We start from the raw sequence: 244,640 nt of genomic DNA, 5'->3' as shown, positions 1-244,640 counted from the left end.
AGCTTTTGCACAGCAAAGGGCTTTGTGAATAGAGCAAACAGGTAGCCTACAGAATGGGCGAAAATCATTGCCAGCTATACATCTGACAGAGGATTAATATCCAAAATATATGAAGAACTAAAAAAATAGGGCTGGAGAGATGGCTTAGCGGTTAAGTGCTTGCCTGTGAAGCCTAAGGACCCCGGTTCGAGGCTCGGTTCCCCAGGTCCCACATTAGCCAGATGCACAAGGGGGCGCACGCGTCTGGAGTTCGTTTGCAGAGGCTGGTAGCTCTGGCGCGCCCATTCTCTCTCTCTCCCTCTATCTGTCTTTCTCTCTGTGTCTATCGCTCTCAAATAAATAAATAAATAATAAAATAAATTAAAAAAATAAAATAAATAATAAGAAATCAAACCACCCAATTAAAAATGGGCTATTACATAAGCTAGAAAAGAGATATAAAGGTAATATGAAGGAAGGGGGTACTTAATAGGATGGTATTATATGCATGTAAGTAGAAGAATAGATTAATGGGGGTGAAAAAGCCTAAGTGAGGTCAGGGAAAGAGATTGAGTATAGGAAAGGTGGAGGGAAGGCTAAACAAAATCTAAGAGGATATAAATAAAACATATAGAGGGCTGGAGAGATGGCTTAGTGGTTAAGCGCTTGCCTGTGAAGCCTAAGGACCCCGGTTCGAGGCTCGGTTCCCCAGATCCCACGTTAGCCAGATGCACAAGGGGGCGCATGCGTCTGGAGTTCGTTTGCAGAGGCTGGAAGCCCTGGCGCGCCCATTCTCTCTCTTCCTCTATCTGTCTTTCTCTCTATGTCTGTCGCTCTCAAATAAATAAATAAATAATTAAAAAAAAAAAAAAAACATATAGAAACCTACTTTTTTGGACAATGGACTCTACCTTAAAAAACAAACAGAAAAGGGCCGGCCATGGTGGCTCACACCTGTAATCCAGCATTTGTGATGCAGAGGTAGGAGGATTACTGTGAGTTGGTTATCACCCTGAGACTACATAGTGTATTACAGGTCAGCCTGGTCTTAGGCAAGGCCCTATCTTAAAAAAAAAAAAAAAAAAAAAAAATTGGGTGAGGGGGCACTAAACAGATGGCTTACTGGTTAAGGCACTTGGCTGCAAAGCCCAAGTACTCATGTTCAATTTCCCAATACCCACATAAGCCAGATGCACAAGGTGGAGCATGCATCTGGAGTTCATTTATAGTAGCTGGAAGCCCTGGTGCCCCCATTCTCTCTCTCAAATAAATAAATAATAAAAATTTAAACAATAGAAAAGGACTGAAGAGATGGTTCAGTATTAAAAGGTACTCACTTGCAAAACCTGATGACCCAGGTTCAAGTATCTATGTAAAGCCAGATGCACAAAGTGATGCATGCTTCTGCAGTTCATTTGCACTGGCAGCAAGACCAATCATTCTGTTTCATAAATAAACAAATTATAAGAGAGGCTGGAGAAATGACTTAGTGGTTAAGCGCTTGCCTGTGAAACCTAAGGAGCCTGGTTTGAGGCTCCACTCCCCAGGACCCACGTTATCCAGATGCACAAGGGGGCGCACACGTCTGGAGTTCCTTTGCAGTGGCTGGAGGCCCTGGCATGCCCATTCTCTCTCTCTATGTCTCTTTCTCTGTCTGTTGCTCTCAAATAAATAAACAAAAAAGTTTTAAAAACATGTAATAAGAGGCCGGGCGTGGTGGTGCACGCCTTTAATCCCAGCACTTGGGAGGCAGAGGTAGGAGGATCGCTGTGAGTTCAAGGCCACCCTGAGACACCATAGTGAATTCCAGGTCAGCCTGGGACAGACTGAGACCATACCTCGAAAAAGCAAAAAAAAAAAAAAAAAAACACGTAATAAGAGATTAAAGGCATGTGCCACCACACCTGTCCCAGCAACCCATGTTTTTTTATTTTTTTCCTTTTTCTTTTTCAAGGTAAGGTCTCACTGTAGCTATGGCTGACCTGGAATTAACTCTATTCTCAGGGTGGCCTTCAATTCACAGTGATCCTCCTACCTCTGCCTCCCAAGTGCTGGGATTAAAGGCATGCACCACTATGCCTGGCTTTTAAAAATATATTTTTAAGGGAGGGAACTACCACGGGATATTGTTTACAATCATGGAAGTTGCCAATAAAAAATAAATATTTTTAGGGCTGGAGAGATGGCTTAGCAGTTAAGGCACTTACCTGCAAAGTCAAAGGACCCAGGTTCGATTCCCTGGGACCCACATGAGACAAGTTGGCACATCTGTCTGGACTTCGCATGTCCCTGGCACGCCCATTCTCTCACTCTCATTCTGCCACTTACTCAAATAAATTTTAAAAAATTTTAATATATTTTTATTTATTTAGTTGCAGGCAAAGAGAGATCGGAGACAGAGAGAATGGGCATGCGAGGGCCTCTAGCCGCTGCAAACAAACTCCAAACACATGCACCACTTTGTGCATCTGGCTTTGCAAGGGTACTAGGGAATTGAACCTGGATTGTTAGGCTTTGCAGGCAAACACCTTAACTGCTGAGCCACTTATCCAGACCACAGCTCATGTTTTGAATGCTTGTGGCTCAGCTAGTTGTTGCTATTTTGGGAGTCTGTGGAGCCTCTAAGAGGTGAGGTCTAGTGAAGGAATAGGTCACTAGGAGAACTTTGGATGTTACCTTGAATCTGTCCCACTCTTTCTGGTCTGCTGTCTGTCACATGCTCCTGTTGCCAGGCACTGGGACTGCTCAACCATCCCTGCCATGAAGGACAGAAGCTCTGAAGCTGGGAGCCAAAGAAATCCTTTCCTCCTTAAGTTGCTTCTGTCAGGTACTTGTTAAGGCAATACAGAAGTAGCAAATAACTAATACAGAAAATGAATTACATAAATGTTCTTGCTAATAAAATATCAACACTGGGCTAGAGAGATGGCTTAGTGGTTAAGCACTTGCCTGTGAAGCCTAAGGACCCCGGTTCGAGGCTCAACTCCTCAGGACCCACGTTAGCCAGATGCACAAGGGGGCGCACGGGTCTGGAGTTTTGTACGCAGTGGCTGGAGGCCCTGGCATGCCCATTGTCTCTCTCTCTCTCTCTGTCACTCTCAAATAAATAACAAACAACAACAAAAAAATCAACACTATGTCACATACATGGTTAGCATTTTATTCATTAAAGAATGCTTCTAAACATCACACTGAGCTAAAAAGTAAAGTTTAAAATAGACCTTTTATACGGATAAGTTATAAGTCATATAGTGATTAGTCACTCTGAGAAATTCTGATCTTAGTGTTTATGATGCACCCCAATGGCAATAGCACCCAGGTTTTCTGAAAGTCCATCATCATTTTTCTCTCGGCTGCATAGACTTCTTCTCATTGGCTGCCTTCTGCTTTTGCTGCATGATCTCAGAGTCCCTAGAATGGAGAAAAGGATGTAAATTGTCAGAGAAAAACTGATTTTATGTTCTTGTTGTTTTCTCTAACTAATTCATTCAGTGCATTAACATAAGATGCAGACATTCCTGTTCCGTCTTTTCTGGTTGGAGACATAATGAAGAAGGACTTGAAGTAAGACCTTACTTTGAACACCATGACCCTGAACACTCTGAAAAGCATAACCGTGGGCATCTGGCTTTAGGTGAGTACTGGGGGAATCAAACCTGAGCCTTATGCTTTGCAAGCAAATGCCTTAACTGCTAAGCCATCTCTCCAGCCCCTTTGTCTGTTTTTTTGAGACAGTGTTTTGCTGTGTAGCCTAAGCTGGCCTTGGAATTTGTGATCTTCCTGCTTTTACCTTCTGACTACCAGGAGTATAGCAGTTCAGTTTTTTTAGAAGCCCCAAAATCAAATAAACAAATAAATCAGCACTCAGGAAGCAGAGGTAGGAGGGTCACTGTGAGTTCAAGGCCACCCTGAGACTGCATGGTGGCGCACGTCTTTAATCCCAGCACAAAAGAGGCAGATTTAGGAGGATCACTGTGAGTTTGAGGTCACCTTGAGACTGAATTTCCGCTCAGCCTGGGATAGAGTGACACCCTACCTTGATGACTAAACCAAGAAAAAAAAAAAAAAAGAGAGAGAAACCAAAAAAGAAAAATTGAACAAATCTGTGAAAATGCAGAGTATTTATGGAACGTTAACTCTTCCTCTCCCTCTGGCTAAAATTTCACATGCTATATAACTTTGAACTATGACCAGATTACTAGAACTAGATGATCTATACATTCACAGGACCCATATTTGTATTTTTTTTAATACACTTATCTTTTTAGTAATTTCTGGGTACTGGGGTATACTCCCATAATCTCAACACATGGGAAGTGGATGTAAAAAAGAATCAGGAATTCAAGCTTGTCTTGGCTACATAGCTAGTTGGAAGCCAGACTGGGACAGATGAGATATTGTCTCCCTGTTTCCACTTCCTCCCCCAAAAAACACTATTTAGCGGTATTAGGATCAAACTGAAATGAAGTGGAGCCAGTCTCCCAGCACTTGAGAGGCAAAGGTAGGAGGACTGCTGTGAGTTCAAGGCCACCCTGAGACTACAGAGTGAATTCCAGGTCAGCCTGGGATAGAGTGAAACCCTACCTCAAAAAACCAAAACAAATAAACAAACAAAAAACCTAAAAGAAGATACTCTGCAAAAAAAAAATGACAGCTTCAGGATTTGAAATTCTTCTCCAATAGGCTATAATAATGAGCACTATGTATAGTTTTTTTGTTTTTTTTTTTTCGAAGTAGGGTCTCACTCCAGCCCAGGCTGACCTGAAATTCACTATGTAGTCTCAGAGTGTCCTTGAGCTCATGGTGATCCTCCCACCTCTGCCTCCTGAGTGCTGGGATTAAAGGCGTGTGCTACCATGTCGGGCTTGTGTATGGTTTTAGTAAGCTTGTACAAAACCAGTGTTCACTTACTGTTGCTCCTTTCTGTGGGTTAGGTTCAGTTCCAGCATGGTTTTCAAGAATACTTTTCATTCCGTGAATGTGACTTCAATCAAAACTTTGGTGATCTGTAAATTCTATTAGTACCACTCACCTCTGCTTTCTCTGAGAGGTAGTCAAGCTATCCTCTTTTCTTTTGCCCTTGCTAATTTCCTGGGTTTTTTTCATATTTTTCTGGCGGGCAAGTTCTCGTTGATTTCCACCTACAAAAATAAACAGTCATACTCTTCTCCTGTCCTTAAAATTACCAATAAACAGGGCCAGAGAGATGGCTTAGTGGTTAAGGCACTTGCCTAAAGCCAAAGGACCTAGGTTCAATTCCCCAGGACCCACATAAGCCAGATGCACAGGAAGCACATGCACCTGGAGTTCATTTGCAGCGGTTGGAGGTCCTGGCATGCCCATTCTTTCTACATTCCTCTCTCAAATAAAGTTAAAAATAAAATTACCAATAAATAACCAGGTGTGGTAGCACACGCCTTTAATCCCAGCACTCAGGAGGCAGAAGTAGGAGGATCGCCATGAGTTGTAGGCCAGCCTGAGACTACATAGTGAACTCCAAGTCAGCCTGGGCTAGAGTGAGACCCTACCTTGAAAAACCAAAAACACAAAATTATCAATAAATAAATCAAATGATTCTTATTTAAATGCATCTGAAGTTTTCTTTCTTTTTTTTTTTTTCTGAGACAGGATCTCACACTAGCCCAAGCTGATCTGGAACTCACTCTGTAGCCTAAGCTTGCCTCAACTCACAGTGATTCTTCTGACTTCAGCCTCATGAATGCTGGGATTAAAGCTATAGAGCCATTACACCTGGCTTGAAGTTTTCTTTCTTTCTTTCTTTCTTTTTTTTTTTCAAGGTAGAGTCTCACTCTGGCTGAGGCTGACCTGGAATTCATTATGTAGTCTCAGGGTGGCTTTGAACTCATGGCAAACCTACCTCTGCCTCCCCAGTGCTGGGGTGCACCCCATGCCTGGCTTGAAGTTTTCTTTTTAATAAAGAAGCAAGTAGAGTACCAACTGAAATATTCTCAGACCTGATAAGGAAGAAGCTTAAAAGAAAAATTTAACCAGCCAGGTGTAGTGGCTTACGCCTATAATCTCATTTTTGGGAGGCTTAACTAGGAATATCACTGGAGTTTGAGGACAGACTGGGCTACAAAGTGAGTTCCAGATCAGCTTGGACTAATGCGAGACCCTACTTCAAAAACAAAACAAGCCTGGGGCGTGGTGGTGCACGCCTTTAATACCAGCACTGGGGAGACAAGGATAGAAGGATCTCGGTGTGTGCGAGGCCACCCTGATAATACAGAGTGAACTCCAAATCAGCCTGGGCTAGAGCAAGACCTTACCTCAGGAAAAAAAATAATAATAATAATATAAGACTTAGGAGTATTATCATACCCATGTAGGCATTTATTACAAATATCAGATCTTTAATAAAAACTATTCCAGTGGCACAGCGGTATTGTCTATACAGGCTATACTGGAAAATAAGTTTGCCTATTGAGGAGTTTACAAGAAAGATACTCAGGGGCTGGAGAGATGGCTTAGCGGTTAAGCGCTTGCCTGTGAAGCCTAAGGACCCCGGTTCGAGGCTCGATTCCCCAGGACCCACGTTAGCCAGATGTATAAGGGGGCGCATGCGTCTGGAGTTTGTTTGCAGGGGCTGGAGGCCCTGGCACACCCATTCTCTCTCTCTCTATCTGCCTCTTTCTCTCTCTTCTGTTGCTCTCAAATAAATAAATAAACAACAACAACAAAAATTTTAAAAAAAGAGAATGTTCTTAAAAAAAAAGAAAGACGCTCAGAGGCCCCACCTCGAGCAAACTGAGCCCATCGCCGCTCTTTCCCTGTGAAAGCCAGGGAAGGCTGAAGCTCGGAGAACCTCACCTGCGAGGGCAAACAAAAGAAGTAGGGAGAACGGCGGGGTAGACGCTCCCATTCTTTTCTTTTTTTTTTTTAACTTTTCTTTTTCAATTGACAACTGCCATAATTATAGACAATAAACCATGATAATTCCCTCCCCTCCCCCACTTTCCCCTTCACAGATCCACCCTCCATTATATCCCCTCCCCCTCCCAATTAGTGTCTATTATTTTGATTAGGCGCTCCCACCCTCCCTTAGGCCTCCAGGCTTTAGGTACCAGCTATCACCTGCGCCGACCAGCCAGCTTCCCCACTCTCCTCCCTTTGGGGTGCTCGTGCAAACCCGCACCCGAGGTGCACACACCTACCAACTCAGAGCCGGAGCCAGCCGGTCCCCACGCCCAGGAGGGGTTTCACCCTCCAGCCCGGGCTGTGCTCACTGGTGCCGGGCACCCTCTCTAGAAGCTTGCCCCCCAGGCCCCCCCCCCCACACACCGTCCGCATACTCACGGGCCATGCCGATCACCGGACCGAGCCTGGAAGAGAGCAGAGCGACTCGGAAAAGCTAAGGTTCCCCGTGACGCTCACGCTGCTAGAGCCGCCCGCTCGCCCGCCAGCCTGGAGACTGGGGATGCTGAGCGCGCGCGGGTCTTGGGCGGGGCCACGCCTCCGTCCGTCAGCCGGAGGCCCCGCCCACCAACCCCCACAACAGCGGCGGCGTGGCTGCAGGGCCACCGCGCCTGCGCGCTTGGTGGGCGGGGCCTCGGCGCGGGGCCGGGGGAAGGGAGCGCTCCCTGGGCTGCGCGCGCCTCGGCTCTTCGCGGAGAGCCGGTTCGGCGCGCGAGTGGGGTTTGCTCTTCGCGAGCCGCGCGCTGACGCCTCACCCTGCATGCCTAACTTCCACATTCATTCATGCCCTAGTCGGGGCGGAGGGGAGGAAGCGGTGGTCTGAGCCCTCTCTCCCTTTGCTTACTCGACCAACCAGTCTGCAAGGTGGGCTTCACCGTCCCCCACGTCGCAGAAGACGCGCAACTAGCAAGTAGGAATTCACAGACGTGATGGTGAAATTTTACATGGACTCTAAATCTCTTGTCCATTGTATTCCCTTGTCCCAGGGGATAGAGATTCAGGAGTTTTATTTCTTAATTGTATTTATTTTATTTTCCCAGGGTAGGGTCTCACTCTAGCCCAGGCTGATCTGGAATTCACTATGTAGTCTCACGGTGGCCTCGAGCTTGTGGCATTCCTCCTACCTCTGCCTCCCAAGTGCTGGAATTAAAGACCTGCGCCGCCAGGCCAGGTTGCACTTTCTCTGTTTTTAAAAAAATTTTTTTGTTTTTATTTTTATTTATTTGAGAGCGACAGACAGAAAGAGGCAGAGAGAGAGAGAAAACGGGTGTGCCAGGGCCTCCAGCCACTGCAGAAGAACTCCAGATGCATGTGCCACCTTTGGCATCCGGCTTACCTGGGTCCTGGGGAATCAAGGCTCGAACCAGGTCCTTAGGCTTCACAGGCAAGCGCTTAAGTGCTAAGCCATCTCTCCAGCCCTGCACTTTCTCTCTCTTATAAATAAATAAAAATATATTCAGAGCTGGGCATAGTTGTGCACGCTTTTAATCTCAGCACTCTTGGGAGGCAGAGGTAGCAGGATGGTAACTACATAGTGAGTTTGAGGCTACCCTGAGGTTACATAGTGAATTCCAGGTCAGCCTGTGCTAGAGCCAAACTCTACCACCAAAAAAAAAAAAAAAAAATCAAAAGTATAGACGATGCTATAGTGAACCCCAAGACCATACTATCAAACTTTAAAAGTTATTGCTTTAGGAGCTGGAAAGATGGCTTAGCAGTAAAGGCACTTGCCTGGGAGGCCTGAGGACAGAGATTCAATTCCCCAGGATCCAAGTAAGTCAGAGGCACAAGGTGGCCCATGGGTCCGGAGTTCATTTTCAGTAGCTAGAGGCCCTAGAGAGTCCATTTTCTCTATCTGCCTTTCTCTCTCTCACTCTCTCTCTCAAATAAATACATTAAACATGTTTTTTAAGAGCCAGACATGGTGGTGCACGCCTTTAGTCCTAGCACTCAGGAAGCAGAGGTAGGAAGATTGCCGTGAGTTCGAGGCCACCCTGAGACTCCATAGTGAATTCCAGGTCAGCCTGAGCTAGAGTGAGACTCTGCCTTGGAAAACAAAACAAAACAAAAAGTTAAACCCTACCAGTTAGTAGCTATATCAACTTGGGCATATTATTTCTTGTTTTTTTAAGGTGTTTTCTTTTTTTTTGTTGTTTTGTTTTTTTGAGGTAGGGTCTCACTCTAGCCCAGGCTGACCTGGAATTCACTATGGAGTCTCAGGGTGGCCTTGAACTCATGGCGATCCTCCTACCTCTGCCTCCTGAGTGCTGGGATTAAAGGTGTGCGCCACTATGCCTGGCTTTATTCTTTCTCTTTATTATTTTTAATTAATTTATTTTTACTGACAACCTTCATAATTGTATACAATAACCCATGACAATTCCCTCCCTCCCCCCACTTTCCCCTTTGAAACTCCACTCTCTCATTTTTCAACGTAGGGTCTCACTGTAGTCCAGGCTGACCTGGAATTCACTTTGTAGTCTCAGGGTGACCTCGAACTCAAGGTGATCCTCCTACCTCTGCCTCCCAAGTGCTGGGATTAAAGGCGAGCGCTACCATGCCCGACATAAACTCCAGATTTTTCATCACAAATCATTTTCAGGACTGGATTAATCAGAGCTGGTCAGAGAAACAAGCGTCATGTGCTACTCAGTACTGACCTATCTTCTATCTACAGATTGATTAGAGTCACTAAGAGAACTGGCCTGGCATAGGTACATAGGTCAAGAAGTCCCAGTCTGCTCTCCTGCAAGTTGGAGAACCAGGAAACGGAAGTGTCAGCCCTGAGAACAAGGGCTAACGTGGTAAATCCTGGCAGAGTCTGAAAGCCTGAGGACCAGGGTCAGAAAACATTTGTTTTTAGGTTAAGCAGAGAGTGAATTTATTCCATTAAAGTTTTCTAGTTTGGATGATGCCACCCGTAGTGATGAGAGCTCCTGCTCTACCAGCTGAAATGCAACTCTCACACACCCAGAGCTGCCTCACTAGCTATGCGGGGACTCCTCACTTCACCCAAGTTTATGATAAAGCAGTTACAAGATATACCAAGATAAATAAGCACAGAGGAGTCTAGAACAAAGAAGTGCTAAGAAAAGGCCAAACTAACAATGAAAAGCAAGCTACCCCTAGGCTATGAATACACATTCATGGGCTGGGACGCCTCCTTTCCATAGTGACCCAGGTGTTTCTAGTATCCCATGCCTCTGTCTCAACAAGGCTGATAAAATGTTTCTGTAAGAGCATAGGGGAATACTCTCTAAGAAGAAAGCTCACAGCCACTTGTACTTATAGAAATAAACAGCGCTCTGGGAAGCAAAGGTGCCTCCTGTGGAAAGCTGTCAGAAACTGTGACTTTTGATCAATTCCATATTTTGGACACTAAACATCAATTTCATCTAGTAATTTACATCTAATAACCATGTTGAGATGGAAACTCACTGACTTGCTAAACACTCACTGTGAACAACTTTGGTAACATCAAGATACTTAGCAAGGTGAAATAAAAGGGAATATAATTACATATCTCTAAGCACTTATTCCAGTTTATAAAGTTTGATTTTCAATGAAAATGAATTGTCAGATATAATGTCCTTAACACCATGTTTCACAGGGCACAGCAATGTCCTTTTAGTATGGAAGTTAATAATTAGAGCTCCTATTTAAAACATTCATTTTCAATACGGTAGTACAGAAAAAAATTTCTAGGACTTTGGCTAGAATTATAAAGTTAAAAGTGTAAGACTTTCTCATCCTAGAAAATTCATTGCTTCTGAGTTGGTGCATCACAATATGGCACATTTTCAATAAGAAGATCTTTCCTAGGAACCAATTTCAGCGTATTATGGTCAGTGTGAATACCTTGTACAACACAAGTTTGGAGCAGCAGCTCAACATCACAACCTATTTTCATGAGCTCTTCTATTTTCTGAGGAGAAGTCTCACTTTTATTACTTTTGAATTCTTCATTTATCTTTATTCTGGCTGCTTCTAATGCTCTGGTATCATCTTTAAAAACTTGTTGTCAAGTCGGGCGTGGTGACGCACGCCTTTAACCCCAGCACTCGGGAGGCAGAGGTAGGAGGATCACCATGAGTTCAAGGCCATCCTGAGATGACAGAGTTGATTCCAGGTCAGCCTGGACCAGAATGAGACCCTACCTCGAAAAACAAAACAACAACAACAACAACTTTGTTGTCTTGTCCTGTGCAGTGATTTGAAGAGCTTTAATACCTCTGCCTCCCGAGTGCTGGGATTAAAGGCATGAGCCACCACGCCTGGCTTGCGAATTAATTTTGTCGGGGCCTCGGTTCGCTTTGGCTGGGGCTCTTCTGGGCACCTGCCGGTTATGTGGGCAGGCGGTCCCTCTCACGGGGTGGTCGTGTGGCAGAGCCACAGTCAACACCTCCTTTAGGTGCCTGGGATGCAATGTGACAAGACACTCCACGGAGGAACCACGGGCATGAAAACACTCTGGATCGGATCAGGACCAAGAGCTAGGGAGCACACGGGTGCCTTCCTCCATCCCATCCCCTGCAAGGACTCCCAGATGCCCCTCGCGGCCCTCAGCCTCCTCTGTGGAGTCCTGCAACCCCCACCTCCAGGCATCCCTGGTGCCTGCCCACCCCTGCCCCTGCCCCCGCCCTGTCACCTTCATTGCCTGCCCCCCCATATTATTTCTTTCCATTAAAGTTTCCTTACCTATATATTGAGAAGGCAGTTTTACCTCCATGAATAAATTAATATGTGAAATGCTAAGAAGTAAAGTGCCAGTATATGGTCACAATAGATTAGTTATTGGTCATTATCTCTTGTGTACATGTGTGACATTGTGCACTTGTGTCACTGTGTGTCTGGCTTACATGGGACCTGTAGATTTGAACCACTAAGCCATCTCTCCAGCCCTTAAAGTAAAGTTAAAATTACTGATGGCACCAAGAATTTACTCCAAGCCTGGCTTTGTGGTGTATACTTTGAATCCCAACACCTGGGAGGCTGAGGTAGGAGGATCACTATGAGTTTGAGGCCAGCCTGAGACTACAAAGTGAATTCCAGGTCAGCCTGGGCTAGAACAAGGCCCTACCTCAAAAAATACTCCCCTCAGAATTAAAATTAACAAGTAAACCCTGGCATGGTGGTGCACACCTTTAATCCCAGCACTCAGGAGGCAGAGGTAGGAGGATCACAGTGAGTTCAAGGCCACCCTGAGACAACTAGTGAAAAAGAAAAGTACATTAGAAAAAAATGTTACAAATGATTTATTTTAAATTGATATGCAATAATACTAGTAATGAAGGCAAAAACTAGCCAGGTATGGTGCCACATTCTGTAATTCCAGAGTAAAGGCAGGAGGATTGGGAGTTTAGGGCCATCTTGGGCTGCCTGATGTCCGTCCTAAAAACAAAACAAAACAAAAAGATGGGGCTGAGGAGATGGCTCAGCAGTCAAAGACACTTGTTTGCAAGGCCTGTCAGTCCAGGTTTAATGCCCCAGTACCCACCTAAATCCAGGTGCACAAAGTGGTGCATGTGTCTGGAATTCTGTCTCTCTCTCTCTCTCTCTCTCTCTCTCTCTGTTTCTCCTCTCTCCACTCACAAATTAAAACAAGGAAAACAAGCCAAGTGTGGTGGTGCATGCCTTTAATCTCAGCACTCTAGAGGCAGAGGTAAGAGGATCACCATGAGTTTGAGGCCAACCGGAGACTACATAATGAATTCTAGGTCAGCCTGAGCTAGAGTGAGACCCTACCTTGAAAAACCAATAAATAAATAAAAGGGAAAGGATTACAGGATGTTAGGTATATCTGTGGGAGTATAGGCTGATGATTGTGGACGACTTGTCTTCTGCTACTTGACTGCCATGACAAAGGAAGAAAAGACAACATTGTTATACTGGTTTGCTGTTTGGTAGAAAGACATAATCACTTTGGTTCAGATGGAATGTTTTCCAGAATGCCCACCAGATACCTAAACACTTGAGGGATTCTAACATAAGGTGGTGGGTTAGACAGCAACACATTCAGCGAGGTTCTTGACGGCTCCCTTTGTGCTGTGTAACAAGCCCCACAGATGGGGATAATCTGTATGTAATCAAGCCTCTATGACTGAACACTCTCCAAACAGCCACAGTTCCCATATAGTGCCCTGGTTCCGGCTTGAATCTGGCCATGGTGTCCCACGCTTTTAATCCCAGCAGTTGGAGGGAGAGGTAGGAGGAACTCCATGAGTTTCAGGCCACCCTGAGAATGAATATATAGTGAATTCCAGGTCAGCCTGGATTAGAGTGAAATCCTACCACAATAAGCCAAAAAAAGGGGGGGCAGTGACTTAGCGATTAAGGCATTTGCCTTCACAGCCAAAGGACCTAGGTTTGGTTCCCTAGGACCCATGTAAGCCAGATGCAAAAGGGGGCACACACATCTAGAGTTGCAGTGGCTGGAGGCCTTGGCGCGCTCCCTCTCTCTCTCTCTCTCTCTCTCCATGTCTATTTCTATCTCTCTCTCTTTCTCAAGTAAATAAAAAATACATATAAAAAAAGATCTGGCAGAGGACACCATCATTGAAGCCATAGTAATCTCTTTAATTAATTTTTTTTCCTTCTGCAACAACAAGAATCATCAGTATCCTTAAAGGATAAAACTAAAACTGAAAGACTGAGATTTCCTTCCTTGGCGCACTGCTTTTATCCTAGCACTCAGAAAGCTGAAGTAGGAGGATTACCATGAGTTTAGAGCCAGCCTCAGCTACAGTGTGAGTTCTAGGTCCGTGTGGGCTACAGTGAGATCCTACCTTGAAAAGAAAAAAACAAACAAACAAAAAGCTATGGAGAACCTACCCCTAACAAACCAACAGGCAAACAAAAGGAATTTATTTAGAATAATTTTGTCTATATAATTTTTTTCTATTTTTTTTGAGGTAGGGTCTCACTGTAGCCCAGGCTGACCTGGAAATTACTATGTAGTCTCAGGGTGGCCCTGAACTCACAGTGATCCTCCTACCTCTGCCTCCCAAGTGCTGGGATTAAAACTATGTGCTACCATACCTTGCTGTCCATATGATTTTTTAAAAGCTTAATTTTAGAAAGACATCTTTCCCTGAAATTAATTTTAGGGTAATATTTGTCCATATGATTTTTTTTTTTTTTTTGGTTTTTCAAGGTAGGGTCTCACTGTAGTCCAGGCTGACCTTGGAATTCACTATGTAGTCTCACGGTGGCCTCAACTTTATGGTGATTCTCTTACCTCTGCCTCCTGAGTGCTAGGATTAAAGTGTGCGCCACCACACCCGGCCCACATTAAAAAATATATATATTTATTTATTTATTTGAGAGAGAGAAAGAGGGAGAGAGAGAATGGGTGAGCCAGGGCCTCCAGCCACTACAAATGAACTCCAGATGCATGTATCCTCTTGTGCATCTGACTTAACATGGGTCCTGGAGAATTGAGCTGGGATCCTTTGGCTTTGCAGCCAAACAACTTAACCACTAAGCCATCTATCCAGCCCCTGCATATGACTTTTTAATTATTTTATTATTTGAGAGAAAATAGCAGATATATATAGAGAGAATGGGCACATCAGGACCTCTGGCCCCTGCAAATGAACTCTGGATGCATGTGCCACCTTGTCATCTGGCTTACATAGGTCCTAGGGAATCAAACCTGGGTCTTCAGGCTTCACAGGCAAGCATCTTAATCGCTAACCCATTCTTCCAGCCCCCTGGCATATGATTTTCAAAAGTTATTTTGTTTTTGTGGTTTTTTTTTTTGGTTTAGCATTTATTTATTTGAGAAAGAGAAATAAAAAGGCAGAGAACTACAGAGAGAGAGAGAGTGAGAGAGAGCAAGAGTGAGGGAGAAAAGTCGCATGCGTACCAGGGCCTTGAGCCTCTGCAAACAAACTCCGGACGCATGTGTCACCTTGTGCATCTGGCTTGCATGTGTCCTGGGGAATTGAACCTGGGTCCTTTGGTTTTGCAGGAAGCACTTTAACTGCTAAGCCATGTCTCCAGCCTTCCATGTGATTTTTAAAAAGTTTAATTTTACAAAGACTTTTTTCCTCAAATTAATTTTGGGATAATATTTGTCGTTATGAGGTATAAAAGCTTAATTTCATTTTTGTTTTTATTTGGCTTTATTCTATTATTTGATGTTTCTTAACTTGTAGGGCTTTTAAAATATTTTATTTTTATTTATTTGAGAGAGAAAGAGGCAGAGGGAGACAGACAGTCAGACAGACAGTCAATGGGCTCACCAGGGTCTCCAGCTATTGCAAATGAACTCCAGAAGCATGCAGTCACCTTATGCCAGCTGGCTTATGTGTGAATCAAACCTGGTTCCTTTGGCTTTGCAGGCAAGTGCTTTAACCACGAAGTCATCTCTGCTTGAAAGTATTTTAAAAATTTTTTTCAAATTTTTATTAACAACTTTCATGATTATAAAAAATATCCCATGGTAATACCCTCCTTTCCCCCACATCCCCCCCTTTTTTTTGTTTTTTTCAAGGTAGGGTCTCACTCTAGCCCCGGCTGACCTAGAATTCACTATGGAGTCTCAGGGTGGCCTTGAACTCACGGCAATCCTACTACCTCTTCTACCCGAATGCTGGGATTAAAGGCTTGCGCACCACGCCCGGCCCACTTTCCCCTTTGAAACTCCATTCTCCATCATATCCCCTCCCCATCTCGATCAGTCTCTCTTTTATTTTGATGTCATGATTTTTTCCTCCTCTAGAAGAGTATTTAAAGAAAAATATTTGAGAGACAGAGACACAGAGAGAGAAAGTGGCCACAACAAGGCCTCCAGACACTGCAAATGAACTCCAGACACGTGCACCACTTTCTGCATCTGACTTACATGGGACCTGGGGAATTGAACCTGGGTCCTTTGACTTTGCAGGCAAGTGCTTTAACTGCTAATCCTTCTCTCCAGCCCTAAAGGTTTAATTTCACAAAGAACTTATTTCATAAACTTAAGTGTGCATCTACTGGCTTTTGTAATGTATTTAATAGTGAAAATTAAGTTTTTGTGTCATTCCTGTGTGCCTCTGGAGTTCGTTTGCAGTGGCTAGAGGCCCTGGGGTGCTCATTCTCACTCTTTCTCTCTCTACCCCTCTCTCTGTCTCAAATAAATAAATAAATAAATAAATATAAAATCTTTTCTTTTGTTCTTTTTAAAAAATTTTATTAGCATTTTCCATGATCATAAAAAAAGTCCCATGGTAATTCCCTCCCTCCCCCCCCCTACTTTCCCCTTTGAAATTCCATTCTCCATCATATTACCAAAAAATACTTTTTAAAAAAGAGAGTACGTATCCAGCATGGTGGTGGTCCTGAGTTCTAACCCTATCGGGCGTTTAAGAATTTTGAGGGAAAGGATCCTCTTGTCATCTCTCTCTTCAACAAACCCGGAGGACTCCTGGAGAAGGCAGCGTGCTTCTCGCCGGATGCTAAATTTCTGGTCTGCAGGTAACCGCAGCGACCGAGCGTGATGGTTACCATGGCTACCGGCGCTCGGGTTTTGACGTCATCCAGCGGCGCCGAGTGATGACGCGCAGCTTCCGGCGCCTGCTGTGCGCCCGGCCGCGGTGAGGAGGGAGAAAATTATCTCTCGCTGTAGCAGGGTCATGAAGAGGAGGCGGCGGCGGGAGAGCGGAGGCGGCGACGGCGGGGGCGCGACACTGCGGTAGCGGCCCGCTGGGCCGGTGGCGTGGCCGTGCGGGCAGGGCGTGAGGTCGTGACCCCGCGTCGGGCAGCGGTCGGGGCTCTGGGCTGAGCGCGGCCCGGAGCCGCCTCCCCGGGCCCCGTGGTTCCGCCATGTTCCGCAGGGCACGCCTTAGCGTGAAGCCGAATGTCAGGCCCGGCGTGGGCGCCCGCGGCACCGCGGCTCCCAGTGCCCAGCGCGCACGGGAGCCCGCCAGGCCGTGCAAGCCAGCCGCCGAGGCCGCTCCGAAGCCCGCCGAGCCCGCGGATGCGCCTCCGGCGGATGCCAGGGCCGCGGAGTCCCCCCAAAAGGCTCCCGGGAGCAGGTAAGGTGCTGTGGACGCCTCCTCCCCCGGCTCCCGCGTGAGCGCGGGTGCACCCGCGGGGTGTGGCTGATGCGGAATTTGGTCACCATCCGAGCGTTCTCGTACACGCCTTGGTTTCTTTCCCGTGTTGGGGGGAAATCGAGCATTAACAGTTCTGAAGTCAAGGTACTCTATCACTCGGGCATTTAAATTTCCCTCGAGTAGTGTTGCGGGCGAAGTAGATTTGGTTCTGAATTTTGAGAATGTCCACTTTAAAAGGAGAGCATCGTTATTGGTCACCTTTGTTTTCTTTTTTTTTAATTTTAAATTTTTTTTTGTTTTTATTTATTTATTTGAGAGCGACAGACAGAGAAAGAGGCACAGAGAGGGAGGGGAGGAGAGAGGAGAGAGTGGGCGCTCCAGGGCTTCCAGCCACTGCAAATGAACTCCAGACGTGTGCGCCCCCTTGTGCATCTGGCTAATGTGGGTCGTGGGGAATCGAGCCTCGAACTGGGGGTCCTTAGGCTTCACAGGCAAGCACTTAACCACTAAGCCATCTCTCCAGCCCGATCACCTTTATTTTCGATGCTGTGATTGGGATCGAACCCAGTGCCTCACGCTCGTCAGGCCAGCGCCCTGCCAACCGAGCTACACCTGTAGCAGCAGTTGTCAGTGAAGGAGGTGGTGCCTTCTTTATGGAGACCGCGTTTCCTAACCCAGGAAGCCTGGCTGTAGCGCCATGTGCCCCATTTAGATTCAGGACGCTTCTACTTAGTTAACCAACTTAAAGGAGGCTTTCCCAGGCACAGTGTATTCCTGTTAAACAAAGATAACAGAAACTCCTTTGAAGGCATTGTTGAGATTACGGGTGATTCTTCTTTTTTTGTATTTTCCTATTTCTTTTGGTTTTTCAGGTGATTCTTTTTTAAGAAATTTTTTTATTAATTTTTAATTTTTTAAGAGTTTATTTGCAAGATAAAGACAGAATGGGCCCCACGGGGCCTTTAGCCACTGCAAAAGAACACCAGAGAGGCTTGCACCACCTTGTGCATCTGTCTTATGTGCGTACTGTGGAATCGAACATTGACTGTTAGGTTTCTCAAGCAGGATCCTTAACCTCTGAGCCATCTGTCCAGCCCCGTTCAGCTGGTTCTTATAAACTCTCGCAAATGACTGAATAGTTATTTCCCCAGAGTTATAATTTTTATTTATTAAGTTTTATTATTTTATTTTTAGTTATTTATTGGTGAGAGAGAGAGAGAGAATGGGCACACCAGGGTCTCCACCCACTGTGAACACACTCCAGAAGCATGCACCACCCTGTGCATCTGGCTTATGTGGGTCCTGGGAAATCAAACTTAGGTCATTTGGCTTTGCAGGCAAGTACTTAACCACTAAGCCATCTCTCTAGCCTTACAATTTTTAAAGATGGTACAGAAGTAATTAGAGGTGTGGCCACTTTGATGGCTTGATGTGATGGTTTCAGTTTTATACTATCTATGACAGTGAGCTGGTACAAATTACAACACCTTTCCTCCCCCAGGTAGGGTCTAACTTTAGCCCGGGTTGATCTGTACTCTGTAGCCCCAGGCTGGCCTTGAGCTCAAGGCCATCTTCCTGCCTCTGCCTCCCAAGTACTGGAATTAATGACATGACAGATTTTATTTATCAATTAATTTCTTTTGGTTTTCCAAGGTAGGGTCTCACTCTAGCTCCAGCTGACCTGGAATTCACTATGCAGTCTCAGAGTGGGCCTCAAACCTCCTACCCCTACTACCTCTGCCTCCTGAGTGCTGGGATGAAAGGCGTGTGCCACCACGCCTGGTGAAACTGTCTTTTTTTTGTGAGATTATTGGCCCAAACAGATTTTGAGTCTAAGATGTTATTATATTTTATTTATTTATTTATTTGAGAGAGAGGGAGAGGCAGGCAGGCAGAGAGTGAGAGAGAGAATGGGCGTGCCAGGGCCTCCAGCCACTGCAAATGAACTCCAGACACATGCGCCCCCTTGTGCATCTGGCTAATGTGGGTGTTGGGGAATTGAGCCTCGAACCAGGGTCCTTAGGCTTCACAGGCCAAGCACTTTATCGCTAAGCCATCTCTCCAGCCCTGTTTTTTGTTTTTTGAGGCAGGGTCTCACTCTGGTCCAGGCTGACCTGGACTTAACTATGTAGTCTCAGAGTGGCCTCAAACTCTCTCTCGGTGATCCTCCTACCTCTGCCTCCCAAGTGCTGGGATTAAAGGCGTGCGCCACCATGCCCGGTAATTTTGAACTTTCTTTTCTTTTTTTTTGTTTTTTTTCGAGAATTCACTGTGTAGTCTCAGGGTGGCCTCGAACTCATGGCGATCCTCCTACCTCTGTCTCCCAACTGCTGAGATTAAGGATGTGCGCCACCTTGCCCAGCTTTAATTTTGAACTTTCTTAACAGGATCTGATTGTAAATTTCAATCAAGATAGAACTACCAGTACTGGTCACAGTTTTTGGTGATTTTTGTTAACAATGTATGAATGAATGAATGATGCTTGATAATTAATAAATTACCTTAGGCCTTGGTCCTGAGACATTTATTTTCTAGAATATTTATATTTTTTTTGATTTTGATACTTAGTATATTGCTTTTATTAGTTATACCTTTTTCTGTGTCTTTGCCATTTGTAAAAACTAACAGATAGACTTCCAGTCAAGATGGCATCTGCCTACCCACGCTGCACCTCTCCGGGGAAAGAAAGGTTATTTATCTATTCACCTGCTGATGGACACTTGGAATGTTTTCAGTTTGGTATTATCACAAATAAAACTGGCATAACAACGTTCCAAAGGAAAAAAAAAAAACAACTTAACAGTATACATTCAGCATAATTGGGTAAAATACAAATAGTTCATTGACACATTGTTACAAGACCACTTTTTTTTTTGAAGTGTACTCTCACTGGAGCTCAGGTTGACCTGGAATTCACTATGTAGTCTCAGAGTGGCCTCGAAATCTTGGTGATCTACCTCTGCCTCCCTAGTGCTGGAATAAAGGCATGTACCATCATGCTGCTTTAGCCCTTTAAAAGGAAAAAAAATATGACTTGAGAGAGAAGGAGAGAGAAGGAGAGAATGAATAGGCTTCTAGCCACTACACACCAACTCCAGCTGTGCCACCCGGTGCAGCTGGCTTTACGTGGGTACTGGGGAATTGACCTGGGTCGTTTGGCTTTGCCATCAGTCACCTCAATTGCTAAGCCGTCTCTCCAGCCCAACATTTGGTTTTTAGACTAAGATATATGGAAGTATATTCCTGATGCATTTTTCACCTTTTTTTTTTTTTTTATCTTAACAGTGATGAAAAGACTGGTGGTGAAAATAATGTTGAAAAATTCAGCAAATCGCCTCCCCCTGCTTCACAGAGAAGAAAGCGAGTCTCAAGTACGTCTAGTCTTCCTAAGCCTAGTGTCAGTGTTCCTGTACAGTCTCATCCCTCGTCTCCTGTTAGTCAAGATGCTCCACAGCCAAACCTCCTTCCACCAAAAGAGAAACCTCCGTGTTCAGACAGATACCGAATATATAAAGCCCAGAAACTGAGGGAAATGTTAAAAGAAGAATTGAGAAAGGAAAAGGTAAGGGGAAAATTACAACTTGGATGTTCCTTGCTGGATTTCTGCTTTTAGGTTATTATAACAGGCCACTTTTGGAAGAAAAATGAACAATGTTAGGAGTTGGTGGAGTAAGAAAGTATTTCTTTTTTAAAAATATGTATATCTTTATTTAAGAGAGTGAGAAAGAGAATAAGAAGCTGGGCAAGTTGTGTATGCCTTTAATCCCAGCATTCGGGAGGCAGAGGTAGGAGGATCGCCAGAAGTTTGAGGCCACCTTGAGACTACATAGTGAATTCCAGTCAGCCTGGGCTAGAGTGAGACCCTATCATGAAAAACCAGAGAGAGAGACGGGGGAGGAGGGGGAGACACACACACACACACACACACACACACACACACACACACAGAATGAAAAAGCTTGCCAGGATGCAAGAGCCTCTAGCCACTGCAAATGAACTTCAGATTCATGCACCACCTTGTTCATCTGGCTTTATTTGGGTACTGGGGGATTGAACCTGTGTCCTTAGGCTTTTTTTTTTTCTTTTTTTAATTTTGGAAGTAGGATTTCACTCTAGACCAGGCTAACCTGGAATTCACTATGTAGTCTCAGGCTGGCCTCAAACTCATGGTGATCCTCCTACCTCTGTCTCTTGAGTGCTGGTATTTCTTTGGCTTTTTAAGCAAGCACCTTAGCCACTAAGCATCTTTCCAGCCCAGTGTACTATTTTTTCTTTTTTCCTTTTAATTACAGAGACGGGGGGGGGGGGGAGGAAGGAGAGAATGGGTGTATGAGGGCCTTTAGCCATTGTAATTGTACTCCAGATGCATACATCACCTTGTGCATCTGGCTTATGTGGATTCTGGGGAGTAGAACCTGGGTCCTTAGGCTTTGCAGGCAAGCAACTTAGTTGTTAAGCTATCTCTCCAGGCCCTCCAGTGTACTTAATTTTTTTTTTTTTTGGTTTATTTTTACTTATTTATTTGAGAGTGACAGGCAGAGAGAGAGAGAGAGAGAGAATATGAATGGGCGTGCCAGGGCCTCTAGCCACTGCAAACAGCTCCAGCTATATGCACCACCTTGTGCATCTGGCTTACGTGGGTCCTGGGGAAATGAACCTCAAACCGGGGTCTTTAGGCTTCACAGGCAAGCACTGAACTGCTAAGCCATCTCTCCAGTCCCCAGTATATTTTTTTTAAAAAAAATTAGTGTTGGGGCATGTGTATGTAGGATGTGTGTTGTCTGTATGTAGTTGTGCACACCCTGTGGTGTATCTGCATACAGTGGCCAGAGAAGGATATCAGCTTTTTCTTCAGGTTTTTTTTTTTTTTTGTATACAGAGTAAACTCTTAACATTTTTTTTTTTTTCCTTAACATCTTTTAACCTTGAACTCTTGGCCATTCTCCTGAATTTTAGGATTAAAGGCATTCACTGCCATGTCCATCTTAGTTCTTTTTATTAGTTATAGAATTCTTTTTTTTTTCCCCTTGGTGCAGGGTCAGCCTCACTCCAGAACCCAGGCTGACCTGGAATTCCGTATGTAGTCCAGGCTGGCCTTGAACTCATGTGATCCTCCTCTCACAGCTTCCTGAATGCTGAGATTAAGTGTGAACCATCTTGTTGGGCTCATTTTTGCTTTTTTTTTTTTTTTTTTAATTCTAATTTTTCATTTCTTTATTTTTTGTTGTTGTTGTTTTTATTATTTTGGTTTTTCGAGGTAGGGTCTCACTGTAGCCCAGGCTGACCTGGAATTCATTATGTAGTCTCAGGGTGGCCTTGAACTCAAGGCTATCCTCCTCCTCAGTGCTGGGATTGCAGGTGTGCGCCACCACGCCTGTTGTCCTCGTCCTCTTGTCTTTTTTTTTTTTTTTTTTTTTGAGGCAAGCCCAACAGACTGGCCTATTTATTTATTCATTATGGGGGGGGGGCAGGATAGAGAATTGGCATGCCAGGGTCTCAGCCACTGCAATCCAACTCTAGATGTTTGTGCCACCTAGTGGGCTTGTGCAACCTTGCGCTTGTCTCACCTTTGTGCATCTGGCTTATGTGGGTTCTGGAGAGTCAAACATGGGTCCTTAGGCTTTGCAGGCAAGTGCCTTAACTGCTCAACCATCTCTGCAACCTTTTTTAAATGTGAGGGAGAGAGAATTGGTGTGCCAGGCCCTCCAACCACGTCAGTGGAATTCCATACTCGTGAGCCTTCTTGTGCACATGTGTGACACTGCTCACTTGCATCACTGCTTATGGAGAGTCAAACATGAGTCCTGAGGCTTCACAGGCAATTGTCTTAACCACTCAGCCATCTCTTCAGCTCTCGTTTTTCATTTTCTTTCTTTTTTTAAAAAATATACTTATTTGCAAGAAAGAGGGGGAGAGTTAGAGGGAGAGGGAGGGAGGGGGAGTGACAGAATGGGTGTGCTAGGGCATCTGGCCACTGTAAATGAACTCCAGATGCATGCGCCCCCTTCTGCATCTGTCTTATGTGAGTCCTGGATAATTGAACCTGGGTTCTTTGCCTTCTCAGCCAAGCACCTTAACCAGTAAGCCATCTTTCCAGCCCTCATTTCTTTTATTCATTTTTGTTTTGTTTTTGTTTTTCGAGGAAGGGTCTCGCTCTAGCCCAGGCTAACCTAGAATTTACTTTGTAGTCTTAGGATAACCTCAAACTCATAGTGATCCTCCTACCTGTGCCTCTTGAGTGCTGGGATTAAAGGTATGGGCTACCAAACCCTGGTTTCATTTCTTTTTTTTTTTCCTTTTTTTTTAAAATTTTTATAAGCATTTTCCATGAGTATAAAAAAAATCCCATGGTAATTCCCTCCCTTCCCCCCCACACTTTCCCCTTTGAAATCCTGGTTTCATTTCTTTTATGTAGTCTATTTAAGTTTATTTAAGAGAGGGAGAAAACGAATGAGAGAGAATGAATGAGCACACTAGGGCTTGTTGCCGCTGCACATGAACGTGAGTGCATCATTTGTGCGTCTGATTTATAAGGGTGCTGCGGAATTGAACTCAAACAGGCAGGCTTTGCAAGCAAGCAAAGTCATTTCCCCATTCCCCTACCTTGACTTTTTTTTTTAAGTCGTTTAGTTTTGTGTGTGTGTGTGTGTGTGTGTGTGTGTGTGGTGTCATATGTGAGTGCCAGTGCATGTATACTGTGACACACGTGTGGGAGTCAGAGGACAGCTTTGGGAGTTGTTTCTCCCCCTCCATCTTTTTTTGAGGTGGTTTCCCTCTTATACTCACTGCTGTTGGCTGTACTCACTTTGAGCTTATAGGAAATTCTTCGGTCTCTGCCTCCTGTCACACCACCGTGCGCTGGGATTACAAAAGCCATCTTGGCTTCTGTTTTCTTACCTGTGGTCTGGGAATTGAACTCAGCTATATATGTGAGTGAAAGTGCTTTATCCACAGAGCCATCTCCATAACCTCTACTTGTTTAAAAAATATAGATGTGTGCATGTGTGTTCATATGTGTGAGGGCACACCTGTGTGTGGAGGTAAGAGTTGTTTCTCTCCACTTTCTTTTCTTTCTTTCTTTTTTTTTTCCCAGGTAGGGTTTCACTCTAGCCCAGGCTGACCTGGAATTCACGTTGTAGTCTTAGGATGACTTCAAACTCATGGCGATCCTCTGGGATTAAAGGAGTATGCCACCACGCCCAGCTTACTATGTATTTTTAATATTCAGTTTGTAAATTTTATCTTGAGAGTATGCATAATTCTAATAGTAATAAAATTAAAACACTTGCAATTAATCTAATAATGGACTGTATATTGAATATAGTGCATCTAAAAATTTGCTGTTTTCCGTTCATAAAAATCTCTGTGTGTATGTAGAAGCAGTGGAAAAACAAATATGCTATAAATGAAAGTCAGAGGCCTCCGGATCGTTCAAAAATGACAATGAGAGACTTTATATATTACTTGCCAGATAACAATCCAATGACGTAAGTAGGATTTATTTCTGCTTTTGTTGTTTGGGTATGTAATGGTTTAAATACTACTTTTAGACAACACTTTAATGTTTTTCAAAAGCATATTGACAGTATGTTTTCTTTTTTTTGTTTGTTTGTTTTTCGAGGTAGGGTCTCTAGTCCAGGCTGTCCTGGCATTCACTATATAATCTTAGGCTGCCCTTGAACTCAGGGTGATCCTCCTATTTCTGCCTCCAAAGTACTGGGTTTAAACATGTAAACCACTATGCTCAGCTGTTTCCTTTTTAAGATAAAAATTTTAAACAAACATTAGTGATATGTGTTGTTTTAAAAAATTATTACTTCTTTTTTGAAGAGAGAGAGAATGATAGAAGCAGATAGAGAGAATGGGCATGCCAGGAACTCTGCAGGTGAATTCCAGATGCATGAACCATCTTGTGCATCTAGCTTATGTGGGTCCTGGGGAATTGTACTGGGTCCTTTGCAAGCATCCTAACCACTAAACCTTCTCTTCAGCCCCCATTTTTTCTTTTCCTTTCTTATTTTTTCTGACCTGCAATTCACTACATAATCTCAAGGTGGCCTTGAACTCACGGCGATCCTCCCTACCTCGGCCTCCTGATTGCTGGGATTAAAGGCATGCACCACCATGCCTGGATACTAGGGAATTGAACCTGGGTCCTTTAGCTTTGCCAGCAAATGCCTTTAACAACTATGCTATCTCTCTGGCCCCATTTTTTTTTTTTTAATTTTATTTATTTATTTGAGAGAGACAGACAGAGAGAGAAAGAGGAGATAGAGAGAGAGGGGCGTGCCAGGGCCTCCAGCCACTGCAAACGAACTGCAGATGCGTGTGCCCCCTTGTGCATCTGGCTCATGTGGGTCCTGGGGAATCGAGTCTTGAACCGGGGTCCTTAGGCTTCATAGGCAAGTGCTTAGCCGCTAAGCCATCTCTCCAGCCCCCATTTTTTTTTTTTTTTAAAGTAGAGTCTTAACTCTAGCAACCTGACCTGGAATTCACTGTGTAGTGTCAGGCTGGCCTAGAACTCACAGCAATTCTCCTATCTGTGCCTCTCAAGTGCTGGGATTAAAGGCGTGCCCCACTACACCTACCCCACCCCCCCACATTTTCTTTTGGTTTTTCAAGGTACAATGATAGTCCTATCTCTGCTGCCCAAGTGCTGGAATTAAAGGCATGCACTACCACCCCTGGATTATTTTTTATTTTTTTGTTTTTTCAAGGTAGGGTCTCACTCTAGCCCAGGGCTGTCCTGGAATTTCATATGTAGTCTCAGGTGGCCTCGAATTCACAGTGATCCTTTTATCTCTGCCTCCCTTTTTATAATTTTTTTTTTAATTTTAACTTATTTTTTTTGACAGGAAAGAGATAATGGGCATGCCAGGGCCTTCAGCCACTGCAAACGAACTCCAAAAGCATATACCCCCTTATGCATTTGGCTAATGTGGGTCCTGGGGAATCGAACCTAGGTCCTTTGGCTGTGCAGGCAAATGCCTTAACCACTAAACCATCCCTTCAGCAACCTTTTTAAAAATTTAGTTTATTTATTTATTTTTTAATTTTTTTGTTTATTTATTTGAGAGCGACAGAGAGAGAGAGAGGAGAATGGGTGCACCAGGCCTCCAGCCACTGCAAATGAACTCCAGATGTGTGCGTCCCCTTGTGTATCTGGTTAACGTGGGTCCTGGGGAATTGAGCCTTGAACTGGGTTCCTTAGGCTTCACAGGCAAGCTAAGCCATCTCTCCAGCCCTATTTTTTTTTTTTTTCCCTGAGGTAGGGTCTTACTGTAGTCCAGGCTGACCTGGAATTTATTCTGTAGTCTCAGGGTGGCCTTGAACTCACAGATCCTCCTACCTCTGCCTTCCGAGTGCTGGGATTAAAGTTGTACACCACCATGCCTGGCCGCTTTTTCTTTTTTGATGTTAGGGATTAAATTTATATTCTATGGTTGTGTTATAACTGTAGCTATTATATTTCAAGTAATTGTTTTCTGGGAATGGTAAAATATGTACCCCCTCTTTATTTTTTGTTTTTTTTGGGGGCAGGGTCTCACTCTGGCCCAGGCTGACCTGGAATTCACTATGTAGTCTCAGGGTGGCCTCGAACTCAGGAGGATCCTCCTACCTCTGCTCCCGAGTGCTGGGATTAAAGGCGTGCACCATGCCCGGCATAAATGATGCCCTTTTATCTCCATGATTAAAAATGTTTCCTTGTGTGTATTAATTACATGGATTTAGTGAAATCATTTGGGATACTTTTATTAAGATTGTTATTTCAGTTTCTTATATATGATAACCTGATAAAAAGAAATAAGCCAGCTTCTTTATTTTCTCAGCTTTTTTTTTTACCCTTCCTCATAATTAAATATAGTGCAATTTGGTTTACAAGTTCTTCATGAGCAAAGCTTCTTAAATAGCCTGAAATAAGTGGTAGAAAGCTTGTATAGGATGAGTGTGTTTATGGTGTTTTTCATGAGACAGCAAGAGAAGTAATATGCTCTTCAGAATCGGCTTCCAGGGTATTGAGGTCTTTGGCCCCTTTGAAGAAAGGGTCAGAAGTCTATGTTTTGTTTGACAGCTGGTCATTGGAGACAAGCACCTAGGCTCCTTCATGTTTCAGGGCTGAGAGTCTCTTCACTAGGGAATTAGAGAGTAAGAATACTTCTGATTTAGGGACCAACAATTTGAAAGATTTATTTTTTTTGGTGCTGGGAGGTCCAATTCAAGGATTTCTACATGCTATTCAATTATTGAGCTAATTACCTAGGCATAACTGAAAAATTAGTTGTTGGAGTACATCATTATTAATGAAGTTCTGTGTACATTCAAAACATGGAAGCTTAAAAATTTTTTTATTTCCCTGTAGATAAAATTGATAAGATACAAATTAATTGATTAAAAAACATTCTTTTATTTGTGCTTAATAGTTCTTCAGTGGAACAAGAGAGGAAAACTGAAAAATCACTAACCCCAACCCAGTAAGTATCTCGTTTTTTTCTTTCAATATGTTCTACTTATGGATAGGTGTTTTTATTTTATTTTGGTTTTTCAAGGTAGGATCTCACTGTAGCCTAGGCTGACCTGGAATTCAATATGTAGTCTCAGGGTGGCCTTGAACTCACAGCAATCCACCTACCTCTGCCTCCCCAGCACTGGGATTAAAGGTGTGTGCCACCACACCTGGCTATGGAGAGGTGTGTGTGTGTGTGTATCAAACCCAGGGCCTTACACATGCTGAATAAATTTTTTATCAGTGACAACTTCTTTTTTATTTTATTATTATTTTTTTAGTTTTTGAAGTCTTGTCTCGCTGTAGCCAAGGTTGGCCTGGAATTCACTCTGTAGTCTCTGGGTAGCCTTGAACTAATGGCAATCCTCCTATCTCTACATCCCAAGTGCTGGGACTAAAAGTGTGCACCACCACACCTGGCTCTTTTTTTTTAATTTTAATTTATTATTAACAACTTCTTGATTGTAAAAAATATACCATGGTAATGCCCTCCCAGTCCCCACTTTCCCCTTCAAAACTCCATTTTCCATCATATCCCCTCCCCTTCTCAGTCAGTCTCTCTTTTATTTTGATTGATCTTTTCTTGCTATTATGATGGTCTTGTATAGCTAGTATCAGGCACTGTGAGGTCATGAATATCCAGGCCATTTTGTGTCTGGTGGAGCACATTGTAATGAGTCTGACCCTTCCTTTGACCTCTTACATTCTTTCCGCCACCTCTTCCACAATGGACCCTGAGTCTTGGAAACTGTGATAGAGATATTGCATTACTGAGCACTGCGGTCATTTCTTTCCATCACCATGATGTCTTCTGAATCATCCCAAGGTCACTGCCATTTGAAAAGAGAAGGTTCTCTACCAACAGTGAGACTAACATTAATATATGGGTATGAACATTAAGAGAAGTGCTTTCTGGGCATTTTCATGAGCATAGTATATACATTTAGCTACACAGCAGCAGTCATTACACCCCTAGGACTCATGACTACCCCTGTTGTAGGTTTTCAGTATCAGGGATGTATTCCCTCCCATGGAGCGGGCTTCCAGTCAAATTAGAGAGCAATTGGTTTCTCCCTTAATAGATGTGCCACTATTGCATCCATTGGCTCATTTGGCCTGGCTGGCAAAATATAAGGCTTGCATCCCTGGTGATTTCTGTCTGTCCCATTGAACTGAATGCAGCGTGGCTTTTTCCAGCTTTGTCAGCTGGTCTACATGGAGGAGGTTATCAGCTCAGTTCCAGCAGGATTTCTCAGTGGCCTTGCAGCCCAAGTATGTGGTGTCTTCAGCAATAGGGTCTTACCATCTATTCCTGGTGGGAAACCAAGGGTCTCAACAATGGCCTGTAATGTTTTGAGAACATCAGGGAGCTCCCTGGCCAACAACTCACTGGAAGGTATCCCATCCCTGGCACTGAAAATTTTCTAGTAACAATCTAGGGCTCCTGAGTGTTCCATTGTTCAAAAAGTAGACATATTCACCACTTTGTGTGTCTGGCTTTACATAGGTACTGGGTAATTGAACCTGGGACTTCAGGCTTTCAACAAGTGCTTTTAACCACTGAGCCATCTCTCCAGCCCAGATGTAGACTGTCTCGAGAATAAAAGTTGTAGGTAGACATTGGGATGCCTGTTGTAATTACAGCAGTCTAGTGGCTGATGCAAGATGATTCCAAGTTCAAGGCTGTGGAGGTTGAGTTGGCTCAGTGGTTAAAGGCAGTTGCTTACAAAGTCTGTTGACTTTGGTTTGAGTCCTTAGTTCCCACATAAAACCAGATATACAAAGTAGGACATGGTTTTGGAGTTCATTTGCAGTGGCAAGAGGCTATAGCCATACTTATTACACCCTTATTCTCCTTCTCAAATAAACAAGTATGCTGTGCATACTGACACAGCCCTAGTTTTGGTATTACAGGCGTTTTTTTCTTTTGGTTTTTTGAGGTAGAGTTCCCACTTTAGCCCAGGCTAACCTGGAATTCATTATGGAGTCTCAGGGTGGCCTCAAACTCACAGCAGTCTTCCTACCTCAGCCTCCGCCTCCTGAGTGCTGGGATTAAAGGCGTGCACCACTACTCTTGACTTTCTCTCTTTCTATAAAAAATTTTTTTCTAAGTATTATTTATTTGAGAGAGAGAGAAATAAGATAATGGATGCACCAGGGCTTCCAATGCAAGTGAACTCCAGATGCATGTACCACCTTGTCTATCTGGCTTATGTGGGTCCTGGGGAATCAAACTTGGGTCCTTAGGCTTTGTAGGCCAGCACCTTAACTGCTAAGCCATCTCTACAGCTCTAGTTCATACTATTCAGGAAATACTTTCGGTGTTGGGTATTGAGTACAGGGTCTTTGATAAACACATGCTTTATACTTACAGTATAACCATAGCTCCCATAAGCATTTTTTTTTTTTTTTTTTTCGAGGTAGGGTCTCACTCTAGCCCAGGCTGACCTGGAATTCACTATGGAGTCTCAGGGTGGCCTCGAACTCACGGCGATCCTCCTACCTCTGCCTCCCGAGTGCTGGGATTATCCCATAAGCATTTTTATAGCTGTACTAATTAACTTATCTTTACATTTAGCAGGCAAGAAAGCAAGATTAGTCCTGATGCTGATGTTAATCCTAATGACGAAGTGGAAGTGGAGGAGGAGGATGGACCACTGCTGGTTCCTCGAGTAAAAGTGGCAGAAGATGGATCTATTATTTTGGATGAAGAGAGGTGAGTTAGAGAAATGGTGGGGCGGGGGAGAAAGAAGAAAGGGAGGTAGTTGTGGTTTTAAGAGCATGGATATGTCTTATCTAAAGAGAGATTCTGTTTTTGAATTTGTCACTGTCACCCACCATTTATATTACACATGAATTTAAGCAGAAAAATAGAATAGATTTATTTGTAATTTATTTGAGAGAGAAGGATAGGGAGGGAGGGACGGAGGGAGAGAATGGGCATGTCAGGGTTTCTAGCCTTTGCAAACAAACTCCATACTTATGTGCCACCATATGCTTCTGGCTTATGTGGGTTCTGGAGGATCAAACTTGCGTCTTTAGGCTTCACAGATAAGTGCCTTAACTGCTAAACCATCTCTCCAGCCCCTAATTTGTAATTTTTACATTCTTTTTCTTTCTTTTGTTTGGTTTTTCAAGGTAGGATTTTTTTAAAGTTTTTGTTTTTGTTTTGAGGTAAGGTCTCACACTAGCCCAGACTAACCCAGAATTCATGATTTAATGAATTCAGTTTCAGGGTGTCCTTGAACTTAACTGTTATCCTCTTACCTCTGCTGTCCAAGTACTGGGATTAAAGGTGTGTGCTACCCTGCATGGCAAAGTAACATTGTTTTACATGCAAGTGCCTTTAGCTACTGAGCCATCTATCTACCCAGTCTACACTGTTTTCCTAACTTTGTTGGTAATTGATTAGAATTATTGTTCCCTTTGTATTCTGTTTTACACGGAGGGCAGATTTCTAGAAATATTGATTCACTGTTATTTATTTTAAAATATTTAATTATTTATTTGAAAGATAGAAAAAAAGCAGAAAGAGAGAGAGAAAAAGAATGGGCACTCTAGGGCCTCCAGCCACTGCAAATGAACTCCAGACATATGTGCCACCTTGTACATCTGGCTTGAATGGGTCCTGAAGAATTCAGCCTGGGTCCTTAGGCAAGTGCTTTAACTGCTGAGCCATCTCTCCAAACATCACTCCCCCCTTTATTTTTCAAGGTAAGGTCTTGCTTTAGCCCAGACTCACCTGATTCACTATGTCCTCTCAAGTTGGTCTTGAACTCACAGTGTTCCTCATACCTGTGCCTTCCAAGTGCTGGGATTAAAGGTGTATGCCACCACCCCTGGATCACCATACCAGGCCTTTTTACTTTGTATTTTATTTAAATTTATTTGCCTGCATGCATGCATGTGTGTATGTATGCATGTTTGTGTATGGACACACATCTCTAGGTCAGAGAAATTGTGTGCTTTGTTCTTTGAGATAGGATTTCTTGTTGCAAACAAGTTTGGCCTGGGTATGGCCTTATGTGGATGGTGGGTGGATTGAATTCAGGCACTCCAGGGCACTCAGTGCTTAGTGGTAAGGTGTTTGCCTGCAAAGCCAAAGGACCCAGGTTTGATTTCCCAGGATCCACATAAGCTAGATGCACAGTGTGGCACATATATCTGGAGTTTGCTTGTTGCAGGTAGAGTCCGTGGTGTGCCCATTATCTTTCTCTTTCTCTCTGCCTGTTTCTCTTTGTCAAATAAATACAAACAAAATATTTAAAAATAAATAAAAATAAGGCGAGCCAGGGGTGGTGGCATACACCTTTAATCCCAGCACTTGGGAGTCAAGTAGGAAGAGTGCTATGAGTTTGCTGCCATCCTGGAACTACAGGATGATTACCAGGTAAGCCTGGGCTACAGTGAGAACCTACCTCGAAAGAAAGCAGAAAAGGGGCTCCATGATTCAGTAAACAAAAAAGGAATTGAAAGTTTTGTTTAGTTTTGTTTTTCACGTAGGGTCTTATTCTAGCCCAAGCTGACCTGGAATGAGACACTATGTAGTCTCAGGTTGGCCTTGAACTCATGATGGTCCTCCTGCCTTTGCCTCCCGAGTATTGTTATTAAAGGCATGATTCACCACAGCAGGCTATAAAGTTTTTATTTATTTTATTTCTCATCCCAAATTTGTTTTATATTATATATATTTAGTGTAAGATTTAATGTATATTTAATGTAAGATTGTTCAATTCTAATATGGGCATACCTTCTTTACTTTAGGTGTTTTTTGTTTTTTTTTTTTTTTGAGGTAGTGTCTCACTCTAGCTCAGGCTGACCTGGAATTCCCTATAGTATCAGGGTAGCCTTGAACTCATGGCGATCCTCCTACCTCTGCCTCCCAAGTGCTTGGATTAAAGGTGTGCACCACCATGTCTGGCATTTTTTTAAAAAGTTTTTTGCTTATTTTTATTTATTTATTTGAGCAGCAATAAACATGGTTCAGCATGTACTTCCTTCTCACTCAGAAGCCCAATCATCTGTAGCTAGGATCCACATATGAGGGAGTATTTTTTATTTATTTATTTGAGAGTGACCGAGAGAGAAAGAGGCAGATAGATAGATAGATAGATAATAGATAGAGAGAGAGAGAGAGAGAGAGAGAGAGAGAGAGAGAGAGAATGGGCCCACCAGGGCTTCCAGCCACTGCAAACGAACTCCAGACACGTGCGCCCCCTTGTGCATCTGGATAACATAGGTCCTGGAGAATTGAGCCTCAAACCGGGGTATTTAGGTTTCACAGGCAAGCGCTTAACGGCTATGCCATCTCTCCAGCCCTTATTTTGTTTTTTTGAAGTAGGGTTTCACTCTAGTTCAGGGTGACCTGGATTTCACTATGTAGTCTCAAGTTGGTCTTGAACTCTCAGAGATCCTCCTACCTTTGTCTCCTGAGGGCTGGGATTAAAGGTGTGTGGCCCCTTGCCCAGCTATTATTTATTTATTTTTATTGACAACTTCCATAACTGTAATCAATATCCCATAGTAATTCCCTCCCTTCCCCCACTTTCCCCTTTGAAACTCCACTCTCTGCCATATCCCCTCCCCCTCTCAGTCCCCCCCCCCTCTCTCGTTTTTGGTTTTTCGAGGTAGGGTCTCATTCTGGCTCAGGCTGACCTAGAATTCACTATGTAGTCTCAGGGTGGCCTTGAACTCTCAGAGATCCTCCTACCTCTGCCTCATGAGTGCTGGGATTAAAGGCGAGTGCGCCACCACGCTCAGCTCTCTCTCTCTCTTTTTTGTTTTCTTAATTTTTGCTTATTTGATACAGAAAGAGGGGGAGAGAGAAAGAGAGGGAGAACGAGCATGCTGGGTCCTTCAGCTACTGCAAATGAACTCCAGACATGTGCACCCTCCCTTGTGTACTTTTGGTTAGAGAAGCTTCTTTTTTCAGATGGCAATGACCTTGGGATGACTCAAAAGGCACCGTGGTGCTGAGAAGTCAAATATATTTTATTGTTTTGATGTAACTTCTATGGTAAATTTTAAAATACAACTGGCTAATGTGGGTCCTGGGGACTTGAACCTGGGTCCTTTGACTTTGCAGGCAAATGCCTTAATTGCTAAACCATCCCTCCAGCTCTCAGTCAGTCTCTCTTTTATTTTAATGTCATGATCTTTTCTCCTATTATGATGGTCTTGTGTAGGTAGTGTCAGGCATTGTGAGGTCATGGATATCCAGGCCATTTTGTGTCTGGAGGGAGCATGTTGTAAGGAGTCCTATTCTTCCTTTGGCTCTTACAGTCTTTCTGCCTCCTTTTCCTCAATGGACCCTGAGCCTTGGAAGGTATGATAGCTTTTCAGCACCATGGTGCCTTCTGAGTCATCCCAAGGTTACTGACATCTGAAAAGAGAAGCTTCTCTAACCAAAAGTGAGAGTAGCATTAATATATGGGTATGAACATAAAGAGAAGTGCTTACATATGCATATCTAATTTATGTTATCAGTTTTGCAAATGTATTTTTTCAAATAAATTCTTTTGATGTAACTTCTGTGGTAAAATTTAAAATACAGCTATTTAGTCTCATGCTCTACTGACTGAGCTAGCCAGCCAATCATAACTATTTAAATTAAGCATGTAGGGTTGGAGAGATGGCTTAGCAGTTAAGTGCTTGCCCATGAAGACTAAGGACCCTAGTTTGAGGTGCCATTTTGCCAGGACCCACATTAGCCAGGTGCACAAGGGGATGCACACGTCTGGAGTTCGTTTGCAGTGGCTGGAGGCCCTGGTGTGTCCATTCTCTATCTCTCTCTCTCTCTGCTTGACAGAGATCTCTTTGGCTCTCAAATAAATAAAAGTGAACAAAAAATAAATAAACTACGTAAATTTACTGTTGGGAGCTGGAGTGATTGTTTATTGGTTAAAGGTACTGGCTTGTAAATTTACTCGGGGTTATATGTTACTTGTTTTTAATGTGAATTTATTTGAAATGTGTTTCTTTCAGTTTAACTGTAGAAGTTTTAAGGACAAAAGGTCCTTGTGTGGTTGAAGAAAATGATCCTATATTTGAGCGTGGCTCAACAACTACCTATTCCAGCTTTAGGAAAAATTATTACTCCAAACCATGGTCAAATAAAGGTAAGTAATTTTCATTAAAATTGTTGACTTATATAATTGAAATTAAGCTATTTTCTTTTTCTGATTTGTAAAGTATCTTTTTTTCTCTTCACCTTGAAGTCCATTCCCCCTTTCTCCACTATAGCTTTGACATTTTAGAAAAATATTTTATTAGCCGGGCATGGTGGCGCACGCCTTTAATCCCAACACTCGGGAGGCAGAGGTAGGAGGATCGCCGTGAGTTCGAGGCCACCCTGAGACTACAGAGTTAATTCCAGGTCAGCCTGAACCAGAGTGAGACCCTACCTCGAAAAACCAAAAAAAAAAAAAATATATATATATATATATATATATTTTATTTATTTTAGTGGGAGAGTGGGAAGGAAGGGGGGAAAGGGGGAGAGAGAAAATTAGAGAATATATGAATGAATGAGGGGAGAGAGAAGGAGGGGCTCCAGCCACTACAAATGAACTCCAGATGCATGCGCCACTTTGTGCATCTGGCTTTTGTTGGTCCTGGGGAATTCAGGGTATTTAGTATTTCCAGGCAAGTGGCTTAACCGCTAAACCATCTCTCCAAAAGCTGGGTGTGGTGTTGCATGCATTTAATCTCAACACTCATGAGACATAGGTAGGAGGATTACTGTGAGTTTGAGGCTACCCTGAGACTACATAGTGAATTCCAGGTCAGCCTGGGATACAGTAAGACCCTACCTTGAAAAACAAACAAAACAACAAAAACCCACAAAACAAAACAGCAAAACCTATTAAAATGAAGCCCCCTTTTTTTTTTTTTTTGTCAGTGTGGATGAATCATCCTATGAAATCCTTCCATAAAGAAGCACTATTTAAAAAAACAAACTTTTTAATTTATTTGCAAGCAGAGAGAGATAGAAGATATATATATAGAGAGAATGGGTGTACCAGGGCCTCCAATTGCTGTAAACAAATTCCAAGTTTACGTGCCACTTTAAGGTGCATCTGGCTTTACGTGGGTACTGGGGAATCAAACCTGGATCATTAGGCTTTATAGGTATGTTCCTTAACTGCTGAACCATCACTCTAGTCTTAAGAAGTACCATTTAAGTGAATAATTAACAGTGCTTGTAATGCTCATAATGCTTGATTTTAGGTAGCATAGAATAATAAAATTTTTGTAAGTAAAAATTATGTTATTAAACAAATGATAGCATATGCCTGTAATTACTAGTATTCAGGAGGCTGAGGCAAGAGAATCATGAGATGTTGGCTAGTGTGAAATCCTGCCTTAGAAAAGGAAGATTCTGTACTTCCTTTTCAGACTATACCATCCTGTTCTCCTTAGCTAGCTTTTGCCAAGTTTCTCATATCTTTTCTTCCTTTACTTCTCCCTTTCTTCCTACACCAGAATGCTATTATAAAACACTTAATCATATTGAGCCCCTGATCTTCCTTTTTCTACCTCTAGAGCTGGTATTACAGACCATGAACCACCATGACTGGTATTGTTTTGCTATCTCTATGCCTCTAAGACCAATATAGTTTTGCCTCTTAATGACCTGTAAAGTCATCATGTCAAACTAATGGAAAGCAGTATACTACAAAACTACTACAGTATTTCATTATAGTTGGATTTAAGTGTATGCCAGGTGGTTACTATCAAAACTTTTTATTCCTTTTTGTTTATTGAATCATGCCTAACAGCTAGTTTCTTTATATACTACTTAGCTTTATCTAGTGGACATCTTAGCTGCACATGTCTTCATACTGACTATGAATAATAGGTTTTTTTCAAGGCATTTTATTTTATTTTATTTTTTTGAGGTAGGGTCTCACTTTAGCCCAGGCTGACCTGGAATTCACTATGGAGTCTCAGGGTGGCCTTGAACTCATGGCAATCCTCCTACCTCTACCTCCTGAGTGCTGGGATTAAAGGCGTGTGCCGCTACGTCAAGGCATTTTAAATGAGACCAGATAACTTAAGCATACTAGCATGTACAAATTTCTTTCTTTTTTTTTGAGGCAGAGTCTCACTCTAGCCCAAGCTGACCTGGAATTCACTATGTAGTCTCAGGCTGGCCTCGAACTCAAGGCAATACTTCTGCCTCTGCCTCCCAAGTGCTGTGTGTGCCACCATGCCGGGTTGCATGCACAAATTTCTGGGTGTGATATCTAGCACCGCTTACAGTGGTTGTGATGACACACATCTGTAATCCCAACACTTTGGGTGAGTTGAAGTAGGGTTAGTTCAAGACCATCCTTGGCTATATAGTAAGTTGGAGGCCAGTCTGGATAATATATGTGATATGATAAAATATGTGATACTATCTCCAAAAAAAATTATTATGTATGAGCATGAAATTTTGTTATTCTTTTTCTTCCTATCTTTTTTTTTTTACATAATTGAGCTCATTGGCCTGTTTGGGTGTGGTGGTACACACCTTTATTTATTTATTTGATAGACAGAGAGAGGGACAATGGGTGTGCCAGGGCCTCCAGCCACTGCAAATGAATGCATTTGGCTAATGTGGGTCCTGGGGAATTGAATCTGGGTCCTTTGGCTTTGCAGGCAAATGCCTTAACCACTAAGCCGTTCCTGCAGCCCTGAAATTTTCTTAATACTACTATTTTTGTCTTTTTGAGATAGAAACTCATTGAGCCTATGTTGACCTTGAACTCACAACAGTTGTCCTGCCTCAGTCTTAGAAGAAGTGTTGGGATTACAGATTTGCCACCACACTCAGCTATAATATATGTTTTAAGTGTTAAGGTACTTTAGTTGCTATTATTGGTTTCTTTCCATTAAAATTAAGCGTTGTGAAGTTTATTTTTAATTGAAACACTTATATGAAGTTTGTTTCCTCTCAGGAGAAGATTGATTTTCAATGATTTAAAATCTTTTATTTTTACAGAAACAGATATGTTTTTTTTAGCCATCAGTATGGTAGGAACCGACTTTTCTATGATTGGACAACTTTTTCCTCACAGAGGAAGGATAGAAATTAAGGTAAAGTAAACCCATCACATTCACTCATTGGAAAGGGTCCAAAACAAAATATATGTATACATTTGTATATAAGTATATATGTATATAATTTGTACTTGACTTAGTATATAGTCTGTCTTTTCATTATTATGCTTTTGTTACACTGCCTTGTAAGATCAATAAATTTTTATTTTTATTTTTTTGTTTTTCAAGGTTGGGTCTTGTTCTAGTCCAGGCTTACCTAGGATTCACTATCTCAGGGTGGCCTCAAATACATGGCAATCCTGTTACTTTTGTCTCCCAAGTGCTGGGATTAAAGGTGTATACCACCACGCCCAGTGTAAGATTTTTCAATTCTAATATGGCCTGGAATTCATTATTTAGTTTCTGGGTGGCCTTGAACTCATGGTGATCCTCCTATCTCCGCCTCCCAAGTGAGTGATCAGATTAAGGGCGTGTCCTATCACACCCAGCTTTTTTTGTTGCTGCTGTCCCCCCCCCCCTCCCAGGTAGGGTCTCACTCTGGTCCAGGCCAACCTGGAATTAATCATGTAGTTTCAGTGTGGCCTCAAACTCAACGGCTATCCTCCTACCTCTGTCTCCCGAGTGCTGGGATTAAAGGCATGTGGCACCAAACACAGTTTATTTTTATTTGAGAGAGAAAAAGAGGCAAAGACAGAAAGAGATAGAGAATGGGCACACCAGGGCCTCCAGCCACTGCAGTCGAACTCCAGATGCATGCACCCCCTTGTGTATTTAGCTTTATATGGGTCCTGGAGAATTGAACTGGGATCCTTTGGCTTTGTAAGCAAATGCTTTAACTGCTAAGCCATCTTTCCAGCCCCTCCTTTTTTAAAAAGTATTTTGGGGCTACTGATAAAGGCACTGGGATTAAGAGTTAATTAATGAGGGGCTGAAGAGCAGTTGAGTTGTTTGCCTATGAAGCCTAAGAACCCAGGTTAAATTCTCCAGTACCCACATAGGCCAGATGCACAAGGTGGCGCTTGTATCTGGAGTTCATCTGCAATGGCTGGAAACAAAGCACTCCTATTCTCTTTGTGTTTCTTCTCTCAATTATCTATGCTTGCAAGCAAACAAACAAAAAAGAGTTAATTAAAAAAAGAAGTTAAGGGCTGGAGAGATGGCTTAGCATTTAAGCGCTTGCCTGTGAAGCCTAAGGACCCCGGTTCAAGGCTCGGTTCCCCAGGTCCCACGTTAGCCAGATGCACAAGGGGGCGCACGCGTCTGGAGTTCGTTTGCAGAGGCTGGAAGCCCTGGCGCGCCCATTCTCTCTCTCCCTCTACCTGTCTTTCTCTCTGTGTCTGTCTTTCTCAAATAAATAAATTAAAAAAAAAAAAAAGAAGTTAAGAGGCTTGAGAGATGACTTAGCAGTTAAGGTGTTTGCTTGGGAAGCCTGAGGACCCAGGTTTGATTCTCCTGGTCCCACGTCAGCCAGATGTACAAGGAGGTGCATGTATTTGGAGTTCATTTGCAGTGGCTAGAGGCCCTGGCTTGCACATTCTCTCTCTTTCTCTCTCTCTCTCTCTCTCTCTCTGTCTCTAATAATAAATTAATTAAAAAAAAAAAGGAGATAAATGTATCGGAAAACTTATGGTAGCTTTTGGATATGAGATATATTTCTGGATTTTTTAGAAAGGCATAAGGATGGTGAGATGGCTGGGCATGGTGGCGCATGACTTTAATCCCAGCATTTGGGAGGCAGAGGTAGGATTGCCATGAGTTCCAGGCCAACCTGAGACTACATAGTGAATTCCAGGTCAGCTTGGGCTAGAGTGAGACCCTACCTCAAAAAAACAAAACAAAAAAGAAACCCAGAATGGTGAGATGTATATAAATGAACTACCTATTACTTTCTTACCCTTTCCCTTTGAGAGTGTCCGCTGACATTGTAAGTACCAGGTGATGCCGATTATAGTTGTGGTGTGCCTCAGGGAATGAGCTCACTTTCACCTTCACCTTTTTACCGAGAAACAGTACTTTTCTGGGTTTAAGTGCTTAGAGAGTACTATAACACTATGTTGTCCTAATGCATTTCTAGTTAATAACAAGACCATGTGCTTTTTCTTTCATTTCCCACCCTATCAAGTTCAGTATATTAGGGAAAATAATCATCAGGAAAGAACTAGACTATACATTGAAGCAATTGCTTAGGAACATTCTGGACTGTATTGTATAATGGGGTAGCCTTGCTCATTGAACTTCTATAAGAGCTTTATTTTCTGTTCTTTGTTAAAAGAACATTGAGGTTCCAGGATGGCTAGAAATTGATCAAGAGTTGAACTTTCTGGGCTGGAGAGATGGCTTAGCAGTTAAGTGCTTGCCTGTGAAGCCTTAGGGACTCCGGTTCAAGGCTAGATTCCCCAGGACCCATGTTAGCCAGATGCAGAAGGGGGCGCACGCATCTGGAATTTGTCTACACTGCCTGGAAGCCCTGGCAAGCCCATTCTCTCTCTCTCTCTCTCTCTCTCTCTGCCTGTTTCTCTGTCTGTCACTCTCAAATAAATAAATAAACATAAACCAAAAAATTTAAAAAAGAGTTGAGCTTTCTGATAATCTCATTCATTGTATTAGTCATTAGATTATTTCTCTCAGAAATATTTTGATTCTGCCCATATAAAGTTAGTGTGATTCCAACAGATTTTTGGTCAAAGTGTAAAAAAAGTGGGTGACCTGGGATTCACTATGTAGTCTCAGAGTGGCCTAGAACTCAATGAGGAGGTAACTCTTGTTAACTTTTGAGAAGATGTTTAAAGGATCACATCTTGTTATTATTTAAAGGGGTACTATCTTTTTAGGTAGATTTATCTGTGGGCGTTTGTATATTTCATGGTAATAAGTTTTTTTTTTCATGGTAATAAGTTTTATGAAGTAAATCAATGTCTTAAAAGAGGTTAGAAGGTGTTAAGGTAGTGCAGATTTGTAATATATGCATGAGGCTGAAGTATGGAGTCTTTAAGAATCCACCTAATGGTGATAAACAGCAAGTGTACATGGTAGTGATTATTTAGTTTTTATAATTTGTTTGCAAGCGAGGGTAGCGAGACAGATTGGGTGTGCCAGGGTCACTCCTCTTTCCTCTTGCCACTATGAACTGCATGCACCACTTTGTGCATGTGTCTTTATGTGGGTACTGGGGAATTGAACCTGGCCTGGTAGTCTTTACAAACAAGTACCTTTATTCATGGAGCCATCTCTCCAGTGTTATTGTGATAGTTTTTAAAGTCAGGTTAGGTAGTGTCAGATACTGTGAAGTCATGGGTATTCAGGCTATTTTGGGTCTGGGGGAGTGTGTTTTAAGAAGTCCTGCCCTTCTTTTGGCTCCTACATTCTGCCACCTCTTCCACAATGGACCCTGAGCCTTAGAAGGTGTGATAGAAATGTTTCAGTGCTCAGCACTCCTCTGCCACTTCTCAGCACCATGGTGCTTTCTGAGTCACACTGACATCTGAAAAGAGAAGCTTCTCTAGCCAAAAGTGAGAGTAACATTACTATATGTGTGTGAACATTAAGAGAAGTACTTACTGGGCAGTTTGGTGAGTATACTATATACATTAAGTACACAGCAGCAGATGTTACACCTCTAAGCCTCATGACTACCCCTGTTGTAGGTTTTCAGTATCAGGTATGTATTCCCTCCTGTGTAGTGGACCTCCAGCCCAGTTAGAGAGCAGTTGGTTTCCCCCATAACAGTCATACCACTATTGTACCTATTGGCTTACTTGGTCTGGCTGTCCAATTTAAGGCTTACAGTGTCTGCTGTTGAATATCTCCACTGGTGAATTCTTTCTCTTCAGCATTCTGTCAGCTGGTGTAAAGGGAGGAGGTTTTCAGCTCAATTCCAGCAAGATTTCTCAGTGACCTTGCAGCCCAAGTATGTGTAGTCTTCAGCAATAGGGTTTTACCATCTATTCCTGGTGGGACACCAAGGGCCTCAACAATGGCCTGTAATGTTTTGGGCGCCTCAGGGACCTCCCTGTCCAACAACTCACTGGAAGGTATCCTATCCCTGGCCCTGAAAATTTTCTAGTAACAATCTATGGCTTCTGAGTGTTCCATTGTCCAGAAAAGTAGGTTTCCATATGATTTATTTATATACTTTTAGATTTTGATTAGCCTTCCCTTCACCTTTCCTTTACTCAATATCTTCCCCTGACCTCACTTAGGCATTGCAAGAAAGCACCTAAATCATAAGCCATCACTCCAGCCCTATATATTTTTCTTCCTGAACATCTATCTGTGGAGGATTGATGGTTTCTATGGTGGGTATGCATGGTAAATAGTTGCAGACACAAATTTATTTATTCAGTCTTACTTGGGATTTTAGGATGGGCTGAGTTTTATCTGTTAACCACTCCATTAACAATTTTTTTTTAATTTATTTTTATTTTTGGGAGAGTGACAGAGAGAGGGACACACAGAGAGAATTGGTGCACCAGGTCCTCAGCTACTGTAATAGAACTCCAGATTCATGTGCCACTTTGTGGGCATGTGTGACCTTGTGCTTGCCTCATCTTGGTGCGTCTGGGTAATGTGGGATCTCGAGAGTAGAACATAGATGCTTAGACTTCGCAGGGCAAGCACCTTAACCACTAAACCATATCTCCAGTCCATCTACTCCATCTTAATGGAGATAATCTGCATTGTGGTGGTGCTTGTCTGTAATTCCAGTAGGGCATGGAGACTTGAGGATCAGTATTTGAAAGACATTCTCAGGCAACACTGTGAGCTTGAAGCCAGTCTGTGTAACATATATATTCATCCATCCAGAGCCATACTTGACTTGCTTCATATTTTTGCCAACTTGTTTCGGTGTCGTCTCCTCTCTGTGCAACTTAAAACACTTTGGTGGCTGGAGAGATAGCTTAGCCATTAAGGCGCTTGCCTGTGAAGCCTAAAAACCTATGTTTGAATCTCCAGGGCCCATGTAGCCAGGCACACAGTGATATAATGTTGCACAAAGGGGTGCACATGTCTGGAGTTCCTTTGCAGCAGCTGAAAGCCCAGGCATGTACATGTCTGTCTCCCTAAACAAAACTAATAAAAAAACACTTTGGAACAATAATGTAAGATGGTTATTAACTTTATATGAATATTTTTAGATTGTATAAAGTTACTGTTAGCTGCATTGATTGTAGATTTGATCTGTTTCTATGGTAGTTGACTGTTTGTGTGTTATTAATCCAGCCTACCTTGCTGTTTTATGCTGTTGATAATAGGGGACAGCAGGTTGGTCATGGTGGTTTACTCCTTTAATGCCAACCAGCCAACAAACCAAACAAACAAAAAGATGAATCAGGAAGCTTTCTATAACTCTCCCATTGTTATATTTAAGACGGTAATTTTTTTTTTTTTTTTTTTTTTTTTTTTGAGGTAGGGTTCACTCTGGCTTAGGCTGACCTGGAATTCACTATGTAGTTTCAGGTTGCCCTAAGAATGTAATTCCCCCCCCCTTTTTTTTTTGAGGTAGGGTCCCCCTCTAGCCCATGCTGACTGGAATTCACTATGTAGTCTCAGGGTAGCCTTGAACTCATGACGATTCTCCTACCTCTGCCTCCCGAGTGCTTCTATTAAAAATGTGTGCCACCACGCCCAGAAAGAAGGTAATCTTTCAGTTGGCATGTTGGCAAAGATGCATGATGTAGAAGTGAACAGTATACTTCATAGAATTTCATATTAATGTTTACTAGATAAATATAGGCTCTATTTAATGGCAGAAATTACTATAGATCTTTTTGTTGTTAACAGAATAAATTTAAACGAGAAGAAAAAACAAATGGATGGAGAATAGACAAAGCATTCCGTAAGTATTACAGAACTCTTATTCGCAGAGGCTACAGTGTGACCAATATTTTCTTTTGGATATGTGTTTTACAATTGTCTTTATCTTAGTATCAGAAGACTAAGACTGGATGTTTTCCTATCTTTTTGAAAAAATATTCTTTATATTTTAATTTATTTACTTGTTCATTTTTATTTATTTATTTGAGAGTGACAGAGAGAAAGAGGCAGATAGATAATGCGCACACCAGGGCCTCCAGCCACTGCAAATGAACTCCAGATGCATGTGCCACCTTATGCTTATGTGGCTTATGTGGGCTTGGGGAATCGAGCCTTGAATCGGGTTCCTTAGACTTCACAGGCAAGTGCTTAACTGCTAAGCCATCTCTCCAGCCCTATTTATTTGTTTATGAAAGAGAGAATATGAATGAGTATGGGCATGCAAGGGCTTCCGGCCACTGCCAATGAACTCTAGATGCATGTGCCACTTTGTGCATATGGCTTTACGTGGGTACTGGCGAATTGAACCCAGGCTGTTAAGTTTGTTAGAAAGTACCTTTACCCACTGAACCTTCTTTCCAGCTCTTAAAGAATATTTTTATTTATTTGGAAACAAGAGAGAATGGGTATATCAAGGGCTGTGTCACTCTAAAGGAACTCCAGATACATGCTCCAGTTCGTGCATTTGGCTGTGGGTACTGGGGATTTATCAGGCTGGCAGGCTTTGCTTACAAGTAAGCACCTTGAACAGCTGAGCCATCTTCCTAGAACCTTTTGTTTTCTTTTCATTTTTTAGGTTTCATATTTTTTAAAAATTGGTTTTTTGAGATAAGGTTTTGCTATAGTGTAGGTTGACCTGAAATACACTTCATTATCTCAAGCTAGCCTTGAACTCACTATGATCCTCCTACCTCTGCCTCTCAAATCCTGGGATTAAAGATGTGTTTCACCATGCCTAGGTAAATATTTTCATTGTATTTTTGAGAGAGAAACAGAGTGAATATGGGCATCCCAAGGCCTCCTGCCATTGCAAACAAACTCCAGATGCTTGTGCCACTTTGTGCATCATATTTTATGTAGGTGGGTACTAGGGTATTGAACCTAGGCCTTCAGGCTTTGAAGCAAGCAGCTTTAATTGTTGAGCCATCTCTCCAGGCCCCTACTCACACACATACACACACTCTCTCTCACTCACTCTTTGTTTTTATTTATCTATCTATTTATTTATTTATTTATTTATTTATTTTGGTTTTTCAAAGGGTCTCATTCTGGCCCAGGCTGACATAGAATTCACTATGTAGTCTCAGGGTAGCCTCTCAATTACAGCAGTCCTCCTACCTCTGCCTCCAAGTTCTGTGATTAAAGGAGTATGCCACTATGTCTGGCTTGTTTTTTTTTTTTTTTTCTCAACTTTTATTTTCCTTTTAAATTTTATTTATTTATTTGAGAAGTGACACAGAGAGAAAGAGAGAGAGGGAGAGAGAGAATGGGTGTGCCAGGGCCTCCAGCCACTGCAAACGAACTCCAGACGCGTGCGCCCCCTTGTGCATCTGGCTAACGTGGGTCCTGGGGAATCGAGCCTCGAACCGGGGTCCTTCGGCTTCACAGGCAAGCGCTTAACAGCTCAGCCATTTCTCCAGCCCTCAACTTTTATTAACATGTTCCATGATTATAAAAAATATCCCATGGTAATAACCCTCCCTTCCCCCACTTTCCCCTTTGAAACTCCATTCTCCATCATATCCCCTCCCCATTTCAGTCAGTCTCTCTTTTATTTTGATGTCATGATCTTTTCCTCCTCTTATGATGGTCTTCTGTAGGTAGTGTCAGGCACTGTGAGGTCATGGATATCCAGGGCATTTTATGTCTGTAGGGAGCATGTTGTAAGGAGTCCTACCCTTCCTTTGGCTCTTACATTCTTTCTGCCACCTCTTCCCATTAGACCCTGAGCCTTGAAAGGTGTGATCGAGATGTTACTCAGTACTCCAGTCACTTCTTTCCAGCACCATGATACCTTCTGAGTCATCTCAAGGTCACTGCCATCTGAAAAGAGAAGATTCTCTATCCAAAGTGAGGGTAGCATTAGTATAAGGGTATGAATATTAAGAGAAGTGCTTACTGGACAGTTTGATAAACATAGTATCTACATTTATCCAGATATCAGCAGACGTTACACCCCTAGGTCTCATGACTACCCCTGTTTTAAGTTTTCAGTATCAGGGATGTATTCCCTCCAATGGAGTGGGCCTTCAGTCCAATTAGAGGACAGCTGGTTGCCACCATGATAGATGTGCCACTATTGCACCTGTTGGCTCATTTGGCCTGGCTGGCCAATTATAAGGCTTTCAGTGTCCACTGTTGAGTATCTTCACTTGGTAGTATCTCTTTCTCCCATTGAACTGCATGTAGAATGGCTTCTTCCAGCTTTCTGTCAGTTATTTTTATTTTTGTTTATTTACTTGATGGGAGGGGGTTGAGGGAGAGAATGGGTGCACCAGGGCCTCTAGCCACTCCATTCGAACTCCAGACTCATGTGCCATCTTCTGCATCTGGCTTACATGGGTCCTGAGGAATGGAACTGAGGTCCTTTGGCTTTGCAGGCAAATGCCTTAACTACTAACCCATCCCTCCAGACCCTTCTTCTTTAGCTTTTTGAGGTAGGGTTTCTCTCTATCCCAGGCTGACATGGAATTCACTATGTATTCTTAGGTGGTCTTGAACTCATGCCGATCCTTCTATCTCTGCTTCTCAAGTGCTAGGACCATGCTAGCTCCTCTCCACTCATCTCTTGAACTCTCCCCCCCCCCATTCCCCCTTTTAATGGCTCTTCCAGTGCTACTTCGTAACTGTAGACAGTCAGAACCAGTGACTGTTTCAGTATACTCCCGAAGCTGTCTTTTGATAATCGATAGGTACTTCACTTACTAATTTTTGGTATTAGTGATTGAACCCTGTGTCTTCTACATACTATCAGTGTATGTGTTCTATTGATGAACTATATCCTGGCCCTATCTTTGCATCTAAAACACACATACACATTCACTCACTCACTTCTCAAAGGATAGTTAAGGGACAGAGAGATGCCTCTGCAGTGAAAAATGTGGTTATTTGCAGCTGGGCATGGTAGTGCATGCCTTTACTCCCAGCACTCAGGAGGGAATTAGAGATAGGAGGATTGCCATGAGTTCGAGGCCACCTTCAGACTACACAGTTAATTCCAGGTCAGCCTGAGCTAGAGTGAGACCCAACCTTGAAAAATTAAAAAAAAAAAAAAAAAAAGTGGTTGCTTGCAAGGCCTAATGGCCTGGGTTCATTTCCCTAGTAAACCCACATGCACAAGTGGTGCATACATCTGGAACTCATTTGTTGTGGTTAGCAGCCCTGGTATGCTCATTCTTTGTTTTTCTGTCTGTCTGTTTTCCTGGTTGCCAGTAATAAATTATATTATTATTATATTACCATTAATTAGTGTTAGTACATCTAATTCATGAAATCATATAGTATGTAATGCTTGGTATCTGATTTATTTTCCTTTCTATCTTTTTGAAATTCACCTATTTTTATTGCTTGTATCAGTATTTTTTGTTTTTGTTGTTTTTTTCAAGGTAGGTTCTCACTCTAGCCCAGGCTGACTTGGAATTCACTATGGAGTCTCAGGATGGCCTTGAACTCACAGCCATCCTACTATCTCTGCCTCCCGGGTGCTGGGATTAAAGGCATGTGCCACCACTCCTGGCAGTATTTTATTTTTTGGTTCTAGGGATTGAACCCAAGGCATTGCACACAATTGACCCCTCACTGATTTACGTATTCATCCTATTTGTTAAACTAGTTTTCCCCTTTATTGCTGAATGATGCTGTGCTGTGTACTTTTTTTTGTCCATTCTCCTGCTCCTTAGTAAGTGTATTTGCTTTTGATGCTAAAATACTCTGAAATACTTTCTAGTTAGAAAGGTTTGCTTTTTTTTTAAAGACAAAAACTTGAAGGTTTTTTCTTTTTTTTTTAAACAGAGGAAAAACGTCCTTTTGACTTCGATTTTTTTGCTCATTTGCTTCAGAAAGTTCTTGCTGAAGAAGAAAAACGAAAACAAAAATCCACTAAAACTCAGAATTTAAAGGAGAAGAATTCTTCCAAACCACGGAGAAACATAAAAGGTATTGATTTTACAAGAAAATATGCAGTTTTCGTAAGTGGTGGTAGATTTACAGTATTATCTCTCAGAAATTCAGGGTCATATGGGGGTGTATGACTAGAGGGTTTTTTTGTTTTTTTTTTGTGGTAGGGTAACTGGAATTTACTGTGTTGTCTCAGGGTGGCCTTGAAGTCTGGGTGATCCTCCTACCCCTGCCTCCAAAGTGCTGGGATTAAAGGTGTGCATCATCACACTTGGCTGTTTTGTTTTTCATTGCCAATATTCTGTCCAAAACAGCAGCTTCCTTTTATTTATTTATTTATTTATTGGTTTTTGGTTTTTTTTTAAATTTAATTTATTAGTTTTCTTTTCAGTAAATACAGGCAGTTTGGTACCATTATTTAGGCTCATCTGTGATCTACCCCCTCCCATTAGACCCTCCTTATTATTGAAAATGGGTTGTGCATTGTGGAGTTAGCCCCCAGTTATTAGTATGATAAATGTCTCTGAAAATCATGACCCAACATGTAACTCTGACATTCTTTCCGCCCCCTCTTCCGCAAGATTTCCCTGAGCCATGTTGGGTTCATTTTTGGTCTGCTTCAGTGCTGAGGTGTTGGGGGCCTCTGAGGCTCTGGCTCTCTTATTTGGTAGGAGTTGATTTTTCTCTGAATTGATCTCCTTCCCCTTTGTGCTGGTATCCAGTTCACAGGAAAACATCACCCTTGCTTATTTCGCCAGTTGTCCTTAGTTTCAGTTGGGCCCCTTCTGAGGTATGTTGGGGCAGCTCTCTTCTTAGGATCTGCATCTATCTTTTTTTTTCCCTCGTTGTTTGTAGTGCAGCTAGGCGGTCGCCATCTTGACCGGAAGCCTCTTTTTTTTTAATTTATATGAGAAAGATCGAGAGTGAAAGAGGCAGAGAAAGAGAGAGGGAGAATGGGCGTGCCAGGGCTTCCAGCCACTGCAAATGAACTCCAGACGCGTGTGTCCCCTTGTGCTTCTGGCTAATGTGGGTCCTGGGGAATCGAGCCTTGAACCGGGGTCCTTAGGCTTCATAGGCAAGCGTTTAACCGCTAAGCCATCTCTCCAGCCCTATTTATTGGTTTTTGAGGTAGGGTCTCACTCTAGCCCAGGCTGACCTGGAATTCACTATTCAGTCTCAGGGTGGCCTCAAACTCATGGAGATCCTTCTACCTCTGGCTCCTGAGTGCTGGGATTGAAGGTGTGCGCCACCACGCCAGGCTAGCTCTCTATTGCAAATGAACTCCAGACACATCTGTCACCTTGTTCATCTGGCCATACCTTGGTACTGGGGAATTGAACTGTGTCCCTTGGTTTGCAAGCAAGTGCCTTATCCACTAAAGCATCTTTCAAGCTCTTCATGAATTTTTTTTTTAAATGTTTAATGGGCACGCCAGGGCCTCCAGCCACTGCAAATGAACTCCAGATGCGTGTGCCCCCTTGTGCATCTTGCTAACGTGGGTCCTGGGGAATCGAGCCTCGAACCGGGCTCCTTAGGCTTCACAGGCAAGCACTTAACCACTAAGCCATCTCTCCAGCCCAGGTTTTTTTTTTTTTTTAAATAGCATAAATATATTACAACTTACTTCATCATTTCTTGTCTTAAGTTTTTGCTCATAAATGATATATTACAACCATTTCTCTTGTTTTCAGCAAAGAAAGTTGCTAGTGAAGCAGTGGGTGATCACCCAGATGAATCTGTGAGTACTGACATTTCAGACCCAGAACAGTCTCCAAACGATCCTCAGACAGTTGAGGAAGAGGAGTCTCTGATTTCATCAGGGCAGGGTTCAGAACAAGTTGTGTTAGAACAAGCCCAAAGTCAAAAGACAAGAAGGAGAAAGTGTCAACATGAAGCTAATAAACAAGACGACAAAAACCTTACAGAAAATGCCACTGTTCTGTCAGGCTCTTCTGAAGCAGAGATACTCGAGAGTAAGTTTCTCACACAGTCTGGTATCTTCCATTTTATTTGAAAAGGCATATATACAGTGTATGACAAATACTTTCCTGTTGATTAATAGCGATTATTAATGCCTGTTAATTCATTCTGTACTCAGTATTGTGTTAAATTTTTTATTTTTAGCTAAAGGCTAAAAGTTTACTTAAAGAAAATTTTAAAAAAATGGGGGGGGGGGAGAATTTTCCTCAAAGTGTGTTTCTAAAATGTACTATTGCTTATGCATTCCCCATTCCCCATTTAAGTTTACTACTTGCATGTCTGTTAATGAATGACAGGTTTTCATGGTTTGCCTCTGGACTATCTCTGCTAAGCTATAATTAGTCATTTAATTTTGCAAGAGCTAGTAGAATTTGTATGTTCCCCCATTTTATTATTTTTTTAACTTTAATTTTATTATTTTAAAATATATTTTATTTTCTCAAGAGAGAGAAAGAGGCAGAGAGGGGGGAGAGCATGGGCAAACCAGGGCCTCCAGTCACTGCAAACAAACTCCAGATGCATGCGCCCCCTTGTGCATCTGACTTATGTGGGTCCTGGAGGGTTGATCCAGGATCCTTTTACTTTCCAGGCCAATGTCTTACACTGCTAAGCCATCTCGCCACCCTAATATTTATTTGAGAGAGGGATGGGGGACAGGGAGAGAATGGGCATGCCAGGGCTTCTATGTACTGTATAAGGTCTCTAGATGCATGTGCCGCCTTGTGCATCTGGATTACATGGATCCTGGGGAATTGAACCGAGGTCCTTTGGGTTTGTATGCAAGCGCCTTAACTACTAAACCATCTCTACATACCACCCCCCTTTTCTTTTTTAACTTATAGAACACAAGCGTGTTTGCAGTAAGCATTAATTGGAGATGAGGCCTAAGACTATAAGATACATGGTTCTTCTAAAGTGTTTGTGTATAAAATACTTAGAGCAGATAATAAGTTAGAGGTTTTGCTAAGTGGTAGAGCATTTGCTTATATGTGCAAAGTCATGGGTTTGTTCTTGAGGCCACCACTAATAAAAACACAAGCTCTGGGATAGACAGTGAGAAAAAGTAGCATATGAGAACTAAGTTGTTGTTAAAGTAGTAGTTTTAAAACTTTTTTTTTTTTTTTTTTGCAGTAGGGTCTCACTCTAGCCCAGGGTGACCTGGAATTCACTATGTCGTCTCAGGGTGGCCTCAAACTGTGATCCTCCTACCTCTGCCTCCCAGGTGCTGGGATTAAAGGCGTCCTCACCATGATGGTCTTCATAACAAAGTTTTTAAAAATTCATTTTATTGGGTGGGGGGAATGGGCATGCCAAGGCTTCCAGCCACTGCAAGTAAACTGAAGATGCATGTGTCACCTTGGGTCCTTTGGCTTTGCAGGCAAGTGCTTAATAATCACTAAGCCAATGCTCCAACTTTATATGAGAGAGAAAGAAAGTGATACACCAGGGCCTCTAGCCACTGTAGTCAAACTCCAGATGCATGTGCAACCTTGTGCATCTGGTTTATGTGGGTTCTGGTGAATTGAACCTGGGTCCTTAGGCTTTGCAGGCAAGCATTTTAACCACTAAGCCATTTCTCCAGTCTTTAAAAATTATTTTTTTTATTTAGAGACAAGTTCCCATGTAGACCAGATTTACCTCAAACTTGCTGTGCATCTGGATAACCTTGAATATTTTATCCACTTTCCTCCACCTTCCATGTGCTGGGACTACATGGTTCTGTCACCATACTCTGCTTAAAGTAGTATGATTTAGAAGCATTATAACCTTATCCTCTTTTGTGGTTTACTATTATAAGAAATATTACTTGTAAAGAACAGCCTGTTAATTCAGAAGACAAATTATAATAATCAGACTTGTCTTTCAGTTTTAACCCTTATATTATCTAGGTGTGAAATTGGTCCAGTTACTTAATATCTGAACTCAGCTGGCTCTTCTCTAGCATGGGGTTAATAGTAATTCCTTTTTTTTTTTAATTTAATTTTTACTAACATTTTCCATGATTATAAAAAAAAAAATCCCATGGTAATACCCTCCCCCCCCCCAACTTTCCCCTTTGACATTCCATTCTCCATCATATTACCTCCCCATCTCAATCATTGTACTTACATATAAGTAATTCCTTCTAATAGGATTGTTTTGATTAGTAAATGATACAATGCCTGTTATGAATTTAAATAAGAGTTATTGCTAGAGCTGGCAATGTAGCTTTTTCTTATGGGAAACAATAAGTTCTATCCTCTTAACCCCCTTTGCCTAAAATAGAAAAGTCCTGTTGTTTAATAAGTACTCAATAAGGAGTACTATTGTTATTTTTATACTTTTGAAAGAACAAAAAAAGAAAAACCTAGGCTGTGGCATGGTGGCACACACCTTTAGTCCCAGCACTCGGGAGGCAGAGGTAGTTTGAGGCCACCCTGATATTGTATAGTGATTTCCAAGTCAGCTAGAGTGAAAGCCTACATTGAAAAACCAAAAAGAAAAATCTGTTATTGTTTTAACTAGATGCATAGTATATGATAGTTTAACCACTTAAAATTTAAGGAAGCTGATTAAACTGTCTAGGACATTTGGTCATCCAACAATTATTAGTTGATTAAGTTTTTGTTGTAGTCTACATAAGATGTGTTTCTTATAAATAAAACCTTTAATGTTTTGTGGGAAAAGATTATTGCTAAATTCCTAGTGCCTTAAAAACAGGAGTTTTTGCTTTTGTTTTTTAGAATAACATACTTATTATATTCATAGGTAAATGTCAACCGGAGGCAAATGAAAGTGTATGCAATAAGGAACAGAACATAGATGACACAATTGTGGATTTAGTCTCCAGTGAAAAGTCGGAGGAGAGAATTGATCCTGACAGTCTGGCGTGGTACCTTTTTTTCTTTTTCTTTTTTAACATCTTTATCTTATCTACGGATAGAGGAGTGTTGAAGTTTTTAACTCTAATAAATTTGCATTTTTCCTTTCAATTCTGTTTTATTTTGTATCCCTTATTTTGAAGTTATGTGGTATATACATATATAACTAAGATTGTTGTGTGTTAGTGAAAAAAATTTTTAACTTCTTTTTCAATTTTGTTATTATTAGAGAGAAGGAGGCAGATAGAATGAGTACACCAGGACCTTTAGCCATTGCAAATAAACTCCTGATGCATGCACCAGCTTGTGCATCTGGCTTATGTGGGTATTGGGGAATCGAACCTGGGTCCTTAGGCTTCACAGGCAAGTACCTTAACCACTAAGCCAACTTTCCAGCACCTCTGCCCCACTTTTAAAGAAAAACCTTACTCTAGCTCAGACTGGTTTTGAACTCATGGCAATTCTCCTTCCTAAGCCTCCCAAGTGCTAAGACTGAATATGCTTACAACCATGCCTGGCTTTTTAAATATTTTGTTTCTCTTTTTAAAATTTTTTTGTTTTCATTTTTATTTATGAGGGACAGACAGAGAAAGAGGCAGATAGAGAGAGAGGGAGAGAGCTCCGGAGAGAGAGAGAGAGAATGGGCACACCAGGGCCTCCAGCCACTGCAAACGAACTCCAGACATGTGCGCCACCTTGTGCATCTGGCTAATGTGGGTCCTGGGGAATCGAGCCTCAAATACGGGTCCTTAGGCTTCATAGGCAAGCGCTTAACCGCTAGACCATCTCTCCAGCCCCCAATTTTGTTTCATTTTTAAAGTTTAAAGAGACTTCACTAGATCAGGGCCTTGTAGCCAGTGCAAATGGACTTGACATACATGTGCTTCTATGTGCATCTGGTTTTACATGGGTACTGTGAAATTGCACTTGGATCTTTAGGTTCTGAAGGCTTGCTCCTTAACTGCTGAGCCATCGCTTCAACCTTCCTATTTATTTTTTTAAATTTTTAAAATTATTTCTTTATTTGAGAGAGAGACATAATGAGGCAGAGAGAGGGAGAGAGAATGGGTGTGCCAGGGCCTACAGCCACTGCAAATGAACTCCAAATGCATGCACCCCCTTGGTCATCTGGTTTACACGGGTCCTGGGGGATTGAACTGGGGCCCTTTGGCTTTGCAAGCAAATGCCTTAACTGCTAAGCCATCTGTCCAACCCTATTTTTTGTGTTTTGTTTTTTTTTTTTATCATTGGCAGCCTTATATAGACAATATATCATAACCCCCCCTTTTCCCTTCAAATCTTTTCTCCGTTAAATCCCCTCCCCCTCTCAATAAGTCTCTCTTTTATTTTGATGTCATCATCTTTTCCTCCTAACATATTGGTCTTGTGTAGGTAGTGTCAGGCACTGTAAGGTCATGCATATCCAGACCATTTTGTATCTGGATGAGGGCATTATGACGAGTCCTGTTCTTCTTTTGGCTTTTACATTCTTCCTGCCTCCTCTTCCTTAATAGACCCTGAGCTTGGAAGATGTGATAGAGGTGTTTCAGTGCTGAGCATTCCTGTCACTTCTTCTTAGCACTGTCGTGCCTTTTGAGTCATCCCACAGGTCACTGCTATCTGAAAAGAGAAGCTCTCTAACCAAAAGTGAGAGTTACATTAATATATGGGTTTGAACATTAAGAAAAGTGCTTATTGGGCAGTTTCATGAGCATAATAACATGCACTTGGCCAGACACCTGCAGGCATTATATTCCTAGGGCTTATGACTACCCATCATAGGTGTTTAGTATCAGGTATATATTCTTCCAGTGGAGCGGGCCTCCACTCAAATAAGAAGGCGGTTGGTTTCCCCCATAACAGACATGTCACTATTGCACCCATTTGTACATTTGGCCTAGCTGGCCAAATTTAAGGCTTGGATTGTCCAGTTTATCTCCACTGATGATTTTTCTCTCTCCCATGGAGCTGCATGCAGCATACCTTTTTGCAGCTTTTTGTCAGCTGGTCTGTAGGAAGGATTTCTCAGTAACCTTGCAGCCCAATTATATGGAGTCTTCAGCTTTCTTAGCAATAGTTTTAACAAGAGTTTCAGTTATCCACATCCTTGCCAGTACTTTCATCTTTGTCTGTATTTTTTCCCCCCTCTTTGAGTCTCTTTGCTGTGTATCCCTTAATGTCTTGGAAATCACTCTTCCCAGGCTGGTCTAAAATTTTTTATTGTCTTTCATCTACTTCTCAATGGCTGAGTTTGCAGCTATGGACCCATTGGCCCGGCTTACTCTTAGTTTTTAAAAATTCTTCTTGGTATAGTTCTCTAGCCTTGACTCTGTGATTTTAGTTCATGTTTGCTGTTACTTTAACAAAATTGTTGTTAAAAATATTTTTTTTTTCAGTTTGTAACATGCTTTGTCAGTTTATTTAATATAATTATAGTTGCAATCAAAATATAAACAACAGAATTCCCAACAAACACATAAATATCTGAAAGAAATACTTGTAAATCAACTATTTTGGTTAAAATTTGGGATTTAAAACAAAACATGTATCCTTTTTTTTTTTTCCCCAGGCTGACCTGGAATTCACTTTGTATTCTCAGGGTGGCCTCGAACTCACAGCAATCCTCCTACCTCTGCCTCCCAAGTGCTGGGATTAAAGGCGTGCGCCACCACGCCTGGCTAAAACATATATATATTTTTAATTTTTATTGTTTTATGTTGTTAAAAATATTTTTCACAAAAGTATTCTTTTTTGTTTATTTTTATTTATTTGAGAGAGGCAGATAGATAGAGAATGGGCACGCCAGGCCCTCCAGCCACTGCAAATGACCTCCAGATGCATGCGCTCCCTTGTGCATCTGGTTTACGTGGGACCTAGGGAATCAAGACTCAAACCAGGATCCTTAGGCATTTTAGGCAAGTGCTTAACTGCTAAGCCATCTCTGCAGCCAAGATTATTCTTTTTTTGTTTGTTTGTTTTTATTTTTCAAGGTAGGGTCTTGCTGTAGCCCAGACTGACGTGGCATGCACTGTGTGGTCTCAGGCTGGCATCAACAAACTCAACTGTGATTCTCATACCTCTGCCTTCCAAGTGCTGGGATTAAAGGCATGTGCCACTACGCCTGGCTCTTTTTCTTATCTAAAAAATATTTTACTATTTATTTATTTGAAAGAAAGAGTGAGGTAAGGAGAGAGAATATGGGCATGCCATGGCCTCTATCCACTGTAAATGAACTCCAGACACATGCCTCCCAATGTGCATATGGCTTATGTGAGTACTGGGGAATCAAACCTGAGTCCTTGGGCTAACTGCTGAGCCAACCCTCCAGCCCCACTTTCATTCTTTGTTTTATGTTTTTTTTTTGTTTGTTTGTTTTTCGGGGTAACATCCCACTCTGCTTTAGGCTTGCCTGGAATTCACTATGTAGTCTCAGGGTGGCCTCGAACTCTCAGCAGTCCTCCTACCTCTTTGTCCCGAGTGCTGGGATTAAAGGCGTGCGCCACCACAGCTGGCTTCATTTTTTTTTTTTTTTTTTTTTTTCGAGGTAGGGTCTCACTCTGGCTCAGACTGACCTGGAATTCACTATGTAGTCTCAGGGTGGCCTCGAACTCTCGGAGATCGTCCTACCTCTGCCTCCCGAGTGCTGGGATTAAAGGCGTGCGCCACCACGCCCGGCCCTGGCTTCATTTTTTAATTTTAATTATTTTTGTGAGTGTGTGTGCACATATGTGTATTGGTGCTCCAGGGCTTCTTGCTGCAGCAAACAAGTACCAGATTCTTGTTTCATGTCTATTGTCCAGCTTACATAGGTAGGTAGGGAATTGAACCCAGGCGAGCAAAATTTGCATGTAATCTCCTTTAATCCCTGAGCCATTTTTCCCATCTTAAATTTTAAAAAATCATTTTTTATTTATTGTTTGAGAGAGAGAGTGAGAAAGTGGAGGACATTGAGAAAGTGAATATGGATGCACCAGGACCTCGTGCTACTGCAAGTGAACTGCAGATGCATGTGCCACTTGGTGCATCTGGATTCATATGGGTGCTGGGGAATCAGACCAGGGTTGTTGGGATTTGCAGGTAAGCACCTTTAACTGCTGTGTCACCTTTCCATCCCCCATTTTGTACATTTTTAAGCATACATTTTGGTGGCTTTACATTTGTATTTTTGTGCATCCATTACCACTATTTGTAAAAATTTTGTCACCCCAAATAAAAGCTTTACTGATTATACATTAGTTTCAGATTTTTCTTTCCTAACATGGTAACTTCCAATGCCAATGCATTGTCGTGCTCGCTCGCGCGCGCGCGCTCTCTCTCTCTCTCTCTCTTTCTTTGTTTCTTTTTTTTTTTTTTTTTTTTTTGAGGTAGGATTTCACTGTAGCCTAGGTTGGCTCAAACTCAAGCGATCCTTCTACCTTCTGCCTCTTATGTATGTTACCACACCTTCTAGTGTGTTTTCTATCTCTGTGACTCTCCTTATTCTAGATAGTTCATTGAGGTGAAATTTTACACTTTTTCTTATCCTTTGTTGTTGGTTGACATGTAGCATGAGTTCATTGGTAAATTTCAGAAACTATCCGCAAAATCCTGTTCATGACCTAATTTAGGAATGAGGGCTGGACAGATGGGTTAATGGTTAAATCACTTGCCTAAGAAGCCTGAGGACTAGTGTTTGACTCTCCAGATCCCGTGTTTGATTGCAGTGCCTGGAGGCACTGGTGTGCCACTTCTTGCTCCTTCCCTCTTGCTTTCTCTCTCTCTCTCAAAAAAAGGTAATTTTAGGAACAATATTTTAATGACTGTAAACATGAGCCATGAGTTGAGTAGGAGGATATCTATGAGTTTCAAGCCATTTTGGGACTATAGAGTAAGACCGTATATTGAAAATACCAAAAAAAAAAAAAAAAAAAAACCGCAAAAGAAAGAAAAGAAATACATTATCATATACACAAGAGTAAGAGTCATGAGCAAGAGAGACGGATCTGAGCTAAGGTTAGAGGGCGGTTACCTTCATGAGTCTCTGGGAAATTCTCCTGTCTCTTCCTCACTTCTTGCCATAGGTGCCTTGGTATTACTGAAGCCTGCCACAGCTTCTTGTTTTACGTAGGGTCTGGGGAGCTGAACTCAGGTACTTAAGTGTTCTTTAGCAAGCATGTTATCTTTGGTCCCTAACTTTTTGTTTAACACAGTACCATGTAAAAAGGAAGAACTGCCAAAATACAATTTTAATGAAAATGAACTTCTAAATAGTACTATATTTGATCTGTAAATTTATAGAACTAAAGATCTTTCACTTTGAGATTTGTGTTTTTTTAAATTTTGTTTTGTTTTGCGAGGTAGGGTCTCACTATAGCCCACACTGACCTGGAATTCAATATGTAGTCTAAGAGTAGCCTTTGCAATCCTCGTACCTCTGCCTACAGAGTATTGGGATTAAAAGTGTGCACCACCATGCCCAGCTCAGAGACTTCTTTTAAAACTTTTTTTGTTTATTTTTATTTATTTATTTGAGAGTGAGAGAGAGAGAGAGAGAGAGAGAGAGAGGAGAGAATGGGTGCTCCAAGGCCTCCAGCTACTACAAATGAACTCCAGATCCATGTGCCTCTTTGTGCATCTGGCTAACCTGAGTCCTGGAGAATCGAGCCTCGAACTGAGATCCTTAGGCTTCACAGGCAAGCGCTTAACTGCTAAGCCATCTCTCCAGCCCTCAGAGACTTCTTTAAAATTTTTATTTACTTATTTGAGAGAGACAGACAGACAGAGAATGGGTGTACCAGGGTATCCAGCCACTGCAAATGAATTCCAGGTGTATGAGATCCACTTTGTGCATCTGGCTTACGTGGGTCCTGGCAAATTGAACATGGGTTCTTTGGCTTTGCAGGCAAGCACTTTAACCACTAAGCCATCTCTCCAGCCCATTGTTTTGAGATTTCTTAAGTATCTTTCCAAGTCTGTTAGTCTGTTGTTACAATGTTGCAAGTAAATAGTTCTTTATAACACTATACAAGAAGTATCATAGAAATGACAGCACAGTAGCCTTGATTATTTTGTAATATCAAAAATCATATTCCTATTCCCCAGTATTGGATTTGGTATTTTTATTTTTATTATTTTTTGTTCTTTTGAGGTAGGGTCTCATTGTAGCTCAGGCTGACCTGGAATTCACTACCTCCTACTTCTGCCCCTGGAATGCTGGGATTAAAGGCGTGCGCCACACCCAGCTCTGATTTATTTATTTAATTATATTTTTGGGGTCCTGGGAGACCAAATTGAGATCCTCACATGTGCTAGGCAAGTAATGAACCACATTTCAGCCTGGTTTTATAAATTTAAAAAATCTTTTAAGTAGTATAAAAGTCTGTATTACTAGGAATTCTTTTTGCTGTGATGTATTTCATTTCCTTAGTGATCAACAAGGTACCCCACCGGTAGCAACTGAATTGGAATCAAGTGCTTCAGATTTTCCTGTGTCAGAAGCTGGGATTGCTGCATCGTGTGAAGTAAGCAGCACTGAGAGTAATTGTACAGAAGAGAGTCCTGTTGATGTGAAGAGCAAACAGCTGTGAGTATTTGATATGGTAGGGTTGATTCATTTTTAACATTTTGATAAGAGGTTTTTGTTTGTTCGGTTTTTGTTTTGTTTTTCAAGCTAGGGTCTTACTCTAGCTCAGGCTGACCTGTAACTCACTCTGTAGTCTCAGGCTGGCCTCTAATTCACAGCCATCCTCTCAGGTGCTAGGATTAAAGGCACGTGCCATCACACCCACCAAGAGTTTGTTTTCCTCTGTGTTGTTGGGGGTTAAGCCCAGGGCTTCACATATACTAGACAAGCTTTCAAACCTTGACCTATTTCCCCAGTCTTTGAGAAATTGGCTGTTAACATGTAGGTCACTGAATTCATGATTTTACTGTGGTCTACTAATGTAAATAAATAAAATGCTTGAAAATAATAAGTGTTCTTTTTTGATACTATTTGCTTTGATTTTCCAGATTTTTAGACTTTCACTTGAACATGAGTATGTATCAATTGAAATTTAAATAATATTAATTTTTTTAGAGAATCTGATAAAACAGAAAATAATAAACCAACATTGAGAAGCCGACTCCTGAGGCCTAAGCCCAATCTGTCAAGGGCAGTTGGGAAGAAATTGGTTGCTTCACAAGGCAAAATGGATGGAGAGAGCAAGAACTCATGTTCTGAAACTTCAGTCCAAAAGGTATGACTTAAGAGAAATTAAAATTATAAAAATATTTCCTAAGTAGTTGGAAATAAATATGTTTATAAAATTACAAAATTCTGTTACTCATATTAAAATAGATAAGAAGAATTTAAGACTCTAACATTGGAATTTTTTTTTAATTAAAAATTTTTATTAACATTTTCCATGATTATAAAATATATCCCATGGTAATTCCCTCCCTACCCACCCCCACACTTTCCCATTTGTGTTTTGTTTTTGAGGTAGGGTCTCACTCTAGTTCAGGCTGACCTGTAATTCACTATGTAGTCTCAGGGTGGCCTTGAATTCATGGTGATCCTTTTTCCTCTGCCTACTGCTGGGATTAAAGGCGTGTGCCACCACGCCTGGCATAACATTAGATTTTTTGTTTGTTCGTTTGTTTGTTTCTCTAAGGTAGGTTTTCACTCTAGCCCAGGCTGACCTGGAATTCACTATGTAATGTCAAGCTAAGATTTGTTTTTATTATTAGTCTCTGATTTTATTTGTATTCTTTAGAATCTGGGAATAATCATTTGAAAGGACTCCAGTAATGATAAATCAATCTTTTTTTTTTTTTTTGAGATGTTGGAAATTGAACCCAGAGCCTCATGCTTGCTAGAGAATCATATTAGCATTGAGCTACATCTCCAGCTCAATTCTTCTACTTGTATAAAATATTTATTGTAAATATTCTTTGGTTTTTCAAGGTAGGGTCTCACTCTAGCCCAGGCTGACCTGGAATTCATTCTATATTCATAAGGTGGCCTTGAACTCATGGCAATCCCCCTAACTCTGCCTTCTGTGTGCTGGGATTAAAGACGTGTACCACCACACCCTGCTCTAACCTTTTAATAGTTAGACAAGTTTAACATATTAATTTTCATCTAATCATTTCCTAGTGATCAGTGTTCAGGTTTTTTTTTTTTTAATAACTTTTGTAGCCAAAATAATTTAAGTAGGGTTTTTTTCTTTCCATATTTTATTTTATTTTTTAAAAAAATCCAGTATGGATCAACAGGAGCAGTCATCAAAGATATAGGTGGTAGTCACAGGCCAAGACTGTATTAAGAAAAATATATCTTAGAAGCCGGGCGTGGTGGCGCACGCCTTTAATCCCAGCACTCGGGAGGCAGAGGTAGGAGGATCGCATGAGTTCGAGGCCACCCTGAGACTACATAGTGAATTCCAGGTCAGCCTGAGCCAGAGTGAGACCCTGCCTCGAAAAACAAAACAAAACAAACAAACAAAAAAATATATATCTTAGAAACGCAATGCTCTTTATCATACCTAGCTTTACAAGTTAACTCTAACATGGCTAGATTAATTTTTCTTTGACTTAGTCTCTGTACCTGGTGAGTGTGGTTAGTGATGACTGGTTCAGTGTTAAGCTCTTGTCATTTTGATGGAGCTTGGGTCTTCCCCTGTATTTGCTGCTATCTGTAAAAAGTATATTCTGAAGCCAAGAATGAGAGCAGCATTTACCAAAGGGGATACGCAACATACACATTTAGAAAGCTTTTTGATCCCTTATTATATTTTTATGGTAAGTGGATTAAATATAAAAAAATTAAATTTACAGGATCTCATGGAAAATGACAAAATGAATATATCTGACAGTTTTGCAGTGGAGAATACAGAAAAAGAAAACCCAGAAGCTGAATGTATATTGAAGTAAGTATTTAGGAAGTAGTATAAAAGTAGTAACTTTTCAAGAATTACAGTAATACTTTGTTTTCTATTTGATAAGGTTTAATTTTGTCAGCTAGTATACTTCAAGTTTATTTTCAAATATAAGTGGTAAGACATTTTAATAATGTTCTCTATGTTTTATATTGTAGATAAAAAAAGTTATAGTAGGGTAGAGAAGTAGCATATTTGGTACAGTGCTTATCAGCATGTGTGAAACCATAGGTTCTGTCTCAAGCACCATGTAAGTCAGGCATGGTAGCATATGTCTATAATTCTAGCATTTGGGAGGTAGAGCCAGGAGGTTGAGAAGTTGGAGGTTATCCTCAGCTAGAGGCCATCCTGAGCTACATGAGACCTTGTCTCCAAAAATTAATAATAATAATCACAGTATGGGTCCATTGACTTAGCATTACATTTTTCCTTCAACCAATTAGCAAGTTTTTGTTGTCAAAGTCTTGTTAAATAAATGAGTGTTTGAGCTAGGCATGGTGGTGATCATCTTTAATCCCTAGTGAGGCAAAAGTAGGAGGATTGCCATGAGTTCTAGGCCAGCCTGTAGCTACAGAGTGAGTTCCAGGTCAGCCTGAAGTAGAGTGGGACCCTGCCATTAAAAAAGCTAAGTCGGGCGAGGTGGCGCAGGCCTTTCATCCTAGCACTCAGGAGGCAGAGGTATGAGGGGAAGATCATTGTGAGTTTGAGGCAACCCTAAGACTGTATACTGAATTTCAGGTCAGCCTGGGCTAGAACAACCCTACCTTAAAAAAAAAAAAGATAATTCTTTTTGAATTTCTCTTGAGATCGAAACTCAGTGTGTGCCATCTGTCTTTAGAAAGACTTTTTTTTTTTTTTCAGAGAACAGCTTGTTTATTTGTCAAGGAAATGGGTTTAAAAGTACTTGTGAATGAGCAAAAAGAGATAGGGGTTATAAGGGGATTGGTTAGTACAAAGATCTCGCTGATGCTTAATTAGCAGGCAGGGACTTCCTTGGTGAGTGGGAAAGGGTCACATGGTCTACATAGTGGTGGGAAAAGGTATAGGGTACGGGTAGTTGGTATTGGCTGTGTGAAGGCTGCTGGATGATACCTTATTAGCATATAGGGGCATTCCAGGCAAGTGGCAAAAGGTTGTAAGCTCTGGGAAAAGTGAAACCTTCAGTCTTATCAGGATATCCAGGTACCTCAGGCAGGGGAGGGAGCAGCCTCATTCCTGCCAGTCTTGAGGCCAGATCTAGGCTTGCTGCAACCTCTGGGGGGAGGGAGCCTGCCAGTCTTGAGGCAAGATTATTGAGGTCTAGGCCTGCTGCAGCCTCTGGAGTCCCGGGCCCTTAGTCATGCCTGACAGCTCAGGCCTGCTTAAACCTCCAGTGGCCTGGGGCCCTCAACCATGCCTACAACTCCCCTGTTGTTTTTATAATGGAGCGGTATCATCACATAGAACAAAGTCCTTACAGTCTATCACAGGTTCAGACAGAGCTAGGTGGTGTACGAGAACCTGACTGGTAACGGCTTTAGCAATGTTAGTTATTTGTCGTCTGAGAAATTTGCTGAGGAAGGGGGCCACAAGTAACAGGGAATGGGAGAAGCCAAGTGACTAAGGGGTTAGCGAACAAGGTGGTGGGGTCGTCAGGTTTGTAATAGTCAAGTAGCAACTTGTGGAGTTTTATGAGAGTTTTAACATTTTTTTTTTTCAAGAACATTTGATTCATTGACAAAAAAATTCTTCCCTCAAGACCACACATGTCCCCTCATGTTCAGCAGTGATGAGGTCTAAGGCTCTGTGATTTTGGAGTTCCACACCCATGGTAGTAGATATCATGGCCTGGTCAAACTTATCTCAAAAGTCCCCTGTGAGGTGGTTGGTTTGGACAAGAGTAGCTCTTGCAGCACCAGAGTCACCCAGGGACAGTGTCACTCTGTGGACCACCAGTAGGGGGATGAAAATTTTTCCTGGTTGATATAGGCAGAGTTTGTAGGCTGCTGCTTCTTTCTTACAGAGATACACTCTAGCTCAGGCTGACCTGGAATTCCCTATATTGTCTCAGGGTAGCTTTGAACTCACAGTGATCCTCCCACTTCTGCCTCACAAGTGCTGGGGTTAAAGGCATGCATCACCACACACAGCAAGATTCACTTTAAAAAAAAATTATTTACTTGAGAGAGGAGGGAGGGAGGGAGAGAGAAAGAGAGAATGGGCACTCCAGAGCCTCTCCAGCCACTGCAGTCAAACTCCAGAAATTCTAGATGATACCTTGTGCATCTGATTTATGTGAGCCCTAGGGAATCGAACCAGGGTCCTTTGGCTTGGCAGGCAAGTGCCTGGAAGGCTGACCTGGAATTCACTATGTAGTCTCAGGGTGGCCTTGAACTCACTGTAATCCTCCTACCTCTGCTTCCTGAGTGCTGGGATTAAAGGTGTGCACCACCATGCTTGGCTCATTTTGTTTTATTACATCCATGATACTGTCCACTAGAACACCAGTGATACTTAGTGAAGAACATTTTACTGAGTTGTTTATCATGGGTCCTTGCTCATAGTATTTCCCTTTTTTCTGGTCTGGCTTTCATCACTATTTTGCATAGGATCTGGTTGAGGGTTAGGTTTTTTTCTATTTATATGGAAAGTCCATAGAAGGGTGGTAGGGTATTGTCTTGGATCTTGCACATCAAATTTTGCAATTTTGGAGGGATTTCAGTTCATAGCAGGTAAGGTATAGTGGCAGGAGCTTTTCTGTCTCTGAGGTGTGCTGAGGAGTGCCAGGTGACATCTGCTCATATGGAATAAACCAGGAAGCTGAATTTTCTAAAAATATTTTTCTTTTTTTAATATTTATTTATTTGAGAGCAAGAAAGAGAAAAAAAACCAGACACTCCAGACGCAAGTGCCACCCTGTACATGTGGCGTAACGTGGGTACTGAGGAATTGAATCTGGGTCCCTAGGGTTTGCAGGCAAGCATCTTAACCACTAAGGCATCTCTCCAGCCCGCGTTATTATTGTTATTATTTTTGTTTTGTTTTGTTTTTCCAGGCAGGGTGTCACTCTAGTCTAGGCTGGCCTGGAATTCACTCTGAATTCTGAGGGTGGCCTCGAATTAATTCATGGCAATACTCCTACCTCTGCCTCCCGAGTACTGGGATTAAAGGCATGTGCTGCCATGCTTGGCTCTCAATATTATTTTTAAAAAATATTTTTACTTATATATTTGCAAACAGAGAGAGAGGAAAAATGAGAGACAAATAATGGGCACTAAAGGGTTTCTCCCACTGCAAATGAACTCCAGATGCATGTGTCACTTTGTGCATCTGGCTTTATGTGGGTACCAGGAATTGAACCTGGGTTGTTCGACTTTGTAGGCAAGCACATTAACTGCTGAGCCATCTCTTGAGAAAGCTGAACTTTTTACTTTTGTGGGTGTGTATGTTTGGGTCAGTCTGCATGCATGTTCACATGTTTGTGGGTGTGTGTGCCCATGTTTTTGTTGATGTGGATGCCAGAGGTTGACATTTGGGGTCTTCTTCCGTTCTGCATTTTATTTTGCTGAGGTAGGCTTACTTACTGGAACCTGGAGCTGCTAGTGGTCTCGTCTAGCATGCCAGTTTGTCTGGGCATCCCTGTTCCCACCTCTTACATGCTGAGAGTACAGGTGGGGCCCCATGCCCACCTGACACATTTACTTGAATGCTGTGGATCTGAATTCTGGTTCTCACATCTGTGAGACAAGCATTTTATTCTCTGAGCCATCTCTCCCACCCCTGAAAGTGCTTTTTATAGCTAGTTAGGCTTCCAGCACCTTCAAAACTGTAATTAAGGACACTTGGAAAGTGTTTGTATTTCACATGGTTTACTTACAGCAGGGAGGAGGAAATACTGAAAAGATGCAACTTTGTGACTTCATAGTGAGCACTGATTTTTTTTATTTTTTTTTGTGGATCTAGATTGAGTGAAAAAAGTTGTCAGCAGGAAGACAGCCAGCCAAAGATTTGCAGACCTGTGCGACTTATGAAGACCCGGATGCAAAGACCTAAGCCAAACGTAGATAAAGCTATAGAAAGAAGAGAAATTCTCTCATCTCAGGAAACAGTTGGGGGCAATGAGATACGTGAAAAGCAGTCCTGTGATGATAAAGATGTAAGTACTTGGTTTTTTTCCCACATTTTGTTAAATAGGCATCTAAGTCTTAACATACTTTCTTTTTTCAATTTTTTATAACTACATTTATGTAGGTTTTTAGTGTCATGGATGTATTCCTTTCCATGGAGCGGGCCTCCAGTCCAATTAGAGGGCAGTTGGTTTCCACCATGGCAGATGTGCCACTGTTGCACCCACCCCATTGGCTCATTTGGCCTGACTGGCCAAATATAAGGCTTGCAGTGTCCACTGTTGATTATCTTCACTGGTGATTTCTCTCTCTCCCATTGAGCAGCTTGCAGAATGGCTTTTTCCATGGAGGAGGTTATCAGCTTAGTTCCAGCAGGATTTCTTAGTGACCTTGCAGCCCAAGTATGTGGAGTCTTTAGCAGTAGGGTCTTAACATCTATTCCTGGTGGGAAACCAAGAGCCTTGGCAATGGCCTATAATATTTTGGGGGCCTCAGGGACCTCCCTGGCCAACAACTCACTGGAAGGTATCCCATCCCTGGCACTGAAAATTTTCTAGCAACAATCTATGGCTCCTGAGTGTTCCATTGTCCAAAAAAGTTGGATTCCATATGATTTACATATATCCTCTTAGATTTTGATTAGCCCTCCTTCCACCTTTCCTTTACTCAGTATTTTCCCCTGACCTCACTTAGGCCTTTTCACCCCCATTAATGTATTCTCTTACTCACATATATACAATACCACCCCTCCCTTCCTTTTAATTTTTTGTTTTTAGTTTTTTGGTTTTTTGGGGTAGAGTCTCACTCTAGCCCAGGCTGACCTGGAATTCACTAAGGAGTCTTAGGGTGGCCTCAAACTCACAATCCTACCTCTGCCTCCCGAGTGCTGGCATTAAAGGTGTGCACCACCATACCAGGCTTCAATTAAAATTTTAAGTTATGGCTTTACCCCCTCCTGCCTTCTCTCCTTTTCTTCTCTTAATCTAATAAGATCTCTAGATTTAGGGGGAAAAAAGAGAAATGTTAAAAGCTTGTGTTTCATTCTGAAATATAACACAAAATCTTTGTTATTAAGATTCCTCAACAAATGGAGAATCAGTCATGCAGAGATTTCTGTCATGAGGACATCATTATAGCACAGACTGAAAAACAGGATAGCTCATTTCAAAATGTGCAGCCTGATGAGCCCAAGGCTACAAGTGAATGTCTAAGGTAAGTATCCTTTTATTGCTTATATAATTTTAATGCTTTTAATATACTTCTAGTGCTTTTTTTTTGGTTTTTCAAGGAAGGTCTCAGTCTAGTCCAGGCTGACCTGGAATTCACTATGTAGTCTCAGGGGCCTCGAACTCATGGTGATCCTCCCATCTCTGCCTCCCGAGTCTTGGGATTAAAGATGTGCTTCACCATGCCTGGCTCTATAGGTTAATTTCTTAAAAATATTTTTAAAAATTTATTTTCAAGCAGAGAGAGATAGAAGAGACAGATAAACTGAATGGGCGCGCCAAGGCCTCTAGCCACTGCAAACGGCCTCCAGATGCATATGACACCTTATGTATGAATCCAGCCTTATGTGGGTACTGGGTAATCAAATTCTGGTCCTTAGGCTTTGCAGGCCAAGTGCCTTAACCACTGAGCAGATTCTCCAATCTAGAGCTTAATGTTCAGTTTTTTTAAAAGTTTTTTAAAAATTATTTATTTATTTGAGCACGAGAGAGAGAGAGAAAGGGGAAAGGAGGGAGGGAGGGAGGGAAGGAGGGAGGGAGAGAATGGGCACACCCGGGCCTCCAGCCACTGCAAAGGAACTCCAGATGCATGTGCCCCCTTGTGCATCTGCTTACGTGGGTCCTGGGGAATCAAACCGAGGTCCTTTGGCTTTGTAGGCAAATACCTTAACACTAAGCCATCTCTCCAGCCCCCACTTAAATGTTTTAAAATGAAATTAATTTTTGTACCTGTGTATTAAGTAGTGTAATGTTTTAAAATATTTAAGAATAACACTATTCAAGGAAGTTTAAATAATAGCTTTCAAATTTTTTCTCACCTTCAGTGGTCTGACAAAAGCTGTTTACCATAAATTTGAATTTAAATGAGTAGAAATAGCCTTTTCATTTAACATACATATTAGATGTCTATACAACTAGAAAATGTTACTTTTTTGTTAATAATTCTTTCTTTCAAATAGATCACTTAAATGTAAAATTCATACTTCCCATCCAGAATTCCTGTTTGTTATTCCTTCTGTGGGGTATATCAAGAAGATTGATGGAATTATTAGTATAATTTCATTTTGGCAATATCTAAAGTATACAGGGCAGGAGAGATGGCTTAGCTATTAAGGCACTTGCCTGCAAAAGCTAAGGACCTATTTTCGGCTCTCCAGGTCCCATGTAAGCAAGATCCAAAAGGTGACAGACAGAAGCACGCACAAGGTGGCTCATGTGGACTAGACTGAGACCTTCCTAGAGTTCGATTGTAGTGCCTGGAGGCCCTGGCACATCAGTTTTCTCCCTCTCTCTCTCATTAAAAAAAAAAAAAAAAAAAAAAAGATTACAGAACACAGAATCAGAGAGAACAATAATGGATTCCCATATATCTACTTTCTAATCTTTATGTGTAAAGGCTAGGTTTCCTGAAGATAAGGAGACAGATCCTTCCTTCCTTCCTTCCTTCCTTCCTTCCTTCCTTCCTTCCTTCCTTCCTTCCTTCCTTCCTTCCTTCCTTCCTCCCTCCCTCCCTCCCTTCCTCCCTTCCTCCCTTCTTTCCTTTCTTCCTTCCTTCCTTCCTTCCTTCCTTCCTTCCTTCCTTCCTTCCTTCCTTCCCTTCCTTCCCTTCCTTCCCTTCCTTCCCTTCCTTCCCTTCCTTCCCTTCCTTCCCTTCCTTCCCTTCCTTTATCCCTCTCAACTGATTTAGTATTACTGTTTCTAAAATTTTCATAAGAGAGAGTAATTTCAATGGAGAAAGATTAAGAGCTAAAGAAATTTACACCAGCAAGTGAATGCCTCTTTTTTTTTCTTCCACTGTTTTTTTTTTTTTCAGATTTCAAATGTTACTGTGTCCTATACACTGCATGTAAGTTATGTTGATCGAGGTGGTTTGACACCTGCCTTGGCCTGCCAGAATTTTTCTTTTTCATTGGTACTCATCTTCCAAGGTTGACAGCCTGGTATTATAATTGTTTCTGTGCCTGATTATTCCAAGTGAATTGTGCCATTTTTGACATTAGCTACTGAGGGAGAATGGTCCTGTTATTTAATTGTATTTAGTCATCTCAAGAAAATAAGCATTGAAGGCTTTTCAAAAAATTTAAAGCATTGTTTTGTCCTTTTATTGTTTTGTCTTTTTATTAACTCGTTTTTCTAAATATATTTTTACTTTTGAAATTTTAATTTATTTGACAGAGACTGAGAATGGGTGTGCCAGGGCCTCTAGCCACTGCAAATGAATTCCAGATGCATGTGCCACCTTGCATTCCTAGCTTACATGGGTTTTGGGGAATTGAACCTGGTTGCTTAGGGTTCACATACGAGTGCCTTAACCACTAAGTCATCTCTCCAGGACGAGTTTTTACTTTTAAGTGACATAGTAATTATGCTTACAGGACATATTGTTGACATTTCAATTTATATAAATATATAATGATCAGGTCAGGGTAACTGACATAAATGTTACCTTAGGCATTTGTCAAGTTTTTTCTGTTGGGATATCCTAAATTCTCTGTACTAGCTAGTTTAAAATACACCATTTTAGTGGGCTGGAGAGATGGTTTAGTGGTTAAGGTGTTTCCTTGCAAAGCCTGGAAGCCTGAGTTCAACTCCCCCAGTATCCACATAAAGCCATCCATCTGGAGTTCATTTGTAGTGGCTGAAGGCTCTGCATGCCTTTCCTCTCTGTCTCTCTTCTTTCTGTGATTGCAAATAGATAAAAACATTTAAAATATGCCATCTTATCATTCTGTGCTGTATAACATAAGTTATTCATCCCATCAAACTGTACCCCTTAATCATTCTGTCCTCAAATCTGCTGCCTACAAGCTTGCAAAAGCTTATTTTGTGTGTACCTTGCATACACGAGACCAGAGGAAGATGTTTAGTGTTATCTCTGGTTCTGACTTATTTCTGTGAAATAGAATCTCTCACTGAACCTGGAGCTCACCCCTTTATTATTAGACTGGCTGACCAGGGAACCGCAGTGGCCTTCCTGACGTTTCCCCAAGCACCTTTTCAAAAAGAATTTTATCCCAGGTGTGGTGGTGCCCGCCTTTAATCCCAGCACTAGGGAGGCAGAGGTAAGAGGATCGCGTGAGTTCAAGGCCACCCTGAGACTACATAGTGAATTCCAGGTCAGCCTGGGCCAGAGTGAGTCCCTACATCATCATCATCATCATCATCATCATCATCATTATTATTGTGGGTGGAGAGATGGCCCAGAGGTTAAGGCAGTTGCCTGTAAAGATTGATAGCCTGGGCTTGATTCCTCATTACCCACATAAAACTAAATGTACAGCTGGGCATGGTGGTGTATGCCTTCAATCCCAACACTTGGGAGCCAGAGGTAGGAGGATCGCCATGAGTTTAAGACCACCCTGAGACTCTGTAGCAAATTCCAGGTCAGCCTGGGCTAGTGTGAGACCCTACCTCAAAAAACCAAAAAGAAAAAAAAAACAGATGCACAAGGTAGTGCGTGAATCAGGAGTTAATTTGCAGTGGTAAGAGACCCTAGCATGCCCATTTTCTCTCTCTACCACTTCTCTCTCTCTCTCTCTCTCTCAAACAAATAAATAATAACTATATTAAAGAGAAGAAAAAAAAAACTGCTTTAAAACTTTTTATTTAAAAGGCCAGGCGTGGCGGTACACGTGTTTAATCCTAGGCCTCAGGAGGTGAAGGTAGGAGGATCACTGTGAGTTTGGGGCCACCCTGAGCCTGCACAGTGACTTCCAAGATACCCTGGGCTAGAGCTAGACCCTACCTTGAAAAATAGGAAAAAAAATTATTAATTTATTTTGCAAGTAGAGAGACAGAGAATGGGTGTGCTAGGGCTTTTCACCCTGTAAGGGAACTCCAGATACATGTGCCATTTTGTGCATCTTTCTTTATTTGGGTAGTGGGGAATTAAACCTGGATCATTAGGCTTTGAAGGCAAACATCTTAAAACCTTAGCCATCTCTAGCCCCCACCTTTTTGTTTTTTATTTATTTACTATATAATAGTGAATAAAATATAAAACAATTTTGTTTCTGGAAGGCGAAGTACTCGTTATAGATAAGTGATTATATGCCCAGTAGCATTAAGCAAAATGATCTAATCTATCCTTTTATTATTTCTTTTACAAGCATACAAGCTCTTAGAGAAATGTTGGCAAAATAATCTAATTTTATTTATTTATTTGAGAGAGAAAGAAGGGGAGAGAGAGGGAAAGGGAAAGGGCACGCCTGGGCCTCCAGCCACTGCAAACGAACTCCAGACATACGTGCTCCCTGTGCATCTGGCTTATGTGGGTCTGGGGAATTGAACCGAATCCTTTGGCTTTGTAGGCAAATCCCTTGTCCATTAAGCCATCTCTCCAGCCCCCAAATAATCTGATTTTAGAGCGATTTTTAAAAAGTGTTGAGAGAGCACACTCCTTTAATCTTAGCACATGGGAGGCCAAGATAGGAGGATCACCATGAGTTCGAGGCCACCCTGAGACTACATAGTGAATTCCAGGTCAACCTGGGCTGTATAGCAAGACCATGCCTGAAAGAAAGTAAATAATGGGCTGGAGAGATTGCTTAGTGGTTAAGGCGCTTGCTTATGAAGCGTAAGGACCTAGGTTTGATTCCTTTGTACCCATGTAAGCTAGATGCACAAGGTAGTAAATATGTCTGGAGTTTGTAGTAGCTAGCTGCCATGGTATGCTTACATTCATTCTGTCCTCTCTCAAGTAAATAAAATATTAGAAAAAAAAAAAAAAAGCCATATGAGCCTATGGGGAACATTTCAGTCAAACTACCAAAAGTGCCAGTGCCGATTATCAGAGTCTTTCCCACTAGCATTTGCCTAGGATGATGTGGATAATTGGACAGGGAATATTCAAGATCACTATTCCAGGCCATTCTTGTGTTACTCGTTGATGGATATCTGCATATCTGTATATACATAGGTAGATATAATTAATTACCTTGAAATTATACTGTGATTTTAAAAAGTGGAATTGTTTTTTTCCCTTTTATTATAGAAACAATTTTTAATTAATTAATTTATTTATTTGAGAGCGACAGACACAGAAAGAAAGACAGATAGAGGGAGAGAGAGAGAATGGGCGTGCCAGGGCTTCCAGCCACTGCAAACGAACTCCAGATGCGTGCACCCCCTTGTGCATCTGGCTAACGTGGGACCTGGGGAACCGAGCCTCGAACCGGGGTCCTTAGGCTTCACAGGCAAGCGCTTAACCGCTAAGCCATCTCTCCACCCCCTTTTATTTTTAAATCCTACCCATTGCTTTGGGGGGCTTTTTAAATTTTCTTTTTCCTTTTACTATTTATTTAGTTGTTATTGTATAGAGAGAATGGGTGCCAGGGTCTCTATAGAGCCACTGCAAATGAACTCCAGGTGCATGTGCCACATGTACATCTGGCTTACATGGGTTCTGGGGAATCAAACCTGTGTCCTTAATCACTAAGGCATCTTTTCAGCCCTCCTTTTACTTTTTGTTTTGTTTTGTTTTGTTTTTTCAAGATAGGGTTTGTCTCTAGCTCATGGTGACCTGAAATTCACTAGTCTCAGAGTGGCCCTGAACTCAGAGCGATCCTCCTACCTCTGTCTCCCAAGTCCTGGGATTAAAGGTGTGTGCTACCACGCCTGGCCCTTCTTACTTTCTTGATGGGTGTGTTTTGAACTCGGCCTTATGCATGCTCAGAATCTACTTTACCAATACAACTAGCTACAACTTTAGACAGCCACACACACATACCTTTGAAACTTTCTTTGTGTTTTCATAGGAATTTCTCAACTGTCATGTCTTTAGCGCATTTAAATTTTGTGTCTTTTCCCCCCATAGCATTCCAGAAGATAACAAAGCAAATAAACTCAAACAAGGCCCACTTCTAAGGACTCGATTTCAGAAGCCAAAACCAAATATAGGAAAAGGAACTGGAAGAAGAGGAGTTTCCTCAAAGGAAGAAGCTGCAGAGGAGATCATTGTTTCTGGGGAAATGACAACACCTTTAAGAAAAATGGTAACAGTGGACACTTCACCACAGGAGAACATACCTAGTATTATGCCTGCCACCGCTGCTCCTGCTACTACAGAATTGGAGTCAGACATAAAAGAAACTGGAAAAAATGACAGCTTTCCTACTAAGATGACAGAAATGACTGGTATTTCTGTAGAAATAGAGATAGGTTTGAAGGAAACTGGCAGAGAGGGTTTCCCAGGGAAGAAGACACCAGAAGTGATTGACATCACTTTGGAAACAGAGAGAGGTTTGCAACCATCTAGAAATGTTTCCCCAGGCTTACAAGCATCAGGAGTTGTTTCTCCAGGCTTGCCAGCATCCGGAAATGCTTCTCCTGGTATACAAACATCTGGAAATGTTTCTCTAGGCTTGCCAGCATCTGGAACTGTTTCCCCAGGCTTTCAAGCATATGGAAGTGTTTCTCCAGGCTTTCAGGCATCTGGAAATGTTTCCCCAGGCTTGCAAGTGTCTGGAAATACTCCTCCAGGTTTGAAGACATCTGGAAATGCTTCTCCAAGGGAGAAGATGCCAGAGTTGATAGAGAAAATTAACACAAATTTGGAAGAAACTGGAAAAAGAGAGCTATTTCCACAGGAAAATGTTCGCAAAGATGTCATTTCTGTAAGTGAAGTGGAAACAGATATGCAAGAAATTGGAAAAGAGATGTCCACAAGAGAAAGGACCTCAGGTATGATTGGCATCACTGAAGAAAAGGAGTCAGATTTAGGAGAAACTGAAAAGAAAGAAATAGCTACACAGCTAAAGTACCCAGAAGAGGTCAAAATTGTAGAAATGGAAACAGAGTTGAAAGAAATTGGAGAAGAAACCTTCCCCCGAGAAAAGGCCCCAGTGGACAGCTCTGCTATAGGGGAAAAGGAGATTGATTTGAAAGGAACAGGAGAAAGAGCCATTTCTGTAATGGAGGGGGTATCCGGAAAAATGACTGCTCTTGAGAAGACCAAGGGAGATCTGAAAGAACCAGGAAGAGAGATTTCTGTTTCCTGGGAGAGAAGATCTGAGGAGATCTGTGTTAGGGAGGAAATTGTGACAGATTTAGAAAAAACTGGAAAAGCAGGCATTTCTCCAAGAGAACATCAACCAGAGGAACATGGTACTTCAGAGCAAACTGTGACCAGTGCAATGGAAAGCTGTAGAGGTGCCTGCGGCCCAACACCTTCACCAGATAGAAAAGTGTGTATTATTCTACCGTTAAACATTAATTGTTTTTCTTCTGTGAAAAGTTACCAGAAAAAAATTATTATTATTTCTCTAAACTTCTAAAAGCTTTTTCAGCCCTTGATCTTTAGGTTTTAGGACCCCATTTGCCCAGTGGGGTCTCACTGTAGTAGTGCACACAGACCTGGAACTCTAGCTCCAGACTCACCTTGAGCTTACAGTAACCGTCCTACCCCTGCTTAAAGATCCTGCATATTAACTTAAAAGTAGCTTTTTCCTCATTAGGGAAAAGTTACTATCCTAATGGTAATTTGAAGTTACTTGTTCAGCTGCATGGGAAGTTGGAAAGTGAACTGAATAGTACTAATCTTAGAATGAACATATACTGAAATTATTTATTTTGGCCATATCTATAGATGTTTTTATTTTCTAACTTACCTTGCTTATTCCATTTTTAAAATTTAGTGAATGTTTCCTATTGCTTGGAGTTCATATCCTTACAATATTTTTGAATATTTCTAACATTTTTTAAACTAACTTTCCTCTTTTTTTTTTTTCCCCCAAGGTAGGGTCTCACACTAGCTCAGGCTGACCTGGAATTCACTGTGTAGTCTCAGGGTGGCCTTGAACTCACAGCAATTCTACCTCTGAGTGGTGGGATTAAAGGTGTGTGCCACCATGCCCAGCTAGCTTTTTTTTAATTGATGATTTCCTTAAATATAAACAATATAACATGATCATAATCCTCTCCCCCCACTATTCCCTTTCTCCTTTCCAAATCCCCCCTTCACTGAATCCTTTCCTCTTCCCAATTAGTCTCTTATTGTTTTGATGTGTTCACTTTTCCCCCCTTGGATTATGCAGGTCTTGTATAGGGAGTAGCATCAGCCACTGTGAAGTCAGGAATATCTAGACTACCTTGTGTCTGGAACACAGTTTAATAAATACTCCTTCCTTTTCTTGAACATTTTTTATATTGGTGTTAAGTTTTGTTTTTTTTTTTTAATTCATTTATCTGTTTCACAGAGAAAGAGGGAGGGAGAGAGAATAGGCTTTCCAGGTCCTCCAGCCACTGCAAACAAACTCTAGACTCATGTGCCCCCTTGTGCATCTGGCTAATGTTGGTCCTGGGGAATGGAACCTGGATCCTTTGGCTTTGCAGGCGGACGCTGTAACCACTAAGCCATCCCTCTAGCCCTAGGTGATAATATTTGTAGTTTGGAATGATCATAATACGGAATTAAAAAGGAAAGCATTAGTGAAATCTCTGGCTTTTAACAATTTTATGTCAGGTTTATTTAACAATTAAAAACAAATCTTGGGCTCAGGAGATGGCTCAGGGTTTAAAGGTGTTACTATGCAAAGCTTGCTAGCCTTGTTTCATTTCTGCAGTACCCATGTAAAGCCAAATGCTCAAAGTGTCATATGCATCTGGTGTTCATCTGCAGAGTCAAGAGGCCCTTGTGTGTCCATTCTCTTTTTCTCTGTTTCTCCCCTGTCCTCCAGAATAAATAAATATTTTTTAAAAACCTCTACATTTAAAAGGAGGGTACTTAGGAAATAAGTATGCCTTTGTTTTAAATGTATGAAATGCTTATAGATTAAAATTCTATATATGCTGATTTACTATATAACTCCTTTCTCCAGAACATTATCACTGAAGCATCTGTAGAACCTCCATCTGTAGAAGAAAAAGAAAGTGCTGACAAGCATGCCTCAAGTGCTTTCAGTCATGCGAACACTGCTTCACAGAATTCTAGACTTCATGACATAGGAGAACAAGGGGTACAATCTCCAGCTGCTCTAGAGCAATTTTCAGATGTAAACTTAAGGTAAAAGTATATTGGTCTGTGTACTGTTTTTTTTTTTGGGGGGGGGGGTTTGTATTTCAAGGTAGACTTTCACTCTGGCCCAGGCAGACCTGGAATTTACTATGTGAACTTGAAGTAATCTACCTCTGCCTCCAGAGTCCTGGGATTAAAGACTCAGCTTGGTCTGTGTACTTTTAAAGAAAAAGTATAAGCTGGGCATGGTGGTTCGCATACATCTTTAATCCCAGCACGTGGGAGGCTGGTACAGGAAGATGGCTGTGAGTTGGAGGCCAGTTTAGGACTACATAGTAAATTCCAGATCAGCTGGGGCTGGAGTGAGACCCTACTTAAAAAATAAAAAACAGCAACTACGTTTGTGTGTGTGTGTATGTATAAAACTCTAGTTGCAGATTATATTTTAAAGTAAGTACAATTTCACCGGGCGTGGTGGCGCACGCCTTTAATCCCAGCACTCGGGAGGCAGAGGTAGGAGGATCGCCATGAGTTCAAGGCCACCCTGAGACTACAGAGTTAATTCCAGGTCAGCCTAGACCAGAGTGAGACCCTACCTCGAAAAACCAAAAAAAAAAAAATAAATAAAGTAAGTACAATTTCAAGATAGAACATATACAGGACACTTTTGAATATATATGTATGTATGTATGTATTCCCCCCCCGCCCCCCAGGTATGGTCTCAATCTAGCGTAGGTTGACCTGGAATTTTCTACGTAGTTTCAGCGTGGCCTTGAACTCATGTTGATCTTCCTACCTCTGCCTTCCAAGTGCTGGGATTAAAGTTGTGTACCACCACACCCAGCACTTTTGGAAATTTTTAAATAGTTTTGGACTTTTGGAAGATAGCATAATAAATTTATTATAAGGTCTTTCTGAGAGTTACTGACAAGTACATAATTGTATGCAATACATTCTAATAAGTCAGCATGGGTTTGACCAGTGTTTTCTTTCTCTTTTTTTGTTATAGAAAAAATATTTTTATTTATTTGTTTGCAAGGAGGGAGATTAAAAAGATAGATAGAGCCAGAGAGAAAGAGGAGAGAGAATGAATATGGGAGTGTCAGAGTTTCTTGCTGGTGCAAATTAACTCCAGATGTATGTGTCCTTTTTGGATCTTGCTTTACTTGGTTACTAGGGAATTGCATCTGATCAGACAGGCTTTGTAAACAAGTGCTTTAAAATGTGACCAGTGTTTTCTTAGGCACAATTGAAGAGCTCATGCTCAGATTATTTATATAGCTTGTGTTACTCAGGGTCTATTACATAGTTTGATTTTTTTTTTTTTTCCTTTTAAAATTAGGATTAGGGCTGGAAAGATAGTTTAGCAGTTAAGGTGCTTGCCTGCAAAGCCTAAGGACCCATGTTGGATTCTAGGTTCCACTTAAGCCAGACGCACAAGGTGATACAATTGTGCAAGGTTGCACATGCTCACAAGTTTGCACATAAGTCTGGAGTTTGATTACAGTGGCTAGAGGCCTTGGCATGGCAGTTCTCTCTCCCTGTCATTAAAAAAAAAAAAGGCCAGTCTGTTGGGCTTGCCTCAAAATAAAATAAAATGGAACTAAAAAAAATAAAATTAGGATTAATGGCAACCGGGTGTGGTGGCACATGCCTGCAGTCCCAGCACTCAGGAGGCAGAGGTAAGAGGTTCATTGTGAGTTCAAGGCCACCCTGGGAAAACTGCGATTTCCAGGTCAGCCTGGTCTAGAGTAAGCTCCTACCTGAATATAACAAAAAAATTAGGATTAAGCCAGTTGTTGTGACACATACTTGTAATCCCAGCATTTGGGAGGCAAAAGCAGGAGGATGGAGAATTGGAGGCCAGCCTAGGCTATTGAGTGGTCTCCAAGCTAGCCTTGTTTATACAGAGAGACCTTGTCTAACAGCAAAACAATGAAGTGCTTAGTGTCACTCACTGAGGGTGTGCTACAAATTTCACTCACCCTGACATTTCAGTTCATTAACAAAATTTCATAATCCTTGTTCCAAAAGCAAGTCTCTTCCTCAAGAACAGAAGCCTCTTGACGTTAAACCAGCACCTTTTGTGAGAAGTCGATTCAAACGACCAAAACCTAACCTGGCAAGAGCAGTTTTAAAGAGAGAGACCACAGAAGTAGAAAAATGTGTGCCTGAGAAGAAACCAGAAGCAAATGAAATGGAGACCACCATGATTCAGCAGGGCAGTGAACAAGCTAGTAGTCTTTCTTCTGAAAATGTGAGTGCTATGTAAGGTGGAGACTTTGTGGGTTAATTAGTTACTCTGGTTATTCAAATTTTCCAAGTTTTTATTGATTATTACTATGCTTAATGTGTCTGTTTCATTAAGTTTATATAAAAAGTCTTGAGTCTGATAGCAACTGTGAGCAAATGTGTTGTGTTCATGGAAAGCATTTAACAAGCTCTGGCTCTAGTTGAAGTTCTGATTCCTGGACCATAGCCAAATAGGAAAATTGGGAGTAGTCATGCTTTATTGCATTCTGTTATGAAGATGAAATGAAAAATTAGATGTAACTTAAAAGTAGATATTTGATGTACTTAATTAATTTGGTCCATAACAGGTTAAGAGTGCATAGTGCATAGTACTAGAAACCCTGAAATTAAAAATGAAATGCGATTATTCAAAATTGTGGGGTGGTTTTTTGGTGATATTAGAGGTTGAACCTAGGACCTCATTGATGTTGAAAAAACACTTTCTTACTGAGCTGTACACCCAGTTATTAAATTGTTCAAGCTGACTTTGAACTTAACTCTGTAGCCCACGCAAGCCTCAAATTTGTGATCTTCCTGCCTGTCTCCTGAATAGCTGAGATTATAGGTCTGTATGCCAGGCCCAGGCAACTTTTTTAAACTTTTTTTTTTTTTTATTGAGAACTTTAATTATTATAGACAATAAACCATTATAATTGTTCCCCTTTCCGACTTTGCCCTTCATAAATTCATTCTCCATCATAATCCCTTCCCTCTCTCAGTCTGTCTTTTATTTTGATGTCATCTTTTCCTCCTATTATGAAGGTCTTTTGAAGGTAGTGCTAAGTACTGTGAGGTCAGTTTTTAAAAATAATTTTATTTGGCCTGGAGGGATTGCTTAGTGGTTAATGCTTTTGCCTGCAAAACCAAAGGACTCAGGTTCGATTCCCCAGGACCCACGTTATCCAGATGCACAAGGGGCACGTGTCTAGAGTTTGTTTGCAGTGGAGGCCCTGGTGCGCTCATTCTCTCCCTCTCTCTCTCTCTCTCTCTCTCTCTCTCCCCCTCTCTCCCTCCCCCCTCTCTCCCTCCCCCCCTCCCTCCCTCCCTCCTTTCTCTGTCAAATAAATAAAAATAAATATTTTAAAAAATAATTTTATTTGTTTATTACATGCATGTGTGCACACATGAGAGAATGCCTCTGTGCGTGTGTGTGTGTGTTTATGAGAATGCCAGAGTCTCTTGCCACTGTATACATACTGCAGACACATGTGTCACTTAGTGCATCTGGCTTTATATGGATACTGTGGAATTGAACTTTAGTCTTCAGGCTTTGCAGGTCAACACCTTTCAAGGCTGAGCCATTTCCCCAGTCCCCTTGAAAATGTTCTGTAAAGTACTTTTTAGAATTAAAATTCATATTTGGGATCTTAAAGTAGCATAGTACTTTCCCTCTAACCTGATCTTTATAAAGGTAAATTTTTTTTTTTTCACTTAAAAAATTATTTATTTATTTGCGATCAAGAGAATGGGCATGCCAGGGCCCCCAGCCATTGCAAGTGAACTCCAGACACATGTGCCACCATGTGCATCTGGCCTAAGTGGGTCCTGGGGAATTGAACCGGGGTCATAAAGGTAAATTTTTATTAATGTTTTTAAAAGTATATTTTAAACTTTAAAAAAAGATTTTGTTTATTTTTTTGCTTTTCTGAGGTAGGGTTCACTCTAGCCCAGGCTGACCTGGAATTCACTATGTAGTCTCAGGGTGGCCTTGAGCTCACAGCAATTCTTTTTACCTCTGCTTCCTCAGTGCTAGGATTAAAGGCGTGCGCCATCATGCTGGCTTTCATTATTATTTCAGAGAAAGAGACAGATAATTGGCACTTCAGGGCCTCAGCCACTCATTCAAACTCAAGATTGCTTGTGTCACTAGGAGGCATGTGTGACCTTGTGCTTGCCTCACCTTTGTGCATCTGGCTAACATGGTATCTGGAGAGTAGAACATGGGTCCTTAGGTTTCATAGACAAGCATCTTAACCTCTAAGCCATCTGTCCAGTGCTAAAATATTTTTTTTCTTTATTTATGAGAGAGAATGAGAAGAAGAAAAAGAGTAAAGGTGTGCCAACCAGGGTCTTTAGCCACTGCAAATGAACTCTAGCCACATTTACTACCATGTGCATTTATCTGTCTTACATGGATTCTGGGGAATCGAACCTGGGTCCTTAGACTTTGCAGGCAAGCACCTTAACTGCTAAGCCATCACTCCAGCCCTTATAAAAGTTTAAATTTTTTCTTACTATAAATTTTTTCAAATATTTTATATTTATTTATTTGACAGAGAGAAAGAGGCAGAGGAAGAGGGCTAACGTGGCTAACATGGGTCCTGGAACCTGGGTCCTTGGCTTTGCAGGCAAGCACCTTAACCGCTTAGCCATCCTCCAGCCTTGTTCATACATTTTAAAATTTGTATAATTATGTATTCTTTTGGGGGGGATTGTTTGTTTTTTTGTTTTTCGAGGTAGTGTATCACTCTAGCACAGAATTCACCATGTAATCTCAGAGTGGCTTCAAACTCAACAGCAGTCCTGCTCTCTCTGCCTCCCAAGTGCTGGGATTAAAGGCATGTGCCACCATGCCTGGCTAATTATGTATCCTAAAACATAAGAGTCCTTTATTCCATCCCTTCTTCCCTGTCAAATCAGTTATCTAGCAATTTCAAAAACATGCACCTAGGTTTTTTATATATGTACTTATTTATGAAATAATTGATTGGTATTTTTGTTACATACTAAAAATGCAGCTGCAGCTGGGCATAGTGGCACATACCTTTAATCCCAGCCCTTAGGAGACAGAGGTAGGAGGATTGCTATGAGTTCGAGGCTACCCTGAGACTACATAGTGAATTCCACGTCAGCCTGAGCTAGAGTGAGACCCTACCTCAGAAAAACAAAAAAAAAAGACCTCTCATCTTGCCTCCTGATTTTTTTCATTTAGCATAATACTCTGAACATTTTTTGTTTTGGATCAGTACAGATATGTGTTTTTCTTAAGTGGTGTTTATTAGTAAGTAGTAGACTATGCTTGTCAGTGTGTGCCTTATAGTACCACTTTCTCAAGAGGCTGTGGAGTTGGAGACTCACAGATGACATAGTGACATAGTAAGATCCTATCCTAGAAAACAAAAGATCTATGAGCTGTTCTGTTGTAAAGAAACTCATTAAATTCTCTGATACATTTATCTGATGTACAATATTTTCACCTCTTTTTTGCACATGGTAGAGCTCTTAAATCTTATTTAGTTGTTAAAATACTGCTACATAATGTGTTTTGGTACTTTTATAAGATATGAATTTCAAGAAGAATTAATGGGAATCAGTCCCCTTGTCCTCTGTATTACCAATTTGTTGCTCTAGTAGTGCGTGAAAATTTTTATTTCACTATACTTCTTACCAATTATGGATTTATTTATTTTGTCTTTTAGGATGTGACTTCCCTAATGACATCAAAAGAAAATGACAAATTGGGTGACAAGGAAGAGGCTGTGATAGTGCCTGGAAAAGACCCTTCATCTTCAAATTCCTACGAATCTAAAGAGGAGTCTCTGTTATTCCAAAACCAGGAAGATGACTTAGTTGTTTCTGTTGGGTAAACAGTAATAATTCCTTAAAAATCTAAAATAAGAGAGGCTTTTATTTTAAATACTTATCTTAACAAGATATGTTAAATTATTTTAAAATGAATATAAAGAATACTTGGTCTAATTGACAGAGCAGACCACCCCAAACCTAAAGTCAAACTGAATTCAGCATCTTGTTTATATTTAGTTTTTGGTTTTTCAAGGCAGGGTCTCACTCTAGCCCAGGCTGACCTGGAATTCACTTTCACTATGTAGTCTCAGGATGGCCTTGAACTCACAGTGATCCTCCTACATCTGCCTCCGAGTGCTAGGGTTAAAGGCGTGCACCACCATGCCTGGCTAATATTTTATTTTTATTTATATTTATTTGACAGAGAGATAAAGAAAGAATATGGGCGCACGAGGACCTCCAGCCACTGCAAATTAACTCCAGATGCATGTGCCACCTTGTGCATCTAGCTAACAAGGGTCCTGGGGAATTGAATCTGGGTCCTTTGGCTTTGCAGGCAAATGCTTTAACTGCTAACCATCCCTTCATTCCCTGCTCCCTCCCCCCCCCCCCGTTTTAAATTTTTTTTTTTTTATTTGAGCCAGTAAGAGAGAAAATGGGTACACTAGGTCCTCTAGACATTGCACATGAACTCCAGACACATGCACTGCCTTGTGCATCTTGCTTACGTGGAACCTAGAGAACTGAATTGGGTCCTTAGGCTTTGCAGGTACATGCCTTAACTACTAAGCCATCTTGCCAGCCTTAATTCTACATCTTTCAGTGTTTGCTGATTTATTATTAGCTGTTTAATATTTAAGAATTTTATAGAAAGAAGTATATTATAAATACATACCCACACATATGTGGCAGATACTTGTTACCTTTTTAAAATTTGATTTGATTTGATATGAGATCGAGAGATGGAAAGAAGAGAATGGGCACACCAGGGCCTTCAGCCATTGTAAATGAACTCCAGATACATGTGCCACCTTGTGCGCCTGGCTTATGTGGGTCCTGGGGAATTGAACTTGGGTCCTTTGGCTTCACAGGCAAATACCTTAACTGCCAAGCTATCTCTTCTGCGCCTCTTTTAAAATTTCTTAAAAATTGTTGGGCCTGGTGTGGTGTTGGATGCCTTTTATCCCAGCACCCTGGAGGCAGAGGTAGAAGGATTGACATGAGTTTGAGGCCACCCTGAGAAGACTACATAGTGAATTGCAGGTCAGCCTAGATTAGAGTTAGACCCTACCTCAAAATAATAATAAAAAAAAATATTAAAATAGGAGGCTGAATACATGGCTCAGTGGTTAAAAGTGCTTGCTGTGCAAGCCTGATAACCAGGGTTCAGAGTTCAGATCTCTGGGACCCACAGTCATGCCTCGATGCGCTCTAGTGGCATACTAATTAGTAATCCCAGTACACCTATGACTTTGGGAGCAAGAGTTAGGAGCATCCCAGAGCTGATGGCCCTGCTAGTCTGTCAGTTACAGTGACAAAATAAGAGAGATCCTGTTGCAAACAAGGTGGAAGGAGAGTACTAACACCCCAAGGTGGTCCTGTAACTGCCACATATGTGCCATAGCATGTTCATGCCCATATACACACATAAAAGTTGGTAAAATAAACCTGGATAGGGTGGCTCACGCATTTAATTCCAGCACTTGGGAGGCAGAGGTAGGAGGATTGCTGTGAGTTCAAGGCCGCTCTGAGACTACATAGTGAATTCCAGGTCAGCCTGGACTAGAGTGAGACCCTACCTTGAAAAAAAACAAAAATGTAAAATGTAAAATGTGCACCATGTTGACCATTTTTTGCATGTACCATCACTTAAGTATATTTATGTTGTTATGCAGTCATCACCACTATCTATCCCCAGAACATTTTTGTTTTCAGAAGCTCAAACTCTGTGATCATTGCCTATTTGCTTGTGCTACTCTCTCCACTCTTCTTGCAGGTTTTGGTAACCATTATTCCACTTTATGTAACCTTAGGCGTGCTGTATATGTTCATTAACATTTGACAGTTGAAACAAGCTCACTCCTCCCACTTAGTTCACTTCACTGTCATGGTAAAAGAACCTAGGGCTTCACACTAGGCAAGCATTTTCCCATTCAGGCAAATCCCCAACCCTGAAATAACTTCTATTAAAAAAAAAAAATTGAGAGTAAACAAAAGCAGTAATGGTCATGCCTCTTTGCATCGGTTTTCTTAAGTGGGCACTGGAGACTTGAACCCAGGTTGTTAAGCTCTGCAGGGAAGCACCTTAATTGCTATGCTATCTCTCCAGCCCATCATAAAATACTTTTATAATCAAAGTCATTTTCTTTCTGATCAAAAATATTTTTATAGAATTTATATGTTTTTATAGTAGTTATCACCTTGTTATAATCAGTCTCCCTCTCTTCCTATTCCAATTTTAGGACTCAAAAGACGAACATAATCTCAGAAGGAACAAAGGAAAGTGTTGTACAAACCGCTCTACCAATTAGGGGCCGTCTTAAGAGACCAAGACCAAATGTACAAAGGGCTAGACAGAGGAAAACAGCAGAAACGGGTGAAACTGAAGACATAGATAAGGAAGAGAGACCAACACTACAGAAAGATGAAACTAAAGATAAATCCTTGACTGGGGTGAGATAATTGTTTTTCAATGAATTTTTTTTTTTTTAATGATTTCCATATGTACGTGCATGTGCAATGCAGTTGAACCCATTGCCCGTCTGTCTTTATGTGGGTAGCTGGGCATTTGACTTGGGCTAACAAGGTTTGCAAGGAAGTGCCCTTAAATGCTGTGCCATCCTCCAAGTTTCCCAAAATCTTTTTTTTTTTTTTTTTCCTGCGGAAGGGTCTCACTCTACCCTGTGGTAAACTGGAACTCGTTCTATAGCCCAGGCTGGCCTCAGACTCCCTAAAGGCTTGTTTTGTTGCTGTTTTCAAGGTAGGGTCTTGCTGTAGCATAGGCTGACATGGAATTCACTCTGTAGTCTCAGGGTGCCCTTGAGCTCATGGATTCTCCTACCTCTGTCTCCTGAGTATTGGGAAGGTGTATACCACCACACCCAGTTATGTTGAGGTGTTGTTTTTTTTTTTTTTTTTTTTTTCCAAGCTTATGTATTTATTTGCAAGCAGAGAGAGAGAGGAGATAAGAGAGAATGGATGCACCAGGGCCTCCAGCCATTGCAGATGAACTCTAGACACATGTGCCCTCTTGTGCATCTGGCTAACGTGGGTCCTGTGGCATTGAACCTGGGTCCTTTGGCTTTGCCCCTATGTTAAGCTTTTAATGCATATTAAAATACCATGTGTTAACTCAGCTTTGGCTAGTCTTCACACACAGCCCTACTACTTAATGAATACAGAATGTGTCTAATTGTTTCAAATTTACCTTTTTTTTTTTTTTTTCTTTTTGAAGTAAGGTCTCACTCTAGCTCAGGCAGACCTAGAATTCACTATGGAGACTCAGGGTGGCCTCGAACTCACGGCAATCCTCCTACCTCTGCCTCCCGAGTGCTGGGATTAAAGCCATGCACCACCATGCCTGGCTCCCTTTTTTTTTTTTTTTTTTTTTTTTTTAAGCAGTGTTTCACTCTACCCAGGCCAAACTTGGACTTACTCTATAGCTGGCTGACCTCAAGCTCATAGCAATTGTCCTACCTCAGTGTCCTGAGTATTAATAAATCTTTTGATACTAGAAAACAACTAAATAGTATAATGCCTGAAAGTGTCCATTTCAGCTAGTTACTGTTTTTTCATTCTTTTTTCTGATTGGGTCAGAAGGTAAAAACTTAGATTTAAAGTGATTCCAATCTTTATTTGAACTAAATGCTGTCGTTCCCCACTCTCTCCCCACCCAGCTAGTGTCTCACTGTAGCCCAGGCTGACCTGGAATTAGTCTCTGGTTGGCCTTGAGCTCTCTGTAATCCTCTTATCTCTGCCTCTTGAATGCTGATTGTAAAGGCATTGTGCCCACTCTAAATGTTTTTGTTTGTTTGTTTTTTGATAGGATTTCACTCTAGCTCAGGCTTACCTGTAATTGTGTAGCCTCGAACTTATGGTGACCCTCCTGCTTCTGCCCAGGAGTGCTGGGGTTAAAGGCATGCACCACCACACCTGGCTCAAAATGCTTGCTTTTAAAAATAATTTTGTTTTTTTAATTTATGTATTTGACAGAGAGAAAGAGGAAGGGAAGGTGGGGGGGGGGGGAGAGAGGGAGAGGGAGAGGGAGGGAGAGAATGGGCACTCCAGGGCCTCCAGCCACAATGAACTCCAAATGTATGTGCCACCTTATGCATCTGGCTAACATAAGTCCTGGGGAATTGAACCTTGGTCCTTTGGCCCCACAGGTAAATGCCCCAACCACTAAGCCATCCCTCTAGCCCTCAGAATGCTTTCTCATAAAAAAAGAAAAGCTAGGGTCTGGAGACATTGCTTGGTGGTTAGAGGTGTTTTCTTGGAAGGCCTCCCTACATAGGTTCAATTGCTCAGCACACACATAAAGCCACCTAACACTCTGGAGTGCACATATACAAACACATATGTATAAATAAAAACTTTTTTAAATTAAAAAACTATTAAACATCTTCCCTTTTTTGCTTCTAGGGATCAAACCCAGAACAAGTTCAAGGCTATGAGGTATGTGGTCTGTCATTGAACTACATCCCCAGCCCAAACTGTTTGTTTCCCTTCCTTCCCTCCCTCCCTCCTGCCTTCCAGCTTCCTCCTCTTCTCCCTCCCTCCCTTTGTCTAATTTGCAAGCAAGCAGAGAGGTGTGAGAGATAGAGGGAATGGACACAATAATGAACATTAGATACCCAGTTCCAATCATAATTTAACAACAACAAACAAATCCTCATCAGCCGGGGCTGGGGTTGTTATTGTAGGGTCATTACAAATGTTCTAGTATTCAGTCTTTCTCTTTCTGTGCTAGGAACATAACTAGAACATTTTAGAAGGGATGTTTGCTGTTAACACTAATATGGTTTTCTTTTCAGTCAAATTCTCAAATTGAAGCTGAAATTGAAGTTGTATCCCCCAGAGTTTCAGAATGCAGAGTGAATGAAAATCAAAGTCAAGTAGTTTCTGTAGAAAATGTTCCTATTAACAAAAGAAATGCTTTAGATGAAGAGATGAGGTGAGTGTGACTGTAATGAGAAAAGCATAAAACTATCAAAGATGAAGACCGGTTAGTTGGCTCATTTGGTAAGAGTGCTTTCTGTGCCAGCATGAGAGTTTGAGGGGGCTTGAGGCTGCATGTGTTCTATTTCCTAGAACCCACATATATACTGGGACATAACTATGCACCTCTGCAATGCCAGTCTCTTAGGGAACAAAGCCAAGAGAATAACTGGGCCACTGAAAATGGCAAGCTCCTGTTGGGTGTGGTTTTTTGGAGATAGGGTCTCACTTTTGCCTAGACTCACTTTGCACTTGCTTTATAGCCAAAGTATACCTTGAACTTGGGGTTCTCCTGCCTCAGCCTTCCAAATAGCTGAGATTATAGGGCATCAGGCCCAGCCTGAAATTATTTTCACTTCCAACATTTTTTTTTTTAATGAGAGAGTGAACGAGCTAGAATTGTCATGCCAGGGCCTCCAGCCACTGCAGTGGAACTCCATACACATGCACCACCTTGTGCTCATGTGCAGACTTGCATATTCATTACCTTGTGCGTCTGGCTTACTTGGGATCTGGGGAGTTGAACATGGTTCCTTAGGTTTCACAGGCAAGTGCATTAACCACTAAGCCATCTCTCCAGCCCATTGTTGTCTCTTTTGGTCTCAGTAACACATTGATTTTGTGCATACATGCACACACATTCTTAAATGACTTTACAGAATCAAATATGATAGCTTTTTTTGAAGGTTGAACTGATAGCCTTTTATGTGGCAGGTATTCTACTACTGAGTTACATCTCAGGCCCCAGGTGATAGCTTTTTAAATTACTATGACTTGTTTTCCAGATACTTTATCTGACACTGGAATGAATTGTCAGCATCATAATTATACTGTTAACTTCTCTTGTGCTTCCCTGTCTTAATGCTTTAGTAGTATTAGTATATTTAGATATAATTCTGACTTATTTTCTAGATATCTACTTCAAAATATTTTGGGGATTATATATGCCTTTAATCTTAATATTTGCCTAGGTATGTATTAAGTTTTCTTGTTGGTTATGTATTTTTATTTAAAATTTTTTTTTTTTGTTCATTTTTATTTATTTGAGAGTGACAGAGAGAGAAAGAGGCAGATAGATAGAAAGAGAGAATGGGTGCACCATGGGCTTCCAGCCACTGCAAATGAACTCCAGACGCGTGCGCCCCCTTGTGCATCTGGCTAACGTGGGACCTGGGGAACCGAGCCTCGAACCGGGGTCCTTAGACTTCACAGGCAAGTGCTTAACCACTAAGCCATCTCTCCAGCCCGGTTATGTATTTTTTAAATATTTTTATTTTATTTATTTGAGAGGGAGAGAGAAAGAAATAGGCAGGTAGTGAGAGAGAGAGAGAATGAGAGAACGGGCATACCAGGGCCTCTAGCCACTGCAAATGAACTCCAGACATGTGTGCCCACTTGTGCATCTGGCTTTCGTGGGTCCTGGGGAATCGAACCTGGGTCCTTTGGCTTTGCAGGCAAGTACCTTATCTGCTAAACCATGTCTCCAGCCCAGGTTTTTAATTTTTTTCAGTGCTGGGGATTGAATCTGTGGTTTTGTACACAAGTTCTTTGCCATTAAACTACATTCCACAGCCCTACATTAACCTTTTTAAAATTTACTTATTTATTTACTTATTTAAAGGGGCAGGAGAGGAAGAGGCAGATAGAAAATGGGCACACTGGGGTTTCTAGCCACTGCGCATGCATCACCTTTTTCATCTAACCTGGATACTTTGACTTTGCAGGCAAGTGCCTTAACCACTGAGTCATCTCTCCAGCCTTTATATTATCTTTTAAATTTCCTAATTTAAATCCTGACCAGTTACTGAAATATTTCCAGGAGAACTTGGGAGCTTTGACATTCTATTGAATGTTAAAACCATGTCTTTGATTGGCAGATACAAATGAGTTATATTAAGACCCTTACAACAGGCCAGGCATGGTGGCACATACCTTTAACCCCAGCACTTGGCAGGCTAAGTTAGGATTGCCATGAGTTTTAGGCTATCTTGAGACTACATAGTGAATTCCAGGTCAGCCTACGCTAGAGCAAGAGTCTACCTTGAAGCACCCCCCCCCCCCCAATAAAAAGAGCCTTACAACACTGCCTGTCAATAAGGCCTTTTATGTGAGTTTTTATATGTGTGGTAGAATGGGCTTAGTTTGTCAAGCCTGTTTTTGAGCAAGAAGGCCAGTTGATTATGACCATTGTATATTTATCTGTTCTTGCTTTGGAGCCCAGTTGAGATGTTTATTAAAAGTACTGTATAAAATCTGTTTTCAGATAAGGGGCCAGTTTTCTTAGAGCTAGTGATTTCTCTGAAAACTACTTAAAAGTGCCATGAAGACAGACCAGAATTAATGAATGAAAGTCAAGAAAGATTAATATTATGAATTTTCCCTAGGAAATACAGAAAATAGAAGTTACGAAATCTATTATGTTTTCCTTTTCATACCAGTAATGTAGTATTTCATTTTTACATGCTTGGCTTTGTTTTCAATTTGTCTATAATCCTTTGAACTTAGAATTTATTTGAATCCAAAAATGTTTAATAGTTGTCTCATTGACAAAGAGTTCTGATCTTATACATGATTTTTACTTAATTTTAGGCTTGAAAATAAACCGTATGTTCCTAGTCCAGCACCATTGATAAGGAGGCGTTTCCAAAAGGTTAAACCGAATTTAGGAAGAGCATCCCTGAAAAAAGTGCAACCAGGTATAGAAAAAGACACTTCAGATCAGAGTGAAGCACAAAAACCAGAATGTGATTTGGTACAGCAAGGAGGTTCTGATGACCAAGTCCTGCTAAAAGTAAGTTTTGAAGATATACATAGTGTTTATAGGTCTCTTTTTGGTTTTTCAAGGTAGGGTTTCACTCTAGTCCAGCCTGACCTAGAATTCACTATGTAGACTCAGGGTGGCCTTGAACTGACAGTGATCCTCCTACCTCTGCCTCCCAAGTGCTGCAATTAAAGGTGTGCACCACCACGGCCCCATGTCTTTTTTTTCCCCCCAGACTGTCTTGTCAGAATTATGAAGGACAGTATTACAAAGATCGTCATGACTTTTGTGAACAGTGACTTTCCATTCTTACAAAATTTGAGAACCTTAAACCAGATGTGGTGGTAGACACCTTTAATCCCAGCACTCGGGAGGCAGAAGTAGGAGGATCACTGTGAGTTTGAGACCAGCCTGGGACTACATAGTTAATTTCAGGTCAGCCGAGGCTAGAGTGAGACCATATCTCAAAAAACAAACAAACAAACAAAAAAAAACAGAAAAAAAGTGGAAACTGGTCTGTTTTCTATGTATATGTGTTAACTTTAGGGGATTAAGTCAAGCTGAATTGTTTCATTTATTTATTTATTTATTTATTATTATTATTAATTATTATTTTGGCTTTTCAAGTTAGGGTCTCATTTTAGCTCAGACTTATCTGGAATTCACTCTTTAGTCTCAGGGTGGCCTCAAAGTCACTGTGGTCCTCTTACCTCTGCTTCCTGAGTGCTGGGATTAAAAGTGTGCACCACCACAGCCAGCAGATTGTTTCCTTTTTAATATCTGTTCTTCTTCCATTTAAGGAAAAAGCTGGGATTCTGACGTCTGTGGAGATTTCCACAGAAGATTGTATAGATTCTAATGAGTCTGGTTTGGCCAAAAAAGATGCTCAATTAAAAGCAGAGTCATTAGGAAATACTGGAGAAGGAACTCAAAGAGATAATTCTATGTCTTCAGTTGAAGAACAGCATCTCAATACAGAAACCAGGTAACAGATTCTCAGACTAGGAAATAAGCCATAAATTCTTTATGGGAGTTCTACAATAGCTTCCCAATAAAATAAAAAACATGAATTTTGAACAGAAGTGGAAATTTTTTTTTTAAATGTTACGTCTTTTCATTTTTTTCCCCCTAAATACTTATTTGTGTGAGAGAGGGACAGAAACAAAGAAAATGGGCACTCCATGGCCTCTAGCCATTGCAAATGAACTCCAGATGCATGCACCACTTTGTGCATCTGGTGTAGGTGTGTACTAGGGAATCATATGGGTCCTAAGTCCAGTCCCAAGATGTTTTTATTTTCATTTATTTTCACTATGTAATATCAGGATTTGGTTTTGTTTGTTTTTTACAAAATCTTTCAAAACACTCTGCAAGTACTTTTCATTTTTACCCTTTTCTTAGGAAGATTTTTCCTTCCTCGGAACAAAATTTCTGTGTATCGAGTCTATTAGATATGCACAGAAGCCTGACTAAGAGTGGCATACATTACCTAAGTAATTCGAATGCTAATTCTAGTTTGGTTGTAAATGGAAATGAAGCATATCCTACTTTTTGTTTTGTTTTGTTTCATGGTAGGGACCCACTCTAGCCCAGGATGACCTGGAACTCACTGTAGTCCCAGGCTAGTCTTGACCTCACAGCAATCTTCCTACTTCTTCCTCCCATGTGCTAGGAGTAAAGGTGTGTGTTGCCATACTTGGGTAATTTCCAATTTTGTGTTCATTTTATCTCTGCCATCGTATCATGTGTGAAAACAGCCCAGGATTAAAATTTACTATGTAATATTTAGAATTTACACTGATAATAAGTAGTACTTAATTCCTTTCTTTTATATTTTCACAAGAACGGATAGAGCTGAGGCTGTAGTTCACTGATAAGAGCCTTTGTCTAGGATGTTTATATTCTGGGTTTGGTCCTATCTACACACACACACACACACACACACACACACACACACAAAGTGGTGGTGGACAGGGAGTTACACTTGATTTTAATGATTGGAACTGAGATTTCACTGTAACAGTTTAGTTTTTATTAAAAGTATTCCAGTGTATATGTGACCATAACTGCTATTTTGGTTAAACATCCAGCCATCCACAACTATTAAAAGAATCATATTACTCTAAAATTGCCCCACATCGAAGAACAGCTCTCTCTCCTGCCTCTGAGTGTGAGATAGATCATAGTGGGAAGAGAATGTATAGGAAGACCAAACCAAATGTGACCAAAGGGCGTGGATCAAAACGAGTTCGAGGGAAGACTGCTAAGAAGGAACCTCGAGCTGCCAAGTCCATGCTGGTGACTCTTCGTGCTTCCCAGAAAGAGGATGAAGATGATGCTGAGGGTTTTGAATCTGACTATGAAGATGAGACCTGTCACCTTGCCCCGGAAGAATTAAGCAAAGCACCAGTGTTTGTACCTATTGGTCTCAGATCCCCTGCACCTGTTTCTGCCCAGATCGAGGAAACAATGGAAGAGGTAGCTTTTTTTTTTTTTTTTGGACTTTTGGCACGTTATATATATTTTTCTCTTGATGACTTACTATTTCTTCTTTTACTGATTATTAAACCTGACAGCTTCATTCTTTAAATATCCACTGTCAAATATAATTTTTTTAGGGTCCCAGTGCAAAGCTTAAAGAATTGGTACAAGGGCTGGAGTGATGGCTTAGTGGCTAAGGCACTTGCCTGCAAAGCATAAGGACCCAGGTTCAGTTTTTCTCCACATCCCATGTAAGCCAGACACACTAGGTGGTGCAAGCTTCTGGAGTTTGTTTGCAGTGGCTAAGGCCCTGGTAGGTCAGTTGTCTCTCTCACTAGGACTAATCAGTATAAAAATTGGCCTGTATCAACTATGACCACCCACCACTTTATAGTCCTGCCCTAGCAAGGGACTCAACAATAATGATCAAAGCCTGTCTACATTTATTTATGAAAGCTGCTTAGTATACTTTTAAATTAATCTTTCAATATGTTTTCAAGTAAATTTACAATAGGTTCTGCTTACTTTTCTTTATTTTTTTTGTGGTAATGTAGATTGAACCCAGAGCTTCACACATGCTAGGCAAGTGCACTACCACTGAGCTACATCCCTTCCCCCATTTTTTTAATATTTTATTTTTATTTATTTGAGAGAGGGAAAGAGGCAGAGAGAGAAAATGGGCACGCCAGGGCTTCCAGCCACTGCAAACAAACTTCAGATATGTGCGCCCCCTTGTGCATCTGGCTTACATGGGTCCTGGGAAATCGAACCTGGGTCCTTTGGCTTTGAAGGCAAATGCCTTAACTGCTAAGCCATGTCTCCAGGCCCACCCACCCCCATTTTCCTCTCTTTTATTTGTACTTGTGTGCACATGTACATGCATGTTTGCCAGGTCCCCTGCAAACAAACTCCAGATGCTTGGGCCTCTTTTACCCTTTTTTTCCCAATATTTTTATTTATATTTGAGAGAGAGAGAGAGAAAGAAGCAGGGAGAAAGGGAATTGGTGTGCTAGGACCTCCAGCCACTGCAAATGAACTCCACATGCATGTGCCACCTTGTAGATCTGGCTTATGTTGATACTGGAGAATTGAACCCAGGTCCTTAAGCTTGGCAGGCAAGTGCCTTAACCACTAAGTCATTTCTCCAGCCCTTTATTTACCACCCTTTGAGTTTGGCTTTTGTCAGTGGATTGCAAATTGGACTTGGGTGGACAGGCTTTGCAAAGAAGCAGTTTTAACTGCTGAGCCAACTTCCCAGTCATCCCTCTTCCTCTCCACAGACAGATGTTACTTCTTACTCATTTCATATGGTAAATGCTACTTTTACTACCCTTCCTCCATAAAACTTCATCTTGCAAAACTGGAATTCTTTTTTTTTTTTTTTTGGTTTTTCAAGGTAGGGTCTCACTTTGGCTCAGGCTGACCTGGAATTCACTATGTAGTCTCAGGGTGGCCTTGAACTCACAGCGATCCTCCTACCTCTGCCTCCCAAGTGCTGGGATTAAAGGCGTGCGCCACCACGCCCGGCTAAAAACTGGAATTCTTAATTCTTTTTTTTTTTTTTTTTTTCTTTCTGAGTCAGTGGTTCATGTATCTAAGGCTGACCTTGAACTTACTATGTAGCCAAGGATGACCTTAAAGTTTTGATTCTATTGTGTCTATCTCCCAAGTGCTGAGATTACTGCTGTCTGCCACCATGCCTAGAACCCAGGGCTTTGTGCTTGATACCAGCTAAAGTAGCTCAAAATTGGAATTCTGTGCCCATTGTTTGTTTTTCAAGATAGGGTCTGACTCTAGTTCAGGCTGACCTGGACTTCACTATGTAGTCTTAGGGTGCCCTTGAACTCATGGTGATCCTCCTACCTCTGCCTCCCAGGTGTGCGCCACCATGTTTGGCTAATAAGTACCCATCCATTTTTTTCCCCCACTCCTCAACCTTTGGCAACAATTATTTTAATTTTTCCTTCAGAAGTAGAGTCACACAGCATTTGTCTTTTTTAGTGATTGGCTTATTTTATTTAGCAAAATGTTTTCCAAGCTTATTTACAAGTTGGAACATGTGTCAAAATGTGCTTCCTTTTTAAGGCTGAATATTCATGTGTGAACCTTTTAACCTATTTTAAGTAATACTTTTTGAATCTCTTTTTAGTTCTTTTAGGGAATGTACTCAAAAATAGAATTGATGGAATTTATGGTAGTTTATATTTTAGCTTTTTTGTTTGTTGAGGTAGGGTCTTGCTCTAGCCCAGACTGACCTGGGATTCACTATGTAGTCTCAGGTGGCCTTGAATTTATGGCAGTCCACCTACATCTGTTGCTCAAGTGCTGGGATTAAAGGCATGCACCACCACACTGGCCTCTTTTTAAGAAATATTTTTATTTATATATTTTTATTTATTTGAGAGAGAGAATAGGCACAACAGTGCCTATAGCCATTGCAAACGAACTGCAGATGCATGTACCACCTTGTGCATCTGACTTAATGGATCCTGAGGAATTGAACCTGGGTCCTTTGGCTCTGCAGGCAAGTGCCTTAGCTGCTGATCTGTCTCTCCAGCCCACCACTCTTTTCTTCTGTCCTTCCTTCTCTCTGGAACCCAAACCTCTCAGACATGAAAAGCAGTTGTTCTCTCCCCACCTCTTTTTCTCTCTCAAAAATAAATAAAAATTTAAAAATGTTGGAAAAAGAAAAGAAAAGCATTTGGACTGCCACTGTACCACATCCGAAAGCCCCTTTTTTTATTTTAGTTTTTTCAAATAGTTATAGCAATTTGTTTAATAGGGAGGCAGTCAATGAATAATGTGCTTGCTATACAAGCATGCCAATTGAGATTGATTCCCAGAACCCACATTAAAAACAAAAACAAAACAAACAAACAAAAAAAAACAGGTGTAGTGGCATGACTGTAATCTCAGTGCTGAGGAGATGGAGACAGACAGGTGGATTCCTAAGGCTTGCTGTCCAGCCAGTCTACCTTATTTAGTGATCTCCAAGCCAGTAAGAGAATTTTTCTCTAAAAGGTTGATAACATCTTCATTCTTGCCTGTCATTCCCCAAGGATGTATGTATTTACACACATACACATAAATAAATACATGTGGTGAAGGCAAGTAGCTAGTGAAAACTAAAATTAGAAATTCTAATAATCAATGGATATGTCTGAATTAATAGTTCTTCAAAAGCATTTTTATTTTTTTTATTTTTTTATTTTTTAATTTTTGTTCAGTTTTTATTTATTTATCTGAGAGTGACAGACACACAGAGAGAGACAGATAGAGGGAGAGAGAGAGAATGGGCGCGCCAGGGCTTCCAGCCTCTGCAAACGAATTCCAGACGCATGCGCCCCCTTGTGCATCTGGCTAACGTGGGACCTGGGGAACCAAGCCTCGAACCGGGGTCCTTAGGCTTCACAGGCAAGCGCTTAACCACTAAAACATCTTTCCAGCCCCATTTTTATTTTATTATTTATTTGACAGAGAAAGAGACACACACAGAGAGAATGGGCGCACTAGGACCTCCAGCCATTGCAAAAGAACTCCAGGCGCTTTTACCCCCTTGTGCATCTGGCTAACGTTGGTCCTGGGGAATCGAACCTGGGGCCTTTGGCTTTTCTGGCAAATGCCTTAACCACTAAGCCATCCCTTCAGCCCCCAAAGCAATTTTTTTTCTCTCTGTTTTTGGGATCAAATGTGGGCTTTGTACACATTAGCCATGTCACTGTACCACTGAGATATATCCCTAGCAACACAATGGGAAATTTAATAATTGAACATGGAAAGTTTCAGTTAAATAGTCTTTTAAATCAGTTTAATGACTATAAGTTTGTGTTTTTATTTTTATATTTTCATTTTCAGATTTGCAAGTAGTACAAGGGAGAGAAAGGGAAAGGGAGAGAATGAATGAATGAATGAATGAATGGGCATGCCAAGTCCTCTTGCCACTGTAAATTAACACCAGACATATGCTCCATTTGTCAATCTGGCTTTCCATGGGTAGTGGAAAATCAAACTCAGGCTGTCAAGTTTTGCAAGTAAGCACCTTTAACTGGTGAACCATCTCCCCAGCCCTTAAACTAGAGACTTATATTAGGAAATTTTCCTTTAAAGAAAGAATAAAATACAAGGGAAAGATTTTTAGACATAAAGAAATATAAAATAGGATTGGAGGGATGGCTTAGCGGTTAAGGCAATTGCCTGCAAAGCTAAAGGACCCAGGTTCTATTCCCCAAGACCCATGTAAGGCTGATGCACAAGGTGGTGCGTGCATCTGGAGTTCATTTGCCCATTCTCTCTCTATTTGCTCTTCTCTCTCTTTCTGTCTCTCAAATAAATAAAATATATTTGTAAAAAGAAATATATATTTATACACATTCTATTGTAAGAATGGACCTTTAAAATGGAAATAGTTACAGAAGATCTATATATGCTTCTATTTATATGAAATACCCAACATGGGGGAGGGGGGAAGAAATACCCAATATGGGAAGATGTGGAGAAATAGAAAGTAGATGAGTGGGCCAGTTGTGATGATTCATGCCTTTAATCCCAGCACTCAGGCGGCAGAGGTAGCAGGATTGCTGAGAGAGTTCGAGGCCATCCTGAGACTATACTACATAGTGAATTCCAGGTCAGCCTGAGCTAGCATTGAGACCTGCCTCAGAAAACGAACCAAAAAAAAAAAAAAAAGGAAGAAAAGAAAGTAGATGAGTGGCTGTTTAGGAATTGGTCAATAAAGAAGAGTGGTTTTTAAAGGAGTGATTATCTTAAAGAGACAGGATTTTTTTTTATATGTGTGTGTCAGTGTACATGCGTACATGTGTGCTACAACATGGTAAGTCAGATGTGGAAGTGAGATGACAACCTTGGGTGTCCAGAGACAGGATTTCTTTGAGTGGTGATGAAAATATTCTAAAATTGGATGTTATAATGGATATTCATACATATACATACACATATATGTGAATATTCTAGAATGCATTGTCTTGCATGTTTTAAGCTGGTGAACTGAGAACTGTGGCATACTCTTATGTAGCATACACAAGGTCTTGGGTTCCGTCCACAGCACTGTGGGAAAAAAATAAGACAGGGTATTAATTTATGACATGTGAATTTTATCTGAATATAAATGGTAAGGAGGAAAAAAACCCAACAAGCCAGGTCTGGTGTGGTGAATTGTGCCTTTAATCTCAGTCCTCAGGAGGCAAAGGAAGGTGGATCACCAAGAGTTTGAGGCTACTCTGAGAGTACATAGTGAATTTAAGATTAGCTTGGGCTAGAATTAGAGCAAGACCCTACCTTGAAAAACCAAAATAAATAAATAAAGCTGAGACTGTATGATACTTAAACCAACTTTTTTTGAGTTACATGAAGTATTTTATTTCTCCTCCTAATTGCAATTTTTCATATGGGTTTTTTTTTTTTTTTATGAAATCACGTGAAAATTGTAACTTATCCCATCCTAGTTTTGCATCTGATCAGTCATTGAACAAAAAGCCTTGCTGTACCTGCTTTATCTTGAAGGCAAATTCACAAACTGGATTCTTTTTGTTGTTTGTTTTTCAATGTAGGGTTTTACTTTAGCTTAGGCTGACCTGTGTAGTCTCAGGATGGCCTTGAACTCACAAGGATCCTCCTACCTCTGTGCCTCCCAAGTGCTGGGATTAAAGGCGCCACCACACCCAACTAGAATTCTTTCTTGTTGCTGTGTAGTCCAGACTGGCCTTGAACTTGAATTTCTCTTGCATCCACCTTCCACCTTCTGAGTGCAGGCTTGACAGGTGTGTGCTACCTGCCCTACTTTAGATTTGACTCTTGTGTGCACACACGTGTGTGTAATGTGCATGCCATGGTCTCTTGCTGCTGCAAATGAGTGCCTGTCTGGCTTTATGTGGGGGGGGAGGGCTGAGGAATTGTACCCCAGCCCAATAGGATTTGCAAGCAAGCACCTTTAACTGCTGAGCCATCAACTCCTAGACCTGATTCTATACTCACAAATCAACTTTTTCATGTAGCATTTATATTCATTCTTCTGTTCTGTTAAGACAGTGTGGGTGGAAGCCTCCGTTCTAGACAAACTAATAGAGTTTTGACACCAGTTGTGGGGCTCTTCGACTACTAGTGCTGCTGGGTGAACAGCCATTGTGAGTGAACTGTTGCAGTGGGTATTAAGAGTCATGCAGGGGCTAGAGAGAGGGCTCAATGGTTAAGGCACATGTAAAACCTGACAACCTTGGTTCAGTTCCCTAGATCCTATATAAAGCCCGATGCACCAAATGGCCTATGCATCTGGAGTTTGTTTGCAGCAGCTGGAGACCCTGGTGCACCCATTCTCTCTGTCTCTGTTCCTTCCTCTCCCTTTCTTTGCTTGCAAATACAGTAATTTAATTTAATTTAATCTTAGCGAAATAGAATCATGCAGGTCTGGATTGATAACTCAGCAGACATTTGCTTGCAAAGCTTGCTGGCTCAGGTTCAGTTCAGTACCATGAAAAGCCCAATGCACAAAGTAAACAACACGTCTGAAGTTCCTTTGCACTGACAAGAGACCTTGGCATTTATTTTTCTCTCAAATAAGTAAATAAATAAATATTTTTCAGACATAAATCATGCAGACTTTGGTTTGTAGGAAAGGATTGTTGCATTGGGGTGATGATAAAGTGATAAATCTTTCTAAGCACTTCAGTTCAACTATATCATGTGTTGATGACAGTGTATATAATTAGTTGATTAAATGTTTCTATTAAATTATGAGCATTGAGAATGGGTCCCAAATGTGTTTTATTTGACTTTGTATCCCTGTGCCCATATTTCTATAGTTTTTAGGGAACATTACATAAATGTTTAAAAATGGAAGAAAGTATTGGGGCAAAGTAGGAGCAAAGGGGGGAATACAGAGTGAAATGCACACAGAAGATTATCCTTAGAAATCTTGATTACTAGTTATAATAGTCACAGATCCTGCAAAAAAAATCTTGACTGTTTTATTATTTTGGTGTGTATGTAGTATGTGTGGTACTTCTTTGTATGCAGATGTATACTACCCACGTACTCTCATGCAAAAGCCAGAGCAGGACATGGGGGGTCCTCCTCTAGTACTCTTCCACCTTATTTTCTTTAGTTTTCTCCTTTGAACCTGGAGCTTGGTGTTTTTCAGTTCGAATGGCTAACGATGAGCACCAGAGATTGTCCTGTCTCTGCTCCCCTCAGGGCTGGGGTTACAGGCCTGTGTGGCCAAACCTGACTTCCTGGAGTTGCTGGGGATCAAAATCAGTTTCTCATGCTCGTGCACCAAGCACTGTTACCACTGAGCCACCTCCCCAGTTCCTTAAATGTTTTATTTTTGTTTTCAGTTCAAGAATTGCTACATTTGGGTTTTTTTTTCATTTTTTTTTTTTTGTTCATTTTTATTTATTTATTTGAGAGTGACAGAGAGAGAAAGAGGCAGACAGAGAGAGGGGTGGGGGAGGGAGAGAATGGGCACGCCAGGGCTTCTAGCCACTGCAAACGAACTCCAGACACGTCCGCCCCCTTGTGCATCTGGCTAACGTGGGTCCTGGGGAATCGAGCCTTGAACCAGGATCATTAGGCTTCACAGGCAAGCGCGCTTAACCGCTAAGCCATCTCTCCAGCCCTGCATTTCAGTTTTTAAACTGTGTGTAAATGCCGAATATATCCTCATTTTAATGTTAAAGTTTATTTATGTGAGAAAATGAGAAGATATTTTGATGTTTGTAATTGCCAGAGTGAAATGATAAAATTTTATTTTGGCAGCTTGAGATAACCGTAAATGTTGCAGACGAAGGATGTGTAACTGTGGTGGAACATGAGTTTTCAAACACAGATGTGACTCAAGACCTGAAGCAAGAAAACAATTTGCAAACATTATCATTTGTAAGTATCCACTTTAATGTTTGCCTTTCATTTGTTCACTTTCTAAAAGATTTGGAGGATAATTTTGACAACTTTTGGTTTACAAACCATTTTTTTGCTAATTTTGCTCTCATGGAGGGGGAGCTTTTACTTAATATTAAAATTTGGTGACTAGTTAAAGATTTAACATGGAATATAAGGCATATTTTTATGAATGTTTAGTGGGGCTCTTACTATCATTGTAGTTGGGAACTGGGAAGATGGCTGTGCAGTTACAGGAACTTGCTTGCAAAGCTTGCCCACCTGGGGTTCAGTTCCCAAGACACCCATTTGTAAGTGTCAGGTGTGTTTGTCGTGGCAAGAGGCCCAGGATTGTGCACACACACGTGTGTGGGTACACATGTGCATGCAGATGGACACACATGTAAAATGACTGTGGTTTTTATATTAAACTTCAGTTGCATTATGTATATTAAATATAAATCACTTATAATATATTTAATTTTATTTTGTTGGATGCTTTTCCATACCTAGTCTTTATCTTATTTTTGCAAATGAAGACCCAAAATTGTAACTTCACAAACACTGTACTTGACTGGAGAGATGTATCTGCAATTAAGAGCATTTCCTATGTAAGCACAAGAACCCGAGGAGATCTGAGAGTGCCCTCGATTGCAATCCTCAGGACCCACATAAACAGCTGAGAGTGGCCAGGCTGTAGTAGAACAGATACCCAAGAACCATTGGAGCTCATGAAAAGTTATAAAAATGAGAAAGGTTCCAGTTCAAGTAATAGCAGGTGGCTCAAATAATAAAGTGTGGAAGAGTGGTCGAGTGGAATAAGACACTGATTTTCCACTCCAGCCACTGCAGACGAGTGCGTGGGGGGAGGGGGCTAATGAACACAACTCGTGCATATACCACACACACCACACATATATACACACACAGAGACAAGCAAAACAAAGCACTATATTGAGATACAACTCTCACACCACATAATTTGCTCACTTAAAAATTCATAGCTGGGCATAGTGGTGCATGCCTTTAATCCCAGCACTCGGGAAGCAGAGGTAGGGGGTATCACCATGAGTTCGAGGCCACCCTGAGACTCCATAGTGAATTCCAGGTCAGCCTGAGCTAGAGTGAGACCATGCCTAAAAACCAAACAAAACAAAAGAAAAAGTGATTTTTGTTTATTTTGAAAGTGGTCTTAGGTTCAAGAATGCCCAGGTTGGCCTTGAACTTTGTATCTTCCTGCCTAAACCTCCCTGCTAGTCAGAGTACCAAGACCATTCACTGAGCTCTTTCCAAACAAGTGGTACTAGGAGAACTCTGGGCAAACACTTGAAAATAAGATCATCTGGGTATGGTGGCACCTGGGAGGTGAGTGTGGGAGGAAAGTGGATGGTGTAGAAAGAGCTCAGGTCCTCATACTTTTGCAACAAGCACGCTTACCCATTGAGCCTTTCCCTGGCCTTTTAAGTCATTTTTACAAGTCTCACTAGAGCACCTCATGCTCCCTCTCTGGATGGCTTTTTCCTACATTCCTACATCTTCTTCATTTATTAAAATTCATTTACCTGGGCTGGAGAGATGGCTTAGCGGTTAAGGGCTTGCCTGTGAAGCCTGAGGACCCTGGCTCAAGGCTCGATTCCCCAGGACCCACATAAGCCAGATGCACAAGGGGTCACATGCATCTGTAGTTCGTTTGCAGTGGCTGGAGGCTCTGGCACACCCATTCTCTCTCTTTTTCTCTTTCTGTCTCTCTTTGCCTCTTTCTCTCTCTCTCTCTCTGTTGCTCTCAAATAAGAAAACACAAATAAATGAAATTCATTTACCTTTTTTATGTTTTATTCTTATTTATTTATTTGAGAGAAAGAGACAGAGAATGGGCCTCCAGCCACTGCAAATGAACTCCGGACTCTCATGCCCCCTGTGCATCTGGTTTACATGGGTTCTGGAGAGTTGAATCTGGGTCCTTTGGCTTTGTAGACAAATGTTTTAACTGCTAAGCCATATCTCCAGCCTTCATTTACATTTTAAGTCACTTAATATATAAAAAGCCTGTGGTACTCCATAGCCTCTGGTTTCCATTTGGTTAAAACTGGTAGTGGATTTGACTAGCATTGGCAAAAGTATTTGTCTTTAAAGTTATTTCTGTTGTGTGTAATGCTAATTTTCATTTTGAAATTCTCCAGCCCATTTGCAGGGCAGAAGAGAAGGCTTAGTGGTTAAGCCTGTGAAGTCTAAGGATCCAGGTTTGAGGCTCAATTCCCAAGGACCCACATTAGCCAGATGTACAAGGGGCAGCACACGTCTGGAATTCGTTTGCAGTGGATAGAGGCCCTGGCGTGCCCAATATTCTCTCTCTCTCCTTCACTGTATCTGTCTTTCTTAAATAAATCAATAAGAATAAACAAAATATTTATGAGAGAATATGGGTAAGCCAGATCTCTTGCCACTGCAGATGAACTCCACACAGAAGCACCACTTTGTGTGTTTGGTTTGTGTGTGTACTGGGAATTAAATCTGGGCTGGCAGTCTTTGCAGGCAATCACCATCCAGTGGGCCATCTTCCCAGCTCTTGTTTGTAAAGTTTTTTGTTGTTGTTGTTTGTTTGTTTGAGGTAGGGTCTCACTCTAGCCCAGGCTGACCTGGAATTCAATGTGTCGTCTTGGGTGGCTCACAACGATCCTCCTACATCTGCCTCCCGAGTACTGGGATGAAAGGTGTGTGCCACTATGCCCGGCCATGTAAAGTTTTATATATAAATTAATAAAAAGATGTTTTACTATTACAACTAAAAGCATAGAAACACCTTTAAAATGTGCTTTTTGAAAAACAGCATTTGTTTGGGGGAAAACACTTAAGATGTTACTTATCTTCTCCTCTTTTAGGAAATGATCGCAGGTGAACAGATCCAAGATGAGCCAGGTAACGATGAACAAGGAAGCTGTTAAACTGCTTCGTTACGTGTAGCACAGTATTTAGCAGTGGTGATAGGTAATACAGCAGCTTGCTGGAGTGTAGCACATAGAGATCAACCTATTGGATATGTTATTTTCATATGAAATGTAGATTCTTGGACTATAGCTTTAGAAGGTAAGGTGAGAGCTACATGTTAAATGAATAAGTGTTAAACATTTTCTCTGTATCTGCACAGATTAGAGCATATTTATTATATGAAGGAATTAAAAGGGAGGGAAGTGTTTTTAGTAACAAAAAGCCAACAGTTACTGATTTTTTTTTTTAAAGGCTACCGGGCCTCTGCTGGTGGCTTCCTCACCTACACAACTTTGACCTTTTCTTTCTTTTTAAATTTTTTTTGTTTATTTTTATTTATTTATTTGAGAGCGACAGACAGAGAGAGAAAGAGAGAGAGGGAGAGAGAATGGGTGCACCAGGGCCTTCAGCCACTGCATACTAACTCCAGACACGTGCACCCCCTTGTGCATCTGGCTAACATGGGTTCTGGGGAATCAAGCCTTGAACGAGGAGGGGAGGGGCTCCTTAGGCTTCACAGGCAAACACTTAACCACTAATCTCCAGCCCCAGTTACTGAGTTTTATATGACCCCAACAGAGTACCAAATTAGCAAGGGAATAGTGAGTGATACAGAGGCTATTGAAACATTTTCATACAAAGTAAACATCTAAGTTAAAAGTAAATGAATTTCAGATTCATTCATGTAGGGGTTTGTTTATTTATTTGCACAGAGAGGTGGGGGATGGGTTATTCTTGTGTTTTAACGTTGGTGTATTTTTTCAAGGTCCCAGTGACGGGAGTACTGAAGCTGCCATAACTTTACTTACAATGGGAGAGATAGTTCTGCAATCAGAGCTCAGTACTGAACAACAGTGTGATGGTAAGAATCAAACAAGACTCACCAAAAAAAAAAAAGAAAGAAACAAAAAACCAACTTTAAAGTCTGTTAAGACATTCTATCCACATTTTGAATAAGAAGGCTTTACATTAGACATTGCCATCACTGTTGTTTTCCAGAAAAGGTAGTGCTTTTGTATTGTTCATCAGTCTTAGTTTTGCTCAGCTTTTTTTGGTGTCCTGGCAACAATTGTGGGATAATACACTTGTTATATTAGTAATGATTTGTATTCATTCACTTAATAATCAAGCTATTGAGTTGTCTGCCTGTACCATAGGGAACATCTTTAGATGGTTGAAGGCATTGACCACTGGTCATTTTCTACATGTTTCTTTAGCAAAGCAATTGTTGATAGAGAAGTTTTCATGACAAATCTCCTGTGAAAGACAAATGGCAGTTACTGAGATAATTTCGTGTAAACTAGTCTGATATTTTGAATACAGCAGAAATAAACAGGAATGTAGACTTAAAAACATTATTTGAGGGAAGGGGACAGAATGGGCACACCAGGCCATCTTGCCACTATACCTGAACTCCAGAAACATGCACCAATTTTATGCATCAGCCTTTATGTGGGTACTGGGGAATTAAGACCAGGTTGTAAGGCTTTACAAGCGAGTGCCTGAGCAATCTCTCCAGCCATTTCAAAAAATATTTTTATTTATTTATGAGAGAGAGAGAATATGCACACCAAGGCCCCTAGCCACTGCAAATGAACTCCAGATGCATGCGCCACCTTGTGCATCTGTCTTACCTGGGTACTGGGGAATTGAACCTGGGTCTTTAGGCTTTGCAGGCAAGCATATTAACCACTAAGCCATCTCTCCAACCCCCCTTTTTTTAATTTGAGAGAAAGGGGGGGCTGTAGGCACTGCAAATGAATTTCAGATGCATGCTCCACCTTGTGCAACTGGCTTATGTGGGCACTAGGGAATTGACCCTGGGTCCTTAGGCATCACAGACAAGTGGTTTAACCACTAAGCCATCTCTCCATCCTTCAACTCCTTTTGAGGTAGAATTTCACTGTAGACAAGGCTGACCTGGAACTCACTTTATTCATTATTTCAAATGTTTTATTTTTATTTATGGGGGGGAGAACATGCTAATAGGAGCACCAGGGCCTTCAGACACTGCAGTCGAACTTCAGAAACATGCACCACCTTATGCATCTGGCTTATGTGTGTCCTGAGGATTTGTACCCTGGTCTTTTGGCTTTATAGGCAAGTGCCTTAACTGCTAAGCCATCTCTCCAGCCCTATTCATTATTTTTAACTACTTGAATAATTGTAATGTAAATTTTATTCCTTGTAATTGTTTTGACTGGTAATGACTTGCCGCTTATTTTCTTTGTTAGTTGTTTTTAAATATTTTATTTAGTTAGTTGACAGAGAGAGAGGGAGAGAGAGAGAATGGGTGCTCTAGGGCCTCTAGCCACTGCAAACAAACTCCAGACACGTGTACTCCCTTATGCATCTGGCTATTGTGGGTCTTGCGGAATAGAACCTGGGTCCTTGAGCTTTTTAGGCAAACGCCTTAACCACTAAGCCATCCCTCCAGCCCTTTGTTAGGTTTTTAAGCTTATAACAACATGTTTTTAGAAAAGTTTCTGATTTGTGCCTCATATAGAACTGCTCTCAGTGGCAGACTATTACAGTAGGGTCTGTCATAAATCTATAGTAACTGAAAAACAATTTTGAAAATTAGTAAATGAAGGCATCCTATCTTGATTTTTACATCTAGGTTTATATAGTTATATATAGTAACACTGGATATCCATGACCTCACAGTGCCTGATACTACCTACACAAGACCATCAGGAGGAAAAGATCATGATATCAAAACAAGAGAGAGACTGATTGAGATGGGGAGGAGATATGATGGAGAAAGGAGTTTCAAAGGGGGAAAGTAGGGGGAGGGAGGGTATTAGCATGGAGATTTTTTATAATCATGGAAGTTGTTAATAAAAAAAAAATTAAAAAGGGCTGGAGAGATGGCTTAGCGATTAAGTGCTTGCCTGTGAAGCCTAAGGACCCCAGTTCGAGGCTCGATTCCCCAGGACCCACGTTAGCCAGATACACAAGGGGGCGCACACGTCTGGAGTTTGTTTGCAGTGGCTGGAAGCCCTGGCATGCCCATTCTCCCCCCCCCTCCCTCCCTCCCTCCCTCTCTCCCTCCCTCTCTCTCTCTCTCTCTCTCTCTCTCTCCCTCAAATAAATAAATAAATTAAAATAAACAAAAAATATAAAAAAACCTTTTCTTTAAAAAAAAATTTTAAAAAGAAAATGACAAAAGGACTCACTTTTACTTACAATACTATATAATTTCAGTGATAAGAATTACTAAATTCATTACAGGTCAAATTGTTGAATGAAATATGAAATCATAAATTTAAATTTGAAGCCAAATAAAGCAAACTTTAATAATGATATAGAGTTAGATATATATTGTATGCTGTGTAAGTTTTATTCAGGTACCTAGTAATATTGAATCAATTTTCCTGTTGTTTTTTTTTTTCTGCAGTAGGACTATGTGTATTTCCTGATACTCGTTCAGAGGATCAAAGTCATATTCCTTTGAGAACAGATAATGTAAATCACAAAATTGCTCATGAATATCAAGAGCTTTCTTTGCCTGCCATTAGTGTATCCCCTACATCATTTGATGAAAACAAGATTATACTGAAGGAAGAAAATACTAGACAAGAAACTGGTATAATGGAAGAAACAAAGGAGAATAACACACCAATCAGGTTTATTTTAATATTCAATTATTAAATAGACCCACCCTCGATTTAGTTGATAGTGTCTGGTCCTGCTTAATTTGAAGTATATATTGCTAATTTTTAATTCATTAAATTAAGGATTGCCTGACATAGATTTTGATGGTTTTCAGATTAAAATTGCAACAGTATGCTTTCTATATCTTTGAAGCTTTAATGAAGGAGATTTGTGTAAGTTAGTTTGCTTTTACAAAAATGGTCTTATTTTATTCTCAGGACTTTAAGTGAGCTTTATTACTTTGTAATTTTTAAACCTTTTTAATAATTTTTGTTTATTTGTGTATGAGAGACAGAGACAGAATGAGTAAGGGCACACCAGAGACTCCTGCCACTGTAAATGAATTCCAGACTCATGTGCCATTTTATGCATGTGGCTTTAATGTGAACACTGGGGAATTGAAGTTGTCAGGCATTGTATGCAAGTGCCTTTAACTGCTGAGCCATCTCTCCGGCCCACTGCTTTGTAGTTACAACATGGAGAAATGAGCACTTGCGCTGAGGATGTAGCTCAGTTTTGGTAGAGTGCCTGCTTAGTACATACGTGGCCGTGGGTTCAATCCCTAGCAGCACATAAGCTGGGTGTGGTGGTGCATGGCCTGTTCCAAGTCATGTCAGCTAGCTACTGTGTTTAAAGGCTGCCTGGACTATTAGGACTTTGTGAAAAAGAATGAATCAGAAAGAGGGAGAGAAAGGAAGAAAAACGAAAAAAAATATACCTTTATATATCTGTAATCCCAGATCTTGGGAAGCTTAAGCAGAAAGATTGTGAGTTTGAGGCTAGCCTGAGCTACCTAGTGTCCAAACAGTCAAGCAAGTAGCCAATCTACCAAATGTATAATGTACTACCTTAGTAGGTGGCACATTAACTTTATCAGTGCAAGATATAACTTATCATGGAAATTTTTACATGATTACTAATTTTTTTTCTACATTTAGGTATGCAGCTTCTACAGCGAATACTAATTTGAGAATGGAGAGTGAGATTGTTAAACCTAACCCTAATTCTGAGAAGATTTTAGGGCACATTGGGTTCAGTGCTCATCAGGAAGTTCCTAATGTTTGTATAGCCAAGGGGACGGAAGTGGAAATTCAAAGAGGTGAATTTAATTTTTCTTAAAATCTTATATTATCATTTCAAAGGAATATTCAATCTTTAAAAATTTAACTTGAAGCCAGGCATCTAATCTCAGCACAAATGTGTGTGTATAAATATATTTGTGATGTGTATTTCTTTTAGAAAAATATATACATGCTTTATCATACATATGCTCAAATTCTTACTCTTATGAAATAGCAGTTGTTAGCCGGGCTTGGTGGCGCATGCCTTCAATCCCTGCAAGGAGAGGCAGAGGTAGGAAGATGCCATGAGTTTAAGGCCACCCGGAGACTACATAGTGAATTCCAGTGTTACATAGTGAATTCCAGGTCAGCCTGAGCTAGAAAGGCCCTACCTTGAAAAATAAAAGCAAAAAACAAAACACATTTATTGCCAGCTGTTGTGTCACCTGCCTTTAATCCCTGCCATTAGGAGGTTGAGGTAGGAGGATTGCTATGAGTTCAAGGTCAGCCTGAGACTGTATAGTAGATTCCAAGGTCATCCTGGGCTAGCGTCAGTCCCTACCTCAAATAAAAAAAAGGAAAAAAAAATATTTTAGAAAGAGAGATAAAAAAGTAAAATGAATGAAAGAGAGGAGGTAGGAAAGAAAATTAAAAAAGAGAGTTTGGGCTTGCCAGGGCCTGTTACTGCTGCAAACAGATGTGAGACCTGTGTCCCTTTGTGTATGGCTTTATGTGGGTACTGGCTCAGCTCCTTAGTCTAATCATGGGCCAGGAACAGCAGTGTAACTGATAGCATCCTGGACTGTATTGACCCCATGCTTAGACGATCTGGATGGTTTGTGTCATTCTTCCTATTTTCGAGTTCTAATTTCTGAGATTTCCTTTTAGCCAGAAATGCCCATGGCATAATGTGTATATATTAGGTAATTCATTGTTACATTGTCTTGAGCAGTATCAGAAGCTCACTCACATTGCTGCTTTTCAAAGCATTTTCCTTCCTCCTCTGTGTCACAAAAATAGTGCCCATCCAAGACCTTCCCACTGGTAGACTAACCACATCTTAGGTTCATTAACTTCTAAACCGCTTTTGGATGTAAGGATTTTTTTTCCTCCAGAGGTTGGGTCTCATGGTAGCCCAGGCTGACCTGGAATTCATTATGTTGTCTCAGGCTGGCCTTGAACTCATGGTGATCCTCCTACCTCTGCCTCCTGAGTGCTGGGATTAAGGGTGCGCCACCACACCCAGCCTCAAAAATTTTGTGTGATATGATGTGATTATGTTGATTTTTGGATCACGAGAAGCTTGTATAGTGATCTTAAATTTAAAAATATATTTATTTATGTATGTATGTATGTATTTATTTGAGAGTGACAGAGAGAATGGGCGCGCCAGGGCCATTAACCACTACAGCCAAACTCCAGATGCATGCGCCACCTTGCACATCTGGCTTATGTGGGTCCTGGGGAATCAAGCCTCGAACTGGGTCCTTAGGCTTCACAGGCAACTGCTAAGCCATCTCTCCAGCCTTTTTTTTTTTTTTTTTTGAGGTAGGGTCTCACTTTGGAATTAATATGTAGTCTCAGGATGGCCGAGAACTCATAGCAATCCTCCTACCTCAAGCCTCCTGAGTGCTGTGATTAAAGCACTCAGAAGCACCCTGCCCGGCTTTAGCTGTATTACTTTGAATATCTTTTTTTTTTTTTTTTTAAGAAACTGAGAAAAATGACTCCAAAGCAGTAGAAATGGAAGATAAAAATCTTGGGCTGACAGCAGAGAGCAAGGAGTTGAACCACTGGACATGTGTACATGATATCAAAGGGACCAGTATTTCACAAGAAGCAAACCTAATGGAAAGGTAAAAGCAGAAGATTCTGGGTTCATTAATATTCTATTTCAACTTTAGCCATGGGATATAAGGTATAAAAATTAGGCTTTAAAAAGTTCTGTTATATTAAATATGCTTAGAAGATTGAAAATTGTTAAATTATATGATACAGTATTCTCCGCTCTAAAAATAATTCCATGGTTGGTTTCCTGACTCCAAATAACTGAAACTGTTTCAGAAATGAAGATCAAGAGGAGAAATTGCAAGAGGTTCAGATATTGTCGGTTACTCCACTTGATTCCCCTGAGACAAGGTTCCACATGCTTGGTTCGGGAAATGTTGGGGACAGTTCTGTTGAAGAGGCCCTGAAAAAAAACTCAAATGATGACAGTGAGCTCATGCTTCATGTGCCAGAGGTAAAAGAATGTAGACTGTAACTAACAGGTAGCAGGTATTTCTTTTCCCCATTTAAAAAAAATCACAGGGCTGGAGAGATGGCATAGCGGTTAAGCGCTTGCCTGTGAAGCCTAAGGACCCCGGTTCGAGGCTCGGTTCCCCAGGTCCCACGTTAGCCAGATGCACAAGGGGGCGCACACGTCTGGAGTTCGTTTGCAGAGGCTGGAAGCCCTGGTGTGCCCATTCTCTCTCTCTCCCTCTGTCTTTCTCTCTGTGTCTGTCGCCCTCAAATAAATAAATAAATAAACAAAAAATCACAGTTAGCTGGGTGTGGTGGCACATGCCTTTAATCCCAGCACTTGGGAGGCAGAGGTAGGAGGATTACCATGAATTTGAGGCCAACCTGAGTCTGTATAATGAATTCTAGGTCTGCCTGGACTAGAGTGAGACCCTACCTTGACAAGCCAAAAGGGGGAAAAAATCATAGTTTATGTACAGTAAATTTCATCCTTGCTAGTACAGCAAATTTTTATAAATGTGTTGGGCATGGTGATACATGCCTTTAATTCAAGAACTTAGGAGGCAGAAGTACAAGGATTGCTGTGAGTTCAAGGACAGTCTGGAACTACGGAGTGAGTTTTCCAGATTATCCTGGACTAACATGAGACCCTACCTTGAAAAAAAGAAAAAAAAGTAAGTTTATCCAAGCTCACACTTGTGATACCCCCATTTGGTGTGTGGAGGTAGGAAAATCTCAGGGATGACCTACTTAAGTAATCGTATAGTCTGAGTTATGTAGCAAGACACTATTTCAAAAACCCAAGCTGGTAGCCAGCCATGTGGCACATGCCTTTAATCTCAGCATGTGGGAGGCAAAGGTGGGAGAATTGCTGTGAGTTGAAGGCTACCCTGAAATGACATAGTGAACTCCAGGTCATCTTGGGTTAGAGTGAGACCTTACCTTGAAAACAAAAAATAACTGAGCTGGAAAGATGGCTGAGTGGTTAAAGGTATTTGCCTCAGTACCCATGTAAAGCCAGACACACAAAGTGGTACATCAGGGGCCTCTTCACAGTAGCAGGTATGCCCATTTTACCCCCATTTTCTCTCCCCACTCAAATATTTTTTTAAAAAACAGCAAGGAAGGCCGGGCATGGTGGCACATGCCTTTAATCCCAGCACTTGGCAGGCAGAGGTAGGAGGATTGATGTGAATTTGAGGCCACACTGAGACTACATAGTGAATTCCAAGTCAGCCTGAGCTCAAGTGAGACCCTACCTTGAAAAAAAAAATATACCCTCAAATAGATTCACATACCAAACAGTTCTCTCACCCCAACAATTCCCTAGTGTTGTTTGATAGTCTTGTCTGCCTCCTCCCAGCTTCTGATAATTAAACAGATCCATTTTTCCTTAGATTTACCACAATAAAAACGTATTGCAACTGGGTGTGGTGGCGCATGCCATTAATCCCAGCACTCGGGAGGCCAAGGGAGGAGGATCACTATGAGTTTGAGGCTAGGCTAAGACTTCATAAAAAATTCCAGGTCAGCATGGGCTAGAGTGTGACCCTACCTTGAAAAAAAATGTATTATGAGCTGGGTATGATGACACCTATCTGTAGTTTCAGCTACTTGGAAGGTTGAGGCAGAGGGTCTCGGGAATCCAGTTGTTTGATACAAGCCTTGGCTCTACAATATGACTTTGTCTCAAAAACAAGCAAGCAGGGCTAGAGAGATGGCGTAGCAATTAAGGCTCTTGCCTGCAAAGCCTAAGAAACTATTTTCAACTCTCCAGATCCCACATAAGCTCAGTGCACAAAGGTAAGGCTAGCACAGGATGCACATGCCCACTAGGTGGCGTACATGTCTGGAATTTGATTGCAGTAGCTGAGACCCTAGTGTGCCAAGTTTCTCTCTGTCTCTCTGTCTCTGTGTCTCTGTTTCTCACTCTAAAATTTAGAGAAAACAGAAGCAATAAATAACAATGACTGAAATTTTGGGTGTATTTTTAGTCTCTGGAGCACAGAGATAATAGAACCATTATCCAATTGTTATAAAAGCTTTGAAATGCCTTTAATCCCAACACTTGGGAGCCTGAAGTAGGAGAATCACTGAGTTCTAGGTCATCCTGTAGTAGAGTGAGACCTTACCTTAAAAAAAAAAAAAAAAAAAAACCTAAAGCTTTGAAAAAGAAAATTCATTTCTTACAAGTTAACCACTGGATCTGAAGAGCTCATTCACAGCACAGGTGCTTGCTGAGATATTTTAGTACATGTCTGATACTATGAGGTACTCATATACAAATTTATTAGAAATATTAGTAAATGAATTGTTAAACTCATATTCAGATAAAACACTGGGAGTTGTCCTTTAGGACAGTGAAATCTTTAGGAATGAATGAGGCTCAGACATTAAGATTTTCTTTACAAAGTTCCTTAGGACTAATTGGAATGAAGAAGGGACTCAAGGAAGGGTAGAGTTGAGGGGTGGAATGGGGGAAGGAATTATCATGGCTTACTGTCTATGTTTATGGAAGCTGTCAGTAAAAAGTTTAATAAAAAAAAAAAGTTCCTGGGCTGGAGAGATGGCTTAGCGGTTAAGCGCTTGCCTGTGAAGCCTAAGGACCCCGGTTCGAGGCTCGGTTCCCCAGGTCCCACGTTAGCCAGATGCACAAGGGGGCACACGCATCTGGAGTTCGTTTGCAGAGGCTGGAAGCCCTGGCGTGCCCATTCTCTCTCTCTTCCTCTATCTGTCTTTCTCTCTGTGTCTGTCGCTCTCAAATTAAAAAAAAAAAAATCAGGTATGGTGATACCACCAGCCTTACTTTAAAAAAAAAGTTCCCTAGGTAGAATGAGGCAAGAGTTACAAGGATCCCCTTAGTACAAGGCTACCCAGAGACTAGAGTGAATTCCAGATCAGCCTGGGCTAGAGTGAGACCTTACTTTTAAAAACAAAACAAAATGGGGGGGGGACAGATGGTGAAGCTTAAGGAAGAAGAAAAAATGAGGGGGTAGATACCAAAGCAGAGAGCAGGAGATTGAGTGGAGAATGAGTAATGAAGAGAGTTACACACGTTTTCCCCAGTTTAAAGAAATTACACAGGTAGCAAGCCTGGAGTATGTGAGAGCACCCACCTGGTAGATCTGGAGTGTAAATGCACATGGTCCATTCAGAAGCCAGAGGAAAATTATGCATGTAACCAAAGTGAGAAGTCACCCCAAACATAAAGCAGAGATAAGCAGTAAAGTTCCTCCAGAGCAGGAAACAGTTTTATATTCTCCCCACCACTGCCCAGCCGGCTGGGTGAGCTGGAAGCTGCACTCGTGTTTCGCTGTGGGCTGATTGAAGAGAAGTAGAGCCAACCTGAGGGTACTGCCACACTTTTGTTTTACTTTCTATGTTTGAAATAACTTCAAACATAAAAGTGATAGGCATCTTGCAAGCACTCTCCCATGCTGTTTCCTTGAATTTGTTGTTAATATTTTTTTTTCCTCATTTGTTTTCTTGGTTTTGCTCTCTTTATCTATAGTTACATACAGTTAGACAGGCTGCCCTGGAATTTACTATGTAGTCTCAGGGTGGCCTTGAACTTGTGGTAATCTTCCTACCTCTGCCTCCCAAGTGCTGGGATTAAAGGTGTGTGCCACCACGCCCAGTTCTTATAGTTAGATACTTAAAAAATATTTTTTTTGGTATTTTTATTTATTTATTTGAGAGTGATAGTGAGAGAAAGAGAGAGAGAACGGGCGTGCCAGGGCCTCCAGCCACTGCAAACAAACTCCTGACGTGTGCTCCCCCTTGTGCATCTGGCTAACGTGGGTCCTGGGGAATCGAGCGTAGAGCCGGGGTCCTTAGGCTTCACAGGCAAGCACTTAACCACTAAGCCATCTCTCCAACCCTAGTTAGATACTTTTAAAACTTGATTCAGCTGGGTGTGGTGGCACAAGCCTACAGTCCCAGCACTAGGGAGGGATGCTGGAGTAGGATTGCCTGGAGTTCAAGGCCAGCCATGGTCTACATAGTCTTTACCAAGTCTCATCTGAGATTTAAGATGGTTTCTTAATTGTGAGTTCTGTAAAATCAAAACAAGTTATATACCTTCAACATATAAAGGCACAAGAGTAAACATTTCCAACTGATCTAGGACATAACAGGCAAGACTAGGACAATGCAAACTCAACAACCATCAAGCAAACATCAAGTTTCTGCAGTTTAAGTCCTATATAACCAGTGACTAATAGTCTCCAGATTTTCCAGTTCTGCTCCTCCAGCTGGGCTGAACCGCCAGGGAAAGCTTTCATTCCAGGCCAGCAGCACTCCATGGTAGCCCTTGCATTGTTCTGGTATATCCAAAACATATTCAGCTCTTCATGCAAACCGTGGTCTATCTTCCAGTGGCTTTGCTTGCATCCTCAGGGTCATCATGCCTTGCCTATGTGCTGCATTTCAACAGCAGCTCCTAGGACTATGTGCACTTTATGATCACTCATCGCCTTTTCAATGCCATATTCTTTTTTTTTTTTTTGTTTTTGTTTTTGTTTTTTGTTTTTTTCGAGGTAGGGTCTCACTCTAGTCCAGGCTGATCTGGAATTCACTATGGCATCTCAGCATGTCCTCGAGCTCATAGCAATCCTCCTACCTCTACTTCCCAAGTGCTGGGATTAAAGGCATGCACCACCACGCTCAGCACATGCCATATTCTTCTTTTTTAAAAAAAATTGTATATATATATTTTTTTAATTTTTAAATTTTTATTAACATTTTCCATGATTATAAAAAACATCCCATGGTAATTCCTTCCCTCCCCCCCGACACTTTCCCCTTTGAAATTCCATTCTCCATCATATTACCTCCCCAAAATGCCATATTCTTAATTCAGGGATGAAATAAATTGTAACCTTGAAAAGCAGGTTCCTTCTCCTGTCAACTCTTTTTCAAGAGTTTGCATTTCTCTCATAGTATTTCCTCAGGCATCCTCTCCAATGTTTTAATGTAAAGCAGTTGAACCATCTTCCTTAAGATTGCTAATGTGTTTGACAATAGCAGCTTTAGTAACCTAAAACCAGCTTCAGTGCCAATAATTTTAACTTGCTTTTTTCCAACTTAAAAATGTAAATCTCTAGGTATAGTATCTTTAGCCAAGCACATTAGTCTATTACACATTTAACCTTGATTAAACTCTTTGGGCCTGGGCAGCAGAACACAGCTAGCCATTATGCCAGTAGCCCAGTTGCAGCAAAGTTTTCTGCAGTCTTTCCTTCCCCTTTGAAAGTTCATAAGCCAATCCTCCAAGTTCATTCCTCTCTGCACTTAGCTTTTGCAAACTCTCAGAAGAATAGTCCAGAATACTTGGCTTATTGCTCCAGAAGGCATCTTTAGTTGCAAATATCAAGTCCATGACTGTTCCTCCAAAACACAAGTTCCAAACGACCAAAATCCACATGGTCAGATTTTTCTCATCCCATTCCTGGTACCAATTCTGTATGGTCAGCTTCAGGTCGCTGAGAGGAGGCGCAGTTATGGGAAAAGCGATTTATTTGAAAGTTATAGATCCTGGGGAAGTTCCATAATGGCAGAAGTTGGCCCGCTTTCACAGAAAAAAGCCGTAAGACAAACCAGCACCACAGGCAAGCACACTTTAGGAATTCCAGGCAAAGCTCAGGCACTTTGCTTAACTTTAGACTGGAATTCCAAATCTACCCTCACACATTCAGGCTGAACGCTAGGATCCACCAAGTGATACTACCTCTAGCCAGGTAGCTGGAAATCCAAGAAGCTTTAATAAAACACCTGAATCTTTTGGGGTCATTATTCAAATTGCCATGCTGTATAAAGCCAGATACATGAAGTGGCACATGCATCTGGAGTTCATTTGAAGTAGCAGGAAGTCCTGGTGAGCCTATACTTGCTAACTCTCTCTCAAATAAATTAAAAAAAATTTTTTTAAACAATATTGTCAATATTTTTCAAACCTGTTTTTAACTTTTTATGGCAGGGTATACCAGCTACTATTCCAGAAGTCCAACAAGAGAATGTGATCAATCCTCAAGACCAAACAGGTGATGTTATCTTGATGACACTCTTGTTAGCAAAGTGTTATAGAACCTAGTAGTTGAATTTTTACATTTAGCTATACAAAATCATAAAAGTTTATGGCAGCTGGGCATGGTGGCACACACCTTTAATCCCAGCACTCAGGAGGCAGTGATAAGAGTTCATGGCCACCCTGAAACTACACCATGCATTCCAGGTCAGCCTGGGCTAGAGTGAGACCCAACCTCAAAAAAAAAAAAAAAAAAAAGTTTCAAAGACAAATGTGTGTGTTTGTGTTCTTTCCCCCCAAGGAGTCTCACTCTAGCTCAGGCTCACCTTAAATTCAGTGATCTCCCTATCTTTGCCTCACAAGTGCTGAGATTAAAGGTGCCACATGTGGCCAAATGAGCTTTTTAAAAAGTTGGGTTTTTTTTTTTTTTTTTTTTTTTTGGTTTTTCGAGGTAGGGTCTCACTCTAGCCCAGGCTGACCTGGAATTCACTATGGAGTCTCAGGGTGGCCTTGAACTCACGGCGATCCTCCTACCTCTGCCTCCCGAGTGCTGGGATTAAAGGCATGCGCCACCACGCCCGGCTTTTTTTTTTTTTTTTTAATATTTTCTTGAGAGAGAAAGAAAGAAGCACAGAGCGAGAAGGGAAAAAAAATGGGCATACTAGGGCCTCTAGCCATGGCAGATCAACTCCAGACACATGCGCCACTTTATGCATCTGGCTGTATGTGGGTACAGCATACATTGCAAGTAAATTCCTTTAATTGAGCCATCTCCCCAGCCCCAACAAATGTCTTTTATATATCAGTTATTAAAAATTATAGCCGGGGGCTGGAGGGATGGCTTAGTGGTTAAGGTATTTGCCTACAAAGCCAAAGGACCCAGGTTCGATTCCCCAGGACCCACGTTAGCCAGATGCACAAAGGGGCACACGTGTCTGTAGTTCATCTGCAGTGGCTGGAGGGCCTGGCATGCCCATTCATATTCTTTCTTTCTCTCTCTCCCCCTCATAAATTATAGCCAGGCTTGGTGCCTCACACCTTTAATCCCAGCACTTGAGAGGCAGAGGTAGGAGGATCGCCATGAGTTCAAGGCCGCCCTGAGACTACATAGTGAGTTACAGGTCAGCCTGGGCTAGAGAAAGACCCTACCTCAAAAAACCAAAGTGAGAGAGAGTGTGTGTGTGCGTGCATGCTTGCGTGTGTGTGTGTGTAAGTAAATCCTGGGCTAGAGAGATGGTTCAATGGTTAAGGTGCTTGCCTGCCAAACCTAATGACCCACCTGGGTTTGATTCACCATAAAGCCAAGTGCACAGAGTGGCACATGCATCTAGAGTTCATTTGCTGCTGCTAGAGGCCCTGGTGTGCCATTTTCTGTCTCTCTCTCCCCCCTTGCAAATAAATAAAATAATTTTTAAAATTAAATTGGACTGGAGATATGATTTAGTGGTTAAGCACTTGCCTGTGAAGCCTAAAGAACCCGGTTCGAGGCTCGATTCCCCCGGACCCATGTCAGCCAGATGCACAAGGGCGCACACACATTTGGAGTTCCTTTTCAGTGGCTGGAGGCCCTGGCATGCCCATTCTCTCTCTATATCTGCCTCTTTCTCTCTCTGCCTGTTGCTCTCAAATAAATGAATAAAAATAAACAAAAAATTTAAATTAAAAAATTATAAATCCTAAACCAGGCATGGTGGGGCATGCCTTTAATCCCAGCACTTGGGAGCCAGAGGTAGGAGGATCACCACAAGTTCTATGCCACCCTGAGACTACAGAGTGAATTTCAGGTCAGCCTGGGCTAGTGCGAGACCTTACCTCAAAAAAGAAAAAGAAGGGAAGAAAGAAAGAAAGAGAAAAGAAAAGGAAAAAGTTATAAATTATTCTTTTAATATATCCTGTTTACCCTTTGGGGGGAAATTGCCTTTTTGGGGTTGAGAATGTATGTTAGTAATTAAATCTTGATTTAAATCTTGGTTGTCATAAAAATGAGATAATAGTTTTGTGTTTTTCCTTGGCTTAGCCTTTCATTACTAACTTTAACCTTTGCAGTGAATCTGTTTGCTGATCTACATCAAGATGAAGAGGACGAGCAAGCATTCATTTTAACTCTGGTGGAGATCCCAGCCAGTGCAGCAGGAGGGTTTACTGACGCTACTGTGCAGTCAGTGCCAAGTCCTCTGCTGCCAGCGCCCATATTGGTCAAATCTAGGAATAAAGGAGAAAGAGATGACCTGAGGTAAAAGCTGAGTTAAAATGTTTTTGCTAGGAGGAGACATTTTATGAATCATAGTACTTTTGAGTGATTTTTTAAAAATTTAAACTAATTTCTTTTTTAAAGAAATAATTATTATTGAGCGCTGGAGAGATGGCTCAGGGTTAAAGTACATGTCTGTGAAGCCTAAGAACCCAGGTCCAATTCTCCAAGTCCCCCATAAGCCAGGTGCACATGGTGGCACATGCATCTACTTGGAGTTCATTTACAGTGGCTAAACGCCCTGGCATGCCCATTCTCATTCACTCACTGTCTCCCTCTTTCTGTCTCAAATAAATAAATAAGTAAAAATAAAAAAACTTATTATGAATGCATATTAATATTGTAAACATAACAACAACAATAAAAAAAGAAAAGCCAGGTTGGAGGGATGGCTTAGCAGTTAAGGCGGCGTTTGTCTGCAAAGCCAAAGGACCCAGGTTCGACTACCCAGAACCCACATTAGCTAGATGCACAAGCGGGTGCACGCATCTGGAGTTCATTTGAAGTGGCTGGAGGCCCTGGAGTGCCCATTCTCTCACTCTTTCTCCCTCTTTCTCTGTCAAATAAATAAAATAAAATAAATAAAATATTAAAATAAAAAAGAAAAGCCAAGAATGGTGGTACACACCTGTAATCCCAGCACTTGGGAGGTAGAGGAAAGAATATCATAGATAGTTCAAGACCTGCCTGGGACTATAGTGTGAATTCCCTTTAGCCTGGGCTAGCATGAGACCATACTTCAAAGAAACGAAAAGAAAATAGTGCTCATTAATGGGGTTTATTGTGGTGTTTCCATGTGAGTTAATTGACCTAATCCATTTTGTCTTTTATGGCTGTTTGTTTGATTCAGGTGTTCCCCCAAAGGGCAGAATCTGGCTTTATAACCTGGGCTTCTCTGGAGCTTAGAATTATTTTCCTAAGCCTTCTGAGTGCTGGGATTACAGATATCCACCCACATATCTGTATATATGCTCCCCTTGTGCATCTGGCTTTACATAGGTACTGGGTAATTGAACCTGGATCCTTGGGTTTTGCAGGCAATCACACTCACTGCTAAGCCATCTCTCCAGCCCTTAATATAGCCATTTTAATGATACTTAGTCTAGTAATCCATGAACATCTATTGTGATCCTTATGGGGTTTTTTAATCTTTAATTCTATTTATGTGTTTTTTTCCTATCAGTTTGCATATGTTGAATCAACTTATTTGTTGTGTATGATTTTTATATTCATAAGAATGTTTTATAATTAGCCAGGCATGATGGTGCACACCCGCCTTTTTCTTTCTCTCTCTTTCTCTCCTCCTTTCTTTCTTTCTTTTTTTGTAAGGTATTATTCTAGCCCAGGCTGACCTGGAATTCACTACATAGTCTCAGGCTGGCCTCAAACTCCAAGTGATCCTCCTATCTTAGCCTCCTTGAGTACAGGGGTTGAAAGGCATATACTACTACACCCAGCTCAAGATGTTTCTTTGTTGGAAGGCTTTCATTTTTACTTTACTCTCAGTGTTCACTATTGAGCTACTTTGGTTTTTTATATACTTTCATTTCATTTTTGTAGATTGGATTGTCTAAACATTTGTCATTTCTTCTAGGTTTTCCAATTTATTGGAAGAGTACTAGAATAATATTTTTCTTTTTATTTCTCTATTTGCAAGCTGAGAGTATGGGTGTTCAGGGACTCTAGCCACTGCAAACAAACTCCAGATACATGGGGAATTGAACTCAGGTCATTAAGGATTTATAGACAAGTGCCTTAACCACTCAGCCATTTTCTCCAGCCCTGGAATAATTTTTTTTTTTTCCCCTGAGGTAGGGTCTTACTCTAGTCCATGCTGACCTGAAATTCACTATGTAGTCTCAGTTCAAGGTTGGCCTTGAACTCACTGAAAAGTCAAAGGACCCAGGTTCTACTCTCTAGTACCCACATAAAGCCAGATGCACAATGTGTCTGGTGTTCATTTGCAGTGGCTGGAGGCCATGGCATGCCCATTCTCTCTACCTACCTTCCTCTCTCTCAAAAAAAATAAATAAATAAAAGATTTTTTAAAAATTGAAGGTCTGGGCTGGAGAGATGGTTTAGTGGTTAAGCGCTTGCCTGTGAAGCCTAAGAACCCCGGTTCGAGGCTTGGTTCCCCAGGTCCCACGTTAGCCAGATGCACAAGGGGGTGCACACGTCTGGAGTTCGTTTGCAGAGGCTGGAAGCCCTGGCGCGCCCATCCTGTCTCCGTCTTTCTGTCTTTCTCTCTGTGTCTGGCGCTCTCAAATAAATAAATAAATAAATTTAAAAAAAAATTGAAGGTCTGGAGAGTTGGCTTGATGGTTACGGCGCTTGCCTCTGAAGCCTGAGGAGCCAGGTTCCATCCTCCAGTACCCATATAAGCCAGTTGCACAAGGTGGCACATGCATCTGGAGTTCATTTGCAATGGCTAGAGGCCCTGTTGTACCCATTCTTTCTCTTTCTTCTTTCTCTCCCTCTCTCTCAAATAAAAAAAAAAAATAGTTTTTTTTTTTTTTTTTTTTTTTAAAAAGGCCGGGGCTGAAGAGATGGCTTAGCAGTTAAAGCATTTACCTGAAAAGCCAAAGGACCTCTGTTCAATTCCCCCAAGACCCACATAAGCCAGATGCACAAGAGGGCACATGCATCTGGAGTTCATTTGCAGTACCTAGAGGCCCTGGCACATCCATTCTCTTTCTCCCTCTCTCTGCCTCTTTCTTTCTCTCAATTAAAAATAAATAAATAAAAATAAAAAATGTCACCCACACTTGGGCTGGAGAGATGGATCAGTTGTTACGATGCTGGCCTGAGAAGCCTAATGACCTGGATTTGATTCCCCAGGGCCCACTTTAAGCCAGATGCACAAAGTGGCACTTGCATCTGTACTTAGTTTGTACTGGCTGGAGGGGTGCCCATACATATTCTCTCTCTCTTCCTCTCTCTCTCTACTTGCAAATAAATCAATTATTTATTTATTTATTTTACTCATTTGAGAGGAAGAGAGAATCGGCACACCAGGGCCTCCAGCCACTGCAGATGAATACCAGATGCATGCGCCGTCTTGTGCATCCAGCTTTACATGTGTACTGGGGAATCGAACCTGGTTCGTTAGGCTTTGTGGGAAAGCACCTTAACCACTAAGCCATCTCTTCAGCCCCCCTAAAAATATCATTTTACAAAAGTCACCCACTCTTTATTGAAGCCTACTTCTTTATTTTCATTTTTTTTAATTTTCAGGCAGAGTTGTGCCTTAGCCCAGGCTGGCCTGTAAAATTTAATGTTACAGACAAGGAAACTTTACACCTTACATTATTAATTCAGTATCACAGACTTAGGGGTCTTTAAATATGAGTGCACCTCAAACTTGTTTTTATTGTTCTGGACATTAATTTATTGGTTTGGAGCTCTAGTATTCATTGGAATACTGTATTCAATGCTTTGTTTCTGTGCACCAACATCTGACCAGAAGCAGTGTACAGAAGGAATGGGTTATTTCACCTTATGTTTTGAGGGGATAATAGTACATGGTGGTGGAGGAGGCACAGCAGGCTAACTTGTTACCTTGCAGCAAGTGTAGGAAGTGTTCATGGAAAGTAAGTGGGGCTGGTGTCAGCCCTTCAAGGCTCACCCACATGACCCAGTTCCTCCATCAAGGCTCTGTCTCCTAGAAGTTCCAGTCTTCCCAAGTGATGAAACTTGTCAGCCTGTGGGGGACACTTCACATTCAAACAACAGACATTTATATTTATTGGAATATATCAATGTTTAACTTCATTAAATAACTTCTGATTTATTGTTTTGTATGTATATATAAATAAATTTATATTTTTTTCTTCTGTGTAGTGTGAGTTTACCATCAACTTCACTCGTTCAAGATGTGATGTATTTATCTAATTCTAATTCTGGAGGAGAGGATTCTGAAAATTCCCATGCTAATTTGGATTTTACATCTAGGAAGAGATTTCCTTGCAGGCTTGATGAAAGTGATCTTGTTCCTCCTGCCAAAAAATCCTCACTCATGTCAAGAGTTGGTTATCAGGAATTTGCCTCTGAGGTAAGATTAACTCAAGTAAGAAGACTATATTGTGACAAATGTTTATATTTTTTAATCTGACTCTAAATTTTTATATATATTTATGTTCCTTCCTCTCTCTCTCTCTCTCTCTCTCTCTCTCTCTCTCTCTCTTCCTCCTCTCTCAAATAAATTTTAAAAAAAGAAACATACTTTTAGCTCTGATAGTCGCCGAGAATAAGGCCAGTAGCTTCATATTAGTCCGGGTCTCTGCTCTTCCACCCAACAGCTGCTGTGCTGTTGATGAGCTATTTCATGTGTCTGAATGAAGTTTCTGATTTGAAAAACTAGTGTTGCCATCATCATGATAATATATTAAGCTATCCATTGTTCTTGGGAATAAAACCAAGGACTCTATATGATCTAGCCCATTTCTGTTGTTAGTGTCATTTTATGCTAGTCTCTTTCATTTTTTAGTTTCAGTGAAAAGTTTTTTGTTTTTTTTTTTTCAAGGTAGGGTCTCACTCTAGCCTACGCTGACCTGGAACTCACTATGGAGTCTCAGGATGGCCTCAAATTCACAGTGATCCTCCCACCTCTGTCTCCCAAGTGCTGGGATTAAAGGCGTGAGCCACCATGGCCAACTACAGTGACCAGTTTTTAATTCCTTGAATGTTCTGTGATTTGTGTCCCAAGGCATTTCTTTTGCTGTCCCTTCTTTTATTTTTTCCTTTTCTCTCTTCCCCCCCCCTTTTTTTTTTGCTGTCCCTTCTTTATGAATCATTTCCTTACAAAACATAAATTTATTTCAGTCATTACTACCTCAGGAAAGTCTTATAAGAATCAAATCACAAATTCACTATGTTGTTTCCATATACCCTCTTGTTTGTTTTGTTTCTGATGTTACTTATAATTTATAGTTGCACTATGAAAAGTTTATTTAAATATGATAGTTGACTTAATATATTGTAGACAGTGTCCTGGACGATAATTACAATTCGCATTGACTTGACTAACTTTTTAAAAAATTTATTTAAGAGAGAGGAAGCTGGGCATGGTAGCACACACCTTAAACCCCAGCACTCGGGAGGCAGAGGTAGGAGGATCATTGTGAGTTTGAGGCCACCCTGAGACTACATAGTGAATTCCAGGTCAGCCTGGACCAGAGTGAGATCCTACCTTGAAATAAAAAAAGAGAAGAGAGAGAGGGAGAGAATCAGCATGCCAGGGCCTCTAGCCACTGCAAACAAACTGCAGGCACATGTGCCACCTTGTGTACTTGGCTTTACATGGGTCCTAGGGAATCAAACCAGGGTCCTTTGTTTTTGCAGGCAAGTGCCTTAACCACAAAGCCATCTCTCTAGCCCTAACTTTTTTTTCTGTTGTGTTTGTTTTTCGAAGTAGGGTCTCACTCTAGCTCAGGCTGACCTGGAATTCACTCGGTAGTCTTAGAGTGGCCTCAAACTCATAGTGATTCTCCTACCTTTGCCTCCTGAGGGCTGGGATTAAAGGTGTGCGCCACCACATCCGGTTGTCCTAATTTTTTTTAAAAAAAGATATTTATTTGAGAGGGAAAATGAATGGGCATGCCCATGAACTCCAAACACATGAGCCACCTTACGCATCTAGCTTACGAGGGTACTAGAGAATTGAACTTGAGTCCTTAGGCTTCGCAGCCAAGCACTTTAACCACTGAGCCATTCTCTGTGAAATAACTTTTATGCTCTACCCATTTTTAAATGGATTACTGATCTTTTTCATTTTAGTAGGTATTTATATTTATTTGCTAGAGACAGATAGACAATGGACATGACAGAACAGTCTTTACATGGGTACTGGGGGAATTGATCCTGAGCTGGAATGCTTTATGAGCAAGTACCTTTGACTGCTGAGCCATCTCCCCAGCCTTGATCTTTTGGTGAGGTAGGGTCTCACTTTAGTCCTGGTTGGTCTGGAATTCACTATGGAGGCTCAGGCTGGCCTCTAAACTCTCATAACACTCCTCCTACCTTTGCCCTCCTGAGTGTTTGGAGTAAAGGCATACACCACCACATCTGGCCTAACTTTTCTTTTTCTTTCTTTATATATATATATATATATGAGAGAGCAAGAGTTGGGGGTGGAGGGTGGATATTTGTACACCAGAGCCTCCAACCACTGCAATCAAACTGTAGACACATGTGCCACCTTGTGTGCATGTGTGACCTTGTACACTTGAGTCACCTTGTGTGTCTGGCTTGCGTGGGACCTGGAGTGTCAAACATGAGTTCTTGGGCTTTGCAGGCAAGCACCTTAACTCTCTAAGCCATCTCTCCAGCCCCAAATTTTTCTTTTTCTTTTTCTTTCTTTTTTTTTTTTTTTTGGTTTTTCGAGGTAGGGTCTCACTCTAGCCCAGGCTGCTCTGGAATTCGGTATGGAATCTCAGGGTGGCTTCAAACTCATGGCAATCCTCCTACCTCTGCCTCCTGAGTGCTGGGATTAAAGGCAGATGGTTAGGAATTTTATTTTCACTTATCAGATTTTTAACCTTTCTTTACATTTTTTTTTAAACACAGGTGTCTTCAACAGAAGTAAATGTTTTTGAAGAACCAGGTAAGTGAAACGAATTTAAAGTGATTTTTATTTTTTTTTAATTTTTATTTATTTAATTGTTTTTTTGAGGTAGGGTTTCATTCTAGCCCAGGCTGACCTGGAATTCACTATGTAGTCTCAGGGTGGCCTTGAACTCATGGTGATCCTCCTACCTCTGCCTCTTGAGTGCTGGGATTAAAGGCGTGTGACACCATATCCGGCTTAAGGTGATTATATTTTGCTAAGCACCTCTGATAATTTCTGATACATCTTGAGCTTAAAACAAAGTCTTGCTCATTTTTTCTAATACACCAAGCCAGTAAATCCTTCCATTCTGTACTGCCTTACAATGTCTCTATAAGTAACTTTTAAATTCTTTTTAAACTTTTTTTAATGTATTTGTTTGCAAGGATTGAGAGAGAGAGAATGAATATGGGTGCACGCCAGGGCCTATAGCTGCTGCAAATGAAATCCAGATGCATGTACCACCTTGTGCATCTGGTTTACGTGGTTCCTGGGGAATTGAACCTGGGTCCTTTGGCTTTGCAGACAAGTGCCTTAACCACTAAGCCATATCTTGGCGCCACCTTCCATTGACATAGTCTCTTTGGTATCACAAATATCACATATACCACTTTGCATAATGGCTTTACATGAGTGCTGGGCTCTGCAACCCAGCACCATTAACCACTAAGTCATATCTCCAGCCCTAACCAGTTTTTTGTTGTTGTTGGGGTTTTGTTTTGTTTGTTTTGTGGGTTTTTTTGTTTGTTTGTTTGGTTGGTTTTTCGAGGTAGGGTCTCACTCACTCTGGCCCAGACTGACCTGGAATTCACTATGGAGTCTCAGGGTGGCCTCGAACTCACGGAGATCCTCCTACCTCTGCCTCCCGAGTGTTGGGATTAAAGGTGTGCATCACCACACCTAGCTTCCTAACCAGTTCTTACTAGTTAAAATAATATAGGTTACTCTTTGGTTTTTTGAGGTAGGGTTTCACTCTAGCTCAGGCTGACCTGGAATTCACTATGTAGTCTCGGAGTAGCTTTGAACTCATTGGTGATCCTCCTACCTCTGCCTCCCAAGTGCTGGGATTAAAGGCATGCACCACCATGCCCGGGTTTAGATTACTCTTATTTGACTAGATGTTACACAGAATACTGTGGCTTTTCCTTCAGATACTCTAGTGTATTTAATAGTTCAAAATGTGCTTATAGGGCTGGAGAGATGGCTTAGCGGTTAAGCGCTTGCCTATGAAGCCTAAGGACCCCGGTTCGAGGCTCGGTTCCCCAGGTCCCACGTTAGCCAGATGCACAAGGGGGCGCACGCGTCTGGAGTTCGTTTGCAGTGGCTGGAAGCCCTGGCGCGCCCATTCTCTCTCCCCCTCTATCTGTCTTTCTCTCTCTGTCTGTTGCTCTCAAATAAAAAAAAAAAAAATGTGCTTATAAACATTTTTCCTTATCTCTTTAAGGGGATCCTCAGAAGGATCAAGTCATTTTCCCTGTCTCAGGAAGCACAACCCCAAAATCCCAAAAAGAGAAAATTGAATCAACTTTACCAAATATAGAAGCTGAACCTCTTGATGAAGAAAAAGATCCTTGTTCAGAAAAGAATATGACTCGGGAAGAGACAACTGCATCTGGTAAAGAAGAAAGAGCTCATCCTGCTTCTCATTCAGAACAAATGGATGGCAGAGCGTCATCTTCAGAACCTCCTCCTCTATCCAGGTATCTCCGAATAAGTATAACCTGTCTGGCTTAGTGGATGTTCACTGTCTTCCTAAATGCATACAAATGAGGTGCATCCTGAAATAACATGCTCTGAACTCATCAGTAAGGCAAAGGGAAGATAAGCAAGCAAGGGAAATGAAGTAGCATTCCAGGTATATATTATCTTCCATGTGACAAGAGCTCAACTCCACTGGAATTTTTGTTTGGTTTTGTTTTTGGTTTTTCAAGGTAAGGTCTTGCTCTAGCCCAGGCTGATCTGGAATTCACTATGTAGTCTCAAGCTGGCCTTAACTCAGCAATCCTATCTCTGCCTCCCAAGTGCTGGGATTAATGGCATGTGCCACCACATTTGCTTTTCTCTGAAATTTTGACTGTGCAGATTGTACATGGTCATTCTTGTGATTGTTACATTTCCTTTATTTTTTTCTTATTATTTTTATTTATTTATTTGTGAGTGACAGGACAGAGAGAGAAAGAGGCAGATAGATGGAGAATGGGTATGCACCAGGGCCTCCAGATGCCTGTGCCCCCTTTGCATCTGGCTTACGTGGGTCCTGGGGAATCAAACCTTGAACCAGGTTCCTTAGGCTTCACAGGCAAGCACTTAACCACTAAGCCATCTCTCCAGCCCTTATTTGTTTTTTGTTTTTTTTTTTTTTTTCGAAATTTTTATTTATTTATTTGAGAGCGACAGACACAGAGAGAAAGACAGATAGAGGGAGAGAGAGAGAATGGGCGCGCCAGGGCTTCCAGCCTCTGCAAACGAACTCCAGACGCGTGCGCCCCCTTGTCCATCTGGCTAACGTGGGACCTGGGGAACCGAGCCTCGAACCGGGGTCCTTAGGCTTCACAGGCAAGCGCTTAACCGCTAAGCCATCTCTCCAGCCCCCTTATTTGTTTTTTTAACTGTTACTTTTCTGCTCATAGAACATGTGTCATTCCCTCATAGAAGTTAGTATGGCTTTCTCTTAAGAGTATTTCTGGAGCTGAGGTCCATACCAGCTGCTCCCACATCATTTTTCCCATATCCTAGAAGTCTTGGCTTATTAGCAGCATTGAAAACTTCAGCATTGTGAGTTGAGAGGCAGTAACCTTCAGTAAGGGAAAGGACATGTGTATCTTGAAAAGGCTTATGTAATCTGTTGTTTAGCCTATCCAGAAAGTAGAGCTGTATCTTTTCTGATCTTAGTGGTATGGTGAAACTAGAATGAAGCTAGAAAATATTATCAGAGTTTGGATTAGAGTAAGTTGAGAAGCAATGGTCCAGAAGAGAAGCTTATTTTTCCTTTTTGTAAAAGGTCATACAGTACATATTTGGGCTTTCTGGGCTGCATACTTTCTGTTGGAACTATGCAATTCTGTAGTTGTACTGGCAAATTGAACCCAGATTGTTAGGCTTGCAGGCAAGTGCCTTAATCACTGAGTCGTCTGTCCAGCACCTCAATTAAAAAAATAAATGCCAGGCGTGGTGGCGTACGCCTGTAATCCCAGCACTTGGGAGGCAGAGATAGGAGGATCGCCATGAGTTCGAGGCCACCCTGAGACTACATAGTGAATTCCAGTTCAGCCTGGGCTACAGTGAGACCCTACCTCAAAAAAAAAAATAAAATAAAATTATAGAATCCAGGAACGGAGGCACATGCCTTTAATCCCAGCACTTGAGAGGCACATGTAGGAGGATCATCATGAGTTCAAGGCCACCTTGAGACTACACAGTGAAATCCAGGTAACCCTGGGCTAGAGTGAGACCCTATTTCAACAACAACAACAGCAACAAAATTATATATAAGCTAGGTGTGGTGGCGCATACCTTTAATCCCAGCCCTTGGGAGGCAGGGATAGGAGGATGGCTGTGAGTTCAAGGCCACCCTGAGACTGCATAGTGAATTCAGGATCAACCTGGGCTAGAGCGAGAACCTGCCTTGAAAAACCACAAGGTGGCATCTGGAGTTCATTTGCAGTGGCTGGAAGCCCTGGTGCGTCCATTCTCCCCCCCCCCCTTCTCTCCTTTGCTGTCAAATAAGTGAATAAAAATAAAAACAAATTTAAAAAATTCAAAACAGAGGCTGGAGAGATGGCTTAGCAGTTAAAGGCACTTGCTTACAAAGCCTGATGACCTGGGTTCAAATCCTCGGTACCCACATAAAGCCAGATGCACTAAGTGGCACATGTATTAGCAGCGGCAAGATGCCTTGGCATCCCCTCACCTCTCTCTCTCTGCTTGCAAATAAATAAATAAAAATATTTCAGAAGTTCAAAAGAGAGCTTGGTAGCACATGCCTTTAATCACAGCACTTGGGATGCAGAGGTAGAAGGACTACAGAGTGAGTTTGAGGTCAGTCTGGCTAGAGTGAGACCCTGTAAAACAAAAGAAAACAAGTGGATACAGGATGGAAGAGGACACTTGATATTCTCCTCTGGCCTCTGCACATGTGTCAGGCACTGCATCTGTACATATGTGCATATCCACATTATACCTATTGTATACATGTACACACACAAAATCAAAATAGGACGTGTTTTCTTGAGTCTCTTTAATTTCTATTTCTAGGCCTGGCAGAAGACCACTAGGATTTTTATCTCTAATATGTCCAAAGAATAGTTTGGACTCAGATGAAGCTACTCATGTCCGTAGTAAGAAGCGCTTGAAACCACTCATTCCTGTATCAAGAAGAAATTTGAAAAAATTGAATTTGCATAATGAAAGCCCGAAAAAAAGTCAAGAATCTTCTGATTCACTTCCATCAACAAGTGTTGCTACTGATATTCAGTCTAAGAATACTGGCAGCTCAACTCAGGTATGTGGTAGCTACTGATTTTATTGTGTATGTTAGTTGAATATCATATATAGGAGGGTAAATCAGGCTCAACTGGGGAAAAATGATTTTATTTTCAATTGAATATCAGAACTGATTTTAATATAACTTTACCTCCTCCCCATGTCAAGCCCTCCATCCTAGATGATGATAACCTGTTGGATTAGAAAGATACAGCTAGAGGCTGGGCATGGTGGCGCACGCCTTTAATCCCAGCACTCAGGAGGCAGAGGTAGGAGGATCGCTGTGAGTTTGAGGCCACCCTGAGACTACAGAGTGAATCCCAGGTCAGCCTGAGCCAGAGTGAGACCCTACCTCGAAAAACCAAAAAAAAAAAAGAAAGATACAGCTAGAGAAATGGCTCAGCTGTTAATGGTGATTGCTTACAAAGCCTGATGGCCCTAGTTTAATTCCCCAGTATGCACATAAAGCCAGATTCATAAAGTGGTACTTGCATATGAACTTTAGTGTTCTTAAACTCTCCCTTTCTTCTCTCTCAAATAAATCAAATATTTTTCAAATTTTTATTTTTATTTTATTTTATTGACAATTTCCATAATTGTAAACAATATCCCATGGTAATTTCCTCCCTCCCCCCACCACTTCCCCCTTTGAAACTTCACTCTCCATCATATCTCCTCCTCCTCTCAGTCTTTCTCTTATCTTGATGTCATGCTCTGTTCTTCGTATTATGATCTTGTGTAGGTAATGTCAGACACTGTGAGGTCATGGATATCCAGGCCATTTTGTGTCTGGAGGAGCACGTTGTAAGGAGTCCGACCCTTCCTTTGGCTCTTACACTCTTTCTGCTACCTTTTCCGCAATGGATCCTGAGCCTTAGCAAGTTGTGATAGAGATATTGTAATGCTGAGCTCTCCTCTGTCACTTCTCAGCACCATGGCGCCTTCTGAGTCATCCCAAGGTCACCACTATCAAAAAAAGAGAAGCTTCTCTAACCAAAAGTGAAAATAGCATTAATATATGGATATGAACATTAAGAGAAGTGCTTACTGGGCAGTTTGATGAGCATAGTATATACATTTAGCCAGACAGCAGCAGACATTACACCCCTAGGGCTCATGACCTCTGTTGTAGATTTTCAGTATCAGGGATGTATTCCCCCCCATGGAGTTGGCCTCCAGCCCAATTAGAGAGCAGTTGGTTTCCCCCATAACAGACATGCCACTTTTGTACCTGTTGGCTCATTTGGCCTGGCTGGCCTAATTTAAGGCTTCCAGTGTCCACTGTTGAGTATCTTCACTGGTGATTTCTCTCACTCCCATTGAAGTGCATTTAGCATAGCTTTTTCCAGCTTTCTGTCAGCTGGTAAATATATTTTTTTTTAAAAGAAAGAAAGTTGGGCTGGAGAGATGGCTTAGCGGTTAAGCGCTTGCTTTCGAAGCCCAAGGACCCCGGTTCGAGGCTCGATTCCCCAGGATCTATGTTAGCCAGATGCACAAGGGGCGCACGCATCTGGAGTTCGTTTGCAGTGGCTGGAAGCCCTGGCGCGCCCATTCTCTCTCTCTCTCTCTCTCTGCCTCTTTCTCTCTCTGTCACTCTCAAATAAATAAATAAAAAAAATGAACAAAAACTTTAAGAAAAAAAAGAAAGAAAATTACAGCTAGTTTAGCATAAAACCACAAAGCCATAAATGAATTATTGCTACTTCTTTACAATATTTTTATTTATGTATGCAAGCAGAGAGAAAAGAGATGGATAGTGAGAGAATAGGCATGCCAGGACCTTTAGCCACTACAAATGAACTCCAGATTCATGTGCCATTTTGCATATCTAGCTTTTTACATGGATACTGGGTTATCAAACCTGGGTTGTTAGGTTTTGTAGGCAAGCATTTTAACCATTGAGCCCTTTGTCCTTAGTTGCTATTTTTAAAAAATTATTTAATGCCATGTGTGGTGGTGCACGCCTTTAATCCCAGCACTTGGGAAGCAGAGGTAGGAGGATCACTATGAATTCAAGGGCAGCCTGAGACTATATAGTGAATTCCAGGTCAGCCTCAGCTGACCTTACCTCGGAAAGAGAGAGAAAGCATGTGTGTGCACATGGGTGCACCAGGGCCTTGTGCCACTGCAAACAAACCCTAGATGCATACAACCTGTCCCTTTGGCTTTATATGGATACCAGGGAATCAAACCAGGCCAGCAGGCTATGCAAGCAAGTAGCTTTAACCACTGAACAATCTCTGTAGCCTCAACTGCTTTTTTTTTTTTTTTTTTTTTTTTAAATCCAATGACTCTTCCAGCTTTTGGAAGCCAAGTGAAGTACTGCTTGCATTTTATTTGTCCTAGGAGAATTCAAGGAGCCATAAAAGTAGGATTTGTGGGCTGTAGAGATGGCTTAGCGGTTAAGATGCATTTCTGCGAAGCCTAAGGGCCCTGGTTCAATTCTCCAGGTCCCACATAAGCCAGATGCACATGGTGGCACATGAATCTGGAGTTCATTTGCAGTGGCTAGAGGCCCAGGTGCACCCATTCTCAAACTCTCTCCCTCTCTCTGTTTCTAATAAATAAATAAATTTTAAGATCTTTCTAAAAAGGTAGAATTTGTTAACATTTCACTTCTGTGCATCTTGAAGCTGTCTAAATATTACTAAGATGGAAAAATCAGTGACTTTTTATGTATGACTTGATTATTGTTCCCCTGCAGTGCTGGGAATTGACCTTTGAGCTTAGTGCATGCTGGGCAAGCATTTCTACCATCATTGCCAAATTATTTTATAGGATGATTATTATAGTTACCAATTAATTGCATATATAGCCAGTATCGAATTGTAACACTTGAAATAAAATAAGTTCTATTTTTACTTATTTGAGAAAGAGGCAAGTAGAGAGAGTGGGCATGCCAGAGCTTCTAGCCACTGTAAACAAACTCCAGACATGCACCACCTTAGGCATGTAGTTTATGTGCGTGCTGGGGAATGGAACCTGGATCCTTAGGCTTTGCAGGCAAGCAAGCACCTTAACTGCTGAGCCATTTCTCCAGCCCTACAATTTTTTTTTGCAAAACAAGTACAAGTTTTAAAAATATTATACTTATTTATTTACAAGCCTAGAGATAGAATGAAGAGAAAGAGAGAATGGGCACTCCAGGGCCTCCGGCCACTCACTACAAACAAACTCCAGATGAATGCGCCCCTGTGCATTTGGCTTAGGGGTACCTTGGTTATTAACCTTTGCATGCAAGCACCACCATAACTGCTGAGCCATCTCTCCAGCCCTAGATGAATACATTTTAAGCAATCAATTTTGGAGGTTTTATTCTTTGTGGTTATTGGTTTTGGTGTAGAGTATGACTCATGCTGTTTCATTATCTTGAAGAAGTAGTTAGTTTCTCCGTGTTTCAAAATCAAAATCCACTACTGAAGAACTCACCTTTTTTTTTTTTTTTTTGAGGTAGCATCTCGTTCTAGCTCAGACTGACCTGGAATTCACTATGTCGTCTCAGTGTGGCCCCAAACTCTTGGAGATCCTCCTACCTCTGCCTCCCGAGTGCTGGGGTTAAAGGCATGTGCCACCACGCCCGGCTTAAGAACTACTTTTGAAAAGTTTCCCTTTCCCACGGGTATTTGGTTTTAGCAGTTTCTGGTTTACTTTTCTAGAGATTGTGTGTGTGTGTGTGTGTGTGTGTGTGTGTGTGTGTGTGTGTGTGTGAGAGAGAGAGAGAGAGAGAGGGGGAGAGGGAGGGAGGGAGGGAGGGAGGGAGGGAGGGAGGAGGAGTGTGAGATAGGGTCTCATTCTGTAGCTCAGGATGTCTTGAACTCACAGTATAGACCATACTAGCCTTGAGTTCTCAGCAGTATGCTTGCCTAAGTCTCCTGACTGCCAAGACCATAGGCATGAGCCACTGGGCCTGGTTTACAAGATAGTTTATGTTGCACACATATAAACCTGTTTCTCTTTTTTTCAGACAGGAAATTCACTGTGATCCTCCTACCTCAGCCTCAAGAGTCGTGGGATTAAAAGTGGGTGGTAACACACCTACACATTTGACTTAGTATTTTGTCCTTTAAAAGTGTGCCAAACTTGGATGTGTGCTGTTTGGTATTATGGCTCTTTTCTGTTGTTGTTAGTTCTTAGTTTTTTGAAGTAGGGTCTTGCTCTAGCCCAGGCTGACCTCAAACTCACAGCGATCCTCCTGTCTTTGTCTCCAGGGTCCTAGGATTAAAGGTGTGCACCGCTGTGCCCAGCATTTCTTTCTGTGCTGGGAATTGAGCCCAGGGCCTCATGCATGCTAGGCGATCACTGTACTACTCATAAACATCCCTAAGCTTCACTCTCAATATATAAATGTTATATTGCATTTTTGTGTTTTTTTATTATCTTAGATTTCTTCTGAGCAGCCCTTATTAAATGGAAACCATAAAAATGAGCGGAAACGGACATCTCAAGAAGAGCCAACCACCATCTCTGAGTCTTTCTTTGGGGACATCTTCATTAAAGTGGATGAAAATGAATAAAGCTGTCTTTAGGCTTTAAATCCTTTTTTTTTTTTTTTTTTTTTTTGTAATAACTCTGGGATTTCTAGAGTCAGTTACATTAACAATGCAGTATTCATAAAAAATGAAAATCACTGCCCATTGTTCTCGAGGTCAAGTTTGAATGTGTACTGAGCTTGGTTTGAAGCTTTTATAATCAGTGGCAAGCATTGCTGAAGTTCCTTCCATCCTGATTGAGTCAGCAGTTTGGAAATGCCAAGCGATGAAGACCACTTCCTGAGATGGAGCTGGCAACTCTGTTTACTTTTGCCTCTTCCCGCGCTGAGCACACATGGACACGTGGAGCTGCTGCCGATAGATGTCTGTATAAATCATAGTGCCCACATATTTGGAGCTTCATTGTATTTAACATTTAGTGAACTTCTTTTGTAAAGGTGGATTTTTTGTTGTTTTTCTTTTTGAGGGATGATGAAGGCCTTTTAGTTGCCTCTAAGTATATTAAAGCAAATTGTGAAACTCCATTTTGGTATGGTAAAGTTAAAACTTTTTCTATTATCAGCTATTTGACTGAAAAATATGTATTTTTCTAATTCATGATGATGTAACATTAGTCATAATTGAGGAGCTAGTATTTAAACTTGCTATTTATAAAGATGGCACATAATAGAGATTATTTATTTTTAAATTTTTTTATTTAAAATATATCCATTTTTAATTATTTTCATCCCTCAGATGTGGGTAAAGAAAGCACTAACAAATTTATTAACATAATTAATAAGTTTGTTAGATTTCTTCTTTTCATCTTTAATTTTAAAGATGTTTAACATAAATGTTTGGGTAGTATATATGTCTTGAGTACTTTTTCTCATACTTTAGCATATTGAATTTGTACTGTGAATTTTTTTCTTCTATAATCTCAGGATTTTTAATTGGAAGAAAAAAATTCAACTTCTCCTATGAGACAAATTGCTGTATGAAATTGAATCTCCCTTATATACATGCACATACATTCCTTTTAAAATATTAGTGATAGATTTTCCTCCCCATTAAATTCTGTTCAAGGAACATGGAGGCTTTTTGACACAGGACATAATTTTGATGTTAAAACAGAAAAATGAGGCTTTGTAAAGTCTGATTATCATTATGAACTTAAGTCTTTTAATTTTAAGATTTGATTATTTATATAAAATGTCTCTTATTTCCCTTCGCAGATCTTTTCTGATTCAACAGAAGCTACTTAAACAGCATGTTCATTCCAGTTTCATTAGAAAAACCTCATAGGCTTAGGAGTTGGCATTTTTTTCTCCCAAATATTTTGGGATTATAGGCCAAGTTGCAGCTGTTCAACCCTGCTGGTTCATGTGAAAGCAGCCAGTTGGGGCTTGAATGAGGGAGTGTGGCTGGTTGTGCTTTTAATTTGATCCCTACATTGAACTATATGTGTTACTTTTTCTTTTTGAGAAAGGGTTTCATGTATCCCAAGCTGTCCTTGTACTCTATGTAGTTGACGATGACCTTGAACTTTGATCCTCCTGTCTCTCTCTTCTGAATGCTGAGATCTTAGGTATGTCCCACAACAGCCAGTCTATGCAGTGCTGGCTGTCAAACCCATGGCTCTTGCATGCTAAGCAAGCTTTGTACCAACTGCATCCCCAGCCCTGGACCAGTTGCTTTCCTACTTGAAGGTGCTGATGTCTATATGTATGAGTTATTTGTCACTGAAAATGTGCCTAAAATTTAAAGAGCTGTGTTGAATTATGAAATAATCAGTATTTCACCTGAAAACATATTTTTTAAGTCCAGGTAATTTTGATTTTCTAAAAAGACGATGGCCAATTTAAGTTCTTAAGCAAAAGAGGATTGCTTCAGCAGGTGTTACAATGACATTAATTCATCGAAACTTGCTGTTAGAGCATTTTTCATTCATTGGCTTACAGTGAAACTTATGGGCTTTGGGGAGATTTTAAGGGGGGGTCATGAAGGGGTCTGCAAATTAGATGGAAATTTACATGAAATACATTTCATGTTATTGCTGTACAAATCATGTTGGTAAAACACATTGCTATTTTAATGCTGTTTTTGTAAATTTAAAAGATATGTCTTGAAATGATTTTTTTTTCCTTAATGTTAGTTGGGGTATAAGATTGCCATGACCTAGCTATTATTTATCCCTGTATAATATTTATTTTTTTAAACCTCTGTCTCTTCTCAATAATAAGCCAATTTTATGGAACTTGTCGTTTGCTGTATAAAGAATAGAGGGACATTCATTATGTAAACAGAATCAAGTCAGCTAATAGACGTCTTACTATTACATTCTTAAGACAATGCTGAAAAACGAAACTTAATCAGTGTACTTAACAAGTGGAAAGGTCTATGTTGTCTGATTTATGTAAAGACATTCTTTTGTAAATCTTAAAGGAGCTGTGATGGAAGATCATAATCTTTTCCTCCTGAACACTTCCATCTTAGCAAGTGGCTAATATGATGGTTTTAAAAGTTTAGTAGTTGATAAAGGATTTAGGCACAGATACAAATATATCTACCACTTACTACCATATTATTTTAAATACAAGTGACCATGTATACTATCTTGCTTGAAGTTTTTGACTAAAGAAGCAATATTTGTCATTTGTAAATTTTCTTGTTCTAAAGAAAGCAATTATGTTCTATAGATAAATTTATGTAAATAAAAGTTATTTTATACCATTTCTGTTTTTGTTGTTTCAAATAACTAAAGACATTTGTGTTAACTCATTACTGTTTTCAGTCATGATCTATATGATTTCATTTCCATCAAAATATAGTAGTAACAGTAACAACCCCTCAGTGAATAATACCATGAGCCTAATGAGGAGGGCCTCCAGGGGAAGGGGAACAGAGGCAAGGGGATAAAGTGTAACCTGTTACTATATATATCTATGGCTAAAGAAATGGCTTAAGGATTAAGGCACTTCCCTGTGAAGCCTAAGGACCCATGTTTGACTCTCCAGATCCCAAGTCAGCCAGATGCACAAAGGTGAGGCAAGTGCAAGGCCGTGCATGCATACCAGGTGGCACAAGCATTTGGAGTTCCGTTGCAGTGGCTGAGGTCCTGGTGCACCGATTCTTTCTCTTCCTTTCTCTAAAAATAAATTTTAAAAAATAAAGCAATATATAAAAAACAAATTAGGGCTTGAGAGAGGCTTAGTGGTTAAGGCACTTACTTAGGCACTTACCTGCAAAGCCTAAGGACACAGGTTCAATTCCCCAGTACCCACATAAGCCAGATGTACAAGTTGGTACATGTGTCCGGAGTTGGTTTGCAGTGGCTGGAGGCCCTGGTGTGCCCTTTCTCTCTCTGCTTCCCCTTACCCCACCCCCCAAAAAAATTATTAAAAATACTTTGTAATTTTATAACCGAGTGGTATTTAAGTCATGCCCATACCCAGCTGAAAATGTTTTAAAGTTCATTATTTTTAGGCAGAGAGGCATTGGTAGGAGGATTACCATGAGGTCAAGGCCAGCAGGAATCCAGTTCTATGTCAGACTGGGCTAGAGTGAGACTACCTCAGGGGAAAAAAAAAAAAAAATAGACACACGTATGAATGAATGTATGTATGTATATTCACTATTTGAGAGAAAAAATGGACATGTCACAACCTTTTGCCACTGCCAAAGAACTCAAGGTGCATGTGCCACTTTGTGCATCTGGCTTTATACATGGTATTGCAATCAGCTTCACATTGCTGGCACAGAGAACCCAACCAAAAGCAGCTCATGGAAGGAAAGGGTTTATTTTAGTTTACAGAATTGAGAAATTCCATGATGGCAGGAGAAAACAATGGCATGAGCAGAGGGTGGACATCACCTCCTGGCCCACATCAGTGGATAATGTATAAGGTTCAGGAGGGACCAAGACCATGGAGACCACTCTGAGGCAAAGATGGAAGTTTTTTATTCTGGGGGGACAAACAGCTGCCAGGACTGACTGAAGAACGGAGCAGTCAACTTTGAGATCACAGATAGTGCACTATAAAGAGCTTTTCAGTTGGAGCAAAGTGAGGAAGGGAAGGAACTCCTTTGTTTACATTACATTACTCCTTTACATTAGCCATAGGGTATGAGTCCAGAAGTGACCAGGTGGGAGATAGGAAGCAGGAAACCTAGACCTGGGGCACTGTTAAGCAAGGAAGGGATAATGTCTGGGCAGTTCCTTCAGGAATGTGGAGGACCCACTTCCTTATCTCTGTCTCCCTCCTGCTGTAATTCCATTCTTTCCTGACCTAACATTCCAGCCTTTTGTTAATGATAAGAGACAAAGGTTAATTTTTTTTCATGCTGACCATAAGGGCGATGAGTTCTCTTTCTTTTTGGGGGGAGTGGGGGGCTGGATAATGTGGTTGATGGGTGTCTCTTCAGGGCAGGTGACGAGGAGGCAGTTTCATGGTGGCTAGAGGTGGCAGAGTGGTGTTATCAATAGCACCAGTGTAGCATGTTGTTATGACTTGGTCCTGAGTGAAGGAGAGACTTAGCTTGTATCATCCCTGTATTGAGCTGGCTTCAGGGCAGTCATTGGCAGAGACCTGTTATAGAGAAGGTGAGAGAGATGGACTCTCTGCAACCTGTGAAAAGACAGAAGGGAGAATAAAGGAGCTTGTTACTCTTGTCAACAACTATGACATCAAAACGCCAGGTGTAAAGGGAGGATGAGCATTCAGAGGTGAGAGAGAGAGGGCTTGGGGCAAGAGGAGGCAGAGGGGCATTCTGGGATTAGGGAAAGACTAGGAGCACAAGAGAGTTTAAGTTTGAGAGTACCCATTGGGGTGGCAGTGTGCTTATCCCTGGATGAGATAGGTAAGGGCTCAGGAAGGAGGGGGTCCAAAGAATAGCTCTGATTCCAGCAAAGGCAAGTGGGAGGAGCTGGGCTTAGAGCAGGTGAAGTTAATCAGGGACAGGTAGAGGCAGAAGACGAGTTAATGTTAAGAGTAATATTGTGAGTCAGCATCAGACAGGGGAACCTATTAGTCTTAACTCATTGTTTTTATTGTAGTTATATTTTTCTTACCGGGTGATTAAGACCATGTAGGCTGCCAGAATTAAATGTATACTTTGGAGGTCAATAATGGCACTATAGGAGAGACTTTCAGGGACCTGTGAGGAGTTCTGACTCTCAGCATTGTCATCTGCTAGGATAAGTAAGTCAAGGCCATACTGACCAGGTGGCCCTCCCTCTTTTGGGAAGCCTGAAGGACTGCTTTTCCTCCAGTGTGACTCCTGTTGCAGATACACTGACTTGGAACTCATTTCTGGGTCTCCACATCCTCTCCTATCAAGAAGACAGGTAACGGGCTGGAGAGATGGCTTAGCGGTTAAGCGCTTGCCTGTGAAGCCTAAGGACCCCGGTTGGACCCCGGTTCGAGGCTCGGTTCCCCAGGTCCCACGTTAGCCAGATGCACAAGGGGGCGCACGCGTCTGGAGTTCGTTTGCAGAGGCTGGAAGCCCTGGCGCGCCCATTCTCTCTCTCTCCCTCTATCTGTCTTTCTCTCTGTGTCTGTCGCTCTTAAATAAATAAATAAATAATTAAAACAAAAAAAAAAAGACAGGTAACTTACCGGAGGCAAGAAGTTCAAGTGTCCCATCATCTTCTGTGGCCTTTTGACCAGGGATCAGGAACCAAAATCTTGGTTTTCCTTTAAACTCCAATGTTTCCAATTGATTTTGGCTTCTATGTATGGTTATTACTCACTCAGAGAGACTACATATCTGATTAGCAAAACAGATTAGTTTAAAAAGGTGTAGAACAAGGCTGGAGAGATGGCTTAGTGCTTAAGCGCTTGCCTGTGACGCCTAAGGACCCCAGTTCCAGGCTTGATTCCCCAGGACCCACATTAGCCAGATGCACAAGGGTGCACATGCGTCTGGAGTTCATTTGCAGTGGCTGGAGGCCATGGCATGCCCATTCTCTCTATATATCTGTCTCTTTCTATCTGTCACTCTCAAATAAAATAAACAAAATAAATTTTTAAAAAGGTGTAGAACATATCTGGTTCGCAAAGCAGATCTGGTTAGAGAATGACACAATAGTTTAAAATCATTCTGATTAATATTTAAGTTTAGTTGTTAGGTGACAGTGTAAGATATCTGGGACATAGAAAGCATACACATTTTATTTTTAAAGTATCTCTCAGTCATAAGTATAGGCAAAACATTTTTGTAGCCCTGAAAACAATATTTTATCAATTATTTTATCAGTAACTTTAAGACGATTTAATCTAGAAATTGTATGCTAGGAAGAAGACAAAACAGTAAAAAAAACTTTGGCTAGTCTGTATGCCAATGCAAATACCAGTTACCCCCCAAACTGGAAGTAGAACAGCAATTTAAAAGATTATTTTTTTAGGGGAGGAAACATGTCTTAAGTATCAATATTTTTATAAGCAATAAACTTAAGATGTCAGAAATGAGAGAATTAAGTGAAACCTTGACTGAGACTGATTATATGTAGCTTAAGAATAAAATAAAAGGATGTGAGGGCGATCTGGCTGCGACATCTGTCACCCCATTGATCGCCAGGGTTGATTCGGCTGATCTGGCTGGCTAGGCGGGTGTCCCCTTCCTCCCTCACCGCTCCATGTGCGTCCCTCCCGAAGCTGCGCGCTCGGTCGAAGAGGACGACCTTCCCCGAATAGAGGAGGACCGGTCTTCGGTCAAGGGTATACGAGTAGCTGCGCTCCCCTGCTAGAACCTCCAAACAAGCTCTCAAGAATAAAATAAAACTTGGTTATTGTTGAGTTAAGCAAGCCGATTTTAACATCCATTAGAAACAATATGACAAACACAAAGCAATTTTTTTAATTTTTTTTTATTTTTATTTATTTGAGAGTGACAGAGAGAGAAAGTGAGAGAGAGAGAGAGCAAAAGAGAATGGGCGCTCCAGGGCTTCCAGCCACTGCAAACAAACTCCAGAGGCGTATGCCCCCTTGTGCATCTGGCTAATGTGGGTCCTGGGGAATCAAGCCTCGAACCGGGTTCCTTAGGCTTCACAGGCGAGCGCTTAACCACTAAGCCATCTCTCCAGCCCAACAAAGCAATTTCTTAAGTAAGTGCCTTTTACCATTGAACAATGTTAAGGCTTAACTAAAGAAATATTTATGACTGTTACATGAAGCTTTGACAAACTATATTAACATTGTATACAATGAATCTTTTTAAGACATGGGGAGCTTTTTCAGTTTTTCTAAGAACAAAATCACATTAAGTCACTTTTTTTAAAGCAAATATTATTTATTTATTTTTCTCAATTTTTATTAACATTTTCCATGATTATAAAAAGCATCCCATGATAAGCCCTCCCTCACCCCCCCCAACTTTCCTCTTTGAAATCCATTCTCCATTATATCCCGTCCCTATACATTAAGCCATTTTTTATAAGACTTATAATCTCAGTGATAATCATCTAGCAAAACCAGCATGAACAAGACAAGCACCATCTTAAAATTGTAGAGTTTTAGCCAGGCATGGTGATATAAGTGTACTTATAGTCAAACATCATGGACTTTTTACAAACCAAATTACAATGGCGGGGGGGAGTTAAATAGTTTTTCTGTGAGATTTTTTTTTTTTTTCTTGAGGCAGGGTTTTAGATATAATAACCTTAGGAGAGAATTAAAGATTAGAGTCAATTTTAACCTTCAGATTTAGTTAAAAGGTTGACAAATAGAGGAACCTAGTGAACTTAGTTGGGTACTCTAAATTTAGTCTTTCACAATCATTATTATGACCAGATTAACATCAATGAGTTAAAATTAAGTTTACAACCTGAATATCATAGTAACCTGCTACTAGTCAGGGCCATGTTTTGTTAGTCTGATGTAAGCCTTAGGCTAATAGTCATTTTATATCTCATTAAGTACTGTAATCTGATTAAGTACTTTGTCTTTTTAAATTTTTTTTGTTTATTTTTTATTTACTTATTTGAGAGTGACAGAGAGAAAGAGGCAGATAGAGAGAGTGGGCGTGCCAGGGCCTCCAGCCACTGCAGATGAACTCCAGATGCATCACCCCCTTGTGCATATGGCTAACGTGGGTCCTGGGGAATTGAGCCTCGAACTGGGGTCCTTAGGTTTCAGTCAAACAATTAACCACTAAGCCATCTCTCCAGCCCAAGTACTTTGTCTTTAACCTCCTGTTTAAGCTTACTCATATCTTCATCTACATACTTTACTCATACCTTTATCTACATACTTTACATTACAATCCATGTAACCACTCTGTAACAATCTTTCTCATCAAACATTTAACATTCAATATTTGAAGTTTTCTTTCCAGTTTATCTTCTTAGTCGGTTCATCTCATAACTATCCACAAAAACTTTTTTTTATGGTTTTTTGAGGTCGGGTCTCACTCGAGTCCAGGCTGGTTGATATGTGCATCTTTATGCATTTCTGTTTGCAGTGCAAACTCATATTGGAGCTAACTTGCAGCAAAATAGAATGATTCATGTCACACATTTTACAGGGTAATTTTCAATCTGATTTTACCTACATGCCTTTATTTCCTCCCTGCCCCACTCCACCTAGGTCCTTTTCTTGCCTAGCACTGAGCTAAATCCCCAACCTGTTTCTGTTGCATATACTTTTAAAAGTTGTCACTTCTTCAACATAACAAGCTACCATTTAATATATTTATTTTATTTGAGAGAGAGAGACAGAGAGAAAGAGGCAGACACAGTGAGTATGGGCTTGCCAGGGCCGACTGACACTGCAAACAAACTCTAGACACATTAACCACTCTGTGCATCTGGTTCTATGTGGGCACTAGGGCATGGAACCTGGTTGTCAAGCTTTTAGGTTTGGCAAGCAAGCAAGTGCCTTTAACCTCTGAGGCATCTCTCCAGCCCCATTTAATATGATAGACATTGTACTGATGTTCCCTCCTTCCCACTGTCCCTCCTTCCTTTGTTTTCTTCCTCTCTCTCTCTCACTTGTGTGTATGTTTCTATCTTAGGTACTCAGGAGCCGAATGTGGTGGTGCACACCTTTAATCCCAGGTAGATTAAGTAAATTCGGGGCCACCTGAGATTACATAGTGAAGTCCAGGCTCAGCCTGGGCTTCAACAAGACCCTACCTCAAAAAACAAACAAGGGCTGGAGAGATGACTTAGTGGTTAAACACTGGCCTGTGAAGCCTAAGGACCCCAGTTCGAGGTGCGATTCTCCAGGACCCACGTTAGCCACATGCACAAGGGGGCGCACGCATCTGGAGTTCATTTGCAGTGGATGGAAGCCCTGGCGCGCCCATTCTCTCTCTCTCTCTCTCTCTCTCTCTCTCTCTCTCTCTCTCTCTCTCTCTGTTACTCTCAAATAAATAAATAAATAAAAATAAACAAAAAAGAAAGGAAGCAGCCAGGTGTGGTGGCCCAAGCCTTTAATCCCAGCACACTTGGGAGGCAGAGATAGGAGGATCACTGTGAGTTCGAGGCCACCCTGAGACTACATAGTGAATTTCAGGTCAGCCTGGGCTAGAATGAGACCCTGCCTCGAAAAACTGAAAAGGGTGGCAGTTGCAAGGGTGGGTGGGGTGCTTAGGGCACAAGTGTTTTATTACTAAGCCATCCCCCCAGCTCAGTGGTATTTGTTTGAATGATGGTGTCTCCTCCAACAATTCATGTTTAAACTTAACTTTATTTATTTTTAAATTGTGCTAATTTTTATGATTTATTACAGAGAGAAAGAAAGAGAGAGAGAGAATAGGCATGCTTGGGCCTGTAGCCACTGCAAACAAACTCCAGATGCATGCACCACAATGTGTATCTGGCTTACATGAATTCTGGGGAATTGAACCTGGGTCTTAGGCTTCACAGGCAAGTCCTTTAACCACTAAGTTATCTCTCCAGCCCAATTTTGTTTATTTTTAGACAATGTTTCATTATGTTGCCCAGGCTGGCCTCTTAACTTACAAAAACCTCCAGGTTCAACCTCCTAAGTTGTTCGGCTGCAAACTCTTGCTAACACAGCCAACAAAAATTTCTGGTGCAAGATTATTTAGCCAGACATGGTGGTGCACACCTTTGGTCCCAGCACTTGGGAGGCAGAGGTAGGAGAAAACACTGTGAGTTCGAGGCCACCCTGAACTATATAGGCTAACCTGGAATTCACTATATAGTTCAAACAGAAGAACCTCTGGCAAGCATGAATCTCCAGAGCTCAAACTGCTCTCCACAAGCCTTTGGGCTGCAATTCAGATCCACACCCAAATACACCTTAGGTCTAGACTCCAGGATCTGCTACTAATGACACCTGCTCCAGCCAGAGTAAAGAGAGACAGAGAGAGAGAGAGTGAAAGAGAGAGAATGGGCACACCAGGGCTTCAGCCACTGCAAACGGAACCCCAGACACATGTGCCACTTTGTGCATCTGGCTTTTTACATGGGCACAGGGGAATTGAGCCTAGATTGTTAGGCTTTACGGGCATGTGCCTTAACTGCTAAGCCATCTTCTCCAGCCCACAAGCTTAATTTTAATAAAACACCCGAGTCTATGAGGCCATACATTTAAATTGTGGGATTCAAACTCCCACACACTCTCACTTGGCAGAAGGAATGGAAAGGGCAGAACGGGAGCAGCTCCTTCCATCAAGCCCTGCTTAAGGGCTTCTAATCCCTTTCGAGAGAACAGGGTCCTGACGGCACAGTCATGCTCTGAGAGGCCATGCCTTTACGTAATTTTCTTTCTTTTTCTTCTTCAGGTTTTTTGAGGTAGGTTCTTCTGTTTGGGTCTATGAAGGCGAGCCAGCTTCTTCCACCATGGATGGTGTTTCCTTGGACCCTGTAAGTCTGAAGTGAACCCCCTTCCTCCCATAAGCTGTGCCTGGCTGGTTGGTTGTCACAGCAGTGTGACTGCAGCAGAGAACATCCTCACCCACACCCCCTTTGGATGATGCAGCAAGAAGGTGCCATCTTGGGCGTGGCTGTCATGGGGCACTGTACCTGCTGCAGTTTTTATCTTGGACCTCACAGCTTCCTGGCAATTGTATGCTCTGTAGAAATTACCTAGTTTCAGGTATCTTTTTTTTTTAAATATTTTATTTTATTTTTATTTATTTGACAGAGAGAAAGAGGGGGGGCGAGAAAGAGAGAGAACGGGTGCACCAGGGCCTCCAGCAACTGCAAACGAACTCCGAGATGCATGTGCCATCTTGTGCATCTGGCTAACATGGATCCTGGGGAATCAAGCCTGGGTCCTTTGGCTTTGCAGGCAAATGTCTTAACTGCTAAGCCATCCCTGCACCCAGTTTCAGATCTTTCTCTCTCTCTCTCTCTCTCTCTCTGTGTGTGTGTGTGTGCGTGCGTGATGCGAGCATGTGTAGATGTCAGAGGACAGGGTCTCAACCACTATATTTGCCAGACTAGCTGGTCTGTGAGGCTCTGGGAAATTTTTCTTTTCTTTCTTTCTTTCTTTTTTTTTTTTTTTTCAAGGTAGGGTCTCACTCTAGCCCAGGCTGACCTGGACTTCACTATGTAGTCTCAGGGTGGCCTCAAACACATGGCGATCCTCCTACCTCTGTCTCCCGAGTGCTGGGATTAAAGGTGTGCGCCACCAGGCCACGCCAGAGGAGATTTTTCACCCAGTCAGCTACCCAAACTTTGAGTTACTGAAACTCTTATGAATATTGGCTTACTATAGTTTCCTGTGGGACAGGCATCCATAAAGCTGCCAATTGCTTGGGCCCATGACCCTGGAGTGAGAAAGACCTTTGAAGCAAAACAGGGCAAACAGGGACCTTTGTAGCTGTCCTGGCTCTCTCCACTTTTTTTTTTTTTTTTTTTTTAAATAAGGATCTCATGTTGCCTAGGCTTGCCTTGAATTCTCTAGCCAGTGATGACTTTGAACTCCTGATCTTCCTGTCTCCACCACCTGACTGCTGGTGTGATGCAGCATGCCTAACTTTTGTTTTTATTCTCATTTAGAAAAGTTATTTATTTGAGAGAGACAGACAGAGAAAGAGGCAGAGAGAGAGGAAGAAAAAGAGAGAGAGAATGGGCACACCAGGCCCTCCAGCCACTGCAAACAAACTCCAGATGCATGTGCCACCTTGTGCATCTGGCTTACGTGGGTCCTGGGAAATTGAGTCTTGGATCAGGGTCCTTAGGCTTCACAGGCAAGCATTTAACAGCTAAGCCATCTCTCCAGCCCATCATTCTCACTTAAAAAACATATTTATTTCTAAGCAGAGAGAGAGAGACAGAGAGAAAGAATGAGAATGAGCACACCAGGGCATCCAGCTGCTGCAAACAAACTCCAGCTGCATGCACCAGTTTGTGCATCTGGCTTTACATGGGTACTGGGGAATCAAACTCGAGTTTATAGGTTTTGTAAGTAAGCACCTTAACTAAACAGTTAAGCCATCTTTCCAGCCCCTGTTTTGTTTTGTTTTAATACTGGGATTACAAGTATCCCCACCACCTGGTTAATTTGTTTTAGACCCTGGCTAATAAACAATAGAGATGCATTTGTTTCATGGTTCTGGAGGATGTGTCGGGCAAAAGCATGGCCTGGCATCTGGCAAGGGCCTTCTGTCATAACAATGGTAGACTCAAAGTGGCACATGGCAAGACAGCCTTATCCTAGGGACTTAGGTATGTTGATTCAGTCATGAGTGGCCAGTTGTGTTGTTTCAAGGGTTGAATATTACAAACAAAGCTGCTACAACTCTTTGTGCAACTTTTTGTTATGTATCTACTACGATTTCTCAAATAGATTGCGAATGATAAGGGTGAAAAGTCAGAAGGCCTTCACCAAAATTTTGAATGAAAGCCCAGCACTCGGGAGGCAGAGGTAGGAGGATCACTGTGAGTTTGAGGCCACCCTGGGACTCCATAGTGAGTTCCAGGTCAGCCTGGGCTAGAGTGAAAAACAAACAAACAAAAAATAATTTGGGGGTATGGACATAGGTAAAGGGAATTGAAGCAAGTAAAGCAAAAAGGAAGCCTCAATCCGGGTAAATATACAAATATGTCTGTGCTTACCTGATGAGGCCATTATTATTATTGTTGTTGTTTTGAGGCAGGGTCTCATTCTAGCCCAGGCTGACTTGGAATTCACTATGTACTGTCAGGGTGGTCTTGAACTCATAGCCATTTTCCTACCTCTGCTTCCCTAGTGCTGGGCCAGGTGTGGAGGCCATCATTTTATTCAAAAATAGCTAGACAGGGCTGGAGAGATGGCTTAATGGTTAAGGTGCTTGCTTGCAAAGCCAAATGACTCAGGTTCAATTCCTCAGGACCCACATAAGCCACATGCACAAGGTGGTGTGTGTCTGGCATTCGTTCACAGTCTAGTGACAGCTCTAGAGCACCCATTCCCCCACCACACACACTCTCTGCTTCTTTCTCTCTCACATAAGTAAATAACAAAATTCAAAGATAGTCATACAACATATTCCATCATTTTGTAAGTGGCTTTGGCATTTGTTGGACCAGAGTCAGGACTGAGACCAACTAGGGCGGTGTAGATACAGAGAGAGAGACTAGAGGACCTCCACAGTGGGCTGTTCTTCACTGGAGAGCAAGCAGATGAACAGTGAAGGAGGGAGAGCCTCTTCCACGGGTTTTGAGGATGCCACGCCCAGGCATAGCAAAGTGGAGTATTTAAAGGGATTGAAGTGGGAAGGGGCAATCAGGGCAGAGGATGGGGAAAGAAAGGAAAAAAAAAAACCAAAACACAACTGACCACCATAGGACTTGAGTTTTTGTTCTATCTTTCTCTCTTTCTTTTCTGGTTTTTCGAGGTAGTGTCTCACTCTAGCCCAGGCTGACCTGGAATTTACTATGGAGTCTCAGAGTGGCTTCGAACTTGCAGTGACCCTCCTTCCTCTGCCTCCCAGGGCTGGGGTTAAAGGTGTGCACCACCATGCCTGGCTTCAAACTGCTCTATTTTGACATTTAAAAAATACAATTGAAACTGGGCTCTTGCTGGCTTGTTTTTACAGATAAGACTCTTAAGTCTGCCTTGACTAGTTCTTTTTCTTTCTTTTCCTTTTTTTTTTTTTTTTTGTGGAGAGGGAGAGGGAGAGAGAATTGGTGTGCCACTGCAATAGAACTCCAGATGCTTGTATCACCTAGTGGGCATGTGCTAATTTGAACTTGCCTCACCTGTGTGCTCTGGCTTATGTGGGATCTGGACAGTCGAACATGGGTCCTTAGGTGTCTCAGGCAGGTGTCTTAATCATTAAACCATCTCTCCAGTCCTTGACTAGTTCTTGATAGTAGACCTCATTTGGGATGATGGTTCCTAAGGAGCCTGGGACAATGGTGCTTTTACAGCAGGTGACCTTTTCAGGCTGTGGTTTGGAAAGTTATTTACAAGCCAGGAAAATTTCCTCTGTTCCTCTGTTCCTGGGCCAACATGCCCCTATAACTTTTGTGGCTCATTCATTGCTTGGTGGGATTCTGCCCCCCGCCCCCCAACCTGGCAATCCAAACTCATTAATTCTTTCAGCACTCCTGCCATTGAGAGTTGAACTCCGTCCTCTTCCCTTGAATCAAGCAGATTGTTAGGCAATGTTATGTTATATCCTAGGCAAGGTCATAAAGGGGAAAACATGAGACCAGCTTCCTACCTGTCTTTAAGTAACTCTCAGGTGTTCTGGAACTTCTCCATCAAGAGCAGATACTTTTCACATCCTCGCTCAATCATGGCAGAAACTGGCTGGGCATGGGACAGGGGCGACATGAGACCCTGAGCTGCAGAAGCTAAGCCTAACGACACATCGTGACCTGAGCCACAGCCGAGATCTGTTCTGGCTGAAGAGAGGGGGAAAGGTGGAGATGGAGTGCTTCTGGGGAAAGAGACCCCAGAGCCCTGTCTTGAACACGGTGATGGTGTAGATGAGCAGCACACAGGAAGAGAGCTGAGAAGGGAAAGGCAGCCTGTTTTAGGCAGCAGAGAGCTGAAGTTCAACTCATTTTCTTAGTTTGTGATATAAGAGATTCTTTATTTAAAAAACTTTATTTATTTGAAAAAGAGAGAGGGAGAGAGAATGGGCGTGCCAGGGCCTCCAGCCACTGCAAATGAACTCCAGAAGCATGCGCTCCCTTGTGTATTTGGTTTATATCGGTCCTGGAGAATCGAACCAGGATCTTTTGGCTTGGCAGGCAAACGCCTTAACCGCTAAGCCCTGAAAGATTCTTTAAAACAATCAGTAGGAGCTGGACATGGGGGCTCACATCTTTCAATCTTGTTTATCCTTTCAAAGAACCAACTCTTTGTTTCATTGATTCTTTGGATTTATTTTTTTTTTTTGGTTTCTATTTCATTAATTTCTGCCCTAATCTTTATTATTTCTTCCCATCTACTGATTTTCGGTTTGCCTTGTTCTTCTTTTACAAGGCTTTACAGTGAAGCATTAGATCATTTACTTGAGACCTTTCTAATTTATTTTTTTAAATATGTATTTTTATTTTTACTTATTTATTTGACAGAGAAAGAGGGGGAGAGAGAGGGAGAGTGAAAGAGAGAGAATGGGCATATCAGGGTCTTCAGCCTCTGCAAACAAACTCCAGACATGTGCGCCCCCTTGTGCATCTGGCATACGTGGGTCCGGGGGAATTGAACCTGGGTCCTTTGGCTTTTCAGGCAAATGCCTTAGCTGCTAAGCCATCCCTCCAGCTCTCTCATTTCTTAATATAGGCACCTAAAGCTATAAATTTCCCTCTTAGGACTGCCTTCATTGTGTCCCAAAGGTTTTGGTATGTTGTGTTCTCATTATCATTTGATTCTATGAGTTTTTTGATTTCCTTCTTGATTTCTTCATTGACTAATTCATCATTTAGTAGTGTATTGTTTGGTTTCCATGATTTTGTGTATGCTCTCTAGTTTTTGTTGCTATTGATTTATAGTTTGATCCCGTTGTGGTCAGATAGAATGCAAGGAATTGTTTCAATTTTCCTTTGTTTCTTAAGATTTGATTTGTGTCCTGATATATGGTCTAGTTTAGAGAATGTGCCATATGCTGCTGAAAAGAATGTGTATTCTGCAGCATTTGGATGAAATGTCGTGTATATATCTGTTAGGTCCATTTTTTTCTATGACCTCATTTAATCCAGATGTAGCTCACATCTTTAATCTCAGCACTAATGAAGCAGAGGTAGGAAGATCACTGTAAGTTCAAGGCCAGCCTGGGACTACAGAGTGAATTCCAGGTCAGCCTGGGCAAGAGTGACCCTGCCTCAGCAGGTAGCGAAGTTATAGCATATTTTAATGAATTAACAGATTCTATGTGGCTTTGGTATCACTTCATTTTTTTCATTTTTTCGCTTCCCATGATCTGGAAATGTTATACAATGTCCAGTGAGTTTCTTGTACCCAACGTTACAAGCAACAAGAAACATGGTGACTCTTTAAAGAAAGGTTCTGTCTACTTGTATCATTTCTGTCTTCAGAAGCCAACTAAGAAATCTGCATTATCGCAAAACTATTTAAGGAGAAATTAGTGCTTGAAATGTCAGTGTCAGTTGGGCGTGGTGGAACACACCTTTAATACCAGCACATGGGAGGCAGAGAAGTAGGAGGATCGCCATGAGTTCAAAGCCACCCTGAGACTACATAATGAATTCCAAGTCAGCTTGGGCTATAGTGAGACCCTACCTTGAAAAACAAACAAGTCAGTTTCCTGTCACCTTGGTATAGTCAGTTTTCACTGGATGTATTTCTGTTGGAGAACTGCATTGTAAATCATACCTTTCCGGTTGTGACTTTCCTTTTCTTTTTTCAGGTAGGGTCTCTCTCTAGCCCAGGCTGACCTAGAACCTACTATGGCGTCTCAGGGTGGTCTGGAACTCACAAGATCCTCCTACCTCTGCCTCCTGAGTGCTGCGATTAAAGGCCTGTGTCACCACACCCAACTCAGTTGTGACTTTTCTTGGGGAGATGTGAGCAAATACCTATTTACATCAGATAGGGAGGGCATAAATGACCAAATTCCACTAAAGCCTAGTTTATCAAACCATGAGTTAATTAGGGTTATTTACAGAAGCTTAAGTGACTCAAAGGTGGCTGCCATTAACTGAAAGCCCACCCCAGCATGGATGAGGTCTTAAGAAAGCTGCATTTCTGGAGGGCTGGGGAGATTGCTCAGTGGTTAATCCGCCCCAGCCAATTCCCCAGCCACTGGCATAAAGTTGAGAGGGGAAAAAGGTGGCGCAAACATCTGGTATCCCTTTACAGCTGCAAGAGAGCCTGTAGGTGTGCAAGCACATATATGCAAATAAAAAAGAAAAGAAAGAAAGCTGTGGGGCTGGAGAGATGGTTTAACTTTACCGTTTATTCTGTCCACTAGGCAACGGATGCAATAAGTGTTCTACAAACAGTTGCATGAAAAATTAAGTTCAGGGCATTTTGTATAGTGTCTTAAATCTTTATGGTTGTGTTGAGGGTCCCTTACTGCAGATCCCAACGCTGGCATCCACAATCTATCACATTCTGAAAGTGATTAGAAGTATCTCACAAACCGGGCGTAGTGGCACGCGCCTTTAGTACCAGCACTCGGGAGGCGGAGGTAGGGAGGCTCGCCATGAGTTCGAGGCCACCCTGAGACTACATAGTGAGTTCCAGGTCAGCCTGGGCTAGAGTGAGACCCTACCTCGAAAATCAGCCCCCACCAAACAAAAGCCACATAGAAGTGTTTCACAAGTGTTGCTACACTCGCAGTTACATGAACACTACGACTCTACAAACGGGGCAGCTGCGCCTCCACGTCTGGGAGCCGAGAACCTCTCAGGCTTTAAGAGACCAGCGCTCCTGGGCTCGCGATCGCAGGGGCCTCGCGGGGCTGCGCTTCGGTCCCTTATTGGCTGGTCCGGGAGGCGTGGCGCTAGACGCGGACCAATGGGAGGCGTCTACGTGAGGAGGGGGCGGGGCGTCTCGGGGGACCTGCGGGCCCGGCTGAGGGCGGAAGGACGCGAGCGGGGCCGAGCGGCTGCGCGTCCTGCCCGGAGAGACCCGGCCGGCGCGGGCCGCCCTCGCTTCCCCGCGTCTCTGCTGTGCTCCGAGCCCGCCGCCGCCATGTGGGCCGCGCTGAGGTTGACGCTGCGGCCCTGCGCGCGCGCCGCCGCCGTCGCCCCCCGGCCGCGCGCCTACCACGGGGACGCGGTGGCTACTCTGGGCACGCAGCCGGACTCGGGCTCCTCCGTGTACCAGGTAGGCTGAGTGACCCGAGCGCCCCGGCGGCTGCGAGCAGGCGGGGCGGGTGGGCACACACCCGAACCGCCGCTCTTCTGTGGGGCGGAGGGGGCCCGGGTGTCGCACTAGGCTGCTGCGAAGTTTGCAGAAGAAAATCCTTCCCGGTACTCTCTGAAGTCTGTGCATCATTCTCAAAAGTCCCCATGAGCATGCTTACCTGTTGTTGAATATACAGCTATCACCCCCCCCCACACACACACCCCACCGTGCACCTTCTGGGGTTTGCGTGGGTGTAGTGGCAGCCACCGCTGGGAAGCACTCGCCTGGCACGGTTGACTCTGCAAGTGTTGACCATAGCGTCTTTAAATGACCACGCTCGGAATTGGGAAACAAGGTTAAAGAAACAGCTCAGAGTTTGACCTGGAGATTTCATTCTGTCCCTTGACTGCTAACCCTATACAGATAGACATCTAAATTGTGCAAATAACCTACAGTTGCTGCTTGGAGAAGTTAACTCGAATGGCCTAGGTACTATTTATCTACACATATAAAAGTTGTTGGGCTGGAGAAATGGCTTAATGGTTGAGGCACTTGCCTGCAAAGCCAAAGGACACAGGTTTGATTCCCCACGACCCATGTAAGCCAGATGCACAAGGTGGTGCATGTGTCTGGTGTTGCTTTGCAAAGGCTGAAGGTCCTGGCATGCCCATTCTCTCTATCTGCCTCTTTCTCTCCAACAAATTAAGGTATTAAAAGCAAAAAACAAACAAACAAAAAAAATTACTATCTTAAAGAAATTTTAACAGATTGTCCCATCATTGGGGGGTGGGATCAGGTATGCACCTCATTTCTTTCCTGGACTGGGCCTGAAGGAGAAGACTTGATTTAGATATGCCCTTCTTGTGGTGCCAGGCACTGGAACAAGAGGCTGAAGTCATTATACACAGAACAGAGGATTCATACCCAGATATGTGATGAATTCAAAAATTCCCGCCCCTCCCCCACTTGATCAGTTAGCAAAAAATGGAGGCTGGAGTGGTGACTCTAACCTATAATCCCAGAACTCCAGAGGCTTGCCAGCCAAGGCTACTGTATGGGACCCTGTCTCTAAACAACAACAAATTGTAGTGGGCAAATGAACTGAACAGATAGTTCTCAAAGGAAGGAATACAGATGACCAAGAAATATGTGACAAAATACTCAACGTTCTTAGCCATCAAGGAAGGATAAAACTGTATTGAGAGGTTACAACTCACTCTAGTCAGGTGGCTATCATCAAGAAAACAAAGGACTTGACTGGGTACAGTGGCGCATGCCTTTAATCCCAGCACTCTGGAGGCAGAGGTAGGAGGATTGCTGTGAGTTCAAGGCTACCCTGAGACTACATAGTGAATTCCAGGCTAGCCTGAGCTAGCGTAAGACCCTACCTCAAAAAACCAAAAAAGAAACAAACAAACAAAAAAAATAGAAATTGGCCTCTATACTCTTGACCTCGTAGTACCTAGCACTACCTCACAAGACCCTTTTCTTCACAGGAGGAAAAGACAATGACACCAAGATAAAAGAGAGACTAATGGAGACAGGGAGGGGATATGATGGAGTGTGGATTTGTGAAGGGGCAAGTGGGGGAGGAAATTATCATGGATTAATGTCTTTAAGTATGGAAATTGTCAATAAAAAAAGTTAAAAATATAAAAAGCCAACAAATAAGGGCTCTCCCCCTCCTCATGGGCAGGCAGAGCTCTCTGTACTGTCTCTTATTTCCTCTTCTTAATCTAATAAAGTCTTTCTAAACCAGGGGCTGGAGAGATTTCTTAGTCAATGGCACTTACTTGCAATGCCTGCCTCCTGGGTTCAGTGTGCCTGTACCTACATAAAGCCAGGTACACGATGTGGTGTATGCGTCTGGAGCTTGTTTGTAACAGCAAGAGGTCCTGGCATGTCCATACTCTTTCTCTCATATAAATAAAAGTATTTAAAACAAACCAAAAAAAATGGTGGGAAAAAAAAAAAAAGATGTCTTGTGGGGCAACAGCAGGCCAGAGTTCTGGCCCAGGGAGGCTGCAGTGCAGCTTCCTCAGCCCCAAGGTTTTTGGCTGCCCTGGCATCTGATGCTTCAAGCTTGTTTTTGTTTTTCCTTTTTCCTATCTTTCTTTTTTTAGATAGGGTCTCACTGTAGCCCAGGCTGGCCTGGAATTCACTATGTAGTCTCAGTCTCAGGGTGGCCTTGAGCTCACGTGATCAAAGAAAGGAAGTCACATTTATTTGTTTTTCTAAGTAAACGAAGCACATAATTGTATTTTATTTTATTTTATTTCTTAAATTTTTATTTATTTATTTATTTGAGAACGACAGACACAGAGAGAAAGACAGATAGAGGGAAAGAGAGAGAATGGGCGCGCCAGGGCTTCCAGCCTCTGCAAACGAACTCCAGACGCGTGCGCCCCCTTGTGCATCTGGCTAACGTGGGACCTGGGGAACCGAGCCTCGAACCGGGATCCTTAGGCTTCACAGGCAAGCGCTTAACCGCTAAGCCATCTCTCCAGCCCCATAATTGTATTTTAAAGTGTGCTCTCACTTGACTATTTTAATTATGAATTTTATTTTTATTTACTATGCCATCATTTTCAGGAAGGATACTTTACATCTGCTTTCCTAATTCATTTTACAGGCAAATTCTAATATACATTATGTACTCCAAACTGGTTTTTAAATCAGGAAAAACACTGCAGATATTATCTGTGGTTTTAGTTAGTCATGACTTAGATACTTGGGATCCTATGACTATTTTATAAAAGTTTATTAAAAATTTTTTTTGAGGTAGGGTCTCACTCTAGCTTAGGCTGACCTGGAATTCACTATGTAGTCTCAGGGTGGTCTCCAACTCACAATGATCCCCTACTTCTCTGTCTCCCAAGTGCTGGGACTAAAGATATCTGTCATCACACACAGACTTACTTGACTTTTTTTTTTCTCCCAAAAACATAAATTCAAAAAAGATGTCTTAGGTGTCTCTCCTGGGACCTCCACAAAGAGTCAACTTTGGTGTAAGCACACACCTGAAAGAGGGGGGTAAAGGATAAAGCATGCGGAGAGTGGGAGATGGTTTGCGGAGGTTGTTTCCTCTGCCCCGGCCGCAGTACCTGTCGTCTCTGCCCCACTTGCCACACAAGAGCAGTTGTGTGTTCTGCCTGCTCTCACTTTTCCCGTCACCATGTGCTTCAGAAGATCTTGCAGAAAATGAGTTTGCTTTGGGCCTTTAATCCCAGCACTCGGGAGGCAGAGGTAGGAGGATTGCCATGAGTTCAAGGCCACCCTGAGACTACATAGTGAATACCAGGGTGAGACCCTACCTTGGAAAACCAAAAAAAAAAAAAAAAAATTTTTTTTATTTGCAATTACTGACAGCGACACAGAGAGCATGGGTTCGCCAGGGCCTCTTGCCACTGCAAACAAACTCCAGATACATGCACCATCTTTGTGTATCTGGCTTTATGTGGATACTAGGAACTTGATCCTGGGGCTGTCAGGTTTGTAGGAAAGTGCCTTTAACCACTGAGCCATCTCTTCAACCCTCTATTCCTTAAAAATGTTTTCTTCGGCGTGAGAATGAAAATACTTAGTAGCAGAGGCCAGTAAGTTAAAAAGGAGACATAAAGGGAAGAGAAAGGAAGGGAGGAGGGTACTTAATAGGTTGATATTGTATATATGTAAGTACAATGATTGTGATGGGAAGGTAATATGATGGAGAATGGAATTTCAAAGGAGAAAGTGTGGGGGAGGGAGGGAGGGAATTAACGTGGGATTTTTTTTTATAATCATGGAAAATGCTAATAAAAATTAAAAAAAAATGTTTTCAAGGTAAGGTCTCACTGCAGCCCAGGCTGACCTAGAACTCACTCTGTTAGGTCCCAGGCTGGCTTCAAAGAACTCACAGTGATCCTTCTACCTCTGCCTCTGAAGTGCTGGGATTAAAGGTGTGGGCTACGGTGCTCCGCTTCCCGTCTTGATTCATGGGAGGCTGGTTTACCTTTGGGACAGATCCCATGTGTCATGGATGCTATTCTGAATCGGCAGTGTGTTGGCTGCAGTGGTTTGTACCTCAGGATGTGGGCACTCTGATAGAGGGTTATGTGGTTTCACTGTTTCCTCAGCTCTGCACTTTGGTGCTGTGCTTGGCAGAAGGCCCGAGATCAGAGCTACAATGCAGGTGGAGGAGGGGAGTCTTAATGGGATGTGGAGAACAATGACAGCTTGGATCCCATCAGTTTCCAGATCTCTGAGGGAAAGACTTGCTAAAGAATACCTTGAGGCTGATTTATTGTGGGGGGAACAGAACAGGACAAGCAGGACATTGTACGAAAAAGAAGGTGGTAAGGTGGGGAGATGGCTTAGTGGTTAAGGTGCTTGCCTGCAAAGCCAAAGGACCCAGATTCAGTTTCCCAGGACCCACGTAAGCCAAATGCACCAGGTGGCACATGCGTCTAGAGTTCTGGAGTTCGTCTGCAATGGCTGGAGGCCCTGGTGTGCCCATTCTCTCTATCTGCATTGGGGGGGGGCAGATAGTATGGGCACACTAGGGGCTAGTGCCACCACAAATGAACTCTAGATGCATGCAGCACTTTGTGTACCTGGCTTTTACATGGGTACTGGGGAATTGAACCCAGGCCATCAGGCTTTGCAGATAAGGACCTTTAACCAATGAGCCATCTCTCCAGCCTCCTGTCCTCTTTCTTTCTTTCTTTCTTTTTTTTTTGACAAAATTGAATATAGTAGTACAGTTGTTCCCAGTTCTTTTTTTTTTTTTTTTTCCTCTTTTTGTTTTTTTGAGGTACGGTGTCGCTCTGGCCCAGGCTGACCTGGACTTCACTATGTAGTCTCAGGGTGGCTTCGAACTCATGGTGCTCCTCCTACCTCTGCCTCCTGAGTGCTGGGATTAAAGGCGTGCGTTACCATGCCTGGCTCCCAGTTCTTTTCTGACAGGACTGGATATAGGAGTACACTTGCTTCCCTATTTCTACAGCCTGCAGTCTGAAATATTAAACAGTTGCAGAAATAAAGAATTCCTAAGCTTTTTTGATTTTTTTTTGGTTTATTTTATTTTATTTATTTATTTGAGAGCGACAGAGAAAGAGGCAGAGAGAGAGAGAATGGGTGCACCAGGGCTTCCAGCCAATTTTAGATGGGTGCACCCCCTTGTGCATCTGGCTAACGTGGGTCCTGGGGAATTGAGCCTTGAACTGGGGTCCTTAGGCTTCACAGGCAAGCACTTAACCGCTAAGCCATCTCTTCAGCCCGAATTTCTAAGCTTTAAATAACCCTGTCATATTGTTAATTGCTCCATTTTATTGTTAATTTCTGCATTCACAGTTACTGCAAGGGAGCTGTGAGTACCTTCAGGCATTCCAAGTGACATAATATATGCTGCTATAGTGCCACCTCCTGGTGGCTGTTGGGATAGACATACCCTGGTACTGAGACTAGCTGTTAAACTGAGCAGTTTCTGCATGTGCTCTATGGGAATAAAAGGCAGCTCGTGTGGGTTTAATAACAACAGCCTAGTTCTTGACATTCCCTGAAGTATGTTAATGTCAACAAATATCATGTCAACCTGGAGGGGCTTCTTGGACTGAAGGAGATTTTTCCCCTCCCAAACCCCTTCTCTTGGGTGGGTTGTTTGCCCTGAGAGGAGCCTCAGAAAGGAAGATTACTTGGTCAGTGTTTCCATCTGCATTGCAGGCTCATGAGATTTTTGCATGTCCCAAGGCCATTCTGCAGGTCTCCTTGAGGCAGAGGAGCGAGAACAGAATCCAAGGTGCAGTGACCAGCGTTATGGCCAGAACAAGCACTTAGAACGTTCCTTTTGCTGCTTGACATTGTGGGTTGAAAGGAGTGCAGCCGAAACCAGTCAAAGGTGGCATTGTGCTTCCAGAAACAGCTCAAGAAAAAGTACTGAAAGCAAGAGCCATGTGTGGTTGCACACACCTGTAATTCTTGTATGGAATGGAGGCAGGATATAGGCATTCCAGGCTATCCTTGGCTACAAATTGAATTCAAGGCCAGACTGAACACCTGTCTGAACATCTCTAGCCCTGCCCTTGTCCCACCCCAAAAGTATCATCAGAGTATCTTTAAAGCTTCTTCTTCATTTTTTTTTTTAAGTTTTAATTTATTACACAAAGAGAGAGAGGGAGAGGGAGAATGGGCATGCCAGGGCCTCTAGCCACTGCAAACGAACTCCAGATGCTTGTGCCACCATGTGCATCTGGCTTACGTGGGACCTGAAGAACCAAATCTGGGTCTTTAGGCTTTGAAAGCAAGCTCCTTAACCACTAAGCCATCTCTCTAGTTCTGAAGCTCCTTGTTTTTTTTTTTTTAATTAATTTATTTATTTGAGGGGGGACAGTTAGATATAGAGAGATAGAGAGAATGGGCATGCCAGGACCTCCAGCTGCTGCAAACTGCAGACACATGCATCACCTTATGCATCTGGCTTACATGGGTCCTGGGAAACCGAACCTGAGTCCTTAGGCTTCACAGGCAGGTACCTTAACCACTAAGCCATATCTCCAGCCCATCTTTAAAGCTTCTAGCACTCAGGTCATACCTACCTGCAATTCATGTTAGACTTTGTGGGGTCAGGACCAGACACTGGCAGACATTGATTCCATTTATTTTCTGGAAGGATACTACTTCCTAATACTCCTGTCTGTCCTTCCCCATGTGCTTCAATTCTAGGAGAACTATGAGCAGATGAAAGCACTAGTGGATCAACTCCATGAACGAGCCGAATGTATAAAGCTAGGTAAGTGTGTGCTCGTGTGTGAGCATGGCCACAGGGGTGCCGTGGCACACGTGTGGAGATTAGAGGGTGCCCTCAGGTGTTGGTTCTCACCTCCTACCTTGTTTGAGGCAGGGTTTCTTGTTTACCACTGGGGTTGCCTGGTTAGTTGGCCTGTGAACTTCTGGGTGATTTTTCTACCTCCATCTCCTGGTAGGAGGGCTTGGATTATAGACACTGTGCTGTAGGGTCCAGATTTATATGGGCTCTGGGGATCCAAACTCAGGTCCTCATGCTTACATGAAAGTACTTTACTTCGAGTCATCTCTCCATATACATGCACACACACACATACATACACACACATACATACATGCATACACACATACATATATGTATATATATATTTATTTGCATATATATTTGTGTGTGTATATATATATATATATATATATAAATATATATATGTATATATATATTTTTTTTTGCAAGCAGAGAGAGAGAGAGAGACAAGAGAAGAGAGAAAGAGAGAGAATAGCCACGCCAGGGCCTGTAGCCACTGCAACCAAACTCCAGATGCATGTGCCCCTTGTGTGCATTTGGCTTATGTGGGTCTTGGGGAATTGAACCTGGGTCCTTTGGCTTTGTAGGTAAATGCCTTAACTGCTAAGCCATTTCTTCAGCCTCTTTTGTTTTTGTTTTTCGAGGAAGGGGTCTCACTCTAGTCCAGGCTGACCTGGAATTTACTATGTAGTCTCAGGCTGGCCTTGAACTCAACAGAGATCCTCCTACCTCTGCCTCCCAAGTGCTGGGATTAAAGGTGTGCACCACCACACCCAGCTCCATTTGCTTTTTTTTTTTGAGACTTGAGTCTTGCTGTATATTCTATGCTGGCCTTGAAATCAAGAGGCTTTTGCCTCAATTTTCCAAATGCATTGATGATAGTTGTGGACCACCACGCTCAGCTATAAATTGAGAGTCTTAATATATTATGACTACCTACATTAGAAGGTGGAATATGAGTTTTATAGCCCTTTGTGGTGGTTTGAATGTAAAATGTCCCTTATAGTTTCATGTGATTATGATTAAGCTTTATACTTAATCCCCAGATGGCAGAGCCTTTGGGAGGCGGAGCCTTTCTGGAGGAGGTCCATACTTGCCATACTCAGCTTGCACTCTCTCCTTCCTTCCTGCTTTTGTGGAGATGTGACGCCCAGATGTCTGCTCTTGCCATGCTTTCCCCACCTTGATGAAACTTCCCTTCAGAACTGTGAACTGAAAGCTGGTTGTGGCAGTGCACAACTTTAAATCCCAGCACTCAGGAGAGGCAGAGGTAGGAGGATTGCTGTGAGTTTGAGGCCAGCCTGGCACTACAGAGTGAGTGCCAGGTTAGCCTGGGCTAGAGTGAGACCCTATCTCCAAAACAACAACAATAAAAATTCTCAGCCAGGTGTGGTGGCACACACCTTTAATCCCAGCACTCAGGAGGCAGAGGTAGGAGGATCATCGTGATTTTAAGGCCACCCTGAGACTCCATAGTGAATTTCAGGTCACGCTGGGCTAGAGTGAGACTGTACCTTGAAAAACAAAACAAAACAGAACAAAACAAAATTCTCAGGAGACTGGGGAGATGCCTCAGTTGGTAAAGTGCTTGTCACACAAGCGTGAGGACCTGAGTAAGTATCCCCCGTACCCAAATAAAAGCTGGATTTGGTGGCATGAGCCTGTAGTCCCAGGGCTTTGGAGAGACAGGATGATCCCTAGATCTTATTGTCTACCAATGTAGCCAAATAGGTGAATTGAGACCCTGTCTTAAAAAAATAAGGTATAGGGCTGGGCTTGGTGGCACATGCCTTTAATCCCAGCACTCAGGAGGCAAAGGTAGGAGGATCGTCGGGAGTTCAAGGCCACCCTGAGACTACAGAGTGAATTCCAAGTCAGCCTGGGCTAGAGTGAGACCCTACCTTGAAAAACCAAAAAAAAAAAAAAAAAGAAAAAAGGTATAGGGCTAAGCTGGGCATGGTGGTGCATGCCTTTAATCCCAGCACTTGGGAGGCAAAGGTAGGAGAATCGCCATGAGTTCGAGGCCACCCTGAGACTACATAGTGAATTCCAGGCCAGCCTGGGCTAGAGGGAGACCCTACCTTGAAAAACCAAAAAAAAGGTATAGAGCTGGAGAGATGGCTTAGTGGTTAAGGCATTTGCCTGTAAAGCCAAAGGATCCTGGTTCAGTTCTCCAGGACCCACATAAGCCAGATACACAAAGGGACACATGCATCTGGATTTCATTTGCAATGGCTGGAGGCCCTGGTGTGCTCATTCTCTCCCTCTATCTTTCTCTCTCTCTCTGCCTCTTTCTCTTGCTCAACTAAATAAATAAAATATATTTTAAAAAAGTGGGGGGGGGGCTGGAGAGATGGCATAGCGGTTAAGCGCTTGCCTGTGAAGCCTAAGGACCCCGGTTCGAGGCTCGGTTCCCCAGGTCCCACGTTAGCCAGATGCACAAGGGGGCGTACGCGTCTGGAGTTCGTTTGCAGAGGCTGGAAGCCCTGGTGCGCCCATTCTCTCTCTCCCTCTATCTGTCTTTCTCTCTGTGTCTGTTGCTCTCAAATAAATAAAAAAAAAAAAAAATTAAAAAAAAAAAGTGAGGGATAGGGCTGGAGAGATGGCTTAACGGTTAAGGCACTTACCTCCGAAGTTTAAGGACCCAAGTTTGACTCCCCAGATCCCAGGTAAGCCAAGTGCACCTAGTGACGCATGTATACAAGATAGTGCGTGCATCTGGAGTTTGGTTGCAGTGACTGGAGGCCCTGGGCATGCCAATTTTCTCTCTCTTTCTCTCATTAACACAAAAATAAGGTGCAGGCATGTGCAGTGTGCGTGCATCTGCATACACATGCACGTACTGCACAAATATGCCACACTGTGCACACATACACCCACGTGCAAGGAAGACAGTTGTGCAAATGGGGAAAAACTCATTTGTTTTTATCCTTTGTTATCTTTTGTTTTCCTTCTCATTGTAGAATTTAAATATCCTGACCTTTAAATTCCTGCAAGCTACAGTACAGCTTTCAGATAGGAAGGAAGGGCCATGTTTCAGGTTCTTTATCAGTAGCCCCTGAAGATTTTCATTAACAAGAACTTGTGATAAATGACAAGAATTAGGTGACTGTTGCCCTCTCCCGTTTCAATCATTGTCACCTCTGCCTCTGTGGCAGGCTCTTCTCGGGGCTCTACTTCTTTGGGCTCCCTCTTTGTCCTTGTTTGAACATGGAGGGTCGCGTGAGTGACTCAGTTATTTCTGTAGGTGGAGAAAGGATTACCTTGTGGTGTTTTGATAATAGCCAGAACTAAATATTTTGATTAGCTTAAATTAATTGAAGGTCTGTAAGAGTTTTAATAAATGTAGAAATGCATTGTTTTTATCCTGGACAAGAACTTTATGAATATAAAAAACCACCCACAAATGGTTTTGGTGGTTGAAGCAGGAGGACTTTAAATTAAAGATAAGGCTTGTGCTGCTTTTGAAGGCATTTTCTGTTTTTTGAAAAAATATTTTATTTTTATTTATTTATTTATTTGACGGGGGGGGGGGGAGGGAGAAAATGGGCACACCAAGGCCTCCAGCCAATGCAAATGAACTCCAGACGTATGTGCCCCTTGTGCATCTGGCTAATGTGGGTCCTGAGGAATTGAACCTGGGTCCTTTGGCTTTGCAGGCAAACACCTTAACCACTAAGCCATCCCTCCAGCTCTCCCCCTTTGGTTTTTTCCAGGTAGGACCTCACTGTAGCTCAGGCTGACCTGGAATTCACTCTGTAGTCTCAGGGTGGCCTCAAACTCACAGTGATCCTCCTACCTCTGCCTTCTGAGTGCTGGGATTAAAGGCATGTGCCACACCTGGCTTTTTTAAAAAAAATTATGTATTTATTTGAGAGGGAGAGGAAGGGAGGGAGGGATGAGAATGGGTGCGCCAGGGCCTCTAGCCACTGCAGACAAATTCTGGACATATGTGCCACTTTGTGCACCTTGCTTACATGGGTCCTGGGGAATTGAATCTGGGTCCTTAGGCATCACAGGAAAGTGCCTTAACCACTAAGCCACCTCTCCAGCCCTTGAAGGCATTTTAAAATGTAAGACAGACTCCATTTCTGTCACTGCAGCAGAGTGTGTGTCACCGTTGAAGCAGCAGCAGTAAGACAGCCTGGTCATGATGTCCTCTGGCAGGCAGTGCTTGAAAGATGCTGAAAGTTGTGACGTGTTGCCTGGCTTCAGGGATGCTAAAATAGGAACATAATGTATATCTTAGAATCAGTCAGTGTAGTAAATTACATGCAATGTGAGTTTAATATTAATGCTATTAGGTTGGGGGCAGTGGGAGAGGAGGAGGAGGAGGAGAAGGAGGTGGTGGCGGCAGTGGTGGTGAGTCACTTATACATGGCACCCAAGCAAGACCCGAAGCCTAAATTCCAGCAGGGCGATCAGGCCCTGTGTGTTCATGGGTCTCCGCTCTAGGGAGCAGAGTGTTTAAAGGTGGCCATAAAGGACAAACAAGTGGAATACTTCACACATTACAGTGGTTGGAATAAAAATTGGGATGAGTGGGTTCCAGAGAGCAGAGTGCTCATTATGTGGACACCAATCTTCAGAAACAGTGAGAACTTCAAAAGGCCAACCAGGAGCAGCATGCAGAGGGGAAAATGAGAGAGGCTGCTCCAGGAAAGATGACATCTGCTCAACAGCAGAACAATGTTGAAGTGAAAACATAAAATAACAAGCAGAAAATATACCTGGAACTGGAGATGGTGGCTGTACCAGTGAGACGCCTGAGCCTCCCCAGAAGAAAAGGGCTCGCGTAGATCATACTGTTGAAAATGAAGAAACACTTATGCAGGGTTGAAGTCAAAGATTCCTGAAGAGCTGAAGCCATGGCTTGTTGATGATTGGGACCTGATTACTAGATAAAAACAGCTTAACTTTTTAAAAAATATTTTATTTCTGAGAGAGAGAGAGAGAGACAGAGAAAATGGGTATGCCAGAGCCTCTAGCCACTGCCAACGAACTTCAGATGCATGTGCCACCTAGTGCGTCTGCTTTATGTAGGTACTGGGAAATTGAACCTGGTTCCTTAGACTTTAGCTGCTAAGCTATCTCTCCAGCAACCCCCCCGAAAAAATTTTATTTTTTAAATCTTGCGAAGAAAAAATGTGGATTCCATTTTGGAGGATTATGTAAATTATAAGAAATCTTGAGGAAACATAGATAAGGAGTATGCTGTCAATAAAGTTGTGGCAGGGATAAAAGAGTACTTCAGGGCTGGAGAGATGGCTTAGCGGTTAAGTGTTTGCCTGTGAAGCCTAAGGACCGTGGTTCAAGGCTCGATTCCCCAGGACCCACGTTAGCCAGATGCACAAGGGGGCGCACCCATCTGGAGTTCGTTTGCAGGGGCTGGAGGCCCTGGCGCGCCCATTCTCTCTCTCTGCCTCTTTCTCTTTCTGTATGTTGCTCTCAAAGAAATAAAATTAATTCAGTGTAATGTTGGGCACTCAACTATTGTACAGACTCTGCAGGTCACCCGATGCAACCATGTCCCGGGTGTATGGAGCACCGCATCTTCGGAGAGTGTTGGTGGGAACTGGAGCAATGTTGGCCTGTGCACCTCTGGATAAGAAGAGCCTTGCTTTGCCACTGAATCATCTTCACCATTTCCTCAAGTACCTGGCAAAGAATTCTGCAACCTTGTTTAGTGCCAGTGATCATGAAGTGGCTCCTGAGAACCATCGGAAGGGATCTCTGTAAACACAGTGTTGTTCTCAGTCCTTCCCTTGTACAAATGATGGACTTTGAAGATGTTAGGCTATAACAGAATTGATGTTTGCTTTCTGTTTGATTTTAAAAAGAAAAATAAAGGGAGCCACAACTCCTTGTTTCTTTTCTTTGTTTTTCCATTTCAAAGTTTCTACCAGTCTCTTCAGTTGTGGACAACAGAGGCATGCTATAGAGTGTTGGCAAAGCTGCTTTTGAATGCTGGTGGTTCAGTGCCTTTGACACTATGCACTTTTATAATATGTGTAATGCTAGATGACAAAGTGCTCTGACTCCTACTGCCAAAGGCTCAATTCAGTGTGTGTAACTGAACGCTCATCCATTAAATTAAAACATACATAAATGCCATTAGTAACACATTTTTTTTGAGGTAAGGTCTTACTGTAGCTCAGCCTGACCTTGAATTCACTGTGTAGTCCCAGGCTGGCCTTGAACTCACATTGATTTGCTTAACTCTGCCTCCTGAGTGCTGGGATTAAGCGTGCATGCCATTATGCCCAGCAATAACACAATTTTTGTAGAGTCTCACTCCGTAGCCCAGGATAGCCTTGAACTCAAGTCAATTCTCCTGCCTCAGCTGGGATTATAGTTGTGAGCTATCACATGGCTAATAGCAAAAGTTTTAAGAACAGAGCTGTGCATGGTAGCTTACACCTTTTATTCCTTGCCCTTGAGAGGCTGAGGTAGGAGGTGAGTTAGTTCATGACCAGGGCTGCAGAGTGAGTTCCTAGTCACCCTGGGTAAGAGTAAGACCCTGCCTTGAAAAAAAAAGTTTTAAGCCGGCCGTGGTAGCACATGCCTTTAATCCCAGCACTCGGGAGGCAGAGGTAGGAGGATCATTGTGATTTCAAGGGCACCCTGAGACTATATAGTGAATTCTAGGTCAGCCTGAGCTAGAGTGAGACCTTACCTCGAAAAACAAAAACAACAACAACAAAAAGCTTTAACAACAATTCTTGAAAAACTAAGGTGTTCTGTGTTGTCTTCTTGTCTAAATTGTGTATGTCCATGTGAACGTCAGAGGATCTCCTATGTTTTTCCAGCATCAGGGAGGGAGAGACAAGAAATCAGGAGTTCAAGGACATCCTTAGGTACGTAGGGAAGTTCCAGGTTAGCCTTGGTTACATGAGACTGGCTGAAAAACCAAAACCGAAACAACCTGGGGGAGCTTCATTCTGTGCTCAGCAAGTCTGCATCAAGAATAACCTGCTTTTAGAATTTACCAGCTGCTCCACCTGCCTAGGCTAAACTTCAGAGGAACTAAGGAGAAATGACACTGTCATAAGTACTGCCTCGCATCCTGCCTCCCACCCACTTACTTCTCTTTTTTGTCCTCTCTCCTGCCAGCCCTTCAATGAGGATTTATGTCAGCTGACTCTTTAAAGATGTTTGCCTAGGTCTTGCTTTCCTTAGTTTGCTTCTAAAAGTGGTTGTAGTTTAACATGCTTTAAAGTTTGTGTGGGTGGGTGTGCACGCACATGTGCACGCAAGGCAGGGTCTTCTCTTGCCACTGCAGATGAATGCTTCCTGGCCTTATGTGGGTGGCTGGAGAAGTGAACCCAGGCTTGCAGGCTTTGCAAGCAAGTGTCTTTAATCACTGAGAAATCTCCCCAACCCTTGCAGTTCTTAAAATGTTTACTTTTAAGTATTTTATGGCAGCATAATTGGCATACGATAAGCTGCATTAAATTAGGAAACTTGAAGCCAGGCGTGGTGGAACACACATTTAATCCCAGCACTCAGGAGGCTGAGATAGGAGGATTGCCATGAGTTTGAGGCCACTCTGAGACTACATAGTGAATTCCAGGTCAGCCTGGGCTAGAGCAAGACCCTCCATTGAAAAACCAAATAAAGGGCTGGAGGGCTGGCTTAGCAGTTAAGGTGCTTGCCTGCGAAGCCTAAGGACCCAGGTTCAATTTCCCAGTATCCATGTAAGCCAGATGCACATGGTGGTGCATGCATCTGGAGTTCATTTGCAGTGGCTAGAGGCCCTGGTGTGCCCATTGCCCCCTGTTTCATTCATTCATTCATACATACATACATACATACATTGATTTTCCAAGGTAGGGTCTTACTCCAGCTCAGGCTGACCTGGAATTCACTGTGTTGTCTCAGGGAGACCTCGAACTTACAGCGATCCTCTTACCTCTGTCTCTCAAGTGCTGGGATTAAAGGCATGTGCCACCATGCCCTGCTTAAAAAAAATACAATATATTTTAAAAAGAAAAGAAAAACTGAAAAAATGCAGCTTGAAGCATTGTGACATGTATACACCCATGAAACCATCACCAAAATCATGAACATGTCTGATTCCTCATAATTTCCTCTGTTGTTTGCAACTCCTTCATCTTCTCCTCTACTAAACACACCTCGTCAGCTACTCGGCCATTAGTTGAAATAAAAGAGGAAAGCAATTTAAAATATACCAGTGTGTAACTAATTCCTTCCCAGAATTATTTCATTTATTTTCATAAAAGAAGGAATTTTGTGGTATAATTTTCTTGTTAACCTAGAGGTTGATTTAATCTTAAGAATTTCCTGTAGGACCTGGGGAGATGGCTCAACAGGTTGAGTCCTTGCCATTGCAAGCACGAGGACCTGAGTTTGATGTCCAGCATCCACACAAAGTGGAGCATGGCTGGACATGCATGTAAGCTCAGCACTCAAGGGGGGTGATACAGGATTGATGGGGCTCCCTTGTCAGCCAGTCTTAACTGAAGAACAGGGAGTTCTTGGTTTAATGTGAGATTCACTCTCAGGAAACTCAGGCAGAAGAGCAAAAGAGGAAGACACATGGTGTATTCTACTGACCTCCAGATGTGTGCATGGGGCACAGGCATCTTCACACACATGAATATACCATACCCCCCCCCCCCACTTTGCTGTATACTTCCTTAGAAGAAGAAAAGGGGCTGGGCGTGGTGGTGCAGAGGTAGGAGGATCACTGTGAGTTCGAGGCCACCTTGAGACTACATAGTGAATTCCAGGTCAGCCTGGGCTAGAGTGAGACCCTACCTCAAAAAACAAAAAACAGGGCTGGAGGGCTGGAGAGATGGCTTAGCGGTTAAGCACTTGCCTGTGAAGCCTAAGGACCCCGGTTCGAGGCTCGGTTCCCCAGGTCCCACGTTAGCCAGATGCACAAGGGGGCACACGCGTCTGGAGTTCGTTTGCAGAGGTTGGAAGCCCTGGCGCGCCCATTCTCTCTCTCTTCCTCTATCTTTCTGTGTCTGTCGCTCTCAAGTAAAAAAAAAAAAAAAAAAAAAAAAAAAAAAAAACAGGGCTGGAGAGATGGCTTAGCCGTTAAGCGCTTGCCTGTGAAGCCTAAGGACCCTGGTTCTAGGCCCAATTCCCCAGGACCCATGTTAGCCAGATGCACAAGGGGGCGCACGTGTCTGGAGTTTGTTTGCAGTGGCTGGAGCCCTGGTGCACCCATTCTCTCTCTGCTTCTTACTCTGTCTGTTGCTCTGAAATAAATAAATAAATAAATAAATAAATAAAACAAAACACAAACAAAAAGGACAGGTGCTGGATAAAGCTCATGAGTACTGAAGTATGGATCTCATGTAAACCTGGATGCTGTGGTTCTCGTGTTTGTAATCCCAGCTTGCAAATGGCAGATGCAGAGGTGAACAAGGTTGGAAGGTGAAGACTGACACCTGAAGTTGTCCTCTAGCCTCCATGTGCACCCTGTGGTCCATGAGTGTGTGAGCACACGTACATACACACACACACACACACACACACACACACTTGCAGCCAAGAGCTCTGATTTGAAACAATTTGGAACAATTATGAACTTAATTTCCTATCTAAATCAACATAGAAATAGCTTTCATAAGTTGTTGAATGCTTCATTAGACAAAGACTGTATTAAGATAAATTAGTGGGCAACAGTGAAAATGAGCATCTTACTTGCAGTTTGTTTCTTCTGGTCGTGCTCATTACTGCGGGTTTCCAAGAGTAGGAGCAGATACTCCTGGTTGCTGAGCCCTCAGCCTGCAGGCTGGGCAGTGAGGTTTGCTGCTCCTTTGGCCTCAAGTGGCCGACATTGTTTTGGTAACTGGTAAGAGTGAATGATTTGAAACATTACCTGTTTCTCACAGCATACCTGGAACTTTTAAAAGTACTGAGTTTTGGGTCAGACATTGTATGTTTCTCTACCATTAAGTTAAAAAAATTAAGGCAGGGTGTGGTGGCATATACCTTTAATCCCAGCACCGGGGAGACAAAGGTAGGAGGATCACCATGAATTTGAGGCCAGCCTGAGACTACATAGAGGATTCCAGGTCAGCCTGGGCTAGAGTGAGACCCTATCTCAAATAACCAAGAAAAAAAAATTATTATCTGCTCTGCTCGAATCTAATCTAATCTAATCTAATCTAATCCTCTTTTTTCCCCCCATAGGAGGTAGTGAGAAAGCCCGGACACTGCATATATCAAGAGGAAAACTGTTACCCAGAGAGAGAATCGACAATCTCATAGACCCAGGGTTGGTACCTAGCCACCTTCTACCTCCGAGTGTTCTCTAGTCCACGTGCTTTATTAGGCAGTCCTGCAAATGAACAGCTTTGAGCGTGGTTCTTGTAAGAGTCGAACAGTACATGTTTACTGAGAACCTACCATATATGTTAGATGCTGATTCAGGCGGACGCAGAATGGACAGATGCCTTTGCCTGCCTGTAGTTTCCATTGTGGCTCCAGAAGAAAGAAGATCGAAATAAACATCTTAGGGCTAGAGAGCTGGCTTAGCAGGTAAGGTGCTTGCCTGCAAGCCAAAGGACCTGATTCCCAGTACCCTCAAAGCCAGATGCACAAGGTGGCACATGCATCAAGCGTTCATTTGCAGTGGTTGGAGGCCTCTTCTCTCTCTCTTGTAAATAAATAAAAATAAAACACTTAAAAAATATTTCATTTTTGTTTATTTGACTGAGAGAACAAGAGGGAGGGTAAGAGGGAGGGGGAGAGAGAGAGAGAGAGAGAGAGAGAGAGAGAGAGAATGGCTGCACTAGGGCCTCCAGCCACTGCAACCAAACTCCAGATGCATGCACCACATTGTGCATTTGGCTTACATGGGTCCTGGGGAATCAAACCTGGGTCCTTCGACTTTGCAGGCAGCAAGCACCTTACCCACTAAGCCATCTCTCCAGCCCACATAAAATAGTTTTTTGTAAAGGTGAACATTTTAAGCTGTACAGTGTGCTAGAAGGTGCCAGATGTCCTTGGGGAGGGGTAGGAGGGAAACAGGCCAGGACAAAGGTCCTGTAGTGGAAGTGACTAGGAGGCTAGTGTGCTGGAGTGGAGGGGAGACTAGCGGGAGATGGGGTCTGGTTCCGGAGAGCCCTGTAGACCACTGCAGAAGATTTGGTTCGGATCCAGAGAGGAACTGGGAACTACTGTCGAGTTTGGACAGGAGATTTCTATGATCTGCTGAGATTATTAAAGTCGCAATATCGCAATATCGCAAATAACATTTTTAATATTTTTATTAGCATTTTCCATGATTATAAAAAAATACCCCATGGTAATTCCCTCTCCCCCCATACTTTCCACTTTGAAATTCCATTCTCTATCATATTACCTCCCCATCTCAATCATTGTACTTACATATATACAATATCAACCTATTAAGTACCCTCCTCCCTTCCTTTCTCTTCCCTTTATGTCTCCTTTTTAACTTACTGGCCTCTGCTACTAAGTATTTTCCTTCTCACGCAGAAGCCCAATCATCTGTAGTTAGGATCCACATATGAGAGAGAACATGTGGCGCTTGGCTTTCTGGGCCTGGGTTACCTCACTTAGTATAATCCTTTCCAGGTCCATCCATTTTTCTGCAAATTTTCATTTTTCTTTACCACTGAGTAGAACTCAATTGTATAAATGTGCAGCATCTTCATTATCCACTCATCAGTTGAGGGACATCTAGGCTGGTTCCATTTCCCAGCTATTATAAATTGAGCAGCAATAAACATGGTTGAGCACGTACTTCTAAGGAAATGAGATGAGTCCTTAGGATATATGCCTAGGAGTGCTATAGCTGGGTCATATGGTAGATCAATCTTTAGCTGTTTTAGGAACCTCCACACTGATTTCCACAATGGCTGGACCAGATTGCATTCCCACCAGCAGTGTAGAAGGGTTCCACTTTTTCCACATCCCAGCCAACATTTATGATCAGCAAATAACATTTTTATTGCTAGTCCCATGTCATCTAGTGATATTGTAGCCTTCTTAGTTCGTGTTCATATGATCTGTCTGGTTATAACAACAGAGTCACCCATGGCTCCTGTTGTCCATGTGCCTGTCACTGTGTGGTTTGTAACTCTGTTTTAAGGGAGTTGCTATTCCGGATGCTGTCCCGAGAGCCAGCTGTGTGCAGTGAGAGTGGGAGCACTGAGGAGAGGGGGACATGCTGGGGTAGAAGTGGAGAGGTAAATGTCAGGTTCTACGCATCCTGCAGAGTGAGATGGCCTGGCAGGTCTCCTGAAGGATGGGGTGTGGGATGCAAGGGGACAGGAGAGCAAGCGACTGATCCCAATGTGTATCCTTGTAGCCCCTTTTTATGTAGGTATGTATAACGTGCCTACACTAAAAACATACAAAAACTGTAATCACACTAAATGTAGTGTTCTAGAATGCCTTCTTTCCCCCATTAGGATATCTTGAACCTACCTGTAAGTGAGCGGTGGAGCAGTGTGGTGATGGTTCAGTCTTCTCTGAAACCAGGTTGCTTAGCAAAATCCCGGCGCTGCCCTTACTAGTGGTGTGATTTTAGATAGGTGGCTTCAGCTCTGTGTTTTAGTTTCCATACAAGTCAGTCAGTGTTTATGGAGCCTTTAGAAGATAGTTAAGACATGGTAAACCTGCTATTCTCTTGCTGTCTTGATAAGTACATTTAGGGAACACTTTAAAATAAGTACCTAGCGCTGGAAAGATGGCTTAGTGGTTAAAGGTATTTGACTATGAAGTCATAGGACCCTGATTCATTTCCCCAGGACCCATGTAAGCCAGATGCGCAAGGTGATATATGTGTCTGGAATTTGCTTACAGCGGCTGAAGGCCCTGGCATGCCCAGTATCTCTCCCCCCTCTGCCTTTCTTTCTCTCTGTCTCTCTCTCAAACAAAATAAAAATTACCCAGTGTTCCGTTGTATTTCATTAAATAGCTATAGCTCCTTAAAACATTGTCATTAGATTTTCTTTTCCTTTTCTAAAAATATACAATGCATTCTGAAATATTAACCCATTAAGAAACACTTTTTTGGGGGGCTGGAGAGATGGCTTAGTGGTTAAGCACTTGCCTGTGAAGCCTTAAGGACCCTGGTTTGAGGCTCAATTCTCCAGCATCCACATAAGCCAGATGCACAAGTTGGTGTATGCATCTCTTAATTCATTTGCAGTGGTTGGAGGCCCTGCCGCACCCATTGTCTATCTATCTGCCTCTTTCTCTCTCTGTCTGTTGCTCTCAAATAAATAAAAATAAATGAAAATGTATTTTAAAAATACTTTTTATGTTTAACTGTTTAAATACATATATTTATTTATTTATTTATTTATTTTTGGATTTTTGAGGTAGGGTCTCATTCTAGCTCAGGCTGACCTGAAGTTCACTATGTGGCCTCAGGGTGGCCTTGAACTCACAGTGATCCTCCTCCTGCCTCTGCCTCCCCAGTGCTGGGGTTAAAGGTGTACACCACTACGCCTGGCTTAAGTACATGTATTTTAAATGACAGGGCCTGGAGAGATGGCTTAGTGGTCAAGGCACTTGTCTGCGAAGCCTACAGATCCAGGTTTAATTCTCCAGGTTCTGTGTAAGCCAGATGCACATAGTGGTGTATGTGTCTGTTTACAGTGTTTATTTGTGTTTTTTGTTTACAGTGGGCTGGAGGCCCTGGCACACCCGTTCTCTACTCTCTCTCTCTGTCTCAAAGAAATAAATAAATTAACAACAACAACAAAAAACCCAAAACAGTTCAAATAACATGCTTTCTTCCTTTCAGGTCTCCTTTTCTGGAATTATCTCAGTTTGCAGGTTACCAGTTATATGGTAAAGAGGAAGTCCCTGCAGGTGGCATCATTACGGGCATTGGAAGAGTGTCAGGGTGAGTAGTCCACCGATGCTTGATGGTGATGGGCAAGAAGAAGGCTTAGATGGAGTGTAGACACCAGACTCACTTTGTCTGGCAGCATGCCAGTTTTATGTTATGTGTAGCATTTAGAACTTGATTGTCCTATCCAGATGTGTATTAGATTCATGTGTGGAGCTTTTGAGACCAAAAATTGAACGATGGAAAAAAAATAAAACCAACCAACCAACCAAGAAACAAACAAAAACCCGCCCCAGCTAAGGTCTCTAGGATCCATCCAGACTCCCTACTTGCTGGGGACTTGTCATATCCAGTTGTCAGAGGCTCTCCTGGTAGTCTTGCACATCTGTGGTGAACAGTGATCATTTAGATTGAATAAGTGTATGCGTGGGCCATAATTGATGCTTGCTATTATAGCATAAGACTGCCTACTAATACGTGATATTAGTGATGCTTATTAGAATTTGAAGGCTATATTGGATGTCTTGTTTTGAGGGTTTTTTTTTTTTTTTTGCTTCTTGGTTTTTCAAGGGAAGGTCTCACTCTAGCCCAGGCTGACCTGGAATTCTATACTATGTATTCTCAGGGTAGCCTTGAACTCTTGGTGATCTTTCTACCTCTGCCTCCTGGCTGCTGGGATTAAAGGCATGCACCACCACACTTGGCTTGTTTTGAACTTTAATTAGTCTTTAATTTTGAAGAACTCTCATATTCTCATGAAATTTTTCTCTTTCAGGGTAGAATGCATGATTGTTGCCAATGATGCCACTGTCAAAGGAGGCTCCTACTATCCAATAACTGTGAAGAAACATGTACGGGCTCAAGAAATTGCACTGCAAAACAGGCTCCCCTGCATCTACCTGGGCAAGTTATACCTGTTACATAGTGAACTGTTAGCTGGTAAAATTAGGAACTGTTGGGAAGGGCTATATGGGTGACGCCATCAATGGGTATTTTAAAACTAGAGAGATGGATTAGTGATAAAGCCTTTGCCACACAAATATGAGGACCTGAATTTGGATCCCCAGAACCACAAGTATCAGTTACTTTCTCACTGCTGGGACAAAAAACCCAGCCAGAAGCAGTAAATGAAGGAAAGGGTTTAATTTGACTTTTCAAATTCCAGAGTTGAGAGAATCCATGTTGGTGGGAAGGCATGGCAGGCCTGAGCAAGAAGCCTGTGTCACATCACCATATCAACAGGGAGAAAGGAGAGAACAGCATGGGAGCTTGGCTCCAGCTTCAGTGCCCACCCTCAGTGACACACTTCCTTCAGCAAGGCTTCACCTTCTAAAGGTTTGGCTGCCTTCCAAACAGTGCCACTTTGCTGGGGATCAAGTATTCAAACACATGAGACTGAGGGGGTCATTTCATATTCAGACACCACACCATGTTAATGCTGGGTTTAATGATAAGTGCCTGCAGTCCCAGAGCTTGGGAGGCAGAGATGGGCAGATCACCAGGGCAAGCTGGCTAGTTAGACTAGTTGAAATGGTGAACTGTGGGTTCAATGAAGAGACCTGTCTCAGTACATAATGTGGAGAGCAATTGAGGAAGGCACTGTTGTTCACCTCTGGCCTCCAAATGCATTCACACATGCACGTGTGCACACACCACACACAGCTGACACACAGACGTGAACATGCACACATGCATGTGTGCACACATCACACGCAGCACTGACAGACGTGAACATGCACACATGCACACACCACACACAGCTGACACACAGATGTGAACATGCACACATGCACGTGTGTACACACCACACACAGCTGACACACAGACGTGAACATGCACACATGTACACACCACACAGCTGACACACAGATGTGAACATGCACACATGCACGTGTGCACACATCACACACAGCTGACACACAGACGTGAACATGCACACATGCACGTGTGCACACATCACACACAGCTGACACACAGACGTGAACATGCACACATGCATGTGTGCACACATCACACGCAGCACTGACAGATGTGAACATGCACACATGCACACACCACACACAGCTGACACACAGATGTGAACATGCACACATGCACGTGTGCACACACCACACACAGCTGACACACAGATGTGAACATGCACACATGCACACACCACACACAGCTGACACACAGACGTGAACATGCACACATGTACATGTGCACACATCACATGCAGCACTGACAGACGTGAACATGCACACATGCACACACCACACACAGCTGACACACAGATGTGAACATGCACACATGTATGTGTGCACACATCACGCACAGCACTGACACAGATGTGAACATGCACACATGCACACACCACACACAGCTGACACACAGACGTGAACATGCACACATGTATGTGTGCACACATCACGCACAGCACTGACACAGATGTGAACATGCACACATGTACACACCACACACAGCTGACACAGACGTGAACATGCACACATGTATGTGTGCACACATCACACACAGCACTGACACAGATGTGAACATGCACACATGCACACACCACACACAGCTGACACACAGATGTGAACATGCACACATGCACGTGTGCACACACCACACACAGCTGACACACAGACATGAACATGCACACATGTACATGTGCACACATCACATGCAGCACTGACACAGATGTGAACATGCACACATGCACACACCACACACAGCTGACACACAGATGTGAACATGCACACATGCACGTGTGCACACACCACACACAGCTGACACACAGACATGAACATGCACACATGCATGTGTGCACACATCACACACAGCGCTGACACAGACGTGAACATGCACGTGTGCACACAGCACACAGCACTGATTTCTCTCACAATTAGGAAGGAAATGCATATTTTTGCTGGCAACTAAAGAGGAAAAATAAACAAGGATTACCTATAATACAACCAAGGGTAAACGCATTTTGGTGCATGCTAGCTTTTCCTTTATATATTTCTGTTTTTCTGTTAATCATAATGGACTCAAAAATAGAGCTAAGTTTATCTGGGCATGGTAGTGCATACCTTTAATGCCTGTGCTTGGGAGGCTGAGGTAGGTGAGTTCGAGGTCAGCCTGAAACTACGTGGTGAATTCCAGGTCAGCCTGGGCCAGAGTGAGACCCTACCTCGAAAAACCAAAAAAAAAAAAAAAAGTAGAACTAAATTTTTTAAAAAAGCTAATACTTGTAGCTCTTTAAAAAAATTTATTTTGAGACTTCTGGTTAAGATGGCGGTGTAGGTGCCATGCCAAAGCAGCTTAGGGGGGAAAAGCCAAAAAAAAAAAAAAAAAAAAAAAACCCCTCAGGAAAAAAAAATTATTTATTTACTTGCAAGCAGTGTGGGGAGAAGGAGACTATGGGCACACCAGAATCTCTCACCCTAGTCGTTAAAAAAGAACTCCAGATGCATGTGTCCCTTTCTGCATCTGCCTTTATGTTGGTACTGGGGATCAAACTCATTATTAGGCTTTGTAGGCAAGTGCCTTAACTGCTGAGCCATCTCTCCAGCCCCTAATATTTATAGATCTTTGGATTGCCATGTATGGTGTTAAATACTTGAGCAGATAAAATTTAAGGTAAATTACATTCCAGTGAGCGGAAATTTACCTTTGAAGTTAAAATACATTTGTATAAAAAATTGTTTTCAAAGACAATATTAAATTTAAATTCAGCAATTCCTGGATACTGGTTTAGTCTGATAAAACCCTAACACATCCATATATATACAATTTGAACAGGTTATGATATAGAGGTGTTTTTCTTTTTCTAGGAAAGTGTATTTACCTGTTTGAATCACAATGTGAATTTCTTGGCACATGTAGAAAATAGTAAAGGAGGCCTAGCAGGTTCTATGCCAGACACTGGGGTGTAGTGAATGGCATTAGTGTCAGCCCCGTCTTCAGCGAGGTCAATTTATAGAACATGGGATATGACTTATTAAGTAATGATAAAAGACAGTGCTCACAGCTGGGCATGGGGTGCACACCTTTAATCCCAGCACTCAGGAGGCAGAGGTAGGAGGATCGCCATGAATTTGAGGCCACCTGAGACTACATAGTGAATTCCAGGTCAGCCTGGGCTAAAGCGAGACCCTACCTCAAAAAACAAAACAAAACAAACAAAAAAGACTTAATGATTGCAAGCAATAATAATAAGTATAAGATGAGCTAACTTTTTTTTTTTTTTTTTTGGTTTTTCGAGGTAGGGTCTCTCTCTGGCTCAGGCTGACCTGGAATTTAGTATATAGTCTCAGGGTGGCCTCGAACTCTTGGCGATCCTCCTACCTCTGCCTCCCAAGTGTTGGGATTAAAGGCATGTGCCACCACACCTGGCCAACTTTTTTTTTTTTTAACATTCAATTTGTGCAATCAGTATTGGTGCTGGACTCAGGGCTTACATAACATTACTCTGTGTTGTCCTGATAGATTTATGAAATGGCTTCTATTGCTTATTTCAGGAAACACACCTGTAATCACACTGCTGTCAAGTTCTGTTTGGAACCTGACTGGTGACACTTTTGAGTTGTTGATGTTTTGAGACAGAACTCTCAGCTAGCTTCCCATGCTCCAGCCTCACTCCTGAGTGGTGGCAGGCACTCTTACCTCCCACCTCAGGCAGGAATGGCAATCAGCATCAACTGGCAGAGGCAGAAGATCACAAGTTCAAGTTACACAGCTAAACCATCTCTCAACAACAACAACAAAAAAGAATCATCAAAAACCTAACAACAAAACAAACAAGAACAAAAACAGTACTAGGAAGCAACGTGAATATTATCAGTGAATTCTGTGTAGATGATTTTTTTTTTAATATTCAGCTGGTGAATTTATGGTATTTCTAGGTCTTTTGCTGGTCTTTAAAGGATGCAACGTCTTAAGTATTCATACAGCATTCTGCACAGACCTCATAGGTTGGGGGAGAACTGATTTTTTTTTTTTGCTCCATTTGGGGACCTGGGGCAATTACTAGAAGTTTAGTGAGCTAGAGCAACTTTCTGTGAATGTGATGAGAACTGATTATGTCCTGATGCAGGTTTCCCTGTGCTGTCTGTAGAGATGCACTCATTTCTCTCACTTTTCTTGTTCAGTTGATTCAGGAGGGGCCAACTTACCTTGGCAAGCAGATACCTTTCCAGATCGCGATCACTTTGGCCGCATATTCTATAACCAGGCAGTGATGTCTTCTGAGAATATCACACAGGTAATACTTCATTAATGAGGTGTATTATTTTTACTTCAAATACCTTTTCTAATTACCCACACTAGTATGACCTAAAATGAAACAGAATTTAGTACAGAATGTAATCTTTCTCACAGAAAAGGATTATAAGGTTGCCTTTAGTTAGGACCTTTTGTTAATTGTTCCTCAACTGTCATGTAGGACTGCACAGGTAAACTCACCAAGGGGACACTTTAGCATAGGTCTAAGGAGATTACATATGAAGTCACTTCACAGTAGCTTTTCTGCTGGAGCAATGTCCATTCATGAATATTAGTAGGAGAGTCATAGATTTTAGCTGTTAAAATCAATGAAATAAAATTGTACCTCTCAACAAAAATCTCAAGCTATGTTGAGGGGTTGGAGAGATGGCTTAGCAGTTACGGACCCAGGTTCGATTCCCCAGTACCCATGTAAAGCCAGATGCACAAGGTGGTGCATGTGCCTGGAGTTTATTTGCAATAGCTGGAGGACCTGGCATGCCCATTCTTTCTCTCTGTCTCTCCCTCCCTTCTCTTCTTCCCTTCCTCCCTCTGCCTCTTTCTCTCATTCAGATAAATAATAAGTTTAAAAAAAGCTATGTTGAGTAAAAAAAAGAAAAATAAAGGGGGCTGGAGGGATGGCTTAGTGGTTAAGGCACTTGTCTTCAAAGCCGAAGGACCCAGGTTCAATTCCCCATGATCCATATAGGCCAGATGCACAAGGTGGCACATATGTCTGGAGTTCATTTTTGCAGTGGCTAGAGGCCCTGGCATGCCCATTCTCTCTCTCTCTCTCTCTGCCTGCCTCTTTCTCTCTCTCTCAAATAAATAAAAATAAAAACAAAGTTAAAAAAAAAACTGCTGGGCATGGTGGCGCATGCCTTTAATTCCAGCGTTCAGGAAGCAGAGGTAGGAGGATCACCATGAGTTCGAGGCCACCCTGAGACTACATAGTGAATTCCAGGTCAGCCTGAGCTAGAGTGAAACCCTATTTTGGAAAAACCAAAGAACAAACAAACAAACAAGTGAATAAATGAAACATAAAAGGCCAGTTATAGTGGTGCACACTTTTAATCTCAGCACTTGTGAGTCTGAAGTAGGAGGATCACTGTGAGTTTGAGGCCACCCTGAGACCATTGAATTCCAGGTCAACCTGGGCTAAACAGAGACTCTACCTCGAAAAACCAAAACCAACCAAACAACAACAAAAAAAAACAGTAGAGGGCTGGGAAATAGATCAGTGGTTAAAAGTGCTTGCTTGCAAAGCCTGGTGGCCAGGGTTCAGTTCCCTAGTACCCGTGTGTAGTAGTTTGATTCAGGTGTCCTCCATAAACTTAAGTGTTCTGAATGCTAGGTTCCCAGCGATGGAGATTTGGGAATTAACGCTTCCTGGAGGTATTGTTGGGGGCGGGCTTATGGGTATTATAGCCAGTGTTTGGCACACACTCCTATTGTTATTGTCCACCTGATGTTGGCCAGGAGGTGATGTCCACCGTCTGCTCATGCCATAGTTTTCCCCTGCCATGATGGAGCTTCTCCTTGAGTCTGTAAGCCAAAATAAACCCTTTTCCACCCAGGCTGTTCTTGGTTGGGTGATTTCTGCCAACAATGCAAACCTGACTGCAACACCATGTAAACCCAGATGCACAAAATGGCACATACATCTGGACTTTATCTGTAGTGACAAGAGTCACTGATGTGTCCATACTTTCTCCTCCTCTCTTTCAAATAAATAATTAAATAAAAATATTTAAAAGCACATGAGTTTGAGGCCACTCTGAGACTACATAGTGAATTCCAGGTCAGCCTGGGCTAGAGTGATACCCTACCTCAGAAAACCAAAAAAAAAAAAAAATAAATAAATAAAATAAATAAAAACAATATCATCATGGCAGAAGAAGCCAGCTTGCTTCATATATCCACAGCAGAGAGAGAGAAAGAGAGAGAAGCCAGACCAGCAAGCACGAGCAGCCAGAGCTCAAGCTGGCTCTCCACACACCTGTTAGGAAAGATTGGTTTTGGCCAATAGATTCTGAGGTCTCAGCCCATGGTTGTTTGGCCTCGTTTCTGGGCTTCAGTGAGGCAGATCCCCATGGTAGGAAGCATGTTGTAAAGCACAGCTAGTAATACACAGTGGCTTGGAAGCAGAGCAAGGGAGAGCAAAACGGTGAGAGAAAGAAAGAGCAAGTGTGTGGAGCAGGGACAAACCTCACCCTTCCTTCAAAGGTCTGCCTCCTGTGATATACTTGCTTTTTTTTTCCCCCAAGGTAGAGTCTCTCATGGAGATTCTCCTACCTTTGCCTCCCGAATGCTGGGATTAAAGGTGTGTGCCACCACGTCTGCTAATGTTCTTGCTTTTTAATATTATATTTTTGAGAGAGAGAGACAGAGAGAAAACCATCGTTCCAGGGCCTCTAGCCACTGCAAACAAACTTCAGACACATGTACCACCTCATGCATCTGGTTTATGTGGGTACTGAGGAATTGAACCTGGGTCCTTAGGCTTTATAGACAAGTGCCTTAACTGCTAAGCCATCTCTCCAGTTTTTTTTTTTTTTAATATTTTTACTTATTTATTTGCAAGCAGAGAGAGAGAGAGAATGAGAATATGGGCACATTAGGGCCTCTAGTCACTGTAAATGAATTCCAGGTGAATGTGCCACTATGTGAGTACTGGGGAATCAAACCCAGGTTGTTAGGCTTTGTAGGCAAGCCCCCTAACCTCTGAGCTCTCTCTAGCCCAAAGATACTTTTTTGTTTGTTTGTTTTTTTTGGCCTCGAACTCACAGTGATCCACCTACCTCTGCCTCCCAAGTGCCGAGATTAAAGGTGTGCACCACTGTGCCTTAGCCCGTGATCTACTGTCTCCAAGTAGACCCCGCCTTCTCCAGCTGACACCACCTCCCTTAGTGCCATCAACTACGGCCAAGCTTTGGACACATGAGCATTTGGGTGATCTTTGTGGGGCACCATAATAATCCATATGTTAATCCGTAGCACCCTATGTTATGGGACACCATGACAGACACTTTCTGTGCTCCTTTGCCCTGCTGTTTTGTCCATTCATCTCCTGTAGAAACTCTAAAACTGCAATTAGGAGTCAGTTGATATCTGTGCAGGATCCACTATGCAGATACCATGCTGGTAAAGCCAAGTGGAAATTACAGCTAAAGATACTTTTAGAAGAAATTTATTTTATATATATTAGGGCAGGTTATATACTGTTATTTGCTCACCCCAACTCCTGTTACCTTGGGGCTCTCCTTAGTGGGGTTATGGTAATCACTGTGGGGTCATGAAGGCCTCAATGAGTCCCTGTGGGGTAACAGATGATGGTATTCTTTGTTTATTTTTATTTTATTTATTACAGTCAGAGGGAGAGAGAGTAAGAATGGGCATGCTAGGGCTTCTAGCCATTGCAAATGAACTCCAGAAGCATGTGCCACTATGTGCATCTGGCTTACATGGGACCTGGAGAATTGTACCTGGGGTCCTTAGGCTTCACAATCAAGTACCTTAATTGCTAAGCCATCTCTCCAGCCCATGGGGATGGTATTCTTGCCTGCTTGGTGGTTCTTATAATTCTTCCGACCTCTCTTTTGTGATATTCCCTGAGCCATTCCAGGCCTGTTGGCAGTCCGATTTAGTGTTATTTGAAGTCCTTGGAATTCTGCTCTCATAGGTTTTGATTATTCTGAGTGTCTGTCACCATCAACCTGGGGCTGGTTGTCAGGCTAGCAGTAAGAGCAGTATTCATGACATTGCTTGCTCTGCAATTTCTCCTGGGCCCTGGCAGCTGTGGTAGAGGTGGAAAGTCTCATGGTGGGCAGTTGGCTATCTTCTTGCCTTATTGATGGATCTAGGCTCTCTTCCATTTTCTCTGCCATCTATAAAATAAAATGGCATGAGAGCAATTTGGGTTAAAAGGGGAATGCAAGGTTGTTTAGGAGATCTTTACTGACCATAAGATTCTGATTTGGTTTTCAGTACCATGAATTCCCTCCCACTGAGTGGACTTTGTGTCTAATTAGAGAACAGTTGATTAACTATATGGGCTACATTCCACTATTGCACAAGTGTGTACTTCTTGTCTGGTTGGTTGATTTCTCTGTTTCCTTCTTTCCTTCTTCGCTCCCTCCTTTCTTTCTTTCTTTTTTTGGCTTTTCAAGGTAGGGTCTCACTCTAGCCCAGGCTGACCTGGAATTCACTCTGTATTCTCAGGGTGGCCTTGAACTCACAGCGATCCTCCTACCTCTGCCTCCCCAGTGCTAGGATTAAAGGTGTGCGCCACCATGCCCAGCTTGGCTGGTTGATTTCACAGTCTGCAGGGCCCCTGCTTACCCATGCTGCTGGTGACTATTGTCCTCTGGCGGTCCCAGCAGGGCTCTGCAGTACCATGAGGGCTAGTCAGGAGGGAGCTACTTTCCCTTCCGGCTCCAGCAAGGTATTCTGATGTTCTATGACCACAGCCTGTAGTGTCTTCAGCAATCAGGACTTAACTTTTATCTCTGGCAGGAAATAAGTATTTTGGCAATTTTTGGGGTCCTCATGGGTCTCCCTGGCCAACAGCTCCCTGTGGGGGATAATCTAATTCTAGGCCTGAACTTTAGCTGGTCCATCCTTTTCTAGGTTGCAGCCCCTCAGGATGGCAACCAGCCCTGGGGCATAACTACTTCTGACTCGCAGTAGGCCCTGTTTGCCAGCTTGAGGTACTTTAGTTTTTTTTTTTTTTGTGTGTGTGTGTTTTTTTTAATTAATAGTGAGCATACTTTTTTATTTTTAAATTTTTATTAACATTTTCCATGATTATAAAAAAATAACCCATGGTAATCCCTCCCCCCCCCTGACACTTTCCCCTTTGAAATTCCATTCTCCATCATATTACCTCCCCATCTCAATCATTGTACTTACATATAGACAATATCAACCTATTAAGTACCCTTCTCCCTTCCTTTCTCTTCCCTTTATGTCTCCTTTTTAACTTACTGGCCTCTGCTACTAAGTATTTTCCTTCTCACGCAGAAGGCCAATCATCTGTAGCTAGGATCCACATATGAGAGAGAACATGTGGCGCTTGGCTTTCTGGGCCTGAGTTACCAATAGTGAGCATACTTTTTGCTTAACCAGTCCCTACCTGTAACAGGAAATCTAAAACATCTAATATACCTTTAGCTGAAGGCCTTCCTTTTGCCTATTTTGTTTTTGTTTCCTAAGATTTTTTTCTTATCCGTGTTTCTTTTACTGAGCTACATTTACAAATATTTGTGGGCTGAGTGTGGTGGTGCACGCCTTTAATCCCAGCACTCGGGAGGCAGAGGTGGGAGGATCACCATGAGTTTGAGACTCCATAGTGAATTCCGGGTCAGCCTGAGCTAAAGTGAGACCCTATCTCAAAAAACAAAACAAAAATATTTGTGGGCTGGAGAGATGGCTTAGCAGTTAAGCCATTTGCTTGTGAAGCCAAAGGACCCAGGTTTGATTCCCCAGGACCCATGTAAGCCAGATGCACAAGAGGCATGTGTGTCTGGAGTTCATTTGCAGTGGCTACAGGCCCTGGCGTGCCCATTCTCTCTTTGTCTTTTATCTCATTCTGCTTGCAAATCAATAAATAAAATAAAAAAGAAAAAATTATTTATTGATTTGCAAGCAGAGAAAGAGAGCTAGAGTGTGAGCGAGCGCGCATGGGTGCTCCAGGACCTCCCACCACTGCAGCTGAACTCCAGATGCATGTGTCACCCAGTGCATCTGGTCCCATGTGGTCACTGGGAAATTGAACCTGGGCTATCAGACTCTGTAAGCTTGTACCTTCAACCTCTGAGCCATGTCTCCAGCCCTGAGCCATATATGGTTAAAAGTTAACTTCCTATATTTTTTTAAAAGTTTTTTTTTTAAAGATTCATTTTTTACTTACTGATTATAGAGATAAAAGGAGGGAGAGAGCTATAGAGTGAGAATGGGCAGGCCAGGGCCTCCAGCCACTGCAAATGAACTCCAGATGCAGGTGCCACCATGTGCATCTGGCTTACATGGGACCTGGAGAATTGAACCTGGATCCTTAGGCTTGCAGGCACATGCCTTAACTGCTAAACCATCTTTCCAGTTCATATTTTTAAAAAATATTTATTTCTTTATATGAGAGAGAGAGGGAGAAAGAAAATGAGAATGGGTGTGCCAGGGCCTCCAGTCACTGCAAACAAACTCCAGATGCATGCGCCCCCTTGTGCATCTGGCTTATGTGGGTCCTGGAGAATCTAACCGGGATCCTTTGGCTTTGCAGGCAAATGCCTTAACCACTAAGCCATCTTTCCAGCCTACTTTCCTATATATTAAAGAACTTCTTGGAATTATAAACAAATCTAATTTTTTATTTTTATTTTTGAGGTAGGGTCTTGCTCTAGCCCAGGCTGACCTGGAATTCACTATGTAGTCTCAGGGTGGCCTCAGCCTCACAGTGATCCTCCTACCTCTGCCTCCCGAGTGCTGTAATTAAAAGCATGTGCACCACGCCAGGCTTCAGCTCTAATTTTTCTTGTGTACTGTCTTGAGTATGTATGTTAGTCCTTTCCCCAGTGCATAAACTCTAAAGCTGCCTGCGCTCCAGATGTGGCTTTGTTCTGAGAAGGCCATGCTCCGTGCACTTCGCATCCTATTGGGAAAACACTACCACTCACTTCACTTTCCTTTTGTTCCTCAAAGATTGATCTTCTTTTTTCCAATGCTCAGTCTGATAATCTTTTATTTATTTATTTATTTTCAAGGTAAGGTCTCACTCTAGTCCAGGCTGACCAGGAATTTATTCTGTAGTCTCAGGGTGGCCTTGAACTCACAATGATCCTCCTACCTTTGCCTCCCGAGTGCAAGTGCTGGGATTAAAGGCGTGCGCCACCACGCCCAGCTGACATTTATAATTTTAACACCAATTCCTCCTGATTGTTTCATTGCTCATCACCTTATGTATATTTTTAAAATTATTTTTGTTTATTTATTTGAGAGTGACAGAGAGAGAGAGAATGGGCGTGCCAGGGCTTCCAGCCACTGCAAACAAACTTCAGACATGTGCGCCCCCTTGTGCATCTGGCTAATGTGGGTCCTGGGGAATGGAGCCTCGAACCGGGGTCTTAGGCTTGACAGGCAAGTGCTTAACCGCTAAGCTATCTCTCCAGCCCCCACTTTATATTTTTTACTTTAATGTTTCTTTTAAAAATATTTATTTGCAAGCAGAGAGAGAGAAGAGAGAGAGAGAACACCTTAACTGCTAAACCATCTCTGCAGCCCAACTATGGGCTTTTCAAAGAGCTCCCCACTTGACAGACATGTCTGAGTGCTGGGAAGGGGGTGCATCCTATCTTCATGGTGACAGCCCTTTATCCTTGAGTAATAAAACTAGCAGGGATGGAGATGACTCAGTGGGTAAAAGCACTTGCTGTACAAACAAGAGGCAGAGTCGAGAATCCCTGGGAGCACGGGGGCCACCTAACCTGGCGTACTCAGCAGTAAACAAGTGGCCTTGCCTCGACACAATGTGGAAGATGAGGATCAACACCCAAAGTTGTCTTCTACCTTCACAAGCATGTGTGTGCATGCACGCACACTCACACCCCCCAAAAAAGCTTGAAAAATGATTAAAAAAATAATAAACTAAGTACTTCCCTGAGTTCTGTGAGCTGCCAAACTCAAGGAGTGGGTAGTGAGAGCCCCCATTAAATACTGGTCAGCCAGAAGTAGAGTAGAGTGATGCTTCTGCTTCTGTTTAGCATTTGAAGGGGGTGGTAGCCTGGCAGGACCTGCGGCCATCCGGATACAGTCAGAACTGAATGAGAGGACAACGCACTGCGTGCTGTGGAGAACTGATTGCTTGGTGTGGAGAAACACACCTCCCACAGCCAGTGGTAGAAGTGCTCAGTGACACCCTTTCCTTTCGCCTTTTCACACTTAGGCTCAAACTAAACAGTGAGCACATTGTCTTCCTCTGCTGATTTCTCCCTCGCCATGGTCAGCTGTCTGCTTTGGTGCCATCTTGATGTAAGATTGCTGCTTTGATGTCAGCATTAATTCTTTGCTTTTTCCCCTGTGTAAACATTTTGTCAGAGCATGTGTCTTTTTGTCTTTTAAATATCCAGCAGCTGCACTTAACTCTTAAAAATATTTTTACTTATTTATTTTTATGTGTGTATGTGTGTGTGTGTGTGTCCGCCTGCTCCAAGGTTTCTTGCTGCTGCAAATGAATGACAGATGCATGTGCCACTTTGCATCTGGCTTTATGTGCACTTAGCGCTTATAACTAGATATATCCAAATTTCTCCTACTTGATTCACTCTTTGGGATTAAAACAATACCAGATTTATTTTTTATTTTTTATTTTTTATTTTATTTTATTTTTTTTGGTTTTTCGAGGCAGGGTCTCACTCTAGCTCGGGCTGACCTGGAATTCACTCTGTATTCTCAGGGTGGCCTCGAACTCATGGTGATCCTCCTACTTCTGCCTCCTGAGTGCTGGGATTAAAGGCATGTGCCACAACACCTGGCTTAGACTAGGTTTTTTAGCTTCATGCATTCCCTGCAATGGGAAATACTAGATTTATTCAAAATGCATCTGTTAAAGTGCATCTAACATCCTAAGTCTTTTTTGTTCCTTCCATTCCCCTTTTTTTGCAGGTCCTCATGCATGTAGGCGGACACTATCACTGAGCCATACCCTCAGCCCCTTTCTTATATTTGAACATTTGTTTTGTTATTTAAAACTTTGGCTTAGTTGGAGTGGTAAAAACATCTTTATTTATTTATTTAATTTTTGTTGTTGTTGTTGTTTTTCAAGGTAGGGTCTCACTCTAGCCCAAGCTGACCTGGAATTCATTATGTAATCTTAGGATGGCCTCGAACTCCAGTGATCCACCTACCTCTGCCTCCCAAATGCTGGGATTAAAGGTGTGTGTCACCATGCCCGACTATTTATTTATTTTTTTAAAAATTTATTTGTGACAGAGAAAGAGAGAGAGAGAGAGAGACAGGGAGAGGGGAGAGAATTGGCATGCCAGGGCCTCCAGCCACTGCAAACAAACTCCAGATGCATGCATCACCTTGTACATCTGGCTTATGTGGGTCCTAGGAAATTGAACCGGTGTCCTTAGGCTTTGCAGGCAAGTTCCTTAACTGCTAAGCCATCTCTCCAGCCCTAAAAACATATGTAATACTTTATTATACAAAACAATTGCAGCTAGGCATGGTGGTGAATGCCTTTAATCCCAGCACCACCAGAGGCAGAGTTAGGAGAATCACCATGAGTTCGAGGCCAGTCTGAGACTACATAGTGAATTCCAGGTCAGCCTGGGCTAGAGTAAGATCGTATCTCACAAACAAAATAAAACAAAACACCAAACCAAACAAATTAAAAACCTTAAAGCAATTGTTTATGACTTGGTGAGGCTTAGACATGTGTTGTACCCCAGAATTCTCTGCTGGAAGCTTGGTCCCCAGCCACTTGCTTTTATCTTGCTCTACAATCTCTCTTTCTCTTGCACATGCTTCTGCCAGAATCTTGTTAGCCAGGTTGTGATATAGTCAAAAGGTCCTTACTAGAGCGCAAACAAAAAGGGCTGCCTGATCTTGAACTTTTATTCTTCCAAACTGTGAGCCAGATAAACCTCTTGTCTATGGAAAGTATCCCCCCTCAGGTATTGTGTTATAACAATGCAGAACAGACTAAGGCGTAACTCATTATGTTATATGTGCATGTTGACAATGATTAATAGATTCCTTACTCAAATTCTGTTTTATTCCCCAAGGTTTGTATTTATTTAATGTTAGTTAATAACCTTGCTCGTTGTAAATCCATTTATCCACTCACTTCTAAGAATATGTCTCCTACGATGATAACCCTCTTATTTCCCGTATCTTCTCAGGTATAAAATATGGATACCACCAGGCTCGTAGGCACACGCCTTTAATCCCAGCACTCAGGAGGCAGAGGTAGGAGGATTGCTGTGAGTTTGAGGTCAACCTGAGACTCCATAGTGAATTCCAGACACACACACACACACACACACACACGGGTAATACCCGTAGACTTTGTAGGATTCACTATTTTTGCTTTCAAGGAGATACAGTCACAGTAGGACTTGACCTTTGTGCCTCTTCTCATCTTTCCTTCCTGCACGGTGGCTCTGAGGACCCCCAGCCTGCTTTCCTGGTTCAAAGAGCTGAGTGTTGGGGTCTGGCCTCCTTCAAGCTCCCTCTGCTGGGCCTTCTCCACACCTCAGCTGACGTGCTGCTGCCCTGTGGTCTGGATTGGGCTTTTTAAGCACGAGCTCTGTTTTCGGAAGTGGAGTCCAGGTTTACTTCCTAGGGTCTCGCTCTGCGTAATGTTACGCTGCCCCTCGGCTGTAGGTCAGTCTTGCTGTGGCACAGCTGGCCTCTTCCTGGGTTTGCTCTAAGCCGTAAGCCGTATTCCATCAGCAGTAAGTGCTCTTTCTCTCTTTTCTTTCGAAATATCTATCCAGCAGCGTTGAACTGAGGTTTCTCCATCCTTTCACTGTTGAGTGTTCTTTGCATTTCCACCTATTTGCCCGTCTTTTTGAAGATTTAATAGGATTCTAAGGGTGCCTCCCTCTTGTCTTATCTCTTCTGTTCTCCTCCTCCCTTGGTTTAGCTCTTTTTTTTTTTTTAAGGTAGGGTTTCACTGTGGTCCAGGCTGACCTGGAATTAACTGTGTAGTCTCAGGGTGGCCTCGAACTCATGGTGATCCTCCTACTTCTGCCTCCCTAGTGCTGGGATTAATCGCATGAGCCACCATGCCCAGCTATTCTGGGATATAGGTTTAGCTCATTTTTGAACTTATTGGCTGTCTTTGTTTCAGACTCCAGTAATTTTTTTTTGAGGGATTTAAGTAATCTTATTTCATTGTTCTAAAGATGCATTTTAAATGATTATGAAGATGGATAGAGCCTAGGAAAGACAAAATCCCTCTGATTAAATTTGAGCCTGTGACAAAAAGGTTGATGAGCCACCAGTTTTTTTTTTTTTTTTTTTGTAGGTTCTTACTCTGCTCCAGGCTGACCTGGAATTAACTGTGTAGTCTCAGGGTGGCCTCGAACTCACAGTGATCTTTCTGCCTCCTGAGTGCTGGGATTAAAGGTGTGTGCCACAACACCCGGCAAGCCACCAGGTTTTATATATCTATACATATTTTATTTATTTATTTAAATTTGATACACAGAAGGAGACAGAGAGAGAGAGAGAATGCACAAGCCAGGGTCTTCGGCAACTGTAAACAAACTCCAGATGCATGCGCCTCCTTGTGCATCTGGCTTACATGGGTCCTGGAGAGTCAAACCTGGATTCTTTGGCTTTGCAGGCAAATGCCTTAACCTCTGAGCCATTTCTCCAGCCCAATTTTTTAAAAATTTATTTTTATTGACTACTTCCATGATGGTAAACAATATCCCATGGTAATTCTCTCCCTCCCCTCACTTTCCCCTTTGAAACTCCACTCTCCATCATATCCCTCCCCCTCTCAGTCAGTCTCTATTTCGATGTCATGATCTATTCCTTGTATTATGATGGTCTTAAGTAGGTAGCGTCTGGCACTGTGAGGTCATGGATATCCAGGCCATTCTGTGTCTGGAAGAGCACGTTGTAAGGAGTCCCACCTTTCCTTTGGCTCTTTATTCTTTCTGCCACCTCTTCCTCAATGGACCCTGAGCCTTGGAAGGTGTGATAGAGATGTTTCAGTGCTGAGCACTCCTGTCACTTCTTCCCAGCACCATGATGCCTTCTGAGTCATCTTAAGGTTACTGCCATCTGCAAAGAGAAGCTTCACCAGTTTTTCTTTCTTTCTTTTTTTTTTTTTTTCCTATGTAGGGTCTTACTCTAGCCCAGGCTGACCTGGAATTCACTATGGAGTCTCAGGATTGCCTTGAACTCATGGCAATCCGCCCACCACTGCCTCCCAAATGCTGGGATTAAAGGCGTGCACCACCACACCCGGCTACCAGTTTTTGATAGATGGACTTTTGCATTGTATCCATCCCGGATGGATCCAGGATCCAGCCAGCATGGATGAGCATAAGGACCACAGGGCCAGCAGAGCAGGCCACTCATTGTAGTCTCTGTCATTACATTCTGGACAGCTATCCAGTTGGGATGTGCATCTTGTGCCTCTTATTGTTAATGGGGGTTCTTCAGGCCGAGGTAGGGCAATGTGATACGGATAGCATCTGCTTCACACAATTACACAATTGAAAAAGAAGAAAGCGATTTCAGAGAAAGCACACTATTACATTTTGAATGGTTTTCCCATCAAGCAGTTGGGACTCTTCTCCCTTTCTAATCTGTTGCATTGACCCCAGGATTTGTTAACTGGAGAGGCATCTCCAACTCCATAGTGGGCAGTGGAGGTCCATTTGCCCAGTGTCCATTTGCCCGGGCAATATCTGGAAGGAGATGTAGTTTTGGTTGAAGATTTCCCAGATGATTGCCTGTGTTCCTGTGTTTGTAGCAGTGTCTTTCCTTTTATTTAAAAAAATCTTACCTGTGGAAATGATGACAAGTACTGCTTCTGTCAGACACATGTCACTCTCAGCCACCTTCTACCTTTTTGCTCATGATTTAACTCTTAGAATGAGCCTGGGCTTCCGTGCCCTGCAGGAAGGACCCCTCGACTTGTCCCTGTCACAGAGCAAGCTCCTGCCTGGTGACAGGGGAGACTTTTACCCTCAGTAGAGTTCTTGAAGTTCACCTTTATCCTGATACTGATGAAGGTCCCAGAGAGATTTCTCCTGGCACAGTGCATGTGTTGTGCCAAATATACCTTTTTTGTGGCTTTTCAAGGTAGGGTCTCGCTCTAGCCCAGGCTGACTTGGAATTCACTATGTAGTCTCAGGGCGGCCTCGAACTCACAGCGATCCTCCTACCTCTGCCTCCCGAGCGCTGGGATTAAAGGGACTTTAATCCCACTTGCCTGTGGGTTAATACAAACTCACCGTGTACTCAAGGGGAGATTAAACAGTGTGTGAGTACTGTTGGAGGTTAATTCCAAAATCTGTCTACTACATTCTGTCCTTTTCTGTGCATTGGTAGCTGGCATTAGAGAATTGGATTATTTTCCCCTGTAGTTACAGAGAAACTATGGAAAGTTCATCTGAAATGCCCTTAGCAATATATGGTCCATGAAGTCAGGGGCTAATAACTCATCAGCTACTTACTTGGTGGGACTTTTCAACTAACCCTCTCTCCCTCCCATCCTAACCCTCTGCCAGGGTGGTCATGATGTCAGTTGGGGCTGGTACAACCAATTACTATAGACTGGGCAGCTTAAGCATTTGTTTCTCACAGCTCTTGGAGGCTGTAAGGCCAGCTTGGTAGGTTTTGCCTGGGGGGTTGGCAAGTGCCCATCTTGGTTTTGTCCTCACTTGGTGGACAGAAGTTTTTTTGTGTCTTTTTATAAGGTCCTTACTACCATCATGGACTCTACCCTCATGGCCTCATCTGAACCCAGTTGTCTCTCAAAGGCTCCATCTCCAAATCACACTGGGGGTTAGGGCTTCAAGATAGGATTTTGGGGGAGGGGTACAAGCACTCCCTCCATAGCAGATGGTATGATGACGTTCTGACAGAATAATCCCTCCCATCCTTCCCCCCACCTCCCGCCCCCGTCCTGTGCTCGTGTTGAATACTTGCTGACAGTTGCTATTCTCTTCTCTTGCTCTCTCGTTGTTTTTAATGGAACTTCACTCTGCCTGTTGAGCTCTTGAGGTCTTATTTTTGAAAGCTGTTCCCTTTTAGAGTCTTACATCATTGTGACTCTTCTCTAAGTTCCTGACATTTTTTTTTTTTTCTTCTGGAGTACTAAAATAGTTTGAGCTGAACTAGTGTTCTGTTTTAGAGAACAGGGTAAGAAGGTAAAATTGTGTCCTTGGCCCCTTCAGAACCTAACAAAAACCCCATAAGACATTTCAGATGGTCAGACAGAAGTTGCAGAGATAAATGAACACGTATTTACCTACCATGCAGACTTATCATATCGGTATTTATTTTTGCCTCATTTTAAAGAATTTATTTATCCACAATTCACTTATCCACTCACAGTGCTATCTTGATAGACACACTAGTACTTATATTTTTCTGCCATAACAAACATGAGGATAATGAATGTTTCCTTGGGTGTATTCAAAGCACTCTTCTTTGTGATTAACAAGCTTAACATAAGTGAAAAACACCACTGTGTTTTCTTCACAAGTAAATAGTGCAGCCATTTTAAAAGCAAACACAAGGGGCTGCAGGAGATGACTCAGTGGGTAAGGCACTTGCCTGCACAGCCTACGGACTGGGGTTTGATTCCCTAGTACTCATGTAAAGCGAGATGCATCTGGAGTGTATTTGCAGTGGCAGAAGGCCCTGACATATAATCAATCGCTCTTTCTCTCTTTCATAAATAAATGAAACATTTTTTTTAAAATTTTTATTTTTTTAAAATATTTTATTTGTTTATTTGAGAGAGAGAGGCAGAGAGAGAATGGGCATACCAGGGCCTCCAGCCACTGCAAACAAACTCCAGACGCATCTGCCCCCTTGTGTATCTGGCTTACGTGGGTCCTGGGGAATCAAACCAAAGTCCTTTGGCTTTGCAGGCAAATGCCTTAACTGCTAAGCCATCTCTCCAGCCCCAAATGAAACATTTTTAAGAAAGCAAACATGGGGAAAAAAAAAAAGTCAATCTGTTGGGCTTGCCTAAAAAAAACCCAAACAAACCACAAAACACTCATTTGGGCTGGTGAGTTGGCTTAGCAGTTAAGGCGTTTGCCTGCAAGGCCTACGGGCCCAGGTTCAATTCCCCAGTACCCGTGTAAGCCAGATGCACAGGGTGGTGCATGCGTCTAGAGTTCATTTGCAGGGGCTGGAGGCCCTGGTGTCTCCATTCCCTCCCTCCACCCTCCCTTCCTCCCTCTCTCTAACAAATAATAAACCATTAAGAAAACACTTATTTGAGGAATTATCTTAGCATTCCCGTGTGGTAAGTAGTGATTACTAAGGACACACTAGTATCATTAGATTTCAAAGTTCCCCACTGGACAGCTTTTCTGTGTGCTGGTCTCGTCTCTCACTAGCTTCTGGGGCTTATAGTTCATCAGGCCAGTGTTCTCTTTGGTGGGATCTTCATCCCTGCAGTGTGGTGTCAACCCTTCAGAGTGGCTTGCTGCAAGATGTCAAGACACTATGCCAGTCAGGCATGGTGCCGTGAAGCTGTAATCTCAGCAGCTGGGAGACTGAGGCAGGAATGCTGTGTGTTGCAGGCCATCCTAAGCTATGCAGTGAGAACTGTGTCTCAGAGGGAGGAGGAGGCAGCTAGGGAGATGACTCAGTACACAAAGCGCTTGCCGTGCACGTGTGAGTGAGAGTTGGGTGTGTGATGGTATCTGTGACCCCGGGGCACCTGCAATGAGAAGGAAGGTGGAGACAGGAGAATTTCCTGGAAGCTTGCTGCCAGCTGGCCTGGCAGATGGAGTGGAGAGCAGCGATAAGAAGCAGAGAACCTGTCTCAAGCAAGGTGGAAGGTGAGGACTGACACCTGGAATTATCCCTCTCACCTCCACATATGAGCCATGCCACATGTGTGCCCAGACTGACACTTGACGGGTACAGTGCACAACATACTACACACACCTAAAAAGTATTTTAGACATAGAGGACTTCATGTATGTGTATGTGTGTGTAAATAAATAAATAAATAAATAAATAAATAAATAAATAAATAAATAAAGGTAGGGTCTCACTCTACCCCAGGCTGACCTGGAATTCACTATGTAGTCCCAGACTGGTCTTGAACTCACAGTGATCCTCCTACCTTGGCCTCCTGAGTGCTGGGATTAAAGACGTGTGCCACTATGCTGGGCATGGGGGCAGAGAGAGAGAATGAGGATGGGTGTGCCAGGGCCTCCAGCTGCTGCAGTGAACGCCAGATGCATGTCCTACTTCGTGCATTGGGCCTTACATGTATACTGGGGAATTAAACTCCTGTCATTAGGCTTTGCAGGTAAGCGCCTTAATTGTTGAGCCATCTGTCCAGTCCAGGGCACCATTTTTAAAATGGAGTCCAGAGATTAGCTAGAAATAGTCTCCAGTCACTGCAGTGTTGGGATTAGAGCTCAAACACCATGGTGTTTACGGTTTGAGCTGCATCTCATGCCTTCCCTTTTGCTTCCCTTCCAGATAGCAGTAGTCATGGGCTCCTGTACAGCTGGAGGTGCTTACGTGCCTGCAATGGCTGATGAGAACATCATTGTACGCAAGCAGGGTACCATCTTCTTGGCAGGACCCCCCTTGGTAAGAATATAATCTCAGCTGATTGATCACTGATTTATTGAATTTAAGTATACAGAACATAAAATATGCTTTAATTTTGATTGTTTCTCAAAGATTATGGTTAAGTTTTATGTATTTGTATAATTCAATATCTCACATACCATTTACCATTTAATAATTTTCAGTTGTAAAGCCAGTGGCAGTATTCATATTCTCATTAAGCTATCACCATGTCCATCTTCAGAACTTCATCTGTGCAATTGAACCCTTGCCACCTCCTCTGCCTTGGCAACTACAACTCTGTTTTGAATATTAGGAATTTAACTATTCTGCATCATGGACTGTATATGACTTATGTGGAAAATATACTTTTATGTGCTTATATATGCACAGTACCTGGGAAGGATACAATAAATGTGGAGTAGAGGAAATAGAGAGGGCAAAATCTTTGACATACTAACCTTTTGAAGGCATGGTGTGGTGGTTTGAATAGATGGCCCCCAATATATTCAGTTCTTTATTGTTTGTAGTTTGCATCTGCTGGCTACCTGGCTGGAGGCAATGCCACTGGGTGGATCTTAAATTGTGGTGGTGGGTTTCAGATTTCAATCTAAAGATATGCAAAGTGTGCCTAGCTGGAGTTCCTGAAGTGTGTGTGGCTTTTGACCTTTTGGCTTGTGCTTCTCTCTCTCTGCTTGGTCCTGGGAAGGCAGGCCAGCTTTTTCTGCCATTATGGAACTTCCCCTGGACCTGTAGGCTTCAATAAATATCCCTTCCTCCATAACTGTGCCTGGTCTGGAAGTTCATCTCAGTGAACCTGAAACTGTCTTGCTACACATGGTTTACTCAGAAAGAACCTGAGCCAGGTGTGGTGGAGCATGCCTTTAATCCCAGCTCATGGGAGGTGGAGGCAGGAGGATTGAGAGTTCAAAGCCAGCTTCAGCTATGTGGCAAGTTTAAGGCCAGCCTGGGCTACATAAGACCCTGTCTCAATTCTCTCTCAGGGAAAAAAAAAATTTTTTTTTAAATAAGAACAAGTTAGAATAGCATAGAAATGCTCTGAATTTCTAATACCAGAAGACTTTGTGACCCACTGGTAAAACCAGCTAAGTAATTTGTGGATCCTGTTGAAGAATAAACATGGGCAGCTGGCCGTGGTGGTGCATGCCTTTAATCCCAGCACTCTGGAGGCAGAGGTAGGAGGATCGCCATGAGTTCAGGTCACCCTGAGACTACATAGTTAATTCCAGGTCAGCCTGGACCAGAGTGAGACCCTACCTCAAAAAACAAAACAAAACAAAACAAAACAAAAATGTATAAATATGGTCTGCTTGGTCAAAAGTGGGGAAAAGGTACTGTTAAAGATAGGCAAGAAGAAAATATGTTTCTTTCTTTTGTGATCCCTTTGTCATAGTTAAAATATATATATATTTTTTTGAGGTAATGTTTCACTCTAGCCCAGACTGACCCTGAATTTATTATGTAGTCTCAGGATGGCCTTGAATTCACAGTGATCCTCCTACCTCTGCCTCTCGAGTGCTGGGATTAAAGGCGTGCGCCACCACAACTGGCTAAAGAAATTTTGTTTGTTTATTTATTTATTTGAAAGAGACAGAGAAAGAGGCAGAGAGAGAGAATGGGCGCATCAGGGCCTCCAGCCACTGCACACGAACTCTGGACGCGTGCGCCCCCTTGTGCATCTGGCTAACGTGGGACCTGGGGAACCGAGCCTCGAACCGGGGTCCTTAGGCTTCACAGGCAAGCGCTTAACCGCTAAGCCATCTCTCCAGCCCGATTAAATTTTTTTGATAAGATTTTTTTAAAGTACTTTATTTTTATTTATTTATTTTTTTTAAAGTACTGTTGCAGTCTGGTTCGCATTGCTGGTAGAAATCACCCAACCAAGAGCAGCTCCTGGGAAAAAGAGATTTATTTTGGCTTATAGGCTCGAGGGGAAGCTCCACGATGGCAGGGAAAAACGATGGCATGAGCAGAGAGGGTAGACATCACCCCCTGGCCAACATAAGGTGGACTACAGCAATAGGAGGGTGTGCCAAACACTGGCATGGGGAAACTGGCTATAAAGCCCATAAGCCCGCCTCCAACAATACACTCCCTCCAGGAGGCATTAATTCCGAAATATCCATCAGCTGGGAACCTAGCATTCAGAACACCTAAGTTTATGGGGGACACCTGAATCAAACCATCACAAGTACTTTATTTGAGAGAGAGAGAATGGGTACGCCAGGGCCTCCAGCCACTGCAAACAAACTCCAGACATATGCACCCCCTTGTGCAGCTGGCTAATGTGGGTTCTGGAGGATCGAACCTGGGTCCTTTGGCTTTGTAGGCAAATGCCTTAACTACTAAGCCATCCCTCCAGCCCTGATTTATTTATTTATTTATTTATTTATTTATTTGAGAGCGACAGACACAGAGAGAAAGACAGATAGAGGGAGAGAGAGAGAATGGGTACACCAGGGCCTCCAGCCACTGCAAACAAACTCCAGACATATGCACCCCCTTGTGCATCTGGCTAACGTGGGTTCTGGAGGATCGAACCTGGGTCCTTTGGCTTTGTAGGCAAATGCCTTAACTACTAAGCCATCCCTCCAGCCCTGAACTTTTTTTAAAGATAGGGTCTTGCTGCATTTCCTACACTGTTCTCAGACTCTTGATATCAGGTGCTGTCTCTCCATCTCTACCTTCCAAGTGTTAAGATTACAAGTATGTGCCACCATGCCTGGTCCAAAGATTAAGAATTTTAAGAGGATGACTACAGAACATAAGTGTCTAAGCTTGGGGTCCTTCTGAGAGTGGGTCCTGTACAGCCTCACTGGTCGCCAGCCTTGATGCCTGGATGACATCATCCTCATTTCCTCAGCTCTTGTGGTCAGCTCCATGCCTATGATCTTCAGTCAGGAATTTGTTGCTTTGTCATGTTTGTGTCATGTCACCATTCTAGACTTGAAAGCAGTAGAGGCGTGGGTCAACAGACACATCGCATCAGAATAACAAACTGTGGAAGAAAAGTCCAAAAATATTGACTAGGTAAAAAGAAAGTTAAGGCCAGGCATGGTGGCACATGCCTTTAAACTTGGAAGAGGCAGAGGTAGTAGGATTACTGTGAGTTTGAGGCTAGCCTGAGACTACATAGGGAGTTACAGGTCAATCTGGGGTAGGGCAAGACCCTACCTGAAAAAAAAAAAAAGTTCAGGCAATCATAAAACTCTAATAAACACAGTGAGATGCAAGATGCTATTCAGGTGCAGGAAGGAGTGAAGTTCTAACACGGGCTGCAACATGGATGGAATTGGGAAACACAAGACACAAGAAAAAGATGACTCCATTTTGTGAAATATTTAGGGTGGCCAAATTCACAGAGATGGAAAGTAGAACAGTGGCTGCCAGGGTCTAGGAGGAAGAAGAAAGAGGAATGACTGCTGAAGAATGTGGGTTTTTTCTGAGAAGGATAAAGCATTCTGGAATTAGGAAGTGGTGATGCACCAACCTTGTGAATACTGAATGCATGAAAGGCCAGTGTTATATGCTTTAAAATAGTGGATTTCAGGCTTGAGGGATGGCTTACAGGCTAAGGCACTTGCCCGCAAAGCCAGAAGACTCAGGTTTGGTTTCCCAGGACCCACGTAAGCCAGAGCACAAGGTGGCGCATGCATCTGGACTTTGTTTGCAGCAGCTGGAGGCTCCGGCACACCATTCTTTCTGCCTCTCTCTCTCTCAAATAAATAAATATTTTTTAAAAATGGTAGATTTCACAGAATGTGAGTTATGTACCCCCAAATAAATTTGTCTCAAAAGTCTATCAAAGGGGCTGGAGAGAAGGCTTAGCGGTTAAGGTGCTTACCTGTGAAGCCTAAGGACCCATATTTGATTCTCAGGGTCCCATGTAAGCCAGATGCAGAAGGTGACTCAGGTGCAATGTCACACATGTGCATCAGGGGGTGCATGCATCTGGAGTTCGATTGTAGCGGCTGGAGGCCCTGGCGCACCAATTCTCTCTCTCATACAAAAAAGTCTGTTAAGGAACACATTTGGTTTTAGAATACTACTAGAAAGAGCTCTTTACGTGCAATAAGTGTGTTTCCCATGTGATTGTTGAATTTGTAATAACTGTTATGGAAGATAAGATAGACCAGAAGAGCTGCTGCTTTAACCAGGATAAGTCCAGGCATTGGTCATAAAGCCCACACCACACCTGTCTGTTGACATTTCTCCTACTGTGTGTGTGGTGGTTTGATTCAGGTGTCCCCCATAAACTTAGGTGTTCTGAATGTGGTGGTTTGATTCAGGGTCCCCCATAAACTTAAGTGTTCTGAATGCTAGGTTCCCAGCTGATGGAGATTTGGGAATTAATGCCTCCTTGAGGGAGTGTATTGTTGGGGGCGGGCTTATGGGCTTTATAGCCAGTTTCCCCTTGCCAGTGTTTGGCACACCCTCCTGTTGCTGTGGTCTACCTTATGTTGGCCAGGGGGTGATGTCCACCCTCTGCTCATGCCATCGTTTTTCCCTGCCATTGTGGAGCTTCCCCTTGAGCCTGTAAGCCAAAATAAATCTCTTTTTCCCAGAAGCTGCTCTTGGTTGGGTGATTTCTACCAGCAATGCGAACCGGACTGCAACAGTGTGTATTCTGAGAGGAAAATGCATCCAACCAATCTTTACTTTGCATAGTGAAGGCTACGCACTTTCTCTTGTTTATTCTTCACCAGGAAATGAGTGAACCGGTAGAGGCAAACCTCGGGAGATTAGGCAGTTTGTAGCTCCAGAAAAATGCCAAGTGCTTTAGACGATGTCTTCGAGGTCTGCTCTGTGGCCTCAGATTTAACCTCTACTCAGGGCTGAACCTCCATCTGTGTCCCATGAAAGACCATGCTTAGGGGAGGAAACATCTGCAGCCCCATCTGGTTGAAAATTCACAATTCTTGACAGTGGCAAAAAAAAAAAAAAAAAAAAAAAAGGTGGTGACATAGGGCATGGGGCTGATGGGCGATTGCTCTGAGTGGTTAGCATGGTGGAATAAGATGAGGTTCTGAAGGAGCCTTTTGTTCTCTTGCATCCTTTGTTACTTGTTATTTGTCAGCAGAACGAGCGCCTTTAATTTGCTCCAGCTTTTATCATCTTTGCACCTATCGCTGCTGCATCAAATATGCTGTGGGTGTTCAATAAATACTAACTGATGACAAATCCTCACTTTTCAGTAGATATTAGTCAGATCTCTGAAAATAAATATAGTCTCTCTGTTGTTTATTTCTTTTTACAGCCTTAAATATCCAGACACCTCTTATAATTAGTTATTGTCTGGGCTGAATGTTGTTTTACACCGAATTTTTTGGAAAGAACCAATAATTGATTCCGGAGGGTGGAATAATTGAATGTAAAAATTTTAATTACCTCCTCTCCCTGTGGAGTTTTTATTTAAGATGGAGCTTTTGATATAGTGAATAATAGTCATTTCTTTGCTGTATTTTAGATTGTTTGTTATTTTAATAAAAAACTTTTCCTGTTTGAAGATGAGAAGGTAACAAAGTAATCAACCCAAAGAAGCAGGAATCAATAAACAATTCCTGCCAGATTGCCCTGGCAGTTAGCATTAAACGATTTTTTCTTTCATTTTCCTGTTGCAATTTCCCAGGCTATAATTAAGTCATTCTTGATTTATTGTTTGAAGTGTCTTTCTTTTTTGCTTACGTTTTCTTTCTGTTTTTTAAACACGGACTTTATTATTTATTTGTAAGGAGAGAGAGGGAGGGAGGGAGGGAGGGAAAATGAATTGGTGTACCAGGGCCTCAGCCACTACAATTGAACACCAGACACTTGTGCCACCTAGTGGGCATGTGTGACCTTGCACTTGCCTCACCTTAGTTTGTCTGGCTGTGAGATCTGGAGAGAGATTGAACCTGGATTCTTCGGCTTCACAGGCAAGTGCCTTAAGTGCTAAGCCATCTCTGCAGCCCTGCAAACAAACTCTAGATGCACATACCAGTTTGTGTTTTGTGTGACTACTGGAGAATCGAACCCAGGTCATTAGGCTTTGCATGCAAGCACCTTAATTAGTGAGCCATCTCTCCAGCCCTTGGTTATATTTTCTCTGGATCTTAGATTTATGTAATGTAGGTAGTTTTTTTTCTGCCTTAAACATATAACAGAGTTTATAATAACTGGAATTTTTAGCCTAATTATTGAGTTTTTTTTTTTTTTTTTTGAGGAAGGGTCTCACTCTAGCCCACACTGACCTGGACAGCAATCCTCCTACCCCAGCCTCCTCAGTGCTGGGACTAAAGGTGTGTGCCACCAAACCAAGTTTACTTATTTGGAGATGAATGAATCGCAGTTCCTGTCCTTAAGGAATCCACACAGTACAGAGCTGATATGAGACATGTGCAAGTTATATCTGGTAGGGACTATGTTTGAAGTGTAAGAATTCTCTTCTTGGACTATGGAGAAGCCAGTATTACCTGGTTAATATCATAGGGTGTCAGTCACTTGTTGGCAAAGCAGGAGCTCACCAGGTAGGTAGTACCTAGCTCCAAGGCTTTACCACTGTGTTGAGGCAGTGTAATGAAGGCCAGGGTGAGTTTTCAGGCTCCATCCCTTGTGCAGGAGCTGTGGGCATGTTCTTAGTAATTTTTGAGTTGGTTTTTCTTTTCGTTTTTTTTTTTTTAACATATCTCATTGGCAATCTCCATACATACAGATAATATACCATGATCATAATCCCCTCCCATCACTCTCCTTTCCCTTCTCCTGAAACCCCTTTCCACTGAATCCCTTCTTACAAACTATTTTGATTTTGATGTCATCATTTTTCTCCTCCTATTATGCAGGCCATGTGTCTGCTACTGTAAGGTCATGAGTGCCATAGATACTGTGTGTCTGGAAGACAGTATTGTTAACACTCCTCCCCTTCCTTTGGCTCTTACATTCTTTCCACCTCTCCCACATGGTCCCTAAACCTTGGAGGGTGTGATAGAGGTGTCTCACTTAATGCTGAACACTCTGCTGTCACTTCTCAGCACTTTGAGTGTTGAATCTCCCCAATGGTCATTGCCATCTGAAAACAGAACCTCTGTAACCAAAAGTGAGAGCAGCAGTAATAAATGGGCATAAACATAAGTATTTAGAGGGCATGTTGTTGGGTATTATATCTCCATTTAGTTAGGCAGTAGTAGTTTTTTCTTTAGGGGTTATGACTTTTCCAGCCATAAGCTTTATTTATTTTGTTTGTTTTTTGAGGTAGGGTCTCACTCTAGCCCAGGCTGACCTGGAATTCACTATGTAGTCTCAGGGTGGCCTTGAACTCACAGTGATCCTCCTACCTCTGCCTCCTGAGTCCTGGGATTAAAGACATGCACTACCATGCTTGGTTGTCATTTGATACTCTGATGATATCCTTTCTGACAGGAGTGAGATGGAATCTCAAAGTAGTTTTAATTTGTATTTGCTTATTAGCTAAGGATGTAGAACATGATTTTAGATGGTTATTGGCCATTTGCATTTCTTTTGGGAATGCTATTTAGTTCTATAGCCTATTAAAAATATTTAAGAGGGAGGGAGGGAGACGATGGGTGTACCAGGGCCTCTCGCCACTGCAAATGAACTCCAGATGCATGCGCCACCTTGTGCATCTAGCTTATGTGGGTACTGGGGAATTGAACCTGGGTCCTTAGGCTTCAGAGGCAAATGCCTTAAGTGCTAAGCCATCTCTGCAGTCCATATAGCTCATTTTTTGACTATTTATTGATAGCTTCCATAAATACAGACAATGTACAGTGAGCATAATCCCTTCTTACTACCTTCCCTTTCTTCCTCCTAACTTCCCACTTTACTGAATCCCTTCTTTCCAACTATTTCAATGCCATCATTTTCCCCTCCTATTATGTAGGTCTTGTGTAGGCCACTGTGAGGTCATGAATATCAAGGCCACTTTTTATCTGGATGTCTGGATGACAGCATTGTAAGCAGCCCTCCCCTTCCTTTTGCTCTTACATTTGTTTCCGCCACCTCTTTTGCAATGGTCCCTGACCTTGGAGGATGTGATAGAGATATCCCATTTAGTGCTGAACACTCCACTGTCACTTCTCAGCACTATGGTGAGGTGTCCCCCCCCCCCCCCCCCCCCCGCTGATGTAGGGTCTTGCTGTAGCCCAAGATGGCCTGGAATTCACTATGTAGTGTCTCAGGCTGGCCTTGAACTCACAGTCTGATCCTCCTACCTCTGCCTCCTGAGTGCTGGGATTAAAGGCATGAGCTGCTATGCCTGATTTATGGTGACTTTTGAGTCACTGCCATCTGAAAAGAGAAGCTTCTTTAAACAAAAGCGAGAATAGCATTAATATATCAGCATAAACATAAGAGCTCAGAGAGCAGTTTGGTGGGCATAAAATATGCATTTAGCAAGATAATAGTAGACATTACTTCCCTAATATAGCCCATTTTTCTTATTTAGTTTTTAAAATTTTATTTTTATTAGATATGGACACACTTAGTATGTAAATGACATATGTTGGTACCATCCTTTCCCTCCTCCTTGCCCCTTTTCCGAATGGGCCCTCCTCACTGGGGATGCAGGCCATCCTCATGGGGATTGAGGGTCATGCATTCTCGTGGGAGCAGTCAGTTATAGGGGAGAGGTGATGTCTCTGTGCAAAATGTCCCAACCTGTGGCTCTAACAATCTTTCCATCCCCTTCTTCCACAAAATTCCCTGAGCCATGCTGGGTGTGTTTTAAGTCTACTGCAGTGATGGGCTGTTGAGAGCGTCTGGATCTCTTGTTTGGTAGGTGTTGAGTCCTCAGTGTCTGTCTCTTTCACCCTCACCCTGATATCAGGTTCACCAAGAAAGCAGCACTTTCTAGTTTTTGAGTTCTTTTGTAAATCCTAGATTTTAATTCTCTGTCAGATGTATGGCTGGCAGAGATTTTTTCTCCCATTCTGTAGGTTGCCTCTTTGCTCTATTCAAATCGTCCTTTGCTGTACAAAAGCCTTTTAATTTCATGAGGTCCCAGTGGTTTGGATTTTTTTTTTAATCAGTATTCTCTTGGTTTGCCTGGGGGTAGCATGAGCAAACACAGAGTTCATTAGCACTGTGGAAGAAGGACTAGGTGTAGTCACGTTTGGAGGTGCTTGTTAGGAAAGCATGCTGTGTCCTGGGTGGGCCGGTCTCATGGTGGATTTTTATCCTCGTAGGTTAAAGCAGCCACTGGTGAGGAGGTGTCCGCCGAGGATCTCGGAGGTGCTGATCTTCATTGCAGGTGAAACAGGAATGGTGGTTTCCTTTTTGGACTGGTCATCTTGTTTGTTTAAAAAAGTTTTGCTTTTTTTTTTTTTTTTTTCTGAATGTTTAACTTGCCAAAACCAAACCACCTTATTTCTTCCCAGCTTTCTGTTCTGGTCCAGTTCTCTGAGCTGCAGAATTGCATTTCAAGTGAGAGTGTCAGAGTGACTAGAGGGTCAGGTTTCTTTTTGACTTAACAAACCTCCATTTAGTGTCTGGTATGTGCCAGGCTTGTTTTTGTTTTCCAGATGGGATTGAAGGACTCAGTGGATTTCCTAAAGGTTACAGGAAAGTGAGGTGATAAAGGTGACGACAGGGGCTCAGGAGATGGCTCAGTGCTTAAAGAAGCTTGCTTGCAAAGCCTGATTACGCATGTTCAGTTCCCCGGGACCCACATAAAGCCAGATGCACAAAGTGGTTCATGTATCTAGAGTTTGTTTGCAGGCCCTGCTGCACCAACTGCCTCTCTCTCATTCTTTTTCTGCTTGCTAATAAATTTTAAAAAGTTGCCAGGCGTGGCAGTGCATGCCTTTTTTTAAAAAAAATTTTTATTTTTATTTATTTGAGAGTGATAGAGAAAGAGGGAGGGAGGGGGAGAGAGAGAAACAGAGAGAGAAAATGGGCTCACCAGGGCCTCTAGCCAATGCAAACGAACTCCAGATGCGTGCGTGCGCCTCCTTGTGCATATGGCTAATGTGGGTCCTGGGGAGCCGAGCCTTGAACCAGGGTCCTTAGGCTTCACAGGCAAGCGCTTAACTGCTAAGCCATCTCTCCAGCCCGGTGCACACCTTTAATCCCAGCACTCGGGAGGCAGAGGTAGGAGGATCATGGTGAGTTCGAGGCCACCCTGAGACTACATAGTAAATCCCAGGTCAGCCTGGGCTAGATAGTGAGGCCCTGTCTCTACATAAAAATAAATTTAGTCACAAACTTCTTTGAGTTCTATCATTGTAAATATATGTCCATTCCTGTCTGACAATCAGTATTGAGAGTTAATTTTAACACTTACATAGTGTCTAATCAAAATTTCCCTTGGCTGCTATTTTGGGCAAATGTTAGACAGTTTTTATAAAAAAGCATTGTATTTTATTTTATTTTGGTTTTTCGAGGTAGGGTTTCACTCTAGTCTGGGCTGACCTGGAATTCACTCTGTATTCTCAGGGTGGCCTTGAACTCACAGCGATGCTCCTACCTCTGCTTCCTGAGTGGAGTGCTGGGATTAAAGACGTTCACCCCCACACCTGGCTCCATTTATTGTTTTAAAATATTTTTAAATATTTTATTTATTTATCTGAGAGAGGGAGGGGGAAAGGAAAGGGGAGAGAGAGAGAGAGAAAGGAAGAAAGAAAGGCAGAGGCAGATAGATAGGCAGATAGATCGATGGTAGATGATAGAGAATGGGCACACTAGGGCCTCCTAGCCACTGCAAATGAACTCCAGATGCATATGCCACCTTGTGCATCTGGCTTACTTTGCATCCTCAAGAGTTGAACCTAGGTCCTTTGGCTTTACTGGCAAGTGCCTTAACTGCTAAGACATCTCCCCAGCCTTGCTTCCACTTCTTATCGAATTGCAATGTAGCTAGAAGCCAGCAATCATAGTTGCTATTACGTGTGAATCATTGTAAAGATAAGCTTACTTGTAAAATGTATTAAAAAACTGAAGAGGGCCTGGAATCTCCAGGTTCCACGTAAACCAGATGCAGAGACACTAACATTCAATGTTGCACATGCGTACAAGTGGGCACATGTGTCTGGAGTTTGTTTGCAGCAGCTGAAAGGCCCTGGAGTGCCCATTCTCTCTCTCTCTCAAACAATAATAATAATAATAATAATAATAATAATAATAATAATATAAAAACTGAAGGGTATACCATTTGGAAGGTCTTACAGGGCCTCTGGAGTAGTATACATGGTCTCTGCTCTTACTCAAGACTGGGCAGTTTCCTGAGAAGTCATCAAAACTTACATTATCAGGCTGAAGAGATGGCTTAGCGGTTAAGGTGTTTGCCTGCAAAGCTAAAGGAACTGGGTTGGATTCCCCAGTACCCATGTAAACCAGATGCAAAAGGTGGCACATGTGTCTGGAATCTGTTTGCAGTGATTAGAGAATGGTGCCCATTCTCTCTATCTGCCTCTTTCTCTCGCTATCTAATAAATAAATAAATAAATAAAATAAAATATTAAAAAAAACTTACATTATTGCCACTTAGACCTTACCCATAAAGTGAACCAAAATTCTGTGTTTCTTTCAGGTATGTATTTTTGCCTGACTTTATATATGTTTAAGGTTACCCCCTTAAGGTAGGGTCTTGTTGTAGCCCAGGCTGACCTGAAATTCACTATATAGGCTCAGGCTGACCTTGAACTCATAGCAGTCCTCCTACCTTAGTCTCCTGAGTGCTGGGATTAAAGGTTAAAGGTGTGTGCCACCATGTGTGGCCTGATTTTACATATTTATTTATTTTTTGGTTTTTCGAGGTAGGGTCTCACTCTGGCTCAGGCTGACCTGGAATTCACTATGGAGTCTCAGGGTGGCCTCGAACTCTCGGAGATCCTCCTACCTCTGACTCCCGAGTGCTGGGATTAAAGGCGTGCACCACCACGCCCGGCCTTGATTTTACATATTTAAATTAAAAATGTTTTTTGAGGCAACCCTATAAGACTGCCCCCCCCCTTTTTAAGCAAGAGAGTAAGAGTAAGGGAGAGAATTGGCACGCCAGGACCTCCAGCCACTATAACTGAACTCCAGAAGCATGCGCCACCTTGTGCTCATGTGTGATCTTGTGCACTTGCGTCATCTTACGCATCTGGCTTATGTGGGATCTGGAGAGTCAAACATAAATCCTTAGGCCTTTCAGGAAAGTGCCTTAACCACTAAGCAATCTCTCCAGCCCTATTTTTTAATTAATTTGAGAGAGAGGGAGGGGAGGGAGGGAGAGAAAGGGCACACCAGGGCCTTCAGCCACTGCAAACAAACTCCAGCTGCATGTGCCACCTCGCCCCATCTCAATTAGTCTCTTATTTTTTTTTAAATTATTTATTTATTTATTTGAGAGCGACAGACACAGAGAGAAAGACAGATAGAGGGAGAGAGAGAGAATGGGCACGCCAGTAGTCTCTTATTTTGATGTCATTCTCTTTTCTTCCTATTACGAGGGTCTTGTGTAGGTAGTACCAAGCACTGTGAGGTCATGGATATCCAGGCCAACTTGTTTCTGGAAGATTGTATTGTAAGCAGTCCTAACCCTTCCTTTGGCTCTTACATTCTTTCTGCCACCTCTTCTGCAATGGACTCTGAGCCTTGGAAGGTGTGATAGAGGTGTTTGAGTGAACATTCTACTGTCACTTCTTCTCAGCACTGTGGTGCCTTTTGGGTCATCCCTATTGTCACCACCATCTGACAAGAGAAGCTTCTCTAACCAAAAGTGAGAGTAGCATTAATATATGGGTATAAACATAAAGAAAGGGGCTTACAGCGCAGTTTGATTAGTATAATATATACATTTAGCCATACAACAGGTGTTATTCCCCTAGGGCTCAGGATCTATTCTGCCATAGGTTTCTGACATGATTTTCAGTACCAGGCATATATTCCCTCCCGTGGAGCAGGCTTCCATTCTCATTAGAGAGTGGCTGTTTTCCCCTATAACAGACATGCCACTGTTGCACCATTTGGCACATTTGGCCTGGCTGGCCAGCATAAAGGCTTGCACTCTTTGCTGCTGTCTACCACTTTTGATGACTTTTCTCCTCCACAGGGTTATATGCGTGTAGGTTTTCCCAGTTTTCTGTCAGCTGGTCCATAGGGAGGAGGTTTTCAGCTCAGCTCCAGTAAAAGCTTTTCTTAATAGATTCCAGCTTTTCTAAGGAAGGGAGGGAGGGGAACGGAAAGGAAAGAAAGGGAAGAAAGAAAACAGGGAAGAAAAGTCCTAGTACACGTATATCTAAAATAACAAATCACGGGCCAGGTGTCTTGAAAGTATGCCCCCTGTGGTTAGACATCATGTATACTTCTCTTTAGGGTGCATGGGAAGAGCCTTGATAGAAGCCTTGCTGGCAAAACCCTGTAGTCTAACAGAAGGTCAAGGTTGAGAAACACAAGTCATGGGCTCTTATGCACCCACTGCAAATGCTCATTTGCTAGGGACATTATGAAGATCAAATAAGATGACATTTTATTAAAGTGCTTTGGAAGTAAAGGTGCTGCCATCCTTGAATGAGGAAAACCCTGAGGTATCTGTGCTCCACCTTTGAGATAGGGTCTCTTGCTCTTGATTCTTTTCGTGTTCTTTACTTTGCAGAAAGTCTGGAGTCACTGACCACTATGCTTTGGACGATCACCATGCTCTTCACTTAGCTAGGAAGGTCGTGAGAAGTCTCAATTATCAGAAGAAACTGGACGTGAGTGGGACACGCTCATCTATCTATTCTTTTTCGATGAAGCGTTTTGCTGCATGCTACCTGAATCACGTCTTTAAACAAGTTAGAGCAATTGTTCTTATTCCTGTAGGTTATGGTTGAGCCTTCGGAGGAGCCTTTGTTTCCTGCTGATGAATTGTATGGGATCGTTGGTGCAAACCTCAAGAGGAGCTTTGACGTCCGTGAGGTGCGTGGAGGTGGAGCCGCAAGCTCTCACCGACTGCTTATGCTTAGGAATGGCTGCGGGTCTCAGTAAGCAGCCGCGACATGGGGGGAGAAATGTCTCTTTGCGGTTTAAGTGTCACTGGCGCACAGTAAGTACAGGTGAAGAAAGGCTCTCAATGACTGGGGACTTTGCATTGCAGCACAGTGAGGCTTGGCTTGCTCGCAGGTGGGACTCCATATTCCCGAGGGCATTAGGAAGGATGTAGGGCAGCTTCACCACTTCCAGCTATTTCTTTTCAGTGCTTTTGTTTGGGAAATGGATAAAATGACAATAAAAAACTTAACCTTTTAGATCAATATGACATTAGTCAAGAGTAGACTTGATTACAGTTGGACATGTTGCTATGGTTACAGAACAAGGCAGTTGTGTAATCTAGAGTGACAATTTTTAGTGTTTGCTTAGAGCATGTAGGTTTTTATGTTGTTCACTATTCCATAGCTGGCAGAATGATTTTTAAATTAGGACATCATCTTAATGAGATTCACTTCTATGCAAGATACTTTAATATCTTAACACTTTCCCTTGACTGCAAAATTATTTTGTATTAGAAAATATGGAAAAGAAGAAAATAAAATTGCTTATAATTCAACTATCCAGAAAGAACAGCTAATGTTTTGATGGTCTGGCTTAATCTGTGTATACAGTTGGCTTTCCATATTCATAGCTTCTGTATCTGTGGTCTCTGATCCATTGATTCCCCTAATCTCAGTTTGGGACTATTGAAGAGAGATACTACATCTGTACTGAATGTATGCAGATCTTTTCTTCTTATTCCTTAAATAGCATACTATGACAGTTGTTCATATATAACACTTAAATTGTGTTAGGTATTATAAATAATCTATAGATGATTGAAGCGTATAAGAAGGTATGCATAGATCATATTTAAATACTAAGCTATTTTATGTAAGGGACTTTAACATTCACAAATTTTTGTATGGGAATCCTAGAACAAGTCTCCCATGAGTGATGAGGTTTGGCTATATCCATTTTCATGTAGTTGAAATGTGTGCATGTATGTAATGTCTACATAGAGATTACATATTAAATTAAATATTAAAATATTTTTAGTATACTATATTTATTTATTTGCAAGAGAGAGAGAATGAGAATGGACATGTTAGGGTCTCTAGCCACTGCAAACGAACTCTAGATGCATGTGCCACCTTGTGCATCGGTTTACATGGGTACTGGGGAATTGAACCTGGGTCCTTAGGCTTCACAGGGAAGCACCTTAACTGCTAAGCCATCTCTTCAGCCCTAAAAATATTTTTATTTATTTATTTGAAAGACAGAGAGGGGGAGAGTGAGTGTGAGTGAGTAGGGGCAAGCCGGGGCCTCCTGCCACTGCAGATGAATTCTAGATTCATGTGCCACCTTGTGCATCTGGTTTGATGTGGGTACTCAGCAATTGAACCTGGACTGTCAGGCTTTGCAAGCAAGTACCTTTAACCACTAAGCAATCTCTCCAGCACCCCACTGTATAGAATTTTTTAAATTCCACATTTTCAGTTTAAATTGTAAACCTTTCCTCTTGTCCTTAAATTTCTTTAGAAAATATTTCCCAGCTAGGTGTCGTGGCACATGCCTTTAATCCCAGCATGTGGGAGGCAGAGGTAGGAGGATCTCTGTGAGTTCGAGGTCAGCCTGAGACTACATAGTGAATTCTAGGTCAGTCTGGGCTAGAGCGAGACACTACCTTGAAAAACCAAAACAGAAAAAGAAAATATTTTCTATAGCTAGGTCCTAATTTCTATAATAGTGCCTGACAACACAGTAGGCAGATATTTTTGCATGAATTTATGAGTGTACTATTGCATTGTATAGCTGTCTACAATTATTTATTTAAGCAATGCCCTGTTATTGCTGCTGTCTTGGTTTTTATAGAGCAAGGTGACTTGGCTGCAGAGTTTCAGATTAGGTTTTGTGTATGTGCACGTATCTATGGGCATGTGAGTGCCATCATGGGGTTCAGAGGAAAACTTTGAGGTGTCTGTGCTCCACCTTCTTTGAGGCAGGGTCTCTTGTCACTACCAGTGAGTCAATCTGCGAGCTTTGGAGTCTCCTGGTCCCAGCCCCCCTTGTTGTTGGTGTACTGTTACCTGGATTTACATGGGTGCTAGGAAATTGACCGTGCACTGGCAGGTTTTGGAATAAACATCTGTAACCTGGAGCCATCTTCCCAGCCCACGATTAGGTCTTTTTCTTTTCTCTTTGCTTCACTTGGCTTGGCTTGGCTGGGCTTGGGGCTTGTCTTCTTTTCTGTTTGCTCATTTCTTTGAGGCAGGGTCTCATGTTTGCATAGCCTGAGCTGGAAGTCACTCAAAAAAAAAAAAAAATAATGCGAGCCTCCATGCCTGACGAACTAGGTTTTTAGTTTGACTTTTGATTAAGTAGAGTCAGACAAACATGATACCTCCAATCTGATGTGGTTGAATCAACTTGTTACAAATTGCCAAGTCTCTGGATGACTGAGAACTGTCCTTTTTAGTGTAGCCATAATTACTTAATAATTAATACTTTAATAATTAATTACTTTATTCACCAGCATTTATTGAGCACGTATTCTGTGTACATGCTGTTTCAGACACTGGGGATACAGAAATGAATAAAACAGGTAACAATCCATGCCTTCATATGTTTCCATTGCATTCCATCGTGGATTTTTTGTTTTTGAAGTAGAGTCTTGCTCTATAGCCCAGGCTGAGCTGGAATTCACTATGTAGTTGCAGGGTGGTCTCAATCTCTTGGCGATTATCCTACCTTTGTCTCCCAAGAGCTGGGATTAAAGGCATGCACCACCATGCTCAGCCATTGAGGAAATTTTTTAGAAAAATATATTTAATTTTTTTTTTAATTTATTTGAGAGAGAGAGATACAGAAGTTGGCAGGTAGAGAGAGAATGGGCGCGCCAGGGCCTCCAGCCCTGTAAACGAACTCCAGATGCATGTGCCCCTTGTGCATCTGGCTTATCGTGGGTTATGGGGAATTGAACTGAGGTCCTTTGGCTTTTCAGGCAAGCATGTTAACCGCTAAGCCATCTCTCCAGCCCCATTGTGGAATTTTTTTTTTTTTTTCAAGGTAGGGTCTCACTCTAGCCCATGCTGACCTTGAATTCACTATGGAGTCTCAGGGTGGCCTCGAACTCACAGCGATCCTCCTACCTCTGCCTCCTAGTGCTGGGATTAAAGGTGTGTGCCACCGCGCCCGGCTTTGTTGTGGAAATTTTTTTTTTTTTTTTTTTTTGGTCTTTCGAGGTAGGGTCTCACTCTGGTCCAGGCTGACCTGGAATTAACTCTGTAGTCTCAGGGTGGCCTCGAACTCATGGCGATCCTCCTACCTCTGCCTCCCAAGTGCTGGGATTAAAGGCGTGTGCCACCACGCCCGGCTCGTTGTGGAAATTTTTAAAAAATACATTTTAATACTTTATTTGTGTGTGTGTGTGTATGAGAGAGAGAGAGAGAGAGAGAGAGAGAGGGACAGACAGACAGACAGATATATATAGAGAATGGGTGTTCCAGGGCCTCAAATCAGTGCAAACAAACTCTAGATGCATGAGCCACCTTGTGCATCTGGCTTACGTGAGTACTAGGGAATGAAACCTGGGTCCTTAGACTTCTCAGGCAAGTGCTTTAACTGCTAATTCATCTCTCCAGCCCCTAAAAATATTTTTATTTATTTGAAACAGAAAGAGAAGGGGGAAGGAAGGGATGGAAGAGGCAGACAGAGAGAGAGAATGAGTATGGGTGCATCAGGGTCTTCTGATGCTGTAAACAAACTCCAGATGCATGTGCCACTTTACGCATCTGGCTATATGTGGGTACTGGGAAATTGAACCTGGGCTGGGAGGCTTTGCAAGAAGTACCTTTAAACCCCTAAACCATCTCCAAGACTCTGGATTTTTTTTTTTTTTTTTTAAGATTCTCTTGCCTTCTTAAATAGTAGCTCATGCTTCTCATTTCTTCTGCTTCTTACTGATCATAGTGATTATAATGTGTTGTTATACTTTCATCTAATAACAGATGAGCCTTCTCACTCAGATATAGTGGGATTTAACCTGTGAGTATTGTTTCTACTTCTAGAAAAGAGAGCATTACTATATTACCTGTCTGTTCCTGAAGTCTGGGTTCTTTTTTTTTTTTTTTTCTCCCTAAGTAGGGTCTCGCTCTATCTTAGGCTGACCTGAAATTCACTATGTAGTCTCAGGTGGCCTCAAACTCATGGTGATCCTCCTACCTCTGCCTCCTGAGTGCTGGGGTTAAAGGTGTGTGCCACCATGCCCGGCTGAAGTCTGGGTTCTTATAAAGATAATATATTTTTTGTGGGAGGATGGCATCAATTATAAAGCCAGTATGAGGTGGTTTTATGCTAAGTGGCCCTACAATGTGGCCTGTGGGCAGCTTCATCTTGTGTGGAAGAATGGCGGCTCTGGGCTGGAGAGATGGCTTAGCGGTTAAGTGCTTGCCTGTGAAGCTTAAGGACCCCAGTTCAAGGCTCGATTCCCCAGGACCCACGTTAGCCAGATGCACAAGGGGATGCACGCATCTGGAGTTCGTCTGCAGTGGCTAGAGGCCCTGGCGCGCCCACTCTCTCTCTCTCTCTCTGTGCCTGTTTCTCTCTGTCTGTCACTCTCAAATAAATAAATAAAAGTAAAAAAAAAAAAATTAAAAAAAAAAAGAATGGCGGCTCTTCTGTGTTGAGTGCTTGTTCAGAGGGTCAGTTTTGGAAGGGTGTAGCAAAAGAGCTGTTAGGATCCCATACTTAGGAAAATAACTAAAACACAATTCAAGGCAAACTTTTACTTTATCCAGAGACAGATGCTGGGGAGGTCAACCTTTGCATCTTACAAAAGAAAATTTTCAGTAGTTCTACAAAGAGACTGAGCTCTGTGGATGAATAATAGGTGTCATCTAAAATAAGTTCTGAAGTTTGGAATATACTTCATGTTCATGTTTAAGAATTTTTTTTTTTAAGGTAGGGTCTTGATGTAGCCCAGGCTCACCTGGAATTGATTATGTAGTCTTAGACTGGCCTTGAACTCATAGCGATCCTCCTACTTCTGCCTCCTCCCATGTGCTGGGATTAAAGGCGCCTCAATGCCTGTTAAGCATACATGCCACTGAACTGGTCTTGGTGTGTGATGGCTCCTTAAGGATAAATTCTTCAGTAATTTTTACTTTTTTTAGTTTTTTTTTGTTCATTTTTATTTATTTATTTGAGGGTGACAAAGACAGAAAGAGGCAGAGAGAGAGAGAGAGAGAGAGAGAGAGAGAGCGCACGCACATGTGTGTGCGCCAGGGCTTCCAGCCATTGCAGATGAACTCCAGACATGTGCATCCCCTTGTACATCTGGCTAACGTGGGTCCTGGAGAATTGAGCCTCGAACCAGGGTTGTTAGGCTTCACAGGCAAGCGCTTCACCGCTAAGCCATCTCTCCAGCTCTAGTTTTTTTTTTAATGTAAATTTTTTTAAAAGTATTTTTTTTTAAATTATTTATTTATTTATTTATTTGAGAGCGACAGACACAGAGAGAAAGACAGAGAGAGGGAGAGAGAGAGAGAATGGGCACGCCAGGGCTTCCAGCCTCTGCAAACGAACTCCAGACACGTGCGCCCCCTTGTGCATCTGGCTAACGTGGGACCTGGGGAACCGATCCTCGAACCAGGGTCCTTAGGCTTCACAGGCAAGCATTTTAACCACTAAGCCATCTCTCCAGCCCTAAAAGTATTTTTTTTAAATTTATTTATTTGAGAGCGACTGACACAGAGAGAAAGACAGATAGAGGGAGAGAGAGAGAATGGGTGCGCCAGGGCCTCCAGCCTCTGCAAGCGAACTCCTGACGCGTGCGCCCCCTTGTGCATCTGGCTAATGTGGGACCTGGGGAACCGAGCCTCGAACCGGGGTCCTTAGGCTTCACAGGCAAGTGTTTAACTGCTAAGCCATCTCTCCAGTCCCCCCTTTTTTTTTTAACTTTGTTTCTCGAGGTAGGGTTTCACTCTAGTCCAGACTGACCTGGAATTCACTATGTAGTCTCAGGGTGGCCTCGAACTCAAGGTGATCCTCCTACCTCTGCCTTCCAAGTGCTGGGATTAAAGGCGTGCGCCACCATGCCCGGCTTCTCCTTTTAGCTTTTAGGTAGGTATTGTTTTGGATTAGCTTAAAGCTATGACCAATTATTTAGGGTTCAATAATAATTATAATCAATACTTGTATTGTTTTTGAGGTCGGATCTTACTGTAGCCCAGGCTGACCTGAAACCCACTCTGCAGTCCCAGGCTAGCTTCAAATTCACAGCGGTCCTCCTACCTCTGCCTCTCTAGTGCTGGGGTTAAAGGTGTGCACCACCACACCTGGCTTGGAACTTTTTTTTTTTTTTTTTTTGGCTTGGTACTTCTTAAGATCTAGCTAGTGTGGTTTAGTTAGTGCTGTTTAGTTATCCTCTTGGGGTGGGGAGAGGCTTATAGGGCTTTTCTTGTTACTGCTGTTGTCTGTGTGCGTGAGGATAGAACCTGTGATCTTGAACATGCTAGAAAAGCAAAGTGAGCTTTATCCTTAGGATTGTAAGGACTTTATGAGTAGCTTCTCTGTGGTAGAGCCAGGATTCTGGGTCGGCTGTTCTCTGAGCATTATTTTTCACAGGTTTCTTTACTGGCTCATCAGATTTTCCTGGTTTTCACAACCATTTCTTTGTTTATTCAGTAGAGTTGAGTATGTGAGGTTATTTTCCAGAAGTAAAAACCAAGACTCAGATGAGTGACTTACTCTGAAACATCAAATCACATGTGAGCGCTTGAATTGGAGCCAGTATCCTCTGATTTGATGCCCCTAGCTATGCTGTTTCTTTTCCCCATTGAATTTCTGTTGTTTTGTTTTGTTTTGTTTTTTATTCCGAGGTAGGGTCTCACTCTGGCCCAGGCTGACCTGGAATTCACTATGTAGTCTCAGGGTGGCCTCGAACTCTTGGTGATCCTCCTACCTCTGCCGCCCGAGTGCTGGGATTAAAGCTGTGCGCCACCACGCCCGGCCCCATTGAATTTCTGAACTCTGATCAAGGCATTGAAACAGTCCTTGGAACCTTGAGCCTTGCTGCCAGTGACAGGGTTTTCGGCTGCTCTTAAGTATGCAGCATGGTACCGTTGCTTTCATAGTGGAGTGTAAAATGTGAAGCCAGAGTAACTTGAGTATTAATCAAGTGAAATTGTAGTGTGATTTTCTGTGCTGCATGAGATTTTGTGACAGTGACAGTGTCACTGTGAATTGCTTTCCTTATAAATAACCCTAATGTAAAAATTCCTTTGTGACATAATTTTTCACATTATACCACATTGTTATTTTTTGTCTTAGGTCATTGCTCGAATTGTGGATGGAAGCAGATTCAATGAGTTCAAGGCCTTATATGGAGACACATTAGTTACAGGTATGAAAATGAATAAAACTGAAAACATGAGCATTTTCTACTGCTTTGACAATAAGTCATCTTGATTCATGGCTTTGATGCAGTTGGCTGTTCTGTTATGTAGAGCCATACAAGGATGCAAGTTATTTTTCAAGAGGAGTTGTTTTATGAAGAAGGTTTGTAGCTGAATGTTTTCCTGGCTCCAAAGAATTTAAATAATGGCCCTTACCTGTGACCTAAGAAAAGATGCTTACAGTAACACGCAGAAAGCTTTTGAGTTTTTTTTTTTTCTAGGTAACATAATTATTTTGAAGATAGTAGCCATGTCTTTCTTTTTTTTTAGCTCTAGTTAAACTGGGATATTTTATGTGATGCTTAGCTTCCCAGAAGGAAGGATGTTGAGTGAGTTTAATCTTCCCGCACCCTCTTGGGCTGATTTCTTGAAAGACCAAGTTGAGAATGTGCAGACAGCTTGCCATGGCTGGAAATATGAAGCACATTCATCAAAGTTAATGCTTTGGTCTTCGGTGTTGTTTGTGAGCCTTTAAAGAAAAAAGATGTTTCACACAGATTCACGACTCCAAGTAATCTGTCATGGGTAAATGACAGAAAAAAAAATTGTGAATTTTACGATGCTCTAAAAAGCTTGAAAACATAGTATTCTGAAGATAACATAATGACATACCAGAGCAGGGAAAAGACAAGCTACAAAAGTCCAAATTGAAGATACACATTGAGACTTAAGAATAAGTCTCAGCATTTTTTCCTAGTTTGATTTACGAGCAAGAGAAAGGTTCACACCCGGAGTGGAATTTATGTTTTTGTATTTAGGTGTTTAAGTGATTAAGAGCTTTTTGTTTGATATATACACAGGATTTGTCACCAAACAGTGCAGGATGTAACCCTATTGTGTAGAGTTTAAAACAAGTCAGAGCTTCTCTGCTTTCTCTGAAGATGGATGGACTGTCCTTGTCATCTCCTTTTATATATTTACCCAGTACTTGCTAAAAGGCCTGTGGTTGCTCTTGTATCCCCGAATACCAGAGATATATCCAGTTTCCTCCTTCCTTTCTTGACTGCTGGAATTCATATAAGGGATCAGGGGACAGGAGAGACAAGCAGAAGAGGGATTCAGAGAGTGGGAGGCCTAAAGGGTATAGGGAAGACCAGATTTCAGAGGGGCCCATGTTTTTGGAGGTTCTTAAAGGTTTCCTTTGTCTCGGTACTTATAGTACGTAGGCCTGAGCAATTTCTTGGGCATGTTCTTTTGTTCAGAGCTCCAGTTTGGGTCAGTTGGTGGACCTCCATGGTGAGGCTGGCACAGTGGGAACATGTCCCCTACTTTGCCAGTTTGTGCCTGGGCTCTTCCTAGCAAGGCCAAGGGAGGATTGAGTATCTCAGTGACTTAAGAGGTCTTCAGATCAAGGGCACATTGCTAGATTCCTTTGGAAGCTTACTCCTCTCCAGATGTACTGTAAGGTCAGTGCATTTAGTACGTGTAGCATAAACCTTTGGCTAAGATTTTAGGCCTGGAAGACAGGAGGATTCTGCATGTCCATCAAATTAGTGTTCTATTAAATTAAGTAAACCAGACAACTGAAAATATAAGATCCGACCAGAGTGAAGAACAAAACCACACTCTTCTCTGTCATGTGATCTCTTCCATCTCACCATCACCACCCGAGCTTCTGTCTTTGGTGCTCTCGAACACCTCCTTTACATCTAGCAGTCTAGTAGGGCACTGGAGCCGAGGTGCCTGTGTCCAGGGGCAGGTCTTTGCTAGCAAGCTGCCTTTGGCAAGCACAGTGGTGGGTTCTTGGTCCGAGTATTTGACATCTGTTTCTAGTGAGAAGTAGGCTTCTTGCAAAACCCTCTGGGAAAGGTTTAATGCTCTTCTGGTTTGCAAAAAGATCCAACCTTCTCTGAAATCATCTAAAGTTCCTGCTTTGCAAAATGATTTCTTTCTCCTCTATGAGGTGTGTGTGTTGGGGTTGGGGGAGCAGGTGTTTGGTATGGTAATAGAAGTGGTGGTGACAGAGAAATAATACAGAAAATTAGAAGGAAAAGATGTAAATACAGAGAAAATGGAAGTCGAGTAACCCATTTAAGCTTAACTGATTTCACTCTTTTAAATTATCTACTTAGTTATGTATTAGAGAACAAATGAATGGGCACACAAGGACCTTTGGCTGGTGCAAACCAACTCCAGGTGCACGTGCTGCTCTGAGCATCTGGCTTTATGTGCATGGTGGGAAGTGCCTTTAGCTGCTGAGTCATCTCTTTAGCCGTGGATTTCACTCTTCATACTTGCCTAGCTGGTCTTGCCTTTTTTTTTTTTTCCTTCCATTTTTCAAGGTAGGATCTTGCTCTGGCCCAGTGATTTGGAATTTACTATGGAGTCTCACGGTGGTTTTGAACTCATGGTGATTCTCCTACCTTTGCCTCCCAAGTGCTGGGATTAAAGGCATGCATTGCCATGCTTAGCTATTTATTTATATTTATATTTATTTATTTGAGAGAGGGAAAGACATTGGGGGGGGAGGGAATGGGCGCACCAGGGCTTCTAGCCACTGCAAGCGAACTCCAGATGCATGTGCCCCCTTGTGCATCTGGCTTACGTGGGTCCCACGGAACTGAGCTGAGGTCCTTTGGCTTTGCAATCAAGCATCTTAACCTCTAAGCCATCTCTCCAGCCCTGGCCTATCTTTTTTTTTTTTTTTTTTTAAATTTTAAAGGCCTGTTGTTACTGCAGCATTTTCTTCTTCTTCTTCTTTTTTTTTTCTTTTTTTGGTTTTTCAAGGTAGGGCCTCACTGTAGCCCAGGCTGACCTGGAATTCACTCTGTAGTCTCAGGGTGACCTTGAACTCACAGCAGTCCTCCTACCCCTGCCTCCTGAGTGCTGGAATTAAAGGCGTGCGCCACCACGCCTGGCTTACCACAGCATTTTCAATCAAGCTAGACAGTGGCTCTGAGTGTTGATCTTCAAAGGGCTTATGCCTTTTTTTTTTTTATTTCAGAGTACCTAGTGTCTGACACATTTGCACATGCTTGTGCACACACGCACACATATGTTAAATGAATGACTGGATGGATGACACACTTAATCAGTCATTTAACCAAAAGATACAAACAGATATCTTGACATGGAACATGATTCTTTGAAGAAGCAAAAACAAACCAAACAAAAACTGGTACCTTTAGGAATGAAAAATTGTGACATAAGCTGTTTATTATCATCAACAAAATCTCTGCATTTTAAATTTGACCTATAAATTAAAAAATGAGTAAATATTATATGTTATAAACTAAAAGCCCTCTGGAAAGCATTAATCTTTTTTGAATTTTTTGAGGATTTGCTCGAATATTTGGATACCCAGTAGGTATCATTGGGAACAATGGAGTTTTGTTTTCTGAATCTGCAAAAAAGGTAAGTACTGTTAAAAATGCTGTAAGCTTTTCTGTTTTAACATATTTACTTTTAATTTAGCATGATTTTAATTATGTCTTAATGTAATTAAATTTGAAAGCCATGCAGTAAATTAAAATGAACTGCATAACAGCTTTTATTGTTGCTAACAAGATAGCTTAGCATATAGAATACTGTGTGTTTGCTTGTGCATGTATGTTTGTGTAGGACAGTTTCTGTAGTGGTGAACATGTATGTGGTGTATACTACCTACAGTTGTTTTAGGAACGTTTTAAAAAATATTTTATTTTTATTTATTTGTTTATTTGAGGGGGGGAGGGAGGGAGAGAATTGGTGCACCAGGGCCTTCAGCCACTGCAAACAAACCCCAGAGGCATGTGCCACCTTGTGTGTCTGGCTTACGTGGGTTCTGGGGAATCATTGCTTAGGGGACATGTGAGGTGTTCTGAGAAGGTAGGGAAGATTTCTCTAGAAAGCATTTTCATTTAGGACTTTTCTTGCTATAGAGATTCAGTATCTTTTAAAAATGTTTTAATTAATTTATTTACTTGAGAGAGAGAGAGAAAGAGGGAGTGAGGGGGACCGAGGGAGGGAGGGAGAATACGGACATAGTAGGGCCTCCAAACATTGCAAATGAACTCTGCTTAGGTAGGTCCTAGGGAATTGAACCTGGGTCCTTTGGCTTTGTAGGCAAACGCCTTAACTGCTAAGCCATCTCTCTAACACCAAGATTCAATATCTTATTCAGAGATGTGACCTCTTCCATCTTATCATTGTCGAACTTTATTTTACTTTTTGGGAGTGGGAAGATAGTAGGTCTTTATTACTGAGAGGATTCTCAAAGTCTTTAAGCTTGGTATTTGATGTCAAACATTTTCTCAGATTTACCTAATCTTGTGTAAATGTAACTTAAGCATTTTGATAAAGTACTGTCTTAAGGTTAGTCCTTGCTTTTGAATGAACAAAGCAGTGTCCATTATTGAGAGAAGTAAGGGGCGTTTAAACTCCTTCATTCTCTCATTGAGGAAGAATTTGTCTTTGATGAAGTGTTTTACCAATAAAATCAGTTTTTGCATTCTGCTATTCATTACTTTTTCCTCAACTCCATTATAAAATGAAACCATGGGCTGGAGAGATGGCTTAGCAGTTAAGCGCTTGCCTATGAACCCTAAGGACTCTGGTTTGAGGCTTGATTCCCCAGGGCCCATGTAAGCCAGATGCACAAGGGGGTGCACACATCTGGAATTAATTTGCAGTGGCTGGAGGCCCTGGCGTGCCCATTCTCTATCTGCCTCTGTCTCTCTCTTTCTCTGTTGCTCTCAAAGAAATAAATAAAAATAAAAAATTTTTAAAAATGAAAACAAGAAACTAAAAGAAAATAGCCATGTGTGGTGGCACATGCCTTTAATCCCAGCACTCAGGAGGCAGAGGTAGGAAGATCACTGTGAGTTCGAGGCCACCCTGAGACTTCATAGTGAATTACAGGTCATCCTGGGCTAAAGCAAAACCCTACCTTGAAAAAAAATAATTAGCTGGGCATGTGATGCACACCTGTAATCCCAGCGTTTAGGAGGCTGAGGCAGGAGCTATCAGGTTCAAGGCCAGCCTGGGCAACATGGAGATATTTTGTCTCAAAAAAAAAAAAAAAATTCAGGGCTGGAGAGATTGCTTAGCAGTTAAGGTACTTGCCCACAAAGCCAAAGGACCCAGGTTCATTTCCCCAGGTTCCATGTAAGCCAGATGTATGAGGTGGTGCATGTCTCTGCAGTTCATTTGCAGTGGCTGGATGCCCTGGTGCACCCATTCTTTCTCATCTGGCCCTCAAATAAATAATTAAATAAACAACAACAAATACCCATAATCATATTGCCTATAATACATTAATAACAAGTTATTGTTTCTTTAGTTTTTTTTAACCCCAAACTGATTTTGCTATATATAGAGTTTTTGCTTGTTTTGATTTAATAGTAGATGGCAGATGTTTCTCAAAATTCTTAAAAAATATATTGTATAATTTTTTTGTTACTATTATTTTTTTTGAAGTAGTGTTTCACTCTAGCCCAGGCTGACCTGAATTCACTATGTAGTCTCAGGGTGGTCTCGGAACTCACAGCAATCCTCCCACCTCCACCACCTAAATGCTGGGATTAAAGGAATGTGCCACCATACCCAGCCTCATTTTTTTTTTAATGCGAGAATGTGAGAGAGAGAATTGGCACGCCAAGGCCTCCAGCCACTGAAGCTGAACTCCAGGCATGTGCGCCCCTTTTGTGCATGTGCAGCCTTGTGCGCTTATGTCACCGCGTGTCTGGCTTACGTGGTACCTGGAGAGTTGAACAGGAGTCCTTCGGCTTCACAGGCAAGCGTCTTAACCACTAAGCCAACTTTCCAGCCCAATACACTAATCTTTAATAGAGGAAATACCAAGCTGGGGCCAGACAAACCACCTGGTTTTGTCTGTCAGCTTGGCACAAGTAAACCCAGGAGGAGTTATATTTGGCTCCAGTCTGACATTTCATTTATTGAAATAAGCTCTAAAGGTCTATGTGATTTTCTCATTCTTGTAAACATAGTCATTGAGGTTGAGCAATTCCTTTGCAGCGTTGTACCTGCCAAGGCCCTTCCGGTGGAGCTAAGGGGATTTGCATAGTAAAGCATAAAGGAAATGGTTAATAAGAGTTTCTTGGCTCATGTAATCTTTGGAAGCTAGGGACAGAATAGGTAGCTTTTTAGATAATAATTTCCTAACCTCAGTGCTAGAAGTTTTCTAGCACTCCCTCATCTAATAGCTGTATTTTTAATTAATTAATTAATTTATTAAATTTTTATTTATTTGAGAGCGACAGACAGAGAGAGAAAGAGGCAGGGAGAGAGAAAAAGAGAGTGGGTGCGCCAGGGCTTCCAGCCACTGCAAACGAATTCCAGATGTGTGTTCCCCCTTGTGCATCTGGCTAATGTGGGTCTGGGGGCATCAAGCCTCGAACCGGGGTCCTCAGGCTTCACAGGCAAGTGCTTAACTGCTAAGCCATCTCTCCAGCCCAAATAGTTGTATTTTTTAAAAAAGAATTTTATTTATTTATTTGACAGAGAAAGTGGGAGAGAGTGGCCTCCAGCCACTGCAAAGGAACTCTAGATGCGTATGTCCCCTTGTGCATCTGGCTAATGTGGATATTGGGGAATTGGACCTGGGTACTTTGGCTTTGCAGGCAAATGCCTTAACCGCTAAGCCATCCTTCCAGCCCTAATAGTTGTATTTTTTGAGTTGTGCTGATAAGAAAGCAGTGTATATTAGCATAGTCTTGAAGCGTAAGGAATCTTAAGTGTTCTCCTTGTAAATGTCATCCTTTGAAGCGCTCCAGAGTTCATAGTTATCTTCCCATGTGTGGGTAGAATGAGAATGTATGCTGTACGTACTCGTGTATGTTGATGCACAAGCCCTGTGTGCAGAGGTCAGAGGAGGATGTCAGGTGTTCTCTATTACTCCTCTGCATGTTTCCTAGAGACAGCGTCTCTCACCAAACCCAGAGCTGCCATTTTTGGTCAGACGGGCTGACCAGCAAGCTCCAGTTATTTTATGGTCTCTTCTCACAGGTCTCGGGTTACAGGGGTCTATGGCTGTGCCCAACTTATTACGTGGGCATTGAGTAATCAGATTCAGCAAATCAGGTCCTCATTCTTGCACAGCAAGCTCTCTTACTGCTGAGTCATCCCAGCCCCTCGTCTGCCTTTGGTAGAACGGGACTAGGAACGAGAGCAAAGCCCCTCTGTTCTCACTGGCCGCATTTTTTTTTTAAATAGTTTTTTTTTTAAATAATTTTTTTAATTTTATTTATTTATTTATTTGAGAGTGACAGACACAGAGAGAAAGACAGATAGAAGGAGAGAGAGAGAATGGGCGCGCCAGGGCTTCCAGCCTCTGCAAACGAACTCCAGACGCGTGCGCCCCCTTGTGCATCTGGCTAACGTGGGTCCTGGGGAATCAAGCCTCGAACTGGGGTCCTTAGGCTTCACAGGCAAGCGCTTAACCGCTAAGCCATCTCTCCAGCCCACTGGCCGCATTTTATCTGCTCCTCGAGACCCACTTGCTGTCCGGAATGCTGGGATTGACCCCATCCCTGACCCCGCAGGTAGAGCCTCGTGCCCAAGACTACACGGCCCTCGTGCAAAGTGAGTAACGTGCAGATGGGCCAGCGCTGCGCTGTGTCGGTACTGCCCATGGGAGGTCAGGTTAGGCCAGTAGGTGTGCACTGGGTCTGTGACCCAGATTTTGGCAGGAAGCTTGATGGATATGGAGTTTGTTCCTTTTTAAAACATGCTTTTTAAATGTCGTGTTTTTAGGGTGCTCACTTTGTCCAGTTGTGCTGCCAAAGAAATATTCCTCTGCTGTTCCTTCAGAACATCACTGGTGAGAAAATGGCTCCATCAGCACGTTGATGTTTATTCCAGAACTGCACTGCCCATTATGGCTTTTCTTGTATTTATTTATTTATTTTTCTCCTTCATAGCTCTGCTCTCTGTCATATCCCCTCCCTCTCTCCATTAGTCTCTCTTTTAGTTTTATTTTTATTGACAACTTCCATACTTACAGACAATAATCCATAATAATTCCCTCCCCTCCCCCACTTTCCCCTTCACAGATCCACCTTCCATCATATCCCCTCCCCCTCAATTAGCCTCTCTTTTATTTTGACATCATCAGCTTCTCCTTCTACTTTGAGGGTCTTATGTAGGTAGTGCCAGGCCTTGCGAGGTCAGGGCTGTCCAGGCCATTTTGTGTCTGGAGGACGTTATGGCTTTTCCTTCAGCACAGATAGTTCTATCCTGTCAGGTGCTATTCTAGTACTTTACTTCACGACTGTCGAATGTCTTTATTCTGTGTGAAGCTCGGGGTTATGGGTACTTAGATGAAATTTTTGTTTTATTTTTGTAGTGCTGGGGGTGGGTGGGGAAGAACCCAGGGCTTTGAGCATACTAGACAAGTGCTCTGTCAATGAGCCACACACCTAGCCCAAGTTTCATTTTATTTTATTTGCAAGCATAGAGAGGTGAGAGACAGAGAATGGGCATGCCAGGGCCTCCAGACACTGCAAACAAACTCCAGATACATGTGCTACCATGTGCATCTGGTTTATGCGGGTAGTGGGGAATTGAACCTAGGTCCTTGGGCTTTGCAGGCAGTTGCCTTAACTGCTAAGCCATCTCTCCAGACCCGCTAGATGACAAGAGATGCTGTAGGTGATGGCTTGAGGAGACCCTGTGTGGCAGCCAAGTGTACAAGTACACATGGGAAGGCTGTGAAGCTTACTTAGTCCTGGACCTTGTTTCTAGTAATGACTCAGCACCAGGAAGTGAATCACTGTGCTTAGATAAGACCTGCATTTTCTTTTTCTTTTTCTTTTTCTTTTTCTTTTTCTTTTTCTTTTTCTTTTTCTTTTTCTTTTTCTTTTTCCTTTTCTTTTTCTTTTTCTTTTTCTTTTCTTTCTTTTTTTTTTTTTTGTTGTTGTTTGGGTTGTGTTGGGGGTAGACTGTAGAGGCTGATTTTTGTTTTGCAGCATCGCATTTGAGGGACCTGTGAGACATGCATGTGGAGACACGCAGTAGACCACAGGACAATCTTGAGTGCAGAAGATGTGTCTTAGCTGGGGAGGAAAGTGTGGGTGTGTTGTGGGAAACTTTTCTCTGGAGAGACGTGGACACATGTCTTCACCCCAATAGGGCTCAGATGGTAGACGATTACACCAATACCGGTTCAGTGAACCAATGTGTCTCTTGCTGGGGGGTGGGGGGAGAGTCACTTACAGAACATACAGGAACGTGGGGTCCCCAAAGCAGCCACTCTGATGGAGAGTCCTGTGTCAAAATTACTCCTTGGATAGTCCTCCCTCAGCCTCTGGATGAGGGCTTTCTTTTCTTTTTTTTCTTTTTCGAGGTAGGGTTTCACTCTAGCCCAGGCTGACCTGGAATTCACTATGAGGTCTCAGGCTGGCCTCAAACTAACAGCAATCCTCCTACCTCTGCCTCTAGAGCACTGGGATTAAAGGCATGCGCCACCACGCCCGGCAAGATGAGGGCTTTCTTAAAGAGCATCGGGACCCCAGACCAGCTGTACCATGGAGAAGTCTCATTCCACCCTGAATGACAGCTTCCCTGTAGCTGCTTCAAAATGCTCCTTGTCCCTGTCCAGGAGTGTGAGACCCCAAAGCAGCACTTCAGAGAGGGGCTCACTGTATCAGGGTTACCCTGATGGATGTGCCTCCTTTAGCCTGGGGGTGAGGGCTTACATGAACATGAGACCCTAAAGCAGCACCACAGTGGGGCTATGCTGGGATTACCCCAGTTCATGTTCCTCCCTCGGCCTCAGGGTGACTTACAGAGCATGGAGATGCCAGAGACACCACCTCAACAGAGCTTACTGGAGCTCATTGTTCCTAGCTCTTTACCTCTCTATAAAATCTATTGCCCCCACCCTTCAGGTCTTGAGATATTGTATGTTATTGTATACAGCTGGTGCAGGGAGGGGCCCCTAAATCTCAGGTGGGGGTCTGATGACCCTCCCCACATCTCTGGTAAGTTGACCCAGCTGCTTTTTTTTTTTTTTTTTTTTTTAATGAGAGAAGGAGGGGATGGGAAGGGAGGGTTGACATGCCAGGGCCTCCTGTCACTGCAATTGAATTCCAGATGAATGCACCATCTTATGCTCATGTGCAATCTTGTGTGCTTGCATCACCTTGTGTGTCTAGCTTATGTGGGATCTGGAGAGTCGAGCATAGGTCCTTAGGCTTGGCAGGCAAGCGCCTTAACTGCTAAACCATCTCTCCAGCCTGACCCAGCTGCTTTTGATAAAGCTGGCAATAGTTGTTTACATTTCAATGTGGTGGAAATTTGCCACACAACAGGGTACCATCAGAATATGGGAACAGGTAAGAAAGAACATTCTGGGGAGATGGTGGCTCAAGGAAAGTCTGAGACATTCTGATTCCTTCCATAGCATTAGGAGTAAAGGGAGATAGGAGGCATGGTTGTACGGGGCTCTTTTTCTATGGTGGGAAGGAGGACTTGAGAAGTCAAATGAAATCGCTTCCTCCTCCTCTTAGGAGCTGGGGTTCTGAGGTTGGCGGGGTGGGGGGGGAAGCGTGAAGTTCTGATTCTTGGGTAGCTGGAGAGGTTAAGATGCACTCGCTGAGGCAGTGCTAAGAAGGGTGGCAGACTGTGCCCATGCTGTTCCCGTGGTGATTCCCGCAAGTGCAGGTCTTTGCTCAGGATTGTTGGGCTGAATTGTGCGATCTGATGCTGGAGATTGCGAACCAGGAAGAGTCAACCGGGCGAGCAGCTCTTCGTATATACAGGAAAGAAATGCCTTCCTGCAGACAGACCCATGAAGCCTGACGTGGGGTTCTAAATGGAGAGGGCTGGGCCTAGTCCTGGAAGGCACAGCATAGCTGCAGAGCAGCTTGCACAGAGCTGGGGCTTGAGGGAGAAGAAGGATCCTATAGTCAGTGGAAAAGCACTTTTTATGGAGTCTCAGGGTGGCCTCAAACTCACAGCGATCCTCCTAGCTCTGCCTCCCGAGTGCTGGGATTAAAGGCGTGCGCCACCACGCCCGGCCGGAAAAGCATTTTTAAACCTTGCTGTTGAGTCACTGGCAGGTACTCTTAGCATCCCCATGAAACATTAATCTTTATTTCATCAAAGTTTTAAAGCTGTGCTGCAGAAAGAACAGTCTCATTTTAAACCAGGTCAGTGGGTACAGAAACCCTCACAGTCTGGCTTGTACCTTTTCCTGGGCCGACCATGTCACAATCTTTCACCGTCAAGCCTCTATTAGAGACGCTTTCTTGAAGATATATCACTTCCTTCTGTTGTTTGAAGACCTCTGTGTGTATCCAAATGAACTGCTTAAAGGAAATTTTTATTTTACCTTTGAAATGGATGTGGAGTTCACATTAGTTCATACTAGGGTGAGAGGCTTTGTAGGAAAATTAGTTTAAGCTAGGATGTCCTGATGTTGCCTTGGTGAGATGACTTTTGAATATCAATCTCATCTCTGAGGCTGTACTTCTCATTTCTTTCCTAGGATTCATGGTTGGTAGAGACTATGAGGCGGAAGGGATTGCCAAGGATGGTGCCAAGATGGTGGCTGCAGTAGCCTGTGCCAAAGTACCCAAGATAACCATCATCATTGGAGGATCCTATGGGGCTGGAAACTACGGGATGTGTGGCAGAGCGTATAGGTGGGTGCTTGCCATGACTTTCTGTGGAAAAAAATGAGCATGTCTCAAATACAAGGGTAATTAGTGTGAAGCCTGGCGGTTGATAGCTCATGTCTGTACATGCAGTCCTCGTACTGAGAAGGTGGAAACAGGAGAATCAGGAGTTCAAGGTCAGTCTCGGCTACATAACAGCAAGTTTGAGGTCAGCCTGGGCTACACGAGGCCCTGTCTTACACAACAGAAAAGTAACCCCAGAAAAGAAAACCAAAGTAAGTGGTCAGTTTAATTTAGGTTTGGGATATAGAATGACATGTGCCATGCTTGATCAGTTACACCCTAATTTGTGTTATCTAGAGGCGTGATAGTGAGCATAATGCATAAAGTAATATTTAGAAAAAATTCTACGGTAGGAACAAGGAAGTATTTGAAATGGCTGATGCCAAAAATACCTCACATGAAGACCTGTGCAGTGAGGCTGCGAGGGGTACAGTTAGGGTGACTGGACCCCTGGAGGTAAAAAAGAAAGGAAATTGAAGATGATCTGACTTCTTATCTCTTGCCCAGTTCCCTAGACCTGTTTTTCCATGAACAACCAGGACCCCTCCTGTGAAGGAGGTCTTTCATAGGATTTAAATATTGTGGTTGGTCAAGTTCAGCCCCTGGAACTTGGTGGCAGGACTAACCTCCTCCTGAGATAGCCCCTGGCCCTAACCAGCCAGCTGCCCTCTGGTTCACCTGAGCCGGAAGACAGAGCCACAAGGTTATAAACACCTTTGCAAGGGGTGGGCAGGTTCTCTGACCACTTGGGAACTTCAGCTGTGGGTGAGTTTTTCCCTTGGCTGGGCCTGGCCTCGCTCGGGAGGGCCCCTAGCCCTTACTCTGCACATGGGTTCTTCATCCCCTGCAGCTCCCCACATGGCAGGAACTCCTTCAACATTCTTTTCTCTTTTTTTCTGCACTTTTTTTCAGGCCCTCCATGTAGGATCTCTAGCCATGTAGGTGCCTTTCCTTGGCTCTGTACTTCCATCAGTAATATAATAATTCAATAATTATCCTTCTCAGTCTTTTTTATTCAATTATTTGATTAAAATCAGAAACGAGCCAGGTGTGGTGACACATGCCTTTAATCCCAGCAGAGATAGGAGGATCGTCAGGAGTTTGAGGCCACCCTGAGACTCCATAGTGAATTCCAGGTCAGCCTGGGCTAGAGTGAGACCCTACCTTGAAAAAAACAAAAACAAAACAAAAAATCAGAAATGAATCTAGGGTTTGGGGCTCAAGGACTTTCCTGGGCCCCTAGCACCCTGTTACAAGGCTAATCCTTTGCTTTGAGATTAGTTTAGCCTTAAATGTTTATCCTATACTGGGGAAGAAGGCTGCACATCAAGAAAGTGAGTAACCAACTTTAGAGGGACAGCATATTAATAAACCCAAGAGCAACAAAGATATAGGAGTCTGTGGAGCTCCAAGTTGTTTGTTTGGAAGTGTTAATCGACTCGACAATCCCTTGGTAAAACAAAACATAACTGGACAAGACACATATAGCCAGTACTGGAAGTGGAAGCAAGCCACAGCTGCAGCTAATACCAGGACATCATGAACATGTTACGCTCAGAGTGAACCCACCCAGAGAACTTAAAACTCACTCATGCACAGGCCTCACCTCAGGCTTTTGTTTTTTTTTTAAAGCTCTCAAGTGATTATAATGTTCAGCTCAAAATAAGAACCAATAATTTAAAGACACACATGATATCTGAAAAATCCGGGGGGGGGGGGCTCACGGTGTGGTGTGTGTGTTGGTTGTTTTGAGTTGGGGTTTCTCTGTGTAGCCCACACTAATCTCAGACTTGCTTGTCTTCTTCCCAGTCTCTGTCACATACCCAGTGGTGCTTAATTAACTTGACCATTCTTTTCTTTACTCCCAGCCCAAGATTTCTCTACATGTGGCCAAATGCCCGTATCTCAGTGATGGGAGGAGAGCAGGCAGCCACTGTGTTAGCTACAGTAGCAAGAGACCAGAAAACACGGGAGGGGAAACCGGTAAGTGACATTTCTTACCAGTTGGGTTTGGCTGCCCTCAGCAAACCCCCTGGGGCCCAGGGTCCCTGTATCTATGGAGAGTGTTTAAGAGATGCTGGCCCTCAAGCTGCCCCAGCAGGTTAGGCTTGCATACATTGTGTGTCTGTCTGTCTTTCTTTCTTTCTTTCTTTTTTTTTTTTTGGTTTTTCGAGGTAGGGTCTCACTCTAGCCCAGGCTGACCTGGAATTCACTATGGAGTCTCAGGATGGCCTCAAACTCACGGCAATCCTCCTACCTCTGCCTCCCAAGTGCTGGGATTAAAGGCGTGCACCACCACGCCTGGCCCTGTGTCTTTCTTTCTTAATGCCATTTCATCTGAGATGCCTTTGTGGTTATTCACATATTTTTTAGAAATCAGTCAATCCTCTCTTTTCTGGGGCTTGAACCCAGGGTTTTGTTCTTGCTAGGCAAATACTTGATCACTGAGCTACACCTGCCCCTCCAGAAATTCCTCTTAGTGCCTAAGACACAAACATGTTGGATTCTTAGTCATTTGCAGTTCGTGAGTTTTAAATAAATCTGATTTACTTTGATTTATGACCAAAAGCAACGGAGATTTATTTTCTTCATTTTACTTTCAGATGGTTGTTAAGGATCCTGAGTGGGAGGGTTCAGTCACCTACTGAGAATTAAATAGCATTAGCATTCTGTGAAAGCGTGAATCGGGAGAAATGGAAAGAAAAGGGCAGTGGAAGCCCGTGAAAGGCAGATCAGCAAGGGGCTGTTTGAAAGTGGGTTCTTTGTTTCTTTGCTAGACACTCCTCTGAAATTAGGCACTAATTTTTATTAGCTATATGTATTTTTTAACTGCTTTGTGTAAGCACTAGGCCCCAAAAGGATGTCGTGTTGCTGAGGGGGCCTAGGCATCTAGGCAAGAGATGCCCACAGCTGGCTGGGTGACGTGGAGGAAGTTCTGCCGTCAGGGAGCGGTCTGCCACAGGCCCGCGGAGGTGGGATGATGAAAGCCAGAGCCGGGCGTGGAGGCGCACGCCCTTTAATCTCTGCACTCAGGAGGCACAGGTAGGAGGATCGCTGTAAGCTCAAGGCCAGCCTGAGACTACAGAGTTCCAGGTCAGCCTAGGCTAGAGTGAGACCCACCTCAGAAAAAATAAATAACAAGCCAGAGAGGTGGCTCCTGCCTCCCACATTACAGCTCATCTCTCACATTCCTGATTGCCAGGTGGCAGGAACACTGTAGAGTTAAATCATGTTTTTTTTTTTTTTTGTTGTTGTTGTTTTTTGCCTTAGTACCAAGTAGTATAAAGCAAAATAATGGCTTTTGTGTGCACGTCTAGGTGAGGGAGGGCTGAGGGCTGTGGTGTTGGTGGAGTAGGTGAAGGAATGGGACATGCTCTCTGCCTGGTGTTTTTTTTTTTTAATTTTTATTTATTTATTTGAGAGTGACAGACACAGAGAGAAAGACGATAGAGGGAGAGAGAGAGAATGGGCGCGCCAGAGCTTCCAGCCTCTGCAAACGAACTCCAGACGCGTGCGCCCCCTTGTGCATCTGGCTAACGTGGGACCTGGGGAACCGAGCCTCGAACCGGGTCCTTAGGCTTCACAGGCGAGCGCTTAACCGCTAAGCCATCTCTCCAGCCCTCTGCCTGGTGTTTTGACAGTGTGTCTTGAACTTATGAGTCATGAGTATCCTCATGTTAAGTAGCAGGGTTTTCTTTTTTTTTTTTTTTTTTGGTTTTTTTGAATAGCAGGTTTTTGGCTGAAGAGATTGATGTAGGGTTTTTGGGTCCAGGGAGGGATTAAATTCCATAAAGAAGTAGGAGATCCCAAGCCTGTGGGTTTGTGTCCGAGTTAGCAAAGAACTGAAAGAAACTGACTCTGAAGAAGGGTAAATTATGAATTATGAGGTTTACTTTAGGGGAGACTTAGGATCCAGGGGACAGGCTAGTTAAATGACTCAAGCCAGAAAGGAATTCTCTCCTAGCCCCCTGCCAAGAAATCTCCAGGAACAACCCTCTGGAAAAGTGAAGGGAGAGCCCAGGCCAAGAGATCCCCTTTCTCTTCACACGCACAGAGGGGCCAGAAAAGACTAAGAAATGGGTTAGCGAGAGACTTGGTTTGATCACATGTGTAGTAAAACAGCAAAACATCTAGAAACAAAATACACATAAAAAGCAAACAGGAAAATGCTGAGGCACCTAAGGAAAATTCCTCCCCTTTCCTAGCCAGGCTGGGAAGGAGAGCTTACCAAAGCAAGGACCAGGAGACTCAGTACCTGGGAGAACCAGAGCGGGTCAAGAGAGTTGAACACATGGGCCAGGCCCATTTTATGAATTAAACATCTTGGTCATCAAGCTCAGGTGTGTAAGTGAGGGGCCTGACTGGTTGGTGGATTAAGAGGCTGACTCAGGAGGAGCTGGTCCACCCAGGTGCACTAAACTGAAAGCAGGAAGCTGTTCTCAGGGAGTGTTGCTGGATCCCATGTGGGTTCTAGTCCTGCTAAGGCAGGTAAGGTGGATCTGTGTTCTCCTTAGGCCTTTGTCCCTGGCTGACTGCTTTTAAAAAACTGTCTCCTGTTCCTCCTTCAAGATGGGTCAGTGGTTAAAGCCACTTGCCACTCAAACCTGAGGACCTGAGTTCATGCCACAGACTTCACATAAGAAGCTGGAATCTCTGATGGCCTTCTGTAATCCCAGCCCACTGACTTCGATATGGGAGTCAAAGACAGGAGAATTTCCTGGTAGCTTAAAACTAGTGCAGCAAAGAACAGTAGAGCAAAATATATAGAGAGAAACCCTGCCTTAAATGATGTGGAAAGGCAAGGACCAGCCCTGAAGTTGTCCTCTGGTCTCAGGCACATGTGCACACACATAACTAAAATTAAAAAAAGTAGTAGCTCTTTACTTTGCTATACCAATGTTTGAGTTTATCCCCTCCCCCTTTTTTTTCGAGGTAGGGTCTCACTGTAGCCCAGGCTGACCTGGAATTCACTATGTAGTCTCAGGGTAGCCTTGAACTCATGGTAATCCTCCTACTTCTGCCTCTCGAATGCTGGGATTAAAGGCATGTGCCACTATGTCTGGCCCTGAACTTACCATTTTTTGCATGGAAGGAAAATGTAGTGTGTCAGTGGTTCTTGACCTGTCCACTAAAGTAGTTACATAAAAGGTAGATTTACCTGAAATAAGTCATTTGTTTTTGGTATTTTACTTGTTTATTTATTTCATTATCCTGGAATTGAACCCAAACCTGTCAAATGCCCTACCATAGAACTACATTTTCATCCCTGGAGATTTTTTAAGTTGAGAATATTTTTCAAAGTTTTAAAATAAGTTCTCTTATAAACTTTTACATGTGAATTAATTAAAACTTAATCCTGGGCTGGAGAGGTGGCTCAGCAGTTAGATCAAAGTCTAATGACCTGGATTCTATTCCCCAGTACTCACATAAAGCCAGATGCACAAAGTGCACATGCATCTAGAGTTCATTCACAGTGGCTAGAGGCCTTGGTGCATCCATTCTCTCTTTCCTCTCTTTCTCTGTGTATAAATAAATAAAACATTCTTTTAAAGAACTTGATCTTAGCGGGTGTTGTACACGCCTTTCATCGTAGCACTCAGGAGGCTTAGGTAGGATTGCCAGAAGTTCAAGGCCAGCCTGTGACTACATAATGAATTCTAGGTCAGCCTGGGCTAAAGTGAAACCCTACCTTGAAAAAAAAAAGTACCACAAAACAAGACAAAAACTAAACTTGATTCTTATAATGTTGATGGAGAGAAACAACTGAAGACAAAAACTAAACTTGATTCTTATAATGTTGATGGAGAGAAACAACTGAAGACAAAAACTAAACTTGATTCTTATAATGTTGATGGAGAGAAACAACTGAAGACAAAAACTAAACTTGATTCTTATAATGTTGATGGAGAGAAACAACTGCAACAAGAAAACACCAGCATTAGCAGACAGCCGCCACCGGAGCTCACGCTGTTCTCTACGCCTTTGGGCTGGAATCCCGTCCAGCCCTGGTGACACACCTCCGCCAGCAGGCTGCTGGAGACTTAAGCAGGAAATTTAACCTTCATAAAAAATGATTAGGGCTGGAGAGATGGCTTAGCAGTTAAGGCACTTGCCTGCAAAGCCAAAGGACTGCTGAGCCATCTCTCCAGCCACGAAATTTTGGCTATTTTCAATGAAAATCTTATGCTCCTAAATCTTCTTCACCAGAGATTTAAGTATAGAATAACCTTTTTGTGAATCTCATCCACTGCTGTGCCTTGCTGGAGTACAGTGATGCACAGTACTGTGGCTGTGGCTTTGCATTCAGGAATGTTCTGACTAGTGATGCAGGGCTGCACTGCTTTGCTTCTTCATCTGTCTCAGGAGCGGCCATCATGTCAAAGTGCACGTCATGGTCAGATGGGGACTGTACCATAATTGCTCACAGCATCTGCCTTTTATAAGGCTCACGAGATCGGTTGTCCCAGTGAAGCCAACTCACTCCCGGTCCCTCTTCCCCAGTTCTCCAGTGCCGAGGAGGCGGCTTTGAAAGAGCCCATCGTCAAGAAGTTTGAAGAAGAAGGAAACCCTTACTACTCCAGCGCAAGGTAGGAGCTGAGCAGCGCTGTTCTGGGGGGGCGGGGGGAGAGGGGGTCATGGCAGCCAGGACAGCAGCTTCAGAGACCTGAGCCCTTGAGATGGCTGGCCATGATGGCATAAGCCTGAACTCCTACCACTTGAGAGACTGAGGCAGGAGCATCAAGGTTGGAGGCTAGACTGAGCTCCATAGTAAGAAAAAAAAAAAAGCCGGGCATGGTGGTGCACGCCTTTAATCCCAGCGCTCGGGAGGCAGAGGTAGGAGGGTTGCCTGAGTTTGAGGCCACCCTGACACTACATAGTTAATTCTAGGTCAGCCTGGGCCAGAGTGAGACCCTACGTTGGGAAAAAAAATGGGCTAGAGAGATGAATCAATGGGTTACAGTGCTCGCCTGTGAAGCCTGAGTGCCCAGGTTTGATTCCCCAGGACCCACATAAGCCAGATGCACAAGGAGGCACATGCATCTGGAGTTCATTTGCAATGGCTGGAGGCCCTGGAGCACCCATTCTCTCTCCATACCCTCTCTAATACATAAAAACAAGTTTTTTAAAAGTTAATAATAGTAATGCCTGGACAAAAAATTTTACATTGTTATTTTTTTCTTTTTCTTGTTTTGTTTTTTCGAGGTAGGGTTTTACTCTAACTCAGGTTGACCTGGAATTCACTATATAGTCTCAGGGTAGCCTCAAACTCACTTCCAAGTGCTGGGATTAAAGGTGTGTGCCACTGCGCCCAGCTGCTGTTTCTTTCTATGAAGCTGTCACCACCTCCCGGATCTCCCTGTGCGGTAGCTCCATCACCATTTGCATGATTTTTTTTTTTTTTTGGAGGTGGGGTCTCACTCTAGCCCAGGCTGACCTGGAATTCACTGTGGAGTCTCAGGGTGGCCTCAAACTCACAGCGATCCTCCTACCTCTGCCTCCCGAGTGCTGGGATTAAAGGCGTGTGCCACCACGCCTGGCCTTTGCATGATTTTGTTCTTGCTTGTTCCACCCCTAGTTAGGATATCTGGGGACAGGGACTGGGGGGTGGGCGCCAAAGGTGGGCCATTCCCAGAACTGGGAATAACAGTGACAGTCTTGGGTGTTGATTCTGTCTCCTATCACACCCTTCTCTCGGATAGGTTGTTACCCATTTTAAGCAGAAGGATGGTAGAGCACACATCGGCACTTGTTTGTACCAAGTGTGCTGACACACTAGGGAGGTGATTAGTCACAGCCAGGGTTCACATGTGACCTCACAGGCCATTGGAGCATGTTGGTTGGTTGTTTTCCATGACACCTAATGAGGTAATCAACTATCCCTGCCTGGCACAGCTGGAAACTTGGTTGTGTGCTTCAGACTTTTTTTTTTTTTTTTGCCAACAAGTTTAATGCTCTACATTCTGAAGACAAATTTAAGCCTTGTATCTCTCTTTCATCTCTTGGGCAGAGGGGGAGTATAATAACTTTGTGTCCTTTAATATTTTGAATTCATGGCAGTTACTGGTGAGAAGGGGGAAGATCAGCTCAGAGCCGGGCTCAGTCATCTGAATGCTCCTCTCTGTGGCTAGCACTGCTCTTGACACGGGGGTACAAAGACTTAAGCAGACTGACTTCACCACCAATTGTGTGAGCTCAAGTCATAATAGCATTTGGGATTAAAAAAAATTAAGTCATAGAAACCTTTATTTTATTTAAAATTATTTATTTATTTATTTATTTGTTAGAGACAGAGAGAGGGAGAGAGAGAATGAATATGGGCACTCCAGGGCCTCTAGCCACTGCAAGCGAACTCCAGATGCATGTTACCTTGTGCATCTGGCTTACCTGGGTCCTTAGGCTTTGCAGGCATAAGCCTTAACCGCTAAGCCATCTCTCCAGCCGTATTTTATTTTATTTTATTTTTGAGAGAGATACAGAGGGAGAAAGAGGAAGAGAGAGAGAGAGAGAGAGGGAGGGAGGGAGGGAGGGAGAGAATGGGCACGGCAGGGCCTTTCAGGTGCTATGAACCAAGTTCAGACGTGCGCCCCCTTGTGTGTATGTGCAGCATTGAACGCTTGCGCCACTTTTGCATCTGGTTATATGTGGAGATTCAACAAATGTTCTTGGGCTTCACAGGCAAATGCCTTAGCCGCTAAGCCATCTCTCCAGCCCGCATTTGGGATTTTTAAAAAGCCTTTTCCTCCATGCTCTGTGTGTGTGTGTGTGTGTGTGTGTGTGTGTATGTTTTCATGGTAGAGTCTTACTCTAGTCCAGGCTGACCTGGAACTCACACTGTAGTGAACTCACAGTGACACTCTTATCTCTGCCTCTCGAGTGTTGGATTAAAGGTGTATACTACCACTCGTGGCTCCATTCCTTTTTTTCTTTTTAATTATTTGAGAAAGAGAAAGAGAGATAAATAGGTAGATAGAGGGAATGGGTATGCCAGGGCCTCCAGCCACTGTAAACAAACTTCAGATGCATGCGCCCCTGTGTGCATCTGGCTTATGGGTCATGGAGAATCGAACCTGGGTCCTTTGACTTTACAGGCAAGTGCCTTAAACGCTAAGCCACCTCTCCAGCCCTCCCCTGCTAGCCTTAAAAAACAAAACGAAACAAAAAAACAACAGATTTACAGGTATATTTTGTTGTGGTGGGTCATTGATTGACTTAATTAAAAACAAAATACTTTATAATCTTTGACTTAAGAAACAAACATATACTTCATTTTTCCATGATGCAAATGGACTTAGTAGCCAGTAGAGGCAAAGAAGCAATAGAAAACCACACAAGAAACTTCAGATAAAATAAATACAAAGTGCATATTATAAGCTCACTGACCATTTTCACATGGGATTTTGGTTGAAATGCTCAGGGATAGCTGAAATATTAAACTCTGAAAAGCAGAGAGCCTTAGGAGAGCCATAACCTTGTTTTGTATCACTGTCTAAGATAAGTTGTCCCCTGGGACAGACTGTGTCTTTTACTATTTTATACTAACATTAATGGGTTTTGATGGATTGCATTTCCAGCAGGAGCATAAGTGGCCTTAGACTTAACTTTGGAAATAGATGTTGGATGAAAGATTTCTGTATTAATTTGGAGATGCTTAACCCTCCTGTTGGAACAGTTGGCCTGGAGACTGCTACTTTCTCTGAAAGATGAAAGGATTTTAAGCTGGTTTAGGGTGCTCTTCATGGCTAACTCCCAATTTAATAGTAATTCCCTGGCTTGCTTAGGCATGAACATGATTGGAACTATCTTTTCAGAGAACTGGACATCAGTTACTGGAACCTCTCTTTGTTGTTGTTGTTTATTTGGTTATTCTTTTCTTTAATCTTTATCTTTTTTTCTTAAAACATTTTTTTAATTTTTATTAACATTTTCCAGGATTATAAAATATATCCCATGGTAATTCCCTCCCTCCCCATAATCTTTATTTTTATTTATTTATTTGAGAGAGAGAAAGAGGCAGAGAACTCCATACTCATGCACCCCCTTGTGTGTATGGCTTACGTGGGTCATGGCAAGTTGAACCAAGATCCTTTGGCTTTGCAGGCAGACATCTTAACTGGTAAGCCATCTCTCCAGCCCTATTTTTTTTTAATTATTTATTTACTTGAGAGAGAAAGAGGTGGGGGGGTGTGGAGTGGGGATGAGGGAGAGAATGGGTGCACCGGGGCCTCTTGCCACTGCAAGTGAACTCTGGATGCATGTGTTACTTGGTGCATCTGGCTTTATGTGAGTTCTAGGGAACTGAACCCAGACCACCAGGTTTTGTAAGCAAGTGCCTTTAACCACTGAGCCATCTCTCAAGCCCTGGTTGATTATTGTTTGTGGCAGCCAGTGGTTGATGTTGGCTATCTTCCACTATTACTGTTCACCTTGTTTTCTGAGACAGGGTTTCTCATCAAACCTAGTGCTTGCTTACTCATCTAGCTTAGCTAGCCAGTGAGCACCAGGGATCTTCCTTTCTCTGCCTCCCCAGCAGAGGGATTAAGTGTGTGCCACCAATCTGGGTGGTTTACATGGGTGCTAGAGCCCTGGATTAGGGCTTTCTAGAGGAACAGAACCAACAGAGTGAATTATATTAAAAAGGGAATTTATTGGATTAGCTGATGGCAGTCCAATTGCAGTTGCAGGCCCGAGAGTCTAGGAAACCGGTTGCTGCTCAGTCCACGTGCCCAGATGCCTCCGCAGTCCCAGTGGGCACTGAAGGCCTGGAGGTTCCTGAGGAGCCGCTGGGTTTCAATCCACGCAGGTCTTCAGTTGACGCTGGGCTTCAGTCTGCACTGTTCTTCAATCCACGCCGGAAGGCAGCAGGCAGCTCCGGCAGCCAAGTGGAAGGAAAAGGGGGGCTCTTTTCACCCAGAGCTTTCTTAGATAAGGGCCCCACTCTGGGGGAAGGACTTCCTCCTTCAGTGAATCCTTCCTGAAAGCAACCTCAGGGACCCACCTGAAAAGGATTTCTGTGGGTTACTAAACGGATCAAGTTGGCAACACCTTCACCATCACAGGTCCCAGCTCGGGTCCAGTGCTTGTGTACAGACACTTCCCCGGTGAGCCGTCTCCCAGCCCTGTGTAGTGTTTTCCTCTTTGCAGTGCTGGCAATCAAACCTAAGGCCTTACAAGCGCTGGGCAAGCAATTTACTGCTGAGTTCCGCCCTTCCCAGTATTTTTCTCAATCCTTCTATGTCACATAAGTGCTTGACAGTTCACTTCTGCTCATTTGTTACAATCAAACTTTCCTAGGCTTTTGATCAGAACCTCTCTCCTGGAGCAGTCTTCAACAGATGGTAACCACCGTCATGTGCTTGTGGGCTTGTGCTGCTGCAGGTTTCAGGGGGGATCAATTCACCTGTTCACACATCCCAAGCCTACCCTTCTTTTTGTTAGTCATTGATACTGTAAGATCCCTATGATAAATGTTTTATGAGCATGATTTGATTCCTTCTGTCAGTGTAAGAATGGCTTAATAATTGATGTGATGTCCAGAAGTTAAAGCAATTTGTTTGAAGAAGGCAAAATGTCTACCTACTAATAATTTTTTTTTTTTTTCAAGTTAGGGTGTCACTCTAGCCCATGCTGACCTGGAATTCACTATGGAGTCTCAGGGTGGCCTCGAACTCACGGCAATCCTCCTACCTCTGCCTCCTGAGTGCTGGGATTAAAGGCGTGCGCCACCACTCCCGGCCCTAATAATCATTTTTTAATATTTTATTTCTTTGAGAGAGAGACTGGCTAGAGAGATAGCTTTGTGGCTAAGGTGCTTGCCTGAGAAGCCTAAGGACCTGGGTTCGACTCCCCAGAATCCACAGAAGCTAGATGTACATAAGTGTCACATGTGTCTAGAATTCATTTGCAAGGGCTAGAGGTCATGGCATGACCAGTCTCTCTCTCTCTCATAAACAAATATTTTTTAAAAAGCAGAGATTTTAGTTTGCTTTCATTGACAGCCTCAAGCTTACCAAGAAACATGAATGAAGATCAATTGTGTGTGTGGGTGTGGGTGTGTTGCTTGTTCACTTGTGTTTGATTTTTGAGGCAAGGTATCATTTTGTAGCCCATCTTCCTGCTCTAGCCTCCTGAAAGCTGGGAATGCTGGGATTACTGGTGTGACCCACTGGGCCCCGCTGAGAATGTCATTTTTAAAGATTATTACTTTTTTTCTGACACTCTTACTCAAATAAATAAAATATTTTAAAAGGATTGTAGAGATTGCTTAGTGGCTAAAGGGGTCTGCTTGCAAAGCCTTATGGCCCAGGTTCAGTTTCCCAGTGCCCACATAAAACCAGGTGCACAAGGTGGCATTTGTGTCTGGAGTTCGTTTGCAGTGACAGGAGGCCCTGGTGTGCCCATTCATTCATTCATTCATCCTCTCTCTCTCTCCCCTCCCCTTTCTCTGTTAAATAAAAATAAAATAGTTTAAAAGTATATTTGTTTATTTGAGAGAGAGAGGGAGGGAGGGAGAAAAAGAGAATCGGCACGACAGTGCCTCTTGCCATTGCAGATGAACTCCAGATGCATGCCCCAGTTTGTGCATCTGGCTTTACACGGGTACTGGGGAATTGAATGCAGGGCCGCAGTTTTGGAAGCAAGTGTCTTTAACTGTTGCCGTCTCTCTAGCCCTAAGGTGTGTGTGTGATGTGTGCGTGCATGTGTATATAACCATGTGTCATACACGGTGCACTTTGTAGTCTTAGGGTGGTCTTGAAATCACAGCAGTCCTCTTACTTCTACTTACCAAGTGCTGGGATAAAAGGCGTGTGCCACTACACCCGGCCTACATACCCAGCCATTTATGTGGGTCCTGGAGATTGAACTCCAGCAGCTTCTCGAGCCTGCCCCAGCCTTCATGCTTCCATTAGAGGTGCTCTTAACCACTGAGCCATCGTTCCAGCCCTTAAATTTCTTTCAAAAGCTGTTTAAGGATGAGAGATGTAGCCCAGTTGGTAGAGTGCTCGCCTAGCATACAAGAAGCCTTAGTTTAAATCCCAGCACCAAATAAACCAGGTTTGGTAGGGCACACTTACGGTCCTACCACTTGGGAGGTGGAGGCAAGACTATCAAAAGTTCAAGGTCATCCTCAGTATGTAGAGTTGAAGGCCAGCCTGGGATATGTGAAACCCTGTTTCCAAGAAAGAGTGGGTGGGTGGGGGGAAATGGAGCAGTTTAGGGCTATATCTTTCTTCCTGTAGTAGCAAAAAAAAAAAAAAAAATTAATAAGTAAAAACCCTACATGTGAACTTACTTATTTTGTTAATGAAATGTATTGCCAGTTAGAGGGATTGCTAAAGCCTGACGACTTGAATTTAGATTCCCAGAACTCTGGACAGCTGCGCTTAGCAAGGGCATTTGTAATTCTGGCCTGTCGAGGTGAGGTGGGGTCAGAGCAGGAGGTTGCAGAAACTCTCGGGCCTGTGCAGCAGTGAGCAAGAGATTCTGTCTGATCGGGAGGCAGAGGTAGGAGGATTGCCATGAGTTCATGGTCACCCTGAGATGACAGAGTTAATTCCAGGTCAGCCTGGACCAGAGTGAGACCCTACCTCGAAAAACCAAAAAAAAAAAAAAAAAAAAAAAAAAAAAAGAGATTCTGTCTGAAACAAGGCGTAAGGTGAGGACAGACACTTGGGATTGTCCTCTGACCTTCACATGCATGTTGAGGCGCGTGCGCGCACACACACACACACACACACACACACACACGGAGGGGGGGGAGGGAGAGGGACGCAGAGAGGGAGGAGAATTTTAAAGATGTATGGAGCCCGTTCAGTCATTTCAGTTTGCTAGGAGTTTGGGGTACTATGTCGTTTTCAGCAGTCACGGGGTTTATGGGTTATTACCTCTAGGTTAATGAGAGAAACAGCTTGGTCAGCACACTTGTGTACGCAGGAAAGCTTTCTATGAAATTAGTGAAAATATTTTTAAATCAGGAATTACTTTGAGAGTTCTTGTTTCTAACAGTTCTTAAAGCTTTAAGCTTTATGTGACATTCTGTGGAGGCTTGGAGTGAGAGTTGCATTGTTTGTCTTTTCAACATTACTGTTTGGAGACTAAAGCATTCAGATGCTAACCTGATGAAGGGTGCCTTCCTTGACTCCTCTGGACACGGAGAATGTGAATGGTGGTCTGGTGATAAGGCCATAGTAACCAGCCTTTCCTTCCTTTGGCAGGCTGTGGGACGATGGGATCATTGACCCGGCAGACAGCAGACTGGTCCTGGGCCTCAGCATCAGCGCGGCCCTCAATGCGCCCATCCAGAAGACTGACTTCGGCATCTTTAGGATGTGACCGGCATAAAAAATGCGCTGTTGGACACGTACCAAAAATTTGCAGTGTGCTAGCCTTAAATCTTTATAGATTGTTTTTGAGCATGTGGCTATTACAATAATTTTTCTTACTAGCATATTGTACTTTTTTTTTAAATTTTAGAACTCAATGAGTGTATCAATTTGATGATATCATTTCCTTTTACATTTTCTTAGGGACATGTTTCCATGGCTCAATTTTACTATCCACAAAATGAATGATTTCAGATTACCTTTTCTGTCCTACAAATGGTATGAAAAAAATCTTTAATCTGTAGATTCTGGGATTATTGGGATTATTGTATTTCCACTGAAATGATTCTGATTCTGCCTGATGATTCTTTATTACCCTTGTTTTGAGGAAGCATGTGTTACTTTACTCATAGTAGTCACACTTACTGTCTGCACCTCGGGGCTCTGTTTTCTATCCCTCTCTAGTTTCTTTTGGGCTTCCACTTTACATGGGTGCTAGAGTTCTGTATTAGGGTCCTGTAGAGGAACAGAACTGATAGAGTGAATTATATTAAAAGGGAATTTATTGGATTAGCTGATGACAGTCCAGTAGCAGCTTGCAGGTCTTGAGAGTGAAGGAACTCGGTAGCTGCTCAGTCCATGTGGCCAGATGCCTCTGCAGTCCCGATCCGGCACCGAAGGCCTGGAGGTTCCTGGGGAGCCGCTAGTTTTCGATCCACGCCGGTCTTCAGTTCACGCTGGTCTTCAGTCCGCGCTGGAAGGCAGCAAGCAGCTCCAGCTTCCACTGCCAATAGCTCTCCCCAAGGTCACTGTTGATCTTCATGTTGCTGAGTCCAGAAAGTCCTTTTTCTGACCTTATGGGAAGCAACTGGGCAACATTCTATGGCTGAACACTACTGGCTGGAATCCTATCTTTAGCTTGTTGCAGTAGGTTTTCTTTTTCTTTTTCTTTTTTGTGTGTTTTCGAGGTAGGGTCTCACTGTAGCCCAGGCTGACCTGGAATTCACTATATAGTCTCAGGGTGGCCTCAAACTCACCACCATCCTCCTACCTCTGCCTCCACGGTGCCGGGATGAGAGGCACGAGCCACCACACCCCTGGTCCAGTCTGTTCACTGGGGAGTTAGATATGCCAGCAGACCAGGCTGCTCCCTGTTTTGAAGTCCTACAGTGGCTATAGACATTCCAGTCCCCAAGTGTACTCCGTGACATTGCCTCTTCACTTTCCAGTCTCGCCTTTCTGACTCCGCTTTTCACAGAAGGGCTCCAACCATTCCAGACTTCTCTTTGAACCTACCTAGTCATTCCCATCTTACTACCTGCAAGGTCCCTCTGATTGAACTGTTCTATCCTCCCACCTCTGATTGTCAAAAACCACTTCCTTAAGAATGCCTCTGAGACCTCCCTGGGCTGGCCTGGCTTCCTACTATATGTTCTTATAAAATATCTCTAATTTTCTTTTCTTTCTTTCTTTCTTTCTTTTTTTTTTTTTTTTGATTTTTCAAGGTAGGGTCTCACTCTAGCCCAGGCTGACCTGGAATTCACTATGAAGTCTCAGGGTGGCCTCGACCTCATGGCAATCCTCCTACCTCTGCCTCCCGAGTGCTGGGATTAAAGGCGTGCACCACCACACCCGGCTTCTAATTTTCTTTAATACAAATTCATCATTTTATCATAAACGTTTCTTTTGACCTCCTGTTAAAATGTAAGCTCCATGAGGGCAAGGATCCTACTTATCCCACATCTCCAATGCCTGGCATTTGTAGGTGCTCGGTATTTGTTGGATGAGGATGATCCAAAACAAAACAAAACACCTGTACTCAGTGACCGAAGTGGTTGATTATATGACCTATTGCCATTATCAAGTGTTTTTCTGATAAAATTGACATTTCAAATATTTGTGCATGATGTTCAATTTAGATTTCTTTTTTGTATAAAGAAGTTTATTTTGGATGGGGGTGTACAATCATGTTTCTGAGATAGCTTGCATTTTTCAGAAGGGACACATTTAAGTTTTAATACTTTATTTTTATATGCTTATTTCAGAGAGAAAGAGGCAGAAAGAGGGAGATTGGGCACACCAGGGTTTCCAGCTTCTGTAAACGAACTCCAGATGCTCGTACCACCTTGTGCATCTGGCTTACATGGATCCTGGGTAATCAAACCTGGGTTGTTTGGCTTTTTAGGCAAACACCTTAACTGCTAAGCCATCTCTTGTGTTTTAAAACATGAGTCTAAGGCTATGTTTATCTAACTTTTCATTATTTTGAATCCTTTAAGAAGATTCTGTATCCAGTGGCCATAGTGGGAAGGTTGCTTCAGAATTTAGTATGAACCATTCTGCTGTTTCCGTTGGCAGGAGTCCCCTCTCCCCACACTACCCTGGCATTGTTTAACTTGCCATCAGGAATTGCCGTGTTGTTTTTTTGCTTTGGGTACGTATGCACATCTCCTGCTCAAGGCGAATCTAGTTCTGTCTTGGGCACGAACACATCCAATTTTAAGAAGAGCTGTGTATTCCATTTAGTCCTGAAGACCCTGCTTTGTAGCCCACAGGAATGGCTGTGCACTACAGCCTTCTAGACACTGCTGCCTTTCACAAGGCTTGCCCCCAGGAGACCTTTCACAGGCTTGAACGTGGTGGATAAACCACACTCAGTATTGTCAAATTATCAATTTAAATTTGGATTGATGTCAGCAAAATGGTTTTCCTGTTAAGACTAGCTGATATTCCTTTGATAGGAGGCATGAAGAACTCAAAGATTCCTGTGAATTTTTCGGAGTGTATTTGCCATCCTTGTTAAGGGATATCATGGTCTTCACTGAAATGGCATTTAAATTATTTTTATAATTTATCCAATTATAAATTTTTTTACCCAAATACAGATTTTTTTCATTGTTACTTACAAATTTCAGTCAGGATATGAATGACATAATTGATATCTGAGTTGTATAAGACAGAAATGTACAGCTAATGAGTCTGTAGAGTTGTCACTTTCAGCACTTAAGGAATGAAGAGACAAGATTACTCCTGTTTCTCAATTTTCAAGAAATAATGCTTTCAAATTAGAATTTGTCTAAATAATATGAACTAATAGCCTGATGTCATTTATGACATTTCTGTAAAAAATGTAACAAATAAGTCCAAGTATTGTTTAATGATGACATAAGTGGGTCTGCATTGTTTTGACAAGAGCCTTTCCATAAAAACTTGCAGCTAGCTTGTTTTTATTTAATATGCTTCAAATTCCCTTGAGTCCACAATTAGGATACCAAGACCAGTGTTGTTCTTACAGCCAAATCACATTTTGGCAAATGTGCTCTCCATATGCTGGTCCTGTAACCAAGGTAACCATGTGATAGCCACACTAGCACACTTTTTTTTTTTTTTGTATGTGTGTTTGGTGTGGTGTATGCATATGTGTGCAGGCGCATGTCCCAAGTACATATTTGTGGGGGACGGTGGTAGACATCAGGCGTCCCCCTCCATTGTTCATCCCATCTCCGTGT

At 42.5% G+C, this 244,640-nt stretch overlaps 3 protein-coding genes and 1 pseudogene across 5 annotated transcripts; 3 read left to right on the top strand and 1 right to left on the bottom strand.

Moving 5' to 3' along the window:
* Positions 1-3,118: 3,118 nt before the first annotated feature.
* On the bottom strand, positions 3,119-7,431 carry Serf1a (small EDRK-rich factor 1A). The gene is made up of 3 exons (XM_004651549.2): positions 7,297-7,431; positions 5,012-5,120; positions 3,119-3,390 (listed from the first exon to the last, which is right to left on the bottom strand). The coding sequence occupies exons 1-3, from the start codon at positions 7,301-7,303 to the stop codon at positions 3,318-3,320; spliced, it is 189 nt and encodes a 62-aa protein (XP_004651606.1). The 5' UTR covers positions 7,304-7,431; the 3' UTR covers positions 3,119-3,317.
* A 9,291-nt stretch (positions 7,432-16,722) lies between these two features.
* Positions 16,723-136,138, top strand: Bdp1 (B double prime 1, subunit of RNA polymerase III transcription initiation factor IIIB). Of its 3 annotated transcripts, none has more exons than XM_045133486.1 (40): positions 16,723-16,934; positions 20,241-20,517; positions 24,333-24,442; positions 27,377-27,427; positions 30,041-30,175; positions 34,444-34,577; positions 37,448-37,542; positions 43,288-43,342; positions 47,332-47,475; positions 49,128-49,409; positions 52,165-52,288; positions 58,684-58,839; positions 59,335-59,494; positions 61,077-61,168; positions 65,120-65,312; positions 66,359-66,495; positions 72,325-73,693; positions 75,326-75,510; positions 77,497-77,719; positions 81,174-81,337; positions 83,742-83,952; positions 85,921-85,953; positions 86,313-86,452; positions 89,086-89,287; positions 90,058-90,242; positions 91,348-91,735; positions 99,509-99,628; positions 102,508-102,544; positions 103,380-103,475; positions 106,014-106,242; positions 107,209-107,369; positions 109,043-109,187; positions 109,396-109,573; positions 115,550-115,613; positions 117,644-117,830; positions 121,689-121,899; positions 124,413-124,449; positions 125,897-126,152; positions 128,707-128,953; positions 133,317-136,138. In XM_045133486.1, the coding sequence occupies exons 1-40, from the start codon at positions 16,723-16,725 to the stop codon at positions 133,446-133,448; spliced, it is 7,557 nt and encodes a 2,518-aa protein (XP_044989421.1). In that variant the 3' UTR covers positions 133,449-136,138. The 3 variants fall into 3 exon arrangements, with proteins under 3 accessions (XP_044989421.1, XP_044989420.1, XP_044989422.1); XM_045133485.1 differs by having other exon boundaries at positions 30,038-30,175; XM_045133487.1 differs by lacking the exon at positions 43,288-43,342 and having other exon boundaries at positions 30,038-30,175; positions 47,379-47,475.
* Positions 136,139-151,471: 15,333 nt separating this feature from the next.
* Positions 151,472-242,574, top strand: Mccc2 (methylcrotonyl-CoA carboxylase subunit 2). The gene is made up of 17 exons (XM_045134363.1): positions 151,472-151,606; positions 158,327-158,393; positions 168,603-168,687; positions 172,195-172,296; positions 173,018-173,145; positions 177,375-177,487; positions 193,690-193,803; positions 202,986-203,050; positions 207,377-207,476; positions 207,586-207,681; positions 215,065-215,137; positions 218,467-218,543; positions 222,882-222,948; positions 226,618-226,774; positions 228,679-228,793; positions 233,312-233,397; positions 241,024-242,574. The coding sequence occupies exons 1-17, from the start codon at positions 151,472-151,474 to the stop codon at positions 241,139-241,141; spliced, it is 1,698 nt and encodes a 565-aa protein (XP_044990298.1). The 3' UTR covers positions 241,142-242,574.
* On the top strand, positions 163,002-164,277 carry LOC123454835 (annotated as a pseudogene).
* Positions 242,575-244,640: the final 2,066 nt, after the last annotated feature.

The sequence above is a fragment of the Jaculus jaculus genome, chromosome 14 (assembly GCF_020740685.1).
Source record: "Jaculus jaculus isolate mJacJac1 chromosome 14, mJacJac1.mat.Y.cur, whole genome shotgun sequence".
NCBI lineage: Eukaryota > Metazoa > Chordata > Mammalia > Rodentia > Dipodidae > Jaculus > Jaculus jaculus.
Note: the sequence above shows the minus strand (reverse complement) of the source record. Positions and strands in the feature narration are given on the sequence as shown.

What these genes read in the sequence shown, in the direction of transcription:
- Serf1a (XM_004651549.2), bottom strand. An exon ending in ACCTCTCAGAGAAAGCAGAG is followed by an intron (nt 3,391 to 5,011) that starts GTGAGTGGTACT and finishes TCTCCATTCTAG; the next exon opens with GGACTCTGAGATCATGCAGC.
- Bdp1 (XM_045133485.1), top strand. Translation starts at nt 16,723, where the DNA reads ATGTTCCGCAGGGCACGCCTTAGCGTGAAGCCGAATGTCAGGCCCGGC. An exon ending in AGTCCTGTGATGATAAAGAT is followed by an intron (nt 65,313 to 66,358) that starts GTAAGTACTTGG and finishes TTTGTTATTAAG; the next exon opens with ATTCCTCAACAAATGGAGAA. An exon ending in GAGAATAACACACCAATCAG is followed by an intron (nt 106,243 to 107,208) that starts GTTTATTTTAAT and finishes TTCTACATTTAG; the next exon opens with GTATGCAGCTTCTACAGCGA.
- Mccc2 (XM_045134363.1), top strand. Translation starts at nt 151,472, where the DNA reads ATGTGGGCCGCGCTGAGGTTGACGCTGCGGCCCTGCGCGCGCGCCGCC. An exon ending in GACAATCTCATAGACCCAGG is followed by an intron (nt 168,688 to 172,194) that starts GTTGGTACCTAG and finishes TCTTCCTTTCAG; the next exon opens with GTCTCCTTTTCTGGAATTAT. An exon ending in ATGTGTGGCAGAGCGTATAG is followed by an intron (nt 226,775 to 228,678) that starts GTGGGTGCTTGC and finishes CTTTACTCCCAG; the next exon opens with CCCAAGATTTCTCTACATGT.